Genomic DNA, 227,106 nt, shown 5'->3' on the forward strand with positions numbered 1-227,106 from the left:
GCTACAGTACATAATATGAGAAATATAGAAAGATCTTTATCGCGGCACTTTAATCAAATTTAGTGTTTCAGTGCAGTTCTTTCCGAATTGTCAGTGAGGTTTTAAAGTGACAGGGTTGTTTTATGTATTTTACCATGAATTACAAATATTATATGTATGATCACAACAATAATTCAACCCATCATCTTGTTTTTAAAAAATATTGCTCTAGGATAATGACGTGTGTATCAAACCAAACGATTTCCTGATCCTGTCTCCTTGTTAATTTTCTCTGTTCTTTTGTTGTCGGCAGTCCATCCTCTTGTGTGCCTCCTGTGCCAGCGCTGACGGAAGGGATTGTCTGGTTTTATTAATATGACAGGTGAGTCGGCCCAGCTGCTACCTGTAAACCTATGCGTGTGTGTGAGTGTATGTCAGATAGCAGCTGTCTCATACACGCAAAGCACATTTCATATTTTGATATTTTACACCCTCCTTATCTACGCACTGTCCAGATGATCCCAACACTGCAGCCATATTTGTCCCCTATTGCCCTTGTATATTACTACTTTGTTTACTTCCTGGCCAGCAAATTGCCGCTGTAATCTTCACATCCCCTTCGAGATAGCCCAATAACATGCAGTGCTTTTGTATCTACACTTTATGACGCAACTCATATGTCCAGGTTTAATACTGAGCTATTGACTCAAGTAATTGAACACAAGGGATGCAGGGTCATATTCATAAAACACAGTGCAGGAGACAGTGCAGGCTTATTGGAACAGCAGAGGGGCTCCACACCAGGCGCTTTGCTGGGTGTATGGTGTTGAGTGCCATTCAGGTGTGACAAAGGGGTTGACGTAGATCTTCCAGCTCAGTTCACCGTCATTTATCATACAGACAAAAGCAGTTAATAAAAGGGCGGTTACTAATTGTGCTAAACAAAGTCGCTGTCACCTGTAACTGATGAGAAAATGGAGAAGGAAAGCAGGTAGCTGGAAGAGGCAGGATATATACATATTACATTTTGAAGGCTTTTTCTAATAAAAATATATAATATTTAGCTTTTTACATTGTTAATCACTATGTTAATTGTCATTCTGAAACCTATGGATACAAAAGAAAGAGTAATGTGCATATTTTAAATGCGTACATTAGATTGAGTCTAAGTATTAGGCTCATTATTAGTATTAGTATGGTGCTGAGGGAGGAATAAGTGATTCACAACAAAATATACACTACACCATGCAGTTCTATTGGATATTGTTGATAACTTCTTTTCTTTTGATTGCAAAATGTTATATTTATTTGATTTTATTTGAAATTTTCAAATTCAACCTTTAAAAACAAGTACATCAGCTGAGCTTTCTTTTGACATATTATATTGTTTTATTGTTAGCGCAATATGTCTGTGTAAAACTAATGCACAGATCCATTTGGTCTCAGCCACTGTTGGCTCATAAGAATTAAAGCCCTGTAATAGATGTAATAGTTGAGCCGTCCATATTATTGAGTAACAGAAGTTAACAGACGCCCAGGCGCTATAAAGCAGCTCTGAACAGAAGTCGGACATATTTTATTGGGCTTTAGTGCGGGGAGTCTGCAGACTGGCTGGCTGATGGGCAGATAGTGACGGCCCACTTAGTTAACACAGTCTGAGGACAGAGCTGGCCCTGCGTTGACCCGTGACACCAGCACTGAAGCATGCTGGGTAATCTGTCAGGCCCATGCACCAAAACTCTACCATGAAGGTTTTATCACTTGACATAAAAGCAAAAAGCAAATGCAACCTTGGAGAGTCATTTTCTAACTGACCTTTTGTAGAGAATGGAGATTTATGTTGTCACTAAGTTCTGTGGAGAAGTTTGGGATTTCAAGATCTTCCTGTTAAGTGGTAAGACTTTTTTCTGCTTTGAGACCAACCAATCAAATATGGGTTCCCTCAGTAAATGGTAGTTGCAGTACATTAAAAGTCCTCTAAAACCTTCATCTACACCAAAATGCATTTTACTCATGCTTCTACTCTATGGCTACCTGTTTTAGCTAACTTCTTTTGGTGTACAACTTAAGTAGATAACCCCCATCAAGCAAGAATCTCATTTTCCACAGAAACTAGTTATTACTTCATTTAAGGTGTGGACCTGCCAAAAGACAAGGGGTTAATACCGCTGCTTAGTGCACACTTTGCTCTTTTCAATTTTTCTAGCATTGTCCCGAGCCAGATCAAAGCAGCTTTCAAGTCTTGCTTCATTACTGGAAAACTTTTCTTTGATTGAGTTGAGTCAGCTCAGACAATCAGGGACTGGACGACTTTCAGAGCTGCACAATGAACAGGCCACAAAGATGTTGCCTCAAATCCCCTCTCGAGATGCCCCCCCCCCCTCTCTCTCACACACACACGCGCGCACACACTACTCCTCTCCAACATGGCGGAGAATTACAGTAAGACCCCGAAAAGTGCGGATTTGTAATTCCTCTCGTCAGACTCCGCTCACGGTTGGCGCGGGATAAATCCGAGCAGGAAGCTGGAGACGAGATGAGCCACTAGCAATATATACTAGCCAAATCCTGTCTGAATAATGGGAAGATGGTGCTTCTGAAGTATATGCATTTTACACAATAAGCATAGAACAACACTTTACAAATACCGTTATCAGTCATAACATATTTCACAACAAATTAAGGATCACACCGAATTAGTGATCAGTTCAGTGGTTGATTTAAATATATATAATGATTAATTAGAGGTTGGCTGTCATCTTGAATGTTAGAATTTATGTTAATAGGGCTAAGAAAAATAAGTGTGAAACTTCAGACTAGAATACAGCTATATATTGTTTTTGTTTCCTTTCTGACTATGCCTAATGACCAAAGACATAAGCTAAGCACGTAATGTAATGCTATCAACTTATTTAATCTCTTTGAAGTATACAAATGCTTATATACTGTTATTACTATATTATTAATGTCATGTGTGTTCTTGATGGAAACTAGCTCCATGTAGATAGGCGCTTGATTATTGTATCAAATAAACATGCAGATTAGCCATTACCAGACAGTCCACTCGACAGACATGCACTCAAAATGCTATCCAGCGGTATGTATTTTGCTCCTGACCATTTCAAACATATGCACTTTTTATAGTTACATCTATAAAGGCAACTAACAAGCTTAAGACCTCCATTTACACACACCATTATTAGAAAAATGATCAAGATATTTTGTTTCTGCCCTGTCCTTACTGAGCATTTATGGTTATTCCACACTCTTCCCTTTATAACAGGTTTAGTCATTTCATGCTCATTCTATTCTCAACATTGTATTTTTATTGAAATATAAGTGACATTTTTGTTTCTATATTTTATTCATGCAATTTCCACAAGATGTTCTTTCTTTAATAATTTTATTTCACATTGAAGATAGTGGTCCATATCACACTTTTTCCAATCCTTTTTTTTTTTAGGTGAGCAAACAAAGCGCAGACTGAATCCCTGAACACACACGGCTCTCTCTGACTCTCAGAATTGGGCTGCAGAAGTCACCAAAAGTGCTTTCAATTTGCCCCAAACTTCTGGCCCTCATCTCTGCCACATTTTCCCTTCTGTATTGTCAATATATTACTCATTCGCCTTTACAGCTTAATTTCCTCTCCTGTTGATTCAAGTTGTTTGTTTTGAAATATTTTTATCATCTTTCCAGTGATAGTAGTTGCTTTATAGGTGTCCGGTCATATCTTAGAAACCCCCATTTGCTAAAGACAATCCAAATATTTGTTTCACAGAGTTGAAAATAGTAACTGGCATAAATGTTGGCTATTGTGAATTTTCGGGCCTGATAATTTTCTTTTCTTTTGCGAGGATGGCCAATCAGAGGTGAGCCTTTGTTCTGTTATCAGCCTCTGTTCATTTGTCTGTGAGCGGAAAAGCCATTTTAAGATAAAGCGTGATGTGATCTGATTGTGTTATCATGGCTGTGTTACTCCCCCTCACATCCCGCTGAGCAAATGACAAGGTTAAGTGCTGCAGCCAGGTCTGACTTTAGAACCCATAAACAAACCTACTACTACTTCTTCATTAGCCAATACTCTAGGCCTGTTTAATTTGTTATTGCCTCCTCTTGACGTTTGGAGAGCAAAAGTGTGCAGGCCTCATACAGCATTTGACACCAGGGTCAGTGGAATTGCCCCACTTGAACCAAAAGACATTTAGTTTGGTTTGGAAAGTGAAAACTGGAACACCATTAATTTGTTTGCTCTCCCACTAGTCATGACCACAGCAAATGCCATCACCTCAAAGGAGCTCTCGGCCATCCTCACTTTTATTTGTTTGTTTCTTTGGCGGCTGTGAGAAGTTGTAGAGGCTGGCCTGTGGCGGACACTGGACTCAATGGGGGGATGACTATATGGCTCTAGCAAACAGTTCGCTCAGGCCAGCGCAGGGCTGTATGGTGCGGGGTGGGGGCGCTGACGCTGATGGGAGGGGTGGGGATTCATTTAGCCAGGCATAGCTGCTCTTGTTTGTGGTTGTCCCTGACAGCGTCGCCAGTGCTGCTCCAAAGCACCTGTGTTTGCTCACTAGCTTTCCCCCAATCTGCTCGAAAAACGCTGTGAGCATGTCACATGGCGGCCAGATAGCCCAGGCTCCATGGGAATACAAAAGCCGGGGCTTTTAGAACAGTTAATCATTAATGGAGGCCTCTCTTTTGTTCCCATTCAACTCAGCTCTGACACAGCTCTGATATTACATATTGTAGACAGGTCAGACGTGGAAACGGCCAAGTGCGACGACAGTGATGGCCGTGGAAGTTTCCTTTACACCAAGGCCATTTGCATCTATAGAGAGAAAGAGAAAACAAGCTGTTAAACTTTTATTCACACATATTCTAAAGCTAGTATTTTAGTCTTGTCTCTGTCCATTCTCTTTATTTTCTTTTGAAGTGCTGTACATTTTTTTAGAAAGTGCTATTTCTTATCCTTTTTTCTATTCTGAAGGAGGTTGGGTGATGCTACTTGTTCATTTTGTTTGCTTTTTGTGTTTGTCTAATTTTGTCTGAGGCCAAGTGAAGGTGTTACATAGGGCTTAATAACACATTTATTTTTTGTAGCTGCTTTCCTTATACTCCTTTAGCTCTTATATTCCTTTCTGCAGTTATGATTATCATTTTATGCCTGTCCAAGGGCCATAAACGCTTTCATGGCTGAAACGCCGGGCACCTTACTAACCCAGCAATTAATTAACATGCCCCTAATCTCCGTTTGCTCTCCATCTTCAACTGTCAGTGAGAAGCCCGGGCTCATTTTATGCCTGTCAAAGTGGGATTTAAGTAATACATGAACATTCCCCATTTCACAATAGCACCAGCACATTTATTTTAGGGCCAAATTACACATGGGTACAAAGCCTTAAAAGGCTTCATCTCATATCGTTTATTTACCTCGGCATGCCAGTGGTTCATTATAAGGGAGAGCCCCTCCAAAGTGCTAATAGTGTGTAGGATTTGGAGAGGCCGGTTGGAACATTTATGGCTAAAAGTGCAGCACAAGAACAGGCAAAGTGGCCACTCAAAGCAGGATGCTCTAAGCACTAAAGTCAATGATTAACAACACACATTTAGCCATATCTCACTAAGAGGAGAAGTAGTCGAGATAAATAGGCCTGTGTTTCGGGGAATAAAGTAAAAAGGTTGTGACTGCAGTTCAAACATACCAGCCCTAATGTTGGTTTCTTTAGGAACTTTTCTGTGACAATTCAACTAACTGTTCCCAACGGGTCCACAATGGTGAAGTGACTCATATTAATGTCGTATATAACTTCCTGAAACCTGTTATTTAAACACAGTAGTATTTTTGTTTTGTTTTTTACGATAAAAAAACAAACTTTGTAATTTGAGAGCGTCACAGAGTCGTAAATCTCCGTTTTCCAGCTTGCATACAGTGTTTATTTGCTAACCCTGGTCAAAGATGATAAGGGGGCAGTAGTGTCACCCAAATTGTACCCCGCAACGAACACGTGCACAACCTACATAAAGAAGCAAAATACAGAACAAAAGTGCTAATAAATTGTGCGCTGGCAATAGGGAAATAAATCTAGTCAGAGGATAGGCTCAGCATGCTTTAAACAAAAGTTCCTGTTTCTGGTATAGGGAAGGTGCACGGTTGATGGATAGCTGAGCAAACATAGTTGACATACCTGGCCAATGCCATGCACCGGTCACAACCTAGGACTGAAGGGGACATTGTGTTAGCATTTGAGTGTGTGTGTGTCGGCCTGCCTCTCTCTACTCGTGCCGTGGGGAACACTTTAGTCAGCTACAGCCCTGTTTGACAAAGACGCAGGCCTCTATATAAATCCCATCCGACTATTTATTTGATGCACACTTGTATACCTTGGTGTTGTTGATCCGTCCTGAGGGGGTTGAAATCGCGGAAATCTGAAATAGTCAGGGTGCAGTGTTAAAGAACAGGTCGGAATTGTACTCTAAAATTTTCAATTCAAGCCACGAAAGCCAATAACACTGTTTTTTCACACCATATTCATTTGATCTTTTACAGCATTTTTAATACGACATGAAGCGCACAGTAGTATTTTCTATTAGCATGAATATAAATAGTAAGAAGTGGGTCGCTTGGTGCTGTTCAGGTAGTTGGGAGCGTGGGAGTCGGGTCAGCGCGCTCTATTGGATGAGTGGTAGACCTTTATGGGGAACACCCAGGAATGTTTAGTTAACTCGCCCGTCGCATTCAAGCATGTGTGTCAAAGGTGTTTACAGGGTGTTGACATTCACACTCTGCCAGAGGTAATATGTGGCTGCAGCACTCAGCCTTACACTGCAAGAATGGAAACATATGCAGGAATTATGGGTTATTTAACTCATGCTTAGAATCAAATTATTTTTACTTTGGTGATCAGCACACAACTCTTTACTCTTAACATTTGAAAGACTTTTTTTTTTCATTTTCATTTCATTTCATTGACCTGCTCTGATTACAGTAAATGAAAAATTATATTTTGGAGAGTGTTCATTTTACAAAATATTTTACAACTTATTTTATTATTTTATTACATATTTACTTATTATTATATCTTTATTTATTTTCTTTCTTTCTCTTTTTACAGATTTTTCAATATAATAAATGAAGCAATATACAGATTGAACAAATCACATTTGAAATGTAGACCTGGTGCTCTTCTTCACACTTCAGGCCTATTTGCTGTGGAGGGTTCCAGCTCGGATTAAAATTGCTACTCATGTCTCATTAAGTAATTTTTTCTTAAAGTATATATATTTATTTATTTATATATTTATATTCATAATATTATATAATATAATATTTTTTTGTGTTTGTTTGTGATGATATAATATTTTTTTAAAAACTGTACAAACAAAAACATACACTGGGTTATGAGTTTATTGGCTAAACAAGATAATTATTAAACCTATTATCATACCTTTATTATGCTCATAAATAGTCATATAAAGAAAAGTTGTATTTTGTAATAATTAACAACTGAGGCAGATGGTAAATTAATTATTAACTGATGCGTAAAATGTAATATTTGATTGTTCTAGTCCCATTAGTAGGCTTTCATCCCAAGTTCAAAATAATTACATTTTAAATTCAGATTTTTTTTTTTTTCATATTCTTTAATGAACTGTCCTGGGTCTTTGTCTGGGCCGTATTCTGTCATACATTTGCATATTTACTTTCTATTACAAATTCAAATGCAAAAAGCCACAACACCTTCTGACAAGGATTAACTGTTTCTGCAGAGGGATGCCAGCGTGGATGTTATGCCAGTGTGCAGCCTGTCAGTCACATGACCACCCACGAGCCCCGTGCCCCCCTCACCGCTGCAGCCCCCGAGGCCTCACCTGTGGGAGCGTGGTCCGTCATATTAGAGGAACAGCTCTGCTCTTACCCACATTTAGCTCCTGAACCTCGGCGCTCCGGCTATCACTCAGACCACCATTGTTTAAGGTAATTGGAGGAGTGTTGTAAGTTTCCTATGAGTCACCTGCAGTTCTTTTCTCCACCCATGAATGCTGGAAGATTGTAGGTCGTAGTGAAGTTAAGAAAAAATAGAGCCTCTTAACTCATAAATTACACGGGCACGGACAACCTTAAGCGGTGTTGAAATGCCTGGAACAGGGCTTTATTTGAGCGCTGCTGGAGCGTGAAGCTCAGAGCACCACCCCACAAGCAGCCCAGCTCTCTCAGCATGCACAAATAGACTGATTTATCTTGTACCTGCACGCTGACAGGCTAGCACACCGCTGCAGCTATGCTGAGGTGTATCTGAAACCAGCTCCCACTATTTCTAATGATGTTGCTGTGTGCTCCCAACACAGGTCAAAACCCTGTGTAAGGTACCTCATATAAATTAAGTGGTGTCTTAAAATTGAGCATTTGTGCCAGTAACAAAAGGGCTCTTCTTCCTGGGACCTGTCTTGGCACAGCCGCTGGCACTTTGAAATGTGAGCTGGTAGATCAAGAGCTTAAGCATTACAATAAAGCATTTGTGGCATTGTTGTTTAAGCACTGTATCCCTGCGCTCATCACTTCCTGCGTTACACATACAGATGTGGGGGCTCTTTTCTCAAAGGTTATTCTGCACAACATTATATTGTGGTCCGCTGCATGACCACCCAAGGGGTCGGGGCCCGGGGGGAGGGGAGGTGTGTTTGCCTTTAGGCCAGAGTCTGCTCACATGCATGAATATGCTGCTTCGTCTTATGTGTATTGATCCTGTGCTACATCCTACCATCTTCTATTTTCTGTGTTTGTTTATTTTAAATACTTTCAGTATTGTTGTTTTACCACACCAGACTGAAACAAGGCACTGCACTCATGCTTCCATTTCCTGCAATGCAGACCGCATTAGATCTATTGAGTGTGAATACACATTCGGCAGCGAACTGGTCAATGTAAATGCAAACACACACCAACCGGCCAAAACAAAAGAGCACAATATGAATGCTGTGTGGGCCCGAGCCACTACACTTGTTTGCCCTCTCTTCGGGCTGGAGTTGCCATTAGGTCATATAATGAGTGCATCTCATTCCACCTCGAGAGTCCTCAGCCGCTCTCTGCTTTGGCTGGAAAAGTACAGCTCTTTGCTCCATAAACAGGACCACTCTCTGTTTGCCTCACTTTTACAACGTCTCCCGTCTTTGAGATGCAGTGGCTCTCTGAAACCAGAACACAGCATTGGCTTATGCAAAGCATGCTATCACTATCTCGCCCAGTGCTTGACTTTAGAGGAGAGGAGGAGAGGGGTCAGTTGTTATACCCCTCCTCCATTCGTGGGCAAACTAAGTGCGATTCATGGCCTAAACGAGTGCACATGCTAAGGTGAACCGAGATACACGCACGATAACCCTCCAATTAGACAACACAGCAATGTCAGCCGAATGCTCGCAGATAAATGACCATACAGTATGGTGTACAATAGGAATAAAAAGTGTAGGGCAGCTGGGCCCTTATCTGGCTGTGGAAGAAGAAACCAGGCAACAAAGGGAGGCCTAAGACTAAGAAGCTTGATGCATGGGAAAGCCATGGGCCGGCCATTGTCGCTGCCCTTCTGCTGAGCAAATAGTCCAAACTGTTCATTCCCCATCTCCTATTCTCTGGCCCGTACATTGTTTGTGTCCTTGCATTTCATTCTGACTGGGGAAGATTGCTCTCAGGGCCAGTGAGCAAACAGTCCAGAAAAGAGCCAGCTATCTCCTGCCGTTCCCAGGAGAACTAGCATTTTTATTTCAGCTCCAAGCTGTCAAAGGATTGAGAGTTTATGTCAGGATCCTGAATTAATTGCTTTAAGCCTTGGGGCCGACGCCGGCGTTTTTATCACCAAATGTTCGGTAAAATGTTTCCTAGCAAATTATGCACCCCCCCCCATGCCACCTCTTCCACTGGCCAAACATTTGGTATTGGATACATACAGGATGAGTTTCTGAGCACAAATGATGTGTTTAGTTGTTGTGACAGCACAATGGCGTCAATAGTGATGGGCTATAGCACGGCTGTCGAGGATTTGGTGGAATAAAGGCAAACAGCAAACTTTTGTGTGTGTTTTTTACCCTTTCCATGACGCGAGGTACATGAGCCAAGCTTGGCAATAAACGGAATAAGCTTACAGATGCCTCAATAAACCATCACTGTTCAGACATTTGGTGGACTGGGCTATAAGGCTCCAAACTGTCCTCTGAACTGCCAAACTAGCTCCAGAAGCGTCTGTCATCTGCAGCTTCTGCTTACATAATAACTATACATTTGGATATGCAGCATGTCTATAGAGAAAGCTAGATCCAACTAACTCCTTTTTATCTCCTCTTCATCATTTTCACTGCTGTCTATCACAAATGTCTCCTCAATGCACAGGTTCAAACAAGCTCCAACTTTTTGGCTCTCATAGAGCCTCTTAATTAGTGTTTCAGATATGGACATCCCTGTTAGATTTGAGCAAGCGATCCATAATGTTTTTGTTTTCGTTGCATCTTTATTTTTTTCTGAAAATAATGTTTTAGACTGGGTGGACTTTCAGAGGCACACATAAATTATTGAACCTGTTTCTGCCATCTGGACATCTTTTCTGTACACAAATCCAACCATGGCATTTGCATTTACAAAGCATTGGAAATATTGTTTGTTTTAATAAGCCTTTTACAAACTATGTATCTTTAGGTTCTGCAGGAAGACAGCTGACATGTTGCACTAATGATTAGCAAAAAAACACTGTCGTTTCCAAAGTGTTTGCATATGAAGGATGCCTGCTTTGCATGAGGCCACTTGTCCAGCTGTCCAAAACAGTATGCTGCTTTAACAACATTTAAGCCTCACCAGCTTCAAATGGACAAGAGATTCAATAGTGACGGCTTTTTAGTGAAGATCACTTTAAGAAAGATGAATGGGTGACCAACTTTTATGGTCACTTTATCTCAATACTAGTTTAGTTTTTGTTACTAGTTTAGTTCCTGTTATGGTTACTTCTATTTATTTATTTATTTATCTTCAAAGATGGTACATACATTTCCCCACACTTTTACTAAAATTGGTCTCATGTGAAGTCTAGAATCCCAGTATTTTTAGAGTGGTGCTACCTATTGAGTGTTGAGAATATTTACATATTGTTGATATTCAACTAAATCTTTTTGTGTGATGTAATTTGGTGTATAAAGTTGTAGGTTTTGTGGCTCAATGGAAAAATATATTTTTAAGGTAACACAATTTTGGATTCACCACACACCACCGGCCCTCCTCACCTTACGAGCATCCTTGCTTGCTGTCTGCTATAAATCTTGGCCAATTGACTTCCCTGATCTGAGCGCATGCTAAGTGACGAGTGCTGTGATGTTTGTGTCAGCAGCGAGCAGGCGAGGGTTAAATAGTGAGCGTCAGGGGACCAGTGGAGTGACGGCCTCATACTTCAAACCTAATCTGCCACAACAACCTCCTCCCCAGCGCCACTCTAAATGCCTCCGCCGTTTATATGAGATTAAAACAGGGATTAATTTGATTGGAGTCAGGGTATGGGAATTCATTAACGGGCTGACAGTGACACTATACACGGGCAGAATTTAATTTGAACTCGTCCCATGGGAAGCAATAAGGGGCGGCGTGGAGAGATAGGGGTTCTTAAAAGACAAGGAGTGTGTTGTTAAAGGCTTTTGACACTTTAGTGTGGGTGATTGGTTGTAAGACTGCATGATGTAAAAACATGAAATATCTCATTTGATCTGAACAATGTAGGATATGGGGCGTGAGGGGTTGAAGAAAGAAAAGGTTTGTACTTAAATAATTACTTAAAATGACAAAGGCTGTAACCAACGTAATAGCAAATTTTATTATTAATTCCAAAGTTATTACATTTCAGAGGAAAATGATTGATGTAATTTATCTGGGCCTCAAACCCTCAACAAACCCTCAACAACCTTTGTTTGTTTAGTATCTACAGTCTAAAAATCTTGTATAAAATTTATTGTTTTTAAGAGCAATATTTTTCATCATATTTCATTAAAACTTAAGCCTCACACTTTTGGTTAAATTATAAATGTATTTCTATCAGATGGAATATAACAGGGAAATATACGGTACATAAACCTGCCGATAAAACCTGTGACGCAGTCTACGAATTAAAAGGAATAGGATCAAAAGATTTTCATTTTTTCCCTTTTCCACCCATGGAACAGCACTAGCTCTTGACGCTCACAGAACCATGACCAGCCTTTTTCACGCACATTTGGCCCTCACTCAAACCATATTAAAATCAGCACATTATTTGAATGTCAGTGATTCTCATGAATGTTGAAATGTCATATCTCCTTTCGGCCCATTCCCAACAAGCGGAAGCAGTTGTAAAAGGAATGGCATTAAATTCAACTAGCAGTCAGATTACAGAATTCGCCCTGCACAGAAGCGGTCTGGCATTCACTAAATTGGACAAATCCCATTGTAAGATAGCCTATCAGGGGTGTACATGTCCACATAGGAGAACATATGCAGACAAAATATTGGGTAGTTTGTTATTCCGGAGGCGGCACTTGGGGGGCACACGGGCTTGTTTGCCTTTGCCGGGAGAGGAGATTGGATTGGGGGTTTAAATGAATCGCTGGCGCACCACGTTTATAGGTTTCATTAACTTTTAATGAGTTGGGTGTCCTTCGTTGTGATTGGCTGGTGAAGATCTGGCTCTACTTCCTGGATTTGGAACACTGGGGAGATGTTGCAGCATGCTGTCTTTCATACACGGGCCTTGTGTTGCTAAGTGGGAAAAAACTAGTTGTGTTGATATGCTGTATTGTGCCAATGCTTGAAGTAGGTGTGAGTGAATAAGGAGCTAGTAGAAGTGATTTATTTTTTCCTATTTTAATTTTGAAAATGTAAGGAACGTCAATGAAGACCAGAAAAAGAAAAAAAAATGCTGTTTTGTGTGATGATGCAAATGTTATTGAATTTGAATGTAACTCCCATAATAAATTTAAAAAAAACGATACAAATGAAAAAGATGATGGTTCCGCTAACCATTTTGAGGTCAAACATTGCTTTGTTTAGTTTATATTCTGATTAACTGATTTACTTACTTATCAACTACTGCGCCCTTTATTGTTCATATTTTTATACCTTTTGCAGTACAGACCTCAATATTTATAGGAAGACAAATCAAAGACATAGGCCATATTCTCCAGGTTGAATAAAGGAATCTTAGCAAATCGATTATAGCAAAGCAGACATCTAACTGACATATCATTTTATAGCAACCTTTTCTTCCAGAGGTTCTGAGAGTGCCATTGGGAAATGCCCATAAAAGCAAATATAATCAATTTTCTGGCAGTGATTCCAAACTTCATATTTTGAGCATCTTCTAATCTCATAGCAATATAGTATCTTTCTGCGTGATTGGACACACGCTTATTACCTGCATGGAAGCTTACATTTCTCCTTGAGCAGCTTATCTCCCCTGTGCGGCTCAGCCTGTCTCCTTCATAGCCATTCATCTATATTTTATCACACTGCTCTGAAACTGGATGGAAAGTTCTCTTTTTTCCACATATTTACATTATCTCCACAGATTTCCAGGACAGCCCTCCTTGTGATTGCCTGGGTTTGGTGAGGGGCCGAGGTGCAGTGTTCCAGCAGGACAAACACTGACCATCCATCCCCTTCCAGACACATAAAAGCTGCAGAGACAGCAGCAGAGAGGGGCAGAGAAGGGCTGAATGGTGCTCTTTAGGTCAGTGCGTCCCTGCACCAGCTGCCGCCGCCGCTGTGCACTAGTCAATGGGCATTGTTGGCGGAGCTGTGTGAGTGTGTGTGTGTGTGTGAATGGACATGATGGAGTCCTACACAGGAATTTCACAGAGTGGTGTGAGAGGAGCCCGGACACATCACAGTCTGAGGCCGCATTCTCACCCGTTCACCGCCCGCCTCTGCCCTGCTTTTTCCATATGCTCAACAGGAATAGCACCAAATACCTCCAGCTTATGGGATTTCTCTTGTAACTACAGATATTGTACAAAACAGTTCACTAAATACCGATAGGAAAAGTATCTTTATAGTATTTGTGCTCACGCTTGCAGTAGCCTGTAACTTGAGAACATTGTTCAAAATAGTAAAACAATATAATAGGCCTATTAATAACAATATTTTTAAAATGCTAAATGTAATGTTACATTTTAAAAAAAACAACAAAACACTAAGTTTTTTTTCTTTTTTTTTTCTTTTTTTTTTTTTTTTTTTTTTTTGGAGGAAAACCTAACAATTATTAAAACGTAATTCCATTTTGCTTTTTACATTTTTCTTTTATATTGTGCCTTTTTGCTTATATTTTTATAGGCCTTGTGTTTGTATTTTTCTTAGGCCTATTTAGCCTCTTCATTAGACGGTGCCATTTAAGATCTCTCTCAAAAAAATATTTGGCTAGAGGGTAAAAAGTTATATGTTTTTTACCAGTGAAATGATCAGAGAATAGCTTTGAAAACGAATCCACATATCTAGCGCACGCACACTTTGCGCAGTGCCACGGCGCAAAGGCCGCCCGCTGTGTTGCCAATGGGTGGCTGTAGGGCTCTGACTCCGCGGGGCTTTAATATAGTAAGGGCCGGCACTTGGGCCGCTCACAGGCTGGATTAGCCGTGTTTCTGCTCAAAGAGGAGTTAAGTCCCGCTATCGTGAACGGGCCCTCCCCTGCAATAGGCTGAGACAGAATTACAGCTTGTTGGACCGGTGTCCCGCCGTCTCCATGGAGACAGATCTACTTGGGTGTTCTGGTGCGCGGGCTGCAGCACGCTGCTATAGGTGCGGCAGACAATGAGCCAATACACTGCTCTGGCATGGCATAATACGATGCAACAACTTTGGACATAATTAAACTATAAGTAAAAACATGCCTGTCTTGGGAGCATAGCCTGCATTTAATTCTGTTCTCATAAAACAACCCGGGATATCTACGCTTTTATGTTTCTCATAAAAGTCCAGTGGCCTGATAAAAACACAGTATCTTTACAGGTCTACAACTGTTGACGCCCATGGGTGGCACCGCGCCGTGGACTGAGTCATTCAGTGAAAATAGAGGCCCAAATTTGCCTCAGCTTTAAAATACATCGCTGCAGGGAGATTGCCTTGAGACATCTGCCTCCATTCATAACGAGACATGATAAGAAAGAGGAAACAGTTAACTGGCGTGCCATTTAAACGGGTAGACTATAGCTACAGATGTTTGGCCTTAAGACATAGAATAGCCAAAGCATGAAAGTAGGCCTACTTGTTGCGGAGCATGAGAAAGTAATATGCAAATGTGACCGAGAACATGCAAAGAAATCACGTTAGCGCAGTAAAAGGCTCAACAGGCTTCAGGGCTATCCTTTATCCTGTTGCTATAACAACAAATGTGCCTATCTGTGATGGTGTGCCAGGAGCCAAAGTTCTGCGGCTGAAAAATGGAGCCAGAAAAAAAAGGAGCTGTGCTCGGGGTGGTGGTCCTGGGCACGTGCACCTCTAGGCGTCAGAGCTGATTGAGGTTGGGTACCTTTGAACCAGTAACACGGAAAGGCCAGTCCCATCTCCGTGTGTCCGGTGGGAAGCTGTCCATGCATCCGCATCATGCATTGGCCAATAAACCCTTAAACATTATTATTATTATTATTATTATTATTATTATTATTATTATTATTATTATTATTATTATTATTATTATTATTATTATTGTTGTTGTTGTTGTTGTTGTTGTTGTTTTGTTGTTTTGTTGATGTTAATAATAATAATAATAATGATAATAATAATAATAATAATAATAATAATAATAATAATAATAATAATAATAATAATAATAATAATAATAATAATAGAGTGTTACAATAAACTCTTGTCTACAAAATACACACCACTAAAAACTATACCAATAAACTGAAAAGCAATATATCACATATGATTTTTAATGTTATTTATTTATTTATTTATTTATTTTAAACGGAACCATTACATATTTTTCGTAAAAATTCAACCTGATTTTTTTTCTGTGCACGGGCGTTTCATTTCGTGCGTAAAATATTAAAACTTGCAATAATACGATGCATCACCGATGCAAATTACGCGTCGCTCACTACTATTCCCGTGCAGTACATCACTCTCTGTCACAACAGCAAGAAACATGAGGCAAGCCCCTGGATCACACAAGCCCCAGATGCCTCAGCTTTGCACCACCCTATCTCAAGATTCAATCCTTTCTCATGAATTTAGGATATGAGCTTCCTTACCCCTCCTTCTGCGCTCCTGGTCCGGGAAAAGGCCACCACCAAAGCAATATCTACATCCCATAGAAGATTTTTAAAAGAAATAAAAGCTTCGTACCTGCGCAAAAACAGCCGGTGCTTGACTGGTTGTTGGCAAGCCACACAGGAACCCATTGTAGAAGCTCGCCTTGTGCCTTCTGCAAAGGGCTCCAGACATCACGGCATTTATTTGAGCTCAAACTCTGTCACTGTTGACTTTAGCACAAAGCAAAGATTTCACTGCCCCGCTAGTTAAAAAAATGATTATTTTACCGAGATATCGATCAGTGTGCTATAAAAAAAATCAGCTTAGCATTATATGTCTAAAATGAATAGAACCAAATTTAATGTCTGTGTAAATTTACAGAGAGCTACAGCGTCCTATTCAAAGTTTACACTTGTGCAATTTGGTTGGTGTGTGTACTTTTCCTATATGTGGGCATAGCCTCGACTCTATTGTTTATTCGCCTTGTTTATTCGCAGATCATGATGTTTAAATTGTGATCTGTAAAGAGGGCCTGGCTTATAAACGCACTTTTAAACCCTAGTTCCGTTCAGAAGGAGAAGGTCCTGCGCCTGCAGGTGTCTGCCTTAGAATGGCCTTGGATTTGAGCTGTAGCCGGACACAGGAGAAGAGCGCTTGGGGTCCTGTCCTACAACAACTACAACTGCTAACCTATATCTTATCTAACGAGAGGGGAGGGTCCGACTACTTTCAAATAGACGCGAGACAATGGGGGCCCAGATTGTGGGGAGAGAATTTAAAGCGAGTCTCTGTTCCCAAATCAGCCCCCTTTTCCAGCGGCCATTCTCCTGCGCCGCGGGATGCTGGTTTATGTGACAAAGACACTTAATCTTGTTCACTCATCTAAACTGTGAGGTGTGTGTAATGGGAATGAGTGGCAGCCTGTCACACAGAAGTCTGAGTGACAGTAAGAATCATAACACAACTGACTGTGGGAATTTTAATGAATAAATGTCCTTTTACGCATCACCTTTACGCACAGTGCCAGAAAAATCAACAATGTCTGGTTTGATCAAAAATATCTGTATTATAAAAATACCTATGATATTTTATACAAGCTTTGCGTTTTCTATCTCACACTGTCTTTTGCACATTAATCATGTATTCCCTTTGAGTTCTTCTAGTTTGTGTTTGGGATTATTAAGCATATGTTTGTTTTGTTGACTTTTTCCTGCATGACAAATGGAGATCTTTGTGCTCATGTTGACCAGCAAATCTAATAATCCCTTCTATTCGAAACAAAAGCATCGTTTCTGTAAGTGATGGAACTGTATAAAATAAATTGTGCGCATCAAGCATTTAGGCTTCTGATTACATTAGATTCAGCGGATGCAATTGTTTTAGCGAAGTCTGTTAAATGCCTATTTTAATAAAACAATATAATAATAATAATAATAATAATAATAATAATAATAATAATAATAATAATAATAATAATAATAATAATAATCAGAGACAATGAGTGTGTTCGAGAAACAAAAGCATAACACTTTAATATAGATTCTGTTCTTGTCACTACAAGAATACACATATACAAGCCATAAATAGAATTACACAAATGATTGAGGAATCCAGCGTAACGTTTGAACAAAACTCCGGTTGTGTGAGTGCATGGATGCAAATGTACAGCACGCTCGTCTTTGTATTTCGGTTTGTTTTATGTCTTTGGGTCCTTTCTTGAACAGATCTGTTCACATCACTTGAATTATCATCAGCATTAAAAGAATCAGACTACAAAACAAACTGGACAACTAAACCGGTGGGAAAATATTTCAAATACATATTGTACACAAATTCTATAGATTTTTACAAATGTACAAATAGAACAGATCAGTCCGTGTGTATTATGAGGAGTTCATGATGGGCCTAGAATACACGCCTTGGTAATATGTAGTGTCCGGGATAGAGGCGGAATCCAGGCCGGTCTTTCCCGCCATTGAGCCCATGGAGAGCGCGCCTGCCATTGGGGAGCCGTAGCCCGAGTAGTGCATGACCTGTTCGTAAGTTTTAAGGTCCATTTTGTGGTGATGCTGCTGCTCCGACATGAGGTTATTGATAGAGAACGGGTGGTTGAACGAGTAGTGATGCTCGGGCTTGAGGTGCCCATCATGCGCGAGCACTGAGTGGTGCTGTGACATGAGGTGCTGCTGACTCTGAGACACGGGGGATGCGGCGGCGGCGTGCTCTGGGCTCAGGGCCTGGCTGCTCTTCATGTCCGCCAGGGCCCTCTTGTGCTCCCCGGAGGACGAATTGGAATGAGGGGACTCGTTGCCGTTACAGCTCTCGGAGCTGCTATGGGAGCCATCTCCTGATTTCCGAGAATCCTTCATGGAGAGTTTCTTCTCGCACTTGAAGCGCTTCTGTCTCCGCAGGTAGCAGCCGTTTTCAAACATGTTTCCTGAATCTGGGTGCAGAGTCCAGAAGGAGCCCTTTCCAGGCTTGTCCGGGGAGCGGGGCACTTTGAGGAAACAGTCATTAAAGGAGAGCGAGTGGCGGATGGAGTTCTGCCAGCGCTGCTGGTTCTGTCTGTAAAAGGGGAACAGGTCCATGATCCACTGGTAGATCTCAGCCAGGGTGAGCATCTTGCTCGGAGACTGCTGGATGGCCATGGTAATAAGGGAGATGTAGGAGTATGGCGGCTTGGCGTGCGTGTAGCTCCTGCGGTATGTTTTGGGGTCCCTGGAGCGATTGATGTTGCTCTGTCCGTAAAGAGGGCTCATGGCGTTCATGTTAGTATAGGAGCTGATTGCGTTCATAGATGCGGGCTGCGCAGTCATCGGGCTCATGCTCGGGCTCAGCGCCGCGCTCATAGCAGTCATACCCGCGCCCATACCATTCATGGCCCCGGTGCCCGGTGACATGCCCGTCATGGAAGGACTCATGCCAGTATTGACGTAGGACATGTTCATGGAGTTGGCCGCCATGTTGGCAGTGCTGCTCATGCCCGACATGCTCATGTAGGTGTTCATAGAGTTCATGCCCAGGCCCGTGTTCATGTTGCCCACAGAGGTGTAACACTGCAATGAGAAACAGCCGTTAGGTCAGGAGCGCGCACACTGGGAGGAGGCTATACTACTTTTATTTTTGTCTTAAATAAAGTGTGAATAAAGCATTTTAATTTAAGTACACCAAATGTGTAATTGTTCCAGCCTTTGTCGTTTCAAATTAAATTTGTAATTCAAAAAGAAACCGACCATTAATGGAAACTTATGTTTTAGAGGGGTTCAAATTATTTGTGGATCGCTGCAAAAATTATAGCCTTCGTGTCCATGTTATTACGGCCAATCAGCCAAAAACGCCAGCAAAATCTCTCTTAAATCAGACTGCTTCATGGTCTTCCAATGAGGAAGAATACATTAAAAAGTAGAGTAAAATATTTAAAATAGTTTTAGCTCTATTTCACACCGTTCAAAGTTCCCATAGCTGTATTTCACGCAACTTTGGTGAGGAGAGCGCGCTGCGTCGCTTCGCGTTGAGATGGGGGAGGATTTGGAGGCGCCTCAAGTCAATATTTGATCACAAAGTTAATATTATCTCAGGGCTAATATTGAGTTGTATAAAATGGGATCGGCTTTAGACAGGGAAAGAAATATATATTTAAGGTACCCACCTCGGGCTCTCCGTAGTAGGTGCTCCAGTCGGTGTGTTCGTGTCCTTCCATTTTAACTGCTCCAAGCATCATGGAGGACTTCCACAAAGCGTCTCCCAGCAGAGGAAAAAGCCAAAAGTGCGGGTCTAATAGGTGCGCGCAGACTGGGGACCACTGGGTTTGTGTCGGCGGTGTATCCCTTCAGTGGAGGACAGACGCATGTGATGGCCGTGCTCCGTCTGTCACTGAGTGCTGTTCAAATGACGCTCCGTGCTGCCTGTTAGCGCTGTGATATAGCAGTGTGCGCCAGACAAGCCTCCAATCCCTACTTCTACGCCTTGGGCCCTATTTGAATAATCTCCTCGCACCTAGGCGTGAGACTCCTCAAGCTCCTACACCACACCCCCACCCCTTGACGTCCCCAATTGTACACCTGCGGCCAATCAAAACAACAGTTTCATATGAAAAGCTTCATTAGAAAGTTCGTTTATTGTAGGATCTGTTTGCGTTTAAAGACCTTTAGGAAAATAAGGGTTGTTCGGTGATGTCCTGGAGCGTTTTTCTTTGCAGAACCTACAAGAGTGTGTATTCCACTTTGACCACATTTTTATACAGAATTTCTTCATTTTGCATTTTATAGATTACATTTTGTTTGGAGGAACGTTTTTACGCATGGTAACGCGGAACAGGAAGCACAAAGGGTTAAAGTCTAAAGGCGTATGGATAATCTAAATATAAACGTCTTTATATCTTCTTTTTTTCTTGATTATTTAAGCATATAACCTGTAGCCTATGATATCTGAAATTACTTTAAAAAGTAATAAACTAAATCAAACCTAGGTTAATCAAAGCCTTAGCAAAACATTTGTAAACAATGTGAACTGAATTAGGTGCTTGGGGCTTTTTGTTTTGTTCCCCCCATCAAATATTTGTTGATTACTACTTCATTTAGTAAAAGTATAAATACTTAGATAGGGTAATCATCTTGTCCATTTACTTATTTAACTTATCCTTGGGGGAAATGTTGTTGTGTCATTTGTTTTAATGGACCACTTGACTAGTATTTGCAAAAAATGTGTGATTTGTGCGTGCGATTGTACAAAACTGTTTAATTAGAGTTCAATAAGTCAGCCAACGCAGCATTACGACGCCCTCTGTCGGTCACTTTTAATTAAGCTTTTTAATACTCCATATTGTGGCTTTACTATTGCATTTCTAAGTCTAAAAACAATCATAATGTATTTTTCACTTTGATTGCTTGTGCGTAATTAGAACTTTTAACAAATGTATTTTAATTTGGTATAAGTCCATTATATATGTAATGAATAGCCAAATTAAAACAGACATTTCATATGAACAATTTCAGATTTCAGACTCGTTCTTTTTAATGCGTAGTGAATGATTGATTATTGGTTAAATCAGATCTATTCACACAGCAATTTTTCGTCCAAACTTTAACAATAGCTCTATTTCATTTTTCTTGTATCCTTCGTAATGTGTATTCTTTCCAGTTCAGATTCGCCCCCGAGGCCTCAGTTTCTCCCACCGTACTGTATGTTTGTATGGCACAAATATAAAGGTGAGGCTGTAGTCCGGTCGGCCACGTGTCGTTGGTTGTACATCTATTTGAGCGTATATTTACGCAAGAGCATAACTATCCGCATTGAGCCCCATTAGTAAAGGCGAGTAAACCTGTCTTGTTGACGAGGGACTAACAGACTCTGCTTAACTTGGAAATGAGATCATGAGAAAAAAACTGTGTGTATTTGAGGACTGAGTATTGGCACTGCGCGGAGAGTAGGACATGGTCAAATCTCTGCTTTTTACGCATCGCCTCTGCGCGGTCAAGTCCATTTTACAGCCTTATGTTGATAGAGCATTACCATAATGATAATTCAATGAAAACAAATAGGATCGTGTTTGCACTCATACGCCACATATTTATTCTGTGGTGAGGATATGCCTTTAATAAATCAAGAGGAGAAATACGACGAGTGCAGTTAGCGTCTCAAATATTATTCTGGGGATGTGAGTTGGTGCAGATCAGAAAAAGAACTCAGAAAGTGCAGTCGAGATTTATAATTCATGAAAATATTTTCGAAGTGCTTATATTAAAATGATTGTTTTAAATGTTTTAAATGCTCTATTAAAAGATGAGCAGGCCTACCTAAAGTTACATTTGGAATGGTCGATGACCCAGCAAGCATTATGTTTCTGAAAAAGATATGTGGCTAATTCTGTGTTTAATGTTTAACCAGATAGCATTTTGTCACTTGGTTGAAGGTCACATTTTGGATTTAGTCAAAAACAACTCGGGGCATTTGTGCATACCCTACATTTATAAAATATGTTTACTTTTGAGGACACAATGTTTGCAATAATTTGTGTGTTATATACTCGTTTTTTTTTTTCTTTAAAATACAAAATATTGTATGTTTAATCTGACTGTGTTCTTCAGTTTTTCTTGAAAAGCCCAATTGTAACTTTCTCCTTTGCACCTAATTTGTCACCTTAGATTAACTGGGCTTCATAATAGTTAGTGTGACATTTAGTACATCCAGGTGTCATTCCTTTAGTACCTATTACAAGAACAATAACCAAAGTGTGGAAAGTTACATTAGTGATAATAAAAAGGTAAATGTTTGACACCTATATGTGTTAAGGCCCTAAAGCATCCTTCTAAACTTCAGTGTGAATCTGCTGCAGGTCCCGTCAGAGGCTGCTGCTGTCCGGAGGGGCTTCGGCCAGCCTGTGGGGACAATGCTTTGAAGGTGGAACATTCCTTCAAACACCCAAGGGATTGTTGGCGAGAATGTGTTAACATTAAGACTTTAGATTGGATTCAATAAAACCTGAAAAAATAATAGACATTGTCCTTTTCCACATAGAAAGACCAATGTAAAATAGTTACTCAATGCACTTACAAATATTAATGAAACAGCTAATTTAATGTTTTAAAATGGTTCTATTTGTGTATTCATCACAAAGCAGATTTAATACACTGCATTGTTTTACCCACCATGGCCAAAATCATTGCAATTACCTAATTCTTTAAGGTCTAAAAATTTAAAAATTGGAGCATTTCTTAACACAAAAAGGCTGTTGTCTTAAAATTACCAGCTGTGAATTGCTTCAATAAAGGAGCCATTTGAAGCACTGAAGTTTGCCAAGGAGTAAAAACCTTAATAAAGAAGTTTTCATAAATATCCACTCATCCAGTTGTGTAATGCATTGGGAAAGTCGTATATACTATTACCAATACTTCTCTTTTATTAGTAGTTTCACATTGTGCTTGATTTAAGCCTAATATCTTTCATAATCATCCCCCTAAACTTTTATAACTGTATGTATTATGTCATTAACCATATATTTTTGCCAACATTTTTTTTTTTCAGATTCACTAAAGGTATGCTTCTGAACCTGTTTTTTAAATTAGACTGAATAAAGAAGGTTATACTACTACACTTTCTGGTGAGTACTTAGCAGGAGAGGGTAAAGGGGTTATAAGCATGTAATTCATCAAAATCAGAGTAATAATTCCAAAGTGCCCTCTCACAGAGTGGCAGAAACAGTGTTTGCTGCCCACTTGTGTGGGGACGGTAAACATTCCAGAGCCGGGCTGCACTTTGGGCTCGCCATTATCTGCCACAGCTGTGACAACGCCTGTTGGCTGCAGGTTTGTGGCTGGCCACACTGTGTTTACCTGGAAATGAATCTGAAAAGCGACTGGACTGGGAAGGCACACAAGCGGCTAAATAAAAACTGAGAGTGGTTCCTGCAGTGGGAGGGAGTCCACAGTTATTGCACTGGCCCTGGTGGGTCACGCAGCAAACACAGCCCTAAACGCTCTAAGGATATCCTCAAATACACTCCGTTTGATTCTGACTGGAATGTGGTCGGGAATGCCATCCGATATTTCTCATGTTGACTGTAACCAAGGCCTCAGAGATCCAATACTTTCTCCTTGTCATGCTAAAGGGCTCATGTTGACCGCTGGCCTTTTTACCAAACAAGTTGACAGGTTATCTATTGGACCACAGGGGTAGAGACAGAATAGATCCCCAGAGATGCACCGGTCACATAACGCTGAAGTGACAAGTCCTCCCTTCATCTTTAATAATATGCTACTTATATTCATAATAGCTCCTTTAGAGTATGTTTTGTAAAGATACAGTTATGTATTCAACATTACTGACTGCACGACAGTAAAGCTATATACAAAACTAACACTTGTGTGTAAATGTGACAATGTGAAGTGTGTGTGGGGGGGGGGGGGGGTCTTTCAATTAAACAGGTGCACTTATAATCTAATGGTTTTCATAGTGAGGTTATATTTATTGTTGCCAAGACCAAAATAAATAAATGCCATTTTAGTGGCTAATAACTATAAACATTTTATTTTTTTAATCATCACGACTTATGCTATATATATTACCAATATTATAATTTTGGTAATTGCTGCAAAGTACACTGGGTTGGATGATATGGCAAAAAACAAAACATAAAATATATCTATAGACAAGAGGTGGTCTATGATGCAAAGATGAAAATGATGATCTGGCGTAAGATTATTTGTTGCATAAGACTAAGTTGTATATAATGTGGGGTAAATGTATTGTTGTGTTGTTCACTGTAGAAGCAGAGCTATAGGACACTATTGAAGAATGATCTGTTTTTCACTCACAAACATGAGGAAAAAAACACAAGAATGACCTCCACACAAAGTGCCTTTACTGACAGAACATAGACCGTAGACCTCTCGATTAAAAGCTCATTATTGGATTTCAATTTATTTCAAATCCAATTCATTGCACAACCCCAATACACACCAGCAACAGTTTTGTGTGTTCCATAACCAGATTGTTTTGCTAATTTAGCCATTTCACCATGTATCTTTCACTTTAAGCCAATTACATTTCAATGCCTAATCCTCTCTAAAATCTCAGGATTATTTCTTACCGTTTTGAAAACTTTTCTCAGCGAGGCCTGCTCCAGATGTGTATTCGAGCCGGGAGATGTCATATCACCCAATCAGCACATTGTTATTCATTGGTGGACCAACTGCAGAGTCAATACACATTTAATCACACTTCCAAGGCAATTAAAACAGGAGGGGGGTAATTTTGGGGGCGGGGGGGATTCTCACGGGACACAGCCCTGTATCTGAATATTCTACAGTCAGAGCCATCCCATAATCCAGCCCGGGTTATGGAAGTCCACACTCCATGCTGTCGCCCGTCACATCCCTGTCTGAGCTGACGACAGGGTAAACCTTGGGTAGTAATTAAAAAGTTATCAGATATATGGACATGTAGTAGTGAAATTACCAATTTGTTCTTATAGTTGTGATTATAGGATTACACAAAACATAATAACTGTATCTAGAGGTTTATATTGTAGTTTATATACTGCACAAACTCTAGTGTGGTATTAAACTGCTGGGAATTTTGTTTTGATTCTCTAATTTTTATTTTTTTTTTTTTTTTCAGTTTTTTTTTTTTTTTTTCTTGAGTTTTTAATGCCTACTTTTTCAGATTGGAGTGGTTATGTCATAATTTGATATAGTCTAAGTCATTTTACTATCAAAATCAAAAAATTATCCAGCAAGAATTTAGAAAGAAGGTTGATATTTTGCTATGTTGTATTTGTTATTAGAATCACTTGTCTTAAACGGAGACAGGTGATACCAAAATCTTCAAATGTGTTTTATTTATTCACATTTTTGACAAATATTATGGTCTATAACTACATTAATATCTATTCATCTATTAATCTATTAATATTATCTAATAATTCACATGGAATTTTCAGATCTTACACATATTTTTTAACCAACCATATTGTGGAAATTTCAGTCTACTTTTCCATTTAAATGCTATAATAATTTGTTTTAAATAGTAATCGCTTTGGCAAAAATTCTGAAACACATGGATATTCTAAGATTTTTATACAATATATATTTCCTCAAATCCGGGAATAGACAAGCACCAACAACAAAAGCTGTAAGGTCAGTATCTTAATTACTATTATAAACCAAAAGTGAGTTAAATGGATCAATTTTTTCCAGTCTTTGGATCATTTTTCCTTCTCAGTGCCCACAATTCCTCTGTTTCCTGCGTCGGCCATGTGTGAAAAGCTCTAGACAAACCTCACACACACAGGCCTTCATCTTGGCTCTACATCTGAGAGAGGCTTTTGCTCTATTTCCTTTTTCCATCAGGCAGTCAGTGGGGCTCATATCTCCCCTGCCCTCTTATCTGTATGCCGGGGCTGATGGGTAAATTCAAGTTTGGGATTACCTCTTGACGGCTGACCTGAACCCATCATCTCATTATCCCTTTAGTTTTCTAGCAGGCGTCATGCAACAACATTTTTCACTGGGCTAAATGCTGGCTTCATTTGCTATGCATGGGGTAGAAATTAAAAGCTGATAGTGGAGGATTTATATCAAGTCTACATTAGAGCAGAGCCTATATCTCATGTTGTCTGCTTCCTGTATGGACCTGGGCCCATCCATATGCAGATGACTCATTTGTAGTGTTTACAGAGCAGCACAGGGGGAGCAAAAGGCTGAAAGGACTGCAGCCTACGTGTCACCCGCTGCTAAAGCCTGCCCCAGCCTTACAACATAAGTGTCCAATCTGTGTTTGCTTACCCGCGGACACACCAGTGGCTAACTCCGGCTCTGGACCCGTAAATTGTGGCTTTTTACAGGCAGTGACAGCTAACAGGCCATTGGGAACAGGGGACCCAATGACACAGCCACTCAACAGATTAGCACCTCATCAGCCTCCTGCAGCTTCTGACAAATACAGTCCCGGCCTCCTTTAAGACACAATGGGGTGGCTAGTGCTAAACAGCTCCCTGCTAAGAGCGGCCCCCACCCCTTCTGCCAGGGCCACAAAACTTCCTTAGTCTGCAGTGAGTCTTCTGGGCCACAGCTGCTTGCAAGGGTCCTTCCCTGAAAGTCCCTGGCCGACCCCGACCCCAATTGGCAAGATGTGTGTGTTTCAGGTGAGCAAATATTGCCACTTGCCTGAGAGTTGAATAGCCATAGCGCTGAATGAGGGGGGTTGTGTATTGTGTCTTCCTGCTCTGGGACAGGGGTGCACATGTGGTCTCACGCAGGCAGAGATGAGACCTGAGACTGGACTATGGGGAATCCTGCAGGCACAGCTGGAGTCAGCAAATCAAACACACCTTCAGCTCATCTGCATTTGTCCTGAGCGAGACATTTCCAGTGTGCGCTTCCTGTCATGGAAGCCACCACATTCAACGAGCAAACAAATGGGCTTACAAATGATACCACACACATACACATGTGTGTTTGAAGCTCCTAATACACAATTAGAGGCATGCAATACACACTGCAGAAGCATTTTATGAATAAACATGTGGATACAAATTAACAAACATCATGACCATGTTTTCACACCTAATTGTCAAATTTTAGATTCTTCATAGAAAAGTGAGTTGCCAGGTAATTACTCATTAAGTAGAATTTGCCATTACATTAATTCACACATGTTTTTGATGCATTTTATAATATTATTCAATACATTTACATTGTTTGGGCGCTGTCAAATTAAAATTAACTGCCAGTAGTATTAGATATATAGAAATACACTGTCATAAGCTTATATACAATACTAATATGGCATCAATTTATGCTTTTTCTTTAATATTTTCAGATCTCTAAAATGTCATTTCTTTTAAGTTTATTTGACCTCTTTATTTTCATTCATTTCTGCCATTAAATTACACTGCAATGTTCAAATTTGACAGAAAATTGCATTTATTCACCTGCTGTAGCCACATTAATGTGCAAACAATAGCCTCATGTAGCAGTTATGTGTGATGTGCAGGTCCATTTAAGGTCTCCAATACACACACATCTTCTCCTATAAAGGCTGCTGCAGAGTCAGTCACATGGGTCTACAGTGGAGCAAAAGGCACGCTGAGATTGCATTGAGATTGGAGATACGCTATTGCCCTTTTCCAAGGACATAGTAACACCGTTGTAGACTCAATTTGAACCATTCTGAATGTAACACTCTTAATATAGTTTGTTGAACTGTAATAGCATGATATTAGTAAACTTCCTAATACACTTTTATTTATCATTCCCATCTCAGACAATGTTGACCAACCAAAAGGCCAGCAGCAGAATGCCAGACCAGCTCGTTCTCTCAAAGGAAGGGCCAGCTTAGGTAAAGGCTATGCACTGCAGACAGCTGTGTATTGGGCCCAAAGATGATGTGTCAGCACTGTGAGAGAGGACCACCTTGATCCCCCCCACCACCAGCCTCTCCACCCCACCTCTCTGTAAGTTCAAACACACATGTGGGTATAGCTGTTTTTTATTGGGGAGGCCGTGAAATGGAACCCAAAGACAAACAAGATCATTCTCTCTCCTCCTGGACCAGAGCTTGTCCGGGGTGATGGGGTTTTTTGTTGTTCCGTTTGTTTGCTTGTTTGGTCTGCAGCCCATGGATACCCCAGTGTGGAGGAGTGTATAGAGAAGAGAGGACGAGTAGAGGAATGAAGGAATGAAGGGAAGAGGACAAGGATATGGGTGAGGAAGCTAAGAAGGACACACAGACCTCCCTGTGAGGTGACAAGAGGCCTGCTGAGGAGAGACCAAAGCAAGGCAGCTCGACAAATACACACAAACAACAGGATCGAGCATACAGAGACATATCATTGTCTACTAGTGTTATTTCAGACGTAAGTTCCATCTAAATAATTATATGTGTTAACAGCAATATTTAGGTAATGTTATAAAACACATTTGTTTGGTAATGACACAGCTATCAAACTGAGTGTGAAAGATGAAATGTTCATAACAGTACAGCTCTATAAGCTTTTAAATAAACTCCATGGTTGATGTTATTCATAGAGTGACACCTTCTGGAGACACTGAGGACTGCCAGTTTTAGAGAGAAGGCAGGTTTAAATGAAAGTCTTTATCTGTAGACATTATAATAGGTTGTTGAGGTTGAATTATGATCATAATTGTTTCAAAAATGTCAATATGATCAGTGTAGAATTTGGATAACGCATAGGCTTACTTGTAATAGAACAAGTGTACTTTCTTTTTCCCACTTGAATGTGACAGTACAAGTAGTAAGAAGAAGACAAAGAGAACTAAATGGTTGAAGTTGTATTAATTACTCAGTACCACAATCATCAAATTATATCAACCATAAATTTCATTCATTTTCCTTATGGGACCAGAGAGCCAAGTGCATGTTGTGATTTTGTGATTTTGTGTTCAGTGATGGTGGTGCACTATTACACCATCACTATTTATACACATCAAAAATGTATTATAAAGTGACTACTTGATTATTATCCTGTTGCTTTTTCTCTATTTATTCAATTTACTCATTAAATGTAGCTGTTGTGTGTTACATGCACCTAATTATTGTCACTTTTTAACTTGCAACCAAAAAAATTTAAAACCATGATCTAGGCCTATCTATTTACCATGATCTTGTGTAGGATGACCACCAGCTTGTTTTTTGGCTGTCCTGCACAGTCATTTAGGCCCCTGTCATACATTTCACTTGTTTAGAGAATGTCACTCTTTTTCATTGATCGCTTAAAAAGTGAAATTGCATAGAAAACATGATTATTTATATATTTTTTCACAATATAATTTGGGATGTCCTGTCCTGCGTTGTATATTTTGCCACCAGTTGCTGTCCCAGTCTGTGCATTATGGATTGATAAAAAACAGAATATCTTATGGTGTTAGTGCTGTTATTAACTTGGCCCTCTTTCTCTACAGTTTGAGGCGGTCACCTTTGTGAGAACTCCTAAATGTCACATACACTCCAGTAGGGGGAGACATTGCTCTCATTACAGTAGAGACTTCTCACATCTTGCAACATTCTTCTCAGACATTTTGCTACTCACCCTAATGACTCATCATGCGTAGTTGTTTGGGATTACCCTGTCTGTGCCTTCTCCGGTTTATGTCAATTGTGGTTTTGAGACATTACAAACAGATTAACAAAGAGGCACTGAGCAATAACACAAAGTTTAGCAAGCTATGTCAAAATACCAAAAATGATGCACTATAATAAATCTGCTAATCTGATTTGAAGTGATCAATGTGTACATGCCTGGGCAGCAAAAATCCGATAACTACAATAATCAGAAAACCCAATTATTAGATCTGATTTTGTTTATGAGAAATATGATCATCAAAAACACTGTGTAAAATGTAAATAATGGATTTTAAAACAACTTTAGGAATAACATCTTGTCATGTTAAAGCCATGTAAACAAGGCTAATGCAATCACGTAGACGTCCATAGCCATGCTCTCCTCTTTAAGTATGTCATTACTCTCTTGTGGCAAACTGCTCAGTGCGGTCTGTCAGGCAGCTGTGGAGAATGGAGACTGACATCTGAAACCACTACACACACTCCTCTCGACCGTGCAACAACCTCCAAATCGCTAAGCATCATTAGGCACTAGTTAGCTTAAATTTAAGGCAGAGACTTTGAAAAAGAGATTCAAAAGAACAAGTAGCTGCAGTTCTTTCATTAGACCTCAGCAGTATTGCATTGCGAATTTCATAACTTTCAAAATCAAGAAGCAATATCTGTTGAGGGACATTTTCACCCGGCTTGTTTTGAAATCAAATTCGAGCACACCAAAGTTTATGATGTTTTATTCCATAGGTATCTGAAATATACAAAACACTGACACCTGCCAATCCAGTGGCAACATAGACCATAGATAGGAAGGAATAGGAAAATGGAATGTACTCCCAACTTCTGTGCCAAACTGTCATAGTTTCAATTCATACAAAATGGACGATAAAAACTTCATATACAAATGTAACTTCCAAAAAGGATAGAGTCTGTGGCAGAATCACATACGAAGCATTGTAACACATACACAGGAAATAAATCACATGAAATTAGGTATGTCGACAGGAGTGTGCTGCTCAAAGAGTCCATGTTGCACGTTTGCTGGTTTGGGGTGAATTATTGGCTCCATTATTGCATTTAGAAACTTTTCAGAGTTTGGTTTTGAAACAAGTAAAATACTCACAATGTTAATTTAAACAATAACAAAATTAAGAATACATTAAATTGAACACATTTTTAAGGAAACAATGAGAAGACCATTGTGCCACTAGCAGCTCACCCTCCCTGGAGTAGAGATGTGTACCTGCTAGAATGGCTGTGTGCTGAACCCCTTCTGTGCTGAGGACCAACCTGGGTGTCCAAGAAGTGTAGCAGCGTATAGTGTTTTCTGTCCATTTGCCATGTTCATTTGTAAATAACATAGTGCAAATGTCTAACACAACGAGTGAACTGAAAATGAACCTGTTCCAGTTTTAAGACAAAGAATGAATGGACACCATGAATCCCTTGTGACGACGGCCCTTAACTCCTTATTTGGGTAAGCTCTCTGGTCTCCTTCATAAAAAACAGACATTAATTTACGTTTTACATTTTGTACTGCTGATTGTATAGCTAAGCATGGAAGATTCAGACACAATCAACAAAAATGTAATACAAACATGGAATGATTTAAGTTCATAAAAGGAGAAGTTAAGAGGGTTTTTTGCCAACAGTCACTTTTTGTGGTACACTTCCCCCACATTTCCTGATATTTTTTCAGTTATTTAAGTCTCTACAGGGCAATTCCCCGCCTCATTTTAAAACAGCTTCCACAACAAACCATTGTGGAGTTCTGAAGGGGAAAACCACAGCTCCCAAAGCTTCAGATTAAAAGTTTTTGTGAAGGGAGTGTCCTTCTCCACTAGGGGTCCTCGTCCATATCGTCAAGGTTAGGAGCCATGATGAAGTGTTTGGGGTAATCAAGACAGTGCTCATCAGCATATTCCTCCCAGCGCGCATCATCGCTCTCGTGGGTGATGTAACGTTCCCCCCGCCGTGTCTCAAACTCACGCAGGTCCAGCCATGTTTGATAGTCCTGCAGAAAGCATCAACAGCTCAATGTTTGTCACAAGTCATATATACAGAATAATGTATTGTGTTAAAGCAATATGCTACTCACTTGTAACCAGGGATGGCTCAGACACTTGTCCACACTGTATCTCTTTCTCATCTTGACTTGTAGGAGGTTGTTGATTAAGTCAATAGCTGTAAAATATGTAGACATTTGATTAGATGTAGAAAATGTAATTGTGTGTGACATCTAATACTGTCAGTGCTATTCTATTCAATTCAAAATAAATCAACCTATACAAGTTAATAGTAACTGTAATCAATTTATTATGATAATTATGAATCACTCCATTATTACAACAAAACAACTCAAATCAGCTCAATTATCTGGTTTTAAATAATCCATCTGAATTAAAATAAAAAAATACTAACTAACAGAGAACACACAATTATTTTATAAATGTTATAAATGTTAGTATTATATGTTGATTTACATTCACTTCACCTCAATGAGGAAGCAAAAACAAAAGGGGATTTCCTTTAACTGCAAAGTGATGAAGTGATAAAATGAGATCGGCGACAAGTGGGTGAAGAGTTTCAGTCTGACATAAAGCTACCAGTGCACCCGTCTCACCCACACACAAAGCACTGAAGTGAACTTACCCTCTGTGGAGATGTCCTTCCAGGGAGCAGGTGGGTACATGAACGCAGCGTTCTGTATCTGGTCATTAATGTCCTCGTCCTCATTAAAGGGAAATGTCCCACTCAGGCTCACATACACGATGACCCCCACTGACCACATGTCCAATGAGCGGTTATAACCTTTACTGCGCAGGACCTCTGGAGCCAGGTACGCCGGCGTCCCCACTACCGACCGTCGGAAAGACTTCTCTCCAATTATACGGGCAAATCCAAAATCACACAACTTTACCTGTGAGGGGACAAAAGACGGTGATCAACGTACATTTGGACTGTCTGGGTATACAAGTGAGTCATTGCAGTGTTTACCTGAGGAAAGGGCTCAGCAGAGGCTAGTAGTACGTTTTCAGGCTTTAGATCACAGTGAACTATGTTTTTGAAGTGCAGATGCCTCAAGGCCACAAGGATCTAAAGAAATTACAACAGAATATCTAAGTAGAGAAACAATTTACAACTTTACTGCTCCCTTGGGCCTGGAGTAATTTTTGATATAGTTTCACATCAGTTATGAATCTGAATAATAATCAACAAAAATGTTCCCCTTTTAAGATGAATTATCCCATAGTTCAGCCATTAACAATGAATTGTCTGTGTGATTGTCAGTAACATCACTATTAGCGGACCAATGCCTTTAAATGCTTCCATCTTATTTCCACATGCATCCATACCCTCTCCTCTCATCATCTCATTTATATTAAAGAAGTCTGTGGAGTTAGCTCAGCACGCTCGTCTGCCTATGGCCCTGCACCAAACCCCAGTGTGGTTGGCTCTATGTCCTGACCCTGACTTTGACTGAGGACCTCCAGGCCACATCAATACTAAGCCTGGACCAACTAATGGGGCTGTCCTTAATGGCCCACTGCTGTCTGGGACTGTGCAAAGGCCCTGATGCCCTCCCAATCAGACCACAAAGCCACCAGCGCACTGCAGGCTGTAATTCACCACCAGGGAGGAGGCTGATGCCAGGCAGACCGTCCCTGTAAACAATTCTCCTCAATAACGTAACCACAAGAAAAAACAGGCCCCGAGCTAAGGCAAAACGCCATGTGCAGTGTGCCAACACAGGCCAAAAGCCTGTGCTAGGAATATGCAGAAAGTAAGCAGAATAATAAAACAATTACTGTCAAGCAAATCAGAGAGCAGAGTAATGCCAAAGAGGCTGAAACTTTAAGCCGCAGTGTTTCTTAAACCGTGGTACGTGGGCTGCCTCTCGTGATATGTGGAGAGTATTTGTTTTATTTAGAGCTATATCTATTAACATTTTTGTTCTCCTTTGGGTTAATCATTATTTAACAACCTGGTAGTCTCATTATAGAACATATTTAGTCCCGGGTTTAGATTTAGTGGTACTGGAAAAACCAAATATTATCTTAGGTGATACTTGGCTTATAGTTTGTTTGCCAGCAAAGCTTATCATACACAAATAAAAATAGAAGAAGCAAAGATTCTGTCTCTGACCTGTGTGACAAGGAATTTGGTGATGCGTTCAGGTAGCTTGCTCTTCTCACTGGACAGGATCATCTCTAGCATGTCACCGTGCAGCTTCTCCATGACAACAAAAACTCGCTCTGGTGTCTCAAACATACACTCCAAGTTGACGATTCCTGGATGATGCAGGTTCTAATAAAAAAATAAATTATTAATATTTAAGTCGTATTAAGGAGTTTTTGCCTATTACTTTGAGAAGCATGGCACTACCTGTAATATGGCCACCTCATTTCTAAGTTGACTCTCCTGTTTAGTGGGAAATCTCATTTTATCAATGACCTTGATTGCCACATCCCTGCCAGTCTTGCGATGTTTGCCTTTAAAATACAGAAAAAATTATAATCACAACTTTAAACTTAGTAGACAGATTAACAAATAAAATAATCCATGTGATGTCTTTGTGTAATATGTGTTTTTAAATGTCAGAAAGAAAAGAATGGGCTCTCTACCTCCATAAACAATACCAAACTGTCCGGATCCCAACACTTCATCAGAGAATATTTGATAGATTGAAGCAATATCCTGGAAACAAAATACACAAAGAAGATACTTTATATGTACATTGGACTCTTATGCACACTATACACACTCAATGTTTGCTTGAGTAAATATTAGCTTAATGTAATAAAGGTAATGAGTTATGGTCAGTTTTATCTTAATAGTAAATTACGTGAAAGTGGAAATGCAAGAACAACATTTTTTATTTAAAATAAACATATTTTATTTAAAACTAAACTAAACTTGCAGACAACACTCCACCACAGTAGCTGCTAACTACTGTAAAGGGTGCAGGCAGTGCTGGGAAATTGCGCAAGAGTTTAAAAAAAGTCTCACCACATTCTCCTGGATCTGGCAGTTGGACACAGATATGCTGATGGACAGCTCTTCTGCAGAAGAAACACAAAATGTTTCCACATTCAACAACTTCAATTTGACCCATACCACAGAATTAAGCATCAAGTCAAGTTTTCAGTGCACTTTTGTTTTGAATGTTTCTGCAGCTGGAGGCAATAAGTCACAGGACAGCACAATGAAGCATTTTATTACTCAATATATTGCAAATAAAATTGATCTGGCGAGATATGTGTGACAAAACAGAGTAAGTATGTGATCCCTTTTATTATTGGAAATTTAAACAGCCACAGACCCTTGTTGTGCATGTTTCCCCAGTCAGTGGAACCCAGAGATAAAAGGCAGAGGGAAACAAGATGTCATAACAAATTGTTCAAAACATTTTCTAATATGTAAGAAGGCTTTGATTTGAATACTATATTAATTGCTTGGAGGACCTCAATAAATTCAGTGCACCCAGTTTATATTGAAGTAATTAAATTGAATGTTTTTGTTCTTGGTGGTGATCACACGATTTATGAATACTGAGCGTTGATAATCTTTGGAATTTCAATTTCCTTCATCCAAATGTTTGATGTGTATATCATGCACAATGCACATAACCACAACCACAAGGAAAGCAAATTCAGGGTTGACAAAGACACTTTCAGACTATACAGTATATATTCAGCCATACAGTTTGACTTACTGTGATCTTTGCCCGCTCCGGTTCCACAGGCCACACTGGGCTGAGGGGTCACTGGCATTAGGGCCTGTCTGATGGCCTTCTCCCAACCCTGAGCCACATCCAGACCCACTCCTGACGCGGCCAGAGCAGGGCTGTAGTAGTGACTCCCATTATTCTCTCCCACATAGTACACCATGGTGGCCGTGATGATCTCAAAGCAGTGTGGGTTGCTGCCCTGTGCCAGGTGACGGTAGTCCCTTGGTGGTTCAACCTGGAGGATCTCAGACAGTGGAATTTCCTGTGTGGAGATAAAATGAATTAAATATACACAGGCTACAACAAAGAAAAAGAACAAAGCCAGAATGAAGCAAAACCACAATGAGAACACAATGAGAGAGTACCTGTATGTAAATCTAATTGGACACTTACTTAAATGTGGATACAACAAATAGGTCCTCAGTGCAACTCAACAAACATATCCACTCACTCTGGTGAAGTTCTCTTCCTAAGAGCCGTTATCACACTGATGTTAATAGTCCAAGTGCTAACCTAAAGCTACCCATAGTAGCACCAACAGAGAGGACACTTGGCTTCCACTTAAAAAGTCCCCCTTACTCTCCAAATTCACCGTCAAATCAAAGCAAAGTAGGAGGGTCAAAAAAGAAGAAAAAGTTTCAGCCAATGGGGTTTGAAGGAGGCACACGCTGTAGCCTCCATGTGGCTGACCACGAAGTATCGCATGAAGTGCTTGTGGTTAGTGCTCCTGGGTCACGTGAGAGGGCGCTGTGGCGGCACGAGTGCCCCACTTCCCTGATTACAAGGCAGACCAACAGGGCCCCCTATGAGCACGAGCCTCTGGCGCTACCACAGCCACACAAGACCAAAGGGACTGTATCTACAGTTTCACCACAGAGTGGGGGAGTGTGGGGGGGTGTGGGGGTGCACACTGGAGTACGGCACGACTGACACAGAGAAGCCCCTCACCCCATAAAGCTTCTTCAGAGAAAGCCACAAGTACAGGAGTCTCATCTTCAAAAAGGTTTTATGGCTTCCAAATGGTGAAAATGGTTGCCATGCCTGGCAAAAAAGCCAACACTAGACCACGCTAATCAGATAGCAGGAATAAAGAAAAAGGGAAGAGGGGACAGTAGCCACACACTGATGAGAAGTGCCTTCAAACCTTCACTGAAATAAAAGGAAGCTCAAAACAGAAGTCCTCCCAGATGCAGGGGGCTTGTGTCTGTGGTTAAAACACTTATATTGGAAGCATCCTTCAATACACACTAAACTAGAATATTATATACTCAATGACCTCTGCAGTAAGGTGTGGCTGCTGTGAACTAAAGACTTATACCAATGTCTAAGATGCCACATGAAGAAACAAGCTCATAATTGGGTACAAGTGCATTGAGATGTTTTCTCTCACAGAATGTAAATTTTAAAAAAAAGGAATTAAGTGTTTCTTACAAAGAAATTGCAAAAGCAGTGTATGAATAAAATGAACACCTGTTAGACATACATGGAATAGTCATGTTAGATCTGAATCACTCCACAACCACAGTGAGGAAAAACACAGGCCAATGTTCGGCTGGATACTGTCCAAGCTAGTCCGCCCAACGCGCACACAACCACATGTCGAAGTCTTTTCCCTCCAGCAACACATTGCACCTCTCATCCCAGTGTGTCACTACTGATCCACTAAGCTCCTGCTGTTCTACAATCAGCCATAGACTAGGGACAGATTTATACTGGGCCTGACACTCATGACAATATAGGTCAGTATTACCAAAAGCGGATCCGACCACGTGTAATAGAAGATCTAGACAAAAAAAAAAAAACTGACCAACATATTCAACTTTTAATGTTTTCAATTTCTATGAAACTGTCAAATTTGTCCAATTTGACAAAAAGGATGCATGGTATCACAATAACTAAGACTTTCACTTTCACACAGAGACAGCAGCACAAGGGGAAAAATCTACGAGAAATTTTGGCAGGACGTAATTACTTCAGTGCATTGTACTCCTCAACTCCTTGTACATTGTATTTGTATCAACCCTCACACTTCGCATCTCTTACCACTCATGAGCTTCTGTTTGAATTAGTAGTAGCTGAATTAATATAGGCTAATAAACCAACAGAGGAGAAAGCCCAGGATATGTGATTATATGATGCTTACTTTATAGAACTTGGCGCCAGTGTCATTCTGGAAGAGGGTCAGACTCTTGCTGTCTAGTCTCCAGTAATGTCGCTTCCGCTGTTAAAAGAGGAAACTTGTTAATCCACACGTTATAAGTTATATTATATATAACTTATAACGTTATATAATACATTATATTATACAATAATTTATTTATGTATTCACTTTCTGTGTACGTGTTGTGGCTTTTAGGGGGTTATTCAAAACTGTTTATATTCAGTGGTGGATGTAGATGAAGTGTATTGTACAGTGGAACCTAGTACCTGTGATTCTAATCACCAACTTTTCTGCGCCACAGTAGTGTCTCCAATGTTTGGTGTTTTCATGCTTACCAGGTTGTCCCTGCTGGTATAGTGAACCATCCAGCCCTCCTTTACCACAGTGGAGCTCCGCCTTTTAGTATGTTTGATGGACTGGACCACCCGCATCAGGGGGATGTTGCTACTAGTGGAGGGGCTAAACACACACACACAATAACTGAATTAGGCTGTGCTGTAACTTCCTCCTCAAATTGTGGTTTCAAATTCAAATTCTTAAAGCATTTTTGTCAACTACAGAATATTTGTTTAAAATGCTGCCTATAACTTTTGAGCCAAAGGCATTAGCAATGCTTAGCCATATTTTTTATTGAATGAGTAGTAAACCACAATTTGTCATACATTTTGTACCTTATGGTTTTAATGGGCTCCTCATCCTTCTCTCTGTCTAATAAGGGCGAATCCATGTCAAACATCCTCTCATCTGCTGTGGATGACTCCTCTGGGTCGTCCAGACTTCGGCTGCCATCAATGTCACCGCTGTCCACCTCCATTGTGTCCATGGTAGTGTCTGAATCTGGACCGGGACTCACAGGCTCTACACACACAGTTCCAGATGTGCTATATTGCTTGTACATGATAAATGTCATCAGTGACAGACATTTTCATACCTCCATTGAAATCCACCTCCCCCAAACAGTCTCTCGGTACCTTTGAAGCACATCTCTTATGGCAGTTGAATCGACAGTCTAATAAAAAACAGTAAGCATTCATATACATTTTTACATACCTGGAATACAGTATAAACAATAATTATAATATCTACCTTTACATTGCATTCCCTGTCGAAAAAGGCCCTTGAGCAGGCGTTTACAGTACTGGCAGATAGTGGGGCGGGTGTAGGTGTGAATAGCAAAAGTGTGTGGGACTTTAACCCGGCCCAGAACCATCTTCTCCATCCAGATGGGTCGTCCACTCCAAGAGAGGATCCGCTTACCCGCTTCCTGATGGGACCTCTGATTCTAGATGAAGAATTTTTTATATTAAATCAGTTGTATCATTAAATCATCGAGGACAAATTAGACATGTAAAAAAAAACACCTTTCTGGTCAGTTTTGATAAATGGACTAGACAATTCATAATAATGGTGCAATACATCTGATGGGTATAGAATGAAAAGCTGATTATATTATCAGTGTATTATCATAAAACAAAAGACAAGCAAAGAAACACTTTAAAAGAAGAGAAAGATGCAATTTGGTTACTCTGTAGTAGATTCATAAAAAGGATTTTCACAATTGTCCCAAAAAAACTAAGACAAAATCTAAAAGTGCATATCTTTTGAACAGGAAACAGTCCTCAAAATTCTGCATATCACAGGAAGCTGTGATATGCAACATTTTTACTTTAGATTTACCAATTCATATTTTTATGTTTCTTACATGAACTTTCTACCATCTGTGGACTCTAGATCATTATAAAAAGAAAAGATGACATAATCTTAAGTTATTTTAAAAAGTAAAAGAGTACCTCATCCAGGACAACCACAGCACTCTCAATTGGAGGAGGCCGTGGGGCTGACAGCGATGGTCCAGGCAGTGAAACATTAGACAACCTCCTTTTTTTGAATCCAGTACAGTTGTTCGGGATCTTAAAGGCACAACGCTTGTGGTAGTTTAGCCCACATCCTGGGAAAAATATATAGGAAATAGGAATAATACACTGATTCGATACACAAACTCATAATATGAGATATTGAAACAGTGAGCATGTGTGATACCTCAAATTAGCCACAAGAGGACTCTAATGAGCTGGTGAATTTATCACCCCAAACCTGAACTATATAACTACAATTAGGTTTCACTGCATCACATTGCATTTCACAATGTAAAATATCAGCTAACACACAATTAATGTATATGAAAAGGCATTTTTCTTAGCTATGTATAAAGTTAAAAATAATAATAATTTAAATGCTCTTGACACAGTGAGGATAGAGGGGATCAGATGTGTATAAGAACAAACCTTCACACTTGAGGCCCTGCCGGACCAGGCCCCAAAGCATCTCCCCGCAGTAGTCACAGAAGGTGGGGGCTTTGTACGAGTGCACATACAGGGCATGTGGGCGAATCTGGAAGTCTTCAACTGTAGCTTGAGCTAAAAACAGTGAAAAAGAATAAATAAGTAACTAAAGTGGTATTAATTATTACTTGTTTCCTCTCATCTTTTTCTCATTGTCTATAACCCCCCACAAATGACTGCTTCCTCCAGTCCTGGTTCTATGTTAAACTATTGTAAAGTGTCTTTGAGTCACTTTGAAAAACGCTATATAAAACCAATGCAATATTATCATCATCATTATTATCATCATTGTCGTTGTTATGCTATATCCATTTCATTATGTTGCTGTATTAGCCAGTCTTTGGTTATGGTTGCACGAAGCTAGTTAGAAACACAGAATAATAAATTAAACAAAAGGTGTAATCTGTATAATCTTTATCATCCACAGTGCTATTACTAGAAAGCAGCAGCAGAGGGCATCACATCTGTGTGGATGGATTGTCCTTTGGTTAGTCTATTGTCACATGTATTTTGACCCGTTTTTTCTGCACCTGTGCCACATATATGTTAAATGTAAAATGTTGCTACATCAGAAATTTTAAGATACAGCAAAACATCCCATTAGGTGGCTTTGAATTTTTAGTAATAGATAATATAATATTACAATTATGACCCAGTTTGTATAGGTTCAGGAAAGTAACAAAAACCAAGATGGAAAAATGGCAAAATAAAGAAGTAATTTAATGTACAGGGTTGTAAAAGGGCAAAGTAACAAAAGTGGCCCAAAACATTTACATAAATGTATAAAACAAAAGAACCTAAACTAAAAAACTAAAAATAACACGACTAACAAATAGCATGTTTTGTGTCTTGGAAAACTGGTCACGTAGGCCTATTAAAAACTGGTGACAAATTTAAGGGACACATAACAAGAAAAACAAACACGAGTCACATAGCCTACAAACAGAATCGAGTGACAAAATAAGGACACAAAACTAAACGAAATGAAACTAAACTAGTGCCTCACACAAAGTTAGACAAAAGGACAAACAAGTGACTAACAAAACAAATTGAGACGCATACACAATGGCATACTAGCCATATGCAGGCCAGCAGCCCTGAGCATGTGTGCTGAATCTCCTTAAATGAGGGAAGGTGGATGCAGGTGAGCCACAGGATTGGCCAGGTGGAAAAATGGTCCTCTAATCCGCAATGAGGGCTCACACAGCCAGGGTTACAAGGGGAAAGGGGAGAGATTCAAACACACACAAAACATAGGGCCGATACTATAAAATGGAAAGAGCATTAGGCCTGGGGCTGTAACAATTACTTCACCCATTCAGATTTCAAAGTAAAGATTAACATAGGTTAATTTTTACACTCACACAAGCTACAAAGCATTTGTTGGTGGCATCACTGTGTAAATGTGTGTGTGAGTCTGTGCCCAGAAATAACAGCACACACACGACACACTAAAGTGTCACTGGCAAAATATCACCTAGTAAATATATTATTATTATATCATATTATTTTAATAGTACACCCAACAACTTGAGATGTTCCGTTGAATCAGGTGACAAAAAATAGCAAACTTGGCAGAAAACTGCTGTCACCTGATGTTTTGTGCGTACAACAGCCTAAGGCTCTAACGTCTGTAGAGCAACCAACAACAACATTTCACAGAGTAAATCACAAGTGCTGAGACACAATAGCATAAATGTGATGCTTAAACAAGGAACAATTTACAGTTCATTATGAATAGCATTGTGTGTGTAATCATTTCAAGGATCCCCTAAGATGTTTGATCCAATATAGTCCCCTGTCCAGAACACAGCTGGTGAAGTTTGGAGTTTGTTTGGAAAGAGAAGAAAGCTTACATCCAAAAACACATACAAAGAGCATTTAAAAGTCATTTCACAAACATCTGCAAAAGAACAGTGCTTCTTAGCAGTCACTGTGTTATGTAACGCTTGGCGCACTAATTAACGACAAGTACAGCCAAACACAAAATCAGCACTTCTCACAGGCCAAATACACTGGATTTAATAATATAATAATAATTTGGTAGAACTGGAAAACAAACCAGATTTGCTACCTTTCAAGCATAAAAAAGTAGATATAAAATAAAATATCTACATCTTGGCGTGGGTTCTGCACTATAATGGAGACGTCACAGTGGAGTGTGGAGTGTATTATAGATATGCTACTTAATATCAAAAATGCCTCAACAAGCCTTTTCTGCGTTCAATATCAAGTTGACCAAATTAAGACAGAGGAAATGATTTCACTAAATAATCGTGAGTCGTGACTTGTTGATTACTAATATAATTGAATTCTGATAATCAAAATCATCTGCACAATAGAGCCTCTAAAACATGTGCTAAAAACCTTATAACAAAGACAGCGGCATTATTAAATCAAAATGGTAAAAATAGGAAAAACAAAATCCTGACTTTTATCAATACTACACTTTATTCTTAAATATTTTATATCTTTATTTGAAAACAGACAGTAGTGCTGTGAATGTGGGTGTAAAACAGCAGAGAAACAGGACTAAGGGACAAAGTTTCAGGCCAAACCTCAAATCTCATGGTGTAATGTGCCCTGACCTTGTGTCTACATCACAGCCTGTTTACTCTCCCCAGCTCCAATCACATCACCTTCAGCAGGAAGCAACAGGCCACTGCTTTGAGTCTGCAGCCAAGAAAAAGCCACTTTCTCCATCCCTCAGACATGAGCTGAGAATTCCCACCACAGCCACGACAGGTTGGTTAAGTACAAAATGCAACAGACAAATTTAGGCTGGAAGAGGATTGGGAATGCAGATTGTTGTGCTCAAGACAAAAAATTCCCAATGTGTGTTAAGACTGCACAATTTTGTGGAAACTGCAGAAAATTTGGGGAAATTGTTATTACATTTATGGTAACTGTTTTTAAAGTAAGATTCTGTTCAGAGTGCAGATGGCAAACAACTCAAGGAGCATTAATATTTGAGAGAAGACTGACATTTTGATAAACTAATCCTATGCAAGTCTGAACTACAGGTAAAGCAAGCGCTTCAATAAAAAGACAGGACATTGGCATTAAATAACTGCAGCTTTTGCAATATAATAGCACCAACTCAAATTACGAAAATCTAAGCTAGATTGTCAGAATACGTCAACCATGTAAATTTAGCGACTGCTTTCTTCCTGAATATTTCTGCAATGAATGTTTTTCCCAATGGTAAAGCAAAACGAAGCTAACACCATGGATTTAGAGAGATTGTACAGATTAGACAGAGAGAAAGCAGCAGGGAAATGGAGAGCAAGATCACTGACACAAAAGCAGAAGACAAACAGAAACAAAAAAGAGGAAGTTCTTCAGGCTTCAATCAACATTCCTCAGTACTGATGCCTGGTGTAGCCTTAGATCCAGCTAACTATACAGTCATCCCCTATCTAAATCCCACAAACAATGCACTCAGCCCTGGAGAGAGAGGCAGATCTGCAGTGCAGGTGGTGTGAGGTGCCTCCCAGTGGAGACAGATTACAGTGGAACAGAGAGTCTAAGCCTGTTGGGTCCCTCAGCGCCACACACAAAGCACCCTTTAAGGACGGAAATGATGAAGAAAAGACAAAAAGCACCTGTTGAGCAATGAAGAGTGAATATTTGGTGGAATATAAAGCATGCTAGGGCTGGGAGTCATGATAAAAAGAAAATGCATGACTTCATTTACTCATATTGATCCATCTCAAATTTGAAAGACTATTGACAATTAGAAATGACTGAATCTCAGTTTCGTATGCAATTTGATTGTTTGCACAGCCCTGTGCGAATATTACAAGTGAGGGTGGGGTTTATACAACAAAAAACATAGTCCAAGTATATGCATACAGACTTAATTTGAGCGATTTTGTACAACAACATATTGTGATGGCTAGACAACTGGGTCAGAGCATTTCACAACAACTGCAGGTTTGTGGGGTGATCCTTTATTGTGCAAAAGTGGTCTATTGACTGTGTTACAACAGGTAAATGACAGGTATATGAAAAACAGTTGTTAGGGTGTTATGGTATTGTTATGGTGTTATGTTAAGTACAGATTTAAAACACATTTATTACAAACTTTATTACACTGAGCGTACATTGCACACTGGCTGAGCACGCACCTGAGAGCACCACTTCAATGAGGTCCCCTTCGTGGATGTCCTCCGCTGAGGTGAGCCGCTGCAGGATGTTGTCATCATGCAGGTCGTGGCGGAAGAGCAGGATCTTATCATACATGCCGAAGAAGCCACATTCTGGAAACTAGGAGACAAAAGTAAATGTGAGGTATCATAAAGGCATGTAGAATTTGAGTACAAAACATAAGAGACTAGCTAGACTATATAACACAAACGTTCATCATAGTCAACACTCGGTTTAGGATGTAAAGATGATTTGGTTAATTGATATTATAACAAAAAAACAACAGTAATGAATAACTATCGTGGAAATTCACTGTTGTTTGTTCATGGCATCAATAACTGTGAGTAAGTGTTAAATTGTTTCTTCTCAAAATAATTGTAACACAAAAAATTGATATTGTCACTACAGTAAACACTAGACTGCTTCTCCCGAGAATAACTGAGTCTTTCTTTTGTTTTTGTGTAAGTATGTTTATTGTACAGGTGTTGACTGTGATGTTGGATGTGTTAACTTTAATATTGCGAATTGAAACAGTGGTCAAATGAAGGTAATGATTCACTACAAAGTTGCAGGCTCAACAATGTCATTCCAGATATCAGGTCCAACAGTAGCGGCCACAAGGAGTACAGCTGAGCAAACTGGCACTACAGTCACATGATGGAGGAAGAAGGGTGGGTCAGGGAGACAAGGAGAAGGAGGAGGTAAACATCCTGAGACGAGTAGAGGAGAGTCAGCGCACAGGAAGTTCAGCGCCAGTCAAAACTGAGTCACTTCCTGTGCTGAAGGCAACTCAGAGCCTGCTGCAAACTCCCCAGCAGACAAAACGCACTGAAATATGGCGTACATGCAACCTGGTCCTTATCAAGAAGTGTCTTTGAATATCTAGAGGAAATGTCACATCACTCCTCCACCAGGAAGTAAAACCACCTGTATGTTTCCATTTGGCCCACTCTTCCTCTGCACTGACACTCTTTTATACAGCACAATCCTAAGGGAGTCTCATCTCCTGCACAGGATAATAACATGAAAACCCAGGAAAGTTTCTGTCCGGAGCTGTGATTTAACTGTGAGACCTGGATTCAGCCTTGATGCCCCGAGCAGTGGCACAGCCAGGCCCACCAGCTGTTTCCATGTAAAGGAGGGTCAAGTACAATGGGCTTTATGAAACAATACTGTTGTAATGTAGGACACAAGAGCTGGCACAGAGTCTGGGCAGGGGACACAGAAGACACCTGGATCATGTGACTGCCAAGAAACACACAGACCTGGAGGTACAGAGGCAGACAGGGCAAAACAGAGGCAGACAGGGCAAAATGCGATTCCTGTCAACCACATATTCAAGGGTCATTTGTCAGAAGGCAAAGATATCTGCATGTTGTCCAAAATACAACCCCAGGAAGAGTAGTTGAAGCAGTACACTGCAGATACTAATGGAGATAAACAACAAAAAACAAACAACAAGCATGCATAATAATAGTATTACAAGCAAGCCTACAGCTGTGCTAGAACGAAGTGTTCCTACTCAAAGCTATGGTTATGGTGACTATATCCTCAACAGTGTCAAACTGTGAATAAAACATGAATCATTGCAATCCCAAGCAGAGGTGATGATATCCTTCCTGTGCTGGCTGCTGTGTCAGACTGGGGTTGTGCTAGTCACCCCACACACCGGATCTGGCTCCATGTTTGAACACAAAATACATGTATGTGAAAAGTCACCTCCTCTTGACAGCCCACGTGAGCCACTTTACAGAGCTGGAGTATCATACAGCACAAGTCTTAACAACAAAGTTGAACACTTACAAAATGTAAGTAGTGGCAAATATTACATTGCTTCCATTTAATACAATTTCAAAAACACTGTTCAAATGACTATCTTTGAAAATTTTTCTACCATGGTCCACTCCGGGACAAATGATATAACGTTAATGCAACTATTCACATCCAGACTTTCTTGTGCCATCATTATACATTATTCACCCTACCAGGGACGATTGCCTCCACGCATGGCTGCACATGAGGTGTACGGTGAGGCTGGAAGAATGAGAGGAAAGGGCCTTTGCACTAGTCCTCTTTTGTTAAACTGCATAATTTGCTATCGATATGCTAAATCCTGTTAGAAGGAACAAAGATGCAACATAATGAGAGGAGCTATATCTAATAATCTATTCTTTGTATTTGGCCTTTCCATTTCGGCCTCACCATCAAGTCATGTGCAGTGATTTGTATAATGATTCTGCAGTCTATCTGATACCCTGTCTGCAGCTTTTATCCAGGTTTAGAAGTGGCATAAAGAAAGCAAAACTCTATCATGTGACTCCAGAGGATAAATCATACTCTAAACATGATCTTTATCCAACTTGATGATTTTGACATATTTGACATATCAAAGCCTGGGTCAGATGTTTTCCTGCATGTGTCTGCTGTCCCTGTAACACAACATAAAGACTGTGAGAGCTCTTAGTCACAAAGGACATGAGGAGTGCGTGACGAGAACAAAATGTGCATGTTGTGATGTGGTCAGGCGTTTGGGCGTGCATGTGCGCTGCACGGCCAGAGGGGAAGCAGTGCGCAGAGCCGCTGACAGATGGCCATGTGATTACAGTAAGGAAAAGTATGCTGCCAGTCCTCAGCCTGACTAACACCTTTATTGGGCTGGCACAGGGCCAGACCTAAGACACTTACCGGTACATACAATGTCCAGCTAAGGTATGGAAACAGCAGCATGAGCAAGTAATAGAACAACTGTGTTCAACTGTGTAGAGTACTGCACTATAAGCAAATAGGATTTTTTGATACATTTGCATGACTTTTGTGTGAAAGAGTACGTATTTTAGCTTTTAAAGGAGGGTGAGAAGTAGTAATTAGCATTAGTGGTAGCAGTAGTAGCAATGATCAATATGATAACTATGATAAAAATAATTATACAGCACTACAGGAGCAGGACTATTAGAAGTATTATTGTAAGCATTTTTTAAAGTTAGACAGCCAGTTAACTTCCTAATTTCTTGGCTGGTTGAACACATTCAGTATGTGTGTTTCATTTTTGATGCATTAAACAGAAACCTGTGCAGAGTACAACATTAAATTTTGTAAAAAGTTGTAAAACACAACTAGTTTTCATCAGGTATTGTGTGTAAAAGCAGTCAGGAGGTGAGACCCCAGGACACAGAGCCGGGGGTGGTCAGATAAAGGCGGTCACAAGATTCATGATACAAGGTGCTTTTATTTTACACATAAATGAACCCATTGACTAATGCGAGCCTTGTTACTCAGCACTAAACACTAAAACATCCTGCTTCTCTTTAGTTAGTGGCAAAAGTGCTGGCTTAAGAAATATTTGGCCGATAGCAAACAGGATACAGGTTGTTCTGAAATACTGGAATTGTTATGTTATTATCAGCAATCGGACTCACTGTCGTTTGATATTGTGTCCTATTATGCACAAATGGAAAAACAATAAAGTATTGTCTTGCTAAAAACAACCACAACAGGGGATTCTTGGAATAATGATCAATGGCTTAGCTACAGAAACAATTATAGGTCAAAAGTTGTTTTCAAATTAATCAAATCTACTGGATAATGGCCACAGACACAGCACTTGATGTTGTTTTCAGTGTTAATACAGTACTTATACTGGGCTGTGCATATTACTCTGACAACACTGGGGGTGTAGGCTTTTAGTAGGTTTTTGGACTATAATATTGAGCTACAAATCTTGCTGCCCAAAAAATGAACTGTACATATGTCTCTTGGTCATTTGAAGTGAGTGCATGGAGGAAAGACTGAGAAGCATGCTCCATTTCATTTGGACATTAGTAGCTGCTCCTCTGTTTGCAGACACAGGCCAAGAAAAACACAGTGCAGCTGGAGGCGAGCGGGGGGTGGGGGGGCTATACAGAGCTGAAGGCTACTATCCTCATATGGTTCCTATTCAAACTTGTGGAGGATCTGGCCACTCATCCACTCCACAGAATGCACATGCTCGCCCTGTGGCTTCCTGCTGAAGGGAAACTTCTCTGTTAGCAGGACACACAGCCCCCAGCCACCAACTGAGCCACCACAGCTCTCAACCTTCAGCACGAACTTAGGGTCATATGGCTGCACAATTTTGGAAAAAAATCAAGCTGTGGCTTTTCTGACGAATATTGTGATCACTGTTAGATTTGTGATGTGTTGAAAAAGCAGGACTCTGTTCAGACTGCAGATTGTAAACAACTCCAAAAGCATTTGAGAGAAGACTGAAATATGACCTGAAACTAATACAAGAATCCCGTATAATTCATAAAATATTTACAACGGGATTTTTCTTTAAACTGACAGAATAATGTATTCTTTGCAGCAGGCAGTCATTAGTCATTATCTATTCTAAATAACTGCAGTCTTTGTAATTTGATAATTGTGCAAACTCAAATTGTGATTTCATTGTAATATTGTGCAGTCCTAATTTGAAGTCGGCACATCTACATTTCCTCCAGCAGTAATATTTAGACTGGAGTGTTGCATGTATGTTAACCCATTAACCCAATATCACTAACAGCTGTGGAACTCTGGTTCTGACACCTGCTCTGTCAATACCACAGACTGCACTGGAATAACAGCAAAACTACACCTGTGTCCTAGCACTCAAACAATCCACACTACTAGTCATTGTACCGACAAAACTTTGCGCACATAATCACGGAGCTTAATACTTTCATTTCATTTTAGCCTATTGAGGCTCGTATTTTGGTGTGTGAAATGAATGGGAATATCATTAGTAAGTTGTGTCTCATAAAGCAGAAGGTCTACAGGCTAAATATCAGTGAAGTGGACCAGTTGGACAAATACTGGTGTAGCTCAAATGTGAGGATTAATGAGACAATTGATTGCAAGTGTGGATTAAAACATGCAAAATAAACCTCCAGCTTGGTACTCTTGACCATGAACCTAGTTTAAGATGTGGAGTAGAACCTCTGGAGAGAGCACACTGGTGGTCTTCTCCTCCAGATAGGTTACCTCAGTGAAAATGAAGGATGAGTCAAATGCAGGAGGCTAATTTTCCAACAGGGACAATGCCTGTGTAATCCCTCAGTCATCCAGGTAGGATCCATGGAAAAAGAAAATTCTATTCTGTCAACTGCACAAAAGTTTTACAGTGAAGATGTTTTGCAGCACATCCAACTGGCTTCTTCATTTCAGTTTTGTCCAGTTGACAGAATTAAATTTTCTTTTGCCATCAACAAAGACAATGAAATATACCTTAACAATAAGATAAAGTTATATTTTGAATGAAATTTCAGTGGCCTGTAGACGAAGTACTACATACAAAGTAAGAAAGAAAAGTCTTACCAGACCAAACAAAATACTGAAACTACAAGCTAATTCTAATCTGTGATAACTGAAATGGACAGCAAGTGCAGGGCAAAGGAAAAGTCATTTGGATGCAACGCACAAGCTGAACCAACAGCCCTACTCCACAGACCACAGAATGATTGGAGGGTACAAGTCAAAGGAATATGGAAAAAGGGAGGGGCTCCGACTGGGAATGGACTGAACAGCAAGTACAGCTGGAGAAAATTATACAGTGACATAAGAAATTATGCTCAAAGGCTGATTACTTCCTATAACATGAACCTGAAAAGGTCTATTAAATACACCAGTCTATTAAATACACTGCAATTGGGATCAAATAAACTGAAACCTTGTATTAAACTCAAAATGTCATTACTTTTCTTCCATAATTGCATTTCCTATACATAACTTTGTCTTTTTGATACTATGACTTTGCCTGGAATGTTCCACAGTATAGCATTAAACTTCATGAAGACAGACAAGTGACACTAACAGGCTGTTACAGGACATACTTGGAGAGACAAGGCCATTCATAGTAAAAATACATGTTTTTCAAAGGATTTTAAAAGCAAGAAAGACACCTGTAATTAAATAAATACAAGACAGATGTTATAGGGTCAGTGATATATAAATATATATAAAGCTTTAAATTGTTGAAATTGATTTGTTTTATATCACTTTAGTTGTACCAATACACATTTTGAAGAAGAAGCCAAATGTGAAAGAATATCATCGGTTTAAAGTGTTGAAATGTAATTTAGTGAAATAAGCCAAAAAGTGTCTTTCAGTAAAATGGAATTTGTCATTTGGTAAAACAGACAAATGCTTAATGTTACCTACAACAAGCAAATAATTCAAATATCTGCATTTATTTTACAATTTTATTTGTATTATTTAAATAACTATATGTGCCACTATATTAATCATTTTAATTTTACATGTATATGTAATCACATAAATCAAGGAAATTTGATTAGATTAATTAGTAATCATTTAAAATGCAACTGGACAATAAATATAGTAAAGGTAGTTAGATAGATGTTTGTGGGATTTGTGGGATTAGTGGGATTTTCACCAAGTCAGTTTCAAAAACAAAGCCATTTTGTATTCCATGGTAAAATGTCATGTGGTGAAACACTGATATTCCTGTGAAATGTGTCACAATACGTTTTTTGACATTAAAAAAAAAAAAAAAAAAAAAATTATACAAGATCTTAAATTTAAAGAAGGAAAGTGCTAACATGCTTATGTTTTGTCCAGTTGTGAAGTGTTTTACTCTTTTTTATGAAAAAAAAATTGGTACCAGAATTGAGTTAATGCAATATTAGGGCAAATTGTAAAATGCTTCAAAATATGAAAAAAATAAACTTTATAATGGCCTAGTGTTTATTTGTAGACCTCAGGTTATGTTTTTCATCATTTTCAAAAATAAAGTTTATTTCAAAGGTAATTAAATTTTAAAAATATGTCACCTTCACTGAATTACATTTTTAAGACATCCCTAGCATTAGGTTTTTATAAGGGGCATATACTAAATAATAAAATATACACTTAACATACCAGAAAATCTACATGTTTTGCATTCCATTATATTTTCATTTACTGAGTATTTGAAAATGACTAAATGTCATACTGTGGAAGATCAATAATATCTCTATGAAGACAAGAAGGTGGCATACTCCCTCCCAGATAAAAAAAAAAAATACAGAGTGCATTTTATTAAGTTTGTGTTTCAGAGAATATCCCAAAGTGTGCCATGTTCTACCCCTAACCCTGTGCACATTTGCCACAGTTGATGTCCAACAAAAGTGCTGAGGATTGCCAAGTGCAGTCAGTGTTAAACTAAGGGGCAAGTCTGGTTAATATGTGAAATAATAATGGAAGTGTAATATCCTGTCCTGGTAAACACTCAATGGCCACACATTTATGAATGAAGTTAAGAAGTTCCCAGGTTTCAGGTACTACAGGTGACTGACTTCAGAAGGACACGGTGACAAAATGCAGACCACTTCAATTACATTTAAACCCTGTTCCGCCAGTATTAAGAGATTGGAGTGATGGGGGATTATCTGACACTGGCCAAAGTCAAGTGCAGTGGGGAACATTTGTGCAACCTACAGCGCTACAATAAATTCAAGTTAGTATTTTTGACAGCTTTGGTTCAAACTTAACAGCAGCCTCGCATGTTTCTGTGTCTCTTATAGCATTTACCAGCAGACCTGCCCTAGCCACTAGTGTTTTTCACTGGGGGGACCCTCTTCTGTACTCTGTCATTGCCTGACTCTTGTGGCTGGGACCTCAGCTCCGCCTTGCCACTTGACGTTTAAAAGCAGAACAAGAAAGGAGAAATGTGCATTACAGATGGTAGAAATTACTTAGCTCACTTAACATCAGAGAACATTTTCCCTTTTTCCTCTGTTTCGGCCTTTTCCACTAATTACTCCAACACTGAAGAGGTAACTGATTTTTGAACAAGCAGTTTTTATATTAGCAAGTTATGATACACTTGTACTGTTCATATAGTCAGATCTTCTATACAAGACATACATTATATAAAGCCAGCTCAGAACACATTTGATAAACAACTATATAACGGGTGCTTTCCAGGAATTTTGTACATCATCATAAATAAATACTGTGGGCTTCTGTGTCCTGTGGGGTTACACATGGTTGCTAATTCGATAGAGACATGCAGCTGTGGACTTATGGTATACAACCGGGGATGTGATTTATCTGGTAGGTATTGCCTTTAGTTGTAATCTTCTTTGTTTGTTTTCTTTGCATTATATTTCTTCACATTCCTATTTCCAGCCATAGATAGAAGTTACTAAATAATGAGGTGACAGTTAAGTTTTCCACTGACATGAATTATGTTATACAAGGTTGTGCAATCATTTAAGTACATTACAAAGATTATGCAAGTGTTATTACATCACTCATGAGATGTTGGGCGCTAAAGTCATTGCTTAGTCGAAACAAACTATTCACTTTTCCCGTGGCCTAGTTCTATTCGACCCAAGAGAATCACATCATCCTCCAAAAATGTAAGAGTGAAGAAGAATGCACGGCCTGGCCAGACTGGCGGTGCGGGCTCACCAGCTGGCTAACTGGGAGCCATTCTCAAGGAGTCGTGAACTTTTGTACACCCACAGCTTCTTACACCCTGGTAGTTGCATGAGAGAAGAACTATAGCACCACAAAACAGGAAGTATTCAACAAGTGGAAGCAATGGGTGTTTATCTCATGCCATTCATTCAAACCCACCAAACAGACGGGGCCCTGCAAAGAAACAAGAGAGCTGAACTGGCCTCTGGGGAGCTGTCAATAGGCCATCACCAGTGAAATCTACAACTGCATGGTGAATTTCAGCTCGGAGAGAGTCAACAAACAGAGTTGACACAAATATTATGCATTTTTCCTTCCCAGATTTGGTGGAAACTATAGCTTTATCAAATCAAACTTTCTGAATAAATAAGTCAAGTTAATATGACATAACAAACATGGGTTTGTTTATTTTAAAATAGACCATGAGTTTATTTTCATGAGGAAAAAGGCTGAACAGAATTACACTGAAAAAGTCTACACTTAAGTTTACTATTTTGGGAAGTACTAGTACTATTTAATTTAGATCAGTTATTTTTGGTTTTCAAATCTTCACATCTTTTAAACAGACTTGATATTGTAATGTCACAAAACATAATTGTTAAATCAAATACATTATATGGAAATTATTATTCACTTTCTGATGTAGACATGATCACAGAGTGCACTTGATCTGAACCTATACCAGAGTAACCACTACCATCAAGATGAATGTGGTCCAAGAAACCACGATTATCAAAACCACATTCAGATGAGTACAAACGGAGACTGAAAGTGAATCTAGTGCATGCTGTGTTTGCCAAGTCATGTGGTCGGCTACTTAGCCTGTGAAGGAATGAGGCGTACAAAATCTATACAATGCACTGCTATACTGAAGGACTGCATGACCCTGTCAAACAATGAGATAAATTCAACTCTAGAAGGCCCAGGAAATATATGAAATATTACCCTTAAACCCATGAAACTTTATATACAGTAAAAAGAGCAAACAGCCATCTGGAAATTTCACAGCTGTCCTAGCAGAGAGGCAAGAGACTTCACTGGGAAACTCTCTCTATCCCTAAGGTATGGATGGTCCCAAGTACCTATAAAGAAAAAGTCTGCTTCAAAGTAAACGAAGAGGACAGAACAAAAATGGCAGCTAAAATGAGGCTATTGAGTCCAGCCTCTAGGCCATGTAACCAAGTATTGATCTGTCTTTTTAAAAAGGCCAGTCACTCAGAGTTTGAACATGTACTGTGTAACATCACATCTAAAAAAAAAAAAACAAAAAACAGCATGATGGCACAATTTGAGGTGTTTATGGTGTCCTCCTGAACCACCTCCAGAATAAACTCTGACCTAATATAACAGTATGAAAATGAACAACACTTACTACATTTATACATGTCGAAATCCTGTCCAGCTATTAACTGAAAACAAGGAATGATTTTAGTATAGGAGACCACCATACTGTGTAGAGTCATGTAAGTAAACAGGCCAGCAAAAGAGGATATACCTGTAGAGTTTCTGTCAAGATATTACACAAGTCATTTTATTATTCCCTTATGTTGCTGTCGGGGACTGGCACCTGGGTTTGTGCTGACCAAAGACATCGTGGGGGAACTGTCAATGACTTGGCTGATGTCATGAGCAGGAAAAGCAGGATGAGCAGGCTTCTATAAAGGATCAACACTGTCATGCAGATACAGCAAGAGCAAAAGCAGGGAAGGACAAGGGAGTGCAGCAGAAGGATACAGTCATATTTTCCAATAATATCAAAGCCATATGGTTGGTTTTAAGAAGTTGCCAAGGCTTTGCACAATATGGTACAGTTCAATAGAAACTGTAGTTACCAGACTTAGACAAACTTTATTGATCCGCAAGGGAACTTACTTCTTATTATAATAATAGCAGAAATTTTGTGCATTATTCATTTGCTCCACACTTGGTGGTGGTAAACTATATTGTAGCCACAACTGCCCTGGGGTAGGCTGACAGAAGCGAGGCTGCCTATCTGTGCCCTCTGCCCCTCCAACTATCCCACAACACTCATGCACACATTCAGGACTAAGCATGAAGTGTCTTGCCCAAGGACATTTCCACTACAGCTACTTCCACCCCACTGCTGCACTTGGTATTCCCAGCAGTTTTCCATTCAAGTACAAACCAGGTCCAATCCTGCTTGGTTTCCAAAATCTGAGGAGATCAGCCATTGACAAGGTGGTAGAGCCACATATATTACACAAATATATAGTGCTCTGATTATGATCTAAAAAAAAAGTTGTAACCTAAAAACACAACTCTTTTGTCGTTCCCTAAAGAGGTACATAAAGTATAGAATGTGGCTAGTTTAGTACCCAACCAAATTATCGTGTGACAGGTTTGAAACAGCCATTTTAGCTAAAAAGGCATAAGACAAAAAAGGTAAAGAAGAGAACAAGAAGGGATTGTTTACGGATGGCCATTTGCAATACGTCAAGAGCAACTTGGTTGAGGACCACTGTAGCAGCTTTCCTTCCTTCTTTAACAACTCGTCTTATTTCTCCCAATCCCATGTGTATTACACAGCAATATTTATTTTTATTTTTATTTTTTTGTTCTATGGACACACTGTTCATCACTCACTTGAATCAGCAGACCTCATAGAACAACAACATTACTCTGCGTCTCTGGAATGCCAAATGGGACATTGTACCAGCTCTTATCTGATATCCAATGACTTTTACTTAAAGTTAATCAAAGTAATATTAAAGCAGGGCAGAAAGACTTGATACAGTATACAAATTGCTGTTGAGGCTGATATATATAGTGCTTTGCTTAATCACCATCACTTTTATTTAGTTGATGATAATTGCAAAAGCAAATTCAGTAATCAACATTATTGGCCAAAGGTTGAAACAGAGCGTGCTGTGTATGCACGCACACAGGAGCAATTTCATTATTCCAGGTTATGGAGCTGCACCAATCCATCAGGATTACAGCTGCAACAAACACATTCACTGAGCTAGGTGTGACCAATAATCTGCAGTACGTTGTGAACAATATGTTTAAAGTGATAGAGTCAAGATGAGATGTTTGGTTAAGAGCTTTACAGTTTGTAAGTATAGAATTTGAGCCTTTCAGTTTCCAACTATGAAAGCTCATGTCTCTGATTTGTTGATCACATTGTTGAACATTCCAAAATCTAAGGTCATCTCAAATGTTGAGGCTATAGACCACTGTAAACACATTTTTGATGCACTGCATCATAGACATTTAAACATGTTGGACCATAGCACTACTTGCACCATGGTCATGTTATGAAATACAAACAAAGGACATATAGTATGTGTAGACTTATTTCAAAATGAGCAGACTTTAATGGGAGGATGTTTACCTTCTGGTCCACAATGGAGCAGACTAGATCTTTGACAGATGACAGCGATGAGTCGCTGGGATCTAGGTTGACTGTTTCTCTTGTCAGCCCGATTTGCAGCAGGAAGGACACCCCTTGGAAGGAACCGCGGGAGTTAGTGGGGCTGGGGGCGTTGTGGCTGCCGTTTGATAGCCGCGTGTAGACAGGTCCAGGTGGGCTTGGAGATGGAGATGGGGTGGATGGTGCAACTGAGGGCAAAGGGTGGTAAGGAGGGAGAGTGTGGAGGAAGGTTCGAGGTAAGGCTGGGGGAGAGGAGGCAGACATTGGAGTTCTTCCGATGGTGACGTGAACAGTGATTAAGTCTCAGTTTTATTCTAATCTGTGGATATCTACTCAAAGAGTCAAAGGGTCTTTGCAGCAGTCCTCTCTTTTAGTGAGTTACATTGGGTCTTTTAAATAGGAACAATCTTATACATCCAGTCTGTTTTATTAAACTGTTATAAGAGTGCTCCCCAACACTCTGCAAACACTGCAACAAACTTCATATGGAGCTCCTTCTTCGTGAAGTCCACTGTGACCACAGGATGCCTGTCACCACAAGCACACACACACACATTTTAGTTCATGAAGGCAAACTTTTCATAATGATTAAAGGTTGGGGATCAGGGGTGACTTCTTACATAGTGAAACCATCCTATCCTTTACATAAGGTTTATTCAAAGCCTATTTTAGTCACGCGTATTACAACTGTCAAAAAACACAATAAATAGATTTTTACTCTGAAATAGCCTATATGATAATTAAATGTTGAGCCGTCAGATGGGAAATACTTTTTCAATAAACATCTGGATCCAAGGCTCGCACACATCTGCACTCCTCCTACTTGTAAGTGGCTCGCTGGCAGAACACAAGCCTTGTCTCGAATGCCAGCAAAACAAGGTTATACAAGGATCTGGATTTGCACACTCTCGTCAGATTATGTTGCACAGTAACTGTTCTTTTGGTCAAATGTTGGGTTGCACCAAAACATTGAGGCAAATGAGTGAGAAAAAACGCCTTACCTCCACAGTCGGCGAAGGGCGCCTTTCTTTCCATTGTGACTGAAGAAACTTTGTAACTTCATCAAGTGAGGAAAGCAGTCCCGAAACTTTACTGCGCTTCTCTCGCAGCCAAAAGCTCGACGGCGCGTCCCGGGTAACATTCAGGAACATTAGAAAAAGTTAAAAGCGCGACGATGTAGATGTGGTCGCTCATTTTCTCTTATCTTTATTCCAAATTGTAAATTCATGCGCATCTTATTATCCTTCCAGCTGTGACTACTCCCCCTGCTCGGCGAAAAAAAGGGTAGCGGCCGCGACTGGGGCTTGGAGTCTTTTATTATATCCGCATAACTGACTTTCCATGTGAGCGAAGGAATATTTGAACTACACTCCCTGTAAAGCAATGGCGCCTACAACACAGCTACAACCAATGCGCATGTGCCTTCCTTTTCCGTTATTTTAACAAGGTCTGCCCAGAAAAAAACTGCAGTCCAGACCAGACTAGAAACTCACAAGTGGAGTTGAAAGGAACTTTATGTGCAGCTCCAAGTTAATTTTATTGGTTTTACGCACAGTCCTCGGTTTTTATAAAAGCTTTGGTCTATAGCTTACAGGAAAGAAGTTTATTACACTGTTTATTTATTTGTTATTAACAATAAGTTAATTAAAAATAAGACTGCTATCTATCCATCTTTTTCCATTTCAGGAATATTTTAAGAACATATTTTAAGGAAGAAACACTAATGCCTTGACCCTTAATAAAATTTAAAAGACAGCACAATAGAAAGCACAATAGAAAACAACATAGATTAATTTGTTTAAGTGGAGAAAATATATTTGAAATCAAATCTTTTGCATTCTTAATACTGTGGAAAAGTTGGGTCCACTATGTTCGCCCAGGCCATGAGACCGCCACAAATGTCTTTCACTGTGATTTGGTCCACTTCTGATCCACTCATTTCTTCCAATACTTTCACGGCCTTTTGGGAGAAATTGCCCATTTTACAGATCACAAACACTGGAAAATAATAAGACAACATTTTAATACACAGCATATCATGAAATTACTAATATACTGTATGTTCAACTGCTAAGACTAATATATTATATTGGAATCAGTAAATAAATAAAAAAATATATTATTAGTTTCACACACCTGGAAGACTAAAGTTAACTTTAGCTCATTTGTATATAAAAAACACACAGAGATAAATATTTAGAACACTAAAATAAAGTTGATGCATAGTGATTTTTCAAGCAGGCCAGCTGTCCAGGTTGACAAAACCTGCTTTGGAAAAGGTATCGCCTAGCAACACCATTACAATCTGTTACTAGCAGAGTAAGATATGCCACCACGCACACATTTTGAGACAACAGCATGGACTGAATATGTAAACTTGGCTTTACGTGTCTGGTCATTTTAAAAAGCATGAATAGTCATGAGTGGTGTTTTGATACGTTACCTGCAGGCTGGCAGTCACCTGCCATCTGCTGTTTCAACTGGCTGATTCTGTCCCTTAGTAACTGGATCTGATCACTCTTCCTTTCCTCTAAACTTGAGAGTGGGATGTCTGGCAGCAATATAAGCAATATAACCAGGCAAACATATGGAGAGGAACATATGATCCCCATAGACAGAGTCATATCTGGCTCTAGATCAGAAGGATACTGAGAGAAAAGGGCAAATGGCATATGTTCACCTCCACATCAGGACGCACATCCAACAGAATATGGGGGTCAGTCCTGTCCAATACGCTTTTATATTCCTGTAATTATAATTCAATTATAATTACATTTAATTACAGTAGTGTTGATGTCATTGAATGTAGAAATATCTAGTTAGGAAACAAGACGGCTCAAGAGTGGGGTTGACTGAAGGTGTTTTAGTGGATATTCCCTAAATCAGTAGTTGTACTGTGTCTAATTGAGAGCTCTTGCACAATCTTCATTACCACAGAATCAATCTTGATAACATCTCTGCACATAATGACTCATCTGGCTTGAAAGCACCAATTCTGCTGGAATATTAAATAGCTCTACACTACTCTTGTCCCAAACAGAACATTCTTTTCCATAGCAAAATTATCAGCCCAATTTTACGTAATTTCCCATTCAAGGCTGGGTCACTATTGAGATGCTATCAGTTTATAAATGAACATAACATCTTAGAAAATTGTTGGTAATTTTATAATAAACATGGCATGGCAAGTAACATTTGTTTTAAACTTAAGGCACAATACCTTTACTGTGATTCGTTGATCTCTGGAGAGGAGGTTGAGCTTTTGACACTGAAACACAATAATCATTGAGCATAACATTATGATACCTAGTCCCATATGCAGTAATATGAAATAACTGACTCCTGTAATGGAAACAATAGATGGAAATAAGCTATCACAAATAAATGGATGTCACAGAATGAAACAACTATCAAGGACTCACATAACAATGGACATTTATATAATAGAAAAATTATCCATGAAAAAAATTGTATTCTACCAATTACTGGTATAAGTGGGACAAGTATGCCAAGCAACATAGGCCAAACAATATCTAAATGAGTCATACCGTATTTATTTTGAATTGTTGTTCCCTCTCTAAGTCAATTTTTTGTTTTGTTTATATGTGTTTTTGTCCTACAAAATAAAACCGTATGTATAAATAAAAAATAAATAATAACAATAACAATAATAGCATTCAGCCAGAAAGAGATATCCAAGCTACTTCTGCAGCTGGTTGAAGAAGTAGCTTCAAACTGCTGCTTGCACATAAACTTTAAGTAAATGTTTACTTGCTGCCTAATATACTATATACTCTCATCGTGTATGCAGACTCTTTAGTATTAACCTTTTACAACCAAACCAACCTTATCTGTTGCAGCTGATCCACAAAAGGTTTCGTAGTCTGCAAGTTGGGTAACACTGGGGTTCTCTCCACAAACTGCGCAGTTGGCCTGCTTGGGGCGGAGCTTGATGGATCTGAACCTGGTCTCCAAGGCATCAAACATTACAAGCTGTTGGCCACAGGAAGCTAGCATGCATGGTTAAGGAAAAAGGCTACTTTGTTCCTCTGCTTCTATCCCCTATGCACCTAAGCTATGAGAATGGAATAAGCTGGCATCTGTCCTGATTGTGTATAAATGTCATCTAAACAGAAACTAAACAATGCTTATCAAGGCCAGGTGTTAGCAAGTGTGTTACAATACAATAGATGAACAGGATGCAAAAAATATGACCATATGACCATAGGAGTCAGCTCAATGAGTTGGTAAAACTGATGTCATATGGTAAAATAGTAGAATTGTTTAATGCACTAAACAAAATGATAAGTTCCACATTTGCATGAAAAGTAAGCAAAGGATACAACCATGTCCTGAAGCAATCTTGAGAACCTCCAGCGCTTGCAAACACCCCATTATACCTGGAACTAAATGAACAAAAATATTTTAACTTTTTTTTTTCTAAGACATTTGTATTAGAAAAAATGAACACTGTTAAGATTAAGTAATAGAAGTAAAAAGCAGTTCAAAGTGTGACAACTATGTCTGTGTAATCCCTTAGTCGTACCACATAGGTTTAAAATATCTTTTGCAATACTATTGTAATAAAATGTTGCTATTATAATTAAATGTTAACTACGGCCAACATTGTTATTTCAAATATGTTTTATTATTAAATATATATTTGCCACAGAATAACATTAACATAATCTTCTTGTAAAAAATACCACTACAGCATTTAAAATATACATACATGAATGCATTTTTTCATAGTACAATAATGAAAAGTTACTAACCTACTCCCAACACCCCTCCGTCTGAACAGTTAGTAACTGTCTCTGGGGGTGGAGGTACAGGATAGAGACATCTGTAGCATGGGCCTCCACTATAGTTGTAAACTGTTAACTGCAAATTAAAATACAAATGCAATTACAAAAAAAGACATTCAACTAAAAAGGGTTTTCAAATTTTATTTAATCTCACCTGACCCTCCATCCTCAGAGCACTTGCAGACACAAGCGGCTTTCCGCTTAAAACACATGCATCGTTCACCAAATAGCGTGTAGGGACATTGTCTGAACAGTCTGCCACAATGTCATACATAAAATTAAAGGTTAAGGACAACCATTCAAGATCTCCACTTACTAAGGCCAAGTGTGCCAAGTTTGTTACAACATGTATACAGTAAGAATGAGCATCGTGCAGAAGGATATTGTTCAATAAGTTGCAAGGCATTCTCAGATGATAGTTGCAAATGGTAGGGGACACACTCCACAGTTGGGTTCAGCCTATGGATGCATTGAATCACAGTTAATATTCTTAATAAGTCTATACCTGGCGTTACATTGTACCTGTAAAGTAAAAAAAACAGATACATTTTGAATTTAACAAACAACAACACCCTCTTGTGGCTGTAATGTACAAAATATTTGCCATAATGTGCACAACTTAAAAGTTACCTATAGCAAAAAAAGGATATGCTAACAAAAATTACAATGTGTGTTGTTAAACATTTACTGGTAATTTGTCTATATTTACACCCTCAACCACCTGCTTTCCTAAAGCCATAGTATAGGCAAAAAGATAGTAACAACCTTTTAACAGAATACGATGCTGACAAAGCTTTCGCTTGTCCCTGGTTCTTCTCGCCATGAAGCACTTGTCTGTGAAGATTGCTAAGCTCGACCTCATCATAGTCCAGCAGACCTAGGCGTCCTATTTACATTCAAGAACAAGACATTATTTAAACTATAATAATTCAAGAAAACATGGAAACACATGGCAATAAATTTTAATATTACCTATGCCTGCAGCTGCAAGGTACTGAGCCAGGGGACAGCCCAGCCCTCCACAGCCCACAACCAACACTGAGGTCTTGGACAAGTTTAGCTGGCCTAAAATCAGAGATGTTTGAATCTTTTTTTTTTTTTTTTTTTTTTTGTTTAATTAATCTCATGTTTTATATTAAGCTGCAGTACCTTGAACACCAAACTCAGGGAGAATAAGCTGTCTGCTGTAGCGCATGATCTCTTCATTGGTAAGTGAAGCTTTGGCTTCTAAGGCAGTAAGAGGCATCACCTTTTCAAACAGCTCCTGAGTAATACTTTTACTCTTGAAAGAAAATAAAACTTGATATTCAAATCTGCATAAAAGGCACTACTTTGTCCATACATGAACGGGTTACAAAAATGAAGTGTAACATCATTAGCAGTATTCTTCATAAACAGTTATTCACTATGAGAGGCTGGATTTTACCTTTTCAAAATGTGACAATCTCTTCTTTAGAGCCACAATCTCGCTTTCTTTCTCATTTAGCAGCTCTTTTAAGCGTTTCTCTTCGTGTGCGTCCATTACTGTCACAAAGCAAAGTTTTTCTTTAGAATAATTTTGTAGATCCACTTATAAAATCACATTGACAGATCTGCAGCAGCAGGCGACTCCAGCAGAGGAATGCATCCTGGGTAAACTTCCGGGTTTGCTGCGTCAGAACACCACGTGGTTCATGACGCATTGCCATGTCAGCTAATGTATTGTCTTTATCTGTATTTTCTACTAATCAACTACACGAGAAACAATAGACTAACTTTGCTCAGATACAATTTCATTGTAAATATTGGATTTTAATATTTTATGCGCGAAAAATCTCGTAATAGGTAAAGTTAATAGAAGTCAAATATTTATAATTTTTTATTTCGATGTGTATATATGTCAATACATCTTTAGCATGTATATGTACTATTGTATTGTATCTTATATTTTGCCACTTTTTTCGTGTCCACTCCAGTGAATGGAAGCACTCACAGTGACGCGCAGTGCTGGTGAACGGTCTTGAACGGTTCTGAAAGCCACGGGTCCTCCCTCCTGCCTTTCACATGATCCGTAAGCTTTTAGAGAGGAGAGCCTGGAATGTGGAAAGGAGCGATAACAACGATGGCTGAGTGGACTACATCATGTTTATTTTACGCGGTGGTCATAGTCGTGACATATATCCAGTCCAGTTATGGGGTCCCTTGGACCCAGGAAAAGGTAAGGCACCTAACGCTTTCATTCCTTTCCACCTTATCCGCGCATTGAGATGTTTTTGTAATACTTACTTTTTCACGTTTTCTATCTATTTGCAAAAGAAAACAATAGGCATATCTTATGTTGTTCACAATTAATTAAATCCCCACTTTTTGTTGATTAATAGCCCATAGATTACAAACAAACAGCCTAAAATTATAGTCTGTTATTCATTTGAGAAATGAACGCTGTCTTGGTTAGGGGAGGATATAATATTATAATCAGCCTCATTTTGTGGGTTCTGATAAGGGCCATAGTCAGGTAAGCATCTGTTGTAAACAGTAATTGTCTTGAAATGCACTGTATATCTGTTTGGTCATTCGTGTTCATTTGCTCTCTTTTTCTTTTTCCCTGGTTGCTATGGCAGCAGGGTCTCCATCATTGATCTTCCACAACTGCACAGCTTGATATTTATAGACTAGACCCCCCAGTTAACCCTGAGTCAGCTTGGCAAGCTTACTTGTGGGGTGTACTGGCTTTGTGACCACATGAAATTACAACCCATGAATGCACTGTGTAATTATGGCAGGGGTGTATGAGCCAACAGGTTTCGCAAGAGCATGTTTTGATTCTGAGACAAAATTTTATTTCATTTTTTTCTAAGTGGTAAACACTCTTTCTGTATTTTTACCTCTGTTTTCCACATTAGGTTGTTACAATAACAAGGGCTTTGTACATGTGATGTTTGTGTTCAAATCAATATTAAAGTATATGAGATTAGATAGTCAATATTTTTTCACTCTTGATCCAATCGGAACTACCATGAAACTACCAAGATACTGCATAATCAATAGAGTTCCACCATTTGCTCTGTTAATGATATCTGGTACCTTGCTTGATTGAGGTAACATTATCCTTGACTCATAGTAGACTGTGACTAGACTTTAGTTTCAGTTGTGCCAATAATGTGTCATCAAAACACCTACTTATAATCTTAATATGCTGAACAACTGCTGATAGTGAAATTGGTTGCGGTATTGCGGTAACACACATTTATCTCTTTACAGTAATTTGATGCATGAACCCCATTCCAAAAACTATATTTACTACTCTTGCAATCAAGTTTTCCATGATGCTTTGATATGAAAATTGTGTATGTTTTGTGTCTTTTAGCTGCAGCACAGAGCCACCATGCTAACTCAAGAAGAGATTCAGATAGCTCTTTCTCACACTAACCTGGATCAGATGTGGCAGAGGGATTTGAGACCGCTCCTTGTCATCAGGTACCCAGGATCTCCAGGAAGCCAGGCTGTGCAGGAGGTGAGTAACTATATATAATTCTTTATCTAAACAATAATAGCCAAAACGTGTAGTATTTAATACTCTTGTAACTTTACCATAGCACATCAAAACAACCCTGAGTTCTCTGAGTGCAGGATGGGAAGTGACAGAAGACAGATTTATGTCTCAGACTCCATATGGCCCCCTGCCCTTCACTAACATCATCGCCACGCTCAACCCTTCAGCCAAACGCCGCCTGGTGTTGGCCTGTCACTATGACTCCAAGTACTACCCCCCACAGTTTCATGGCAGGGAGTTCCAGGGTGCCACAGACTCTGCTGTGCCCTGTGCCATGATGCTCGAATTGGCACGGGCCTTGGATGAGGAACTCAAAGCTCAGAAGGTCAGGAAACACTTTTTATCATAACTCCTTATGCTTTTATGAAGACAAATAGTTTCTTAGGTGCTCATGTTCCTATGTATACAATGTAAATCTATTCCAACAATGAAAAGTACATTATGTATTCCTATGCTGTTTTGCTTTAGACTGCTGTTTGCGGGCAAAGCAGACAGCGACGTGACTCAGCCAAACTCAGCTGTCTGTCAGTGAAGCATTCAAGAGACATGAACAAAAAAATTATATTACACTAACTATTACTATTTTATATATATTTTGAATTAATGAATTTTATTTATTTATATATATATATATATATATATATATATATATATATATATATATATATATATATATATATATATATATATATATATATATATATATATATATATATATATATATATATATATATATATATATATATATAAATAAATAAAATTCATTAATTCTTTGCTATATACTAATTCATTAATGTGCCTCTCTTTTACAGATATCCACAAGGGGTCAGCAGAGCATTGTGATTGCACTGTGGAGTGACATTTCATTGTTTTGTTAATTGCCCCATAGAGCTCCAACCCCAACCTGACACTGCAGCTGCTCTTCTTTGATGGAGAAGAGGCTCTGTTCCAGTGGACAGCCACTGACTCTCTGTATGGCTCTCGACACCTCGCCGAAAAGATGGAATCTACTCCTCACCCTGCTGGAGCCACTGGGACCAACCTTCTACATGGCATGGTATGAAGTCCCAGCAGATGTCACATTCAATATAAAAAGATCTTTAAACAAAACAAATACTCCAAAGAGTTCCTTAAGTCACAAACGCCTTCTTGTTTCAGGATTTGTTTGTGCTGTTGGACCTGATTGGTGCCCCAAGTCCTCGCTTTGGCAACCAGTTCTCCAGCACATTACGTTGGCTCACCAGACTCCAAAACATAGGTATAATTTCTCATAGCCTCATTGACAATGCCATTGGTCATGAATACTTTTTCATTAGTCAGTACTTCCACTTTGCATGTTTTAATTGCATGTGCACTGCAGCACTGGTCAATTATATTATTATTGCAAATTTGGGGTGATATTGTCCTGACCCTACCCTCAGCAATCTGCAAGGCATTAACCAAAAAATGTTATTATATTTAAAAAAATCTTTTTTTCCAATTGTTTTCACAGAACGCCGTCTTCACTCTATGAACCAACTCATGGATCATCCAAATGACATTCAATATTTCTGGCCAAATGTTCCTGTGGGCAGTGTTCAAGATGACCACATACCATTCCTAATTAGAGGTACTTCAGACTCTACAACATTTACATTTTATTTATATTACTTGTCAAAAAATATGATCTTTACTTCCTCCACAGGTGTGCAGATTCTCCACCTCATTCCCTCTCCATTCCCATCTGTCTGGCACACATTTGATGACAATGAGCAGAATTTGGATCGTGCCTCCATTCAAAACCTCAATAAGATAATTCAAGTCTTTGTACTTGAGTACCTCAATGCCAAACCAGCAGTCGCTTCAAACCCATCAAATGCCCCATGAAAATAGTACTATAGTAGAAAATATATTACATTATATTATATATTACCTTTGAACAAGATCATCAGCAACAACATTGATAGGCTATACAGTTGTAGTTAAATGTATGTTAAGTCAAATACTTTAAGTAACTCAAAAGTCAAATTTTTCCTCCTGGGAGCTTCAGTCACCATCATTCAGATCAGCACACAAGATCCTCTGTGTTACAGCTACACTGCCTTCTTTATAGTCCCTTTTAATGCTTAGACTAGAAATCTAGAGTCAATGTTTATATTCCAGCCCTATATTAGGAAGCATGCTTCATATAAGATCTGTTAACATTTAGTTTAGTTTGGCTTTAAATATTTGTATTCAGTATACTAAGTATTTATGCATACTTTTTATTTTCTTGATCCAGTAAATGCATTATATTCTCAGTTATTCACAAACAACATGACTAATCACATATCTCTCACATATCTCAGTCTCATCAGAAGTAGTATTAGACTTTCAAGTACTGGTATTTGTGTATACTGCCAAAATTATAATATTTTGATTTTAATGTGGGAGCCAACATAGTATATTGTGCTAAAGCTATACTTCCTGTATTTTGACTCTACAATAAATGTTGATTCAAAAAACATGAGTGTGTTTATATGTTTTAGCAGGTCTTTATTTGCGTGTACTTATCATTAGAAGCATTCGGGATAAAGATATCCAATGTCCGCTAAGTTACTGGGAATACACAACATACTATGTTGTTCTTCATTTATTCCATTCTTCTTTGGGTGATTTGGGTGATTTAAACAGGAAAACTGAACAAGACAGTGATCTTAAGGGTCACAGGGGCCCATAGCTTTATTGTAATGCAGAGGTAGACACACAGCTTTTGTGACCTCATATGAGAGAGCATTTGACAGGCATGGACTTGGACACGATCGTGTTATTCCTGGTCAAAGATAAGAGCAGATTCAGCACTTTGTTTGCTACCTTTCTTATAGCATTTAAGTCTGCAATTTAAGCCTGAATAAAGTGATTTCACGGTGTCACCAACAGATGGCAGTAGGCTATAAATTGTTTCAGAATACAGACGACTGAACAGTAAATTTGAGTAATGGTAGTGTGAAAACAAACAGATATAATAATCTGATTTCAGTAAAATATGTTAGGTGATTACTGATAAATAGATCTAAATTTGAGAAAGCCTTTAGAAAAATTACATCAAAGAGGACTAATTCAAGTCTGAGATATAGGCTACTGAAAGGCTTCTTACATGCACTTTGCCTACTGTTTAAGGAAAGGAAAACTCTCAGTCCTCTGCAAAGATGATTAAAAACTATCTATCTATCTATCTATCTATCTATCTATCTATCTATCTATCTATCTATCTATTAATGTATCTATTTATATAGATACATTTATATATATATATATATACACACATTTATATATATATATATATATATATATGTATATATATATATATATATATATATATATATATATATATATATATATATATATATATATATATATATATATATATATATATATATATATATATATATATATATATATATATATATATATATATATATATTTATTATTATTATTATTATTATTATTATTATTATTATTATTATTATTATTATTTATTTATTTATTTATTTATTTCGGAAAGTCTACGAGAAAATGTAATGGGAAATTTACTTTGAGGGTGGGCACTCACTGTTGGGTGGAACTTTATAAACACCGCTATAGTTTCGTTCAAGAGACATGTGTAAAATGTCACATCAACTCAGAACATATCAGCTATTACATTAAAAAGTGACAAAGTAGGGACGGTTTTAATAGCAGTCATTTTCTGGACATTGTTTTTGCGATTAAGACGTTTCGTAAAAATAATGCCCAGATGACCACCGTTGAATGAGTCTCTAATTTGAACCAATCTTGGACGAATAAGGGATTACACCGTCTCATAAAAAAGTGAATGACAATATATTAATAGGCATAGACAAGAACCTCTGAGTTAGATTTGTGTACGTATTTCATTTATTTATTGCATAACTGTGCTCGCTACTCTGCTGAATTGTATAAAGTCCGAGCATTTTTTCTGCTCCCTGAAGGCAGCACCACTCACACGCCTGTGCGCCTGGGAGCTGCGGGACTCGGGGGTTGTGGGGGATTTTAGCCCGGCCTACACTGCTCTAGTCATGCGTGGACAGAGTTGAGAAGTGACTGAAGAGTCCGCTCTGAACACAAACACTCGGCAACTCCGCATCGCCGCTTCAGAAAATGTGACAACGCTTTGACCGTGTTTTGTTTGACTTTTTCGCCACAGTTGGCACACTATTACATTTCTTAAACCGATAGTGGCCTTTTGAAGACAGCATGGAGCCGATAACCAAGTGGATCCCAAAGCAAGTTGTGGAGTGGATGAAAGGTACGTCCACTTTTGGATACAAATGATATGTTTTTGTGAAATAGGTCGCATGACACAGCGTAGCCTACTGTCTGAACTCTTAACCCCGAGCTGCCCATATTATCTGTAGTTTCGTAGATACTGCGCAGAGTGAGTGACAGCATACTTGTGCTGCACAGAGGCACGCTCACAACAATAGAGCTGCATTTTTGAAGCCACTTGAGGCTGTTTGCAACCTCCCAGTGCAGTGTCAGCTCAGCTTTGTTCGACTGATCCTGTTGCAAAGGAGACAGAATACAGACATAATATGGCCAAATACAGCATAATCTGGCAATAGCCTACAGTTATATACTTTTACTTGTAGCCTACATGTAGAAATAAGCTCATAAGTGGGGAGATATGATTAACGTGTAAAAAGTGTCTGTGTGGCACTTTGACAACAAGTACTGTGTATTCTTGTCATAAAGTTATTTCATGATGGGAAGAGTCCACTGTTCATCAAGTGTCACCTCACCTTTTGTGACAGTTCAATATAATTCTAAAAGGAAGTGGCATCACATAAAACTCATGGGTTTCAGAATTTCAGGAATTCTTGCTTAATGACACTGACATCATTATTAGTTTTTGAACCTGACCTCAGTCACGACTTTGGTATGTCTACTGTGCACTGTAAAAACTTCATGTCAACCAATGGGTGGAAGTTATCCTGGTGCTGTCATAAACACAGCCATTGTACTGTGTATATTGTAAGACTTATGGAGGAATGGTCTGTTTATCTAGCCAGTGAAACACACTTTCCTCTCAGACATTTGCATATTATAGCTCATTCACATATCACAGTAGGGCTGAGCGATATGGTGATAAAATTGTGATTTCATCTCTGTGATGATATGCTATTTTGGTCATATTGTGTTGTACGAGTTCTCACAGTGAAGTTATTTTAAAGTGTACATTAATGTGATAAAACGAATATTGTGATCTGGCTGTGATTTATTTTATTTTATTTTATTTTTTTGCCATATCGCCCACCTCTATGCCACAGTCACCCCTAGTGGCTTCCCTGGCCTGTGCTCCCAGCTGGGGAGCTAAAGGCGATTGTGTGTGGTGCTTAGCCTCTGTGTGCCCATTGAAAAGAGCTGTCCATGGCTTGCTGGGACACAGGATTAGTTGTCCCAACTGGCTCCAATGCATTCAGTCAAGTGAAAATCTGACTCAGCAGTTGTCCCCAAACCACTGGATTTGCAGACTCTTGCAAACATTCCCTCTGTGAACTAGTGACAAAGATAGCAGTCTGTTACTTTAATTCCTATAGACCTTTATCAATTATGTTGCTTTGAAATGACAGCCAAAATACTGCTTTCACTGCACTGTTATGGTTTGAAAAGCAACTATAAGTCTGGGAGGCATTGGAGTACGATACAACTGCTTCAGTAATTGAATACACTACAAGCAACAACTGTAGCTCTTATAACTGTCATCTACCATTTAAACATGTAATGCAATACTTGTTGTGTGCTGCATGCACAACTTTGAGTGAGGTATTTTGAGGCTAAACTTTTTAAACCTGTGAACAATGAAGGATATATCTGTTAATCTATTTTGCAGTGATAAAAATAAATTCATACTCATAAGTAAATTCTCATTCTACTGACCCACAAAACTGTAGAGTTGAACTAAAACAAGTGCTGTTATTGTCTGCTTGGTGTCTGGTTGTGACAGTCTGCTAAAAGTTGTATTAGTCTTAAACAGAACTTAATGCAGCCTTGTGGTTCACTTTGCCTCAGGTTGTTTTCCAGTTACACAGGGGTTCTTTTGTGTATTGAGACAGTTAATGACTTACATTGTTCGAGGGGCTCAAGCACAGTAGCTGGTGGATGTTTATTACAAGTGAAAGGGCTTTTGTTTTTTGACTTAAAACTCAATTGTTTTTCAGAAGTGCGGATGCCCTGAAGAGTATTTCGTTTAGCATTAGCTCTGATCCTTTAACAGGACATGTGGTGTGGTGTGATGGCTAAACCATATGTCGTGTATAGCCCTTTAACATGCTGGCTTCTTTAGTACATTTTAATGAGAGTATGTAAATGGCCTTGCTACTTTGTTATGACTCACACTTTGTTATTGCATGCTGTACACAGTCACATGTTTCTTGTTATTTGCTAAATAAGGTCCTTGCTCTACATTAGGGAAGCTGAAATTAGCAGGTTCAATGAACCAGGACTGGTTGGTTCATTAAGCTCAAGTCTAGGTGTGGCATCTCATGCTGAAATCCCAAATTATAAATCCATTAATTATTTGCAATTATTGACAGATTTTCCCCTTGTTTTGCTGGATATTTTTGGTTGCTGGGGAATACGTCATTTCAGGCTTAAATGCAACTCTTTGAATTTCACTTAGGTGCCAAGAAGTTAATTAGCCTGTCAGGAAGGTAGCAAACAAGTGCGGAGTGTGCTTTCATCTTTGACCAAGAATAACAGGATTGCGTCCAAGTCCGTGCCTGTCAAATGCTCTCTCCTATGAGGTCACGAAGATATCACTGAATATCTCTCTGCATTACAATAAAGGTATGCGCCCTGTGACCCTTATGATCACTATCTCGTTCAGTTTCCTGTTGAAGTATCTTACAGTAACTCCCACCTTTGTCCATTACCTATTTTTTTTAGCTATTCAGTTCTAGTGTTATCCTATTGTGTTGTATTGATGGGTTGATAACTGTTTAGCTTTGCTCCTGAACTGGTCTTTTTGGATTTTAGACTGCGCTGAAAGATGATTCCCCCTGGGGAAAGTGGACTCAATAGAGTTCCAACACTGTCTGTCCCTGCACTGCCTGTTTCTCACACAGCCCCATGTCACAGCCCTATAGCCCTGGGATAGTGAGCATATGGGAACTTGTGCAGAAATGATCAATAATTAAAAGCTATCCAAAAATTCAAAGGAGTGCTAATGTCTAAAGTGATCACATAGTTGCTCTCTGTGTCACCCTAAATCAGTTTAAATTTGCATTTGTTGTCCACTGAGTGTCCATTAGAACAGGAAACCAGATCAGTGTCTCGGGTGTGTTCCTGCCAGCTGGAAATACACCAGAATGCCTTTTTTATTCAAATTTAAAATGTGCATTGCAAATCCCTTGGCTTGCCTCTTGTTGTAGTGTGTTGGTCTGTCAGATGACCTGCTTAAGCTATGGGAATATTGTGTTATAGTGCAACGTGAGGGGCTCTGTATAGTTTTTAGAAGCATCGAGTTAATTCACATCAGGCAGATTGGTGAGGTTATTTCAGTGCAATAATGTCTGAAACATAACATTACGTCCCTATAAGGTTTTATCTTAGAAAAACTTCCAACCTTGTGTTCTAGATCCCCACAACCTTCAAATTGTATTGCTCCTAGATATGTGAACTAAATCTTTGCAGTTCTAATCACAATTGCAATATTTGTCTGGAAAAAAATATAGGATAATATTTCCACACTTATTCTTAGGTCATATCATCAAGGGCACTGTGGTATGCCAACCATCAGAGAAAGTGTTGGTAGTGTCTTCAAAGGATTGCTAATGCCTACATGGTCTGATAACCACAGAACACGAAAGGCATGCAGACGTGGGCTGCACTTACCAAACCAACAGTCCAAAGAATGAGCTGTCAAAACACGTGTCCCTATTGTCCAGACACCGTACAGGACCAGCACTTACTTTTTACCTAGAGCCTAATGACATTATGAATTTAAAGTAGATTTATGAAGTGCTGGTGTTAGGAGCAGCACACAGGCTCACTATAGCATGGCATTTGGGAGAGTGCCAGAGCAGAGCTACTTTAGAGCATGTTCAGACTAGTCCATGTTTCCTGTCACCAGCACAGAGTGAAGTTCCAGCTGGTGCTATGTTGTGTGACTTGCAACGCATACAGCTACACGAGGTGAAAGTAGCGTACTGCTTCAAAAAATATATTAGTGAGGATTACAATTAGGGTTGTCACACAAAAAAAGAAATGCATAAACTAATTGATACTAATTTTTAGTATTGGTAACCTAATAATAAAACTGAAAATTTTGTCAATAATTGTCAAACCAGTTTTAATGAATATACTGTTAAAGACCAAGATAATAACACTACAATTATTTTGGAGTTAAAAGAGTGTAACCTTTTTATCTTTCTTTAAAACAGTTTGCTTGTTATATCAAATTATATCAAAGAAATTGTCAGCTGTGTCAGCTCTGTATTGTTGGCTGGCTCTGTACATTAGAGAGTGATGAGTGATAAGGAGGGTTAATGGACCAGTCTATGTTTTTACAGACTAGACGGTGCACTGATGAACCTAACCTAAATAGATTCTGTTTATGTTTCATCAGGAATCTCCAAGGCACGTGCCATTGGAGTCAAAGTTTACTGTTGTTTGTGTGGCTGTATAATGGAATACAACCTCTTTAATAGGCCTATGAAGCTGATTAGAAAGTGCCAAGCTTCTGTTTTGATTTGGTTACTCATTGGGAGTTGGTTGAAAATTCCCACTGTACTTTTTTTGAACTTTGAAACTTAAAAAAAAAAAAAGATGTATTTGTTGTCTTTTTTCTCTAGGATAATTTGCGTCATTTTGATCTGACATCAAAGTTCAATGAGGAAATATCTAAAAACAGGGAGTGGTCATTGCTTTGCTTGGGTTTTACAAAGAATCCCCATATTGTTAGTGATGATGCATTACACCTGTGAGCCTCCTTTGTGTCTCGTGCCCATTCTAATCCATGTGTTCATGACTACAGATTTTTCATGAGTAGAGACATGTCTGTCACCTTGCTAATCCATCCGACCTACAACTGAAGCAGGTAAACATACAAGCCACCTGTTTGCAAATCTACGTCTTTCCACTGGTAACAGATATAAGCGTAATCCTTCTAAAAGTTATTTGAAAGTGTTAATAAAATGTTCAATGTGTGTTCTGTTGGCTAAACTAGATAATATCATGGCTTATGTGGCCCGTGGGTGACAAACTGTTGTACTGTCACTGTGCATGACTCACCCACCCACACCTGCACAGAAAACTGGGTTGACTGCCCACAATACTGCAGCCTCCAGTAATGTTTTAGTCTTGGATTGCACAGTTGGGCTACATTTATTGATTTGTGTCACGCATGTGTTAAATTTCCTTCATTTGAGAGTGACAAGGTTTTGTTTTTGAATAGGGATTGTAATTTTGTATTGAATGTACAAACCATGTATACAATTTGACAGGTAAAGTAAAAATTAGCATTGAAACATATTTGATAAAGTGTTCTTTTTGTGAGTGTGAGTCTATCCACAGTTCCAGACATCATTAGCAGATTACAGCACAGGGCACACATGGCCAAAGCCACTAAAATGGTGTTAAGTTGTGAACTACTAGGTCAAAAAACTTTCTATGATTGAACATAAAGGAACACCTATACCACTGCATGCTTGCCTTCTCAGTCTGACTGGCACCACCCACATTTATAGCATGTAGCCATACAAGCAGTGGAAAGTATAAGATGATTTAAAGAAAATGAAGCCTTATACCCGTCTTTACCATGTCTACCCCGCAAAACCAAATAAGCATTGTCACAGATCATAGCAGCACAATGCCCACTAAGTTTAGCTGGCTCCTTGTGGTGCTGATGCGTCTGTAAAAAGTGCTCTATTCCCATGGCCTTCTAAATGAGTTGAGGCCATTTCCTGCTTCAAGCTCTGCTCATCTTTATTGTGGTTCTCATAGGCAGCCATTATGGGACTGGTAAATGGGTCTGTAATCAGTACATAGGGCCACCCTGATCATACCGCGTAGATGTCATGGGAATAAAATGACGACATGTTTATATCGCCATAGCAATTGCTTTGAACCGTGGTTTAGCCGTAATGGGGGCTTACCTGTTGCACATAGTTATTTTCTGATGCCTAACTTGTCCGTCTCCGCGTCTGCACTTAGTTTCTCACCATTTGCGAGGCTCCTTGCAAGTTGAGTGGTCTTTAATTATAGTTTTGGCGTTGGGAAATGGTGCATCGGTAGTAGTGTTTTTAAAAGTGCATGCAAGTACTTCTAACTTGTTTGCTTGCTACAGAATGCGATAGCAGTTGTCATGGTACTGTGACTATCTTGGTATATTGTCAGCAAACAACATCAGAAAAATAAAGTTGGAATTGGGCCCAAATGACAAAATAATGGGTGGAGAACTTGTACTCTGGGTGGGGGCGTTTTGGATAGTTTTGTGGTGTAGGCTGCGCTCTTTACAGGCTGTTTATGCTGGTGGTAACGAGCTGTAGATGCCTGGTTGACCAACTGGCCAAGAGAGTGGAGAGTGATGGGTATTTACATGGACTCAAAGGTTACATGGCTAACCCTTAGTATTTTTCTTTTCCTACACCCAAACAGTAGCTCCACTTACATGCACTTGTTGACCTGACTTGCTTGTGAACTCCATATTGTACAGATGAAAATGTCAGACAGGTAAATTTGCTTATAAGCTTTGAGACTTTAGCAGACAAGACTGTCAACAAAAATACATAATCGCCTAAGATGACATTTGAAGTTTATTTGAATGATTAAAGGTCATTTGATGGTTATTTTTTCTATTGCATTCTTGCATATAAGCTGTAAATTGCATTGCAGTGTAGACAGATTAGAGACAGATAATACTGATGTTTCCACTTGTATTTTGTAAGTCATCATCAGGCAATGCTATTTTTTTTGCAGTTTGAGAATCAAAGACGGTATAAGTCATTGTAAAGGTAGGATGCCATTTGGCCACTGATGTATGAAAACTAAAGCAGGAATATTTCAGAATGCTGTGTTATGTAGAAACTAGGTGGGAATTTTGGTATGTGAGATAAAGCTAGTTACGTGGTTTTGCCGTTAGCATTTTAAACCTGTTCATATTGAGAAACTACATGCTGTGTAGGTGTCACCAACCCATTGACCTATAGACAACAAGTTGTTCTCATCTCCATTGTGCCTCCAGCAGTTCGTGTCTATTTGTTTCTTGTCCTATCTTGTTCTCTATGTTTGTGACCCTGTGTAACCATTAACCAAATGACACAAAAAAATTACTTATAACTTCTATCCTGCATGGCAAATTATCTCAGCATATGTCCATGAAAAATGTGACGCAGCCATGTGTGTTAGCCAGAGGTAAGGATTTAGCCTAAGGATCCACTCCATCCGCAACAGTCTTGTGAACTTTGACCCTGAGTCCACCCCCTTTTCTCTCATCAGTCATCGTCCGTCACCTCTGAAGAGACAGAGGTGGCTTTGTGCTCCTCAGCTGCCTCTGCTCACTCAGCCAGGAAGCCCACTTAGCACACGTCACTGGCGTTTTGTAGATGCCAGTGTTGGAGATTATGGTACATGAAGTGAAACACCCTTTGTTGGTCAGAGGAAGTGGTGATAAGATTATAACAGGGTCACCCGGGGTCACAGCCCAGAGAGGAGCCACAACCTGAGTCACTCCGTTGTATATACCTGGATGAGCTCAGAGTAGATGTCAAACACAAGTGTCATACCTCAAGAGGCCATTATATTTATATTATATTTTATGCTGGTCTATTTGAATACTATATAATTATACATATACAATTTTATGTACTTTTTGTGTTGTATCTGACAGTTTCCAGATTAGCATTATTCAATATTCAAATTAGTTATATGTAGGTTTTTCAAATGTACTTCTTGGAACAGATATTGATACTAAAAGAATTAAACAAATGGGACTTTTTCAGAAGTTTGAATGGTCTTGCTCTATATCCTATATTGTATAAAATAAGAGTGTGTTTTACGTGTCTTTAATCGCCTTTGTGGTTCCGTAGTCCGTTTCAAGTACTTTCCTCCATATTGAAAGCAAAATCAAATCTAAAATTTTAATGCTGTGACATTACATCATGAAACATTAATTATGTTTAGTCAGTAGAGGTATCATGTATTCTGACTTCTATTTTAGGAGTTCATAGCACAATAGTGACCCATCCTACTCAGCTCTATACAGAAGAGAACACAGCATCACTAAAGACACTGCCAGGCCTTATCCTCTGCTCCCTATGGACGGGCCTGCCCCGTCTGTGTACTGCCTTTGTTGTTCTCCTGTGAAGTCATGCATTAGAGGCCTGCCCAGAGAGGGAGAAAGAGGAGCTATTTTCTTTCTAATTACAGCACATCCTGGTCCAGGCCGAGACCATTGTACCCGAGTGCTGAGAATTCCCACAATGGCGTTACTCTCTGAAGAACAATGACTGGAATTCCAACTGGTTCCCTGCAGGTTTAGAGGCAAATAAAACCGGCAAAGTTACAGTAGCCCTTACTTTTCTACCCCTACTGGCGTTCCCACTGCCCGACCCACCGGGATACTGGAGCTAGTTACTGTGTCTGCATCATTTCACTGTGTATAAGAGGCTGGGTGGCTTGCTGTTGGGAGGGGTTGAAAGTGGTGAGAGAGTTTTCCCATTCTTTTTGTTGGGGGTGGGAGACTGATCTCTTCTTTTCGAGTGTAATCTACCCGCTGAGAATGGAAATGCTGACGTTCCCAAAGGCGAGGGTGCAAACTGGCCAACATGATCATGTCTTTTAAGCGTGGACCAGGATACCCAAAACCTGATCTGCTGAAATGCAAGGGATTTTAAGTATAGTAAACCCACACTACTTTGTTAAGTGAATGGAGGATTGGACTGGGGTATTGTTTTAGTGGCTTGTTTCAGTGCTCACATACCCCTCATGCTGATAACCTGGTGAGAACATGATCACTGTTTATTGACTAGGCCGAGGTGGGTGGCAGAAGAGCGCTCACGGCAAACGGCAGGTGCTCCGCAGTGTTGCTGTAATTACCTGCTCTTTGTGAATCACTGACAGATCCCCTTTGTGAGTAATGAAGTGTATTGTGGAGTCCCATAGTAATGGTTTATACGCTCTACCACGCAATATGCTGTTTTTATGCTTCTGCCATATTCAAGTGTTCATTTAAAATCGCATATCTTGATTGTGTAAAACGTTTGAACTTTTATTGGTTTGGATTTTGTGCAGTCCTCCAGGTAGGTTGCAGAGTTATGTTTTAAAGAAATTTGGTACACAATATCAAATTCTTACAAAATAACTTCTGGTTAAATATCTAGAGATGTTATTGCATCACCTAGAATGTTCAACAGTATGGCATTAACTTATTCCATATATATAAGCAGGTGATGGCGCCCAACCCCCTACCAGAAAAGTTGCATAGTGCACCTTTTAAAATTTTGTTTAATGTTTACTTCCATGTTTAAATGTGAATAATGTGTGTGACTGTAGATCTGGGTTGTTGCTCACATAGTCTGTTTAAATGAGTCATGACTAACTGAGCTATACTCACATTTACCAAATATCAATGCTTGAGGTTCACACATTGTTATCACACAAATGAACATAGCGGCAAACAAGAAGCAGTGTTTGCTTAGTTGAAATTAGGGGAATGTTGAACGTTTTCTCGACTATGTGGTGATGGGAATGCAGTTGACATTGGTGCCTCTACCCTGCAACACCCCCTTTTGCTTTGGTTTAAAGGCATTTGCCAAGTGCTTCTGAGGCCATAAAACTCCTCCAGAGCTTTCATCCCGGGCAGGCTTTTGAAATCATTCACACAGGCTGCATCAGTGCCACCTCCCCTTCAACCAATTCACAATAACCTGACACACTACTAGCCCCTTTCTCAAGTCTTAATGAAAAATGATAGTGGCACAAACACACCCACAACAGGCGTTCATCTAGGCCCAGTAAATGTTTTATAAGCGTTACCTCTATTATTTTGGCTGTGTTAATGGATAGGTCCAGAGGGAGGCTCTAGTGATCTCAGATGTAATGCCATTGTGCTATATTCGCCTGTTCTTTGTCTCTGTAGTTTTTTTTGTAGCTTTTCTGGTTGGCAGCATAGGTATGTTATTATTTTACCTAGAAAATTCCAAAGTCTTGCATTAGTATCTTGAAAAATATGCATTCTTATTGTCAGCGGTGTCACTTCTCTGCAGATGTTAAGAAACGTTCATGCAATTATGCCATTGTAAGTAAGTAATAAGATCTCTGGAGACAAGTAGGTGGCAGACACTCCATCAGAAAAGTTACATAGTGCACTTTTTAATATATTCTGTTGTTTAGCCCTTTTTTACCTACATTATGTCATTGTGTTGCCTGGGATTGCAGATTTTCTAGTACTTCCACCATTTGTATACAAGACAACATCCTTCCACAGGAAATGCCTTTTTATCCCAACAGGAAGGAGAAAGTTTACCCCCAAATGAGCGTTTTGTGTTTTTGTTCTAATCGCATTAGCATGACTTGCCTATGCACCTTTTGGAGTGGACTCATTTCCTCTCTTAATAAGGACTAGGTTACAAAGTTCTGGCCATTAAAGGGTTAAGTTGAAAATTGAGTGAAGTCTTGCCTGGGAATTAACATGCCAAGGAATGAGAGGAATCTAATCAGCCTAACTGGAGCAGACTTGTGTACAGGGTAATGGTTAACGTGTCCTCGTACATTTGCCCCTTGAATCGGCACAGGCTATTTTAGCTCAAGCAAACACTTTGTTCAATGATTAAATCTGTTAACATTAGATTTTATAATGGAATTTTAATGGCCTTGGTCAAGGTCTGGCTCAACAAAAATGAAGTGGCAAGATAATTTTGATATTAATCTTTTACGATTCTATTAACTACTGCAAACACATTCTTTATCAGATATTTATAGAGTTAGTAACACTTTTTTATCATGGCTTTAGAAACTGGCAACTTATTGGTAATTACTTTGACAATTTTAGAACTTGGCCCCAGAGATTTTAATTTTCAGTACTAGTCCTATGCTTGAAAAGAAATTGTATTGTTCTTAGACTTGTCTTGTTGCATTTAATTACAGTTTCTCATTAATAGCTTATGTTTGGGCTAAAAGACACCACTACCTTTATAGTCTGATCTATGTGTGTAATAGTGGTGGAGTGAGAGTTCTGCAGCTGACAGGTCTTGAAAAAAAGTTGGTTCATTCATGTGCAGCTGCCCCTCTGAGCGTCTGTGATGGCATAGACGATGACTGTTTACTTCTACAGCTCAAGAGAAGAGCACATTCCCACACAAGGAGTCACTCAACATTTGTCCTATGCTGTGTTGCTTTATTTTATTAGACAAGTTTATTTTACAGTGCTGTTACCTGAACAGTATTTGGGATATTTGTGGCATTAAAAATGGTAATATGTTCAGGAAATATTTTTTTCTTGAGTAAAATCAGTGTTTATATGCCTAATTTCTGCAGGGAGAGCCTTATAACTTATAAAGCACTTACCATTTTTTTCCATAAGCACACAATATTTAACTAGGTTTATTGACCTCTGCATTTGGTCATTAACGGTCCAACTGAACTGTTACTGGGGTTACAAATAAGAGGGAGGAGGGACATCAGCCTGGCGCGTGCTGGACACTCCCACATGAGCACAAATATAGAATAGACAGCCATTGTTTAACTAGTCTAACGGACTTATAGGCTGTAGCCGTTATGTGCCCTGTTTATTTAGGAAAGATAATGGTCCCACCTGTTCCTTATCTCTACAGCACACACGCACAAACTGCATGGGAAATTGCTAATAAAACTGCTTAAGCTCCACCAGTTATCCCTGCTAATTTGTTTTGGAAGTTGTTACCATACTGAAATATTTCATTTGCTTTGATTGTTTTTTTCAATACACATTTTTTTCATTAAATATTTTTTATGTGTGTGTTTTAGGTCTGGATGATGGCTTGCAACAGTACATCAACAACTTTGAACGAGAGAAGATCAGCGGTGAGCAGTTGTTGAAGATCACACATCAGGACTTGGAGGAGCTCGGGGTTGCTCGTATTGGACATCAAGAACTAGTTTTGGAAGCTGTGGACCTCCTGTGTGCACTGGTGTGTAGATGTCTGCTTATTATTTTGACAACTCAACTGCCCCTTCCCCCTTCATACTATCAATGGCTGCTTACTATGCACGTTTGGAGTTTGTAGAGGAGAAGTGGGGGGGCTTTTTTCCACAATACACAGCAGGGTATAGAACCACAACGCCCAGATCCTGGGGTTAAGAGTTCTACATAGCAATATGAAGCTATGTTAAGTGGCTAAAGGTTAAGCAATAATATATGATTAAAAATAAAGCATCTTGCAATCAAAAACATTTGAGACCAGTACATATAAAAAAAAACAAAAAACAACATGTTCCATCTGAAAAAGAGGCATTTCTCTACAGCACATGGAATCAATTTGGACTTTTATCACTTCCTGAGCCATAAAAGTCCCAGATTGTGGTCCCGTCCCTTTTTTGATCTATCTCAGCGTTTTTGTCTTTATGCTCTCTTAAAATGCTTTGCATTAATCTTATGAGGCAGAGTTATTTTTACATAAAAGAACCATAAAGTTGCTTTCTACAACTTTTTTTTTTATTGTGTATCTAAAAATATGAAATAATACCACAAATTATTCTAATCTTTTGAAGAGGGCTATGAACTTTGAATAATTATTTAGAATTATTTAGACTGCTGCTCAAATGGTGCAAATGTTTTATGCTTTCCACTGATCCCATCACTAAAACTAAGGTCTTGATTGGCTGCTGGGTCAGTGCTACTACAGGGCCCACCAGCAGCACCCAAAATCCAAACATCCTGTTCCAAAATGTTTTTTCTATCTCTGCTTTGTGTTATGTCAGGGACTTCCTCTTTCTACACTAACATTACTAATTACTATTTTTAGCAGTGTTTAGAAGTATTGGATATTTCACGAGGAAAATGTCACCCATATTTTTTCAAATCTGTCTTTTTACATTGTGATCTAAATCACAGATAATAAAGACACAAATAGAGGCTCCTTCTCAGATTTCAGAACTTCGAAGAATTCAAGAGCCACTGCTGTTTTGGGATTTGAGAACATTTCAATTAGTTTACCAGGACCTTTTAGAATTTAATGACTTTTACAGAACTCAAGTGGATCTTTCACTTTGATTTGTTCTAAGACCCCAGTGCCAAGCTATAAGATCAAGAATATTTTCTGTGTATATTAGCCATTGTATATTAGCCACTGAGTTGGAAAACAGCTGGTATGGTTTTGACTTTAGCCTCAGATGTAGAACTTTCAATTGATAATGGACATCTATTTTTGGAGGCTTTTACACATAATAAAATCATGTACTGTAGGTATTAATCTTAACTTTATGGCCATATGGCCTGTCGTCTTGCTCTTAAATGCTTTCAGATGGTGTACATGTACATTTTCTTTCAATGTAATATCGGTACTTATGGATTTGATTGATAGTAATAATATGGGTAAGGGCTGCATAAAGTATTGATACTGCAATACTGAATGACTGATGAATTGATATGTCAATATATTGCATTAACACCATTTGACAAAAATGCACTGTTTTTGAAAAGAATATGTTAAATAAAGATAATTTCATCAATGAAATCAATCAAAAAATGTATCTTAATAATATCGATATTGCTGTATCCTAGACTTGTAATAGTGTAAATAGTCTTGATTCAGATGCATTATAACCTCTACTAATTTAATCGGCATTACCTGTGTGTAACTAGCAAAACCTCTTATTGGATTGTAATCTTTCACGTGATTTGTGAACAGCCCTTAAACTCAAGGAATGCACGTGAACAAAGATAGCCAGGCCCGAGAGGGCAAACTTTTCTTGAGCCTGATAAAAAAAACATGTGATGGTAAATGCACCTTTTATAATAACATGCCCATCCCTGCAAGCTGGATTCATTAGGACTTTTTATGTTAGACCTCACCCAATAATGAACATGGTTACCCTAACGCCTTGAAATGGTTTAAGCATTTTATATTGTATGTAAAGATGATGTTGATCTCTTTCTTGCCTATAGAGTGTAGTTTAGCCAGCAACAAAATTGGCATTGAAAAACATAAGTCAAATTTCATCATTATATAATTTTTTCAGACATCGTTCTGCTTAATCATTGCTGGAATGTTAAGTTGGCGACTGCATTAATGTAAATATTTTTTTTTTTCTATTTCAGAATTATGGGGTTGAGACTGACAACTTGAAGAATCTGGTTACGAGGATGCGAGCTGCTACCAATAGTCTCCACATGGCCACGTCAGATCGCAGAAAAAGCCCTGCTTATGATGGCACCAATCCACGCAAACCACCAAATGACTTTCTCACCTCTGTGGTCGAGCTAATTGGGGCTGCTAAAAGCCTGCTGGCGTGGCTCGACAGGTAATAAAGCCTGGCTACTGATTTGAAAATACATTCACACTGTTATTGGTATGTGGAAATATTCCTGTAAACATCTGGAAAAATGTATAAGTCTATAAAAGCAATATAAAGACAGCTAATGTATTGTCATTGTATTAATCATTGAAACCTATTTTTGGTCAAATGTATGTCATACAGTGAATAACAAACTTCTTATGCAAGTTCTTTGAACATAAAACAGTTTGGAACATTTTAAACTTTTTTATTCAATATTTTTGAAGGATCCATTTCTCCTTTGTGACTTTCTTCTATAATCTTCACTTCCAAGTTGTTATTAGATTCAGCCACAAACCGAAAAATGTTAGAAATGCAGCTGTGGGTTATGGCATGTGTAGCATGATAGCATTGCAACACTTTCATTACTGAGTACAGGCAAGTCCCAAATTGTGCAGTGTTACCTGAGAACAATTACTGTTGTTGACACTTCACACCAAAGATGCAAAATAACAAAATCTAGTACTGGTGTCTGACTCGACTGTCTGTGCCTACAGAACGCCGCTGACAGGAATCAGTGACTTTACAGCCACCAAAAATCAGATCATTCAGTTGTGCCTGGAGCTAACTACCACTGTTCAACAGGTTTGTACAAACTAACTATACTTATGTTTGCAACACATTCTCATGTGGTGAATGGTTTACATGTTTATAGTCTCTAAATATGTTATGGTACATTCCTTCATAAGTAAAATGCATATTTCTATACCATTTTATATAGCATATGCGAAATGGCTATACAAAATTCAACAAGAGCAAAGTTATTGGAAATGTGGTCTGGCAGCCACAGCACCAGTCTGAAGCCAGTTGTCTGAGCACAAATCGTGACTTGAACTTTGGCTGTTTTCTACTCTTGCTGCTAATGAGGACACCCCTCTGTGTGGGGACCCTTTAATGGCAAAGCCTGCCAACTAATGTTCCCCAGGCTGTTGACTCCCTCCTATTTGGTTCCTGTTTTGCTTTCCCAATATGCCTTGAGATGCTTTGGGAGGACCAGCACTTCCTGTGTGTAGGCCTAAACACTGAGAAAAATGTTATCCCATCTTTGGACAATGCTAACTCTTAAAGCAGAACATCCATTTTATCCAAATCACAACATTTCCTCACTGAATTTTTCCACCATTGCTTCAGTACACAGCTGCAGTCTACCTCATAAACCATTCATAAACCATCGGAGTAGATTCAGGCTCATATGTCAAACAAAAGAAGCCTGGATTGGATTTTTTTTTCTTTTAAAATATATTATTTGTATAGTCTACTCGCCTTAAAGAAAGCATAGATTAACAAGCAACTCATTTTACACTAGGGTTAGGGTGCAGGTGGTGTTTTAAGGAGGCTATAGCATCTAAATAAATTCAGTTCCCAGAGTGCACATTTCCTGCCGAGTGTCTGAGGTTTCAGTCGCTGTGGTGATTTACCATGGGTGGCTCGGTCATGGTCATCCAGAGAAAGTGGGGGGGATACACATTTCCCACACTGCCATCTGACATACAGGGGTTAGGGTGTAAAATAAACTCTTGATAGGTGATGAAAAACGCCTTGTAGAACATGAGTGATATGCCCCAACAGCTGGGGGAGGTGAGGGTCATGTGTTTGCCTCTAAAGCACTACATAGAATTCTATATAATAATCATACATTTTTTTCTTTTCTGCGAGATTATAAAAAGGCAGGAAGCACCAACCATCAAGAAACAACACAGTGCTGTCTCATTCGTGGACTTTAGCCAACTATAAGAGCTTTTCACGTTGCAGAATTTATGTCCCCTGGCTGAAGGAAGTCTGTGTATACTTACAATGGGACAAAGTCATAAAAGCTCAAACTCCCTGCCCATCCTGCATCACCTAATGTAGAGGTCACGAGCTCCCTAGAAAGCCCATTTCCCATTGTTTAAGCCTCTTATTTCTACATCAAAGTAAAAGTGTAACTAAAATTGGCAGATTTTAACATTTGAACACACTTTGATCACCTTTTAATTTGGAAAATTAACAATGACGCAATCCTAACTATAGGGTAAGTAAGAGCTATAGTGTACAACTCAGACAAGAAAAGGAAATAGCTCAGGACTTAGTTGGCAGATGGAACATTATTGTCAGACGTTTGCTCCCGATACAGACTGCAATGTCTAACATATTGTGAGTGATAAATGATGGTGTCCTGTGGAGCACATCAGGCTTATGGTGCTATGGTGGTTCTTAGGTGCAGGTTTGTGCTCTGTGCCAGCATAGTCTCTGTTGGCCACTTCATTGCTCAACCTTGCAAATCTGCCCTGGTGTCAGATCAAAGGCTGTGGGCTGCCGTAGACAGTCATCTGATCCAGGCCGGCTGTGGGATCAAGTCCATAATGTGAGGGATCAGCACACATGGGGAATTGTCTATCAGCCCCTCTGCTTTTAGTTGTGATCTGGATTCAGTCCTCTGTGAAGCCAAGTGTTTTGACCAACATATGTTAAAAGGATTATGGCCATGTGAGTTGACTGAAACCAGCAAAAGCCTGACTCAGTTCATCCTGGCTTTGTTAGAAGTACATCATAATACATTGTTTTATTTAAAGCTATCATTGATGTATTTTAGCTCATCTCTTTGCTAAGACAACAAAGTGGTCTGCCAACTGTGAACCATAAAAAGTATGCACTTGGATGTTTTGTACAGGGAAAATCACTGATGCTGTACAAAGTGGTTGTTGGAGAATACACAATATGGAAACATTATCGGGATCCAGCATTTTATTACAAGTTTTCAATTAAAGAAAAAAAAACACAAACAAAACATAGGAGCTAACACAAATCTTTGAAAAACAAAAACATTTTCAAATTGAAACTCTCAACATTATCAAGTTAATCGTCTTCCAACTTGGCTTCTTTTTTTTTTTTTCAATTTATGAATATTTTCTAAAGTCCTTGGCTTTACATCATAATATTTGAAAAACCTCAAGAGGATCTTTTACTTCAGGGCACAGACAAATCTCACTGCTGCTCTCCAAACAAACACATTGTAGGCACAAGTGTATTTGAAAATAGACACTCCCCAGTAGCCTGACAATATACAAGCTATAGAACTGGTTCAGTCTTTATTAGCTGTCAGCGCACACGATTTGAACACAGAGTTGTTTTTCTCCAGGGCACAGGCCTGTACATGTCACCAGTCACTGCAAGGCCCTCACAGAGCCAGTTTTTATTTTACTTTGACTTTGAGCTCACAATGGTGGACCCAATAGAGATCATCCTCTTCTTTGTTTTAGTGACAGTAGTGTTGTACATGTGTTTTGATGGATGGCCTCCCTCGGGCAAGAATAGAGACATTCTCATAAACAGAACACCCCAGTAATATGGAGCCCTTTCTCTGGCTACACAGTTGTCATGGGAGCCTGTTGGTTCAGCTGTGTCCGGGTCCAGCAGGGCTCTGGACACTTGGAGTGGACAGTAGTCACACCACAGCTGAATCTGAAATTTTAGCAACTTTTGCACACCAAGTTAATGTCACCGACAGCCCTCTCAAACCCTGACCACTCACTGTATACCATTGTCATTATAAAGGCAGTGTGGCTGTCTTAAAACACTACCAAACTACTGGATGGGATTTTCTGAACATTATACAGTGAGTTATTGTTTCATGCTATGTCATCTTCACATTGTTTTTATGCTGCACTCACTGTGGTATTTACATGACAGTGTAGTTGAGTGAAACGCATAAACGGCACTGCCTCAGTACAGTTTTGTCAAAGTCGTTATTTCTATTCTAAAGCTGCTTCTGTGGCCTTGGTTTATTTTTCTCAATTCTATATCTGGAATTTTGATTATCACATTTTCCATGCTTTCACCTTATCACCTAGTAACATTTAAATGTACTTTTTTTGTTGTTTACTGCTAAACTTTACTGTTTAGTTAAATCAAATTGTTCACTTTTATGTTTTAGGACTGCAGTGTTTACGAGATGGAAGAAAAGATCCTTGATGTTGTAAGTACACTTAACTCTTCATAAAAAGTTACTACTTAGATCTCATTATTAAGTCTATGGCCCACTAGATTTCATATAGGAAACTCAACACTGCCAATTAGTGACTTTTGTTTTAATTGTCGGATCACTTTTCATAAGGATTCCCATAGAGGGGCTAGTTCTTAACATGTCTTCCTATCAGTTGCTGTATCCTGTCACTGACGATATGCAGGCCTCTTGAGCTAACACTTTCCAAGCATCTTTTCACACATTGTCATAGATATCGTCTTTGTGATGTAATTTCTTCTAACTTAAAGTGCAAATGACCGGTTTTCATATTTTTCTAATTCTTATTTTATATGGTACGACAGTTTCTATGTTAAATATTTATCATAGGTTTACATTGGTCATATGTCTTTAATCAAAAATGGCAGTGACTAGTTGTGCACAAGGAACACAATTTTCTGATAATTTAAACATTTGTAACATGTTTAAATTAGATTAGCTTTGCCCTTTTATATACAGGAAGTGCCTCTACTTATGTCACATCTATTGCCCATGTCCAGCCAACAAGTCAACAAAATTGTCAAACTAGGTAAACGTATGTAAGAAATTTAGTTAAGTATTATATAGATGTTTATACAAAATACAACGATGTTTACTACATTTTAGTGCAGCAAGTATTCTAACTTGGCATGTGCCCTTTAAACTTATAAAAGCACACTTTTGCCTTAGCTCCTTGTTTTTTCATTTTACTATTTGTCTAGCCTTGTTTTTACTGGCCCAGTTCTTTCTTTAGGCTGTATTATCTTGGTGCCATGTGCATATTAGGAAGAGGCGTCACAGAGGAGCCTCTAATTTGGACAAATTGATGTCTTCCTACCCAAAAACAAGCATTAGTGGATGGTGGACACACTATGTAAACTATCTCTGTGTGTTGTGAGGGCATACATCCAGCTAATAGACCACTAATGGCCTCTTTTACCTCATTAAACAACATGAACAAAGGAAGGGAGGCATTTTGTTCATAAGGGTGTCACGAGAAGTGTTTTGTGACCTGTCAAACTTAAACAAAACCGTAACATTTCGGATTAAGTACCTTATTTTTACACCATCTTTTGTTTTGTGTTATATTTTATAGTCAAAGATTCTAAACAACATCTGCGATCAAACCGTGAGAACCACGTCGGATCCCCTGATGAGCCAGTCTGCCTGCTTGGAGGAAGTTCAGCTGACCAACATCAAACCAGGAGAGGGGCTGGTAAGGAATGCTGGGATTTTTTTTTTTTTTTTTTTTTTTGGGACTTCTCCTCTTTCACCCCTAAACTGCATGTCTGTCTACTCCATGTGTTCTCAAGCAAGGAATGTCCGCAATGTGTGTCCAATTGTGACCCCTACATTTATTCAGCCTGTTTGTAGAACCAATAGCAGAAATGATGCAATATTCATATTTCTTTTTTGTGTAGGGTATGTACATCAAATCTACCTATGATGGACTGCATGTTATCACTGGAACCACAGAACATGTAAGTATGGCTTTCGACTCATGCTCTAAAATCTACTGATTTTGCACCCACACAAGATTAATCCAATAGTGGGAATTGTTTTGTTGGAGCACACACGCAACCTCCACATAAGTCTTATCTTTTCCCACACTGACACGAGCTGTGAGTAATGTGCCTACATCAATACCACGGTTTGAATCCTGACGCCTCCGGCCTGGAGTTGTGATTCAGATCTTGAATCATCAATAATAATGACTAGTTAGTCCCAGTAGACGTTGACATTAGTATGACTAAATCTAATATTGTTACATAAAAGTCCCACTGAATTTCTCAAATTTCCAAATATTTCTATTCCATTACCAGTATGTGTCAAATGTGTCTCTTCGGTACATTAGAGATTTATGTTGGTTGAGTTTATATTTTTAGTCCAACTCCTCTGATTTCCACTGTTACTCAAAGTTTCATTCCAATCGAATCAAATTAGCTTAATTAGCTAAAATATTTTTTCAACAGTCACCAGCAGACTTGAGCCGTAAAATCCACGCCGGTGACGAAGTGATCCAAGTAAATCAACAAACAGTGGTGAGAGTTTAAATTTCATTTCCCATCTTTGTCATCCACATTTATGATGCTGCATCTGTCAGAACATTTTCATCTCACAAGCATTGAGTTGCATTTTGAAATGAGTCATGTTCTCTTTCAGGTGGGATGGCAGCTGAAAAACCTCGTCATGAAACTTAGGGAGGACCCCAAAGGTGTGGTGCTACTGCTAAAGAAGAGACCTACAGGGACATCAGGGTTCACTCCAGCCCCACTGAAGAACATGCGCTGGAAGCCTCCTGTGCCACAGGTAGTAAACATGTCCTGGAGACTGGCGCTGCTTTCATGTGGAGAAATTTGCAGAGCTTGTATGTCTAGTCATTATAGACCAATTACCACAGGTTTAGGGAGTTGGTTCCAAAAGGACAAGTTGAGACAAGTGTCGCACTGAACCACCCATCAGGAAAGCCTGTTATGAGCAAAAACAAAGGGATATAAACTATGATTCAAGTGTTATGGAGAGAGTGTTACGCAGCAGGAACAGAAAGTCACTTAGACCTGCTTAAAGTGACTTGCCCCTGATCATTGCATTGGATATGAGCTTAATAGGCTCATGTTATCACAAGAAACTGATGTTGTTCAAATGTGAACCTTTTCTTGTTAAAATGAAAAACTGATGTTTTTAAAACGTGAGACTGAAGTTGTTAAAACCTTGTAATGATTATGTTTAATGAAAAACACTTCTATGCATACCTTCATAAATTTGCACAGAATTCCTTGCAACAACATCTAGACCCAAGCAATGATTTGAATGCACTCCAAATTATGGGTTTATCCAAGCACAAGGCAACATGGTTAAAATCTTTAAAAATGTGTACAGCACAAATATATAGCTCATTGCTTTGTGCTATTCTCATTCATGTGAATACCTTGCCTCTTGGGACTTCTTCCTCGGTCCTACCTCATCAGAGAGGAAGACAATATGCTTGTTGTAGACTAAAGATCCAGGCTCTGACATTGTATTTGTGTGTCCTGAGAAAGCAAGATGAGCCTTTATCTGATAAGAGTGTGTTTCTCAAAACAACAAAGTCACTCTCAACAAAAAAGAGGGCAATGTCAACTCGTCTTCCAGTATCTTGTTCTGGTCTTGGATATCAGAGGGAGACATCTTAGTTTATGCATGATAGAAAGAGCAAAATTACTCAGCCGGATTCACAAGCAAAAACACATACACACATTGGAGGTTCTTTTAGCACATGGTGTAACATTAAACATAGCATTTAGCTGTAATGTGATTGCCTCCAAGTACAAGCTGTATATTTAGTCAAGCGCACAGTGTTGTTTGGTGTTAGGGTAACATAACTGTGGTGAATGAGGACCATTTTTAACTACATGTTTTGCCTGATATTTTCAGGCACACTTAGTTTTTCCATACCTCAAACAAGAAGGCTTATACATGCATTTAAATGTCTCACCACAAGTCCTCCCAGTTCCAGAGCAGCCATCTTTAGCGATAATTCATGTGTCTCAAAGGAGCCTTGATTTGCTGTTGATGGTGCTGTTAAATTTACATGCTTGTGTTTTATTTTCCAGAATAATACCTCACTGATCAGAGGCCAGTCCCCGTGCGATTCTGCAAACGGATCAGCCAAAAAAGAAAAGCCAGCCATTTTGGATCTGTACATTCCTCCACCTCCTCAAGTGCCATACAGTCCAAGGTGAAACACCATTTAATATTATGTCTTAGTCAATTGGTAGTAGTAAGAACAATAACCAAGCAATTTATCAAAAGTTTCATAGGGGTCAGAGGGCATGCACTACGTTTCAGTGCTTCTAGTAGTTCACCTTTGACACATTTCCTCACCCGGGCCTTTGAGGTTGCAGGATAATGAATGTTTACTTACAGCTCTATTTGTTGGTGTGTAGGTTACTATTGCTGACTAAAGCCTTACACAATGTTTCTTCCTCCACACAGAGAGAGCAGAGCGGACACCTTCGCCAGCATCAGTAAAAGACCAAAGGGCTCTGAGTCACCAAACTCTTATTTAGACCAAGAAGGCAAAAATCTTTACAGCTTTGGAGACTATGACAAGCTAAGCGTCCCTATTGAAGCAAAAGTAGTACAGCCCAGACGGAGGGAGCACAAGCCTTCGAGAGGTCAGTTTTATACAAGTGAAATTTATGGCTGAAATATTTGGGATAAAGTAAACTAATGTAAAACTTGTTTTTTTAGGCAAGCCAAGGCCTCTTTCTATGCCAGTTGATACATGTGTTGGACTATATGATCCCTATGCTAAACCATGGGCACAAGGAAGAAAAGGTATAGTTTGACATAGTTTTCTTATTTCCTTCAAATATAAACCTCTAAAATTTAAAATTTCAACTTGCTTTTGACAAACAATTATTTTTGTCTCGAAGGTGAAGATCTTTTGTATAGATACCTCAGCAACGAGAGGATTCCAACCATTGCAGAGGAGGTGACATCCTTGTCACCGCCCTACAGGCCAACGGGAGATCGACATCTGGTCAGAGTGGACCACATCAGGGGCAGTCGCTACTACTCCAACTCGGAACTTCACAACAGCGCCACGATCCCTTATCAGGAGGACATCAAAAAAGCCCCCGTTACTCAGGTCTCTAAGCGCACCACAGCAGAACGCTCACTACTGGTCAGTTGGATCACGCGGCTTAAGCTATTGACTCACTGATGATGCACTTCCTGTCCGGGGCTTCCTGTTCCTGTCTTGTGTCTTCCTCAGTGCCTTCTATTAAAATACATGAAGCTGTATTTTAGCAACTATGGGCTTTCTCACACTCCCCTCTCACTGACCTCCCATGTTTCCCTGGTGTCACTAGCACTAGCAACTACTACTCTTCAACAAACCCTGCTTAGTAGAACTTACTGTTTTTGTCATTACACATTTAACACCCTCCATTTGCCCTCCATGTGTCTCATTGCAAGCCCCATCCCAGCCTCAAGAAGGACTTGTTCAGGTTTAGGACGCTTTGGCCACTTCAGGTCATCTATGGACTCTTCTGTACATACTAAGTTAAATATGATCTTTTTTGCTCTCTGGTTATTTAAAATCCACCACCTGCCTGATATTTCCTTAATTATTGGTTTAAGTTGCATTAACGGTTAAGACATTTTCAAACTGTGTATTCTGTTGGTGGATCAATGTTTATTTACTTTACGTGAGTTTTTGTGCACAATATTTGCCAATGGTTGCCTCTTGAAACCTATGCATATCTCTTGAAATATTTGAGTTAAAACTGATAAAGCTGCCTTGGTGGGGAATGTTCTTTTGTCACTGGTAAATATATTCATTTAAAGCTATGCATTTATTTCAGTTGAGGTTGTGTTGTGATATGCTTTACAAACTGGCTCACCTTTAAAGGGCCTATACAAACAGCTGGTTCACAGTAAAAACTGGTTTTGGGAAGCCAGTGTTTTGAACCAACCTTTACGGTCAATGACCTACTATGAGTTCAATAGGAAAGACAAATATGACAGTATTATTTAAAATGATAGATAAACCATGTCTGTTTTGCTTTATCTGCTTTTTGTAAGATGTGCATAGCATTATTAAAGGTTCCGTTGACTTGATAAATTTTTGTATTGTCTTTATTTTTATGAAGTTGTGCAGGACGTATGCTGGATGTTGCATTTACACAGTACTATGTACTAAGAACTATGTATGCTTATGCATAAGCCTACCGCCCTGCTTTGACTTTTGTCTCTGAAACAATAGCTTTGACTTACCATTTGCTTGCATATAAAATGTTTTTGCCTGTGAAGCGTCCATCTACTATCTACTAGCTTGTATTTCAGCTGGGGTCCCATATGGTTAGACAGGTTGCTCTACTTGAAGTGTTATCCCTGCACATATGTTAGCTTCTAAATGTTTAAATGGGAGCTTAGGGTTACCTACTGTGACAGCTTTCACCTTTTGTTTTTGGTTATTGATTTGACAAAGCATGTGCCTGAGAGGGAATACCAGAAAGCACCTTTTATCATTGTGGCCCTTCTCTACTTTTGCTGTGCATGATTGTATTGATTGAGAAGGCTTCTACTCACTTTTATTTCTCTGCTGCTTTGCTGCACTCAAGTTACCTGGTCATTAATTTGCACTTTCTGCATATCTGTGGACTGCCTAAACACTACCTGCATGATTTCTAACCTAGCACTAAGACTGCTAACCATTAACATATTATGGCTACATGGCTCCAATCTTCACAAAAGATATTCTTAGCGAAGTGCATGTTTAAGCACAAATTGTTGAATACCTGAGTATGTGGAAATCATAGACACATGAATACATTTTAATACAGATACAATCATTTTACAATAATAATGGCAAATGCACTTAATTATAATGCAACCAAATTAAGACTACGCAAAAAATCCTTGGCTTGGCTTTCTTCCTGTGTTAACCCACTCATTCTTGTATCGCAGGGACTCGACTGGCACTCTAGCAGTGACTTCCTGAACCGGTGAGTGCCTCTGTCACACCAAAATATGCTGTGATGAAGCTGATAGGTCAAAGTTGAAACATAAGAGCAGGGTGGGTCCAATTCTTCAACAGGGAGGAACTTTCTTGTCAGCCATGGAATCCCTTTAAAACCAGACTCGGGGTGCAAGGGCAGTGGGTGGCCAACTGTTAAGACATGGGAAAGTATTTGATAGACATCCAGGCTCAGGTGAAGTATGGCAAGCAAACTGTGTGTTGTTTGTAGTCGTGGTAATTGTGATGGTAAGGTAGTTATACTCAAAGTAATATTTTTTGATCCATATTCCACCTATAGTATGTAATAATTTTTGAAGTAAATGGCAATTTAGCTTGCTGGCCTTACAAATATAATGGAATTATACATGTCACAATAGATCAGTACAAATTGATATTTACAAATTCATACAACAGAAGTTCAATTGCTGGCCCCCAATGATGATGTAATGAGCCACACTTGTGCCGCCCACTTGCAGCACATTTCCACATTCGGAAATATCCTCTCAAATGCCACTGTGTTATGAATCATTTGTTTCTGCCGGTGGGGTGCCAATTCTATTAATATCTACTAAACATATGACAACATTAGAAAATACTGTTCTTATATATATATCTATATTTATATATATTCCTATAATATTCTTTACATAGTGTGAACCATTTCTCATTGATATTGCAGTACTGGGTAATAACCCTTTAGTTTATTTTCAATTATGGCACACACAAAAGCCTTCCATTTGTTTCACGCCCGATGTTAGCTCATTATTCACAGTTGGAGGATAAAGATGCTGTTGTGAATTTGGGGGATGAGCAACAGGTGACTCATTCACTGCTGTGATTATGTGACAACTGACACAATCTGAATGGCACAAGATTTAATAATGTGTCAGAACAATTTTGGCTTCTTGTCTAGAACGATTTTCACAGCTTCCATATAGTTTAAATGGGCCATATATTTGTGACTGTGCAATAGGTTTGGTGAGTGCGAATGGGGCTAGGAAAGTATTCAGAAAGGTTAGTAATGAAACAAAGTCTGAATGCGAATTCTGACTCATCTCGGAGTGATAAACACATGTGATTTTTGAGACAAAAACCTAAAATGTTTGTAATTGTGTCAAATTCCAAAATATTAAATTAATTAAAAGATAAACAGCCTATTTTAATGTATGTGTTTCACATGGTAACCTATTGCATATTTCTAATTGGAGTCACTTTGTCTTGGATGTTATCTCTAAATAGTGATTTGAGAAAACAAACAAGTTCACAATCAGATAGCTGGAAGAAATGAGCGTGGGACAAATACCTTGAAATTGCTGGGTGAGGCCTTACGGAATGAACTCTTGTATTTTGAGCATTGGCGGGGAAAGAAAGATCCAACATGTCTGCCCATGCTGCTGTGGCCAGTTGCCAAATGTATTATCAGAACCAGTGAGGCACAACTGCCACTCTGCAACAACCTAATGGCACGTTTGGTTTGGGCTATATCAAAGTAGATAATGAAGGCTTATGCAGAAGCTAGGATGGAATAAGTAGAAGTTAGAAGTTGTTATCTAATTGTAGAATGGCATGAAAAAGAAAAAGGCAACAGTATAATTTTAATTGTGTTATATAATATTTTTTGCAGATATAACCAGCCGCAAATCCGTTCCTGGTCTTTCTCCCAAGCGGTATGTATTTTGTCATTTAACACAAACACTATTCATCATACATGCATATATTGGAAGTGGTGATACACTATATTTATACACATAAGCATAAGAACTTGGCATCCAGTGCACAATGTCAGGAATGCCCTCTTGGCTTGAATCTTGGCAGGAGGAAGAACTCAAGCTGCTCCAATGTAGCTCCATTACTTTTCATACAGTGATGAAGGACATATTTTCCTACTCACTGTTTAACTAAGTGGACTTTACAAAGGGTTTGGTTTTACAATGAAAACTTCAAATTGACATCGTATCTATAGGCTTTTGTTGTTATTGCGGAAAGGGAGTGGAGACACGTGCACATATTGTGCACACATGCTATTTCACTACAGCATAAGTTACTGTCAATCCATTGGGGTCAGGAGATTAGGCACATAGAGACTGTCCATGTTTGAACTGATTTATGGTTCAAGGGCAGAGTGTTGTGATGACAAACAAGAGAACCTTGACCTCACAGCCAGAAGTGATATAGAATTGAAATGGTTTATGGGTTAAATGTATTCACGGGTGAGTAGGGAGTAGGCCTGGTGAATTGAGGAACACTAGCAGCAACTCAAACGGGACAGAGAGAATGATGTATGGTGACTACTGTACAGCTGTAACTGACCACACCATTGTACCTAATAAACTTGCCATCAACATAGTTGAACCAACTCAACATTTTAATGCCATTACATCTATTAACCCTAAAATATCTAGTATGTATATGTAGTAAATTGTTGTGTGGAAATTTTGTGAAAGTTTGGTAATGTACAATGCAACACGAAGTTGTACAAAGAACTCTACTTTTAATCCTGTGTTGGAATCCTGTGTTGTGTATAGCATTAATATCTGATTCAGGACTGATTATTTTCAACCAAAATAATCAACTTCTAGCAACTTCGGATGATTTCACTCAAAGTATTCAAATTTAAATGATCAAGGACTTTTATCATACAATGTTGTGATTCCTTGTCAAGTCAGTTCCAAGCATCAGAACCATCAGAACACTTGTTGAATGTACTTACCGGTAATAATGTGTCCGCAAAGTGCATAATTTCCAGCCTCATACCCATCCCCCTTTAACCCAGTGTGAGATTCCTCTGCCAAATAATAGACACACTGTTTAGCTCTTTTCCCCATTCTCTCCCCACACACAGTTTCTGATGGAGAGATGCTTGGTGAGGGTGGGGTATGGAGGGCATTAGCTAAGTGCCGTGACAATTCTCAGCATGGATCCTAATGGAAGGGGGGCAGTACAATGGTGTAACCAATTTTCAGTTCTCTTACTTATACCCTGGGCCTTTGACTTGAGCTGCATTCAGGATTACCTCACTTCCCCCAAGCCACAACTGTATAGGGTTGTCAAGCCTCTAAAATTATATGCTGCATTAACCCAAAATTGTGTGTTTAATTGACATGTTAAAAGAGCTATCCTGGCATTGTGAATGGGGTGGGTTTGGGGCCTAGGGTTGCCGTAGACCCTTCATATTTGCCCGAGTGCACGTGTTAAGATAGATAATGGAGTAAAGTGGAGATGGAATGAAAGCTATGACAATGCAGGACTCAGGAATGTGTATGTTACTGCTACAAATGCCTGGAGTTTCAAGCCAGTGCAGATAAAATGTTATGACTTGGACACTGCACGTCCCTGCTAAAGATGGCAATGGAGATGACAGTGACACTTGAAGTACATTTTGTGACAGGATAGCATTCTCTATCACAACATAAAAAATAAAAAAAATTCTTCATGTTTCTCCAATCCCCAAGGAGGAAATGAATTATCAAGCCTGGAGTCAGCATTTATTAGCCAGAGCAGTTATTATTCTTTTTAAGAATGCTGAACCTAACCCCAGATTTATCAGTAATAAGGGACAGTGTATAGAATTATTTCTCAGGGGCTGGGACACATAGTAGATTCTATGCTAGGACTAGGTCATGAAAATGGGACCCAATGACCATAAAAATATTCTGATGAGTCCCAATAATAAAAACAGTATTTATGCTACCTTGAGGGAATCCCTGTATTTTTTTTGCCAAGCCAGCCAGGTGTTTACCGTACTTCTCAGAAAGGAAGGGACTTTCGCGCCAGACTTTTTTTTTTTTATAATAAGTTGTTAGAAGGCTACACCCTAATAGATCCATGACTACACCACAGAGGAGGCGGTGCACAGAGGAAGAGGCAGTGCACAGAGAAGGCGGTGCACAGAGGAGGAGGCAGTGCGCACAGAGGAGGCGGTGCAGGAAAACCAAAAAGAACCGCACTGACATCTACCGGCCGTGGGCTGTAAATGCATGTAGATAGAGACAAGTTTTTTGGGCAGCAAATCAAGTGTTTCAAGTATTGCTACATTGCTGCAAAAAAATATTGATTCTGCTTTTTGCCGCAAAGTGTTTCATTTGAATAAAACTAAGAGGTTCCTGTCTTTTAAATGTAAAATAGGCAACACCCATTCAGAAACCTCTGGGCTCGCCTGAAACTCGCCAAAGCCGTGCTCTGTTCGACATGTTTGCCAGATTTAGGTCAGATTTTAAGCAGAAATGTCGTGAGAAATTACAGTCACTGCGGTTGTGGTGGAAGGTAAGGCGTTTGTGCTTTGGACACCAAACGTCCTAACTTTATTAGTATTTTCTGGTATAAATAAAATCCCTTGTTTGGCCTCTATATTTGCCTACGTTGGACACCTGTGCTGTCCTGGGCTTACTCCGGAAGACACACTGAGAGTTGCGCAAAAACTGTCATGGCTACAAAGGCTTACCACACAGACATTAGATTTTTAAACTGACTTTAATAATGATTCCAAGTTTGCAGCAGATCTTAAAACAACTTTTTAAAAAAGAATCTCAATTTGCCACTCTCTAAATATAGAGCAGGTTATTTCATTCACCTTATTGATTCTGTGCTGGTTGGATTCTGTAGCACTACCTCTTCAAAATGTAATGCTTTTTTCTTGTTTCAACTAAGCATACACTTTATAGACAAAAGACCTATATCGTTTCTAAATACTGAAACTATTGGGTTTTGTGTTAAAGATAATGGTGCTTTGGGAAAAAAAGGAACTCCTGTATGTAGAGGAAGTTAGTCAATGGCTGATGGTGATTGCATAATTGCGTCCAAGCAGTAGCCTCTAAAGTCAAAGAACAAATGCTGCTTTATTGGACTTCTTTACATTTTTGGACATGAAGGCATTATAGAAGACTTCAGTAAAAGGAACGCTTGTAGTCAAATTAGATAGGCCTGTGTATATTCTGCTAAATTAGGTAATATTATCAACATTTGGGATTAGTATTTTTACTCAACTTAAGGTAAACACCATTTCACATTGTACAGTTTGCTTATGTTGAGAAACCATTGATGTATCCTTGTGACGTCAGAGCTTCCTGTCACAGCGAGGCAAGAAATTCTCATTTTCTGCTCATTAATGCAGAATGGTTACCTCACCAGCCCTCTCAGCTGAAACTGTCTTTTGCTCTTCTCTTCCAGGCTGCCTTCCCCATATCTGTGTCCGCACCTATGGCCGCCGATGACTACAACCCTGTAAGTTACTTGTGTATTTCTATTTCTATTTAAAATCTAGACACAGCAAAATATCAGCGGTAGTATTCAGAGGAGTATAACTTATATGTTTTACATTTTACTCTGGCCTCACAAAATGATTTAAATTGGGACAAAGTAAAATAAGAACTAAAGCAGCAACTAAACTAAGAGTAAACTTTTACCTAACTCTAAATGTGTTATTAAATTATGTGAAAATATTTGATTATTGAAATGGTACCAGTAAATGGAAAAAAAGCCCCAAAAAAGCTATTGCCGAGAAGTGTTCTATTTGAGGTGAGCAGAAAGAGAGACGGCAGCATAAGTGCATGTGACAGTGTGTGAAACAGGATGTTCCACACTGCCTCTTCACTGCTCGACTCTAGTCTATACATGTTCCTCTTCTTCTACTCATCCTCTCATGAACTTTCTTTTTCTTCTCCTCGACAGGTTTCCCTCCGACACAAATCAAAGAAAAAGACAAGAGGAGGTAAGCTGTCACCTTTGGTCTTAAATGTAGTCACATGTGTAATTTGGACTTTGGGGGCGTGTGGAAAGGCAATTGCTGAGTGCTTCTTACTATCTTACTAGTGCCTGGCTAGTTTCACTTCACTGCTTGTTACCATCTTGGTGTCTTTTTGTATCTTCGTATACTTTTGTATAATTTGCATTTAGTCAGGTAGGCTAAATGCAAATTATGTGGGTTTATAATGTCGGCTGAGTGGGTTTGCCCTCTTTTTATTTTAAGATAAATTTAGTTATTGATCAAAGCAATGGAGATATTTGTGTTTCAACCTCATGACTCCAGTACAGAAGTCTAATGTCCACCATTACTTTGTCTTATGTATAGGCAATGGTACAATGAGTAGAAGGAGGATTTCGGTCAAAGAGCTTGGGCAGTCAGATCACCAGGGATGGCTCTACAGGAAGAAAGAATCCAAAGGCTTTCTGGGGATTAAGTGGAAGAAATATTGGTTTGTCCTCAAAAAGACCGCGCTCTACTGGTACAACAATCAGCTGGTAAGTTCATTATGCAACGGTAATGCCTTTCTTCCCCTAAGCAGTTTTAGGAAATGCTGAGGAAATGCTGGTAGTGGTATCCAACTGCTTACTCACCATTAAATAAATCATCACTAAACATGTACTTTTTCAAAATACAAATTTAAATGATTGAATGGTGTTTTTTTGTTTGTTTTGTTTGACAGTTAAATTCTTTTCTAAGAATTCAAAATTTAGACTGATCCTGGTATTTATATTTGGTTAATTTATTAAAATAGTTAACTTGTTTATGTGAAACAAAAACTACATCTTTCACATCCTTTATCATTATTTATTACTTTATCCATGCATGTTATAACCACTTAAGACTTTAAAGTCTCATTTTCAAGAGGGACCTGTTGACCATAAAACAAATGTTATGATTTGATGCAGTATTATATATTGCATATTACAAAGTAATAAATCTTAGAAGTGTGTTGTCTGAAGCAGCATTGCTGTCTCATTGCTGCCAGTACTGTAACCACAGTGTGACATCAGTCATTTAACTACATACATAATGTACTTGAAATAGTTTCACTGGTATAACTAACATAAGGGTGTGACAATTGTTATAACACTACCGTTTTTATTTGTCTACTCTGAATAGGAAATGTAATGATATTATGTATGTATTTTTATATTGTAAAATATCATGTACAATCTGCATGTGTTCTGTATCTCATCATATAGTTTGTACTATTAGCTTTTTCTTGTCAGGAAGTGGTTTGATCTTAATGTGTTGCACAATTCATATTTTGCAGGCTGAAAAGGCTGAGGGGTATATTGACCTCACCAACTTCATGATCGACAGAGCCATAGAGTGCAAAAAGAAACAGTAGGCTCATTCTTGTTTGTGGAAGGTTACTGTTTTTGCACTATACATTTTACTTTCAAATTTTCTTTTTACAGCGCCTTCAAAGCCTGTCACCCAAGGGTCATGATGTTCTACTTTGCTGCCGAGAGCCATGAGGAAATGACTGTGTAAGTGGCCTTGGGACTCAAGCAATATAACATTGACGCTTGTGTAGCTTTAACTGTGTTTTGTACATTCAGATGGTTGAATAAGTTGGGGTTAGCTTCCATTCATTATGAGCCAGCGGAACAACACACAGTAGCTGGTATGTCATTTCCTTACAAGTTAATTTTCTTGTTGCATATATTTGTAGCATTTCTCTGTTATATACTTTATGTGTAATATATCTATGTATATTTATTTTGCTTATTTGTTATTGCTTGATTATCAGATCATGATCATTTAAATATGCCCTTAAATGAGTTTACTTTGTGCCTTTCAGAATGTTATAGTGAAGCTAGTGACCACGAAGAGACTGAGACCACTGATCTCCCCCCTCCTCCATACTATGAGCAAATGTTACAGGATGGTGTCGATGCCTCTTCTCCACCTGGAAGCACAAATCAGGTCAGTGTTGGGCAGAATAAATCACTCGTTAAGTTCTCTTTTTAAAATACACAATCATTCTTTTAGGGCACACTTCCTCCACCATACTCCTCCACTGCCCCAAGTGAAGCCAATGGTTCCCTGTCCACCCCCGTCAGTACCATGACCTCCCAGGACTCCGCCTCCTCACTAGTCAAACAGCGTCAGTCGTGGATGGACTTGGTCACTAAGGCATCTTCTTCTACCACTGAGACGCCGATTGTGTGCTCCGTGCAAGTACACACACAGCATGAAGAGGGGGAGGAACAAGACGAAGAGGCCACAACTCCAGAGTCTAAAGCAGGGTCTGAGGCAGAGGGTCCAGAGAATAAAGAAGAACCAGAGGGTACAGGAGCTCATAAAGTTGAAGGTCAGAGTATATTCACTTTATTAATTCTTTATTGTTTATTGTATCGTCAAATGTATAATGCATTGCTGATAACATAATGTGCCTGTACGTATAATGCACATGTAGCCTAACACTGCTAACAAAGTATGTAACCTGGTAATTTATTGAACAATATTATTCTTACAGAAGATCACAGTCTTTCAGATGAGCTAGAGAGGCTGTACATCCACCTCAAAGAAGCAAGCCTTTCACCAATCGGAGACCGCAAACCATCAACAAAAAGGGAATTTCGGGCATCCTTTGTAAAACGGTCCAAAAATCAGAACATTAATGATAAACTTCACCTCATTAGGACTCTCACCAGCACATTGAAGGTACTTTCATTTTGTACAGTTTTTGTCAGTATTTGTCTAATTTATTGTCTGTGTTCCCTGTTTAAAGTCAAAAGAAGCAGACCTTCAGGTCTTCGAGCAGTTGCTGAGGGATCCACAGCTCACTGCAAAGAAGTTCAGAGAATGGAAAGACGCCAATGCACCTCTAATGCAGGAAATCTGCTGCAAAAGTGACCAGCAGGGGACGCCAGAGGACACAAACTCTGAAACATCAGAGGCTTCTGCTCCACTGGTTGAAACTAGTTTATAAGGACTAAAATAATATCTCCTCTCGAAGCTAAATATGGACTATATGGATTTATTGTTTACATGCACTGCTGTAATATGAAAACTACTGTTACTCCCCCTTATATGAATAGATTTATGAAGAAATTGTACATACGTCTTCTGTACATAAAAGTGACTTTTTAGGTAAATGTGAATGTCTTTAGTATTGGCCTGCTTTTTATTGTTTTATTTGTCTCTTACTGTGTAAAATGTCTCCTTTTTTAAAGACTGTATTCTATTATGGGTGCTATGCACTGACTAAATCATATGCCCATGTCTGTCTGTGTCTCCCTGTACACATTTGCCTTGATGTTGCAACACAGTCTGCACAAACATTAAATATTTGCCATGATTTTAAAACCATATTCTTACCTTTTTTCCACCTGTCACCAATAATACTTATTGCACTTCCATTGCAAAGCTTTCATGTAAGTTTCAACCTCAGCTGCCCTTGGGTAGACTGATGAAAGCAAGACAGACATGTTTGCCCCAGTCACACAGTATGTTTGTGTAACCAAGGTAAGTGTCCTACCCAAGCAGCAGCATCCCTTTGTTAAAGGAGCTGGGACTGAAAGTTTGTGTTGGAGGGTCCTCTACAGTAGTGTTTCCTAACCATGGGTTCATTTAAGATTTTTAAGTTTAAATTGAATAGTATTTGAATAAAAAGTTTATTTGTAGTAAATTTGTTTTTTTTTTTTTACAAAGCTTGGGGGGCATTTGAGACAGAAAGTGTAATTTAATTACATTTACATATCGCCTTCTAGTTCAATAAACACTATTTTGAGTAGTGTCACAACCAAAGTTGCAGATCTGAGTGTGAGCCGCCAGGAGTCGCTGCTCGTGCAGATTTCCTGGGAGTCTTTCGCCATATTGGCAGAACAGTCTCCTCCATCTTCGCCGAGCGTCGAGCATGCACGTCCTAAACCGGTGTCTGAAGGGAAATCTGTAAACATTTTAAGGCCATCTGTGAGGTGAAAACCATCGTCATGGAGGCGGTCAAAGCTTTTAACAACGAGGTTTGTGTTAACAGACTATGCATAATGCAATCAAATCCATTGAGCATTGTGTGAATTTATTTGCATTTGCCATTAGCTGGGGCTAGCATTAGCTTTCCTAGCATAAAGGAGGGGTGGATAGTCATATACAGTACAAGGCCTCTTTGTGTTACCCTCCCTTAGTACTGCGTTAAAACAAATCAGGTTACCTTTTACTTGTTATAAACATGGTGCGCACTATAAACGAGCAAGTTGTGTTTTTGCATACCATCTTATGCGTTTTATATTGAAAACACAATCCTAAAGCTAACTGCTAACTGAAATCTAGCAAGTTAGCGTTACGAGTTCACAAATTAATTTTACCTGTATATTTGATTTAGAAAGTGCGTGATAAAACATCCAAACCAGTTCTAAGGCTTTGCATATGATGCACCCCCTTTGTCTTTGCTCATAAACAGTTTTGTTATGAAAGTCGTAATGCTGTTATAATCAAAGGGCACCAAATGGTTTGGTGGTTGGTGCAGCTCGGCGGATGGCCAGCCCACCGCCAGCCGAATGATGATGTGCTATGAGGGCTGCAAACCAGTACAAGCATCCTTTTGTGCATCCTCTTTAAGCATCATCTTATTAAAGCATCTCTTAAGCATTCTGATAGGGGTTGAATATTTGATCCGGAGGGTTCAATGACAGTTTTTCATCAATCAAGAATGGCTGCTATAGTAACATTATCATTGACGGTATGTCGAGGTGTAGCTATGTTAACAAGAAGACCCTTTTAGTCTCATATAGCGCCCTATAATCTACTGCACATAATTTGACACATTTTTTATTCGTTCCAGCTGTACTCGTTGAACGAGTACAAACCGCCCATCTCCAAGGCCAAGATGACCCAAATAACCAAGTCTGGAATCAAGGCTATTAAAGTAAGTATTATTAATAAGACAGGTATTGAGTAGGGAATAAAAGACCTACACAATCAATATCAGACTTTTTCTGTTCTGTGGTAATAGTAACATTTCTTCATCACACTGGCAAAATCACAGGATATCTATTCATTCTCCTGAAGTTTAAATGCTGCATCTCCAATGACTTTGTTAAAGTCAAACTACCCAAGACTTTTACTTTTTTGGTTTAATGTTTTTTGATGGATAAAAAAGTGTACTTCACGTATCTAGCTTACTTTAACTTACTATGTGTGCCCAGTGGAATGATAAACAGACTTTGAAACAGAAATACTTTTTTCTTTAGTTATGATTTTGAAAAAAAACGTTTCTCTGAAACCAGCTGCAAAAAGTCACTGCCGTCTTTATTTGATCTGTAACTTAAGTTACCATTTTCCTTAAGATGTTCTTTTCTGCAGATGTTTAAGCTAGACTATTTTTAGTTGAAAAAAAATAGTGAAAAGTTTAATAGTTTTCTTGTAGTGTTTTGTTTTGCCTGTGAATAACGCCCGTTTATCTTCCCTCAGCAGCTCTCCCAGCTCCCCCAATGCACTGAAAGTGAAGCAGGAGGATGGGGTGGAGAGAGTTACAAAGAAATAAGAGAATCCGTAACCGTCTTAGGTAGGAGTATGGGTTGTTTCACAAGGAAGCCTAAAGAAGACTTAAGTGATTTAAGTCTCATTTTCCTGCACACATAATTTGACATCTCACTGCCACATACTTTGGTACTTGCTGGCTTGAGGTTTTGGCTGGTTGAAGGAGTAATTGAGTTACAATGTTGTTTTAGATGTTGGTGTTGTGAGAAGATTCCAGATTTTGAGGTTGAATACATTTGAGTTATAAATGATTTGAATTAACATGACACATACAGATGAAGGGCATCCCACATTTCTCCATTACACTTTGCATAAATTTTATAATTGCGTGTTTTTGTATTAGTAAAGTGCATTAGTGTGTTGTTTGCTCTTGATATTGAGATATTCAAGTTATAATGTGATATCCATTCATTATAGGCTTTACACATCATAGCTTTTGTTTTTCCTTACACATTCACAGAGAATTACAGAGACCACTGATCCAAGGGTCAGAGGTTTGAATTCAACTTTAGCTCAGTTGGTCGAGCAGTCAGATTCACTGGTCCACAAGGTGTCTGTTCATTTCCAGCTCCCAGAGCTCTACATTGTCGTTGTGACGCTTGTGAATGAATGTGTGTGATTGAGTTTGTGGTTCCTTGATGTAAAAGTGCTTCGATGGCACCTTAGGTGTAAATGGTCACATTTATATATAGCTCTTTTCAACTTCTGACCCCTATTTAGCTCAGCATTAGCTGTCAATCTTCATTTTGACTTATAAATTCAATTCAAGATATTAAAAATAAAAAGATGTCTAAAAATTGAGATTTTGGATTTAAGAAAATTAAGTAGGATGATGGTATGGTTTGACCCCGTGCAGTTATACTCAGTTGCTCATCGTTGGGTAGTTGAGCTCGATTTTTGCTTGCAGACGTCTGGATGCTCCTGTGACTCAAGAACCCTACATAGTAGAGTAAGTTCATGGAATCAAGAAGTTTGTTATATTTAAACATTTATACAGTTTATTAACTTAATACAATTTGAGAGATTGAGTGTAAAGTAAGTACCTTCTGAAACAATTTTATAGATTAATCGCAAAAACCTATTATTGGTATAATCATCAACTAATTTAGGAATCAAATAATCACTATTTGGACTATACTCAGAGACCAGAACTTGCCATGTGCCAACAGAAAGGGTTTTATCATTCAGACTATGACAAGAATTCTTCCTAATGAAGAGCTTTAATGATCCCTAACTGTTTTTAAGTTTGCACCATAGCCTCGGTGTACTTTTACTATCATTAATACTATTATCATTGCCTTTATTTTTTTTATTTAAGAATAAAGTTCAATGCCACAAAAGTATAGGGCATTAGGAAATTTGTGTTTCAGTAGAGGCATTTATTACAGCACTTTAAGCTCCAAACAGAAGAAATGATACAACTTAAACAGCCCACATCTGATGTCACTGAAGAGTTTAACTAAAGCTATATTTTAGCTAAAAGTTAATGCAACCTTGCCTTTTGAGTTTGTCTTAAAAGGCAAGTGCAAATTCACTTCTGACATGCACAGAACTGTGTCGGAGTTGAATTTGTTAAGCTAAAGTAACCCTTGAATCCAGTGATACCAAGGATGTATGCAGTATGCAGTATGAGCAGAACTTTATTACATAGCTTAATTCAATTGGGGCATAATTGCTTGATATACAGTAGGTAGGCTCAGGTTTTTGGCAGTGTTGAGCAAGTATTGTTATTTAGTTGCTGCTACTTCTCAAAAATGAACTGCATTACGGTTGTTCTTTAAACACATACGTACCATAAACAAAACTTCAAAACCTCTAAATTTGCCTGTACACTGAGGTCATCAACACTGAACTCAGACAGCACAGAACACAGCCCCAGCAGAGCAGAGCAAGCTGTATTGTGGGTTCTCCCAGATAGGAGTCAAAAGCCAGATTTCATTCATTGGATTCATTCGTTTTAGTGACTAGACCATAGAACTCACTTTTATTTTATTTCAATTCCAATATCTATAGATTCATTCATCGAAAACCCAGAACCCCCAGTCAAACTGTTTTTGAGCAGCAGTTTTATACTCACGAGACACACATTAATGACTTATATCAGAGTATTAATGAGATATGCTTGTACATCTACATTCTGCCTCATGGTCGTGCAGTGATACTTGATCCTATTGGTTTTAGGCCTACACTTTTGGAAAAATATTGAATTATGTTTTTTTCATTCTCAGTGGCAGTGTACATTTTAGGTGTCACTCTAAAACTTTTATCCAGTAAACAGAATTTTTCTTTTGCTATAGGCCATACGTGGATGACTGAGGGACTAAACAGACATATCTAGGAGCATTAATATATACTTAGTCAAAGCAAAAATCAGTCAACTAGGGCTGTAGTCCTTTGGTCAAGTGATTAATCGACCAGACTAAATTTTTTATTAGTCGATAAATTATTTAATTTAGCTTGATTATAAAGCTTTAGAAAGATGGACCACATCAGAAAGGAGAAAGCATGGAGGAAGTTAGCTTGAGTTTTGGGAGTGACTGGACAGTTTAATCTTTCTTTTCACTTATGAAGATGCGTTTACTAGCACTATGTATAATATCTGCATACATGGCGTTGTGTGAGATGTTAATGATCTTGAGAGCTTTTGCAAGCAACACCTATGACTTATAATCGTTTAAACTGATGCACAGATGTGACTTTAGTTTATCGTACAGCCCTAATTTCGATGTGTTGTCTGTAGAGATTTAAACTCCAAGTTTAGCAGGTCTTGTACTCAAGAAGGTTGCTAATTTTGTTGTTTGTATAGAGGATGCTCTAACTAAGATTTGGATCTTTTTGCACTAATCTTATTTCTCCTTGTAATACTGTTCTGAGCTAGAGCAGTGCACTACTAGACAATAATTGAGTTTGAAATTATTTCAAATATTTTGGGGAATATCCTATCAACTGCTGAATTGTTAAAGATTTGATAGTGGCTGCATGAGTCTCATTTTGGTTGCCAGTTTCAACAACAACAAATCCTGTTAGTTTAAACCTAAAATGCGTCTCTCATCCTCAATACCTAAACCCCAACAACTGCAGGCAATCTTTAATAAATGCTTGTGAAGTGCCACTAGTGGAGGTTCTGAGCTTTCACATGAGGCATGGCTGGTCCATATACTGAGTAAAACTTGTATATCTCCTCTGTATGTTTTAGGCATTGGCAGCCCAGATTCAATTGTGATTGTATTACTTTTTTTTTAAAACAATAAGGGCACAGGCTACATACAGTAATAATGATCAAGTGATACTTAATGCATCAAAATGTAAAGTTAAGGTCATTTTCATACTACCACGAGTTAGGTTGATGTAAAAGAATTTGCTCCGAAAGCGGTGCAATTGGGCCAGTGTGAACCCAACTGTTGTGTTCTGGACCGCAGCAAACAGCTGGTCCGAGAACACTTGAAACAGGAGGTCTGAGAGTGGCTCAAACGCACTCTGGAGCGAAGTGAGTGCAGTGTGAACGTGGACGACCTCGGGCCGACCTACTCAGTCTACTGTGACAGTAAAAGTGCTTGGGATTGGGCAAAAATAACATTCTGATCGAGTAGATGTGCATGAATGGGTGCTGCAGAGCTGTTGTTTGACACCCTCACCTGAAGAGTCCATTTGAGTCAACGTAATATCACCAACACTTCTCCTCCTGCCTCAGCCAGCATGTACAGTCCTCGTGGTGTATTTAGCCACAGGTGAAACAAATTGCTGCCTATAGAGGAATCAAGCGTGTACGAGCGTATTTATTGGGGTCTGTTCGCTTGATCAGCTGATGGACTCTCATGTTTGGGGTGAATCATGCGAGGTGCATGTGAACAAAGCTGACCCAAACGTAAACAGAACCAAATCTATTGTGCACAGGTGTCACACTACAGAGGGCTCTAATGTGTGAAAACAACCTAAAAGGCCATTGGAGTTTTTGTGCAAGTCTAGAATCTAGACATCTTTAATAAACTAGGCTGTTTTTGGCCTTTTTTTTAACCTTCACCTTTCCAAACAGGAAAAGTCTTATTGAGATTTGGGGTATTTTTCAGGAGCTTCCTGGCCAATACATAGGAACAGTTTTATTTGCCTCTTGGCATACAGCACATGTGTACATATTTTATATCTACAATTAATAGGGCTGAATTGCTAAAAGGAAAATGCTGGGAGTATTGGAGTATAGATTATAGAAGATATAGATCTTGTTTATTCATACTTATGTATACTGTGTTTGTTTTTGTTTTTTTGCACAAGATCCTAGTAAGTATGTGTATGCAAAAACTGCAATGCATTTTAGTTGATTAATTGATGCACAGGGCATGTCTTTAGTCAATCAAGCATTTGTTCTTTGGTCCTACTACGATCATGTTGTCATAGTAGTATCGAAGGGTCAGTTAAACCAATTTTCAGTTTCCACATTTTTTGTTTTGTTTTTTAAAGGACCAGAGCTGGGGAGACGATTCACTACAAAATTTCAGCCCATTTTTGTTATGATTTTCAGTCGCACTAGTCACTCCCAGTCATCATTAGCTGAAGACAGTCACAGCTGCTCCAGTGTGGAGGACTTACAACTTCATATGCATTTGAATCACAAAGTGTGCACTGCGGAAATATGGGACTAGACCGCAGTCACAGGCATTCAAACATGTTTGAATTTCAAACCATCTGGACTGAAACTTTTTATCTTCATCATATTAGAAGAAACAATGCACAAACAATAGCAACACATATGCCAACTATTCCTGCCTAAACATCATCTTAATAATACAAAAAGTAAAAATTTTACCCCTCATCAACCAAAGCTGAAGCTATAACAAACATAAACCAATGCACTTTCTCCTGCTTTCCTCCTCTCCTCTCGTGTCGCTGACATCTGCCTCATAGATGGCACTTCCAAGTTACAGGGTTGCTTCTGTTAAAATCCACACAGGAAATATTTCTTTACTTCTGTCACCACTTGTAATGTCCCTTTTTAAAGGACCCTGAATTAGATTGCATGTCTGCTAGCGACACAAATTTGAAATGTTTAGTCAGCCTTTGGTGTCTTATGATTGTCAGTTGTTTAATGCAATGACAGAGACCACAGTGTGGTCGTGTGGTGTGGATACCCAAAAACATTCTAACTTTCTCATAACTGGGAAAGTCATGTAGTGTCCTCATCTTAAGGAGACCTGCTTCAAATCATTTTGTATAATTATCTTCCAGACACATGTAGCTGCCTGGACATTTTAATCAACCATACACACTATTCAAAAACTGTGCTTTTATGCATCTAATGCCATATTTGTTTGTGTTTTTTATGTAAATAACTAAAAACATGAACTACCATTGATAGGAGGCCTCAACTGTTCCAGGGAACATTTTACTGCCCACAATAGCGCAGTATTTCTTGTAATGATTAGGGGAGGAAACAGTGCATCACACCTTACGACGGTATATTAACACTGCGGTTGCTTATTTGTCTCACTATGGGAATGGCTGTTTGCTGTCCATACTTTTTTCAGTGAGGCTTGAATCATTTGTCTTACAAGATGTTTTTTTGGGTTACTGATGCGGTGCCTCAACTGCACCCTTCAGCTCTGGACATGTGGTAACAGAATTAAATTGGTCATGTGTAGTAATGGCTTGCTTTTGTAAGTTTTAAAGACAAAAGACAGGTGATTAGGACAGGTGACATAGACAATGATTCCAACAGCACTTGTCATTCATTTGACTGATGTTGTGCTGCTATAGTGGCCCTGTCAGGGCATCCCATCTCCCTGGTGCTGCTGTTTGCTGTAGATTGAGAACTTTTACATTACTCTGTAATTTGTTTTATTTATTTAACAACAATGTACCAGTTATTGACTTCAGTTGATAAAAGCAGTCGTAGGTTTACTCCATTTATGATTGTGTGTGTTACCCAAAATAGGAATTGTAGACACTGTCATTTTAGCCAGATTGAATTAAAGCTCTTTCATTTGCTACTTCTATTCATCTGCTAATACAAAATTTCTTTCACAACAAATCATTTTATAGTCTGCTTGAGCCTACACAATTTTTTTGGTATTTATACAGTTGTTGCTGTCTCATTTTACTATGCCTTTAGTGTAGATGTAATTTATACTTCTGTCTCCTTCTTCTGATTATTGCGTCAACGGCTTTCTTTTATAGTGAAGCTTTCTCTGGTGCAAGCAGAGAAGCAGTTATTTCACTTCTAATCTAGATTTTTTTAGGTACTACTGAGAAAGAAGCCCTCCGGTCACAGCTTAAAATATTAATTAAAATGTTAATTGTAATTCATCTTTTTTCCCTTTCAGTTCTACAAGCATGTTGTCCAAAGTGTAGAGAAGTTCATACAAAAGGTATGTTTCACATCTTTGTGGTTTCTAAAATCTAATCAGACATTCGTCAAATCAATCTAAAAAACAATGTTCCCCCACCAGTGCAAACCAGAGTACAAAGTTCCGGGGCTTTACGTCATCGACTCTATTGTCAGACAGTCCAGACATCAGTTCGGGACCGAGAAGGACGTCTTTGCTCCACGCTTCAGCAAAAATATAATAGCAACTTTTCAGCATCTCTACCGCTGCCCTCCAGATGACAAGGTTTATCTTCAGTTTGTAATGTTCTAAATGTTAACGTGAAGTGAAATTAACTTTTTTTTCTCTTTTGATCTAACTTGGACACAACATATTCCAGTATCACTGCTCTAAAGACGATAATGATTGTTATGTATATAGATATACACCAATCCAGCTTTTTCATTTCTGGTATTGATCATTTTGAGGATCTGCCAATACCAGCAGATACTTAGTTCATAAAACGCGACTGTAGAACCAACATGAAATCAATATGAGCTGCTTAACGCCAACTGTGGCTAATAAATTGCCCTTATTATTACCCTACACTGATGCCAAGTCTAGTACATTTTCTGATTTCAAGCTTAAAGGAGCTGTATGTAGCTTTCACCTTTACACAACTGAGCCTGGGTTGCCACCATCTAAATTTGCAGATGGAGTACATGTATAAGTTTTTCTCTATATGCCTCATGTGAAAGAACAGAATTTCCTCACTGAGCTGCAGAGGCTGCACCTGCACTGATAAGTGATTGGCTGCAGATGCTGTAGTTTTGTGTCATGAGGATTCCTTGCATGTTTAAACCAACTGGATTTGGCAACCCAAATGACAGACTCATGTCAGGCTCCCTTTGCTTTTTTTTTATTAGATAATCATCTTGAGGACCAAAGAACCAAATTGGAATGTAAAGGTTTCTTCTAATTAAGAATAACAATTCTAATGCTGATTTATCAGTAAAAATGCTATATTTGATTTTACCTCGCATCTAGGAAAACGCATAACCCAAGTTTATGAAATATAAAATCTAAATACACACAGTTCCTTTAAATCAGTATCAGTATCTGCTCATTGACAACTAATTTGTTTGCAGAGTAAGATTGTGCGAGTACTCAACCTGTGGCAAAAAAATGCAGTTTTCAAGAGTGACATTATCCAGCCACTGTTGGACATGGCAGCAGGGCTTCCTCCTCCCAGTGTCACCCCGATCATGTCCAGCAGTGCTGCTCCTATCAACAATGCCACTCCTGGTGAGTCTGCAGAACTTGTGTACCTCACTGATGCACATGTTTAGTTGCTTACAACAGTTATCATCTGTACAGGCACACCAGCCACTCCTGCCACACCCGCCAATATTGTTCAGGGTCTTCCAGATTGGGCTTCACAGATCTCCAACACGGACACCGTCGCTGCTGTGGCCCAGATCCTACAAAGTCCTCAGGGACAGCAGGTCAGTGACTCAATTATGTCCAACTGAATAGTTGTGAAGTTGGGCTTGAACTTATGACTCAGTAGAACAAACATCACATGTATCTGTGTGCTTAGCTGCAGCAGTTGGTGCAGAGTCTGCAGATGCAGCAGCAGAAGCCCCAGCCTTCACTGCTGCAGGCTCTAGATGCAGGTCTGGTCGTGCAGCTACAAGCCCTGACTGCACAGCTCACCGCTGCAGCCACGGCCAATACTCTGAACCCTCTGGAACAGAGGGTCTCTTCTTTTAACAAGGTAAAGGTAAAACTTGTCACAAGTTTGAAAACTCTGCAGTCACTTTGCCTAAGAGTTCTCTCGTCATTATAGAAACTTCTTGGTCCATTTGACTTTGGAAATGATTCTGAGCGTAGTGAAGAATCAAAAAAAGATACGTCATCCCAACTGTAAGTTATAAGTGATGTTATATTTAGTACCTCAGTGTATTGATCTAATGTAGTTTGTTTTGTAGGCCTATAGTGTCAGAGCCCAGCTCCTTGTTCCACCAGCTGGCCGAGCAGCTGCAGCAGCAGAACCTGGAGCAGTTTCAGAAGCAGCTCCTGGAGCACCAGCAGCACCAGAAGGTACATACTTTAAAAAGTGTCTTTCTCTGTCTCTTCGTAATTGAGCCAAGTCTGAACTACAAATAATGGGTAAAAAGGGAAGAGCCAATTGCTCTTGACATTTGTAAAATCAACCGCAATAAGTGTGTTTTCTCTAGGCAATGGGTCTTGAAAGTAAAGACTCTGTCTTTGGCCAAGACAACAGCAATGTAGCAACTGCTCAGAGTAGCAGCCAGCCTCAGCATTCTGAATCTGAGAAGTTAGACGATTCTATCGATAATCAACAAGAGGTATGACAAATTAGTTTACCATGTTACTTATCTTGTATTGAATAAAGTTTTACACATTTTTTTCCCTCTTTTCAGGACATGGATCTAGATGAGGGCCCAGATGGAATGGAGGAAGAGATTGTAGAGACTGAAGAAAAGAGGCACATCAGCACTCGCTCAAGAACACGATCCCGCTCTCGCTCTCGGTGAGTGCCTTTCCAAACACTATTGAACAGTGTAAATGTCTGCTTTTGGCAAAAAATTTAAGAGTGAACTTCAACAGCATAAAAATACTTTTAATCCTTTTGTGGCAATTTATAACATTGGGGGCAAACACATTTTACTGTTACTCTTTTAGATCACCCAAAAGGAGAAGGTCCAGATCACGGTCGGGCTCTCGAAAGCGCAAACACCGCCGGCGCTCCCGCTCCCGCTCTCGAGATCGCAAGAGGAAATCCTCACGCTCTTATTCCAGTGAGAGGAGGGCCAGGGAGAGAGAGAAGGAGAGACAGAAGAAAGGACTGCCTCCAGTTCGGTCCAAGACGCTTAGTGGTAAATACTTAACTTGCTTTTGGACTATTCCCTTTTGATTTGATTGTCAAATTTTGATTTGCATTTTTCTTCTGCTTAGTGTGTAGCACAACTCTGTGGGTGGGCCAAGTAGATAAGAAGGCAACTCAACAAGATCTTACCAACCTCTTTGAAGAGTTTGGACAGATTGAGTCTATAAATGTAAGATTTGCCTTTCTTTTTTGTGGTAATTCTTAAAGGAACAAGTTTGCAATTCCCAACAATAAAATTTTTTGTACAGATGATTCCTCCCAGAGGCTGTGCCTACATCTGTATGGTCCATAGACAAGATGCATACCGTGCCCGCCAAAAGCTCAGCACAGGCTCATTTAAGATAGGCTCTAAGGTCATTAAGGTACTTTTATTAAGCATAATGTAAAATCTCAGCATTGAAACCGTTTCTTACATGCTTTTGTTTTTGTGCATCAGATTGCCTGGGCCCTTAACAAAGGTGTAAAGCAGGAGTATAAGCAGTTCTGGGATGTAGACTTGGGTGTTACCTACATACCTTGGGAGAAAGTGAAGCTAGATGACTTGGACGGTTTTGCAGAAGGAGGAATTATCGATCAGGAGACTGTAAATGATGGTAAAGAAACACCTTTATCTACCATTCTTACCTCTTTACTCAGTAAGCCATTACTGAGTTCATTAACGACTTGGTTCAATGTTTTTACAGAGTGGGAGGCTGCAAAGAATGCAGAAACTGCTAAAGAAAGTGCACCTCAGCCAGTGGCTGTAGACACTACACCTCCAACCAATCCACAGACAGAGAGCTTCAGCCAGCAGGTCACAATGATGCCCGTGCAGGTATGTGTGTGCGAGGATAATTCACTCACTCTTCATTGTAGCCATTTCAGGAGAAAAAAATATGTCCCCCTCTCTGTAAGCAGCTCCCTGTTGCTCCAGCTGTGCCCAGTGCAGTGGGTTTGGTTCCTCCTTCATTTTCGGTGTCAATGGGAATCCCACCTCCAGGCTTTGCCCCCCCACCTTTCTTAAGGGCTGGGTTTAATGCCACTCAGCCCCCTCCAGGTAGTGATTGATTTAAAATCATTTCTTTTGTTGATTGGTTTCAAGAACTGAAATATATTTTGAATTGTGCAGGCTTTTTACAAACGACACAAGCAACAGCACCTACATGTATGTATTTTTATTTAGACTAAATTGTTGGCTTAAGTTAATACAAAAAATCTGTACATTTATCTTTCTCACTCTATACACAGCCCTTGTGCAACCTTCAGTCACTTCAAGTCAAGATGGTGTTAAAGATTCACCATTTGGTGCGTTGATCCCTCCAAGCAGCACTATTCCTGGGAACTTCATGCCTTCAGCCATCCCTGGAGCAGGTGTGTTTACCCCAATGGGACTTCAGACTCAGCAAGCTGCTAATGAGAAAGCTCAGTCTGAGGGCATGGATGCTGCTGCAGAGCTCACACTGCAGGGTGAGTCTTACAATGCCGATAATCCACTTGGAAACAAACTTTTGAGCTGTTCCTAACAGACTTCCTTGTGAATGTGCAGGTATGCAGAATGCAGTGCGAAGTGGCATGGGCCTCCTGGGCATGCACCCCTCAGCATCTCTCACTCACCCAGGTCTGTCACCACAGCGCCTGCCTGGGCTGCTGCCTCTAGATGTGCGTCCAAACCTGCTACCCGGTGCTGGACGCTTCCCTCTACTCATGCAGCCAGGGCTTCTAGATGGCTCCCTACAGGCCCGACCTAGAGCCCCCTTCTCTCAATTGGACCACTTTAACAGAGCCCCTAATCTTAACAATGAAAGTTTATCCAAAACAGAGGACGAGTCTTTATCTGGGGCTGATGAGGGGAAAGACCAAGACTACCGTTTCCCCCCCATGGAGAAACCAAGCACTGGCTTACTGCGCACCCCTCCCCCAGAGCAGAGAGAGCCCATAGGGGGTCCTGGCAGCAGCCGACCTCCCTTACTGCAGACCCCCAGTACTCAGCCGGCCAGAACCAGCTTAGTGGGCCGGCTGCAGGCTCTAGCTGGCTTCACCCCTGATAACCGCTGGAGTCAGACCAGAGGGGACTTTGATGAGCGCGATCGCCCCACACCTGCACAGAACTTCCCCAGTCGCTTTGACAACCGTCCTGGAGGGCCATGTGGAGCCCCACAGCCCTGGAATCGCGGAGCTGGTCCCTCTGCACCTTTTGACAGTGACCTCCACCAAGATTTAGATGAGCGCAGGCGGCCGTGGGATAGACAGAGGGACAGGGACGAGCGAGACTTTGATTTCAGAAGAGAGATGAATGGAGGTCGCCACAGTCGAGAGCGGGACAGAGACAGGGACAGGGAGAGGGACAGGGACAGAGACCGAGATCGAGGTAGAGAGCGTCCCCGAGAGACAGAGCGTGACAGGGACAAAGAGCGTGACAGAGACAGAGGGAACTGGACTCCCCTTCTGCCCCTGCCAACACCTCTGCTTCCAACACCACCACTCAATCCAAACCTGGCTCTAAACCCAGGCAAAATGTTAACACCTCTGAAATTAAACCCTCAGATTCAGCCACGCTTCCAGTCCCCTCCACTGGCCCAGGCCCGGCCCCCGCTCCTGGGGATCCATCAGCCACAGCCTTTAGTTCCAAGTAAATCCCCCCCTCCAGCACAGACCCATGAGTCTGCGTCTGAACCCCTAGAAGAGAGAGTGGTTTCCCCAGTGCCTCAAAACCTGTCCCCTGCTCTCCCACAATCTCTTGCTTTATCACCGGAGAACCCAGCTCCATTGAGTCAGTCTCCAGACTTTGTCCCGTCACCATCTGAGTCTGAGACCCCTCTACAGACAGAGTTACCAAGTCGCCCAGTTACCCAGTCCCCACTAACTATGGGCTCCCCAGAAAGCCCAGCCCTGGTCCAAGCCTCTCCCCCGCCCACGGAGGTGCCCCAGGTGGTGCTCCAGGAGGCGTCTCAGGAGGCGTCTCAAGAGGCGTCTCAGGACTCGTTTGTGATGCGCCTGTATGAAGAAACCAACCCCCTTCTAAAGGAGGATAACATAGAGGAGGAGCACTCACAGGAGGCTGTGGGCTCCCCCCTGTCCTCCTGGGAGAATGGACATGATATGGACAATAGCATGGCTGAACCTACAGCAGAGTCCACCGCAGAGCTCTGCACTGACTCTGCACCCCCTAGAGGTGAAGAGCAGCAGGAGAAGCCTGGCTCTCCTGAGGACATAGTGAATAATGCACAGAGTGAGTCCACGGAGGAAGCTGCCAGTCAGCCTGTGCTAGACTCTGTCCCAGACACTGAGGGGACATAATCATCACTCAGTAGGTACAAGATCATTTTGTAAAGCGTTTCTCTTCTTCTCTGTACTCATGTCAACAAACTCCCTGCACCTCCAACACACTGGACATTACAGCTGATGATTAATGACTATTTTAATTCACCAATGCCAGTGTACCTAAATGGAAGGCTCAATAGTATTCTAGAAAAAATGTATTTTATTTTTTAGTAAAAATTACCCCACCTATTTTAATTGACCTAAAGCGTGGTGACTTTTATTGAATAGCCTGCAAATGTTTTAATTGTATATGGGGGAATTGAGCTTTGACCTTCCTATGGAAGAAATGTTGAAATTCTGGTTCCAACAATGGATTGAATAGACTCCACTCAGTACTTGAACAGAGCGGTTTTAGTGAGATTCTCTTCTGCACAGTGCTGCTGCAAAGGTCTGCAATGAATGCGCTTGTGGTGTCCACTATTTTTTCTTTACAACTTCTACACACAAAATTATTAGTGCAGATGTTAAAATTGGAGAAAATGATTGAATGTTGTATTCTCAATATTGACATGTAATCTGTTTCTGATCAAACAGGAAGGAACTGAGCAGCAGTATGTTTTGGATTATGGTGCATATTGTTTTAGTCTGAAATAAATGCTTTGTCTGTTTCAATACACGCTTTAGAACTGTTCTCTGACCCAGGACCACAGTAGTGTTCTGGGACCAGTTCATTTGATGTTGCTGCTTAAATTTCCCCTCCACAGAGCACTGTGCGATGATGCAGCTGTGCGACGTGTAGTCTGTAGTTTCTAAGCGTTAGCTTGGTGACTCTTGAGGTTGGGGCTGTGCCTTTTTGAACGGATGTCCTTCATGACTCTACCCAACAGTATAGTATGACCTCAGATATTGTGTACAGTTAAGATGGATGTGCCTAAGACCTGAGCGGTAGACTGGTCTGTCCAGCACTTGCAACTACGCTGTATACTCCTCCATCTGTGCATGCAGGCCTGTAGCCATGTTTTAACCCTGTCTCTCTTGTACATTTCAAACTTGTAGTGCTTTTACTTTGAGGCATATTAGAAAACCATAGTCTGCTGTTTTCAGTTAAACTTGTGATGATGAATAAAAAAAAATTGAAGGTGCATCAGATTTTTCAATTTTATTGAGTCTTTAGGGAATCAGGGTGAGTATTACATAAAATGTCATTTATACTTGGTTAATAGGTTATTTTATATAAACTAAACTATTAACAACACTAAGATAAAGTACACCTCTGGTACCTAGATATAAAAAAACAAACAAAAAAACAATCTATTTGGGCAACTATGCAGGAGCCAGTTGTCTTTACCCTTGTAGATCACATCCCGTCCAAGCTGCAACAGCTGGAAGAAGAGCTGACACAGCACACACTAACACCACCACACTGTACTATGCATACACTGAACTCAACATCAGGGAAGACAAGCCCCACTATTTATCCAGTCTGTAGTGGAGTCTGGTGATGCCACATCAGCACTTTGTTTTAACAAGAAAACTACATAGGACAGTGGAGAAATACAGTATTATATGACAAAATATCTGTATATTGGACTATGTGAGTTCAAGATTCAAATGGCCTACATTGCTAAACCTTTCACATGAGACATTGGTTACAATAAATAATGACCATTAATATTGCAATGGATTTATATCTTTTAAGATAGCCAAAGCTCTTTGCATTATTAATTCACTTAATACATTGTGGTGGTAAGACTATAGCCACAGCTGTCCAGGGGCAGACTGACTGAAGCAAGGCCACCAATCTATGCCATCCACCCCTCCAACTACAACCAACACTCACACACATTTTTACTAGGCGAGGTGAGTGTAGTGTCTTTCCTAACACCCCACTCTGCACAATGCAGTAGAGCCACTGCTGCCCACTGTGGCACCTATGGTCTGTCATCCAAGTACTAACCAGGACCAACCCTGCTAAGCTTCTGGGTTTAGATGAGACTGATTCCTTCACATGTATATATGGGCAAGAGGCTGAAGCATCTTGTCTAGATCACATGGCGCAATGCCCACTGAGCCACTGCTGTGTCAAGTGGGAGGCTACTAGTGACTTCAAGCTACTAGTAGCAACAAAAATGCCTTTGATCACATAAAGCAAATAACAGCTGCCCAGTAAGGTAATATTTCAAATATCACAAAATCTCAATTTGCAGTCACGCTAAATATTGTAGCTTATCTGACGACCAGTTGTGTTCCCACATATCACTACTTTACATGCCTTAGATGTTGTTTATGAATGTTAGTAAAATGATAGTGTTTTTTAAAAGACAACCTCATCCAAAGATGTCCCCTGCAGAGTATATTGTGACTTTATTTTCTAAACACAAGAATAATAAGCTATATGTGTTATTATGTAAATACCATATTATGACTTAAATCATTCAGTGCCTGGCATAAACATGTATCCAAGGGTCTGTCATTTGTACACTGTAGACACAAGCCTCAGTCTGGTCCAACTGAACAAAGCAGCTCTGACCTTTAGTGCAAGATTACCCAGCATGCTCCACTAATGAATGTGCCAGTCCATAGAATGACCACTACAGCCTGTGTGTTACAGCTCATATGATAGAAACTCTAGCATAACAAATGACGCAGTAATACTTTCTTCTTGCTCACATTTAAACGTTTAAAAGGCTACATGGAAGAGTCTGCTTTGGTTTTCATTTTGGGCATCATAGTTTATTCTTGGTTTTATCCGGTATTTTATCCAATTCACTCTCTGGCCACTAGAGGGTAGTATGGCATCACAGCACGCCTCGAAACCATAGAGCAGTGAAGGCAGACTGTGAGTGCGACAGTTAAAAATCTGCAGTGCTCACCCCTCTTACCTTAGTCTCAGACTAAAAAGTCTCCTATCCCTATATCTACGTTCAACTCCTTTCTTTGAGGTGCCGGCTCAATCAAAATTGCTTTCATAGCTTAAGTCAAAATCTTCTGATGGGTTACCTCTCTATACCTGATTTGTGACCAGTATCTGAGTGGTGTGATAAATGGATTTGGGATTATTCATTGCGGGCCTGGCCTGGTTGTGCTGCCCCTCAGTTGCTGCATTCTAAATTGATTAAATGTATTGATTCTTGTCTCCTAAAGCCTCCATATTAAAAATCTGCTCATATCTCCTGTGCCCACTACAAGCCTTCTTTCTCAGACAACCAGATCTCACATTCCTAAACTCCAACATCCATCCTGAGCAAAACCACCATCTATATCTTGGTTGTTATGGACGAGAGGAATCCCCTATCTCCCCTGCACTCAGCGGCCACAGTAATTATTCACAACTGTGGGAGTGCACTGCGCTGCTCTTTGCCAATCCCTCATTGGTGCCATGTTATCAGAGCCAGCACACTCACTCAGGTTGGGCAGAGCTGTCCATGTTGCCTTTTCCTAGTGTTGAATGTAGAGTCCATCTCTGTGCAAGCCTAAGGACTACAGAAAACAGAAAAATTTGGCTGACATAGTGCAGTTTTAAATCTCCAAATGTAAACAAACTGGCAGGTAGAAAGTCTAGTCATAGTGTAATTGCTCTTTTGGGATGTTTAAACCCTTGAGCCTGCAGATCTTCCCAATTACCGGTAGAATAAAATTGTAATCCAAGGCAAATTACTTCAACTCACATCAAATGTAACAGAATCAATCTTCTCTCTCAACTGTTCAGGGAAAAACAACCACATTTACTACACATGCAGCTCCAGTTTCATTCTAAAAATATTTATTTCAGAATAAACCTTTTAGATTTCTTTTTTTTATGGAAAACTTTCTATCCAATACCTCAAATGCCTACATCTCCTGCATTAGACTGTTGTTTTTTTAGTATGTAAAAACGTTAAACAGATACATATATAAACAACTTTTGCCTTTTCTACTGACAAGCTCTCAAAAGCTTGAATTAACTTAAGACCAAAAAAACGTTCGCATTTTGCCTTCAAGATGTGATAAATCACTTCAATTACCATTATAAATTCACTAAAGAGTATGGCACTTTGGATCTCTGCTGCCTAGCCCAGTTGCCCACCCTTTTATTTTCTCTTTATTAATTTTAGCAACATGTCATTTTCCTGTGTGGTGTTTCCATAGCACAAATACTTTTATCTCTGTGATGATGGCTCAGGTCTGTTTGCCAAGCTGCTGTTTGCACTCTGAGGAGACAGTGTACTATCTCTCCTGTACATGCCTTTCAAAGACTAACCTGTTTTACCCACATCAAACATTGTCAGAGATGCTACAATGGAAACACAAAACCCAAAATTACAACGTGCACAAGCTGCAAGATTGATGTCTTCAATTAATTTACTAGGGTCCCCAATTACCCAAATGTGTTTACATACCATTATCTGGCCTGACTTCCTGTCTCATTCATTAGACGGGAGCAGATCTCCATGGCTTCCGTTGTCCCCTCCTCTTGTATTGAAAGTGAAGGGCCAGGGAGTTGCTGGGGTCAAAAGTCACCACTTTTAGCAATGACACAGAATAAGCAGTTAGCATTTAGCCTGATTGAGTTGATTTTAGTGTTTTTGTACTTGCGGCGTGACTAGGGAGCCTATTAAAACTGGCAACATGAATGTGAGGTTGTAGTTTGTGTAGGATGACGGTACATGGGGATTGCAGTACTAGGGCAGGATGCTGAGCTAGCAGGTATAGCTTTGACAGCGCAGCACTTTGAACTTTTGGGAACATTATCAGTGAAGACAGAGACAGGCAGGTTAAGAAAGCCCACCACTTTCAGTCTCCCAGCAGCTTGGGACTATACTCAGACCCACTTTAGTGATGTGGAGATCTATAGCTTCAAATTGTGTAATGGAAAACTATGAACATACACAGTTGTAACAGAGGTAGGTCGGGAGGCCACACATTGGAGCTTATTTAAGTCACATTTAATAATAAACAAGTCGGATGTTTTAGTTGTTAGTCAAGTTATGGCAATGGGATCCCAATAAACAGCATTCAGAGATTCTATCTACCATGAATGCTTCCAAATCTATATTACTTTTTCAAGTGGTTACAATAATAGGATCATTCCAATAGCAATAAACAATCCCAAGAAGTACTGTTCTGTCTTTTGAATGGTCAATAATAGTCCTGAAAATGGCATTCATACTCGGGGAGTCACGTGACTGAAACCCATAAATAGGTTAATACCAATAGACACTACTACTGCATTGGCTACTTTTGGGATATAGTCGACTATTTCCAATCTATTGAATTACAATGGGAAGACCTTGGGCATTTAGCTGTTTCTTAGACAAACTTTATTGGGTTTCTTATTACAGTACTACTATTTAGAGTCCTCAAAAGTATTGAAAATTTGATACTAATTGATACTAAAACGAGTATCAAAACTAGATACTTATTTGAGCTGGTTTTGATACTAAAAGAGTTAAATTCACAGTACAGAATTGAATCTTTCCTGAATAGCTTAGAATGATCTTGAGCTGTATCAGTACAAGTATTAGATCACATAGTATACGCCCATGGAGCACTATGGAGCCTACCTGGATGAGTGAGGGATTAGACATAGTGTTCTTAATTGTCACTGTGGCATCAGAACTGGTATTGAGTATCAAGTCTATCACTTAGAGTACTAAAATTTCAACCTCGATTTCAATACTAACCACTACTATAAACTACTAAACTCCCCATTTTGTCCTGTGGAAACATGATCACACAGTAGCTTCATTCACTTCTGTAATCAAATCGGTAAACACATCTTATCTGTCATCATGTAGACATATGAAAGTGTGGTATTAAAGCTTGACTCAGCTCTTCCTCTACATGTCACACCTGGTTTATCAAGCGCTACAGTTGGTTTCATTGTTCCCGTTTTGTATATACGGCTTCCCTCATAAGAGAGCTAGGTTTACTCTGTCCCAACACCTGCTCTGTGTGTGAGCCGCAGCACCACATAGTAATTATCTCTGAACAGCAGTGTCTACCTGTGTGAATATGACTGAGGAACACTGGGATCACTGGAGACAAATAAACAAGGAAATACTGACTCATCAACACAGAAAGAAGAAAAAGAAACAAGACCTGTTTTTTTTTTTTTTCAGTTGGTTTTAAAAGTAAATGACATGAGTTACTTTCTACCCCTGACACGCTTTAACAAGGCATTTTAATTAACTATTAACTATTAACTATAGGTCAATTTTGGGAACAAATTGTGTTTTTGTGATTCATGTTTAAAAAGGATTCTGTTCAGAGTGCGCATTTAAAACAACTTTGAGAGAAGACTGAAATTTAAACTGATAAACTAATACTAATCCCACAAAATTCAGAAGATGTTTGTAGAGGTTGAAACTACACATGCAAATAATTATTCCTATATAAAGACAGAATATTTTCTTGGCAGATGACATTGTATTATTATATTAAGATTTGCTGTGCCAACTCACATTTAGATTTGAACCCTACTATAAACATAACTATAATTAGACTAATAATATTAAATATAATAACTAATAGCTCTAACTAGGTTCAAACTCAGACTAAACATTTTATTGCTTGTTTTCTTGTACGCTGAACAGGAAAAACATTGCTAACATGCTGCAGGCCATTACATTTGGACAATAAAAGAAATAGAAGCACGCACAGTAACCTTGTGATATCCGTAGCACTTATAAAATATGTTAGTCATGGGGGAATAGGCACACTTAAATGTACAATACATTTATATACATTAAATAGCATTTCTTTGTATTCTAGTGCACTGATCAACCATGCACACAGGTCCAGTATCATGCACGTCTGCCCTCCCTCCTGCTGTCCTCCAATCTGTCCAGTCCCCTCCACTTTGTCACCAGCACCTCCACAGGCTCCCCAGACACCCCACTGATTGGATTAAACATTCATGATCATGTTTATTAATGACCAGCAGGCTTAAAGGATCTGACACACCGATCTTTGCTTTTCCATCATAGACACATAGGCTATACCGTTTAATGTTGGACTAACAAAGAGTGGGTTTCCGCTCGCTCCCTAAGGTGGAGGGGTTAGACTGAGGAGCCCGCTAGGAACATCTGTGACAGGCTGTCCCAGAAGAGACTCCTCACTGACAGAGAAGAAGTCCCACAGGGGAGAGAGAGGAGGATATGCCTAGGCAGGGTGTAGAGACTTTTGTGCAGTGTAGTAATATAGTAGTAAACAAAGAGTGTGTTACTGCATAATAGGAAAGTCAAAAAAGAAAGTGAATGCATACAGTTTGAAAGTACAGACATTGCACAGTGAAGTTAGTCAAAGGGCTAGATAAAAGTGTAATTTTGTCTGCTAAATTTCTTAGAAATCTTCAAAATGGCTACAGCAGTAATCAATATTTCATAAAAGTGGTCCAAGGAAAAGCTCGGTAGAGACTCGACAACAGATGATGCATATAGGGAGTGAAAGCTGGCCAGTGTGGTCCCATCCAACAGACACACAATCATACCAACCATTTCTAAAGATGTTAGGTTAGAAAAGTTAGTTTCTTGTAAATGTAGGCACATATAAGATAGTCAGAACACAAAATAGTAATGAGTAAATGTTATGTTCAGACTGGATTTAGATACAAAGAAAAAGGCTTGATGCTGCCTGATATTACTGTTTTCTGCATAAAATAGTGTTTCTCTTATAGTACTCTGTGGCCTTATTTGATCTGACATTCACTGGTTTCCAAATAATGAAAAGTTAAGACTGTTGTCTTAGCGACTAACAATTAAAAACAAAAAATATATATATATATTCATTGAATGAGAAAAAAGTCCTCAAAATGTAGCATAGAACAGCAAGCTGAAATCCATGAAAAGATCCAGAATTGTAAAACTATTCTGGAACTTTCCAAAATTGTATCCCATTATGTGTGTTTTTTCAGTATCAATACTTGTTCAAATCTAATTCTTGAGTTTTGATATTACGGTAGTTTTACCATTGATTAGTATTTAGGTATCAATCTTTTGACAACCCTAAAAAATAGGATTAAAAATCTAATAGACCGACCTCCATCATAGAAACACAGGTGGTAAAAATCCATGCTGCTTTTTAATCATCCTTATATTCAACCATCCCAATTACCTTCAATGTACTTAACCTTTCATCTTACTGGGCTTGTGATGTGATACAAAAGCGCACATGTTTTGCCCAGCGGCACATATATATTTGACAGATGAGTGATGAGGCGGCCCGTGCTGATGCTGCACTCCTCACATGCTCCTGTCCGCTCGCTCCTGCCTCCTCTTCTGTCCTCATTATGCTACCACTGTGTCTCCACTCCAGTATTATCTTTTTATTCAGTCCTTAGAGTCATACCACAGACTTCATTTTCAGTGTCACCTTTGTACAGGGCATTTTTCATCCACCGGTGAAGACAGACAAAACCGGGCATATGCTCTGTCACTGTCTATGGGGCTTAGCTAAAATTCATAATAACATTGTTTTAAGTTGGTCAAGGATAAATATGGAACCATAAATGAATACACACTAAAAATGAAGAACAAAATTATAACGGAATTACTGGGGGTTAAAATGTATTCGTAGAGGTCTTAAGTATCAGCAAGATGTCTTTTGTCTCGCAATGGTTAATATATAGTGCCTAGACAATTATCCTTCTGCATTACTTTAGATTAGGGGTGAAAGAAATACATGGTGAAGGGAATGAATCAAGCCTAAATCTTTTTCTTTGCGCTTACACTGGCCCCTAGTGGCTGAAGATAGAACAAATCTCACAGTTGTAAAAAAAAATCTTTATAAATCCCAGTATTGTAGACTCATCCTGGAATGTTATGACTAAAGCAATACAAGTTATAATGCTACACTAGACAATATAAAAACCTAATTGAGAAAAACTGTCTCTTTGAAATGACCTTGGTGGTAGTTCAAACAAAGGGGTCAGAGGTTGTGGAAGAGGTGGCGAGGACATTTTTCTTTTGTCCCAACAGAAATGTGACCTGCCCCTTTACTCTGTCCTTCACTCCTTAGGTGGGCCGCAAGGACGGCAAGCAAGGACACTAGGAAACACTCTAGATACCTACACTGCTAGAGACTATGAAAAGGTTCTATCTTAAGTAACCACGGGGAATTAACAAAGTGTGGAATAAAACATACCAACTGACCTTGAAAACAGATACTGCACTGCGCAGTCAACAGCCTCAGTGCTCTTATAGAAGAAAGCATTAGACATGAAAGCACCATTCATCAGTTCATCTGTGTAATTACAAGTCAAACTGCAGGCTGTGCATCCAGTGTAGCAATTAGTGGTGTGTGTCAGCTGTAAAAGTGGTTTATCAATCCTTTTTATTAAGGCCTTTTAACCAAACAAGGTGGGTCAGAATACCAAGGGCCAGAGATGACTAAATCAAATCTTAAGTGTAAAAAACACTAAAAAAACACTAAAAACACTTTACAATAGTCCTTGTGATTGGAGATACTGAGTGAGTTTAGCAGAGTCGGCAAATTATGAAAACTTTATAACTTATTATTTACCAATGTTGCAATATGTAAATTATTATTAATTATGGTACAATTAACAGTATTTTTTCTGGCTCAAATGTCAATAACTAAGGCCATAAGGAGTGGTCTATGGTAACAGTACAGTACAAACCTATGCCTCTCCCACACACACATCAGAGCCACAGCAGAACTAATCCACTTTCACAGCCCAAATAAAAGCTCCCACATGCATACTGCCATTAGGTATTATTAGGCTAATAGGTAAACACAATGATGCACGTGCATATGGCTGCATGAGAAACTGAAGAACACATTTTTACAAGCACGTACAACATCTGCTTATGATTAGGTGGACACCGAAAATGTGTCTGTATAATTATAATTTAGGTTTTATAATCTAGACAAGCACATCCCTGCCATGGGAATAGAACATCATCACTGTATTGTGCAAAAACACACCGGCCTATTTCAACATGGTCTAGTGTCATCAAATGATTTTAATTGGTATTGGATTGGTAGGGACTGTTTGCCTTATTTCTATAAGCATATACATATTTTCATTTCAGTAGAAGAATACATTTTCAACAAGTAAAGTTCCACAGAGATAACCAAGTAACTTTCTAGCAATGTACTGTTTAGCTTGTAAACAAACCTGTCTAGACAGTTGAAAACATATATCAGTTTTCCTTTCACAACTCACTATCGTCACTTTACCCAGCTCTTAAACAGACCTGAACCGAAGCCAGCCCAACCAGACATGCAATTAAGTTACTATGAGTTACATCTATAGGTGATGATTTTGTGGGAAACCCTTGAGGTATTGGCATGTTTTTAATTAGGAGAGTCAAAATGAGCAAATTTTAACAAGGCAATTTAAAACACTCTGTATAAAGTGTTAAGGACTTAATAAATGTGGGAATGTCAACACTAACAACACTAGCGTGCAGTAATTTGTTCCTGTTATTTATTTTATAACACCAAAAACAATGTCATACTTTTGTTGGTTTTAAATACAGGTCAAGCTTCCTTTTTATTTCCCCCATTCTTTCCAGATAGCATTGGGGTTAGAATGTACTAAAATGAGTTTGAGCAAAACAAATCACATTATACACTTAACAGAATAGCTGCATTCAAACAAATTGGAATCAGCCGTTACTACTTTGCTGATAGTGAAGGCAGTCTTTGTTTGTCACCTTGTACCATGCAGGAGACGTTAGTAGTAATTTGAACTGGTGATAGCTCAATCAAGTGTTCTCTATTCTCAGGGCCTTGTCCCATGCAAGTCCTACTTCTATCTATTTTTGTTTGAATTTTACTATATGGCAATCAGGCGTAACAAGACCACCTTCCTCATTTTATAGTTGCTTTATGTTATGAGCACCTAATATGCAGGCCCAAAGTCACACAGCAATGTATTATGTTTCTTTCTACAAGTTATTGTAGCTATATTTGCTTATCAGAAAACTCAAGCCAGTCTCCAGTCTACACATGCATCATGGGTCACCACTGTTAAGCCCCTCTACTCCCCAGCCATTACAATTTAGCCTCTTGTCAAGCCCTTTTCAAGCCCTTTTCAATCTGCTTCCTGCTCTTTCCTTTTTCTTATGTATCAGCTTTTCAGGGCCTCATATGGACCTGTTTGTAGTCTAGTTGTGATATTTCTTCCTTTTGGACACGGTGCAGTGCCTCTGTGTCTGACCTGACTCAGTGAGGAAAACGTGATTTTAAAGGCCAAACCATTTCCTGGGAAAAGGTACTGGACTGTAGAGATCTAATGTAAGGACCTCGGAGGGGGTCTAAGCTTTGGACAACGCTGGATTTATTCAGAAAATTGTAAACTAGCAGAACAGAAAAATATAATGTTATATTTATCATTGTAATAAAAACATTGCAGTGCTTGGTTTATTTTAGCACCAAGCACCAGGGAAGCCATTTTAGAATAGTTACCTTGAGACATTAATTTGTCCTCGTCCTTGATGGGCTGAGGGTTCGGCCTGTCATAGCTGTTTTGGGTTTGGGGTGGGGTCCTCCCTGGATAATCACTAGTTCAGCACAAGGCAAGAAGACACAATAACAGACATCTCTTGACAGAACCAAAAATATTTTGACATTTTTCACTCATTGGTTTACTGCTGCAAGTCTTGCAAGCTGCAAAATACTAAATACTGTAAGTCAGAATAATATCGGTAAGCTACTGCAGCTCACATTTCACTCCTTGTCTTCATTGATTTCTCATTAGTTAAACCTGCCCAGCTCCATTAAAAGGCCTCACTGAAAGGGTGCGTTTTTTTCCTCACCTCTTCCTTCCCCCTTCCAAGTGCTAATGCAGACACCCTTTGTCTGTTGTACTTTGAAGTCACAAACCCCACAAGTGCGGGGTTGTTACAAGTGGTTTTGATTTGAGAATGTTCACCCTACCCCTGTCTACACTAAACAACGTGTTTCTTGTGTTGTCTGGCACACATACTTTCTTCGAGACAACCACAGAGAAGCACCTCAGCTGGCTTTTGAATTGACTGTATGAGTAAGCCAATTTTCTACCAAGACACTGCAAGACATGACAAATGAGAGGAGTAATTACATAGAAATTGAGAATAGGGTTCACAGCTCAGTAGTTCATACTGTGGCAATAATGGCCACATCAGATTATATAGAATGGGAGAGGTGAGCGAAGCACTTAGCCGGGTATCCCTTGGTGTAGAATAGACCATTGGAAAGCCTGGGCTATTACTACAGAACAAAGCAGTGGCTTGAATGGTGTATGACAGGACCAGAGCTGTGGGCAATTCTCATTTTAGAAGGTAGACATTGAAAAAAAACATTGAGCCTGCAAGCATGTCTGTCAAATGTATACTGTAACTGAGCAATTAGCTAATCATACGTGCATAATGACAGCAAAGTCTGAGTGAGTTAGTTTGGCTTTTTAAAAAACAGTTTTACCAGGAATTGTGAATTGAATTTGGGCAAATGGCAATAAAAAGATTCTGATTCTCAAAATAGGCTAAAAGAAAAAAACAAAACAAAATATAGGTACAGGCAAAAATGTGTGAGCAAATGTAAAACTGAGGGACAGCATGAAAAACTATATAAAGCTAAAGACTGTTTTTAAAAAATTACTGGCAATTAAGTGTCTGGGTCCGTTTCAACCATCATATTGCTGGCTCTGCTGAGAGTCTGGGAGTGGTCCTGCTGGTAGGTGGCCGGATCTCCTTCAGAGCCAATTATGAGTAATAAGATGCGGAGTGACCAGAGCTCTGATAGCTGCGAGACGGCACACATGGACTAGATTTACACTGCAGTACTGAGGAATACATGAGAAATGTTTACATTACATAGAGACAACCTCCAGAAAACATAATAAATAAGTAAATAATCTGTAATAAGAAATAGAAATAGCCAGAAATAAAGGCTATAAAATCTGAAATCTGAAAAACTTGGTCTGGCCATCTCAGGAGAATAATAGACATGTAAAAGTGTCAAGTTATGAGTAGAAAGCATGCAGGGCTTATAAAACTAGCTACATTTAGTTAAAAAAAAAACACGTGGTGACTTTACTTAGTCATTGTTATGCGTGGGGCAGTTTGGGAGGAGGAAGCTGTGAGCATTCATCCCTGTTACTGCCCAGTGAACAGGTTGATGAGTGAAAAAGATAAATTGTTATCTCAAGAAACTGCCCTGGCTTTTGATTGTATCAGGTAACTATTTATCCAACAGGTTTGTGGGAAACTGGCCTCTAATTATTATGTTCCAACAAGTCATTTGATAGAAAGGATAATGTGGAACAGTGCTTTGGTATCAAGTCTGTTGTGGTGTATTGATAATGGCTGGTAATGTGCGCAGGTTAATAAAGTAAGGTTATAAAGTAAACCAACAATGAAAGTTTGGGAATCTACTTTACGCACGGGACGCACGGGTTAGTTTAGTCTGAGTATCGGCCTCACCATTCCCTGGACACCGTGAGTTGAGCAGAAGAGCCGACTCGAGCACCTCCGCCCCCATCCTCCTCTTCTCCGTGTCCGTGGGAAGGAGGAGTTTAACCCCACATTGTCTGGGAGGAGTCCGCACAGTCTCCTGGTGCTCCGTCCCACGAACATTAGCAGCGGTTGAAACGAGGGAAATCGTGGACATACGGCAAGAGAAAAACGAGTTAGATGTTCATAAATGTAAACAAACATTATTGAGATTAGCCAGATAGGGAGGAACCACGTGGATGCAGTATGCTAGCGCGCGCACACTGGAGACATTAACCGGTAAGTTGCAGGCTAACTTATTTACACTCACTGCGAGATCAGCTTTGCGCGCTTCTCATTCAAATATACACGGATTGGTATTTAAAACGTTGACTTTGTGTTTGTGTTTCTTACTTTTGGGAAAGCGTGGGCTGTTTTGTTACTTGGTATATGATGTGTGTTGCTCTTACGTCGTATTAACTTGCTGTGGATACATTTAGGGTTTGTGCGTCTTGCGTAAAAGACGCACGAACACGCAACAGAATGCATGTGAACCGAACTGCAATGTGGTTCTTTTACAACTGTTCCAGATAGATTGTTTTTATAGCAGCTGTTACTTTTCCTAATTAGACCAATGTGATTGTGACAGCGTGATGTGTTGTAATAGCCTAGGTGATGCAGTGCGTGAGCTTTGGTTCATAAATTACTATGTTTTAAACTTAATTAAGCTATCATACTAAAGTGATTTCTGGTTTGTTACTCCATTCCACACAAAGCTTCTCAGTGGGTGATTAAAGTTCAACATGTAGCCACCAGCACTGTCAATGTCTTCCTATTACCCCTTCTTTCTTTCACCTAATTTATGGAGTGAACGATTGAGATCAGAGGCCAAACATTCTTAACACCATGGCATGTTTTATAGTTGCCTTTAGAAGTGATTTGGCCTGGCCTTTATTGTCATAAGGCCGTGTGTTGGGGTGGAAGGATCTCCTCAGCTCATACAAGACAACAAAAGGAATCTGGAGACCCCTGGAGTGTGAGGGCTGGCCCAGGGCAACACAGCCAAAATGCAAGGTGGAGGGCTGTGATTGTGCCATTTGGCCTGGAAACCTATGCTTGTGTTAATACCTTTGCACACTGCTGGGAAGAGCTGTAAAGAAAAAACACTAAGCTAATGTTTTACCTAAGTCTGGGATGGCCATTGATTTATATTAGGGAGTGGTGCAGAAGAGCTGGACAGAATATCTTTGTTGTTATCTTTAAAATTGACTTTTGACTACAGCAATTTTTATATGTCAAGAAATATAAACTAATAAAAATGCTCCATCTGAAGGTCTGTTTTTTAGCTGTTGGATTGTTTTAACTATTCTTTTATTTTAAAAAATACAATTGAATTTACTCTTACTGCCTGTCATTTGTTTTTTCCAATATGTCCACTTTGGTGTGGTGCAGACCAGGCAGATGGAAAGACACCTTATTAGATCACCATAATGCCTTAATTGTAATTTGATCGGAGTCAATGTATCTTTCTGTTCAGAACTGAAAATCCCCCCTGTGCTTATTTACTTTTGCAGAAGACATGCTGATTGGTAGTTTTTCATATTATGCCCTCCTACCTGTTCAGTGAACTCCTCAGAAATGCTTATTTACTTACATAATCTATGTTGTTGAAGCTTGCTGCCTGTTTTCAAAGATTGGTAATTGAACCAGTGGGTCAGGAGCAGCAAGCGGGGTATGCATACTTTGGCATTTTGCGGTTCACATATTTCGAGGCCAGAGAAAAGCCACAACCACAAGGAACATTCTGTTTTTACAGTTCTGTTTTCTACCATGGCCGGGCTCGTGTCCTGAACTTTGGAAATGGCGATGGAGTCCGGATCTTCATTAATTGTTTATAAAAATTTTCTGACGCTAGTTATGGATGCCACTCTGCAGGCATGTCAGATGATGCCGTTGTTTACAAGTGAGAGGGGGAGCTAATTCTGTCCTTATATGGGTCAATGTGACATGATCTGTGATATGTGATTGTTCAACAAAAAAGCCTTAGACATTTGAAATAGACCTGATTGTACATAAATTCTTTACCCTATATCGCAGTGATACAAATCTAAACTGCAGTGCTAAGTCAAACCAAAACCATGTTCCCCATTTTTACAAAAAAAAACAACAAAAAAAACAAACCATTATCAAAACAAAACACACATTTTCTAGGCTGTCAGTCAACATACCAACAATGTAATGACACCAATTTGTTTTAGTATTTCTTGCACTGACATCGCTTGATTTACACCAAACTCCAACATGTGTTCTGTCTCCATGGGCCATTTTGCAGGACTCTGAGTGCACCATTGTTGTTAATTGTAAAGAGCTTGAACAGAGGCTGAGAATGTTTCCTGTCTTCTCCCGGCACATTTCTCTCCATATAAGGCTGTGTGCATGTGACTTATCTGGCAGCGCTAACATCTGTGCTTACTGTCACACAGAGATGAAGGCCTTCCACTGTTCGGAGGTACAGAAAGCTGCTGCCGGGGCTCACCATGGCATAGAGCAGTAACAGCAAACTTTTATCAAACACTGCTTAGATTACAACATCTTTTCAAGTTGTTTTACACAAAGCAGCTTGCGAGAGGAGTTTCCATTTCTCTCTCCAATGCAGAGATTATATTTGGGTTGCGCGAGGCAAGATATGCCAACAGTGCCTGGAGTGGTGGCTATAAAAAGCAGGTGAATTGAAAGTTTGTGTTGACAGGCGCTTGGCTTTGACTTTCAATTTGTGGTCTCTTTATGCCACAGAAAATGCACTGACCTCTGGGTAAACTACAATGCGGAGAACAAATACTGTGATATAACTGTCCAGGAGTGGTCCATGTAGTTTCTTAGCGTAACTAAAACTGCATATTTTTATCATTTGCACTGAATGAATTGTACCTAATGTGTGAAACCTGTTATTGTGTTGTGAGGTTACATCTACCTTAATTTTTTAGTGCATACTTTGGTGCTCATAGAAGTTACCAGTAATGTAACTCACATAATATGGTAATAATATGCACTGACACATACATTATTAAACATGACCCAGTATTAAATAGTTTTGCTTGTCTATCAATACACAAAAACATTGGAGGATCTGTTCAGTCAGCACAATCCCCTACTTTGTCAGACAAATAGGAAAGCTTATGCCCAACTCCTCTTAGCACCAAGCAACCCATCGACACACATACACACTCTTAACAACCCTAGCCCCTAACATAGCGCTATATATTAAAAATGATTAGTTATGTTTGTGCGGAAGATAAAGATGAAATAGTGATGGAGGATGGGGTGTTATCCAGCAGACGACTGAGGTCAAAGGTGAGAAAGGGAGTGGGCTTTGCTTTTAACCAGTGCCAGAAGACTCGTGACTTCAGACTTTCATTAACCTTTAGGAAATAACTTCTGCACAAGCCAGTACCGGCCCTTTTACCCATAGCCTTATAAATCAGAGCCCAATTGAGGTACATGAAGGAAAAAGGCCCCATGATAGCGATAGATAAGCCATACATGTAATACCTCTGTGACAACTACACTGTGTACAATATTTCTGTCTAGAGAAAGTGCCATTTCAGCGATATGACAGTGTGAGTTATAAAGTCAGTTATTAGACCATCAGAAGGTGTAAATGATGAGCTAGGTAGTTCAGTGCATAAAGTGAAGATATGTATTTGCTAATGGAATGGTTGACTTTTGCTTCATGTTTTAGTGGTGTGAAAATACCATATGTAACTTAAAAAAAAATTGATTTCCACAAGACAAGAGTCACAGCAGATATTAAAGCATTTCATTTGCAGATCACTTGAACACTACTTCACAACATACCGCCCACATATTTTCGCTTTCTATTTTTGTTTTATTGTCACATTACTTTGCCTTTTGTCTATTATCTTTCAGGATTTCTGCACCGTGTATGCCGCATATGCCACTCAATTCTTAATCAACCAGCTGTCTAGTTGAGCCGAGCCGAGCGTGTCACTTCTACAGGTTAATCCTAATAAGAATTGAAATCATGATTGATCTGGTTTAACTCGGTCCAGTGGTCTCAAGCTCCTCCTAACTAACCTTGCTAACCTATTGAGAAGGCAAACACAGCTGGTGCCATGGGGCTAAGTGTCCGCTGCTGGGATGTCTCCTATTGGTGCCTTGTGTCGTGTATTGTCCTACAATGATGGATGGGAATTGTAGATACGTATTCTGCAACACATATTCCACCTGTTTATTGGCAATGACTGGCATGTTATTGAGTATATGACGGTTGCACGCGTAAGAATACATGTATTTATTGGCCATGAGGATACAACTTCACAATAATAATGCTTATCTTAAGAAAAGTATCAACACAGTATTTTTGAATATAGCAATTTGTAGTATAAATCAGCAGATCAGCTAAAAAAGACCCAAAACCCATAAGAGAAAAGATACTATATGATAAAAATCAGGATTCTTTCTTTTCCCTGTCAACCAAATAAATATGCAGAATGTACTTATCCCCCAGCTTTGTACTCCTGACTTAACAAGAGCTTAACAACTGAAGATGCTGCAATCTGGTCACTCAGAAAAGTTGACAGATGCTGTGCCAAAAGTGGACAAATGCTTTGCCAAAAACATTATTATGTCTACTAGACTACAAAGCCAAATGTTATTTGAAGTTTCACATATTTAAGCAACTGTAGCTTGATGTAAAAAGTTAGTCAACTGCTCATATCGATTATAAAATGACCTATAAAACTTACATGCTGTATTCTTAAATAGTGATATTTTATTTCCTTTATTCAACCCACTGGACTGAAAGATATGACATTTCCTTATCTGCTCTCTCGCCTGGGTCCTTTGAAAGACATGAACTCCTTAGGTCACTGTTTGGAAGCTATTGTAAATGCATTATACAGGGGCATTTTCAGCCTCATTAGCACTAGCATGACTGACCAGACTCCTCCCTCTTCTAACTATGTGTGGTTTGATCTCCAGGACAGATATGCTCCTTACTTCTATCTCTCCATCTCCAAGCTTTGTCATTTTAGCTCAGCCATTTGACGAGTGGCCAGGGTAAACAAAGACTACTTTAGGTCACCATGTTGTAATCTTGGCATCTACCACCAAAGAAGCTAATGACTGCAAATAGCGTTTTTACTTGGAAATTTTCCTGTACCTTAATGAAAAAATGTTTTGTTGTGATCTAATCTATGGGAAGATTTGATTTCTTTTTTATTAGATTTTGCTTCAGTACGTTTTATGAAAAATGTGTGTGGTCCTATTTTTGCAATATTCTCTTTGATACCCAAGATTAACTTTCTCTTTTTTTTTCTTTGCGTAATTTCCTTCACCTCCACAAATATTCCAGCTTCACATTTTTCTGGCCTTGGACTTCCAAAGACTCGAGACATGAGACCCTCTGGGCTGTTACATAAGCACAATTTTACCAAACAGAATTACTTTTTCAGTCAGAGGAATAAAGTTACTTAGAGTCTGCTGAGAGGTCTTTGCAACCCTGTACTGGCTGGGTTGTTTTTCATATTGATGCAAACAGGTGCTATGGACTGAATTTCATCTAGGTGTGTATTGCACATTGGGAAATAAAGAAATAGAAGATATCAGATCCTTGTTGAGGCTATGCCAGATAAAGCTGGTTTTGGGCTGTTTCTGAACTTGTAGCACAAACTCATGCAATTTTAATGCCTTTCACCTTGGAACGTCCAAAACATTTCACCTGGTGCAAATAAACATGTTTTCCCCATAAAGCAATCCAGCAAAATTGAGTTGACGTATATGCAAATTTGGAAAACTCTAGTAACAAGCAACTATTTTTATAACTACGACTGTAATGGTGCTACTGTAACTACCGGTACTAATGCTATGGGTCCAATTTTAAAGACTTGTTAAGGACGTGCATTTGTAAACCTCTTTGACATTTGGGACGGAAATGTTTTTGTGCCTGTTGAAGACAGGTGTGTGCTGTGCCATGGCGATATCAGGGGCTATTAATAGTGTTTGACATTCACCCACCACCGGAGAGCTCCTCTTTTAATATGCCCTGATGTTAAATCTTGATGTTATTATATGTACTCATGCCAAGAAATTGACAGACTCCCTTTTGGCCTGCCGCGAGTTCCAGTGAATATGACCACATTTTAGAAAGGTCACCAAATTGGTATTATAAAATGTTATCAAGAATTCAAAAGACTATGAAAAGAGTGGTAAATTTAATAAATCAGTAGACATTTGATGAAGGCAGGTTTGGAAGGAGAGAAATGGCCTCACTGTCTTTTGCCAAAAGGAAAGTCCCTGTAGCTTACTAATTTGATTTAGACTTTTTTTGGAACCATAGATAGACTTTCCAGACAACCTGCTGCTGCTCACAATGGTCATCTAGCCAAGAAAGAACCTCAGTCCTTAGAAATGCAATTTGAGGCAGTACAAGGACCACATAAAGGAGATACCTGATGTCGTGGTTGGTAATTCAAGCAGAAATAATATCCCTATTCCAGATATATATTTATGCATTATCCCGATGACACTATTCTAGTAATTCATCATAAATGTTCAAAAACATGCCTGTAAATGTCTTGGTGGAGAGATCCTTGTTTAAAATACCACTGCAAGTTGCTGTTCTTTTTATTTTTAATCAGCTCTTTTTGCTGCATTTTTATAGTTTTTTATTATACACTTATACTCGATATTGTAACTTTGCACATCTCCTATATCACACTATAATTAGAGCATTAGTATATAATTATGTACTTTTACTTTATGCTGTCCTTTAAAAAATCATTTGCAGTCATCTTTTGGCAGAAATATGACAAGTGTCGCTCATACTAAAGGCCCCCTATAGACTGTCCTCCACAGACACAACCCTCCATGTACCACCTGTGAGAAGTTGAACCACTGATCTTTTACTACTTGTGCTTTCTCTCTAGTTTTCCTTAATCTCACCTTACACCCTTTCCCAGACCAGTAGCTCGTAAGGGTCATTTCACTCCTCACTCTTCCTTGGTGATTTGCTCCACTGAAGAAGAAGGCCGTTGTGGGCCAGTGTGTCCCAGATGGGATATCTTACACAGCCACTGTGAGAGACCTCAGTATGTAGAGTTTTGCTCTGTTCAGTGATAGTGGAAGGAGTGAGTCACTAATGTAGGAGCGTGTATCCTGTGTGTAAAACAACTGGAGTAGACCTATCAGACTGTGTAAATGAGACACTGTGGCTGCAAAACCAGGATCCATCCAGATACTATCGCTTTATTACAGCCAGTAACAACACAGACCAAACTGACATTTCAACTTAAATCTATGTATGAATCTATAGTAAAATAATGAGTTCCAGGCAATAAGCTCGAAATTGCTAAAGTTACTAACAAAAAAGTTGATTTATATTCAAGCAGTCATTCTAAGAACCATTTAAATTATGCCTTAATTTTCAGTAATTCAATAATTTAAGATTACAATAAGCCAAGCAACAAAATGTATTCCCTCCCGTGACCCATGTCTGACTTGTAGAACCACTGTTTGAGAATCACTGAAAGCCTAGATATGTTTCACAGATCATTATAATAACAGCAATAAAAATGTGATCACTTTTGAAATTCAACGACAAAAATGCCTTAACTTTACTTTATGCCATGCCATGTATCTGTCACCATCCACTGCTTATTTAAGGAGTTGTTGGCCTTGGGAGCGGATTAGTTTCTCTTTCATCTTTTTATAGGAATATTTTCCCAGCATATCAATGAAGACGCAACATTTTTTAGAGTGCTGATCTTTTCCAAATCCTCTTGCTGTGTCCACCATGTGACAGGACTGAGAGTGAAACTGGGAGCGGTGAAGTCATTCATATAAAATGATTCCCCTGTGGCACTGCGATCTCTTCACACTAGTGTTACACTGCTCGAGAACCAGCCTGACACATGACTAATGTGCTGTTTGACTTGATGGCATTCGTACAAGAACTTATTACATTGTATTTTTTCTCACGCTTACCGGAACGCCTAGATAGATGTAACCACAGCACTTCCTCCCACGTTCAGTGATAAGATTTTTTTTTCTTCTAGTCAGCAATCATTAAAAAGATGACAACAAAGAGATAGCAAAAGTAAATTGCTTTATTAATTTTTGTTTGGATGTAGTATTTTATGGTAATTTAGCACATTTAGCAGGAGGTTTTGTACTAACTGCCATTTCACACTTTTCTGCTCTGATTTTTTTGTAGAATTCCACTATCTGTTAATCACATGTTAATTGCAACATAACCGTAACCAAAGATACACACAGTAACAGTAACACACTTATGTTGCGTAAAAGCTGTTGTATAATATAATTGAGAAAATGTAACTTACATATCTTACATCAATTGGTTTATTATTATAGCTATATATTGTTGAAAAAACTTTGACTGTTCCATAAATTTACTCTAAAAATGTAACTGACAGCTCAAGTCATTTTAAATAATTGCCAATTTTCTTGGCAATTTATAGAAATACATTTGTATCTTTAGGCTTGTTTCCTTACCCACATTATAGGCCAATTTCCCCGGTTTCCATCAGCCAGCCCTGTGGTCTGCTCGCGTGGACAAATCGACTCTACTGGAAACTTGTGGTGGCCCATTTTATAAAAAAAACAATAATGATATTTTACAGTATTCATTTTGGTATGTCTGTCTGAGCTAATAATAACAACACTGTAGAAAAAAGAGACAAACTTGGCGCTCCTGACGCTTGGGTAACGGCTGCTGCAGTTCAAGTCATAACCATGCTATTAGAGTCATGAATCATTTCTGGTTTTATGATTTCCCTTATGCGTGATTCATTTGTTTCATTGTGTATATGTAATGCGATTATGAAATTATAAGATGTCTTCTGCCCCCTCTTTGTTTTCGTCTTGGCACAGCATTTAATTGGCCTCTGACTCTGGCCCGGGAGCAAATGGGTCATTAGTCAGTGGGCATCGGTTGTGAACTGATGAGAATGATTTGTGGATCTAAGGGGGTGCTCCAGACACTCATGCTGCTCTGTGCTAATCATGCTATCATACACTGCCACAGGGATTTTTTTCTTAGCCAGAAAGTATTTTAACAAGCAGGAAGACCACGCTCATTCTTTCCGATCTTTTACCCGCATCTAGGCTGTATCGTCAGGGCTAATATGTGGGCTTCTGCAGGGAAATGCAATATTGTCTGGCCAGTACTGGGATGTCGGAGCCAGTGGGTAAATTCAATATGTTTGTGTATACAGCAGACTGTGGTAGAGAGCTTCCATTTTGTATTATTATGGGACAAAACACTTTCACAGATAGATGAAGCACACAGTTCAATTCTGCGTTTTCTATAGGTTTCTTTTGTCAAGCCACTTTCATCAAATATGCATGCAGTTGTATTGGTTTAGGAGGCTGTCAAGACTTTATTTTTATGTATTATATAAAACATCAAAGCTCTGTCGATATAGCAATTGTGTTTGTGTTTCAAGTTTTTAATTGTCAAGTATGTGCACTTTTATTTTTGAATCATGAGCCTCCCAGAGTGCTGTGAAATCACATATTGACATGGGCCTGCAATTTTCTAAACAACACATCAATCCATACTCCATTCTCCACCATTTCAATTACCTGTTAATTTATACTACTTATATAACTTAATCCACAGAGTTGCAAATTTTGTATTTTCTCTCCAAAGCCTCCACTCTCAGTCTGTGGAGGAACTATTTTTTCTCTTCTACCCAAACCCAGGAACAGTACATTTTTTGGAGCAGTCAGCTATTCTCCTGCAGAGTGATCCATCCACCCCAGTTTCCCCACATAAGGCCACCATCACCCCAGCTTCAGAACACTGTGAATAAATGCCGCCCTTGTACTCTCATAATGGAACGGCTTGACCTCCGTTGACCCCTGCTGCTCGGAGCATCTGTCTGTCGATTTCTCTGTCCCTTTCTTATGAGACATGTCCTGGCTGTCACATCTGCCCACATAGGACCTAATTCAATTTGTTGAGGAATTTACTTTACAAAATCTAAATTAATGGTGATCGTACCCTTTTTTGAAAGTCATACGAGATGTTGGCGTGACAGAAACAAACCCAACACGGCTGATTCTGTAATTGTGTTGATGTTACTTTGTGGGTGCTCCGTATGTCGAATACATAATGACTACTGGAATCCTCATTGACGTTCTTGAGCCTGCCTGTATGGATAGGATAATAATGAGTTTGGCAGGAGTCTTAATTGAATCCTGTTGGTTGGAAAGCGTTGCACATGTGGCACAGCTGCTAGCACTTAGCCTAACCCCGCCGCGCCCCTTGTGCCATGCAGTGCCCGCTTTTCTTGGCCGGCTCGCTCAGAGTTATCAACCACTATAAACCACATTCCTCCTTGAAAGCGCTTTGAACCGTGGGGACAAAAGAAGTTTGTTTTGCAAGAGATTTGTCGATGGCTTTTCACAGGCAGCAGAGTTAACTCACGTGGAAAATGCAACTGCGTGACCAGAGGAACTGGTTTAGGCATTTTTTGTGCTCCTGTTGTGGCATTTATTTACCTATCCCAGACAAACAATGCTACTGAAGGGTGCATTGTGGAGCTCCTGTTCTGGATTAGTGTGTCAATAATGTTTGCCAAGTTCTTCAACTGTAAAATAAAGTGTTTTCTAAAAACATTTGGCCTATTCAAATATTTATTAGTTCAATTTCAACAGTAATTTGGGTGAGTGTCTTGCAGGCGATGTTGAGTCATTTCCTATCTTATCTCTGGTTTAGTATTTTTCTCCTTCTTCAGCACTTTTCTCAAGTTTTCCAGAAAATATGCATTGGTTGAACCAGCTGTATTGAATAATTCTTTGTGAACAAAAAAGCCAATTATATCTTGTCTTGGGCAGTCTTTCTTGAAGTGTCAACCCTGTGATGTGGCCATTACATTGGATGGACCTTGCCATAATTGCTGGTTCAACATAAATAAATACATAAAATAACAAGAATAACTAATAACATGATTTGCAATTTAAATAAAAGTCAGACATGTTTAAATAAATTGCACAGCCCTGCCATATAGCACAACTACATCGACTCACACTAGCTCTCCCATTGGCTTTTGTATCAATTTCACAGACTTGATATTGACACCACATTCTCTCATACTAACCTATGACACACTTTCAGAACAGAAGTAGATCAAGGGTTGTTCTCTGCTCAGACTTCCACCAAAAATATGTAAATGCATACCTGGTGTAGGCGCACAACACACAACCGGTTCTACACACCTGTCTAAAATCCCTACTGGTCTGGCTTATTTTTAGCATTATTAATATCCTGTGATTGTTTTAAATCAGTTCTACATCAAAATAATTGCTTTCTTGCTTTGGACACTGCACAAACACATTCTATCCATTTATCATACCATATTCTGTCATGTGTACCTGCCTTGTGTCTTCTGCAGATATCTAATACCCACAGACACAGCACTGGTGGCCAGAGTGCATGTGTGTTCCTGGCTCCTCACCAGCTGTCTCACCCATCACTGGAGCTCGCAGGATGCTGAGCAGACAGTACTGCTCACATTTCCCTACTCCCTATCCGTGCTCGATCCGTGTGTTACCAGCAACTTGACCTGGCTTAGAGCTGCTGCTGCTGCTGCAACAAAATCAGGATCAAAAATCAGTTTGATAGCTGGAGAGATAATGTGGGTTAAATGGGTAAAGTGTGTGTTGGAAATAACGCCGTTTAAGTATAACGTAGTTAGTAATGGCGTTACTTTTACCAGTAATGAGTAAAGAGTTGAACTAATTACTCTTTCCTCTGCTGTAACACTGTCATAGTTACTGTCAGTGTCATCATCTCACTCAGCGGGAATGACACGTTCGAAGTTTACAGAACACTAAAAAGATGTCAGTGATACAATAGTGGTCACAGCCCTCTACTCGCGTTACTTATTGTAAATGTAGCTAATGTAATATCGGTTTGGCGGTTTTACAAGTGCACAAACCTGTCATGTGGCGTACACATTTGTGCCGTTTGTTGTGTTCTGATATCTGTGCCTTTGGTAAATGTGCAGTTTGGAAAGTGCTGCATAAAGGGGATAGCCATGCGCTGTACAGTTCTGAATCAGTGTTGGCGATTTTGAGCTCGGTGGAGGCTAATAGCTTATAACACTGACTCTGGATGCAATTGGTGATTTGCAGCACAAATAAGTCTGACTATAGCTTGTCTTTACTTTTTACTTACAGCTGAGGTGTATTTTTGAGTATTTTTTTGTAATTAAATAGACATAGTTACTCTATCTGGTAATTAGTTACCGGTACTTTCATCACACAGTTACTAATGCAATTGCTTTGGAGGGAAAGTAACGGGTAACTGTAACTAATTACTTTTTTAATGATCTTGCCCAACACTGAGTACAATAATGTTACTTTTAATATACACAATTTTAAAAACAATAACGATATTTCACTCAAAGACCTTGGTAGTAGTAACTGATAACTATAGTAGTGTTAAAAGGGGTTTGACATAAAAGATACTAGCTGCTGTAGTAGTAGCAGCGGTAGTAGTAGTAGTAGCATAGTTGTAGTACAGTACTGTTATTGCTGTTGTCATTTTCATTTTTAAAATGACAGTAGTTTATGAGAAAATATTAAACTGTTTTGCAGTAAACATTTATGTAATGGGTATTTTAGTTTTTGTTCCTTGTGCTTTTTTATTGTAATATTACTAATGCATTTTGAAATGTATCCTGCACCAAAGCAAATATATGTTTCCACTCCAGGTCTATACGTGCAGTACATGATGGATGGTTTCTCCTAGTCCACACTGCAGTCTTGTGCTTACATGGATCTAATGGAGGTCCAGGCCTGATGCAGCTGACAACTCCTCCTTTATACTCCGGTAGTGCCAGCGTGCTCTGCCCCTCCACACACATCTCACCATGCTGCAAATGTTGAAGCATATCGGTCCAATCATCACATTCATTTTCATTTTGAACAGAAGAGAAATTGCATACCAGCTCATGCAATGCATTTGTAATATGATTCTGAAGGGCTGTGGGCCAGTCCTCAGCAGTGATAGTTTATTAAATCCGACATTCTTCACAAGGAATAATCCGTGTATTGCTTTTAGTTTGGCTTCTTAAGGTCTTTTGTTTAGGTGTGTTGAGGCAATGCCTACTTGTGAAGTTTCCAAATCAAGCTGAAAATGGTTTTAGGAGTTAAAAAAAACAAGAATTTATTGTGGAGTTTTCCAACATCTTTCTAAAATGAATTATTGAAATCATTAATAAAATGAATTTAATGAATAATGTAAAAAAATCTTACAAAGTAAGTAACCATAGTCCATATTGTCCTTGATGTCCTCTTTAACAATACGTCTAATCTAACATCTATAACAGCCATGTTTAACACCTGCTATTTGAGAAAAAAACACAAGCTTTGTCTGGGGGCAAGTGCCTCAGGTAATAGCTGTTAATGGTTCACTGAACATCAATTCTATTGTTGTCCTAAACTTGGCTCAGACGACCCAACCATCCAGACAAGCTTGGACTTGTAGCTGACCACTACACCTGGATCATCTCAGCTCTGGCTGTCACTGAGTCATGGCCTCTGCAGACAGTGCAGTATCGACTTTGCAAAAATGCTGAGCTAAGGTTATAATATACAATATACAGACAATCTTTTTAAATTCACTCTTTGTTTACCCTGACCGCAGTGTGGTCCCGGGGCTTTAATAGGCCTTCAAAAGATATAGAGATGCCAGCTGGAGTTTACTATGAGCATATGGCTGCTTTGGCATGGGGAAATGGCATTTGAATTAGCATATCCATTAGCTGCAACCTGTCCACAGTCTGCCAGCACAATTCAAAATGAAACTTTTCAACATTGTTTCAGGTCCAGAACTGGCTGTGGGCCATGAGTGGGCTCTTCACTGTGGGAGAGGGCCACAGGGGCCAAACTCCAGCTGGCGTCAGGGCTCCTCAAGAATGTCTGCAGGGATTAGGGCCTGGCAGTGACGAATAGCAATAGGAGTGTCATACACGTATTTCCTATTAGTGTAAACCATCACACAGTTTGGTGAAATGAGTATCATAGACCACAGAATATTGCTCATGGTGGACTTAGCATTAGCAATTAAATATCAATAATCTGTCAATAAATTTGAGGATTTGGGCATTTATTTCAATAAATTCCATATAATATTAGAACTGGTTTGGAAAATTAAAAATGTACAAGCACAACTACATTAAATTAGCAAAACATCAATTTGCTGGGGCTAATTTGTTCTTAAACGATTTACAATTCAATTTATGTTCATATAGAGCACCATATCCTCTGCAAACCATACTAAATATTCTATAGGTCTTCCAACATTCACTATTGACCTTATTCCACCCTGCCAACTTTTGCATAAATGCTAGTAAATGGAGCTTTCTTTGTGGTGGCACTTCCGGTTAAGCGGGAATCCCATTAATGAGTTTAACTGCTAAAATCTTTCACGTGCACCAACATGTCAACAATGCACCAATTCTCAGGAAGCTTTAAAATGGCTTTGTAGTCCATATAGAACTTATTTACAGTGCCATACAAAATAATACAACTGAAATGACGATGGTGGCGCCCACGGCAACTTTCAGACTAAGGTGAATAGCCTGGTCATCTATCAGTCTTTCTCAGTTATTAAATAGTTTATGTTAAAGCTTGAGGAAGTTTTGACTTTAGGTTTTTACGTTTCTTTTATCAGGCCACATTAGCAGGTGCATGTGTGTCCTGTTTGTTTGTGTGTCCAGGGACAAAGACAGGCCACTCTTGTTTGCTCTGGTACCCTAAATAAAGCCGTATTCAGCCGCCGCATGTCGCCTTTATTCACACTTCTTCTCATCTGGGCTCTTTTCTGTACACTTTGTCCTTTTCTAAACTGCCTCTGGATTGATTTGTGTTGCACCTTCAATAGATTTTTCCTCCCTGATGTATCCAGCAATTGAAGCCACACGTGCGTCTCTTCTATTCCATTACAGTGCATGCGTGTGTCAGCTCCCCAAATCCCCCTCAACCTCATTGTTTTGTGGGTGTGAGCCACGATGACCTCTACCAGCTGCTTCTATGCGGCTGATTCTGTGCTGATGGTCAATGATGGCTGATGGATCACCTCCGGGAGACTGGAGTGTGTCCGCCTCACCTGAGTGCTGCAGCGGGCATTGAGCCTGGACCGTAATGAGCAAGTGGGCCTATTAATCACTGCAGCGTTTGCACCTCGTCTTTAATGACATATGATCTCACAGAATGAAAAAGACATAAGACACTTTTCAAATAAGTGTAATGTACTGCATGCAATGAATTATGGAAGAAAAAGTTTGTGAAATTGTTGAGAAAAGTGTTGGAACTACGAATGCTAAATCTGCAGTCATAGTTCTTTTATTGATTTTGCCTCTCTTCCTGCCCCCCAACATCTCACACAATTGTCTCCTGTTTGTCCCTCAAAGCGCTCTTGTCTGTGTTATCTCTATGGAGATAATGAGAGCGTTCTCTCACCAGGGGAAGCTGTATGTTTTACAGCTCGTCTTGGTCAGGTCTGGGTGTGCGCTCACCCTGCAGCCTTTCTTATCTGACCTGTCCTTCTCACATGCCTCATGCAACGTGTGTCAGGCGTTTACTGATGATCATGTGCGAACAGGCTCTTCTGTGTGTCTGCATGTAAAAAACGATCAGATATAAAGGTCATATAATGGGCATTTTATTTTTTATATTTAGCACGTATTAAAGTATTTGTTTAAACTAATACTGATACAGATACTACAAATGTTGATATTTAAATGTATTATTATTATTTATTTAAATTCCACAGCACTTTTTTTTTTTGTTTTTTTTTTTGCTTCAACTCAATTTACTCTTTGTGCACCCATGCTTGAAAACTTTTTACTGTTAATTGTGCAATTGCTTAACTGTAACTTGTAGCAAAGTGGATCCAAAAATGAGCTCACTGTTTATGAACAGTTTTACATAGTTGTGAGTAAAACTGGAGCTTGTCATCATTATATATTTGTATAATACATTCCGTTAGTGGTCATTTTTCAGTATTGACTCAACTACTGCAGCACGGATGTTATGTTGCCCCTTCTTCACAAAACCCACTCAGAGGAGTCGGGTTGAGAGTTCACATGCTCACATCTAACATGTCCTTCAAAGGTTTTGCTTTAGCCTCTCAAACAGCTCTGTTCATTAAGCTTCTTAATTAGCAGAAGTTCATGGAGCACATAACTGCACCTGCATGCTCCCAGCTGTTTGCCTCATCTATTCCCAGGCATGTATCCGCCAGTTGTTTTTCCCCTCTGACCCTCTCCTCCCTGTGTCTTTCCCATGCAAATCTACAGCCACAGAGCAACAGGAAGACCCCCAGTACCCCTTGGGGATAATCTGGGACAGTTCCAAAGAATGGTCGTGCTGTGCTTCAAACAAAAGCCATACTTCCTCTTACTGTAGGGTGCCTCACACATTCTAGTAAACCTCAACTGTCCTATTTTGTCATCTACGTCACTAGATCCTATTTGTCAAAAAACAGCAAGGGCACAAAAGCTGAAAATAGAAATTTCACTGCAGGTAACAGAAGAAGGGACAGACAACATCTGCGGAGTGGGAAAACCTCAGAATGTCAAAACGTTTTTAGACATCTGATTCTTCAGGGAGAAGCGAGACGATAAGCGCCAAAGAAAAGGACTGACCCTTGACCTTAGTTAAAACATCCCAGCTTAAGTAAATTCCACCAGACTGCGACCCCCATTTCTTCCGTTACCCAATAAAGAATTTCCCCAGATACGTTTAACTGTGAGGAATGGGCAATTAGGAGTAATTAGTGTTGTTTTGACCAGCAGACATTTTTATTCCCCCATGGCTGATGAGAGCAGTGCAGTTCTCAGCGTGGAGCAGCATCACACCATTAGTGATCCTTTTTCACATGACAAAATCAAACAGAACTTTTGCGCATTCTCTTCTTCTCATTTGTCAGTTTTGTTTTGTCACATTTATTATCAAGAAAGATAGCTTTTGTAATTAATTGTGCTATAAATCTTTTGCTGGAGAAAGTTGTTATCCTTCCTTGTTATCCATCTGAAAACTTTGCTGAGACAAATTAAGAGTTCTGAAGCATGCACAACAACTTGACAACATTTTAATTAAACCAAGACCAAGATAAAATCGCAAAGACTGTGCAATGAATCTTAATGTTTACTTTTTATATTGGCCTTTTTGAGGCTGAAATAAAACTACAACTGGTGAAAACATTTATTCATTCAATTGAGACTGTTTTTTTGTTAGTTTTTTATTACTACAAACAACTGCATCAGAGAAATTAATTAAAAAAATAAAAATAAAATTATGATACAATTTTTTGACAACATATGCTATTTTATTTAAAATGAATCAGCTAGCTTTAGTTACCCCCTTAAAGCCCTTAAAGGGTTTTTTTCTACCATATTATAAGGTTGTTCCCTCATCAGAAACATGCCTGAAGAGGTTTTAGATGTCATCCATGCATGATTGAGTAATCTAGCAATCTCCTGGGCACTATTCAACCCTCCTTAAAAAAATGATACAAACTGCACACAGCAACTTCACAAACCTGATACTTTGTACAGTAGTTTCACTACTTATAAAACATGTTAATAGGTTGTTTTTGTGATTACTGTATAGTATTTTTAAAACAATAAAAGGTAACATGGTGATCTAAATATGTTATGTGTTAGCAGTTAATACATCATAGAAGTAAAATACCCCCTCTCCTTAAAGTAGTATACAATTTTTAAATGTTCAAGAATCATGATCAAATCTTAATCAAAATTAAGGGTCTAAAAAGTATTACCCACCCCTACATTGTCCTGTATGTTAGTTCGTCCTGGTATGCCTGTTAACCTGTTGAGCGTGCATGTGTGTGACAGATGCCGGCTTTGTCCGGGTGCCTTTGTTGCTATGTGTTAGGGAAAGGCCATCAGGTCATCGGAGAGCTCTGTATCAACACTGTGTTAAAGACTGAGCCCGAGGCATATCTGCAGATAACCCCTCACTTCACTGCACCACCACTTCAGCACATTCTTTGAGATGGCTGTGGTTTCAAATGGACTTTATTTATGGGTGTGGCGCTGTAATTCTTTCTAATTTGTAATACGTCACATATGATTGACAATACTAGTTCCAGCCACTAGAGGTCAGTAAAAGGATAAATGCTTTTTGTGTTTATCTTTTCTATGTAGTATTTCCGTATACGGCTCACTATGTAAACAGTAGTCTTGTGTCTCTTATATCTTCAAATATTTTTCAGATATTTTATTTATTTACCATACCGTCATATTTCTTCTGTATGTGATTCCAGTCCAAGACAAATCTCTTCATTATACTGTTGGATTTTCTTGGTGCGTGAGATCCAATTTGGTCCTTAATTGATCCTAATTAAGGGTCAGATCATTTGGCGACTGGCATTAGCTGCAGCACCTGCTCTGCGTATGAATATGCAGCACTGCAGACTCCTTAGCTCCCTATAGCTTTCTTTCTTGGTGCCTCTCTGGCCTTTCTTCCTACTTGCTGTTGAGTAACCTTTTAGCTACCGCCATCCAGGGCCTAACAAAGGGCTTTGAGAGCAGCCCAGACTTGTCCGCGGGGACCATTGTGCTGTTAACAATGTTGTTGAGCCCTAATATTGTGTCTTCGGTGCTGACGCGTCCAATGTCAAGCAGGAGGTTGATGGAGGAGTATTCCACAGCTGCTCATCGGGCCATGACATTGAGGAAGCGCTTTCAGAAACACATTTGTGGAGATGGGGGTAGAGGATTTAGTAGGTGTCATGTTTTCTATTTTGCACCAGTGATGTGACAAGTTCCATCAGACAAATGGCATAAAAAAAGTTAAAGCAGAGAGGTCCAAGAAGCACAGACATGCTTCTTCAGCTGTCCACATACTGGTTGTCTACATAGCTAGTATAATAATGCATGAAGAAAAAGGTATTATACTATGTCGATACTCTGTAATAAAGGAATTTCTGAAAGTTTGTTGGAATGTTGTTAGACAAAAACAAAACAGTACACCCGGATAAACTACTAAAACAGGTATTCAACTCACTTGAGAAAAAAAATCACAAAAATTTGACCTTTCCAGAATAGGGTTAGTCTAGTGTTAGTATAAGACCACATAGTAATATTAAAGAAACTATTATTTTGCGTTAAAAATACTAAAAAAGAGTGTTGTTTTTGTTGTTATTGTGGTATTGAAATTGTCTTCAAATATTGAGCTTTTTCCTTAGTATCAAAAACACTAAAGAAACTTGCTTATGGAAACTCCAAAATTTAGTTTTCAATAGTATAAAATTTTTTGAGAAAGAAAATAGAAAATATGCTGGGATTTGCTCTTTAAACAAATAAGCGACAGTAGCTTTGATGAGGTTTGTGATTTTATTAGTTAAATCATGCCAAATCTATTTAAGCGCAGCTACATAAACATAACAAATTATAATGAGTTCCTGTATTTAGTAACATTCCTCGTCTCCAGTGCAGCGTGGAGTTGTGCTGTGGCTTTGTGAATGGGCCCAGTTTGAGTTGGCGACCACAGTTATGCGACGTGTAGACAAATGAATACATGCATGTGTTTAAGAGACGACAGCGGTCTTCTGCCTCTGGAATAAGGCTTAGTCACCCAAAACACTTCTGCTACTGAAAACACTTACTTTCCAGACTTAAGAACACTCAAACAGTTTACCCTTGTTGCTAACTTAATTTCTCTTCTATAATTTCCACCTTTTTTTTCCCCTCATTCTTTGGCATACACTTAGTCATCGCTCCACCCATTCCGTCTAACATACATGCCCGTTGTGCTGCTACCTCCCTGGCCTCCTCTTGGGGTCATTCTGGTATTTAGGGTCAGACAAGGGCTCTAGTCATTCCCTCCCTAGCCACCTCCCTTAGAGCCAGCTTTGCACTTTCTCAAACTCCTTGCAGCTTCCACGGAAAACTTACGCCTGCATCCTTGGAAAAGCCAGCAGTCGGAAAAACAACTCCAAACACACTCCAAGCATCTCCACTGTCTTCTGTTGGGAACGTTTTCCTCCCTGTTGCCGTGGGTTACCCTCGGAGGGTTCTGATTCGTCAATCTATTCACAAAGCCGGGAGGGAGTTTCCACGTGTCTTCCAAAAGTGTCTGGGGTGTGTGCATGAGTCAGTTCAGAGTGCGCGTGTTGCTTTAAGACTTCACACAGGCAAAACCTACACCGGGCGAGTCTACTTTTTGACATCTGTAGTTCTACAAAGAGCTGAGAGATTAAAGCCCGGGCTCCAGAGGTAAGGGATGTTATAGACAATAGCTTTGTTTGTGTTGTTTACTGGCTTAGCTGGAAACTTGAATATAAAGGATTCATTGTGGAGGCTATTGACAGGTGTTGCTAAGTTGCTAGCATGTTGCGTAGACTTTTTAGCCTTACCCTGTTTATCAGACTTCACAGTGCACATCAATACAAAGTTACCATTCATCTCTGGAAGCAGTGAGATGACTGATGTATTGTTATGGAGCAAATGCAGACATATTGCATTGGTAGAAGACATAAGACAACATTTGATTTTTGGGGAAATGTTAGAAAAGTAAAAGCAAGAGGATTTTTCGTTTGTGTGTGTGTAAGATATAAATAGGTCTGTCATGATAATTAGTGTGACTACTATTAGTGACTTCTCATTCAGTATATGTTTGATGGAACAATATTTTTTGGGGGGGTTAGTATTCATCATGGGTACTGTTTATTTGCACTATTGGGAAATTTGGGGTTATTTTTTGGCTTTATGATGAGATTTAAGCTGTAGAAGGTTGAATTAATAAAAATCACTCATTACAGATGCAAACTAAGTACTGTGTTTTACTCTTTTTTTATAGCACCTAGTTTTTTTGTTAAACATTGTAGATTTAGAATACTTTTTGTGGTATAAATCAGCTCTTGGGTTATTATGTCAGTAGCATAATTGCGTTTCAATATTACCGTATATTTACTTAAGCAATTATTGCACTTCAAAATTAGTTATTGTGACAGGCTTAGATATAAAGCAAAAATATGTTTCAAAAATATGTTCCAAGAAGAACAACTCAGCTCATTTGGGAATCTGATTAAAATATCTTTTATAAAACATTTCTACCATAAATTCACACTCAAATTTCATTTTCCACCCATAATGGAGTCTGAAACTAGTTGAAAATACACCACTGTGGAATGGCCATGACATTTGTGTTTAAATCTTTCAGTACTGCTTTCCATGTCATTTTTGGTTGAGAGCGAGGTGCAGAGCTTTGAGAATATATAATGAATAGCCCAAAAGACACTTAACAAGCACTTTGATGGATGTGTTCTGGCTTCTTCTTGATCTGCCACACTATATTACGGGCTTTCACTGTGATTCATAGATACAGTTCAACTCATAAGCAAATAACCGCGGGACACTGTAAATCTGGTTCATATGACAAAACTTGGTGGGAGATAGACCCTAACCATCCATGGCCCAACAATATTGTTTTGCTTGACTTAAGTAACCAGTATAATTACTCTGGTGGTTTGTGCATTATTTTAAATATATTTAAAGTGTGCTGTCCCTTTAAGAGGCTTACTGTCACTGTGCCAAAGGAAAGTGATAAGAGAGCAGTCCCATGGGCAGTGATTTAACAGGAGGAAGGCGGCTTGCTTGTGTGTTAACAGCCCCTACAAATAACAAATGATCTCATACTTCCCTCTTATAACACAATAACTGGCTAAGTGCAAACCTTCAAGGCACTTCATGCACATTAGATTATTTGACCTACTCATTTGTCACTTGTTGATTCATAATGTCCGATTGTGCCACTGAGGAAATGTCACTGCTTGAGCTAGCAGGGTAATTATTATTCCATTACATTTTTTATAGCCCCCAGACTGTGGTTTTGAAATGAGAATTCTCTGGCTTTAATTTGTTATCAGAATTAAAAGCATTTTTCTCAATTGATTGTGTAATTAAAGGAAATTGCACACTTTTTTTAACTGAATCAGAATTTGAAAAAAGTTGTATTAAATCTATGCCCTGTGAGCTAATTGGACGGTTATTTTGGCAACTTTGAATGACATAGTGCTCTTCCAACCTAAAGAATTCTTTGTGAAATAATGCAAATCTTGTCATTAACACAGCAATGGAGCATTAGCATTAGGTTATTAATGTGACCACTGGACCTCCTTGTGTTGCCTTGGTGCTTTTGGGCTTTCCATGTCCAAAACCAGCTGGTGTGTTTGTCTTTTCCATGAATCTTTGTGAACACCTCTGCTACCTGTATTTATAGCATCAAGGTGTGGTCCGTTCCTTGAAGTTGTCCTCCACCAGACTTTTTAAAGACATGCCCAGAGCCAGACTAAACATTGGGCTTTCCATGGGTGTGACCTCGAGGGCGTCCCGAAAAGAATGCCAGGTCATGGGGGCGTGCAGAGGAAGACCAGGGTGCCCGTGGTCCTTTAGCCTGAGAGCAGATGGCCTGTAGGAAGCCATTTTGGACAAGAAAAAGGAAGAGAGAGGGGAGGTCTTGTCCCACAGCTTAAAGGAAGACTTGTTTTGTTGTTGCGCCCGACTCACTTCACACAATGCAGCGTTTCAACTGACAGCAGACGGCGAATGTGTGTGTTTGTGTGTGCTTGGAGATTTGTGCGTTTCCCTCTAAGCCTTTCATATTTTGAATCAACTTTGGCGATGGAAGTGCCAGTAGTAGTGCTAAAAGAAAGAAGTCAGTGGGACAACTTCGACAGAGCGCTTTATGCCGACTTCTTGTGTAGTGTGCAGCTGCTTTCCTCGAGTTTCCTTCAAGAAGAGCTTTGTTTTCTTGTGAAATTATTATATTTGAGTGATATCCTGGGATTGAAATAATTGAATGAAGCAATTCTGTGTTATGTTGTTCCTCGTGCTCCCCTTGTGACATCGACTCATCATCACAGTTCAAGTTCATTACCAGGCCTGCGTGTCTCCAGCCAAGTTTCCACGATAGATTTACATGCTCACATTGCAACACTCATTCAATAAATCTTATTCCAGTATCTTCAGCATGTTTGGGGTCATAGGTGTGACCTCAGACCTCAGATTGCCAAAGCATTCACTGACTGTCTAAACCTTTCTTCTGGGGTCATCTCAGCAAAATCTGTGTGCAAATCATCTGACCCATAGTGGTTCTTTAAAAGTACACTGTGTAACATTTCTGGTGAAGGATTTGGGACCTGCTTGTCTCCATGGAGGTGTTTGCGTTTTTATTGCTCAAAAATACCTTAAAATCATGATTTCTTTCTATACACAGGGTCGCCTCACCACAGATCTGACTCGCTGATGAATAAGACTAATGCCATATCTATCGAATATCCAATACATCTGGAATAATATTTCATTAGAGACAACCAGGTGGCGCACCCTCCCCCAGAAAAGTTGCATAATGCATCTTTGACCTTTAACACAGTTTGATTCTCTATTTGCCGTTCCCTTTGATGCATCAAATTCCTTTTCTGTGAAACATTTAGTCAGCAAGTATTGTTTAATCTCACAAGGTGCATCCAAGCTACGGAGATAAACACTTAATGCCGCCAATCACTTAATCCCAAAAGGGTTAGGGCTTTTAACGGAGGGCTGTTTACACCGTAACCTCACACGTACTGTACATGCGCCGCCAGGCTTACACTGTTTGAAAGACTTCCTGGACAGTGTCAGTTACATGCATGTAAGTGGGTTATGTTCAACACAGATGTCTTTTCTCTGCTTCAGGGGCCAGTCCTGGTTTTGGATCCTGCACACCAGATGAATTTGTCAAGTTTAAAAAAAGAGGGCTAGTATTTCCAAAGTTTAAAAATAAACATCTGCGGAGTAAGCGGCAAGGCGCTCAGAATAACGGTCGCTAGTCTCGATCAAAAGACCATACGTCATGTGCTTGCGGTGGAGGTGGAAAAATGCAACTAATGTTTGGTTGGTAGAGATGATTCAAGGAGGGCAGTTGGAAACGTTGCACTGGGCGGTACCAGTATACTGTACAGGGGTTTTCTATAATGAAGAGGCTGTTATAGCGCCCTAGCTTGCCCTGAAATCTTAAGAACGTTTAGGCTATTGTATAAAACGCTGAATGGGTGTTTGGGTTTGCCAGTAGTCAGTAATGTGCACTTGCCATACACTGTGCTTTGGTAAATGGTGTGGATTAGATGTGCTCTTAAAGTGGCACACCTGTTATCAAACTCGGAGGTGATTACAGGAGAAGAATTACAGAGCTGTGAGGTGAGGACGCAGCACTAAGATGGGATATCCCTGTTCTGTGTTTCAGATGAGCTGCACGGCTGAGGAATATTTTGTGCGATGAGGTGGAGAGAAGAGACGTCCACATAGGAGCTGAGCTGTGAAGAGGCCACAGGTGAGGTGAGTGATATACAGGATTACATGGGATTCAGAATTTGTGACTTAACACTATCCAGACCATTTAAAACATGGGTTAATTCAGTGAATGTTTGCATAGCAGCAGTATATTGACTGTAAAATCTTGGTCTTTAAGTTTCGTTAGTTTAGAATAAAAAAAAAAAAAAGGAATTTATGACAACCATTTCACATCTACTATGGAATCATGGTTACTAATTTAAGATCTTATGACGCAATCAATGAACAGTGTCAATGATATAAAATGATGCCAAAAAGATAAAATAAATTACAATATTTAGTTCATGTTCTATCCATGGGTTTCAGAATGATGAAAAACTAGGACCAGGGTTAACAACTCAAAATATAATATCTTTTAAAAGGGGAAAAAGTCCTGAAAATATTACAGGAAGCACAAAGGAAGCAAAGTTTGGGAGGGAAAAAAGTCTTTACTGAAATTATTTTAATATTGTTTAGGACATTTGGTGCTATGATTGACCATGACCATTTAAAATTATAGTATTGGAGCACTATTACATTATTTATTGTATACTAATCAAACCCCCATAATCTGCCTGTGGTTACGATTCATAAAACATTGCATGAATTCTATAGAAATATTGCATAATACCAGCCCACACAGTAATACGGAGCCCCTTCTCTCCAGGCAGCTGTTTTCTCTCTATCCTTCTCACCGTCAGTTTTTGTGCACTGGTCATGGATCCCTGTTGCTAATCCAGTATGTGTTGTCCACTGCCTCAAAGTGATTTTGCATTGTCCTGAGCTTTGTCACACATAACAACCATAACATGAAGCCGGCTCATGTCACTTGGCTTAGCTAGAGAAAGAAAGAAAGTAAGTAGTAATTTTGTGATGGAGTACCGCTTATGGTATTATGACCAGATGCTGTGGAACAATTTATGTTTTAGCTATTTTAGAGACATAAGGAAGATGTGGACCTACTGCTGTTCAGAAAGAGGAACAGTAATGTTAATGGCGGTTTGTTATGCTCCATGAGTAATGGGTTAATTTTATACTCCTGATGAGCTGGCATTATGTCATACCGTATCATTCATTTTACAGCCTTATGTGCAGAGGGATGTATTTTCCAGAATGGTAGCTAGGGCCGTGTATTGGCAACAACTTGATAACATGAATTATCATAATATAATCTGTTAATAGCAGTGCATATTCATATCACTATATTTTCTAACATCAAATAAAAAAAAGTTTTTAGTCTGGTAGTAATTGACTTTAGCTTTTTCCAACTATTCTTAAAAATACAATAGTAGAAAGAGTTTATTTTAATACACAAAATCATACACGCCAATATGAAAATATATCACTACAGTATTTGGTCTGAATTTTGTTGTTAAGTTCTCATGGTACAATATTTTTTACTTGCAGGAAGTTATGGGTAACTCCGAGAGCCAGTACAGCATCCAGGGCCCTAAGGGCACCATCTTTCCTGGAAAGCACAAGCCACCCTCCCTGAAGCCACGCTTATCTAAAGATGATGCCCTCTCTCCTCACTCATGGTGGAAGAGTGCTCCGGTGGGCTCTGGTTACAAAGCACGGTGTGTCGGTCGCGGTTGCCTGTCCCCCCCTAAAAACCGTCAACCTTACTCCACCCGCAATTATGACTATGTCACCAAGAGAGCTAGTCCTAGCTGGCAACGCTCCTCTGCCTGTGGGATAAGGAAGCGGCATCTCTCTGATGATTATGAAGACAATCCATATGGGGCGGAGATGAACGGTAGTGCCTTAAATGGGAAGGAAATTGATGGGCAAGAAGATCAGAGTAGTCCTCGTGTGGTCATCAAGAAGGATGGAAGTCTCAGGGTGGAGTTTACCAACAATTCAGGGAACCCGCTTGTCCTGGATGGTGCAAATGGTCCAGTGCAACTTCTTAAATTTTCCCCTAATTTGGAACCACCTTCTACTCCCAATTCTGGAGATCCCAATATGATTTGTAATGGTCCACCTCCCGCGTCTACCTCCTCCACTGCCAGGACTAGCAAAGGCAGTTCTCTTAGCTCTGATGGATCCTGGTATGATTCACCATGGGGGCCAGCAACAGAACTGTGCGAAACTGAGCAGCCTTGTCAATCTAATAGGGCACTAGACAACTCCCCTATCCACCAGCTAGACTCCTTTATTGAGCAACCTCCTCTGTCCATCTCTGATCTCTACCGGGAACCCACTATGGCAGTTACATTTCCTACAGCTAGAGACTTGACCTCTCAGTTAGAGTGCCCTCTTATGGACCTGAGAGCACAACGAGCATCCTTTGCATCAGTGGTAGATATGCCTTTAGAGGAAGAGAGTACTGAATCCAAGCAGTACTCCTCGTATACGTTGCCTTGTCGCAGACCCAAAGCTCATACATTAAGTGAAGGGATGGAACAGGATAGGCAACTGCAGCAGGAACTCAGCGGGCAAGAGTTTGGCTTTTACAAGAAAGACTCCATCAAGAACCGGATTAGACGGTTTAGTGACTGGACAGGCAGCCTCAGCCGCAAGAAGAGAAAGTCCCAGGTAAGATTACACAATATGATGTTAACAATTAACTTATGCCATTGCCATTCGAAATATTATGTCACTTATTTCCTGCAGAGTTCATGCAATAATCAGACATCTCTGGTATTTAGAATATGTGATCATTAGATTACTTTGGCATTGTGTTGAATGCTCCCCAAAGTTACTGCCCCAGTGTCAGTGTCATTTTAGACTTTTCTATAGAATAGTATTTTCTGTAGAATTGTGTTGCAGTGAGTGACTATGTGTTTATATGGAAGCCATACACCCATTTGTAAAGTATGAATAAGAAAGATGGTATGCTGTGTTGGTGTTATATGTTCTCAAGAAGTCAGTTGTGTAAGGGGCTACAAAAGAGGATAGACTGAAAATGGTGTAGTTTTAACTCTCTCCATAACTCCATCTCTGAGTTTGGAAACAGTGGGACAGTACAAAATTACTATGTAGCACTACAATTTATTTTAGCTGGTGCATGTTAGATCAACATTTAACAACCAAAATGGTGCAAAATAAAGAATATTTAACTTGATGGAGAACATTTGTAAACTGTGGCTGAACCCATGTCTGCATTCACAGCCTTGAAACAAATGGCTGATTCATTCAATTTGCTTTTCCTTGTAAAAAAAAAATAAATAAGAAAAGTGTTTGGGGAATAGCTTTAAGCTTTTCAGAGATTCCGTTAGAATAAAACTAAACCCAAATACAGCCTTAACCCTATCCCCTTTCCATGTTAATGAATCACATTATAGTTGCACTGGCTTTTGTTTAGCTAAGATTTACTGGTTGGCCCCGCGGTTTTTGGAGAGTTAATCTGCTTAGAAGGATTGCTGCTCAGCCAGTTGTGTCCAGTAACAAAACTAAAGTCCACCATTGTGGTCCTAATAGATATTTGTAGCTCTGTCCTTGCATCTAAACAGCATGCAAAGCATTGCAATAGTGAGGTTGTCCTAACTTGACCCATGATGCAGTGATCGATGCATAGTCCGGGGTAGTTTTCATTTTAAGCGTGACAAGGCTTTGACTAAGATCAGTAATGCCCACCACTAAATCTCACAGATCACTGGAGCGCTACGCTAATCTATGGCCATACATGAGAGCTTAGCAGAAGGCTTGTGCCCACTGGGGGATAATAGTGTTGAGGTTCTGCCGCTTAATGGTGAAACTAACTAACAAGTTTACTTTACTAAGATTACTGATTTAAATAAGCATATTGTATTCCTTAAGTTGGTCAAAATTATCCACCCCAGGTACAGTAGTTATAGTAGTTAATTTAGAAAGAAAAAGAAAACTATAATAAGTACTTTTAAGTTAAATGATGGAAATAGTTATCCTAATACAGATCAACTGTAGTAGTAAAGCTGACAGTAAAGCTATACTTAAACGCTTCTTTTTGAAATATGATTAATAGTTCTATAATTGCAGTAAGTGAGAGTCAGGTAGTTGTATTCAAGTATAAAATCAGGAAACCGTGATTGACATTATACGGTCAGTCTGCTTCTAGTTGCTGCCGTAAGTTCCTGTTGCATTTACATAGTTCTTCTGGGAGTACTTTTGCTGAGTGCCCAGTCTCCTCCATCACAGTAGCTCCTTTCAGCAGAAACTAAACCAGACTCCTGGTTTAAGTCTCGCCATGCTGCTCCTCCACTGCAGCGCCCTGTTGTGGTTTAAAGGTCACTCCGAGATCTCTGTGCCAAAGACCAGGGACCTGTCTGTAATGAGAAGCAGCTGGGGCTGTGTACTCTGAGTCTAAGAGAAAAGGGGGAAATGTCAAAAAACGGCACACCCAGTGTTCACGACATGTTGTTTATGTATGAAATTGTTAAAGTGAAATTGTGGTTCAATGGGGTCATGGCTGTGTGGTAACTACATTAGAAAATAACAACAAAAGTTAGTTCAATGAAGTTGTAAATCCAGTTGCATTACAGCTATTATGTAATTTATCTATATCATTTTTTCACATTATTTGGTATGTGGGTAAGATGGAAGCAACTATGAGCCTTAAGTGGAAAAAACTTGTAGTAGCAGGGTTCACAATCTCAGAAATTCATAGTAGAGATGCTTAAAATCAGCTACTAAAATAACCATATTCTAATCATTAACAATTACTATACTTGTAAATTCAAAGCAGGCAAATACTGTTCTGTTAAATAAAAAATGTTTAAAGTGGGCAAAAATATGATGACAATGAGGTTCTAGAGCACCAGTGTTGAGAGCACTCCACTTGGTTGCTAGGGGCAAAACCGATGCTGCAATCTAGTCAAGTGTTGGTAGACTAGTCATTAGGCATGAAAGAGCTCACTTCCATCAAGTGTTCATTTGGGGAATAGGGAAGCCACAACAGAGCTGGAAATTGTCTGAGCCTGGAGGGTTCCAAGCTCCCAGGTGCCATTGCAGGAAATTTGTCCCACTTTCTCTGCCTCGCCGAAGATTCAGAGCTGGTAATGCTGACTTTGAAGTAGCTCTGACTTGACTCTTTGGAATATCTACGCTAATTTTTTGCACTACCCAAGGTCTAATTGAAAGTTTATAGAAAGAATATTGGTTTCTCAGCCTAAAAATTGCAAAATGCACCTGTATAATTGTGACAGTGTCAGACTCTGATGGATAGACAACTTGATCAAAGCACTTTCAAGACATCCAGTTCTGTAGAAGTTAGAATTAAAAATGGTTCACAGAAATAAACCAAAAATTATAATACTGAATCTTCTGTAATAAGTGTTCATTTTCAATATTTATTTGTTTATTTGTAATTTAGACACTGGATGCTTTTGTCCCCTTCATATCTGTATTAGCAAATGTATTTTATGTCTAACTTTCAAGTTACTGTCTGTTTTGCAGGATTCTGGCAGATTCAACACTAGCGACACCTTTGACAGTGGCGTAGACGGTCTCACCACCGACACCTCTCCCTCCCAAGTCTCCAGCCTCTTGTGGTTCCCTGGATCATCTAGGACTCAATCTTCAGGGGCCATCCACCAAAACACCAATGATGCTGTGCGCCAGAACATCTACGAGAACTTCATGCGTGAGCTGGAGACCGGTATGGGACAAGGAGCAGCAGAGCGACCCGACCCATCCACGGGCACTGAGGAGGGAGATAGTGATAGTGAGTCAGCTGAGGGGTCCCTGGAGCAGCTGGATCTCCTATTTGAAAAGGAGCAGGGCATGGTGAGGAGGGCGGGCTGGCTCTCCTTCAAACCCCTCGTCACGCTGCACAAAGACAGGAAGCTGGAGCTGGTCACACGCCGCAAGTGGAAGCAGTACTGGGTCACTCTAAAAGGTTAGAGTTATTAAACCGCTGCACATTCTTAATGAGTGAAACAATGTGCTGAGTTAAGTTTTCTAGGAGATTTAAGTGGATTATACAGAGACATAAGGTAATTCTGTATTCTGGAGTGGATTTTTGTGCTCCAAGTTTGACATGTGACTGTTAATCAAGAAATTAGCTAAATGAGCACTGTGTAAACATTTGAAAAACAAAAAACAACGACTTTGGGTTGGTGGGAAAATACTCTACCCACAGAGCCACTGCCTCCAAGAATTGATTTTAACACCTTTTCTTGGTGTGACAGAGCTTACTTGAATATAAGATAAGATAAAAGAAGCTTTATTTGTGTTGCAGGAGAATATAAATGTGCAATCATAAAGGTAATTAACTGTAAAAAAAAAAAATAGACACAACAAACACAATAAAATTTACATTTAACACTGTGCAAGTAGAGTAACGCAAGGCAACAATACTATTATGTGCAATAAGTGACTGATTATTGACTTGAACCAATGATTCACATTATGTTACAGTATTTCAAATAATTAATTACAGCTGTATGACGCATGTACAGGACTAGCAATGATATTTGATAGAACTTCCAATGCAGAGCTCGCTTTGTTGAGATTAATATATTTATTGTATTGTTTTTAGATATTCTGTGGCCCAATAGCATACTTATCTTACATATGTAAATGTGATGTTCCTTGTTGTTTCCAGGCTGTGCACTGCTCTTTTATGAGACCTATGGTAAAGGTTCCCCTGAGCAGGACATGTCGCCTCGTTATGCTCTCCTGGCAGAAGATAGTATTGTCCAGGCTGTCCCCGAACACCCTAAAAAAGAGAACGTCTTCTGCCTCAGTAACTCATATGGAGACGTCTATCTCTTCCAGGTACAAAATGCCTCTTTTCGTTAAAGTCTTTCTTTGATGTATTGGTTTAATTTTAACGTGAGAGAGTCACCACGTGGGTTATATGAAAATTACAACTGTCACAGCAAACTTGGCTCCCTGTCCTCCTGGGGGTAGGATATCAAATTTCAATTTGACTTGAACCTATTTTAAATTGCGGATGTGTAGGCCTGGGCCAAGTGCCTGGAGAGTACTGTGTGTTTGCCCAATGAGCCTACTGACCCGCATTATGCAGGTCAGTAGGTGCAGTATGCAGGTCAGTAGGCACAAATTCAAACTCATCCGTGGTTATTGCTGAGTAGCCTTCTCTGAGCGAAAGAATATAAGCTCCCAGACCGCTTTAGGTGACAGTGTCTAGACCTGCATCTAATAAAACAGTGTCATATGGAGCTGACAAAAGCCCAGAGGCAAAGGAAGATTCACAGTACCAAGGTTACATCTGAGTGTTTCTGCTTACGCATTTTTTTGGATTGAGTCATTATAGGTCTCAAGGAAAGATTATTGATTTCATAGCCAACATGCCAAATGAATCATGCAGATTATTATGAAACAGACGATTAACAGTGCATAATTTCAGTGTATAACGAGTTTGTGTGGAAAATCAATACGGGTTTTCTTTGATTATTCTGTCACAACGCGGCCTACATCTCTTCTGATTTTGATAGATGCTGGAACAGGAGACCCCCAAGGGCTAAAAACACATTTAATAGTATTAAAGCTACTGTCTCAAGAAGTTGCAGTGGTGAATGATGAGTAAAATGGATGTTTTTGAAAACAGTAGTTTAAAGCAGTAAAAACTGTAAATGAATAAATAAAAGATAGATGAGTCAAATGAAATACTGTGGAACATTCCTAGCGAAGTAATAACATCTCCATGGAGACAAGCAGCACACAGTCTCTCAACCAAAAAACCCTGATAGTTTACCATTAAATTATTACTGAATAGTAGAACATTCCTTCATATGCATCATTTAAGTGTATGTTATTGTGGTTTCAGGCCTCTAACCAGACAGACCTAGAGAACTGGGTGACTGCGGTCCACTCAGCCAGCGCGTCTCTTCTGGCCAAGCGTCAGGGTAAAGAGGACACAGTGCGTCTGCTGAGGAGCCAGTTGCGAGCTCTGCTTCAGAAGATTGACATGGACAGCAAGATGAAGAAGATGGCGGAACTGCAGCTGACCGTAGTCCACGACCCCAAGAATCGCAAGGCTATAGAGAACCAGGTAACACACAGGAATTAGAATTTTAAACAAGGTTCATTTCCATAATCAGCATAAAATATAAATAACAAAAGAAACTTTTTTTTACCATTTTATTAGAAATAATGGCTTATTTTAAACATTATTCACTGCCATCCTTCTAAAAAAGTTGATTGAATTGAAAAGCAAACATTAGCCTGTCATTACACTTTAATAGTTAGTAGTAGATATACATTGTTGTAGGTTTATATGAGTCAAGACGTCATTCATTCATTCAGTAGTGCCCCAGTCATATCTCATTGTCATCTCAAGTTGAGTTCCTACTAAGAAATTGTAAATGCACATTAAACTGAATTGGAAAAATATATGAACGTCTTAATTTGATATCTTATGTATACTCTTTTGTGTTTGTAATATACTTATTTTGGTTGTACAATTGATGCAACCACTGTGAATGAACACAACTGTGCAATATTTCTGCCTGTCAGTGGATGACATGGCCTAAATGCATCAGTCCCCAAGCATTTCACTATAGGAACCCATGGGAACGGCTCAATCCCAAAGCATCAGATTGTAATTCCAGATGTTTTGGAGTAATGGTCTCTGTGTGTGCATTATCCTCTTCCTCCTTTTCCCCCTCTTCCTCCTCCTCCTCCTCCTCCTCTCTACAGCCCCAAGGAGGAGCTCAAGTACCCAGCATGCCACTGTGGCCCACATACAGCAGATTACACTGAGTATAAAGAGCCAATAACCTAAAGCTCAACAACAACACTAATACTGGTAAAGGGACAATAAGCATTTGCAGGGGAGTTTGAGAACGTTGAACTCAATGACTTTTCCATAGTCTAGTTTGAACTGCATCCGATGAACTTCTCCAGCAAGGATTATTGTGTCAAGGCAAGCCTGCCCACAGTAACATATTTTGATGCAATAAAACACATGTGATAGAATAAACGCAAGATAGATAAGTTAATATGTGATCCTTAAGGCAAAGCAAATCATCTTTTCAATGCAGGTGACAGACACTACACAACTAAAGTTATATTGTGCCCCTTTATTAAAAATATGGTCTTTAGCATTGCAAGACAGGGCTAATGCCGTAGCTTTGGTCTGCTCTTTATAAATGCTTCTTCTTGCTCTAGTGTCGGAATTTCTCTTACATCCAATTTCCTTTTGGAGTTTCCTGATGCAGATCTCTCTATAGACAAATTCCTCCATGCAGCCACCATAAATGGAAGCAGTCAGTCCTGCGCTACTGATGACCAATGGGCTTGTCACTGGGCTTATAGACTCTTAGACGACTAGTATGCAATGTATCTGCTTCCAATTACCCTGGGATGCCACCTCAATCACAGGGTCAGAATGGTGCACGAGGAGGAAAGTGCCTAGAGGTTGATGATAGATTTAAGGTTTTTTAATGGATCAACTAGGGCTAAACTTTGATGTACCCTTGCACCCCCCACCCATCCTGTGCCAGAAGAGGTCTTTTGATGTCCCTACGTGCCCCCCTTAAACACACTCGCCCTATGATCAAGTTGCACCGAAGGACCTATTTTGCATTAAGACCTATTAAGAAAACAGATGTTAAAGATGCCAAATAAGAAAAGATGAGAATCACTTACAAGGATTGCTCATTTGTGCCGGGGTTAATAGCTCCAAAATGCATGTAAATAATTTGTGCCTGCAGTCCAGATGGGATCTTGTTTTTAACTGATGATGTTGTTTGTCTAAAAGCACTGATTCGGTCCAGTCTCAGAAAGGCAGTCGACAAACACTTACTGGATAAGCATTTTTAAGGGACAACAAAGATGCTCGCTGGAATAAACGTTCCAGTGAGATTTCATGCTCATGGCTATTTTTGAACCACCCCGAATAAAGCTGCCAATATTTGACTGAAATGGTATGACAGTTTGAGGCGTTTGGGATTTTAAGAAGTATAATTTTAAATAATTCATTGTAGTGTAGTGTAGCTTAGTTTTTGATCCAATCATGCAAAGCAATAAAGGTAAATTAAAGTAGTATTAGTAGAGATAACAAGAAAGTCACTAATGTATGTGGTAATAGAAGTAGTAGCAGTAGTTAATATTTATTCCTCTCCTTTTCAATTCAATTCAACAAAACTACAAAAAATTACAATTGACTTTAAAAACCCTCTAGAATGTGAAAAGAATCTTCCATTGTTTCATTCCAACTGTCCCACATCATTGCTTTGGCCAGTTTTCCATCTATGTGAATGACTGACAAGATCACCTCAAAAATGCCCATGCCTTAAATGTCATTGACTCAAGGTCTGTTAGTCCACCTGTGCTGATATACGAGCCCTTTCACGGCACATTGCACACAGGTTTACACGCTTCCATGGTGATTTGTGTGCGACTTTTTTGTTTACGATGTTTAAAAAGCCAAAGGTCCACAAAGCACCGCCTGGGCCATTAATGCTCCGTGCAATGCTAAGGAATTCCATCAGGGTGAACTGTAATAGGACAACTCCACAAGGTGCACTATTGTAAATGAACTCAAGCCATTAAACCCAGTTGTTATGGTGGGTTGTTTAAGTAAAAGTGTTCCCATTAAATGCAGTCTCCAGCAAAGCGACTAAGCACTTTCTAAAGCTTACATATGCAAACAGCAGAGGACGAAGGACACGATAATTTACATGCGAGAACTTGAAGTGTTTTTAAAGGTGATCTGGACAATGTCACTTTATTATCTAAATGTACATTAAATAGATCCAAGGATTTACAATACATCAAGTCACATGTGCAGTCATTTGTGCTATCAATTTGCTCCCCCTCCCAACATCTGTAAGCAGTTAAACCAAATAAGTTTTACTGACCCTGAGTTGTTCAGCTTTAGCCTAACTATGTCCCTAAATGTCCACTAATTTGGATTTAAAACTTTTTTTCCCAGATTCAACAGTGGGAACAGAACTTGGAGAGGTTCAACATGGACTTGTTCAGAATGCGCTGCTATCTGGCCAGTCTACAAGGAGGAGAGCTGCCCAATCCAAAGAGTCTGCTGGCCATAGCAAGTCGGCCCACCAAAACCACACTGGCTCGCCTGGGAATCTTCTCTGTTTCGTCATTCCATGCATTGGTAAGGAACAGATAAACATTTTGAGTATATTTTTTCAGTGTTGCTGTGGCAGAAGTCAGAGTCATCAGAGTCATAGGTGAAACTGTGGCGATAATGGTAGTAGCAAAAAGCATTCTCTGTTTAAAGTTTCATTATGTAACTTTCCTAAGGTCCACCACTTGGTTGTGTCAATGTAGAAGTTTAATATCATAACCTGGAATATTCAAGGCAAAGAAAATAAAATCACTCTGGAGACGAGCATGTGGTGGTTGGAAATAATTGCTCCTTTTCCACTCTGCCTACTGCATGCCCAGGGCTATGTAGCAAAAGAAAGCTCCAATCACCCACTACAAAACCAGTAAATAAATAAATGTTTTTTGTATTACCCACAGCAGTCTCTTACTACACCGACATTACCATACAATACAATACAATGTAATTAAGATACCCTGATAAGATGACATTTGAGTGAGAAATGGATGTCAGTGCTGTTAACTGTGTCCATGTGTCCAGATTTGTTCCCGTGATGAGGCCACTCTGAGGAGGCGTTCACTGTCCCTGACCTGTAGACAGCGTAAGAGAGGTCTGTTCTCCTCCCTCAAAGGCTTGGACAACCTGACGAGGAGAGGGCGAGAGAAGAGGCCGTCTGCATCACAGGTACGCACACGCACAAAATGATAGGTCTTTGAATGCACCACGGACATCAACAAAACCCCCAGCACAGTGTTATTATATTCAAAAGGCATAATCACACATCACACCTGTAGATTTCATGTGTGCAATTTAGATGCAGATGAATGGGCTGGAACAATATGTTGCACCTTTTAGACTACCTCTGCCTTTGGATAGAGCCTAAAAATCACATTAAAAATAATAATTCTCCGGTTAGCAGCTGTGGGACGATAAATAGTAGCGCTTGAAGCATTTCCCCTAAACCATTTAAACATCTTGTCATGCTGAAGATAAAACTTAGATAGTAATATTTTTTGTCACAATTGTCTCACATTTCATTATGTTAAAAAAAATAATGAAACTAATGATGATTATTGCACATTCTGACCTGTATGATTTGCAATGTCTGCCTCAAGCCTTAGATGCGTCCATAGTAGCATTTATAAGTAATGGTTTAGTTTAACAACATATTTCATAAAAATATGTAAATACGGTACTCAGTCTTGTTTTGCACTAAATAACTGATTGCATATTGTAATTGGCAGCAAAATATGCACAGTTCTGAGTCTGAGCTTAAAAATGTTATGCTACTAGCAGATAATTACTATAGTTCAACCAATTACAACCAAGAACTTGTGTTTTTTTCTGCAACATCATTTAGCTTGTAAAGTGACATAATAATCTTCTCTGAAACTTAGTTTTAAAAATCTCCCCAGGTGGTCTGGATTAGTTCTTAATACAGGATCATTCCCTACATGTGTTCAATGGCTCAAAACCATCTCCACACACTGTCTAATATTATACAGGGTGTGATACTTAGCCCCTGTGAGCTTATTCATTAAATAAACAACCAGAAAACATTTATTGCTCACTTTGCCTTGCCTGAGCACTGTTCAGAGAAAGCAAAGCTTTGACTTACAATCCCCCCAAAGCAGAGTTTATTAATTAGGAGTACACAAACTTCGAATCCCCTGTGAAGTTTGAGTGCAAACCTCCCATCATTGAAAGCGCAGGGGGAGCATTCCTTACCAAGGTGCTGTGGGGCAAGGGGGCTGGAATTCTCTCCCAGGTTAGTAATTAGACTCTTTATTTATTGATACGGGAATCCACTACTCATGCACCCTGTGGGCACACTGCAGAGAACGCTGGTGGTCTATTTTGAGAAGCAGGAAATGCAAACCTTAAATGGAGCGCAGAGGAAAACATTATCTTTTCATTAGCTGTGATGCAGTGTAGTTTGCAGGTTAGCTTTGTTAAATGCTAATCGCGGTCCCTGCTAAGTGACATCAAACTGCCTACAAAGTGTCCCGATTTGCTCCGCTCATCCATTAAGCTAAGCCCACCCTGCTTTGATACTGGCATTTGTCTAGCAGAAAATGTGTTTTCTTGTGCATTGTTATTTTTCATCAAGGGAACTTCTGCCAGCTCAGCCAGTTCTAATGAAGCCCAGTTGTGATTTGCAGCGCAGAAGGCTGAGGTGGCGCTGTTAGCACAAATATGAATTATTAAAGGCCATATGTGGTGAAAGGCATTCTCCTCTCTCTCTCCCTCTTTCTCTCTCTCTCTCTTTCTCCCTCTCTCTCACAGTCACAAACTCCGACAGATGGCTGGTGTAAAGATGCTAAATATTAAGAAGCTTCCTTTTTTCTCTCAGGTCATCTTCACCTCAAAGGCTTCCTACAGTGTCTCAGTAATATGTGAGGTCTTTCCTGTTATGTGACTGTTTTTGTGTGCTGTAAATCATCATCACAGTGGGCTGTGGGATCATATCTGTCTTTTTGCAACTGATTGGAATAGTTAGATATGTGAAGTTATTTTGGATGAGTTAAGTTATTTTCTTTGTGTGAAATATCAGTAATTAAAAGCCTGTCTTGGTTAAGGTTCGCATTATTGTTATCTGCATTTGATCCTTCATTGCCGCAGGGGCAAACTGTCAGGAGCAGTGGCTGTCACAGATCTTGAGCTAAGCTTGGTCATGACTACCTTAGCAGGAGGACTTTACCTATTGTGCATTTTGTTTTGTTTATGTTCATAAAATGAATATTGAAAAATATTTTCATGAGCTTCAAATAAACAATCTAAAATTGATCAATAATTCCATATCGCCCGTTCCTATTTTCTTACTTCTTCCAGTCATGACTATTGGGCTGAGACTTATTTTGTTTCCTTCTTAGGTCCACTGTCACTTTATCTCTGTCTTTTAACCCAAACACTAACACTAACAATAACACTATCTGAATTTTTCCTTAGCCCCCTTTTGCTCCTCTTCCCTTCAATCACTAAACATCAGAGAGCTAGCCTGCAGCCTCTGTACCAAAATTTCCATACTGACTCATCTCTGTTGACGGAACCTAAATCCTATTTAGCCCTGCAACCGTGTTCCTGACAGCCCTGGCCCTAAAGTCAGCCATCTTTTTCCTCTGTCTTCTTTTCCTGTCCGAGGTCGGGTGTAAACAGTGAGTAGCAGGCTCTGTGGGAAGTAGGCCAGGGAGATGTGAGGATTTGTGAGAGCGTTGGTAATGCACGCTAAATTTAGTGTACGTTTACAGAAATGCTATAAATGTGCAAGTGCTGGTGAGGGAGAGTTACTGCGAGGTCAGAGCAGGGTTTGTGTATACTTGAGAACATGCAGAGGTAATCCTTGCCAGATCCTTAGTTACTTTGATCCCATGTTTAGGTATGTTGGTATTTCTGCCCAATTTAAGGGTTAGTGTCTTAATGGTAGATAGCATTTACCCCGAGATTAAATAATCCCTGGTTAAACTCAATTTGTCAGTTTGTAATTGGTTATTAGATCAGCAGTATAAAATTATAGCAAGAAATGCAATGTGTCAAACCTAAACTCTGAACTATAAGAGATACGTTTAAGTTAACCAATTTGTTTTTTTAATTTGAAAATGCATAAAATAATATTAGCCAGATATTTTAAGATATTTTAAGAAATGGTCACTAGTCAAGCGATTGCAGCTGTGACAAAGATACCAACGTCAGCCTCTGAGGCAAAAGGCAACAATTAGCAATGTGCGTGTCACACCAAACACCGGTCACTAGGAGTCAGTAATTATTCACTGACACAATAGGGTTTTCTTGGCATTTACCCCTGAATTTGCAGATACCCAGGTCATCTCCATCGTATTAAGGCAGTTTAAACTTAGCTTTGAAGGGTATAAATGAATAAAAAGTTATGTTCTGGGAGAGTTGGGTTCAAAGCAGGGTTCGTGTGCACTTAAGAAATGCTAAGATGTAATCCATGTAGGCAGATCATTAGTTAAGTTGTGATCCTTCAGCCATCCCTTCCTTACTGTACCTCACTAGCAATTCAAGCCCATGGGATGTTTACAGCAATAAGACTTTGACTTTAACTTGTCACTGATGATGCCTCTTTTGCCCAGTGACAAAATATCCCTGGCAAAATTCCCTGTCTGAGTAGGCGCAGCAGTCACACCAGTCAAATAACGGATGGCTGGCTGTCACTGCTGTGTTATAGACTTGTTAAAGCCCTCACAGTCACCTACAAGCAGCCAGGCTTAGCCCCGAGCGCACACACACAGCACCGCGACACACCTTTCAATCACTTGGAGGAGACCAGAGGAGATCAAATGGAGCAAAAAGAGGAAGGATTTCTAACACACACCGGTGAAGATGGAGAAATTGTAGTGATTTTCACATCAAAACTGTCCGCCTCTTTGTGCAGAAATAAAACTCTGATGCCTAATATAGCTTTGATTGTCTTAGGTTAGGGCATCTAAAAATTGATGATAAATGTATTATTTCATATTTTGATTTGACCTTTTGTACTATTTGCCATCCTGACATTTTTCAGTTAGTTGGCATAGCTTTTATGTTTTTGTGTTTGTTGTATTATCATTTTGACTCCTAGTATGCTAACTAAAATCTGCCTTCCAGTTCTGGCCCATAGAGCTGGAAATAAAGATCAATAAGAAACATTTTGTGATAAACGTGTTAGAATCTTGGTATCCTTACACACATAAAGAGCAAACCACTGCTATTGGAGTCTCTAAACCAGTTTCAAAGCACCGAGTCACCACATGTACTTTTTAATTAGCCACATAATCGTACCACATGCGTCCAATACCGTTAGCAACCCAAATCACTTATGAGTCAATTAGCGTGGTGCCCCAGTGTCTAGCAGTCTGCTCTTCTGAACGTCTTTCTATTCCTTCCAGATCTTTGATGGCGACTGCGTGGGTCAACCGTACAACCTCCCGCCAAGGAGCTCAGAGGTGAGGCATAACAGCTGTTCCAATGTATGATAGATCTGATGGAAATTGCTCTAGCATCTGTCAATTCAATCCAGTGGTAGAATTTTACGTGTCAGATTATGTTTTTTTAACATGGAGCAGCTATGGCAGGGAAGAGTGTGCTGTGTGTTATGACCTCTGCTGCTTTGAGCCTTTGAGAGTGAAAATGTTGCTGACGTGTGTTACTCGTACAGCATGATAGCAGGAAATCCTTTTATGTGGAGGTGTAGGTACAAGATAAGAGTGACAAGAATTTGACTGTGATGGAGAATTGCTTAAAGGGCCCATGTTACGCTATTTTCAAATTTACGTTATAATGTATGGGTATGATTGTAATGTGCTGAGGTGTTTCCTCAGCGCATTACAATCATACCCAGATTACACATGTTATACACACAAACCGTGCTTATTTATTGTGAATGCTTCTCTCAAACAGAGAACACCCTGTTCCATCTTGTGATTTTAAACTCCATACACATTTACGAGGATTATTTGGATCATTTTGGCCCTGGAACTGCCAATCTCTACTGAAAAAAAGGTCAAAGGCTGTTGAACTTGTAAACTACTACTTCATGACATCACAAGGCTGAACAGAGCATTAGAGCATTAGAGAGGACTAATAATAAAAGATTACTCAAACATGAAAACAAATGAAACAAAACTCCAGGTATGATTTTGATGTAAGTAACAACATTTTAACATGGCTTTAGGCTCACAGAGTCTTAATATATGACCTTTAAATGTTTTAGAAATGGTCTGAATAGTTTGCAATACTCCATGTGGCATCTTTTAGGTTTGAAATATTTCTAGTTTAGTGTTTTTTTTGTTTTGTTTTATTTTGTTTTTTTACATCTGAACAATGTAACTTATCCTAAATAGAGCTCATGTATAAATACAATTTTAAAAAAATGTTGCCACTGTTTTTAACAACAACCTTTGGGATGGCATTAATGTTTTGTTATTTACATAGATGGATCAAAAGTGAAAACCAATGGTACCACTAGTTACCATTATCCCACCAGATGCTATAATTCACACACAAGTTAGTGGTGAATGTGGCTTCTGTCAAAAAGCTGCCTTTGTGGGAGGATATAATGAGATCTAAGAGCGGTTTATGGGAACAGTACTGGCTTTCATTGGGTTAACACGTTGCTATAGCCTTAATTGCGGCAGACTTCTTGCGGTTGAATGCTGGGCTTTTGTTTTGTCCCTCTGTGAATGTAAGAAAAACAGCGTGTCAACAGAATCCATTTTGATTTAGTGAGGATTAAGATTGTTCAGGGTGGGAAGTGGAGAGAGACAGAGGGGCCAGTGTGGTGCGATTGATTTTTGTCGACACATACAGTTCCTTCTATCAGTCCTGATGACTTTGCCTGTTGTCCTATTTTGGTCCCAGATCCCCTCAAATACACCATTAAGTAATCATTTTCTACTAATCCTTTTGAAGTGAAGTCAAGTGGAGGGTGTGTATGTATGCACCATGTGTGTCATAAGTGTTCCTATTTATAGCATATACCTGCCATATGCTTTTTCTCCCTGTAGTACTCGGGGGACTATGATGGATATTTGCCCTATAGAATCTATTGTGGACAAGGTTTGATGAATGGTGGAACTGAGTAGACAACAGCTGGCTTTTTACAAACGAAAATAGTTCACTTAGTTTGAGAGGAAATAAACTACTAGTCTTTTTTTGTTTTCTACTTTGTTGGAGAGGGAAACATGGCCTTCTTTATTGTAACACAAGCCTTGTGCGAACTAAACCTTAAGATATCTAGATCATTTTAAAAAAGCAAAATGTGCCTGTATAAAACTGTATTTATAAATTGGTAATACTCTCTGAGGCTAGCCACTCTAAGCTTGACTCCCACAAGAACCATAAAAGGAAGAAGTCAAATTTAAGCTTATGGAATTTCCACAGAGTCCAGGTTCCATTTTAAACTAAAAAGAAAAAAATACGTAAGTGGTAAGCTGGTGTGTGCATGAGAGATTTTGAGTTATTACAAATTTAAAACCAAATGTCATATTTGTAGGTCACAGACTATAAATCCACTGCCAACTTTGTTTACAAAATCCTACTTTGTCAGCCTTTAATAATGATGTCATCTTGTGCTTTGCTTTAGCGACATCTGGGCCAAGAATTAACCGCCCAACTGTGTGTTTAGTGTATCCCACAATCCCAGAGGCTTGACAGTTGTAAGAACAGGAGGCCTGGATCTTACATTAATCCACTGCAGGTTTTTCAGGATTGCTCTTTTCTTGGACACAAAAGCCCCAAGTCTGTCTGAGCCTGAGCATTCTCATCAGAGGCTCCAGGAATGAAATCACGCTCACTTCACCTGCTTCCCTTTTCACTCCTCTAAGAATTACTGTGGTACTGTGATCTCCGACATCCTGATCCTCTGTGTCTGTGTCACCACCCTCTCCACACGCCATTGCCCATTAATACACACAAGGTCCAGAGACTCTAGCTGGACAGTGAGGGAACAAGTGCTAAAATTAGGTCCTCTCTGCTACATTCCTTTAATTATTTTGTCTCCTCTATAAAATAATAGTGTTTCTTTTTTCTTTTTTTTTCTTCTTTTAAAAAAAATATGTGTTACTAAGGACACATTTAAGTTTAAGATGTTCCACTTACATACAGTTGACTAAGGCCAAAGGGTGAAATAGAAAGCCTGATTTATCTGGTTATTTTAATATTCATATAACATCAATAGAATGAGGCCTCACCTGTAGAAAGTAGAAAATACTGCTGCTTCATAATAATGCTTTTGTTATAACATCCAGATACACTTTAAATAAATAAAATCAAATTCAAAATGTGAGAGAAAAGATTCAAATTCTCTGGTAAACAGCTATTGCAATATCTAAACTTGATAATATTAACTAGTTTGATATGCATTTGTTAGCCCACCCAACTTTATTACAACCCCCAGTTCTGCTCTGTCTGCTCATCTGTTGTTTCCATAAGTTTACATGGTCAGACTTGCTGATTCACTGGAGATCTGGTGGTCTTGGTTTGGTCAGAGTATATCCCTGTTCCCCTCAGTCTTGATAATTGTGGTCTTTCCCCACCAGAGACATGAAGTCGCAACCAAAACCCCAAACTCCCCAAACACTGAACACCCCTTCTTTTAATACCCAGTCCAAAACCTCACTGTTACTGCCACCAACAAATAATTACCATTTAAAGCTTTCCTTTGAAATTGACTGGCCCCTATGTATTGCATCACGTGTGCCTATAATTACCTGTGGCTTTGGGTATTGAGTACACTGATATCTTTGAGACGTCTAGACATGTGTACATGGTCATTATGAGGACTATTATTTGAAGAAACTGCAGTCTGAGCTGTCAAATGAATCCCTGGAAGTCTAATTCTATGACATTCCTGCTTGGTTGTTTGATCCATGGCCAGTCATTTACACTAATGGAACTGTATTGATTTGTGGGCCATAACTCAGCTTCTGCCACATTCACTCCTCTAGGCCCCTCCCACTCTCTGTTTACTTCCTCCCTTTTCTGCCCTCCTTCCTCCATCTTATTTATGTTGTTCTCTACAGAGGCTGGACATCCTGAGCAGCATCTACTCAATGTCACCCCCTGAAGGTGGAGTATGGGACAGCGAGGCCGATATGGTCATGTGCATCTACATGCCAGACAGTTTGACAGTTCAGATTCCAGTCAGGAGAGACCAGACAGCGGCTGACCTTCTTTCCCTGGCATGCAAGGTTGGTTTGCAAAGAGGCTCACGAGTTTACAACAAAACAGGCTTTTAAAATGAAGGAGAAGATTTTTATAGTGCACATTTCAGACAAAAATGCAAGAGAATGTGCTTTACAGAGAAGCAGTGCATTAGCAATAAAAATAATTACACTACACACTCTTATCTATGAATTCACACACAATTTTGATAAACAGCAACGCGTCATCAAAATCACTCTGTACTATATTGTCTACTACTACACGTTTGTAATGAAAATAAATAATAATAGTTTTCTACAATTATTCTATTTTCAGTATAAAATAAAAGAACGCTTTTTATGCCAGCATATTTTTAGTATCAAAAGCAACAGCTATAGTAGCATAATTAGTGGTTGAATTGTGTGTTTTCTTTAACAGAAGCAATTGTCAATCATCAGTATTATAGTTGCACCATATCACTTTTCGTATTGACATCCCCTGCTTGTCTTCATTGAGATAGATAAATCTAATGCCATATTGTGGAACATTCCAGGCAAAGCAATAACATTTCCATGGACACTAACAGGATAGACTCTCCATCAGTAAATGTATTAACATTTTAATTTAAACTACTTCAAATCCAATCCGATATGTTGGCCCACACTGCACTGCCTTGTGCCCTTGCAGTTTTTTATTTGGTTACTAACCACAGTCTCCATTTGACTATGTGGACTGGATTCCCCATAGCAACTATTCTGATTCTCTTCCCAGGGGTGATGCGTAACACATCTATTCACCCATTGTCTGACTGACTTTTCCAGACACATACAAACACGCGCTACTGTCCCTTAGGGTGAAGGCATTTGTTTAGCGCAAATTTCTCATCACAAAAGTGTAAGGCCTGAATAATTCACGCCTCGGCCACACTGCAGCTGTTGTGCGAGGCGTTGCGGTGTGAAATATGGAGGGAAGATTGTCACTACATGCACAACTCTGAATACTGTGCTTGTGTGTTTATAGGTAAAACAGCTGGATCAGAGTCTGCACTGCTTACGCCTGCATAGAACAGCAGGACAGGAAGTGGAGGTCAGAAATGTGTCACATGATGAGATCCTGGACGACCTGGTAAGAGTTCAAATATAAAGGATATACTCTATTATGTGAAGTCAATGGACTTTTGCTGATTTGTTTAACACTGGTCGTAGGTCGGTGATCAGCTAGAGGTGGTGCCTATTAATATGTTTACTCTGCACATGAGCAAGCCAAGCAGCGCGGCGGACTTCGGTGAGTCAGCATTAATCTAAATCTTTTGTTCTTGCCATATGTTAAATTATGCACATTTTAATACCTTCCTCTCCTGACAGGTTTTGCAGTTACGGGGCACATAGATGGACAGAAGAACAGCAGGATCTTTGTCAGTGAGGTGCCTTCAGATGGGCTGGCCTATCGTCAAGGTGCTTAACTGTCCATTGTGCTGAGTGTATTTCTCCATAGCTATCCTGGAGATGTGATGCCAATGTCAGTCAGGCCAGTTGTCAGGCTGAATGGCACATTTTCACCAGAATTACAGTACATGCATTTCATTAAATAGTCCTGGGATATAGAGGTCCATCTCAATCATGTACCATCCCACATCCCATATAAATGACAATGGACATTAAAATCCTTCATAATCTATTACTTTATTCTAACTGTAAATGGTACTTATTCTTACAATTGTAGGTTTGTAATCTCACACTATAGAATTTTAATTGTCATGTATGAATCATAGCAGCTAGTAGGGTAAACATTACAAAGAGGTTAGTTAAAAAATCTAAAGGTAAACTACATAAAATACAGTTCCATTGAGACAGTACAATAATTAAAAAACTGTATAATACTTCAAATTAAATAGGCCCCATAATCTAACAGATTGTAGTCTAAATAGCATAGTGTGATTATATATTTTTGTAGGATTAATATCTGTGTAAAACAGGGTCTGTGAGTAAAACAGGATCTATATTTTCTGCATCACTTCCATTATTATATTCTAATCTCTATTGTCTCCCAGGTCTACGTCCAGGTGATGAAATCCTGGTCCTAAATGGTCAGTGCGTTTCTGGTCTGGACCTGTCTCTGATCCAGACGCTTTTCTCTGAGCCGGACCTTCACCTCAGTCTCAGACGAGACATACCAGAACTATCACCTCCATTCAAGCACATCGCTCCTCCCTCCAGACATGCGCCCAAGCAGCACCACCGGGCTAAATCCTCCTCAGGTAAATTTTATGCAAACTCAAAACCATAAACTTGACTGGCAAACGCCTCAATCTTGTCATGGTTTAGAGTTTCACATTGTTTTTCCACTGTAACTAAATGAAAGCCAGTTGGAGAAATTGTCAAGGGACCACTGCTTGACAGATGGTGAGATTATTCTTGTCTACACATCTTAAAGTTATTGTTAGTTTGCATTTCAAACAAATTGCTCTGTAGTATGGCAAAATAGCTAATAAATCATTTAAATTCTCTGTGTATACCCTAGTGCTTCTAATTGCTTGTTGAACTTCTGGTGAAAGTGAGGACTTTTCTCACCTCAGAAATATTTACATACACACAGAAAAACAGTTCCTTTTAGTTGAGACTTCTGCTTCCTCAGAGCTGACTCATTATGTTAAAAGAACATGGTGGAAGGCACTGTGTGAAGTTTGTTTGCTTGGTCGTCCATCCTCCGGGGGCGAAGACAAGACCAGAACGCCAGGGGGTTTTGACCATGCCGGGCTCATTACAGTTTGCAGATGTGTTGCTCACTGTCATCTTGTTGTACTGAAGAGTGAAAGTGTCAGAACTGAGCAATAAGGTTATCAGTGTTGCTTGGTGGATACAGCTGATGCCCACTTGGTACTTACAAAGTGGTGGGTTGATTTTAAGCGAAAGGTAAGCTATAAGGTCTCCTTTTTCATGTAGAAGTAGAGCTGCAACTAATTATTATTTTAGCAATTAGCAATCTTTTCAGTTAACAAGTATAAAATGCGTTGGTCAAAATATGTAAACTGTGCTATGTAATGTCAGTCAAAACTATTATAATATGGTGCTTTTTGCAGCCAATGCAAAGTGTCATCTTAATAATAGTAATTAGTAAGTGAAATATTTCTTCCACTGCTGCCATAATTGAACACAAAAGGATTAATGACTTGAAGGCCTCATTACTGTAAATGGTGTGATCAAAGGAGCCTGCGGTTTTCCACATTCTCGTCTCTAGAGGGCGTATCGTTCCAGGCAGGATGATAAGGAGCTGTGGTGAATTAGCACTGTTTTAATACATGCCTCTGCAATTTTCACATATTGACAATTATTTTATAATATGCCCCTCTACATATGTCTTCTAATTATATAGACGAAAAACTTGAAATGCAGTGTACACATGCTTTTAAATCCATAGTCTCTAAGTTATAAACATGTAACCGTGGTAGTAATGATAACGTTAACTGTCATAGTAAAAGCACTTTGAATGTTGCAGGGTTTTAATAGTAATTGTGGTTGTGTGGTAGAAAAGAAAAACATTCACATGTATTTTATTTTTTTACATGCCCTTGCACATGCAGAACACTTTGTCTCTGAATAGATTTCTTTTGTTAATACTTCTGACTGTTTGTGTTTGATTGGGCTTTGTACTCAGTGGAATTACAGTGCAAACCACTATGCTGTTATGAATCATAAAAATACACACACACAATTATCCTAACACATTTTCTCTCTCGTTCCAGATGTGCTCTGTGCAGCTGACGATGGTGCTCCCATCTGCGTAGAACTACAGAATGGTCACTCCCACTGCGCACACAGGCCCATACAGCACAGCAAGGTAGGAGGGGCTAAGCACTCAACAAACTGCAGCAAGGTTTTCTATTGTCTTCTCTTAGACACACAGAAACAGCCCAGACCTGTACACTGAAATGTCCTTATGCCAACTTGGTATGGCCGGTATAGGCTTGTCAAAAGTGGCACCAATTCACTGCATTTCCATAATTGGGATACTTAGCCATGGGTGTAAATACAGCTTGTTGCTGTCACATAGAAGGGATGTCAAGCACTCCCACATTTTTAAACTTATGCCTAGAGGTGAAGATACAGAAACAGCTGTCTAGTATTTTTTTCACACTTCCTACCTAACATACTTGCTAAAGGCTTAAAATTGTGGTTCAATTGTTTATCAGACACTCACTCAAACATTCCCACGTCACATGACAGATCTGTTTTATAAACCATACTGCATTTGTTCATTGTTCTGCATTATAGCGGTCATGTATCTGATGTATATGTCCATGTATTTCATATCTAAGCCAACTTTAGTCATTAAAGAGAGTTAGAGAGCTAGATCCTATTCCCATGAGATATATGCGTGAGTGTTGTGCTAATGGAATATGGAAGAATTCACTTATAGAGAGTCAGTGTGTGTGGTCATTAGGAGACAGCATTAATGTATTGATGTAGCTAGGAGCTTTTGGGGAATTAAAAAGCGCACATTAGAAGAGTAGTTGTTTTAATAAATACAAGTGAAATATATTCTGAATGAAAAGACATGGTAAAATCAGTGCAATTGTGAAAGTAGTAATATTAGTAATAGTAGCTGTAAAAGAGGATATTGTTGGGATGGTTATAGTAAATAGAAGTAACTCAAACCCATTTGATGAAACCTAAGTAAGCTTTTTGATAGTTCAGAGAGCAGCATGTTTTATATTTCCAGCTGTTGCAACTGATCAAGTGCAGTTTGATGCTCTTTTATTTAGTTGCTTTTAAAGTTTATTTTGGCTTTTGATTTTCCCTCATGCACTCTCCTGAGCTAGTATTTTGCCTTTTAGCATTGTATGATTAGCATAATATTTGGTTTTACATCAAGGCCTTTTCTTTTCACTTACTGAAGCGCAGGAATAGCACAAATTGTCCAATGGCATGTTATGTTTTGCAGCTGGATTTACCTACTTTTTATGCAAATGTATCTAAATTTAAAATCGCCAGCAGTGTTGCCCTTTGCGATGATAGATTCAGCGATTGCAAAACCAGGCCACATGTGAAAGATTGTTAATTGCCTCTGCTCCAGGCTCTGCTCTAATTGTCTGTGTCAGAAGAAGTCGTGCCGTGTCTGACCTCAGATCAGCCTGGAGGTGGATTACAGAGGACAACTTGCCCTCTTCTCCTCTCCATTCAGACTTGCTCTTTTTGTTTGCCCAGTGACATTAGTCAGTCCCACTGTGCGCAGATCTGCACTGCACCACTGCTGCTGCTCTGCTCCCTGCCGGCTTTGTCTAAAGCGATGAGTGGAGAAGGGAAGGTGTGTGCATAAATAAGCGGGCTCAATGCATTTGTGTGCCGTTGCTGATGTTGCCAGATAAAAAAGTGACTGTGTGCCTTCATCTGGAATATTCAGCCACTGTGAAGGGGGGCAAAAATCCCAGGGTGAGATATTGTGACTGGTAAATCAGATTTTGAGTGGAGTTTAATAATCATTGCATGGACTTTGGTTTGTTCTGTGAGCTGAAAAGGGAAAAAGTAGTTGGGGAAAAAATCAGTATTTATCAGCAGTTGTTATGTACGTGTGAGCCATGAAAGTCAATAGCAATGAACAAACTGGAACGAATAATTTCAAGGCACTTGTCGCAGCATGTAATCAGCCTCACCACAGCGCTTACCTTTTGATTAATTGCTCTGTTGCATTCCAATTTGCACTTATTACACAAGAGAGATTTGTGTACATCTGGGTTGGGATGCTTACTAAGCAGTGTTAACGTTTAGCAACAGGACGGTGAGTTAACCTAATGATTTTGCTCAGAAAAAAACTGTGCAATTGGTTTGTTGGAGCATTTACGAGCCTAACCAATCGATTGAAAAAAGTCAACCCAATTGGTCCCGCACAAGTCTCCTGGGGAACGCCATGCTGAATTGATTATGTATGCACTGCAATGTTTTAGTGCCAGTTGGCGATTGAGTGTACTGCCCCAAATTATATCGTGTGTCTTGTTTTTGTTTCTTTTGTTTCTTTTTTTTTTTTTTTATCTTACTCTAAATATAGAAGAGTTGCAAAAAAGCATGAAAGCATTAACCCCTGAACTGGTATATTGGTAATAATAATAATAACTAATTGTATTTGATGGAGCTTTTCATGAAACCCAAGGACATCTTACAATAACAACAATTAAAACTGCAACACATTAACAGCTTAGATGTTCTTAATAATAAAGATTATAAGGCTGGGTGAGTGCAGGTACTTTGCACATTAATGCATTTTTTCCACGTGGATACACCTTTATTTTTCCCTAGACTCTGTCCTTATCTGGTAAATATTTTCATTGGAACAGACAGAAAATACTAAATCCTCTTAGGCAATCTTTTCATATTTTCCTCATTCATAGTTGACCTTGAGCTCCACATTGTGTTCAAACATATTTTTCTTCTCCCGGCATGTAGCCTATTGAAGCAAAGGTTAGACAGTAGACAGCAGACGTATTAAGCTCCTTTACTTTTTGCCAGACGAGACGTTCTAAATGGACTTATGAGGGACTCCATCTGACTGTCACTACACACACAGATTTAGCCTCTCACAGTGGTGGTTGTGAGTAGTAGAAGGTGTCAAGCTAACGTTTGGGAATAGAAGAATAATAGAAACTGGTAATAGGACATGAACAGGTCCCTGAAGTAAAAGCTGTTTAACAATTCATGAGCTGGGTTATGTTAAACGTAAAGGGATACATCATGGAAGACATTTTAACATATTTTAATTGTAAATGTTTCAGTGTACATTCTATTATAAGTGTATTTTTTATTGTAGTCCAAAGAGGTATAAGTATGGACAAGTGATAGTGATGATGGATCGAAGGGTGGGAAGCAAATCTAAAAAAAGACAAAATGAAATAACCTCTTCATCATCTGTGCTAAATTGCAATGGTCACATAACTGGATCAAAAATCTGTTAAACTGTGTGAGGATGCCATATATTTTCATTCCAAGGGAACCAAACTTTCCAGACATCTTCCCTCCTCTTGTGCGTGTCTGGCTGGCAGTTCTGGGGATCACTGTGGGTGGTGTGTGTGTGTGTTATAACTAAACCTATCAGCCTCCATCTGCCTGTCAAAGGACTGATAATCTGGGCTTACCTCTGTAACTGTAGTTAATACGATCCAGCTTTGTTAGACTAGCCCCCTGTACACTGTAGTAGTCCATTTAGGAACACAAAGGAATAGACAATAATAGAGAGGCTTCCTGATGTGTTAGCTGTAGTTGTCATGTACACTTCATGCAACCACCTGAGCTCCGCAATAAACTTGTTCACCCAAGACCTTTGGACCTGCTCCTCACCATGTGCTGGGTCTGGCTGTCAGGACTGAGGTCTCAAAAGAAGGACCACTTTTTTGGACCAGTTCTTAATGGCCTGGGATGTCTACTAAAACAAAAGCTAGCTTGTCTGGTGGAAGAAATATCGGCCTGCCTGTCCTGCCAAAGAGATGCCAAAGAAGAAGAGAGGATGGTAAATATGTTGTGTTTATGGTGAAGGCAGGTTTAAATTTTCCAAAAATAGGATTTATACGAGAGGTAATTTTTTCAGTATGTTATTTCACAGTTGTACTCTATATCTTGAAATTACCAGTGTTTTTGTTTTTCTTTTATTTCAGTTGTGTCAGTTCCTTCTTCACCATATTCCAATTCATTGATGTAAAATGGCGTTGAATCCAGTGTACCCTAGTCTATTATCTCTTACCCATCGTCGAGTTTGCACTGTAGTTAGCGGTGTAGTACCAGATGGAGTGTTTCCAGGTTTCAAAGGGCACTGCTGTGTTTCCTATTCCAGACCTTTCAATGCCATCATGTTGTTAAATGCCGGTGACAAGCCTTCCCACTTAACCTTTCATTAGTTTCATGCATTACGCAGGGGTGAAAAAAGAAGTAGTGCTCTACGGTAGTCGCTAGTGTCTTTGTGCTAGTGGAGTGAATGTGAATAGCCTTAGGGACTCAAGTACATTGGGTGCTTTTAATCCAAAACTGACTTCATTATTAAAACACACTCTCTCTTCATAGTCCTTGGAGATTTAGCGGAATAATATTTGTTTAGGATGAATAATAAAAGCTTAAATGGGGAGAGGCGAGCTCGAGGACCAGACCTCCCCTCTCATCTCCCCATCTCCTCCCAAACACTCACTATGATTTATGAGCGCCTCTTAGCAAGCTTTAAGAGGGAGATGGCATTGTGGCACTGTGGCCCAGTAGCACAGAAAATGAATCACCATGCATCAGGGTGGCCTGGCGGTCACTCGGCCTTCACGTCATGGTGTCACGAGGGGCAGGTCCCAGTGAGGGATGGGGGGCTCAGATCGCCAGGGACATGCATGTTCTTCACCCTTACTAGTTTGTTCTAGCTCCAATGTCATTTAAATTCAACATAACAGATGGAAGATAGTTGAAGCTTAAAGTTGAAAGTTTTCTTTTTATTATGATCGATGCAGGGAGTACAGAATGACCCTCTAGCGTCAAATCTGATAGTATCCTACAAAAAAAATGAAAGAAAGAAAATGTTCCCCACTAGTGCAAAGAAAAGGCATATACAATAAATACTGAGCTCCAAAAATAATGTTCGATCTGTAATTTTTTTAGCATATAGTAATTATTGTGACCGGCCAAACATCACAATCTAATATGCCAACACAGGATTTTTCAAAATTGTAAAATAATTTCATTTCAACACATAATAAACCTGGCTATTTATGTATTAGTCTAAATTTGTTGGATAAAATTTCCATATCATCGATTCTGCTTATTTACATCTTACAAATAGACCCAGTCTGGCGCTGTTTTAGTGCTAGACTTCTGCTTTGATTTCAGCAGCGTTTCATCTACAGAGGAGTCCATGAGCCCTGTGCATAATGACTGCACTGGAGCGTTAAAGGGAGATAGAGACAGAGTTTAGCGTCGGTCGCACTGCCTCCTCCCAGTCTGACAGTCTGAGCAAGTGTTTACACCCACCTCAGGAAACCAAGCACCGCATTGTGACAAGAATGAGACCAAATTACATTCATTATCTTATAGCAACAAGGATAGATGTGCTAATGGTTTGTAATGGGCCATAGCGATAACAACTCAGAAAATTGCTGAGTTGTTTTTAATGGCAACTGAAATCATATAATTGGAAAGTGATACTAACAAGTCCTTACTGACAAATAATTATGTTACAGCAACTTGAATCACAGGTGATGTGCACTATATTACCCAGTTATACATTGACATTTTTTAAATTCCTTGCACAGTGCCCTACAACTGAGCCATTCACGTTTGAGTGTGTAACTAACCAGCCAGAACACTCCACATTGTACCAGTGCTATTGAGAGACAGGATGCCGCCCCTGGCCTCTCCATTCTCCCCTGTCTGGAAATTACACCAGGGTCACAGACTGAGCAGGGAGAAACGAAGCAACAGCTCCTGCTAATGGACAGGGAATTAAGATGGAGGGTGGGCCGGCGGAGGCACTATAGCTGCAGAAAACACTGAGCTAATAAAATGAGACAAAGGATCTCTAATTGGGAAGAATTGTCTCCATTTGCAAAAACAGAATCGCCGTGCTGATTGATATGCACAAAACAAGACTAGCTCCTAGCAGTTATTCTCTGCCCACGCTAAAAGAATGACAGGATCGATGCTCTGTCAAAATCCAGTCTGCCTTCCACACCCAAGAAAGGGTACTGACCTTGGCCCATAGTGGAAATACAATACATGACTTGAGGCGGCACAAAGGAGGCAGAGGAGATGGCAGACGATCAGAAGTGATACAATAGTATCGATTTTTTTCCAATCTCACTGTCAGCCCACGAGATACAGAATATAGATAATGAGAAAGCAAGCAAAAGTAGTGTGTGCAATATAAATAATATTAATTGTTGTTGTTCAAGATGTGAATACAAGTCTAAAGAAACCAGTTTCAACCACAAGGGGTCAGTAAGGGAACATATTTTTTTTTACCCCTAGCTAGAAAATCCTTGCAGGTGTATATGTACAAACAACTTTTTGTAACAATTTTGGGGTTAACAAGTATACTTAAAATTCCACTCCCCAGCCTAGATAAATGTGAATGCGCCTGTATATGGCAACTGCAGTATAAAACCTCTGCCAAATCAATGTGAAAATTACTGACAACCTTATTGTGCATGGTTTATCAATATTGGAGCTTGTGACCTTTCTGTTTCCTATAGAACCGTATCAAAGTGCTTCGAGACATACACAAAATGACTTAACCTTCTCCTTTCCACATCAAAGTTTGGCAAAGCAGTGTTCTTCAAATTGACTCAATCCAATGCAATATATGAAGTGTCAGAAACATGACGCATAGCTGCCAGCCATCAGTGGGAGACCTGTACAGGGGATGTTCAGACAGCACTCCTAGCCTTCTATTCTTCTTTCCTTCTCTCCTTCTCCTCCTCCTCGGCCGGCTCCCATCTCTGCCTCTTAATTGGTTATTTGGGCGAGCTGTCAGGCTGTCGATGGGATTGTTGTTGCGGCTATTCCTGAGTCATGACAATTTGTGCCTCCCTCTCCTTTCAATCTACTCACCTCCTCGTCACGACTCATTGCAGGTATCCTATCTGACCATTTAGTGATGATGTGAATCTCACCGGGGCTGTCTGGGGAAGTCTATCTTAAACCAAGGCTTTATATTTGTTTTTGACAAATAAGTGTTGTGAATTGTGTAATTATTCAATGCTAACTATTTTTAATTAGTTCACAGTGGGTGCACATTTTAACATGTGCAGGAGCAAGACTGAAATATTAAAAAAAACTATTACAAGAATCGCATTTACTCTGAGCATGTTTGTAAAGATTGAATTTACAGCAAGTTAATATTACATACATTAGATCATGGAAATGGGATATTTTGTTTTTTGTAGAAGACATTGTTTATCCTAGAACATTTCAGCTTATGAAATTCCTATATGCAACCCTTCCAAGTGCATTCTGTTCTGATTGTGATTCATCAGTCTTGGCAGAAATATATCTGCGTGTTTGTATCCATACTAGTTTCTTGTAAATATATAGAGAATGCTTTCTGTGGAGGTATTCTGAGTGTTAGCACAAGCCTTGATCAGCACACAGAGTTCTGAAGACTTGGGCAGACCTCCCCTTGGCTCCAGGGGCTTGTAGCTGAAATAAACAGCAGATATAAGTGTTATCTGTCTCCCCTGTCTGGTGTTGTACTTCTGAGCTGTTCAATGAATATGTCCCTCTGATATCCTTCAACCCCCATTTCCTTCACGCAAACTCCCACACTGGATTTGGGAAATGTGATGCTTTTCTAAAGTGAAGGCTCTACATGATTAGGCAAAGCGTTTTGGCCAGTGACATGTGAAGTGGATAACACAGAATGTCACTGTGGGAGGGATACTGTAGATTGTGAGAACGCATTGGGTAACATTTTATATCACAGTAGACCTGATATTTTTTTATGCCTACTCAATAATATACTGTGTAACAACCTGCAATAACACAAGCCCTTTAACACCTAAGACCTTAGTACAAAGAAACCATCTGTCCTCAAAATTGTGTAAAATGCACAGGTATGAGGATTTGAGTAAGTTGTAAAGGTACAGAGATGGCTAGAGGACTCGGGTCAGGGCATCTCTAGAATGATACCTCTGGCTTGTTGCCGGTCTATAGTAAGTTAATGGTCATTAATAATAATTGAAAATGCAGCTTTTCCTATTGTATTAAGCTAAATCCGGTGCCGCGATGCCAGCCCCCACATAATTATCAGGCCACACAGTGTGAGGAGTGCCTCCATTGTGGATCACTTGAAAAGAGAGGCTTAGCTCAGGCTTACATACAAGTACCAAGCCCTCCCTCCTCTTTCTGTCTTGTCTTTCTCTTCAAACCTATCACTCTCCCTGGCCATATTGTTGCATAGGAGGCCGGTCCCCAAGTGCGTGTGTTATAATGAGGGAGATGATGAGCTGCAGGCTTATTAATGACAGCTTTCATTGTCTGTGGGCTGGCTCAAAGTGAATAGAGTGTGCAAAGGGGCTAGGGGGGAGTGCACACTTGTAACCAAGCGAGCATGAGTCATGAATACTTCAAAGTAGGTGAAGTAAAATACTAAGCCTTACTGATCAAGGTAATAGATTGCTTTTTAACAGTTGGTCATGTAATCTTTGACATAGCATCACGCCTACACACAAATATAAAATCAGAGTGAACAGATGTTTAGCCTGGCATGACGATCGCCTACAACGCAGAGCTGTGTGACTCCTGTTATTACATGGGTCCATGGCCACTGCCATTTTAAGACCTGATCTGACATTAGAAAGGAATGGCTGGGATTGGAGAACAACAATGCTTTTATTATCTCAAACCTGAAAACATAACCGAGCATTTTTGGTTTTATAAAAGGTTGTGTAAGTGATTGAACTAGTACTTGAGAAAAAAAATAGATGTTTTTATTTAGTTTTTACTTGCAGCAGTTGCCCGGTACTGTAGTTGTGTTGTTCTGTAAAATATTGGTTAGCTATTTTAGTACTAGAAATGGCACTCTTACTACATACTATATGTGTGTAATCTGTACATTTATGTTATTTTGCACCATTTTCTTACTTAATTTTTTGAAGTACATACAGATTTTGATTACTTCTCTGCCTGGACTCAAAGGTATATTTGCTGTAATAACTACAGAAGAGCTTGCAAGAGTGCAGCAGACTGTAACAGGGAGCATTTACTCCTCTGGTTGTGTTATGATCTGGGGAATAGTACAGGGGGGATGATCGTGATTTATTGTAGACTACAAACCCTTATCTGCCACCGGCAAGTCTTCTCAGTGTGGTGCCTCCAGCTGATTTTAATTTTTCATACCCCAGGCAAAGAGCTCTGATATAGAGATGTGAATTATCTGTTTTACACTAAAGGTAGAACAAGTCTGTCTATGTGGTCCCACTTATCAGGGAATAAATCCTCTAGTTTCATTTCAGTGTATGTATTTCTAATAAAATTCCCTAAATTATATGTTACACGTCTATTTCTCCAATGTTCCTTGTGCATATTTCATCACACTAATACATGGCTCATTGGATAGTAAGATTTATGGATGTGGCCCAGAACTGTGCAAGTGTCCATTATACATATAGAAATGTAATGTAATGTGCTGTAATGCTATCTGCTCGGGATATCCAGTTAGTCTTTTAGATGCATGGGAAAGCCTTTGATGCAAAGCCAATTAGCATAGAGTGCATAGCTAAATCTCCATAACGCTCTTAGTATCCCAAGGGAAGGGCTGTCCATGTACAGTGCAGAATTACATACATCATTATTTTATACAGTTGTAGGGCTGGAGTCATTAGCGGTGAATGGGGAAGTAAGGGAGCGAGACTTTTCATAATGATATGTGCAGCTCTATGGCTCCAGTGTGGTCCCCATTTTATCTAATTGCTTTTGTTATGATCATGCTAACCTAAATTCCCCTCTCTCCCCACAGAGTGTAGATACAGTGTGTACATTATACCAGCCACACCCTGAGGGAATAGTAGGCCCCATTGGTCTGATGGATGACCTTAAGCCACCTCCAGCACAGCATGGTGAGATGGCATCAGCACCCAGGGGTGAGGCCACCCTGCTCCGGCCCTGTCCCAAACACATGAGTGTCACCGAGAGGCTACGCAAGGTCATCCAGGAGCTGGTGGACACAGAGAAGTCCTACGTGAAGGTGAGACGCTGACCAGAATGCGCTAATACAGCCTCAATATTGAATGAAACAGCTTTACTTAATTATTAATAGACAGATATTAACTGCTTTAACGGTTCAAAGCAAAAACATGCCTAGACTGTATATTGGCAAGGAGGGGGGAACATAATGTATATATAAGGCAGTGAAGTAAATCTATTAATAAGTTAACAGTGGGGCAGTAGGCTCTGCAATTTCTCCTATTGAAGTGTCAGTTTCAGTTCTTGTCATTGTGTCCCTGGGCAAGGATACATAAAAATGTGCCAAATTCAACTCTTTAAAAAAAAAATCTTTGTCAATATATTTTGTTATTGGTATTGTGTTAATTTTAATAACAAAAACATAGTCATGTGACAACTTTGTTTAAGCTGATTGAGAATACTGGATATATGGCAAAGAATTGGTGCTGCCATTTTCTGTGCAAATTTTCTGCATTATTCAGCTTTTTGCATCCAATTTGTTTCTCTCAAGGTTTCATAGTCTGACCTTTTGTGCCACGACACAGAGTCATATTCATGATCACACTGTGAAACTGTCATGGCCGACTATCTACTCTTTGTTCTGCACTCTTCGTTTTTCATTAGTGCCGCTCTCTCTTCCTCACTGTTGATTTGTAATTGAGGAAAGGAGCCGGTCTTTCCACCGCACCTCTTACACAGGGCCTATCTGCCCCCTTTCTGTGCACCATTGACTGTGCTATAGCCCTGAGGTGGCTGGTGGGAGGAGGATGAGAAGGTGCAGGAGACCTCATAAATCAACCTAATGAGAATATCCCCACTGATACCCAGACAGGCTACAACCACATTAAAAGCTGGAGGGTGGGAGAGATAGAAGGGAGCAGCCGATGCAGAAATGAGATGAGGGACTGTGGGATGGAGATAGTTGGAGGTTATAAAAGGAGAAATAGCAGTGTTCCTATGAGTAAGTAGATTTTAAAGAACTGAAACATGGTTGCCTGATATGTAACAATGTTTTAAATTCGTTCTCAGGATCTGACCTGTTTGTTCGAGATCTACTTGAAACCTTTGCAAAGAGAAACCTTCTTGACGCTGGATGAGGTAAGAGATGCAAAAGATGGAGAAAAAAAAATCCAGGTGGCTATTGACTATGCAGGGCATCCAATTCATTGTTATTACTCAGGGGTGGTGTGGATGTACTAGGCCTTATCTGTCACATTGTTAGCAGTCAGAGGACAAATTAGCATAGCCTCTCAATGATATTATGGTGTTCCAAGGGGACACAGAGATAAAGGTTAGCATAAGAGGAGACCCGGCTGTGCTTGTAGTGAAAGAATGCATCCCACATCTAAAGCTAATGTTGTTTTCTAATTAGATGTAGCTTAGCATGTCAATAATCGCAGTGTTCTAGGTTTCCAGGAGTATGCATAGGGCTGTGGCTTGACCTCAAACAGTACCTGGCTGCCACTCTCGAGACACACTAGTAGTCAATAGGCCACGAGCTCTAGGGCAAATTAAAAGGCCATTATGGGACCGTGAGACGTGTCCAGACACAAAATGGACAAGGGCATGTTCTGCTTTTAATGAAGGGTTCTTCTGTGTGTGTGTGTGTGTGTGTGTGTGTGTGTGTGCATGTGAGAAAAGGTCTGTTTTGTCCCTAAGTGCCCCGTTCTGAGATGGAGCCATCAGAGTGTAGCTTTTATGACACTCCAGGGGGGCTGAATGACTGACTGTTATGAATTACGAGCTATTACAATTTCTTTTCCGTATGGCCTTATAGAAACCTTATAGACAGGCTATATGTAAAAGGCATTTTTTAGGAATATTTGAAGTTAACAGAAACTGTACTCAAGTCAGTGCAGTCTTTTAACGTTTTTTTTCCTCTGTTTTAGCTGTATTATTGTTTAGTAGTAGTTGTAGTAGCAGTATTAAAGTAGTAGAGAAATAGTATTTAGTATAAATATTTAGTGTTATATTAACATTTGTAATCACGCTGTAGTGATAGGTGCACCAGAGCTATAGAAGTGGCAATATTAGAACTTAAACTCGGTCTTACTCACTCTTGTAGTACTTCTCTTGAGAATAGGTTGCATTTGTTCCATATTTGACCACATATTCCCTTGTACCACTTTCAAACCACTTCTTGCTCACAGATGGAGAGCCTGTTTGGTAGCCTGCCCGAGATGCTGGACTTCCAGAGGGTCTTCTTGCAGACGCTGGAGGAAAGGATCGCCTCTTCACCTGATTTCAGCACCCTGGAGACCCCCTCGCAGTTCAAGGTGAGTCATAGCACACTGTATCACGCTATTGATTTTATGTCCACAGATTTAGTGCAGACCCAGTGACAGTCTGTGTATTTGACATTACTCTTGAATTTGGTGGATCACAATAGAAAAGTAAGATTTATAAATACATTTGAGGTATGACAGAAGCATCAAAGTTGATATATTAGCTTGACGTGACAAGGTGTGAGGTGTATTACTCGAGGCTATGGTTCACTGAATGAATGGAGAGGTGCTGATGGCAGGGGCCAGTTCAGATAGTGGGTGACCAATGGGTCATCTGGATGGTCTCCAAAGAGAAGGGTGCTTTTCTTTGACCTGTTCACACTTTCATCTATTCCTCCCATACCTTTGTGGATCAACACGCACCTTCCATCACTGTGTCATTTCTGTTTGTCTCATATAGCACTGTGATCCATTTTCAGAAACTGCTCTTCTCTCTGGGGGGCTCCTTCCTTTACTACGCGGACCATTTCAAGCTCTACAGTGGATTCTGTGCCAATCACATCAAGGTTCAGAAGGTTCTAGAGAGAGGTATGTCATGCACCCACAGTCTATATGGCAATAAACTTCACTGCAGAAAAAAACAATGGGATGCAGAAAACAGTATTCATTGTGGTCCTCTGTAAACAGCACTTTGAAATAGCATTGTTAAGAAACTTTAGCTGGTTCATAAGCATGCCACGCTGCATATTGAAGACAAGTACTTTTACATTTGCGTATTATTTATAATATTTAAACCAATGTGTATACAAATTGAAACCGTTGTGACCTTCTAGAGTCACTACCTTGCATCCGTGTTGCATCAGAAACAAGTTTAAAGTTTGGGAGGTCATGGATCAGTGTTGCACCAAAGTGATGAAAGTTGATGAAGGCATAAATGCTAGAATACACACTTAACATAAATAAGACATTTTCACAAACCTTTTTGCTGCCAATATATAAGTACCTGCCTGACAACACACCACATCAATCCATGTTAATTCATTTATAAACATGTGGTCTTTACATAACCTTGTGTGCTAACCACGAAACATTCGACCATGGATGCCTGGTAGCCGCAATAATTCCTTGTGTTTCTCCCAGCATGTGACAGAGCCGGAACTTTAAACATGATTTATGCCTGCCGCGACGCAAACCTTTCTGGGCATATTTTGGAAATCTGCCCAGCATAGAGAAAAAATGCTGAAAGAAAGAGCTCACTTGCCTGCCAGCTTTGGGGAGGGGTGATATTGCCCCCATTGCACTGCTTAAATCAGCCCATTACCAGAATTGCGTAGGATATTCCTCGAAGTAAGCAGAAGGATGGACGTTTAATAGGATTAGACAGGAGGAAAACACGTCAAAAGTCTCTGTTGGATGAGAGCGACCTGGAGGAGAATACAGCACAGCAAATATGGTTTTTAATATGACATTGCAGAAAAGGAACACTCAACAACCTTAGTTTTAAAAAAGTTTAGGCACAAAATGTAATTTAAATAGAATGCTGTAACCTCATAAATCTCATAAAACAATAGTCAAGAAGGATATTACAAGCCAGTGTCCTATTTGTACCAATTCTCAGCCAGCATAAAGTACTGTGTAAACAAAGGCAGCCATGTTAAAATCTACCAATTTGTACGTCAGATATCGATGAATTACTTGAAGCATTCTATTTTCACGTCAGCGTATTTTGAATTATTTAACTCTTTTACAGGATCAAATTCTATGATTCTATGTAAAATCCTTTAACTAGCTTTCAGTAGTTAGTATTCTCATCCAAGGACACAGTAAAATTAGTTTGTCAAAGCCTTCAGTAATTATGCCCATCTCACGTCGCATCTTTCCTTACCACCTCCTGCTTCCCATCATGCCAAGGGGCGCTGGGTTCCCTATTTTCACTGTTTATTTGTTGACTCGTTAATTGCCTGCCAATTACTGTGGGAGGTGTCGATGCAGCTGCCTGTCTGTAGCTGGGAGTGCTATAATTAATACTTTAATAGCCCCCCTTGGTACACATCGCTCGCTGTTGAGGGAAAATGCCATCACCTTTATTGAACACTCATTCTCTGCTTTTAATTGCAATTTCACACAGGATATGGTCATAACTGCTGCAATTGTCTCTAGAACGCCATTATAAAAGAATACTAGAGTGATGTATTTTGATTGGAAACTTTAATGGACATTTTCTCATGTTTACCTCCAGTACTGCAGTGGTCATGGTATGTTGCACCGAGGCCTCTACCACCCCCTGCTGGTGACATATTAGTGTATCATAATGGTGCACTTCATTGTCTTAAACCCTGCAGTGTATTTGAGATCAGCCATCCAACGACATTAACCCCCGAGTTTGATGCGTCATTAATCGAATGGATGAGTGTGGAAAATCATGTGAATCATATTCTCTGGCCTTCAGTCATCACAGCCCAAGCTAATTAGAACGCCTTTGAGGGATCAGACAGAGCTATCCGCCACAATCAACGCAGCCAATGAGTTCAGATGAATTATAGGCACTGTTGTTCTACCATCACTGAGTTTCATGCATGCGTATTGGAATAGGAACGGTTTCAAAGTGCAAAATTGCATCTAGAGCCCAAGGAAAATTAATAGGTGTTTCAATCTCCATAATACACAAATATGTAAAAGTAAAAAATATAATTAAAACAAATTCAAACATAAATATACTGTCACTGTCATGTCTCAGAATAACAACTTAGTGCTCAGACTGCAGTTTGAATATGTTTTTGTTCAGGGAAAAAAATATAATTAAAACATAAAAAAATAACATAAATAACCTTTAACACGCAAAATATATAATTCATTTTATTGTATTTTGATTTCCTCTAGATATTTTGGCACACAGCTAACCCGTCATGCCAACCTATATCTTTTTTTAAATTCTACACTAAGAATTTAAGCTTCTGGATAATCCGCATTAATTTGGTATGTTTCTTTTTGCAGCTAAGACCGATCAGGCCTTTAAGGAGTTCTTGGATGCTCGGAACCCCACTAAGCAGCACTCGTCCACCCTGGAGTCCTACCTGATTAAACCAGTCCAGAGGGTCCTCAAGTACCCCCTGCTGCTCCGTGAGCTTGTGTCCCTCACAGATGCAGACAGCGAGGAGCACTACCATCTCTCCGGTATGAAAACAATTACAGAGAAGCATGACCAGTTAAAAATATAGGCCCCATTCACGCTTGTCACAGACACACTGCTTCAAGGACACACTATATGTTACAATGTGACATGAGATAGAGCCAATATAAACTCGGGTGAATTCCTGTCAACATGTCTGCTTTGTGTCCCCACAGAGGCCCTGAAAGCCATGGAGAAAGTGGCCAGTCACATCAACGAGATGCAGAAGATTTACGAGGATTACGGAGCCGTGTTTGATCAACTGGTGGCTGAGCAGAGCGGACATGATAAAGAGGTGGGATTTGTTTCGGTAACCAGAGTCAGTTTGGGTTAAAATCAGAGTAATTCATGGATACATTCTTAGTTCTTTGATTCAGTAGCTCAGTGCAATGCGTAAATCAATCTTATGCATCAGCAGGCACTAGTGCGCAACAGTTTCAACCCATTTTTGAAATACTGACATTTTGGATTGTTGTTATCTCAGGATCACAAACTGTCTCTTGTCTCCAGTGAGTAATTGGAGTTTCCCATTGTTTCCATGCCCATTTCAACTAAACTAGAAAATGTGCAACAGAAATCACAATGAAGCAAATTCATGGTATTCATTAGTTATGCTTTTGGTTACAATGTTATGTCTGTTCATATTTAAACACCTCTATCATAGAATAACTCAAAATAGTGTGAAGAGAATACTGATATAAACAAATTATTATGAATACATATATGGCTCTATAGATAGTTGACTTTGAATGAGTCAAACTGTGAGAACTTTTAAGCCTTTTAACATCAAACGATACTGTGTGTAATTGAACCCAGCAATCCATGGATCAGCTCAGTAGTGTTTATGCGCTCGTCTTTGCATTGTCTCTTGGGAATTAAATAGTTTACAAATTGATGAAATATTTATTGGGCTGCACTCCAGAATATTCAAAGTGAATGCTAAATCATGTTGTCTAAAGTTGTGTTGAGTTTCAGAGCTCATAACAGTTAATGTATTAGAATCAAATCCATGTTGCACCGGTGCAAAACAAGTTCTTTCTTTTGCACTCTGAGCACAGACTTGAGTACTTAGTATGTATCTCACAGTGGCTCCTCTGCAAACAGCACTAGTCTATTGTTCTTCTCTTTATGTGCTTTTTAACATGCCTAGTCTCACTTTGTCTCTCTGACTGCTCACACAGGTCGCAGAGATCTCCATGGGTGAATTCCTCATGCACTCATCTGCAGTTTGGCTCAACCCACACCCTTCTCTGGGCCGAATGAGGAAAGACCCTGAAATGACTGTGTTTGGTGAGTAGATGCTGTCCAATATTACTTAAAATTTAAAGTGCATATGACTGGTTTTCATGTTTTTGTAATTATTGCTTGATTTGGTGGGATAGTACATATGGTAAATATTTATCATAGTTTTATATGAGTTAAGTGTCAGTTTGGAGAAAAGAAGCAGAGAGGCAAAGTACAAAAATACAAGAAATAGACAGGTTTTGGCCCTTGTTAACATTAGGGTTGCCAGGTAAAAGAACTGGAATTATTCTACGTTTCTCATATATCTGCTGCCTGTGGTTAACCAGGGAGTAATGAAATTCACCAAAAATAAATTCTGGTAAATAAAAATAGAAAAAAACTAGACAATATTTTTGGTTAAATCTTAACTATACCTATGTTTTAGTGAAATCAGTAGACTTGTCACATGAAGTAATCCTATTCAAAGAAAGGCGACGAGATATTTATCACTACCAAATGTACCACATCGCTCGCTGTAAGAGTTATGGTTCTAGCATTCAGGCTGGCATATCAAATGCATCTGTGGGCTGCGCTGGCTCAGCTTTCCCCCAAGAGGCCTTCACTCAAATCTAAAACTGCAATGTGTTCTCTTCTCACTAGTATTCAAGAAAGCCGTCATATTGGTCTACCGGGAGAGCAACAAACTCAAGAAGAAGATGGTAAGTGCTGATGGTCATTCATTTTTGTACTGTTAATAATGTGGAAATTACATATCACATTGTTACTTTACTGAGCAGGCAAACCCGCGATTGGCACATTCTCATGGAGATTCAGACCTGTTTAAATTCCGGTGGCTCATCCCTCTGTCAGCGCTGCAGGTCAGACTAGGAAATACTGCAGGTAAGAAGCACACGATTATCCCCATTAAATCACTCACAAAATACCCCCACTAAATCTTCTCTTTACCCTCTGCATGTCCCCAAGCGCTGCCTCGGGGCCTTAACACACACACACACACGTCAGGTTTTCATTCATTTTGGGGACATTACACTGTCTTACAGACCAATCCTAACTGTTAACCGTAGTGACTATTTAATTCAATTTTTGTATAGCCCAACATCACTACAGCAGTTGCCTCGCAGGATATAATAGAACTGCTCATTTAACCAACAGAAACTTAGGAAATCAAATATTGGTAAATAACAGATAAGCAGATTATCCTGTTACTACTTGCCTTAACTACTAAACTTAACCTAAACCCTAATCTTACTTTAAAACTATGTTGTTTGATCAACCGGTGGCTGAGCAGAGCGGACGTGATAAAGAGGTGGGATTTGTTTCGGTAACCAGAGTCAGTTTGGGTTAAAATCAGAGTAATTCATGGAAACATTCTTAGTTCTTTGATTCAGTAGCTCAGTGCAATGCGTAAATCAATCTTATGCATCAGCAGGCACCAGTACGCAACAGTTTCAGCCCATTTTTGAAATACTGACATTTTGGATTGTTGTTATCTCAGGATCACAAAATGTCTCTTGTCTCCAGTGAGTAATTGGAGTTTCCCATTGTTTCCATGCCCATTTACTAAACTAGAAAATGTGCAACAGAAATCACAATGAAGCAAATTCATGGTATTCATTAGTTATGCTTTTGGTTACAATGTTATGTCTGTTCATATTTAAAAGCCTCCATCACAGAATAACTCAAAATAGTATGAAGAGAATACTGATATAAACAAATTATTATGAATACATATACGGCTCTATAGATAGTTGACTTTGAATGAGTCAAACTGTGAGAACTTTTAAGCCTTTTAACATTGAATTTTTGTATAGCCCAACGTCACTACAGCATTCACCTGGCAGGATATAATAGAACTGTTGATTTAACAAACAGAAATGTTAGAAAATCAAACATTGGTAAATAATAGATAAGCAGATGATCCTATTACTACTTGCCTTAACTACTAAGCTTAACCTAAACCCTAATCTTAACCTAAATAAATCCTAATCTTAATTTAAAACGATGTTGTTGCTATCACAAGAAAGGATTTTCATCATGGGAACCAGATTTTTCTCAAGTCCCCATAATGTGAGTACACAGATTTTAGTCCCCACAATGTCCTAAATACTGGCCCACACACACATCTACTACCGTTTGTCATTTTGTGCTAGCTCCCTCTCCTTTGCCGTTAGAAATCATATAAGTCATATTTGGGCCAAGTGATTAAAAGCTTCTATTTTCTTTGTGGCTCTCACAGGGACCGGCACGGAGAGCAGCTGTATCTGGGAGCTCATCCACTGCAGGTCTGAGGTGGAGGGGAGGCCCGAGACCGTCTTCCAACTGTGCAGCAGGTCAGGGATTAAACTCAGGGTGGAAGAAAATTATATCATGGGGGAAAAGATATTCATCAGTTATAGTTTTTGCAACCTTGTGCCATTGTAACGTAAAAAAATGTGTTGAGAGGTGAGATTCCTAGATTATTTTATGAAGATAGCTTAAAAAAGAAATACAAATAAATACTGTTGCAAGCAAACCACAAGCCTGTATCTATCTATATCCCTGAAAGCGTATAGTTTAGTGTTATTTCTCCCCAATAAATCTCATAGAATGCCACTCATCCTTTAGATTCCAATGATTGATATGTTTTTACAATCCATAAAATTGATCCTCTGAGATCACACTATCCTTCTCTCCGCAGCATGCCTGAGAGCAAGGTCAACATCATCAAGGTGATCCGCTCCATCCTAAGGGAGAACGTGCGCAGGAACATGAGGTGTGAAGGAACGCTGGAGAGGAACTGTAAGGAGCGGCTGGCCCCTTTGCGTAACACCCTGCCCTCCTCCGCCCGCCTCGGTAAGCTCTGTGGATTTTTGCGTAGATATGTCTAATCTTGTGTTAAGAAAATATATAGCATAATGTTTGGTGCCAGACCCTGCTTGTTGGGGAGGTTCCTTATAAAAACATATCCATGAGGAGTTATTTGTGTTGGATGTTGTCCTGTAATGTTATCTTAAAAATCAGGCTTGTGATGCCAAGTAGGATGATGGTATCTCCTGTTTTCCAGTGTATTAAATGCTTGAAGGACATCTGCAGCTTATGTTTGGCTGAGATAAGAGTGGCCTATCTGACCTCCCTCTTACCTCTTTGGCAGGTTCCTCCAGAGCCTCCTGGCGCTGTAAGAAGCCAACGGGCGACTTTTCCCAGACTGGGAACACAAAGGCCGGACCTGACTCCGACGAGGGCAGCCAGAGCAGTGGCACCTACAGCCTGTCCAGTGCCACTCCTCTGTCCACTCCTGCAGACACCACCAGCCCTCCATCACAACAGAGCACACACCGAGCACCTGCCTCTACCTCTGTGAAGGAGTCTGACATTTTAAGTGATGAAGATGACGACGGCTTCAGCGAGACCAGGAGAGACAGTGGAGGCAGCAGCTCGCCCGCAAGTGCCATTGAGGCCCAGTTCATCCAGCTCCAACTTTCTGAAGAGGCCATCTTAAAATGCAGCGCGGCCCCTCGCGTGCAGCCTGAGGGAGAGGGCGACACCCCAGAGATCCAGCCCAAGCTCAAACAAGGACACTCCAGTGCGGTGAGGAGAAAGGGCAGCAGTGTGAGGAGGAACCGAGGGGCTTTGTTAAATATGAAGGAGCACAGCCGCTCTCTGGACAGCCAAACGGACACAGCACCAGCAGATCACCTGAATATCTTATTGGAGAGAGAGTTTAGCGTTCAGAGTCTAACATCGGTCGTCAACGAAGACTGTTTTTATGAGCAGATGGAGAACTGTGCAGCAGAATGCAGAAATGTCATGTCATCATAGAGACAAAATGGAGCATATCTATTCATTTGTGTCTGAGCCTTTTATTAAAGCTATACAGACAAAAAGGTTCTGACTGAGCTGTTATATCAGCCATGATAACAAATGTAATGACAGCCATGCATTTGCTGAGCACTAAATCACAGGTTTTCTTTGGATTTCAAAACAAAGATACTGTTTTTCTTTCCTGTCAGGTGGGCCAAATTGAAGTAAAAATCATTCTCGCAGCTCAGGTTTGGTACAGTTTTACTTGATCATCTATGCTGCATGTGAGAAAGAATAACAAGCATCCATAGAACAGGAATCAGACTTTCACACTCAAGCTGGGAGTGGCCAAGTTAGAACAGGAAGAACATGGGGACTGTGAGAACCAAGCCTTTTGCTGTATTGTGCACTAAAATACACTGTTTGCCTATATAACTGAAAAGTATCTGTACAGGTGTAATGTAATTTTTATTTATTTATAGGTCCTGTACATTAGTAACGCTTTAGGAGAAGGCTTGAACTGATGCAGAGTTTTACAAAAATCTTTATACAGATTTCTTCACGTTTTGCTGTTGATTTCAATGTATACAATCTTATATGATGGTTTATTCTGCCTCCTCTTATTATTGTCTTGTAAATATTTTGTACTTTCAAAATACTTTTCTACACATTTGACACTGTAAAAAAGATTCTTCCAAAGCAATAACTTGCAATAACTACAGTAGATTGTTCTAAATACTTGTTTGCCTTAAGAGTAAGGTACTACAAAAAGCTGTTACTAAAATAGACCTTTGAAAGTAATTCTTCTCAACTTTACTATGCCTTTGATGCTAGCAAACCAAGGAATGTGAATGCCTCTTTCCTATCAAGCTATTTTATTAATAAACAAACAAGTCTGGTAATGTTGCTTAATGCTTCTTGCTTCAAATGACTTCCATGTGGTAGACAGGTATACAGCAGGGGCTGGTGTCTATCTCTGGCACTATCCCAAGGCGAGAGTAGCTAGAGGCTCTGATTAGCTGTTCAAAGATACACACTTCTAAAGCCTCAATACAATGCACATGACAGAAGTGGGACAACGGTTCTCAAAAGCTATGCCTCCACGGTCGAGATTCACACTTTCTTTTACGTGGGCATGTGTGAAAATCGCATACCGCCACATGCTGAGAAATTTCTGTAGGGTAAATATGTGTCAGGTTAGGCAGATTCTATTTGTACTCTCAATTATGAACAGTTTATATTCAAACCTTAAAGAGCAATTCGAGCAACTTCATATAAATTTGTTACTAAATCCATACTGCTATTGGAATGTGTTTTACTTGCCATTTGTAATACTAAAACAATTACCGTACTTCTTGCAGCTGGACCTTAATGGTGAAGGAAAAATGTAATCTTGCATTTTATGATTGCTTCAATAGCATGTTTTAAGATTTCAAATCAAGATTCAGTTCACAAGACACATTTTAAACAGATCCAGTACCATTAGGAGAAGCCTGAAATATAAACAGTTAAAATAATACAGGAATCTTATACATTTCAGTTTATGGAGGTTTAAACTATAGGGCTGGCAGACTTTGTACACAATAAGATCACAGACTATGTTGTTGATTGCAGAAGATATATCATTACCCAAATATTTGGAATATGTGACCATTCAAATAGCAATTTCAAATTCAGTTGTGATTAATCTCGCAGCGCTAGATTATAATTTATATGTAACAACACTCCTTACCACAGGATATTAAGCCTTCTGACTCTTTTAATATTGATTTATTCTTAGCATGGGCAGATCAGTCTTTCCCAGTAGATTTACGTGGCAACAGACAATAAGTACCCACATACCTCATCATTCATTATGTCTGCTACTGCAGCTAATTAGCCCCACCGGTCCATCACATTAGCTACTTGTTTCTTTTATGATGTCGAATGATGAAATTCTAATCTTATAGTACTCAGGCCTACCATTACTGCATGTACTGAAACGACTCCCTTACCCCTGGACCTAGTATGAAGCTATGATGCCAAATGTCCAAACTGCGGTTGTCTGCTTTGAAAATCTGATCATGGATAAAGATTTAGCAGCCAGCAATCATCAGAACTTGAGTGAGCGCTCCCCCTGGCTCGCCAACCCCACCACGCCATCTGCCAGTTTGGCATGCTCCAGCCTTGAATGTTCACTTGGTAATCTGTGTTGTTATTTAAAGAGAAATGTTTGACACGCAAAACACTTTTTAATCACACAATGCAGCACCGTTAGGCTACAGAGGATTAGTCTATAAGAGAGACTAAGAAAGTACGTCGCATTTTCAGATAATTGTTGAAAAGGCCAGAGACAAATCCTTGTATGTGATGCAATTGACGTACATACAATTTAGAAAAGCACATAAGCAGTGCCAATGACTAAATACAGAATTTTAATAAAATGGTATTAAAAGTTAAATCCTAAGAGACTTTTTTTTAAGCTGAATAAATTCCCAGCTCTTCACCCCTCCTCCTTCTTTAAGCTCCAATGAGCAATCCTAAAGTAGATTGAGAAAAAGAAATGGCCTGGATTATACGCTTTCTGGCCACTTTACTAGGTACACAGTTCTAGATGTAGATGAGTTTAAGTTTCAGGTAGCATTAGAACAATACTGAATTCAGTCCAATCATTAGACAGGCATAAATCGTACATTATCTTGATATCATATCCCTAACATTGAAGAACATATAACTTTCCATCCACTTAGAATTATTTGGTGTCATCTGTTTTCTGGGTAGTTGGGACATATAAAGGTTAAAGTTGTAACCACTATGATAACACAGTAGAAAGCGGAAATTAGTTTTTATTCACATAAACCTAAAAATGCACCAAACCATGTGCAATCTTGATACAGAAGGTATTCAGGAACAAGAAAATATGAATAGCAAAATTTTGTTAAAAATGTCTGACGAGAGTTGAGATTAGTTTCTCTTATGAAGAATGAAATTTGGGCATATTGAATAATTTGGCCAGTGAGTGCTGCCTTGTTCCCATTTCTAAATTACCCTGGATCCTCACTGACATTTCTCTTAGCTCCCAAAAGGTGTAATGTGAGTTGGAGTGGATGTAAGAAATGGGACAGAAGAGAGGAGGAGGAGGAGGCAGAGTTATTGCACACTAATATTCACTTTAACACGTTCTGTGTGTGGCTAACCTGCTTTCCTCATACATATCTGCTTTTAGAAGTCAGAAAAAGAGCCCAAGAGTAGACTGAAGCCAGGTTTGCTTTATTTAGCTGCTGGATTTGAGTGTATACCTTTTTCTCCTAGGGTGCAAGGAAAACGTTTTAAAAATGCATGCTTATGCCAGGTGGAAAATGTCAAGGCTTAAGAGCAGTTCGGTGTCTTTTGGCAGGAACAAAGGCTCTTAGTGCACAATTTTTTATGACCTTTTTTGTCCATTTGCCAGTGCCGATTATTTGGACCGGGGACCAGCACAGGCATCACAAGTTCCAAGGCCACCAGTGTTTTTAGCTTGATACTGACCGCTACAGACAGTCAAGGTCAGACCAAGTTGTCAATGTCCTCACATGAGATAAGAGATGGGTTCCAGTTTACAGTTTTATCCTTACATATTTTTTAATTTCGTATTTTTGCTATGATTATAACAGTGCTTTTTTGGAACCACAGCTTCTGAGATCTTGTTCCATCCCTAACGGATACTGACCAACACAACGGGACAGGCTCAGACTAGGTAGTCCTCAAATCATTGCCCAACTTCAATGCTTAACACGCATTAGCATTGAGCACAAAATGGTTCACACATAATGTAATAAAAGGTGTAGATCTGTCTTATTTGGCAGTCTTGGCTTTCATATTCCCATCCAGTAGTTTACTTCTCCTCTCCTGATGGTTTTGCCTGAGCTCCTCTCTATACTCGTAGTTGATGAGACTGGAGTCCTGAGAGCAGAGATGGGCATAAGCTTCACATAGAGCTCTAAAGTGGGGGATCTTGAGTTCTGTGGAGCGCAGAGTGGGATCTATATCGGCCATCTGGATCATCTCCTGTGTCAGCTCCACGCGGCACGCCTCAGGGAACAACTTTCTTCAGGGAGAGAAATGATAAAGGAATGTGAAATGATGTCACATACCGCTGCAATCAGGTGGCTTTGATATCTTAATGATCATGCAAGTTTAATGGCATTACATTAAAAAGTCTAAATTATTCTTCAGCTAGTATTTCACATCTGTGCGGTTAATTGAAATCACACAAAGAGTTTGAAGTTCTTATGAACTGCAAATGATTCCCTACTGCCAGACCACACTGCAATGAGAAGTTGGATGAAATCTACACAGTTTTGTACAGTTTTGAAATCTCTGAAAATGTAAAAAAGCATCACCCAGTTAATGCTAAAGGAAAGATAAGGTACAGTTAATGCTTTCCCAGTTTCATATTTACATTTGAATATAATTGGAATATAATCTGTAACCTATTTCTTTACTGGTGAAAATATGATTTCTAAAGCTGTACGTTAATACAGTCAGTATTACTAACAGCCATACTACCTCACCTATCAAACTTGTAGTAAGTAATAATCACGTCCACCCATGCTACAGATGCTTTTTAGGGGCCTCATCGCTGGTGCCTCCTCTCCAATTTGCTGTCGCTGGAGCTGCCAACCCACGGCTGTTACATAAAATATGCTGCCTTGTCTTCCTGTGCCACCTCAATGACTCATAATTGGTGCTCTCTTTCACACAGCCAGTGTTCTTTTGTAATTCAGTCCCACGTTCTCTCACTAGAAAAATGGGCTGATGATCTGTGGATGTTTTAGTCCAGCTTAGTTCTACTGTGCTAATGGTGTTAGGAATAACAGTATACATTTGATTAATAAAGTGTAAAAGACATAATACCTAATTTAATGGTAGTGTACGTGCGCTAATGTAAAAATGTACTCTCGCTATCGGAGTAGCCATTAGTGATCACATATTGAGGACATAACCAGTTATCTTGAGTCATCTTACCTCATTAACTTTATGTAAACAAAGAGATTTTGAGATGGTAAATACTAAACTAATAAATGTTACTAGTAGTGACCCTGCTGCTTATGGAGTGGTTTCAAAGCTCTTTTGGTTGCTTTTTAAGAATGCTTTTGCTAATATACCTTTATGGACGTTTTGGACATTTTGGATCATTTTGGACAAGTGAGGATCGAAACAAAAAAAATTAACATTTTACACAGTTGAAGTAAATCATGTTTTTTGTAATTATGTATACATTTACTTAAAGCCACAGTATGTAACTTTTTAACAAAAAAAACATATATAATAATATAAAAGCATATGTGTACATTTTGGTTCTATTTATTGCCCTGGAAAAGATAAAATATGCAACCTAACTCTGAGCATGCTTGCATCTCCACAAACCAGACTCTTAATTTGGTCAGGGCCTGCTCCTGCTTGACATGCCACCAAGAAAAAGTTACATACTGTGTCTTTAACAGTTGTCATAAGTGAAAATTTATTTGGACATGTTTACTGATAGATAGGTAGTTTATTTAATATGTAATCAAATTCCTACACATACTGCCTATATTGTCTCTTTCGATCAGTGGTCATATTAATGTGCCTGATGTGTGTGTGACCATTGTCTATTCAGTGTCCATTGAAATTATACTTACTCTAGTCCTTTGTAAAAATGTTTCCTTCTAAACTGGAAGATGTTGCGGACGACCTTTTCCACCAACTTGAAGGGCTGCTGGATCTGGGGCTGAACCAGAGGAGTGAAGTGAATGACCCCTACGTCCACCTACACAACACACAGGACACACAAAAGAAGTAATCCACACAGCAGGGGGTGGGCTCAGTGTAGTCAATGGCAGCTATCCAATGTGGACACGGACAGATTTGAAATGGGAGAAGGAGTTTAAACTGTCCAGAGAAAGTGAAGATTCAAAGATGGAGAAAGTGGGGGGATAAGCACCAGAGATTATAAGAGAAGAGAGGAGAAAAACATCATGACGCAGCAGGTCTTGGTTGGTGAGCCACATCCAGTTGCCACAGTAACACCTGTGCGATGGACCATAGAAACTCAGACTCCCTTTTTTGCATCTGTCTGCCGTGCTGTTGTTGCACAGCCACACTCTTCACTGTGACTTCACTATGACGACAAAGAGACTGACTAATAATGACATAACAATAATTACAAACACTTGGGAAAAGATGGGCATATGTTCGCAGCAAGAGAACATGTTGTGCTTCATAATATGACAAAACTAAGAAGAAAAATATTGCAATTACTTAATTAAAGACAGAAATGTTTTATTTTTTATTTCCCTTTTTTTTTTTTTTTTTTAAAGAAAGGCTTTAAGGCGGATGCAGATTTTTTTTTAAATCTAGAACAGCAGATGGCTGATAAACTCTGCCAGTGTTTTGGGGTGGATACGAAGGGCTGATCAAAGTAGAGAGGACAGACTCACCAGGCTAATAAACTCATGTATTGTCGGTATGTACTACTCTTCATTTATGAGAAGAGTATAAGGGGGAAAAAAAGAATTATATCTATAGCAATTATTTTAGACAGCCTTGTTTTAGTGTAAACCTATAAATTAATGTTTAAACAAGGCTTCAGGTATTTCCTTTAGTCAAGTGGTACGGGCCTGTGCTGGGGTTTTATTGTTAATAGCCAGTATGCTAAAATGTGCAAAAACCCATGTGGTAATTTATATGTCCTCTCTCCAATTCAAAGCTCTTCAAATATATGGGTAAATGCTCTTTCCAGCAAGTCAAGTATCCTTATATAATCTATGGCAATCCACTCTTATTAAATCATCTGTACTGAGAGAAGTTGGTAATAATTGGACAGAAAACTGGAGAAATATTGTTGGATCTTCAAAAATTAATTATTCTGTCCTTTCGCTCATGACACCGGAGATTACCATAACAAAAACGAACAAATACAAAATCTGTATTTTTTTAAGCATTTTTCCCTCCTCATCTCATTTTAACACATCCCAGTATTTTTCATATATTCTGAAGGTCACCCAAGTAAATCCACTGCTCTTCTGATCTCTAAGTGTGAATGAAATGAGCTGATGATGGAACGGGAGGCATCTTCCAGCTCTCCTTGTGTCAGACCTAAATCGACATGACACACCATTCAAGTCCTCCTGCCTCTCTCAGCAAAGACAGCTCTAAAGTTCAGTCTCGATCACCCCTCTCCTCTTTATCATATCCAAATGCGCTCTACTCCTATCTCTGGAAAAAATACCTCAAATTTGAATTCTTTGCCAACCATCAAAATACGAAAAACCAACAGATGTATGAATCCATGACATATGCCAGTACAGAAGTCACCTGTCTGACTATTGTGACTGACGTTGCCTGCTGACAATGAAGGAAAGTCAGTGTCACTCAAAATAATCACTTTTGTATTGTAAATGCTTTTTAAACAAAGGACGATATTCTATTCTTCTATGTCTACAGTCGGCTTGAAAAACAGGAAAACAAGAAACCCTAACTGTAGTCTGAAAGAAGCATGGAGGCGTGTAATTACAAATGTGACTCAAGGTGATGCAGTCAAAACTAAGACTGTGCACAAAAAGAATATCCAAGAAGCATTTGGGAGGTTTGGGGCAAAAAGCTGCTTTTTATAAAACATCACAAAAACTGTCAAAGATCATTGTAATAAATTGTCAACCGCTAAAACAAAAAAAAAATATTGATCCACTCAACAAAATAAGATCTTGATAACTTGAATCACTGTCTGGGCACTACAGTAGCCTGCAACACCATTATAGAGCTGGATTAGGACTCAAACTCCCCACCACTTTAATTGGTTAAACTCTATATGGTTCTGCGTGACTGACAGTTGGACTTATCACAGTGAAGCAGACGTCTTTACTTACCTCTATAAGTCAATATGAAAATGGGTTGCCCTTCCTGAGTCTACATGAATCGTGAAGAAATCAAAATTGTGATCTGGTTCCAAGAAAATACTGATATTCATTTTTTCCCATAGCACCCACCCTTAAGCTGAAACACTTGCGAGATAGGACCAAGGATCAGTGGCTTGGAAATCGGATTTCGATTTTGGTGATTTTCTTTTTCTATTTATTATATATAGTGTAGCAGCATGGTCCTGGATGTTTACAACATTTTTTCCACCCTAATTCCTGTCTTTCTTGTAATGTCCTTGTTTACTGTCTGGTCTATAAATCCAGGAGGTAGAGCAAATTAGTCCAAGAACATGCTTACTGAAAAGATGCTGCAATTCTGTGAACATCTGCTGTTTCGCTCGATGGAGAAGTCAAACTGCAGTCTTATCCCTAAACAGATCTGTGGATGCTCGGCTACTGCAACACATTTCATCAGAGAGGCTTAGGTGTTAATACATACTGTAAATGCGTGTTCAGTACAGGGTCTTTAAGTTGAATGTCAACTTTTGTCATGTTTAAACAACAGTGACGGCAGCTTCATGGTTAATTTGCAGAGCCACTAATGCTCCGTGCTAGCCCTGATAGTCTATTATTAATGGACAACCCTTTTAGTTCACACAATGCATTTTAAATCCAACGAACATGTGGAGGCAAAAGCTACAGTCATTTCAGCTGACAGAGGATGGGATAAAATGATGTGCACCGTAAATAGAAATAGAAGCAAAACACTGGATTTAACAAAAAACTAAGGTTACATGGCTTTGTTGAATGGATTAAGAATTCAACTACAAACATTTTATAAAAAGTGAATAGGTTTAGTATGAAAGGAGAATGTTTATTACTAACATCGTGATTTTGTTTCTCTTTTTTATGTCTATTTAAAAGCAAAAGAATAGCTTTCGATATTAATTCCCTGAACATACAATACAGACTTTTAATCGTTGCCATTTAACACAAAAGAATAGCCACAATTATCCCTCCATACTGCTACAAATCACATGCTTTTACTGACAGAGGATTGGCTGTAGACTTCTCCATTAAAAAGACCCAAGCATATCTCGACTGCAATTGACATTTGACAAAAATTTGACATAATCCTCATAAGTACTACAACTTTACCTTATACTTTTTAGTCTCAAGTTAACATTCCCTGCCTTGGGGTTGTTTTCAGCCATTTTATGTTAGATCTGCATTCCCCCCAAAATGCTTCTATTGTAATTTCTATGATGCAAGATAAGACCACCTTGTGTTATCAGGATGCAATTAAAAAAAAATGTATAGGAAATGCATTTAATTTGCGTCTCTACTGGAATAATTAGGCCATTTATATTCCACACTTCATGATTTAAGAGAAGAGTGTGTGGAGGAGGAGGAGTAGGAGGTTGGGGGGTCGTCGATATTGGGACTATACATGCAGCGGCGGTGTTTCAGCCATCAACTTGTCCCAGTCACTTTGCTGCTATGATTTATGTATGGCCTTGCTACATGGCTTCACTAGGTAACACTGCCTGTAATATATCCCACTCGTTGCTATTCATCCTCCTCTTGATAACCCCAACATGTAAGAGAACTCCATCTTAAATCACACGCCGTCACTGAGGCCCTCCACGGAGACACTGTGAACGTGCTCGTAAGCCCCCCCGAAACCTATCCCGCCATCCCATCAACAAACCCCAAAATACCCCTCCACGTGCGTCCAGGAGGCACTTACTGACACTCTGACCCCTGACTGACAACCTAATACCTGCTTGGACTTGCTATTGCTCATTTTTATACCCCTCCACACATGAGCTGTTTATAAAGAATAGAAACTGGTCCTATGCTTTTCCTGTCTTTGTTTAAACAGCGAGTGAATCATTAGTGCTAATTTGGCGGCTAAATTAGATTGTTATGTAATGATCCGTCCCTTGCTCTGGAAAATTCCTCTAGCTTTGATGCACTTAAATCCTGCTAATTTCATTGGGGGTTTACTAAAACAAAGACTGCGAGTCCTTTTGGATATAGAGTACTGTGTTAGGCAAGTTAATGAACGAGTAGAGTTGTAAATATGTAGCAGGTACGCAAAGAAAGTGAAATAAACAGAAGTAAAAGAATCTTTATCCAAGGTTCTGTCCAACAATTATATAATATCTAATAGGAAAACCAGTCCTTTTTTTTTCCGTCCTAGTTGGAGTCCAACTATAGATTCGATTTGGTCCTGTTCTAGTCCGGATCCTTGTCTAGTCCAGATTTAGTTTAGTCCTAATTTAGTCGTAGTTTTGTAATAGCGATTGTGATGTTCAAGTTCATGTTTAGATTTCCCCTTTTTTATGTTTCTCATTTTTATCTAAAGTGATTCAACAAATTATTGGGGCAGAAAATCCTTTGGTCTAATTTTTCTTAATTTTTTTTCCCCCCATTAATAACAAAAAAATAACACTTTATTTTTATTATAGTACTTTTTGGTATGCTTGATAAAGCTCCCAGATAATCTGATAAACCACCAATGACTTTTTACATGTGATAAAAAACCTGCCTTATTCTTGAATCCCCAGACAGGGCTTTTGAAAGGGCAGCACAGAAATGATCACTATCTAAAAGTCACATGTCTACCTTTGCCTGAAACCCCAGACCTTTTCTGTCCCATTTAAATGCAATACCCTTCGATTCCTGCTAATAACCTTGTTGCTGTTGCTCATGCATTTGACCTTGCTACAGCTCTACTCACCACTCTATTACTCCATTGCCCGGTGGTTCTCCCAGTTTCCACCTTGACGTCTCTTTCTGGGGAAGTTCTTGCCCAATGGTGTGTGAGCGGTAATTTGTCATGTCTCTGTAAGCGGAACCAAGGCAAGATGGCAGCAGCCCCAGGGCACTAGCCTGTAGTAGGTGTACCTGAACCACCATCACTGGCAATTACACAATAGCTGGTTCAGGGAATGGAGGCAGTTACAGCTATAGCCGAGACCCGGGCTATGGAAAATAAAAATGCATTAATCATGACAATACCTTGAGCAGACAACTTCTATTACATCAAGTAGTAAGGCAGAGCCTCTTAAGAGATGCCTATACGCTGTACATGTAATAGCTGACGTTGCATGATGGGTTTGAGGAGAAGTGGTTTTGGCATTCTGAGCAGCGGGCTCCCAGTTAAAGCTCCCAAGGAATCACCAAGCATGCAGGGCTCTTTCTTTGACAGGGTCAGTTCCATGGAGAGATGTTTTCGTCACAGAGCGCCTTGAAAGTGCGTCTGAGAAAGAATGTGAACTTGCTTGGCAAAATAAGATGGCATGGGAAAATATTTTGTAACTTCAAAACAGAGTTTTGGGAAAATGAAGCAAAAACAAAATTGAGCCACTGGCAGTAGTGCTTATCTAGACACATCTATGTTCGACCGGCTGGATTGCACAGCCATCCCTGCCAAAAGACAACACCTTATACAGGCCTGAACATGGCAAACCAATTATAGAAGAGAAGGACATAAAAAAGGGGAAATGCAAATAGAGTGATAAAAGCCTCCTGTGTGGGCAGAATGGAGGGGAGTATGGATAGCCACACAGAAGAGTCTAGTGGGCTGAGCTGGGAGGTGAGAAATAAAAAGAGGGCCATGGTTATAATAAAAAAAAATGCACTATCTCCACACATATCTGCCTTATGCATTCTCTTTTCACTCTGCTTTCATCTATTCAGTTCACTTCGTACATATTTTTCATCACAAGATAAGCCTTTAGGTTCTTCTTATATCACATGACAGGTCACACACTCCATACTTAATGTATCTGCTAGGAAAAAGGCATTTTCTTCCTCTTACAGCAGTATCCCATAAGGAGAATAGTGTTAGAAAATGACAGGAATATCACACTGGAGGCAATGTGTGGTGTGATACCTCAACAGGCCAGCACCCTCTCAAGGGGTTTGCTCACCAGGAAAAGCAAATCACAATGGGGGATGGAAAGGAGGTATATAGCGCCATTATAAGCAAACAAATCAATAGTTGGACAAATCAATTGCTACCACAACATGCAATACCTAAACATCATTATTGTAGGTGCACTTGAAAAAAAGTTGTTTATATAGGTTTGGTCAGCAGAAAAAAAAATGTGTTTGCAAGGAACTATTTGTGTAGAGTTTTTTTAAGCTTCGATTTTGTCCTTTTTTGTCATTCTTGATTCAGGGGCTGTCCCTCCTAGCCACTCCCTCTTTATTGTATGCCCTTTACAGAGTAGGAGACTAGGGGAGAAGCAGGGGAGCAGCTGTGGTTGGGGCGTCGTGCTGATTGATGCCTGATGGAGCCCCAGGGAGGGTCACTTTTTTGGGCTTGGTGGAGTGTACATGCTGCCCCTGGATCCACAGATAAACAACATGCCTTTATAGGAAAACAAGTTTCATCAGCTGTTCATCATCTCCACATAATTATGGCAGGTTTAATGAGATTAGCCCCATCAGTTGTTTTGCTGGAGCTATGTTTGGAAACCTTATCAGAACCCAACATCTTGGCTGTTTATCTCTCAACAGCAGCAGTGTTGCTCCAGTGATTATTACTGTATGAAGCTTTGGGGAAAGAAGGTGAAAAGAATATGAATTTAAATGATAAGCCGATGTTTAAAGAGGCAAAAAGCAAGTTCATATGAACTTTGGAGAAACAACCTTAGCTTACGGTACTTATTATTCATAGTAGTTTGTGCTTGAGGAATCTGGAAAAAATTGCATGGGTTCATCTTTAAATAGGTCTAGGCAATTAACTAGATAGGGCCAAATAAAACGTTTCATCTATATAATCATTTAAGGTGAAAAATAAAAATTATACACACACACACCCACACACACACACACACACATACACATAGATATATAGAGACAGAGACACAGACAGATAGTAACAGAAAGTCTTGGAAATCTTACAAACTAAAATAAAATATAGGCTACATTTGAACTATTTTAAATCAGTAGTCCGACCTACTGATTTAAGCCTACAAATGGAAGAGCTTATGATGATCATAAGAACAGACAAATACAAATGCGCGTGTGGCACGTTGCTAACTGCTTTCAATTGTCTAAAAGGACGTGATGACAGTGCAGGGCAACAGGGATGTTTTGTTCGCCGCTTTTGGACTTGTGATTGGTTGTAGCGCATCGTTTGAGCAGCTCTCTGCCCCTCTCTCCCTCTCTGTCTCACAAACACTCTCTCTCGCACCGGCAGTAGTGAGAGTGCGCGGGGGAGCGGGAGGCTGCTGCTGTTTCATCGCCACTCCGCTCGCTCCTGTGTGGTCCGCTACTGTCGGGATGTCCGTCCTCTCACGCCGCCGTTGCTAAGGAAATGGATGACTCTCGGGCATCCGCGGACCGGGCTTGGTTCTCCGTGTCGCCTCCTCAGCCCACTGCCTCTCGGCTTGTGACCACTGTGTGTTTACAGGAATCACTGCGAACAACGTGACGCGTCAGCGCCAGCTCTGCACCAGCCGGGGTGAGGGATTATTTCTCCTGCTTTCTCAAGCTCGGAACATAATGGACCCACGAAGTGAGGAGTACCGCATTTATTCACTCGAATCTAAGGAGACCTGACTGCAAAATACTGGACTATTACAAGCCTGTAAGTCTGACAATATTGAACATTTAGCGACAAAGTTGAGCAACAAACTCGGATTAAAACTTGGAGTCAACAAAGAAAAGAACTGGCACATGATCTATGGATAGTTTGAGGTAAACAGATTTAAGTTGAGTGGGCACTGCAGCTTTAAGTCCACATAGCTTTTGCAAATTCCAACTCAACTCATTTGTCCCTCTCCAATATCAGCAATGGGGCTCCTGTGGGCGAAGGAGCAGAGAGCACACAGAAAATATACCTTGCACAACATCCTTTAGTGTAGTGTTCACCTCTATGCTTCCATTGCTCATGCTCATCTCTTTTGTTTCTAGCCAAGAAAGTGTGCTCCAGTGAGGACGGCCAGGAACAAGGACCACAGTTACATTACAGTCTCCTCTTCTTCAGAGGACAACAGACTGGGGATTTGACAAGCAGCTGGACTACAACAGGGAGGAGGAGAGTGTCCAGGCGAGGAAACGTGCCTGGCTGTGGCTGATGAATGCTGCCCGCTGAGGACAGGGGCTGAGGCACAGAGGGGACTGAGCAGAGCATGGCATCTACAGGCATGCAGATCTTTGGATTTGTCCTGGCTCTGTTGGGCATCTTTGGGGCCATGGTCGCCACAGTGCTCCCGAACTGGAAGGTGAGCGCAGACGTGGGCTCCAACATCATCACAGCCATCTCTCAGATGCAGGGGCTGTGGATGGACTGTACCTGGTACAGCACAGGGATGTTCAGCTGTACACTCAAGTACTCAGTACTGTCCTTACCTGCGTACTTGCAGACCGCCCGGACCACCATGGTGCTGTGCTGTGTGTTAGCTGCCCTGGGCCTTTGTTTGGCCTCTCTAGGACTGAAGTGCACGCGCTGGGGAGGAGGCCGCCGCTCCAAGCGACATGCTGCCATAGCCAGTGGGGGGTGCTTTGTTGCTGCAGGATTTTTGTGTCTAGTGCCCGCTTCCTGGTTTACCAATGAGGTCATTACCAACTTCCTGGACTCCAGTGTGCCAGAGAGCAATAAGTTTGAGCCTGGAGGAGCTGTGTATGTTGCTTTTGTTTCAGCAGGCTTTCTGTTCATGGGGGGATTTATCTTCTGTATGTCATGTTCGGGGAAAAGGCACGGCCCTCAGGACATGGTTCTTCTCCCTCCTCCGGACAAACTCCTCCTTCAGCAGCAGCAGCAGCAGCTGCTCCAGCAGGAGCTGCAGCATCAGTACTGCTCGCTCTCGCCTTTAGACAATAAGACGGGCTACAGCCTGCAGGACTATGTGTAAAACAGCACCTCTCACTGTGTACGCTACAGCTAAAAGGAGAGAGGCCGGAGGGGAGTGTGATGCTTAGGCATCACATTCAGCTCTACTCCAGGTAGAGGAGGAGAAACAACCAGGAGGGCAACAACTCCATTCATTTATCCTGTTTGATGTTCTCGCTCCTCTCTTCTGTTTTGCAAGCACAAGCAGAGAAGGTATTCCCAAAGCAGAGAGTTGGAACAAACAGTGAATGTGTAAGGAGCCACTATTATGGGGCTGCAGAGTTGAAGGGAGCCACTAACCAGACCCAGACATCCTTCATCAGTAAATCACTCAAATAGTTCCCTGGAGAATGGTTTAAGCAAATAAGGAAAGCCTTCTGTGTAAGGTTTGCAGTAGAAGAAGCAATCATTTAGCTGCTATTTACAATCGTTTGTATCTCTTATTTAACAAAGTAGGCAAAATATAGCCTATAAAATGATTTCATAGCAAGCCATTATAGTTTTTGTATATTCACTATAGACTGATATGCAGATCTGATTGAAATAAATGGTCATATTTTTGTTAGCTACTAGAATGATGTTGATATTTTGCCTCTAAAGCATGCTGTGTGAGCCTGATGGTGTATTAATACAGCGGAATGCCTGGTAGAGTCCTAGCCACACAATGCCTGTGCCTGAAAAGCTGTAGAAACATTACCCTGCTGTAAGTGTTCAAAGCGGACTGTCAGGAGGACTACATGTGGGCTGCTGGGTTGGAGCTGAGGAGGCGAACGCAGATAAACGTTGCATGCCTCGCTCTGCTGCTGGAAATATGAGAAAGACGGAGAGAAGAGGTTAAGAAGACAGACAGAATGGACTATTTGATAGGCACTTGTAAACAGAACACCCTGGCTGTAAGTACCTGAGCATTACAGCCTCAGTATATGCATGGACATGCATACCCCTGCTCACACACGTGCTCAAGTGTGTGCTCCTGCTCACAGTAAACACTCAGACATGCTCGCTTTCTGAATGTGCTTTTCTGCCCCTTTTCATCCTCCTCCACACTGCCATGGAAACAGCATCCGTCATTCAAACATCTTTATTGTCTGCCAGTTTGTGCTTGTCAGCTAGTGATTTCAACTTGTTTAAGGGGGGGATTTCCATAAGCTTTAATCAGAGCTACTTCTCGCTGCACTTTCCCTAATCCCTTTTATTGCTCAGTGGTGTGAAGCGGCATCCTTGTTAGGTGGTCAGAGATTCAGAGAAATATATATATATATATATATATATATATATATATACTTATTTACATTACTCTGCCGTTGTGTCTGTGCCACCTGCTCAAGCAGGGATGAACAAATGTTTAATGGTGCAGTGGTAAAGACGCAAAAACACAGCAGAGAGAGGGAGAGGGTTCTTGAGTCATGCTTGAATGAATAGCTGCCTGGCAGGGGGCTAAAAAAGGTTTGAGTCATTCTCCATATGTCATTTGGTTTCTAAGCAAGTCAACGGAGTGCATAAGCCACCAGTCCCCACCTGTGAAAGGTCTCAGGGTCCTGCATTTTAGCCGCCACACACACCATTCCTCATTTTACGTTTGATCGGCGCCTTTTTTTAAGCCGCCCTCTGCGGCCTGCCTGTGTCAAATGTCACATAGATATTGTATATGAAAGTGAAGAAGGTAAAAGGACACAGAATATAGAGACTAACAAGGCACCAGCAGAGGCAGAGGAGACCAGGGAATGTCTTTGTATGCAGACAGACCTTGGCAGTGATGTACAGGAGTGCATGTTCTCTCCGTCTCTCTCATAAACATACAGCGTCCTGGGGGAGAGCAGAAGGCTAGGCACAGATCGCCACCTGCAGGTCGCTGCCGGCACACCACTGGCATCTCTGCAGGCATTGGTCACCAGAGCCAGTTTTCCACCCCTCACTGTCCAGCTATCTTTCACAGCCAACAAAACTGGCCTCCTGACAATAACTGCCCAGGCACCATAACCAATGCAATAAACCAACGTAAAGAATGTGCCATGTCATCAGCTAATACTGACACTTTATGTATTCCAGAGAATGTGCCAAATCCTTTCACAGTGACTGGTTTGATTACTACTATCTGGATGTGTTTGGGTTTATTTTTCTATTGCGTTGTTTGTACATGAATTATACAGTTGCAGATGTTTTATGGATTTGTGATTTGTTCTGCTGGGCTAAGTTTTCAAGTCAACTAGATGCTTGTGTACAGCCCAGTGCAGCTTCCGAGGGTTAGTTTAAATCCTCTTTAGACCTCATTCCCCAAAGCACAGTAAGACTTTTCAAAAGCCCAAGTGAGACGGCCTTGGGTATGGTGTTTGACGAGTTATTGAGATGTATTTGATGTATTCAAGTTCACTGCAGGTCTGTGAAAACTGTACACAAGTATCTATGTAGTACGAATTACATAATATATACAACATATATAGATTCAATATCCTGTTCATATCTTCTTTATAAGAAGACCTCTCAGTGCACCTTTGTCTTCTTTGTTTGACCACAGTTTATTTTAAATGGCTAAGCATTCCAAGCTTCCAAGACCAGTACCACACAAATGGTGCTCTGAAAAAAGGGAACAAATTTGAATTGACAGGCTTCAGGGTGATGCAGAAGCTAGAGTTCTCTTTTTATGTGGCTGTGCTGCTTCATCATCAGCAAGAAATTTAATTAGCTAATAAATGTCCAGAGTGCAAAGTGACTAGGTCCTAAAAGAGCTGTGACCCTGCTGCATATATTGTATTGAAATATTGAGTTATGGGTTTGGATGAAAATTGCAGCTTATTTTTGTGGATGCTTTAGCACTTTTTACTTTGCCGGAGAATATTTGTGATGATGAACGATTCACAAGTTCTGATACACACTTGTCTCAATGTGCTTGTGCAAGTAGTTCTATTTTCTACCAATAAAACTATTTTGTGGAAGCAGCATGTTTACTTTATTATTGTGAGTAATGTGAAGCCTTATGTGCAAGAGAATTTTAAGCATCTCAGTGCCAAATGTACAGACTGTTGGATGGTACAGGCTGTGCTAGGCGGAGGTGGACATGCAGCTCACAGGTTGCCCCGCGCAGAAAGGAGCCTGGCCCAACTAGGATATTCCGCCTTAAAATATGGCCATGTGCAGGTTTTTATCATACACAGTGATTTGCTCAAAAGAACAAATATAAATATAGCACTATGATCTGCTGCCTCATGGTGGTGTCCAAAAATGTGTTATGTCAATCTGGTTAATATGCAGCTCTGTTTCAGATAAAGAAAAAGCATCAACTTCAGCACTTTGAGCTGCCAAAGCCCAATTGGGCAGATGGGACGACACAGCCCATTCTTTCCTTCAAACATTAACTATCTTTTTTCTCAGGAGTATTTTTAATATCTACTTCTCACTGGGAAAGATGTTTGGAACAAGTTTAAAGTTTCTAAGCATAGTCTAGCCAACATCAACTGAGTCCATTTTTGAACCTCGAAAATATCCGAAAGATCAAAAAGCCTTAACAAATCATAACAACTGCTGTTTATTCATGAAAGTGATTGGTTGTTTTCTTAAGATAAGTGAAACAAGCAAATTTAAAGTGCCATGTCACAAAGTCAGTCATGCTCAATTCCCATATTGCTATCCGTGTACGAGTTTGAAGTTACCTCCCAGTAGCGCCTGAGTCCTCATTAAAACTGATGGGCACACAGACTTTTTCGTACATTCCTAAAACAAACTGGATTATTTAACACTTTTTCTTACTCTCCAACTCCATTTGGTTATGCAACAAGAGTGTAGATCAAATCATCACCGCTCTCATGGGGAAACGCTAATAAGTCCTGCTCCTCTGTGTTTTTAACCTACATTTTTCCATCAAAGACTCTCAACCCAAGTCTCCACTATGATCTCAAATACGGGCTCAGGAGAGGTGAGCTGAAGCGTGTCACTTTCAAGCAGGGGTTAATCACTTGGATTTTCCCCACATGACAAATCCAGAGATTATTTTATTGACTTTTTCTGACCAGCCAATTGCCTTTTTTCAAACCAGCAAAACAAAACGCGATGAAGACAATGTAGTGCTGACTCTGCAGAATAGCATGCAGCATAGTCGTCATAGAGGGAACACAAAGTGCATGTTAAAGACAACTCCGTCGGTCACAAAACACCATAACCCGAGATCCATAGAACAAACAGAGCCATAATGTCAGCCTGGTAAATGTAAGTCACTTTGGATAGTCATTATATGTACAAAGGTCCAAACTAGAAAACTAATGCGGCCATCAACTAGCAGTTAGAATGACCTTTTGTTGGATCTGCTCTTCCAGCGCTACGAGGCCAGGGAATAATAGCGATGACCTTGGCAGCCTGCTAAACTGCTGAGAAAGGCAGTAAAAGCTATGGAGATGACAAAAGCAACGCTCATGAGGAAAAACAATGCACCCTGACAGTTCAAAAGGAGGAGCATTAATATTTTAGCTCTGAGTACGAGGAGAGGTGTTTGGCTGGAATTCACAAAGCTAAAGGTGAAGGCTGCTAAATGGTTGTAGGTCAGAAAAAAAACATATGCTTTCTGGAAAATAGCATCTCCTGTGGAAGATGTACAGTAGTAGGTCTATTACTGGGTAAAAAAGATAAGTCATATCTAGTAAACCTTAAAAGGCTAAACTATTGCCGGGTGGATAAATGAATATGAATGGTAGCTTTTGAAATGGTAAGATAAATCTGGTTAATAGGCAATCCCTTGGATACTAGGAGGCAGGGAAATCAGGAGATTGGGAAAATGGTATACCCACTCTAAAATACAAATTATAATATACTATAAACTACAAACCAATACACTTTGCTAAATCAGACTATATAAATCTGACCCTTATATATAGCAGTCTATTAAATGTGGCCATAAAGTCACAATAAATTCTAATGTTCTATAACTCCATAAAGATTCATGTCTCTTTTTCATACATCTACAATCATTTTGCTGCTAAGGAATTTTTCTATTTACAATTTCCCTTTTCTTGAAATAAATGATTTGACATCACACCTGCATATTTTCCTTTGCATGCACAAACTAAAGTGTGCTGAATCTGCTCAAAACTGCAGTGCTGACAGTGTGTAAAGCGGGCACAGTTACCTGTTTGGGAGGAGCAATACATCTCCAGAGATGTTCTCGAGTCACCTCTCCCAACACCGGCATTTTATTATAGTTAAGAGATGGAGGAGAGTATTTTTAGCTTTCTTCTACTTCCTGATGTATTGAGACCAAGCCTTCAGGCATTCGCAGCGCTGGTACAAAGTTATTGAAATTGCGTTCCAGACACACTCTTGGTCCCATGTTTGACCCCGTTTACGAGAAAGGAAAGGGCTGTAGATGAATTGTGGGTACGGTGGGAGGTGAGAAAATGGAGGCGGCCAAGTCGATCCCTACTCCTTCCATGGAGGTAAAGTGCTAGTCACATCAGGTCACAGAGGACACATCAAACAAACAGCCCAACCAGTCTTACAATGGACTTAAGCGGGCCACACTCAACGCTCAAGTGAACTATGGAATTCAAGCAATTATTATTCTGATTCCTTGACTAGTAACAATCAGAAAAGAATAAAACTACAGATCACAGACCAAGTGGAAAGTTTGTGCCAGTCCCAAGATCAGATAAATAAAAGACAAACTGTATAATTACCGTGCATGGATAAAAAATGTACACAGATCAATCTATTAAAAGTTTGTACTACAGTAGAAGTCTTAGTATGGAGCTATGGGTGGTGTGACATATGAAACAGAGGGGCATCCAGAATAGTGTAAGCTTGTCCAATTATTTAGAATGAGCCATGTTATGGATATTTAGCACATTAGTCTTAATTATTCCCATCTGGCCAGCATAAAGGATGCTCAATGCAGCATTAACAAATATAATTTTGGATGTGCTCATCTAGCCGATGATCCTAGACGCTGGTGTAGAAGGCAAACATCTGTAGGCCTCTACTCCTATGAGGCTCAGAGTGGAGGGTGGGACATGACGCTGCAGCCATTACTCAGAGCCAGCTGACGACTGGCCCAGACAACCATCTGCTGGAGGTGCGCCTCACTCTCCCTTCAGCTTTATCTCTGTCACCAATCTGTCTTCTGGACCGGTCGACTTGCAGGAAAGACCATACAGTTTACTATTTTATTGGCTTTGTTCTCCATTCAAATAGAGCCGTACATTGTGTTGAAAGAATCTATATTGTTCTATGTAATTAACTGTATCACAATTTAATTTACAAAAATGCCAATGCCTTACATTTCTAAAACCATTTCTTTAATCTTAGTTTAATTTATATTTCTGATCATCTTAAATAAATGGCCTGTAGGTTAAACATGCTTCACTTGCAAAAATGTAATTTGATTTCTGGTGTGATGCACAAAGCACAAGGCCAAGCCAGACTGGAGCAGACCCTTCCCTCTCCTGTTTCTTATGTAAAGAGGCTGTGAAGATGAACCTGGATGTTGAAGACGTATAGGTGGTTATCACGGGGATGTGCACTCAAAACCCCTTCACCTCTTGACTGAATATAAATGAGACATCACAGAAGCTGTTTTTCTCTCTTAGCCACTCCAAAGATGCTTGTGATGTAGCGGTGATTGACAAGGAAGCCCACACTGATTGGGGTCACTCAATAATCTGTGTGTTTATGTGCGAATTAATACAGAGGCTGAGAATAATGGGAAGAGGGAAGCAGGTGTGATGTGCGGCAGGACAGACACAGGGCACACAGAGCCTCAGGGAACACCATCAAAGCAGCCAATTGCCACTCTCAGAAAGCTTCAAGGACAATCTCAGTCACTCAATGTGACACAGGAGAGGTGTAGTCCGGGGGCGAGCTAAAGGAACAAGACAGACAGATTAAACAGCACGGATAAGAGCCTATCTGCCCACTCCGCATCGATATGCTGCTAATGTAAAATGGATTCAACATTTCCTTTCTCATTAACTCATCAGCCACCATAACTCTGTTCCTAGGTTAAAATCAAACAGCCAAGTTACTTCCCCCAACACCCTGCCTTTGACTGAAGCCTTTCTCATTATGGTTATTTGAAAGGGTTCGCTAGTTTCATTGCTCTACAGCCTCTGTTTGATTACACACACATATCTAACCCACTTCGCATGTTTTTCACACACCACTAATTACTCTATATAGCTTTGCACCTGCAGCTGTGGGTTCACAAGAGAGGATAAGGATAATTCAAAAGCAATGACCTGACAATGACTTTAGAACAGCAGAATTTTGCTAACCATATACTGGACTTCCACTCTTTCAGTACCACATATAGCACTTGATACTCCAGTTTAATTTGAATCATTCCACTCTATCTAGCTATGATGGCATCCAGACTAGAGGTAAGTCGCTCTGTTTTAGGTCAATATTCAATATAAGCCAAGTCAATATTCTTTTGTCTTCGTTTGAGACCCTGTCAAGAAGCCTTTGACACAGCCCTGTAAATCAGGTTAGGCATTTTTATAGTGCATGCAATTCGGCGTAATTACTCAACTGTGAACCGGTAAACAGTGCTGACCTATAGAGCTTTTATGTATAATACAACATGACATACCAGTGAAAAGGGATATCCACAATGTAGTGAGATAATATTAATATAGTCCATGCAGCCTCTGCTCTTTTATAGGACAGCAGCAGCAGGAGGCCTACTCATCAAATAGCCATCATCTCTGCTAATGATATCAATCCAACCAAGTGGCCATTAAAACATTTATTCAGATGGCCCGGATCAGCTGGTGGGTGGGGCCCTTTTATCTGCAGTTGTCTGCACAAGCAGAGAGGCTGTTCTCTTTATAGGACACTGTGATCACCATTGGAATATCAGCAGGTGTTCTTGCGCAACACAATGGATTTAAACACAATAAATACACAATTTACAGTGGCTTAGATATAAGACAGACCAAAGCAAATGTACAGAAACACAGTTGAGTCTGATGAAATAATCATTGCCGCCATCTCTTCTAAGAGAATGAACAATCAGCACTGGTCCTATTCACTCCACTGCTTTTACTCCACATGGCACATGAAATATTTATCAACAGTGGCTCTCCTAAAGAGCAGTGACATCTTCAAGGGACCAACAGCCCAACTCTGACACCAACTTAACACCTCTCCTTTATTTCAGGGAAAGGAAAACATGGTTTCATTTGCACAAGGATGTAAGAAAGCTCAGAAGTGTGCTTAACAAACTCCTCTGTGATCTCCTGTCATCTCAGAGGAAAAAGGAAATGGCCACTACTTTTACTTCAAAATTCACAGCTCCTTAGTCGAAGAGTCTCACTTCTCCCCATTATTCACAAGCTCCAGACTTAAGTGTTACTCACAGGTAAACAGCATATAAAAAGAATTGGGAACAACCTGATTAAACAACAGCTCAAGTACCCATCAGCCACCGTTAATATAACCTAAAAAGAGTCTAAAGATAGAAACAACACAGATTCTATTCTTCTCTAGTCTTAATGAAGCCACAAGGAAAGAACAGGCATGAGTGATGGTGACAGCATGAGGGACTACTGTACGATCAGAAGACTAAATTAACAGAGCATATGAGATATAGAATTTCCACCATTCTGAGAAAAAGGTACAGAAACCAAAAATATAATCCAACTATACTGATTTCACGCAACACTGTTTTAAAATAATACTGACACAACTGCATTACTAAATATATTTTTTGCCAAACATATATGAACTATGACATGAAGAGTATTGCAGTTTTGCTTTAGTATTACTAATACTATTCTACATACACTCTAGATGTGTAACCTACCTCTGGTTTAGGAACAAAAGCTCGGCCAGGGATAGTAAAGCAACTGTGTACAGTGCAGAGATACTGAGACATAATGGACAGGCGACTCCTTTGTCTACTGCCGGTGCTGGCTGTTAGCCGCTAAGAAAGGACAATAAAGTTTGGTTACTAATTAGTTTTTTGACACATTTAAACTTTTTAGATAAGGTGCTTTCTCAAATGAAAACTAATTAAGTTTCTAGGCTTGAATCAGACACACCTCTGCAACCTCTTTCTGGAAAGTGAGCGTGAGCTGAGTGCGCCCAAAGCTGAAAGGGCCTGTTCTATTGGCCACATGCTCCAACCACTTGATAATCAGAGGCGTTGATACACTAAAAGGAAGATTACCAATAATATGAAGGTTTGGAGGATCTGTGGAAGTACAAACATAAAATTATCTCTGTGCAAATTACAAAGACAAAATGATTCGGTTTTATTTTCTCACCGTCATCCCATCGCCTACTGATTTTTGCTGGGAACCCTCTGTCCATTCTATAGGTGAGAATGTCACCATGAACTATTCTTAACCTTCCTGGGGCTGCCTCAGACAACAACTGCCAAAGAGACATGACAACACATTTTTTAAAATTAAATGTTCTCTAGATGGGTGATTAATTATGTAAATTTTAATTTAACATCTAACATTTTAAAGTGTGATATATCCAGACCTACATGGATTAAAGTTAGTATACCTTTAGTCCAGGGATGAACCGGGAATCCTTCTCTACAACCAGCAAGTCTGCAGCACCAGCATTAAGAATGGATCTTGTCAAACCACCAGGACCTGGGCCTACCTCACACACATGGGCACCCCTCAAATTGCCAGCTTGACGTATTATCTTATCTGTCAAAATATGGAGATCAATGATGAGCTCAGTGGCAGTAATATGTGTTTTTCCAATGCTATGTTTCAGTCCACGAGTCATTCTGTGCATTATGAGCTGGGCTACAGCATGTAATAAATGACAGTTATAATCAAACAACTTCATCATCATACTCAAATGTATCTGAATTGAGATTAATATTGCATGTCTCAGCGGGCGAAAGATGAGATGCATTAATCTAAGAGTCACCTTGTCCAAGGACAACAGTGTAGATCAGACCTGTACTGCATCACTGATAATTATATTAAGGTGTACGCTCAACAAGCTCTAAAAACAAGTGACTTGGTCCACTCGCATTAGCCATGTATCTACTGAACCTCGCCTACACTGAAAAGCCTGTCAGTTCCAATGCCCAGAAACAAGGCTACAGTGAGTGGAGCAGTCAAGTGCACTCGCAAAATTCATTATTGGGTTTACAGTGTGGTTATAGTAATGGTGTGACAGCAGGTACTGGTGCAATGCAGATAAGGGCCACTGTAACAATAGAACCGGTGCAAAAAACAAGTGCTAACCTGTGAGCCTTAGATCCAAAAGAAAGTTTTGGGAAAGCTGTTTCTCAGCACGCAGGTTGTACAGTTTGATCAGTTCACCCACAGTTGGTAAAGGTGGGAGACGAAATGATGCCAGTTTATGTGGAGCAGCCATTATACCTGTAAAAAATAAGACAAGTACATGCACTATACTATAGTTTTTATATTGTCAATATTCTACTATTCTAATCCAATAGTAGCACCAACCAGTATACAAGCAGAATCTGCTCCATATATACTAGAAAATACAGATAACAGGTTAGCAGATTATTAATAACCTTAACCCTGTCTTCACCATACAGGTATACTAGGTAACCTAGAAAAGTTGTGCGTGTCAAAAGTGCATGTCAATTTCCGTTGTTTATCGGTTAATTTGAAGAATAATTATTTGATCCTAATCAGCCTCTGTTATTCATGTCTCCGTTATTAAGTGCAATCACACCACCTAGTGGTTAGAATGCGCACAAAGAGAAATAAAATCCCTCAAATATATTTACGCTTATATAGCATTTTTTGTCAACATATATACACAAAAATGTAAGCGTATAAATACAAACGTATTAAACTGTATAAACAACATAGAGTACATTTAAAATAACTTGTCGTCCAATGGCATGATAAAATCATTCATTTCAAATCATGGAGCCACAACAGTTTAGGCTACTCGGAGAGCTGAGTTTACAAACGTTTTTTTGTTTTTTTGTTTTTTTCAGTTTAGTCAACATCTTGGTTCCATAGTATTTTTCAATGTATTAATTAAAGCTATCGCACTAGCAAGCCACTACAGTGGTTTTAGCTATATAGCAGCTAACATTGACTTCTATCTCCTCCGAAGGCAAATTGGAACAAGCTGTTGTATCAGTTGTAGTAAACATATAAAACATAAAATGGCAAAATACTTCCCACAAACAACATGAAGAAAAAGGCGTAAAATACAATAGAGTAAACCCACGTTTCTTGTCAGTGCAGTTTGGTTTTAACTTTTCCGCATACGTCATTGATTTGCAGTCATTTTAGCCAATAGGAAAGAGAGATAGCTTCAGTCAGCCAATCAATGACATGGTAGGCGGGATTTTGTTTGCCCTTGAGCAGGACATCATTGTTGATGTTATAACATGAAATCACCAGCAGAGGTCACCGTTTAGAACGCAATAGATGCGCTCGTTCTTCGAATAGGAATAAAATGATAATAATGACCACTCAATACTGAAGAAAAATTAATTAAAAAAATCAACAGAGTTTAACTGAGCACTACTCAGGCATAAATTATTTTTCACTCGAAAACACTTGGTTTCTAAAGCCTATAGCTAGCCAATAACACAGACGTGTTGACTATTTGTGAGATGATCAAAGCACTTTAGACAGCTCCCCACTTTGATTCTTTGAAAAAAAGTGTTTTTCAAGCTGCATGCAAGATCAAATAAGTGCTGCTATATGACTATAGTGTGCAATCATCAAAACAGGAAATGAAAGTCTGGTAATTAACATTTCTGAACACATAAGTCATCACTACAACTGAGAGATCAGAAGGAAAAAACAACTACAGAAATACTTAAGAGCATATAATTTCCATCCCGATTCAGACGAACAGCCCAACATCAATAAACACACAAACCACAAAGATGTGATGCCTGCACCATGTTTAACAGCAACTCCAACATGAGGAGTCTTTAGGACAGTTTACTCCAGCAATACCATTGTGCTGTACATGTCACAAAAGTAACTTGTGTAATACTTAACTGAAAAGTGAACCCAGATGTGAATTTTATGAAGTAACCATTTAACCTAACTGTGCCAATATGGTTTACTTGGACACAAAGCAACAGTAAATATGAAGGAATGGATTAAAGATTTTGTAAACAGGCCTACATCACTGACTAAACTCACGCAGTAGTTGTTTATGGTCAGTTGAGTCAAATTGTGTATATGATGTCATTCTAAATTATAGTCTAAATTTTAAAATCGTGGACACTCATCATTGTGCCAGGAAGCATAAACCCTAATTAAACTGACTTGTCCATCAACTCTGAAAATAGAGCCACGGCCACATAACACCACAATAAATACTAGTGTTTGAGGGAATGTTTGTGGTTCTCACTGTGCCCCAGTGATCCATGTGTTATGGTATTCTGTGGCATTTAGAGAATTGTTGGCCATTTAAGGACAATTACAGTAAAAATCATTTGTAATTCTACTCCACTATTATATAAAGACAAATACAAGTATAAGTGTAAGTAGTAGCAGACTAACAGTAGGCCTAAAGGTAGCACACTAACAATAGTTCACTCCATAATAATAATAATAATAATGTAGTAATATTTAAATTCTTAGTAATGGGGGAAATTTTGTATGCTTTCTAAATTGTTGGGTGGGTAAAGCAGTTGCATATGAAGTGGTAGCTATGTTGATTCCTGGCATGAACATACTGTTGTTGTGTCATTAGGCAAGACATCATTGCCCAAATTAAGGAGGTTACAACTTGAATTAAATAAGCAATATTTTGTAAATTAAATACAAAAATGATGACATATGTTGGAAAATATACATTGATACTGAAGTACACATTCTGAATACTTCTCACAGGCTTATAAAGGGCATAGAACTATTCGCACATAGCATCTGTAGGTTAAAAGCGTCTTTGTCCACTCATGGCTACAGGCCAGGTACAGCATGTTCTATATTATGTAGACTTGGCTTGGTCCTTTCTGCGTATTCTTGGGCCGATCATTAATATCAATCTGTCAGTGTATCCAAACACTCAGACTGACCCATGAGGCGAGGTGAGGTCTCCCTACGAGGAGGGTACACTCACTCAGGCTTGTTATTGCAGCAGGAGCCTTCTGACAACAAACCGGCTGTGTGGTGGTGTCTCAGAGTTCAGCTTTATCATGTTCCTGGTGGGGGGTAATTGTCTGACAACTGTGCCGAGGCACTCCAGAAGAAAAAGGCTGCTTTCAAATTCTCTGCATGGATTGAAGAGTACAGAGGAGTGTGTAATGACATCATAGAGGCAATTATGTATGCTGTTTTGTGTCAGAAGTGTCAGAAAAGATTTATCCATGCAACTTAAAGAGCACTGCAACATTCTTGTATTAAAAGGAGATGGAAAAATACAAAATCTGTACCAGAGTAATTGTAATTGTAATATTAAAACAATGTTATTATTATTATTGAAATAAATACAGGTGTGGAGTTTAGTTATTTATTTGTCTACTACCTATGGCTACTGCAACACTTAATATGTACCATGACCTACCTGACGGTGTTACTACTTAGACAGCACAAGTATACTACTCGGTCTACAAGTAAGGCGACTGCTACCATCACTATACATCACTTATTACATTACATTATACTTTTACATTAACTACTACTATGACTTGGACTAATACTATTACAACTACTTCAGCTTTTAACCAAATGAATGTAACAATTAATATAATTTCTTGGGTAAAATAATTGCTTTTTCTAGTATGTTATGCAAACAATAATACGAGAAGTATATTTTGAAAAAGTTGTAAGCAATGTTCTTCCATTTCTGGTATTAATTACAAAGGCGTGATTGTCATTTTATTATATAAGTGTGGGAATGGCTTTTTTTTTTTTTTTTAAACAAGCCTACAGCTTTGCAAC

The 227,106-nt window shown here is 39.5% G+C and overlaps 10 protein-coding genes and 1 long non-coding RNA gene across 21 annotated transcripts; 6 read left to right on the forward strand and 5 right to left on the reverse strand.

Annotated features, from left to right (window-relative positions):
- Window positions 1-3,365: 3,365 nt before the first annotated feature.
- On the reverse strand, window positions 3,366-16,565 carry LOC129457350 (uncharacterized). The gene is made up of 2 exons (XR_008649203.1): window positions 16,325-16,565; window positions 3,366-4,810 (listed from the first exon to the last, which is right to left on the reverse strand). It is a non-coding gene; the product is annotated as an uncharacterized LOC129457350 (long non-coding RNA).
- A 1,171-nt stretch (window positions 16,566-17,736) lies between these two features.
- foxa2 (forkhead box A2) lies at window positions 17,737-20,231 on the reverse strand. The gene is made up of 2 exons (XM_033988117.2): window positions 19,881-20,231; window positions 17,737-19,287 (listed from the first exon to the last, which is right to left on the reverse strand). The coding sequence occupies exons 1-2, from the start codon at window positions 19,950-19,952 to the stop codon at window positions 18,115-18,117; spliced, it is 1,245 nt and encodes a 414-aa protein (XP_033844008.1). The 5' UTR covers window positions 19,953-20,231; the 3' UTR covers window positions 17,737-18,114.
- A 10,296-nt stretch (window positions 20,232-30,527) lies between these two features.
- Window positions 30,528-57,422, reverse strand: prkd3 (protein kinase D3). 2 transcript variants are annotated; one of them, XM_055230998.1, is made up of 19 exons: window positions 57,024-57,422; window positions 55,984-56,550; window positions 44,171-44,309; window positions 39,984-40,115; window positions 39,489-39,646; window positions 38,785-38,977; window positions 38,630-38,707; window positions 38,370-38,556; window positions 38,034-38,157; window positions 37,681-37,758; window positions 35,523-35,799; window positions 34,817-34,869; window positions 34,432-34,504; window positions 34,193-34,299; window positions 33,953-34,114; window positions 32,804-32,902; window positions 32,459-32,726; window positions 31,905-31,990; window positions 30,528-31,820 (listed from the first exon to the last, which is right to left on the reverse strand). In XM_055230998.1, exons 2-19 carry the CDS (start codon window positions 56,284-56,286, stop codon window positions 31,647-31,649), a joined length of 2,691 nt encoding a protein of 896 aa, XP_055086973.1. In that variant the 5' UTR covers window positions 56,287-56,550; window positions 57,024-57,422; the 3' UTR covers window positions 30,528-31,646. The 2 variants fall into 2 exon arrangements, with proteins under 2 accessions (XP_055086973.1, XP_033843932.1); XM_033988041.2 differs by having other exon boundaries at window positions 38,785-38,980; window positions 57,024-57,421.
- A 376-nt stretch (window positions 57,423-57,798) lies between these two features.
- Window positions 57,799-62,456, reverse strand: mocs3 (molybdenum cofactor synthesis 3). Of its 2 annotated transcripts, none has more exons than XM_055230999.1 (13): window positions 62,257-62,456; window positions 61,980-62,112; window positions 61,803-61,895; window positions 61,596-61,716; window positions 61,215-61,289; window positions 60,985-61,102; window positions 60,798-60,906; window positions 60,366-60,428; window positions 59,869-60,032; window positions 59,243-59,290; window positions 58,672-58,768; window positions 58,466-58,573; window positions 57,799-58,020 (listed from the first exon to the last, which is right to left on the reverse strand). In XM_055230999.1, exons 1-13 carry the CDS (start codon window positions 62,350-62,352, stop codon window positions 57,863-57,865), a joined length of 1,383 nt encoding a protein of 460 aa, XP_055086974.1. In that variant the 5' UTR covers window positions 62,353-62,456; the 3' UTR covers window positions 57,799-57,862. The 2 variants fall into 2 exon arrangements, with proteins under 2 accessions (XP_055086974.1, XP_055086975.1); XM_055231000.1 differs by having other exon boundaries at window positions 60,985-61,098; window positions 61,211-61,289.
- Window positions 62,457-62,783: 327 nt separating this feature from the next.
- qpct (glutaminyl-peptide cyclotransferase) lies at window positions 62,784-66,839 on the forward strand. Its single transcript, XM_033988819.2, has 7 exons — window positions 62,784-63,027; window positions 64,177-64,323; window positions 64,406-64,687; window positions 65,252-65,419; window positions 65,521-65,620; window positions 65,855-65,971; window positions 66,047-66,839. The coding sequence occupies exons 1-7, from the start codon at window positions 62,908-62,910 to the stop codon at window positions 66,226-66,228; spliced, it is 1,116 nt and encodes a 371-aa protein (XP_033844710.1). The 5' UTR covers window positions 62,784-62,907; the 3' UTR covers window positions 66,229-66,839.
- A 1,549-nt stretch (window positions 66,840-68,388) lies between these two features.
- LOC117390242 (connector enhancer of kinase suppressor of ras 3-like) lies at window positions 68,389-92,462 on the forward strand. The gene is made up of 13 exons (XM_033987937.2): window positions 68,389-68,647; window positions 80,344-80,507; window positions 82,637-82,839; window positions 83,370-83,457; window positions 86,786-86,827; window positions 87,948-88,067; window positions 88,273-88,332; window positions 88,825-88,893; window positions 89,015-89,161; window positions 90,445-90,569; window positions 90,827-91,008; window positions 91,085-91,171; window positions 91,270-92,462. Exons 1-13 carry the CDS (start codon window positions 68,596-68,598, stop codon window positions 91,557-91,559), a joined length of 1,629 nt encoding a protein of 542 aa, XP_033843828.1. The 5' UTR covers window positions 68,389-68,595; the 3' UTR covers window positions 91,560-92,462.
- A 5,040-nt stretch (window positions 92,463-97,502) lies between these two features.
- ipcef1 (interaction protein for cytohesin exchange factors 1) lies at window positions 97,503-102,416 on the forward strand. The gene is made up of 11 exons (XM_033987938.2): window positions 97,503-97,622; window positions 98,526-98,579; window positions 99,027-99,066; window positions 99,427-99,596; window positions 100,376-100,449; window positions 100,524-100,595; window positions 100,668-100,732; window positions 100,910-101,034; window positions 101,101-101,422; window positions 101,588-101,775; window positions 101,843-102,416. Exons 1-11 carry the CDS (start codon window positions 97,548-97,550, stop codon window positions 102,041-102,043), a joined length of 1,386 nt encoding a protein of 461 aa, XP_033843829.1. The 5' UTR covers window positions 97,503-97,547; the 3' UTR covers window positions 102,044-102,416.
- Window positions 102,417-102,945: 529 nt separating this feature from the next.
- Window positions 102,946-118,200, forward strand: scaf8 (SR-related CTD-associated factor 8). Of its 3 annotated transcripts, XM_055231358.1 has the most exons (21): window positions 103,020-103,076; window positions 103,895-103,978; window positions 104,524-104,617; window positions 110,907-110,951; window positions 111,033-111,194; window positions 112,037-112,193; window positions 112,266-112,393; window positions 112,489-112,665; window positions 112,738-112,814; window positions 112,880-112,991; window positions 113,129-113,260; window positions 113,336-113,445; window positions 113,598-113,791; window positions 113,871-113,971; window positions 114,051-114,164; window positions 114,239-114,395; window positions 114,486-114,616; window positions 114,700-114,838; window positions 114,911-114,946; window positions 115,030-115,248; window positions 115,328-118,200. In XM_055231358.1, exons 6-21 carry the CDS (start codon window positions 112,115-112,117, stop codon window positions 117,076-117,078), a joined length of 3,657 nt encoding a protein of 1,218 aa, XP_055087333.1. In that variant the 5' UTR covers window positions 103,020-103,076; window positions 103,895-103,978; window positions 104,524-104,617; window positions 110,907-110,951; window positions 111,033-111,194; window positions 112,037-112,114; the 3' UTR covers window positions 117,079-118,200. The 3 variants fall into 3 exon arrangements, with proteins under 3 accessions (XP_033843824.1, XP_033843825.1, XP_055087333.1); XM_033987933.2 differs by lacking the exon at window positions 104,524-104,617 and having other exon boundaries at window positions 102,946-103,076; window positions 115,328-118,199; XM_033987934.2 differs by lacking the exon at window positions 104,524-104,617 and having other exon boundaries at window positions 102,946-103,076; window positions 114,051-114,155; window positions 115,328-118,199.
- A 12,372-nt stretch (window positions 118,201-130,572) lies between these two features.
- LOC117390240 (rho guanine nucleotide exchange factor TIAM2) lies at window positions 130,573-199,443 on the forward strand. Of its 4 annotated transcripts, none has more exons than XM_033987931.2 (27): window positions 130,573-130,760; window positions 154,764-154,855; window positions 156,257-157,387; window positions 160,226-160,667; window positions 161,376-161,548; window positions 162,564-162,788; window positions 165,675-165,860; window positions 166,353-166,496; window positions 170,699-170,755; window positions 174,332-174,499; window positions 175,473-175,577; window positions 175,658-175,736; window positions 175,817-175,906; window positions 176,503-176,709; window positions 178,195-178,289; window positions 187,920-188,147; window positions 189,155-189,223; window positions 190,276-190,401; window positions 190,830-190,938; window positions 193,345-193,524; window positions 193,696-193,814; window positions 194,701-194,809; window positions 195,404-195,462; window positions 195,541-195,643; window positions 197,001-197,094; window positions 197,442-197,596; window positions 197,895-199,443. In XM_033987931.2, exons 3-27 carry the CDS (start codon window positions 156,263-156,265, stop codon window positions 198,560-198,562), a joined length of 5,115 nt encoding a protein of 1,704 aa, XP_033843822.1. In that variant the 5' UTR covers window positions 130,573-130,760; window positions 154,764-154,855; window positions 156,257-156,262; the 3' UTR covers window positions 198,563-199,443. The 4 variants fall into 4 exon arrangements, with proteins under 4 accessions (XP_033843822.1, XP_055087330.1, XP_055087332.1 ...); XM_055231355.1 differs by lacking the exon at window positions 130,573-130,760 and adding an exon at window positions 150,634-150,757 and having other exon boundaries at window positions 197,895-199,431; XM_055231357.1 differs by lacking the exon at window positions 130,573-130,760 and adding an exon at window positions 150,634-150,757 and having other exon boundaries at window positions 154,764-154,850; window positions 197,895-199,431.
- Window positions 199,444-201,480: 2,037 nt separating this feature from the next.
- On the reverse strand, window positions 201,481-224,467 carry tfb1m (transcription factor B1, mitochondrial). 2 transcript variants are annotated; one of them, XM_033988374.2, is made up of 8 exons: window positions 224,426-224,467; window positions 223,456-223,593; window positions 222,752-222,903; window positions 222,505-222,613; window positions 222,280-222,431; window positions 222,042-222,161; window positions 204,187-204,314; window positions 201,481-202,610 (listed from the first exon to the last, which is right to left on the reverse strand). In XM_033988374.2, the coding sequence occupies exons 2-8, from the start codon at window positions 223,586-223,588 to the stop codon at window positions 202,358-202,360; spliced, it is 1,047 nt and encodes a 348-aa protein (XP_033844265.1). In that variant the 5' UTR covers window positions 223,589-223,593; window positions 224,426-224,467; the 3' UTR covers window positions 201,481-202,357. The 2 variants fall into 2 exon arrangements, with proteins under 2 accessions (XP_033844265.1, XP_055087121.1); XM_055231146.1 differs by lacking the exon at window positions 224,426-224,467 and adding an exon at window positions 223,681-223,756 and having other exon boundaries at window positions 201,488-202,610.
- Window positions 211,640-214,499, forward strand: LOC117390610 (claudin-20). Of its 3 annotated transcripts, none has more exons than XM_033988375.2 (2): window positions 211,640-212,011; window positions 212,338-214,499. In XM_033988375.2, exon 2 carries the CDS (start codon window positions 212,556-212,558, stop codon window positions 213,276-213,278), a length of 723 nt encoding a protein of 240 aa, XP_033844266.1. In that variant the 5' UTR covers window positions 211,640-212,011; window positions 212,338-212,555; the 3' UTR covers window positions 213,279-214,499. The 3 variants fall into 3 exon arrangements, with proteins under 3 accessions (XP_033844266.1, XP_055087122.1, XP_055087123.1); XM_055231147.1 differs by having other exon boundaries at window positions 212,343-214,499; XM_055231148.1 differs by having other exon boundaries at window positions 211,640-211,885.
- Window positions 224,468-227,106: the final 2,639 nt, after the last annotated feature.

This window comes from Periophthalmus magnuspinnatus, chromosome 22 (genome assembly GCF_009829125.3).
Source record: "Periophthalmus magnuspinnatus isolate fPerMag1 chromosome 22, fPerMag1.2.pri, whole genome shotgun sequence".
NCBI classification, from domain to species: Eukaryota; Metazoa; Chordata; class Actinopteri; order Gobiiformes; family Gobiidae; genus Periophthalmus; species Periophthalmus magnuspinnatus.

Coding starts and splice junctions, on each gene's coding strand:
- LOC117390240 (XM_033987931.2), top strand. CDS start 156,263: ATGGGTAACTCCGAGAGCCAGTACAGCATCCAGGGCCCTAAGGGCACC. Junction 175,907..176,502: donor TGGGCTGGCCTATCGTCAAG/GTGCTTAACTGT, acceptor ATTGTCTCCCAG/GTCTACGTCCAGGTGATGAA. Junction 193,525..193,695: donor GGAGCACTACCATCTCTCCG/GTATGAAAACAA, acceptor GTGTCCCCACAG/AGGCCCTGAAAGCCATGGAG.
- LOC117390610 (XM_033988375.2), top strand. CDS start 212,556: ATGGCATCTACAGGCATGCAGATCTTTGGATTTGTCCTGGCTCTGTTG.
- tfb1m (XM_033988374.2), bottom strand. CDS start 223,588: ATGGCTGCTCCACATAAACTGGCATCATTTCGTCTCCCACCTTTACCA. Junction 222,162..222,279: donor TCCAGAAAGAGGTTGCAGAG/GTGTGTCTGATT, acceptor GTCCTTTCTTAG/CGGCTAACAGCCAGCACCGG. Junction 202,611..204,186: donor CATTTTTACAAAGGACTAGA/GTAAGTATAATT, acceptor CTCTCCCTGAAG/AAAGTTGTTCCCTGAGGCGT.
- prkd3 (XM_033988041.2), bottom strand. CDS start 56,286: ATGTCTGCCTCCTCTCCCCCAGCCTTACCTCGAACCTTCCTCCACACT. Junction 34,115..34,192: donor ATGAGGTGGCCATATTACAG/GTAGTGCCATGC, acceptor TTTTTTTATTAG/AACCTGCATCATCCAGGAAT. Junction 31,991..32,458: donor GAAGGACATCTCCACAGAGG/GTAAGTTCACTT, acceptor CATATTTTACAG/CTATTGACTTAATCAACAAC.
- qpct (XM_033988819.2), top strand. CDS start 62,908: ATGTGGAAAGGAGCGATAACAACGATGGCTGAGTGGACTACATCATGT. Junction 64,324..64,405: donor GAAGCCAGGCTGTGCAGGAG/GTGAGTAACTAT, acceptor ACTTTACCATAG/CACATCAAAACAACCCTGAG. Junction 65,972..66,046: donor CATACCATTCCTAATTAGAG/GTACTTCAGACT, acceptor CTTCCTCCACAG/GTGTGCAGATTCTCCACCTC.
- mocs3 (XM_055230999.1), bottom strand. CDS start 62,352: ATGGACGCACACGAAGAGAAACGCTTAAAAGAGCTGCTAAATGAGAAA. Junction 61,103..61,214: donor GCCTTGCAACTTATTGAACA/ATATCCTTCTGC, acceptor CTTTAATTTTAT/GTATGACATTGTGGCAGACT. Junction 60,907..60,984: donor CTCTGAGGATGGAGGGTCAG/GTGAGATTAAAT, acceptor TTTAATTTGCAG/TTAACAGTTTACAACTATAG.
- foxa2 (XM_033988117.2), bottom strand. CDS start 19,952: ATGATGCTTGGAGCAGTTAAAATGGAAGGACACGAACACACCGACTGG. Junction 19,288..19,880: donor CCTACTACGGAGAGCCCGAG/GTGGGTACCTTA, acceptor TTCTCATTGCAG/TGTTACACCTCTGTGGGCAA.
- ipcef1 (XM_033987938.2), top strand. CDS start 97,548: ATGTTTGCCAGATTTAGGTCAGATTTTAAGCAGAAATGTCGTGAGAAA. Junction 99,597..100,375: donor ACTGGTACAACAATCAGCTG/GTAAGTTCATTA, acceptor CATATTTTGCAG/GCTGAAAAGGCTGAGGGGTA. Junction 101,423..101,587: donor AGGAGCTCATAAAGTTGAAG/GTCAGAGTATAT, acceptor TTATTCTTACAG/AAGATCACAGTCTTTCAGAT.
- LOC117390242 (XM_033987937.2), top strand. CDS start 68,596: ATGGAGCCGATAACCAAGTGGATCCCAAAGCAAGTTGTGGAGTGGATG. Junction 83,458..86,785: donor TAACTACCACTGTTCAACAG/GTTTGTACAAAC, acceptor TTTATGTTTTAG/GACTGCAGTGTTTACGAGAT. Junction 90,570..90,826: donor CAAGTGCCATACAGTCCAAG/GTGAAACACCAT, acceptor TCCTCCACACAG/AGAGAGCAGAGCGGACACCT.
- scaf8 (XM_033987933.2), top strand. CDS start 103,047: ATGGAGGCGGTCAAAGCTTTTAACAACGAG. Junction 111,195..112,036: donor GCTGCCCTCCAGATGACAAG/GTTTATCTTCAG, acceptor ATTTGTTTGCAG/AGTAAGATTGTGCGAGTACT. Junction 112,194..112,265: donor TATCAACAATGCCACTCCTG/GTGAGTCTGCAG, acceptor TCATCTGTACAG/GCACACCAGCCACTCCTGCC.